The sequence below is a fragment of the Pongo abelii genome, chromosome 8 (genome assembly GCF_028885655.2).
Source record: "Pongo abelii isolate AG06213 chromosome 8, NHGRI_mPonAbe1-v2.0_pri, whole genome shotgun sequence".
Taxonomy (NCBI): Eukaryota; Metazoa; Chordata; class Mammalia; order Primates; family Hominidae; genus Pongo; species Pongo abelii.
The window spans coordinates 124272947-124561304 of record NC_071993.2 but is presented as its reverse complement, the minus strand read 5'-3'; the positions used below and the strand labels follow the sequence as shown (position 1 = coordinate 124561304).

General features: G+C 43.1%; 2 protein-coding genes and 3 long non-coding RNA genes across 6 annotated transcripts; 3 read left to right on the top strand and 2 right to left on the bottom strand.

Moving 5' to 3' along the window:
* Nucleotides 1–59958: 59958 nt before the first annotated feature.
* On the top strand, nucleotides 59959–64909 carry LOC129048127 (uncharacterized). The gene is made up of 3 exons (XR_008510222.2): nucleotides 59959–60148; nucleotides 64551–64602; nucleotides 64691–64909. It is a non-coding gene; the product is annotated as an uncharacterized LOC129048127 (long non-coding RNA).
* Nucleotides 62626–71776, bottom strand: LOC129048126 (uncharacterized). Its single transcript, XR_008510221.1, has 3 exons — nucleotides 71649–71776; nucleotides 63945–64042; nucleotides 62626–62800 (listed from the first exon to the last, which is right to left on the bottom strand). It is a non-coding gene; the product is annotated as an uncharacterized LOC129048126 (long non-coding RNA).
* A 67023-nt stretch (nucleotides 71777–138799) lies between these two features.
* Nucleotides 138800–236881, top strand: PDZD8 (PDZ domain containing 8). 2 transcript variants are annotated; one of them, XM_002821183.6, is made up of 5 exons: nucleotides 138800–139927; nucleotides 173101–173223; nucleotides 196444–196546; nucleotides 229603–229765; nucleotides 234502–236881. In XM_002821183.6, the coding sequence occupies exons 1-5, from the start codon at nucleotides 139056–139058 to the stop codon at nucleotides 236703–236705; spliced, it is 3465 nt and encodes a 1154-aa protein (XP_002821229.3). In that variant the 5' UTR covers nucleotides 138800–139055; the 3' UTR covers nucleotides 236706–236881. The 2 variants fall into 2 exon arrangements, with proteins under 2 accessions (XP_002821229.3, XP_054378914.1); XM_054522939.2 differs by lacking the exon at nucleotides 173101–173223 and having other exon boundaries at nucleotides 138832–139927.
* Nucleotides 236882–240798: 3917 nt separating this feature from the next.
* SLC18A2 (solute carrier family 18 member A2) lies at nucleotides 240799–279130 on the bottom strand. The gene is made up of 15 exons (XM_002821182.6): nucleotides 278995–279130; nucleotides 276525–276867; nucleotides 267321–267379; nucleotides 266662–266745; nucleotides 266296–266388; nucleotides 265436–265525; nucleotides 265280–265323; nucleotides 265144–265204; nucleotides 262899–262994; nucleotides 252191–252269; nucleotides 251967–252018; nucleotides 251269–251332; nucleotides 249731–249850; nucleotides 249457–249590; nucleotides 240799–242764 (listed from the first exon to the last, which is right to left on the bottom strand). Exons 1-15 carry the CDS (start codon nucleotides 279113–279115, stop codon nucleotides 242660–242662), a joined length of 1545 nt encoding a protein of 514 aa, XP_002821228.1. The 5' UTR covers nucleotides 279116–279130; the 3' UTR covers nucleotides 240799–242659.
* On the top strand, nucleotides 278815–282023 carry LOC129048364 (uncharacterized). Its single transcript, XR_008510648.2, has 3 exons — nucleotides 278815–278924; nucleotides 279026–279148; nucleotides 280611–282023. It is a non-coding gene; the product is annotated as an uncharacterized LOC129048364 (long non-coding RNA).
* Nucleotides 282024–288358: the final 6335 nt, after the last annotated feature.

Genomic DNA, 288358 nt, shown 5'->3' with positions numbered 1-288358 from the left:
GCTTAATTAGTTCCCGAACACATGGTTCAGAGCTTCTTATAAAAACAGGGTAATGACTCGAGGTATATTTGGGTATTAGATTGAACGATGTTAAAGGGACATTCAGACCCATCTCAAAGGCTTTAACCTGCCCTTGATCTGTGCTGGAAGCTTTTGCTGACATCTGTTTCAAAGCGATATCAAAAAACTTTCCAGTGGCCTCATGATAAAACAAAAATCCATACGGAGATAGATATCAGGCATTAAAATACTTAGGATTCAGCACGGCCTGAGGAATGTGTGGCCCTAGAATGTAAGTGGGGCGGGTGGGGAGGGGGAAGTTGAGGAGGGGCTCCCGCAAAGATGCAAAGACACTGAGAACTGCTGAGAGTGCAGTGCCTTGGTGCAATGTGGAGAAGGAGCAGATGGGTCACAAATGTCCCCAGGGCCCTTTGTTCTTTTGTGTGTTTCAGTCCCTGATAATAAATCAGGTGCTCCTAAGTGTGGAACATAATTCAGGTCACCAAGAGTCACTTCCTCAGCTCCCACGTAGCCCCAGTCTTCCCCTACCCCAACCTGGGAGGAGGGAGGTATTGCCCTGACTCACCCCGACTCTCTGATCTAGTTGTGTGATGTGCCTCTGCCCCCGCCACACCCACATTGAAGGGATGATGCATGTGTGCATGTGTGTGTGGTTTGATCTGGGCTTTTTTTGAGGTTTTTGTTGTTGTTGTTTGTTTGTTTTGAAACAGGGTCTTGCTCTGTTGCCCAGGCTGGAGTGCAATGGCACAATCACCACTCACTGCAGCCTCAAACTCCAGGGCTCAAGTGATCCTCCCACCTAAGCCTCCCGAGTAGCTGGGACCACGGGCACTTGCCACCACATTAGGCTATTTTTTTTTCTTTCGTATTGACAAGATTTCTCCATGTTGACCAGGCTGGTCTCAAACTCCTGGGTTCAAGCAATTCTCCCACTTTGGCCCCCCAAAGTCCTGGGATTACAGGTGTGAGCCACTGCACCCAGCTACATACATAATTTTTTAAAACATATGCTTGGTCTGCATAATACAATGTCCAGACAAGCCCACTCCCCAACTTCCAATCAGATTTCTGCCCCTAAACCCTCCTTATAGAGGTGAATGAATCTATCCTATTTGTGAAAATTTGAGCCACGTGTGGGAAATGGCTATCCGTTAGGCACAGTCATCAAGGGCCATGAAATAGGTCCCAGAGGGGATGGAGCCATCCCTTTGGCTTCAGCGCACTATCACTCTCCCCAAATTCACTCACTCATCCACACACTCTCCCATCCTTTTACCAAGTACTCATCAAGCACCTGTTGTGTGTGGAGTGCGAGGTGCCGTGGAAAAAGCAGAGCTGATTTTGATATCGTCCTGCCCTTTACAAGCTCCCTGTCAAAGGAAGGAGACAGCAGATACAGGAAGATGTGTCTGTGAGAGGTGTGAGGATCAGATGTAGGAAACATACACTTCAGGCAGAATAGTCAGGGCGTCTTTACAGACGAGACATGGCGTCTGCCCTGGGCTCTGAACGCTATACCCATTTGGACAATGGTAACTGAGGGAGACAAGGAACTCCAGGTGGAGGCATAGGGTGAACAAAGGCCTAGAGAAAGGAAACCACTGTATGGCCCCCAAACAGCGAGTTGCTTTCTGGGTTACGAACACCATACACATCCCTGTTCATCTTATCCTCAAACATCCTTGTGAAGTCCACAAGGCAGGAGTAATTATTTTCACTTCACAAATAAGAAAACCACGGTTCCTACAGGTTACATGCATTTCCCAAGGTTTCACAGCTCAGATGCAGTGGAACCCAGACTCAAATTCAGGCTTGGACTCCACAGATCCACGTGGGGCTGAAAAGTTAAGACAAAGGTCAGATTGCAGAAGATCTTAAATAAAGACTAAGGAGGTGGCTATATTTGCTGTGTAGCCCCTGGGAGCCATAGAGGACTTTGAGCAGGGCTGGAAGATCCATCGGGCAGCTGTGAGCAGAAAGAGGCTGGGGGTCAGCTGTGAAGGTCCCTCAAAGGTTATTAGGGCCAAACTAGGCCAGGTGCCAGAGAAGGAGGAAAACACAAACGCAAGGCTCCTGTCACGCCGAAGGCAGCAAAGAGGCTCCAAGCACCATGGCAGCTGTGCTTCCAAAGGGCTAATTCCTCCCAAATCCAGCAGAGACTTCAGCATCAATGACAGCTACAGTTTAGAGAGAGGACAGTGAGCAGGGCACATCCTCATTTAGTCCTCATAATAACCCTGTGAATTGCCCATTCTTATTATCGCCATTTTACAGATGGGAAAACTGAGGCACAGAGTAAAGTCAACAAGGCAGGTATTGCTAAGGAACTTGACCATGGCTACTCAGGGAGGAAATGGAAACTCTTGACCACTATTTCCAACAGCCCCCATTAGGTCTCACATGCCACTCAGATGGCCGGGAATGGGGGGCTCCCTGTCGTCCATCAGAGCACATCTGCCTAGCGACCCCAGGCCTACAAAACTCCCTCAATCTGGCCCAAACTTACCTTATTCCTTCGTTACCTCTCCCTGGGCCCCAGAGTGATCCCACTGCCACAGCCCAGCAAGCAGGAGGCCAGATCTGGGCTGTGATACAGAGAGGGAGAGTCCCTGCGTGCTCGAGAGCCATCCTGGGGCGTCGCAGCAGGAGGCCAAGCTGAGTGGGACTAACATCAAAGCCAGCCAGGGGTTGGGGGGCGGTGGCACAGCAACAAGGAACAGAAGTGAGCAGGGGCAGGGCTAGTCCCATAGGAACCCTGGGCAGCGGCCTCTCTGCAGGTCGAAGATACCTCAACCCAGGGCTCAAGCAGAGGCCTCCAGCCCCAGCTGTGCCAAGACCTCCTCCTGTCCCTGGGCCCCCATGCTAGGGGTTGGGGGGCCGGGGAAATGCGGGCTGAGAAGTTGTCTGTGAGTAAATGAGAAGTTAAGCTCCCAGCCCAACTGCCGTGGCCTCTCCTCCTGGGAACCCCTTCAACCCACCGCTTCTCTCAGCAGCACGATGGGACACTGTCACATCCACACCCACACCCTCCGATACTGCTGCTTTCATCTTCCTGTGTGAGTGTAGATCCCTCATAGCTTGGTCTGTCACACTCCTTGTGGCTTCTGGCATAGCACCATGCACATTTTAGGACTTCTAGAAATCCTTGAGACCCGCCTGACACAGAGACACACCCTTTGTGTGGCCAGAGGTCCATAAAAGCACTCAGGAAGTCATTTCCTGAGAGGCAGGATGGTACACAGCATGGGAAGTGCACTGCCCACGGAGCCCAAACCCAGAGTTCTAGCCCGGCTTTGCCACTGACTTCTTGAGCAACCCTAGACAGACCACATCACCTCAGTTTACCTACCTGTGGCCCTAAAGCAAAGCTAGCTAGTTCCTACAAAGCTCAGACCTGCCAAGTCTAGGCAGAAATCGTGCTTCTCCTTCCTTCACCTTGCCTCTTGAAAGAAGTGAGTGTTGGGATTCCTCATCTTTGCCTGCTGACCGCCTCTTGGTCAGGACTTAGTTCCAGACCACCTCCTCTAAGAAGTCTTCCCTGACTACCTGCTACAGTACCCCCCTCCCATCTCCCTGGAAGTCTCGACCGTGTCACTCTGTTTGATGTTTCCATCTGACCTTTTCCTGTTTGGATTTTTTTTCCCCATTTGCTTCTTAGCTGCCTGCCCTGATAGGATGGAAGTTTCAGGACAGCAAGGAGTTGGCCTGAGCTGGCCTCTGCTGCTCCTTGTTCAGTCTCCAGAGCCCAGGGTAGTGCCTGTGTGGGACAAAAGCCACCTTCTTACGCACTCAATACATGATAGTTATTCTCGTTATTCACTGTTTCCAGTGAATAACTGTCATGTATTGAGTGCCTAAGAAGGTGGCTTTTGTTTGCCTATTGGCTGTCTCCTGTAGTAAGTGCGTCAGCCCCATGGGAGCAGGGACCTTCTCTGTGTTGTGTGTCACTGTCCCCAGCGCCAACCACAGGGCACAGCACACAGGTTCTATTCTAAGGTATATATTAAATAAACTTAGTCAATGTATTAAGTTGAATAAAGGGCTTTCCTCTCCCCAAGAACACTTTCAATTATTTGGCCCTTTCCTCTAGTTCTACATTTTGAAAATTGTTTGTCTACCAAGCCGAGGCACTTATAATGTACTAATTGCCTTCTTATTTTAAAAACTTGATTCTAACTTGGCTGGACATGGTGGCTCATGCCTGTAATCCCAGCACTTTGGGAGGCAGAAGTGAGCAGATCACCTGTGGTCAGGAGTTTGAAACCAGACTGACCAACATGGTGAAACCCTGTCTCTACTAAAAATACAAAAATTAGCCAGGCATAGTGGCAGTTGCCTGTAATCCCAGCTACTCAGGAGGCTGAGGCAGAAGAATCGCTTGAATCCAGCAGGTGGAGGTTGCAGTGAGCCGAGATCATGCCATTGCACTCCAGCCTGGGAAACAAGAATGAAACTCCATCTCAAAACAAACAAACAAACAAACAAAAAAACTTAATTCTAACTTAATTCTAACTGCAGTCCTATCTTTCAGGCAGCTTCTGACCACCACAAGATATTTAGCATCACCATTTCCAGCTGACATCATTCCAGATTCCTGCAAAGGAAGGTGACATGTCAGCCCAAGTGATCTTGCTGGGAGTAACTATACCATCTCCATTAAATATTAAGAAACTGCAAAAATGCTCAGGGGTCCGCAGAACAATCTCAGCCAACCATAGAGCCCCAGGATCCCTGGACTGGCTCATCCCCATTCCTACCAGCAGTGCTCTACCTCCAGAGCCCGAGACAGTGCCTGTGACAGAGTGGGTGCTCAAGTAATATCAATATTTGTTGAATGAATGAACAAATGAACCATGAGCACTTTTCTGTGTCATTAGACACTTCTTCAATAACCATATTTATCCCTCATGCCTGAGGAAATGCCAAGCCTTCAGCCCCATTCCGTCTCACTGCTGCAGAAACCCACAGGCCAGGCTCAGCACCAAGTCAAAGTAGGGAGGGAGAATAGGACAGCTTTGAGGTGCTGTCCAGTTGGTGTCTGGCCCCCAAAACATGGAGTACCAGAAAGCTGGCGGGGTGTAGAAGTTACTCTGGGACTGTGTGAAGCAAGTTCAGAGGCGTGAGCTACAGCATCACTGATGCCACGAAATTCTGGCCATGCCCTTGAGATGATCATGTTGCTGTTCCATGTCGCTCTCCTAGCTGTTGGTGCTAGCAGTCTGACTTCCTTGGCTTGCGGCAGCTTCACTTCAATCTCTGCTTCCACTTACACATTGTGTTCTCCTCTCTGTGTCATGTTTTCCAAATTTCCTTCTTCTTAGCAGGACTCCAATCATTAGATTAAGAGCCACCCTAATCCAGTATGACTTCATGTTAACTTGATTACATCTCCAAAGACCCTATTTCCAAATAAGGTCACTCTCATAGGATCCAGTAGACATGAATTTAGAGGTGATACTGTTCAAATCAGGTGTCTCCAGCCCCAGAGAGAGGCTTAACTATGTTGGCACTTCAGCCTAAGGGGGAATCAGAATGGAGGTAGTGGTGAGGCTCTTCTCTAGCAAGTGTGCTGTGAGCTTTGGCCTAGAATTCTAGAACTCAAGACCCTTGGAATAGAAGGGACACATTCCAGTCTATGAGAGACATCCTTCGGACAGTCCAGTCTGGCTTACCTAGGCGGCGATAAGATTTGGGCCATTATCATGGATTCTGAAGTTTTTTGCTTGGAGGACATTCAGAGGTTGCACCCACCATCTTCTCATCCTATAGTTGAAAACACTGAAGTCGAGGGAAATGAAACTATTTTCCTTAAGTTGCGCATTTGGTGAGTGGCTAGGTCAGGTCAAGAGCCCAGCCTCTTCACTCTGTCCAGTGCCCTTCACATGTGGTCATTTAAATATTAATTCTAACAACAGTGGTGGCACCTATGGAATCAGGCACCTATGGCATCAGTTTTCAGGGATCAGGGATACTCAAATTCCTCCAAAATCCTCATGGGTCTCTCATCAAAGACACTTCAACTTTCATAATAATGTTATTATTTGATTACAGGTGTGTTTTCAAACCTATGAAAGTGTGAATAAAGGCACGTTTAGAAAACTTTGCAAATGTCTTTTTTATTGTAACATATGACCTAAGCTGATGCAGTAGGCTTCATTTGCAAATGTAGTTTCAAGACATGACCCCTAGTTACCTGCTTCCTTTCCAACCAGTCTGCCCCCTAAACTCCTCCAGCATGGAATTCTAGAGTCTAAAAGAATAATGGCAATGCCACCGCTACCTCCTGAGTGCCTGGAATATGCCAGCCTCCATGCTAAGTGCTGTAGATGAATTATCTCATTTTTCCTTCCAACAGCCCTTTGAGGGAAGAACTTCTGTCTGTCTAGAAGATGGGGAAATTGAGGCTGAGTTTGGCCCGCACGCGTGTTTTTATTTTCTATCTGAATGTCTCTAGATAGAGCATCCACTCCCCAGTTGTCAAAGGCTCCATCATCTCATTTTCGTAACCACACTCACCTAAAAAAAAAAGTTTTCTTTTTTTTTTTTTTTTGAGACAGAGTCTCACTCTGTTGCCCAGGCTAGAGTGCAATGGCCCGATCTTGGCTCACTGCAACCTCCGCCTCCCGGGTTCACGCCATTCTCCTGCCTCAGCCTCCCGAGTAGCTGGGACTACAGGCGCCTGCCACCATGCCCGGCTAATTTTGTTGTATTTTTAGTAGAGACGGGGTTTCACCGTGTTAGCCAGGTTGGTCTCAATCTCCTGACCTCATGATCCGCCCGCCTCGGCCTCCCAAAGTGCTGGGATTACAGGCTTGAGCCACTGCGCCCGGCCCAAAAAGTTTTATTTTAAACAGCTTTATTAAGGTATAATTCACATCCCATACAAGTCATTCAAAGTGTATATAATGGAATGGTTTTGAGTATATTCACAGATATGTGCCACCATCACCACAGTCCATTTTCAAACATTTCCATCATCTCAAAAAGAAATCCCATACCCTTTAGCTGTTACTTCCCTGTCCTCCCAGCCCTACCAGCCCTAAGAAATCATGATTCTGCTTTTTGTCTCTGTAGATTTGCCTATTCTAGATATTTCATATAAATGAAATCATACAATAGATGGCCTTATGTGTCTGGCTTCTTTCATTCAACGTAATGTCTTCCACGTTCGTCCACATGGTACTGCGTATCAGCACTTCATTTATTTTTACGGGTGAATAATATCCCATCACATCGATAGACCACATTTTCTTCATCCATTCATCAGCTGACGGACATTGGGGAGATAATATTTTCTTGGTACTTTGTGCCAGTCCCTGTTCTAAGTGCTTTATCTCATTTAATCCTCACAACAACCTTGTGAGTTAGGTGCTTTTTGTTACTCCTATTTTACAGAGAAGGAAATAGGAGATGTTCTCTAACTTGTCCAAAATCACACATCTAGTGAAGATCTGGTTGGCCTCTGAGTGTAATTCCCAGAGGCACACAGTCCTCTTTTGAGTTGTGTCTCCAGGGTAATGCATATGCACCTCAGCCTGCTCGTTTATCCATAAGTGGAATCAGAAATGGCACAGGGAGGGGCAAGGCATGGTGGCTCCCACCTGTAATCCCAGCACTTTGGGAGGCTGAGGTGGGTGGATGACCCGAGGTCAGGAGTTCGAGACTAGCCTGGCCAACATGGCAAAACCGTGTCTCTACTAAAAATACAAAAAAAAAAAATAGCCAGTTGTGGTGATGGGTGCCTGTAATCCCAGCTACTCGGGAGGCTGAGGCAGGAGAATCACTTGAATCTGGAAGGGGGAGATTGCAGTGGGCTACGATTATGACACTGCACTCCAGCCTGGGTGGCAGAGCGAGACTCCATCAAAAAAAAAAAAAAAGGCACACAGAGGACCTCCTCTCTTCATTACCTGCCCCCCAACTTGGCTCCTTCTCTGGACTGTCCAATCACCCACTCAAGAACATTCTGGAAAACCACTTCTGTAATATAAGCATCTTCTTTCAACAAATGATGTTGGTCAACAAACTCCCTCTAGGGGCGGTATTTGGGCCCTGTAAAATCCCCAGTATCTGGGACCTCGCTCGTTCAATATTTGTGATCTTTTCAAGAAGTTGGGCTGGGCTAGAGTTAGATTCAGTTAGCAAAATTTTCTTTTTAGATAATGGAAATTCATAGTATACACAGGATTGTAGAAGGAAGGTTTAAACAAAGTGTTTTCAAGCCTCCTCAAAAATAGCCAAAGTACCAGGATCAACACAAGGGCTGAGAGGCAAGTTGCACACAATTCTTGTTTATTCTTTAAGCAGGTCCCCTAAAGACCCCACAGGCAACCCTGCCAATGGGATAGTGAAAACGCTTTTCATACTGAATGTGCCATGACTGCCTCCTTTCAAAATATGTTGGATTTCAGACTCACCCTCTGATTCTCTGAACCTAAGTCCTGGTACTCAGTCTTATTCTTCTATGGAAAAGCTTTTCTCCACCAATCAGATATTCAACAGAACTAAGTAATGAGCCACAAAATCCCCCTTGAGCCACGTCGGGCTAAGAAACATTGAAGATTAGGTCCTAGCAAGGGAGCAGCAGGAAAGAGCTCTGGAGGGAACTTCTGAACTTGAAGCCTCCTTCTTCCTTTCACAAAATCCTGTTATTCTTTCCACAGAGAAATTCCGCCCAGCTGAAAAGTCTGAGGGCCGGGGTGAGAGCCCCACAGCCGAGACAAGCCCTCAATACCTTAAGCCTATTGAGTCCTGGTTGCCTTTGATCTAGGCATTTCCTGTGGTCCAGCCAGTGAGAGAATGAGGAGTGTCTACTGATGCCAGTATTTCCAAAATGAAAACTTCTACTTCTTTCTAGAATCTTAGACCCTGGATTGTAACAGATCATGGGCTCAGGCTGCCCCACTCCATCCTGGTTTGGGGTTAATTATTTTAAAGTCACAAAGATTTCAATTTTCTGCAGCCTTCAAAAGGATGCCTTTTATCCTGTCTGCAGAGCAGCTTCAGTTACGTTCTATTGCAGGGAGGGGGTGACAGCAGAGACCCAGCAACATACAGAGGTTTCTGACCCACTGCACCCTGGCTTGGACCAGCCCCACTGGTGTGGATGCTGAAAATACCGGGCAGAGAAAGCCAGAGATCTGAGGCTGGGAACTGACCTTCTCTGACTGCTTTTGTAGCTGACTTCTTCTATCTGGGCCCCTGTTTCTCCCTCCACAAAATGAAACATTCAACTGAAAGGGACTGCAAACTGCTTTCAACTATTTTTGCTAATTCTAATCTATTGGTGGAGGCTGCCTGGAGTTCTGTATTGAGGGTTTTGAGGCTTAGTAGAAGAGAGAGCTGGGATCAATTAGCAATGTCTGCTGTGAGCAAGGGAAAGAGAGCAGTGACACATTTACTTACCATATATTTGCCACTCCTGACATTGACATCCAAAGTCTTCTTTGGCTCAGATCTTGTGTGCTTTTATGATTCCTCTCACCTGTACTGTTTTCTTTGCCCTTTGCAAGGACCTCTCTCAGGGGCTGTTGCCACCTCCCCCAACCAGGAATTGACAGTGGTCTAGAGATGATTGTTTATAGGGTTGGGTCACATAAGTTAGAGGCAACCAAGGCCAGAGGAGGCCAGAGCTTTCCTTGAGACTAGAGATAAGCCTAAAGGAGAGTGTTTCTCTAATCAACACTGAACTGAAACCTATAGGGATAAAGCATAGCCAATGTGGATAACCCCTTCCAAGATCACCCACCACTAGATAAATGTAAGGCGTGGCCTCCATCTGACTGCTGTAGGCATGGAGGACTGAGAAAGCAAAATTCCGCTGGAAAAAGTGAAAAGAATTTTGAGCTGAGGCCTGCTGGGAATGGGGCCGTCTCCCAGTCTATAAAGTGGTGATAGCGACAGCACCTCCCTCAAGGGTCATTGTGATGATGTAATGAGATAATGCATTCAAAATGCTCAACACAGTGCCTGGCACTCAGTAATCAATGCCTAAGCAAAGCGATCCAGTAGTTCACGGTGTTATCCTCTGGGCTCACTCTTTGGTGGCACTGGGCCTGAGGATATTAAATCTCTTCTGAAACCGGCCCTCCCATCAGCAGGGCGGGAGCTTGCTATCTCACCACTGAGGCCCCGCGTTCACCAGTTCCAATAATATGATTAGTAATTTTTCATTCCTGAGATGTCTACCCATGGATGGGTGCATGTGTGCATGTGTGAGTGTATATGTGCCTTTCAGAGAAGGAGAAAATCCATATTCTCTCTCTTCTGACCGAATTAATCAAATAAATCTTCTATAAGGAGCTGCTAAATGAATTACAGATGGCTCTGCCCTTTTACAGGTTGCAGAAAGCACCCGTTACAGTTCTTTTAATTTATCAGAGGAAAAAAGATGCCCTCGTGTGCCCTTTCCCTCTTGCAATAATAATCAGAACCAGTCTATTTTCCAAGGATCCGAGACTCATTTTCAAAAAATGTGTATCAATAGATGTAACAGCGGGAAGATTATTTTGCCAAGTTCCAGCCTCCAGCATGGGGATGGTGCCCTGGCTGGGGAGAGCGTTTATAAAACCACATTTAATAAAAGAGAGTGTTATATTAAGTATGTTTGCTAGTGTATTTAAGCATATGGTTTCCATATCAGGCCTAAAGATGCCAAACACATGCTTTACCTTCTTCCTAACCTTTCCTAGAAACGTCCTTTCTAGGGGGTGTTGGGATGGGAGGAATTTTTGTGGATGTGAGTGTGTTGTTTTGTTTTGTTTTTTACAACTCTGGCTCACATGGAAAAGCACCAAGGAATGTCCAGAAAACATGTGAAGACTCTGCCTTTTCTACTTATGTAATTAGCCCAAGAAACTCGCCTTGCTTACTTTCTTCAAGTGTCCCAACATTCTCCCCGAGCTCCCTTGCCAAGACACTAGGGGCTGGCTGATTTTAAAGTGTGAATCAATTTCTGCTGCAAAGAACTTGAGCTCCTGGATTTTAGACGTGAACTCTTTGGTAAAAGCAAGAGCTCCAAGAATGGCTGCCCAGCTTTGTGTCCACATGAGTCCCTGCTTTCAGGAACCCATCCAACTATTTTCTGCCCACAGATCCCCTTTTTGTACCTGGGATGAGCATTAGGGGTTTTATCCTTTTTCCTGTAGGTCAGAGGCAACCGGCTATGGCCCTGCAGGCATGGGGTCCCGGGAAAGGCAGCTTGAATGGGTCTCCATGGCCCCCCACCATAAAACAATCCCCAAATTCTGAGATCATCCCAGAAGCCAAAATGCCAAACTAGGAAGGGGGTTGAGGAGGGGCCTCTGCAGGGAAGCCGCCCAGCCCACCCCCCACACCAGCAAGCAGATTTGCCTAGGCGAGTTATAAATCTACTGGTACCATTTCTTTTTCGTCACTTGCCTAATCCTGTGCCCTTCGTTTCATGTGCTGTAATTATTAACATCTGCTTTCTGAGCCCGGACCACATGGAGTTTGCAAAGGCAGTTTTCAGTCCAGAACAATGGTGACAGCTGTTTCATTTAGCCTCGGGCCAGCACTTCCTGTTCAGTCTACATCTGCCCTCCTGTGTCCAATTTCTGTTTCGGGGTTTTGTGTTTTGTTTTCTATTTTTTTTCCCTTCATCTGACCTTGCTATATGTTTAAGAAGAATTTCTAACTTAGCACTACAGCTAGGATTTCTAGCACATATGCTTATTACATTGGCAACATCCAGAGAGAGACAGGAGAAAGCCCAGATTGTCTCCAGCAGCTAACACTGTGGAGGGCAGGGACAGAAGGGAGGGCTGGCTGGGGACCCAGGAACTGGGCTCAAAGGAAATTCTTGGGGCTTGGAGGTGGGGACTTGTGTGACCTCTCTAGAACTTAGACACAGGAAAGACGGGCCCAGCTCATCTGTGCCCAGGCCCGGGGTCATCTCCATGGCTTATTTGGCAAGGGGTCACCCAAACATCCCATGAGGAAGCCCATGTGTGTGGGTGGCCACAAACATGCAAGGGCCCTGCTTCTGTGGAAGCCAAGCAAGTTGCAGAGACCCAGATTCACTTTTTCCCATGGAGTCACCAGCGTGCCATCAAAATCCCTTTTAATTTGCACTGGGAGATCCACAGAATGGGAAAAGGAAATGCTGTGGGTAGGAAAATAAAGGACTTCAGCTTTAAACAGTCTGCCCAGACCCCTTCCGCATACCTGGCTGTGTGTGTGTGTGTGACCAAAGAGAAGGGAGACTGCAGCCCACCCCTGCACCCTCCGCCATCCACCCCACCCATCCTAACTCCATCCGATCCAGGCTCAGGGTCCCCAGCTCGGCTGGCATACAGATGTCGAGTTATTAGCCCAGACCCCACCACAAGCACCAGGTGAGAGACCTCAAGATTTGTGAAAACTGCCTTCAGGCATTGCTGGATATATCTTGCCAAATAGGGCAAAAGCCAATCTCTGCATGGATAACAACTTTCAGGAAGGTGTAAGTGTCCCGTGAATGTGCCAAGCAGAGCTTGGGAGTCGGGGAGGGAGCCATGAGTACTCAAATCAGGACACATGGAGTCTGCATCTGTGCCTTCTGTTGAATCTGGGGGTGTCAGGTTGGCAGAGACTCTGGAGATCCACTGCCCCACTTCTTTAGTTTTCCGAACAGGTGAAGAAACTGAGCATCAGAGAGAGGAAGTGACCATTCATCAGCTGTGGCTAGGTCTAGCTTGATTTTATCCATAGAGAAGCACAGAAAGGTCAATCTGTGTCAGTTCTAGGATCTTGAGGCGTTTTTAGCATCTCAACATCAAGTGTCTCCTTCAGTCCTAGGCCCTGTCCACCCTTCTAAGTGGCTCACATGAAAATAACTCAAGACCTTACTCCCAGATGGAAAGAGTGAGGCAAGTCGGGGGGACCTCGGCAGCAGCCATCAGTGCTGAGGCCCATGTCAAGCCCATGGCTCCTGGCCGCTGGAGGACTGCTGAACCCACCAGCTCCCAAGAGCAGAGTCAGTGCTGACCGGACACCACCTGAGGTTCTGGGTGGACAGTGGAGGACCCATGTCCTCCAGAGGGCAGGCAGACAGAAGGGAGAGAGGCTGCTGCCAGGGATGGGGGTGCAGAGCCGGGAAAGCCCAAACCCGAGGGCACTCACCATTCCCAAACCTTGATTTGAGTCTGACTCAAATCAAGGCCACGAGGCCTGACTCAGGCTGGCAGAGGCATCACAGGGCCGTTCCCTAAACTCCAGAACCACAGCCGGGCCTGCGCCCCTCCACCTGCTGGGAGCCTGCTCCAGCCCCTGGGCTCCTCCCAGCCTGCCTGCCCAGGCCCCAGCCCTGCCCCCACCCTCAATCCCTGGCCACCCCCTCCACTCTTCCTTCCTTTTCTCACTCACTCTTTTTCTTCTTAAAGTTAATTGCAACTTTTTTTCTCAGCGCCTTGATCTGGATAAGCCACATCTCATTAGAAAAAGATTTAGCTGGAGCCAAAGCAGGCTAGAGAAGGAATCCCTAATCAACAGAGAAAAGATTTGGGTGTAATTGCTCTCTCCCGCCATTCTCGCCCCCTCCCTCCTCCAATCTTTTTCTGCTCATTAATCTGAAAAGAAAGTTGCATTCTAATGTCTTGGTGTTCAAGTATCTGCCGCTGCATCAAACCAATTGAAGCACTTTGGGGCTTTTGAAGGGGGGGTCTCTATGGAGAGCGTTGGCTGTCGGGGTGCATGGGGGTAAAATATTTTGGTTGTTGGGGACTGTGTATGATGCACTTTGGTTGAAGGAGTAAAGCTGTTTGGGTGTGCGTGTGGGTGTGTGTGCGAAGTGTTTTGGGTGTTGGAGTATGTGTGTGGACCCTTTGGTTGGGGTGTGTATGTGTGTGTAAAGCTCTGTGCGTGTGTATATTAAGTGCTTTGCTTATTGGGCAGATGTGTGAAGCCCTTCTGATTTCTGGGTTGCGTGTGTAAAGTACTTTGGTCATTGGGTGCATGTGTGTAAAGGTTGTGGTGTGTGGAGTGCTTGGTTGTTGGGGTGGGTGTTGTGCATTTGTAGGTGTAAAGGGCTTTTGGGGTTGGATGTGGATAGGTGAAGTGGCTCATTTGTTAGTATGTGGGTATGAAGTGGTTTGGTTGTTGAGGGGTGCATGTATAGTCCTTAAGTGATGTGTGTGTGTGCATGCGTGCATGTGTGAGAGAGAAATGCTGTGTGTTTGCTGGGTGCTTTCCTCTCGCCCAAGTTAAACCCTGACAGATGCTTAAATGGTGATACATGGAAAATGAATTTCGGAGCAAACCATCTTCCCAAGCAGGGACTCTGGGTCCTCTAACACCCAGCAATGAAATGGTACAGCATTTTCAGGCTCTCTCTTCAGAATTGGGAAATTTTTTACAATGACCATTTATCATTGGTGGGGGTAGGGAAGGATATTTGAATTAGTTTTTTTTAATTGAAAAAATTAATTCATGTTCAAAATGAAAAAAAAAAGCAGGAATACATACTCCTGGTAAAATGGGAATATTACAAGGGGCTGGATTATGAAAAGTCAAGCTCTCTTGCACCTCTGTCCGTGGCTCCCCTCCCCAGTCACCCATTACCAGTAACTTTTGTGCCATCCCAAACACAGGTCACGCATCTATGTTCCATGTTGGCCTATATTATACACTATCCTGCACTTTGCTTTTTTCACTTCAGAGTAATCTCGGAGATTGTTCTCTATCAGCATAGATTTTATTAATATTGTATTTTTTAACTATAACATTAATTGATTGGGGAAAAAAAGATGCCTCTATTCTGGACAAGCCAAAGTACTGGGAACCAAGTCTCTCCCTATAAAATATAATAATGATACCCTGGTCTGATGCTGAGTCTCCTGTTTATTGCCTCATTTATTCCTCAGAAAACCCCGAGAAGGAGTTACCACCCCACTCATAGAGGAGGACACCAATGCAGAGAGAGGTTGGGTCACTCACCAAAGCCACACAGGATGTGGCAGAGCTGGAATGTGAACCCAGGCAGGCTGAATGCAGAGCTCTGGCCCTCAATGTCTGCCTTCCAGAAAAAATAAAAAGGAAGGAACTGCCTGGGAGCTGGGAGTGAGGGGAGAGTTAGAGGGGTCTCTGCCACCCCCAGACCCGCTGGAGAGCCCAGAGCCCTGTGTCTGAACTACCCCACCTGCATTTGTCACTCTCTACGAGCCCCAGTGACCATTGCTGTCAGGAGAACCCAAGCAGATGCTGGCTCCCATCTCCCAGCCCAGGACCCTGAGGGTGAAGCGTGGTTTGAGCCTTTTCATGTTTCTCTGAGCACAGCCCATGCACAATTGCACGCCTTACACCTGCTTATTATCAAATATAAGTCGCGGTTGCGGAGGTGGGGCACTCCTGTAATGAGGGTGTTTCCACTGAGGCCACAGAGTTGAGCTGGGTGTGGTGAGGTGAGGCTCTAAGCTGGCAAGCAAAGACAACATTCCACAGTGACCAGAGCCCTGAGCCCCAAGTTGCCACAATACCAAGCCCATCCTGAGGGAGGATGCGATCTCTCCACCTCCCCCATCACCCCATATCCTCTGCATTCCTCTCTCTTACTGTATCTCAGTCTGCTGTGCAGTTGTTAAGAACACTTCCACCACATCAAGGACAAAATGGACCTGAATATTTGCAGAGAATGGGAAAGACCTGTTTGTGGTGTTGGAGGAAACCTACCTGGGAAGGGAAGGTTTTCAAAGGCAGCCCAGAGGCCTGCTGATGACAGGGGAGTACCGGGGATTTATTAGGCCAAGAAGAAGGCCATCTCTGAATTCCGTTAGGGTCCCAAATGATGACCATCTACAGAGAAGGTGTAGATACAAAGATCCTCCTAAAGCACAGAGCCACGTGCTCAAAATGCTATGGAGGGCAAAAACAGTCCTGTCCCACAGGGCAGCCCCTTGCCCTGTGGCCAGTCCAAATTGAGATGTGCTGTAAGTGCAAAACACACACCCCATCTTGAAGACTTCATATGAAAATGAAACAAAGTATCCCATTAACAACTGGATATTGACTAGATGTTGAAATGATGGTATTTGGAAGCTACTGCATTCAGTGAAACAATTTATGAAAATTAATCATGGTGTGTGCTTTGGTTTGCCCTTTACCTTTTTTTTTTTTTTTTTTTTTGATGTGGCTATTAGAAAATTTAAAATTACATATGTGGCTACCATTACATTTGCATGGGATGGCACTGGCTTAGAATCTAGCCCTTCATGAGTATATACCGCTACCCCCATTTTACCAATGAACAAACCAGCTTGACCAAAGTCACCAGCTAATAGCCACAGAAACCAGAATTCACATTATGAGAGGCCAGTGATTCCAGCTGGACAGTCTACTAGTTGATAAAACTCCTAAAATAAGAGAGGTGACATTATTTTCACAAGCTCTTATGCAAAAGTGTTCAGTGCCAGCAAGGACTGAAGCAAATGTGGAATCTGAGGAAAGCAAACTAAAAGCCTGTGATTGGCCGGGAATGGTGGCTCACACCTGTAATCCCAGCACTTTGTGAGGTCGAGGTGAGAAGATCACTTGAGCTCAGGAGTTCGAGACCAGCCTGGGCAACATAGCAAGACAACATGGTGATGCACGTGCCTGTAGTTCCAGCTACTGGGGGTGGGGAGTGCTGAGGAGGGAGGATTGCTTGAGTCCAGGGGTTTGAGGCTGCAGTGAGCTATGGTCGCATCACTGCACTTCAGCCTGGGCAACAGAGCGAGACCCTGTCTCTAAATAAACAAACAAATAAATAAATAAATATATAATAAAAGCCTGTGCTTGACCTCCTGACATTGGTTGGGAATGTTAAAGGCACTGGGTTGCTCTTTCTGAACATTTGGTTGGGAATGTTAAAGGCACTGGGTTGCTCTTTCTGAACAGGGACTGGGCAGGCTTCTGTGTAAACTTGGCCGGTCCTTTCCCCTCTCTGGGCCTCAGCTTCCCCATCTGTCAACACGGAGCGGTGGACTAGATGTTCTCTGAGGTCTATCAGGACACCAGGGTACATCTCAGCAGAGTCCTCCCCTCCAGGGGTGAGGGTGAGCTTCGGAGCACCAAACTGGGTCCTTGGGCTAGTGACAACCTCTCTTGTGTCATCTGTGAGTTGGGGATGAGAAGAGGGTGAACTTCAGAGCTCTGCACTGAGAATGAATGAGATAGTGCGGATAAACGTTATCCAGCACATGCCTGGTACACAAGAAGTGCTCAATAAATGCTAGCTCTTGTAGTCATTGTGGTAGTTACTAGGTTGATCAGCTGGCATGGATTGTTCTGGGCCTGTAGACTCAGATTCTCAAGCAATTTCTGCCTGGGAGCCTCCCGCTAAACGGACACACTCAAATGCTGAATTTGATGGAAGACAGGTTCACCTTGCACTTGGCTTTTAAAGGGCTCCTTACCACTGCAACTCAATTCCATGACTGGATGGATAACAAGCACCCGGGAGGAGGGCAGCTTGGCAGGATCCCACAGGAAGATTCAAGGTTTCATAACGAAGCATCTTCTGGTGTGTCAAGAGTAAGACTAGGCCAGGTGTGGTGGCTCACGCCTGTAATCCCAGCACTTTGGGAGGCCGAGGCGGGTGGATCACCTGAGGTCAGCAGTTCAAGACCAGCCTGGCCAACATGGTGAAACCCCCCTCTCTACTAAAAATACAAAAAATTAGTTGAGTGTGGTGGCAGGCGCCTGTAATCCCAGCTACTCAGGAGGCTGAGGCAGGAGAATCGCTTGAACCCGGAAGGCGGAAGTTGCAGTGAGTCAAGATCACACCACTGCACTGCAGCCTGGGCAACAAGAGCAAAACTCAAAAAAGTCTCAAAAAAAAAAAAGTAAGACTAGAAACGTCCACGGCCCCAGCGGTGTGTTAGGGGCTCACCTTTTTCCCTGAGTAGTTGTCCAATGTCACTTTTCCATCTGCAGGCTTTCTTCTGCCCCTTTTCCCCACCGTGGGAGGACTCTGACCTTTCTTCTCAACAGCTGTTTACATTTTTTTACCCCTGAATTGTGGGTAAACAGTCTCCCGTATTAGATAAAGGCTTTATCATCTCACCGGCTCATCCCCTCCACACAACCTCCAGTGCAAGTCTGCGTCAGGAGAAAGCCAAACGCGATGAGTCTCCCGGCTCCTTATCTTGCACTTAATTGGAAGAACCTTGAGTTCAAAGTGTAGGCGCCCAGCTGTCTCTGGCGTGCGTCGGCTGCCACCTGCTGGGAAATCCTGGTATGGCGTGGTCTCCTCGGCCGACAGGCTCGCTTGCTGGGGGAAAAGGTTCATTCACTAAGCCAAGAGATATTTCTGGAGCAGAAAATACGTGTTAGCCAGAGTCCTAGGCACTTGGAATGATTCAGTGAACAAAACAGAGACATGTATACCTGATTTTCTGGAGCTTATCATTTTTCAGAGGGTGACAGGCAATAGACAATATCACAAATACATGATACCATATGTTAGGAAGTGATCAATGTGTGAGAAGATTTTTTTTTTTTTAAGTAGAACATGTAAGAGGGGTTGAAGTGCTCGATGGGGAAAGGTGAGTTGTAAAGAGTTTTCAGGGTCAGCCTCATTGAGAAGGCTGAAGCTTTTTGAACAAAAGCTTGAAGGAAATGAGGGAAATTTCCATGGAGGGAGAGTGAGGCTGCCTGGGGAGATGAGAGTGCAAAGGCCCTGGGGTAGGAATGCGCTCATGTCATTCAGAGAATACCAAGGAGGCCTGTGGTGCTGGAGGGAGTGGGCCACGGAGGAAAGGTCGTAGTAGTGATCAGAAAGAGGGGAGGCCAGAAGGTGCAGGGTCTCTTGGGCCACGTTTAAGGGCCATGACTATATTAGTCAGCTTAGTCTGCCATAACAAAATACCAGGTATTGCTGTAACATTTAGTTCCTCCATAAGAGAAAACCTGGTGGGTGTGGTGGCTCACACCTGTAATCCCCTTTGGGAGGCCAAGGCAGTGGATCACTTGAGCTCAGGAGTTCGAGACCAGCCTGGCCAACATGGCAAAACCCCATCTCTATCAAAAAAAAAAAAAAGAAGAAGAAGAAGAAAGAAAGAAACATGACAAAATAATATAACTTCCGTTGACTTTTTTTAGACATATAATTTCATTTACTAGATACATGAACCAATCCTAAAATATGTGTGTTGCCCCTGTATTACAGATAGGTAAACTGAGGTTCAGAGCATTATTGTATCACATGAGAAACTGGTAGTTGAAAGTAAGTCTGTCTAAGTGTGAAGTCTTAGCTCATTTTGTTAAGTCACCCCTACCTCCCTAGGTATGTGTATTCATCTCTGGATTTGATTTGCTAATATTGTGTTGAGGATTTTTGCATCTAAGTTCATGAGAGACACTGGTCTGTGATTTTCTTTTCTTGTGCAATCTTTATCTGGCTTTGGAATCAAGGTTAAACTAGCTTCATAAAATGAATTGGGAAGTTTTCCCTTCTCTTCTAGTTTCTGAATAACATAGTGTAAAATTCGTGGGTTTTTTTTTTTTAAGAATTCTCCAGAAAAACCATCTCTGAAGCTTTTTAAATTACAAAGTCCATTTCTTTCATAGTTTTTGAGCTATTCAGATTGTCTGTTTCATCTGGGTTGGGTTTTGATAGGTTGCAGTATTTACAGAATTGGTCCGTTTCTTTTAAGTTGTTGAATTTATGAGCGTAAAGTTGTTCGAAGCATCTGCTCATCATATTTTTAGCCACTGCAGGATTTGTAGTGATATCCTCTGTCTCAACTCTGAGATTGTGGTAATATGTCTTCTCTCTTTTTATTTTTGTCAGTCTTGCTAGAGATGTATCAATTTTATTGGTTTTTTTGAAGAACAATCTTTTTGTTTTATTGATTTTTCTCTATTATCTTCCTATTTTCAACCTATTTCTGCTCCTATTTTTATTTCCTTTCTTCTGCTTGCTTTGGGCATAATTTTCTTCTTATTTTTCTAGTTTTATGAAGTGAGAAATTTGATTATTGATTTCAGATGTTTCCTCTTCTAATGTTAGCATTTAGTGTTATAAATTTTCCTCTCAGCACTGCATTAGCTGCACCTCAGGGTTCTATGTGTTTTTAATTCCCTTTGAGGCTCCTTCTTTGACCCATGAATTATTTAGAAGTATGCCATTTAACTTCCAAGTGTTTGAAGATTTTCCCATGGTCTTTCGCCCTCTGAATTTTAGTAACTGTCTCTGATATTATTTCATCTCCATGAGAACAGGACGTTATTTATTGTACTGCTACATCACTGATGATGGGAACAGAACTATAGCATGCTCTCAATAAATAAGGATGAACGCATGATTGAAATAATTTTAAAATCAAGACACGGAAAACTGAAGCTTAAAAAGGAAGAGAAGGACATCAGAAAGTTGATGGTGATTATCAGTGGGTGGGAAAATATGGTTACCTTTTATTTTCTTCTTTTTATTTCATACTTTCCAAATTCTCTGCAATGAGCATGTCCTAGTTTTACCATCAGGAAAAGGAATTATAAAAGTGAAAGTTGCCATTGCTGATCATTTTCACCCTCTCCCTGGCAGGTCATATCAGAATGTGAGTTGCTAAAAAAAACTGAAGATGACAGGACTTCAAAAGGGCCCTTAAGAAGGTCCCAGAGCTGAATTGACCCAGACCCCTCAGAAGACAGGGAAGGACCCTGCTAGCCACCCAACTTTTGTAGGCTTGTAAGATTACTGCGACAATAACTTTCTCATTGAGATCATGCACCTTTTCAGTCACAGGGTCATTTTCATGTTTCTCTTCCAGGCACGCAAATGTCCTTAGAGATCTCAGGAATTAGTGTTTATCCCAGGATATCTGGTTTGGCATTGTAAATAAAACAACCATCTGCCTAAGTCCAGCCATCAAAATTACTTTGACAATTTACTCTGAGGAAGCAGTATTAGCATTTGCTTTCAGGGTTCATGATGTGCAAAAGATTACTTAAAAATAGGAGGGAATGGAGAAGAGATATCGTAGTTTTTTTATCTCGTTTGTTTTTTTAAAAAATATTGCCATCTCTTACATCTTTAGTCACAGTCTCTTCATGATTTTTCAAGGCAATTTCTTTGGGAAGCCAAGTGGCTGAGACAATTTGACGATAACTCAGCCAACCTGCATCACTACCTAAACAGTTTTTAGGTATGGACAATTTCTGAAGATGAGTGAACATGCTTTTCTGCTTTTGAAAATAATCCTGAAAACTTGGTTTCAATTTTTTTCAACAAAGTGATTGCCCAGATCTGAAAATGTTTTTTTCACCCTTTTCTACTTTTGAGGTGAGGTGATTTCCTGTAAGGTCCAGGGATTTGGGAGGGGCTCAGGATAGGGCAATTTTGTAACCCGATGCCTGGGGGTAGTACACAGTGCCATGCATAGGGATGTCCCACAAAAGGCAGGGAAGCAGGTGTGGCAGCGGCTATGTCCTCTTTGGAGCTGAGCCACAGAGGGCATCAGGATCAATGAGCAGATGTTTGTCAATCTGTCTAAGTCTTAAAGAATAGCCAAGGACATGAGAATCTGGAAAACCATAACATAATCGAATTGGGGGAGAATTCGACTCTCCCCCAATGAAGAATCCACATCCCAGGCACAATTCATGTCAAACAACATAGGCTATGCTGAAACCAGCCAGAAATGGGGTCTTGTAATATAAACTAGTCTGTGTCTTACAAATCATTTGATTTCTATAATTCCTGGGTACTTGATTTGCTCATTTTTTTTCTGTTGCTGAGTTGACTGATTTGAACTACTATGTCAAAAGGCACAGATTTGTTTATTCATTTAATTTTTATTGACACCCACTGTTCCATTTAATTCAAAATTATTCATTCCTCCATGGCTCCCTGGTAGAGACCAACCTCAGCCTCTATGGGAGACTGTTCACCAAATGTTTCTAGTTCTCTGCTTTCTGAGCGTATGAGGCTTCTCCTTCCCTGACTGTGAAAGTTAGGCATGGCCACAAGCCCACTTTGGCCCATGAAATGTGTACAGAAGAGACACATTGGGCCAGTGAGTAATTCACTTCATACTCTCTCTTCTGTTGTATTGGGGATGTGTGTGTTGAGACGAAGCCATCGTGGGTCCCAAACTATGACATGCACACCACTCCATGCTGACCCTCAATGGACAGGTAATGTGAACAAAAGAAAACATTTATTGTATAACGCTGCTGAGATTGGGTGCTTGTTACTTGCAATGTCAAGTGGCCTCTCCTCGCTGATGCGCAAGCACACACACATGCACTTGTCCACATGTTTTGCATATACATTGTGCTGCTTGGGAAGGAGGCACTCTCTCTTTGCCACAACTCTCCCAACTGAGAATTCTCTTTTGTCCTGCCGTGGGATTCCTGTGGCTAATTCACTGGATTTATTCATTTATTGGTTGGTTTTCCATGTAGAAAGCCAAAGGAGACTTGGAACATATGTACCCCAGGGCGGTGGGTAAATCCAAGAGAGACACAATCTCTGTCTCTAAGGGCTTACAAGCTGGCTTGGCAGAAGACACATCCAGGCAATATATAATAATGACAACCACAAATGGGTGCTCCAGAGCGAAATGACAAGATGCTTGCATGGCAGCAGTTTTAAGAAGGAATGCATCAGGCAGGGTGCAGCAGGAATGTAAGAGCAGCTCCGGTCCCAGGTGGCTCCTCTCAGCCTCTCCAGATCCGCCCTTTGCCCCTCTCCATGCTGCTCTCTGCCCCACGAGACTGACCTGTCTGTCCTACAGTAACAGGCTGCAACCCCTCTGGCTCTGGGCTGGGTCTGGTCAATGGGGTCTCTGATAGACTAGAAGGAAGTTGGTCAGTGAAGCTGGCATATTTATTCCTCTGTCTCTGTTCTCACAGGGTCATCTCAGGCTGGCTGCATGCCTCAGCTGAAGATCCCAGCTCCTGTCAATGCCACCTCTCTGCTTGACTGTCTCCTTCCAGATTCGGTAACTCTCTCCTGTCTGCCCTTTAGGCCCAGGGATGGTAAGAGCCCTGAACTGAGATCCCAGCTCCAGGATATTGCACCAGCCCTTTCAGTTTCCCTATACCCTGCCCACACCTTAGTCAAGGCAGGTGTGGACAGGATACACATTTTTTTTAAGGGACTCCTTAAAGCATCCTAAATTGAGTGTGCATCTGTTTCCTGATAGCCCGTGACCACTAGATCTTACTTTGGGGAGCCAGCAGTAAAAAGGAAATGAATGCTTTGTCTAATTATAGGGTCAGTTGGTAAAAGAGGTGGAAAGCTTTTAAAAATGATTCATTCTTCATTAAGAAATGAGTTATTAAATGGCTTGGCTTCTCCTAGAGTTAAAAAAAAGGGTTGGAGGCCAAGTATTGGCCTCTTTGCACCTGTGATGAGCAAACGGGCTGTCCTGGAGCCTTTGTCGCCCAAAGTCCTTCACCAATACTGAGGCACAGAGGCCAGCCAGGATGTCACGTCACCACCAAGGAGCTCCCCCAATTCCCCCTTATCTGGCAAAGTTGACACCAGAATTCCAACCACTGTTTTTAACTTGAACCTGAGAACAGAACCTAATTTCCAGATGCTCAAGGAAAATTGTAACCTTTCTTTGGAGTTTCCTTATTTAGCATAGAGCTGCTTGGAAAGGAGACACTGTCTCTTTGCCACAACTCTTCTAACTGGGAATTCTCTTTTTTCCTGCAGTGGGAGTCCTGTGGTTAATTCACTGGATTTAGTCATTTCTTGGTTTTCCACGTGGAAAGCCAAAGGACACTTGGGTCTGGGAGTGCTCTAGGCCCTGTCCTCTGTTCCCAATCCCCAGGGACCCTCACTCCTTAGCTGTATCCAACTCTGGAGAGGTGCAGCCAGGAAGAGGCTGGTACCTGGAGCCCCAGCATTTCCCAAAGCAGCTGGAAGACACAGACACATGATTACAGCTGCTGGGACTGGATCTGGGGGGCGGGTCAGCTCAGGCATGCCAGGATATAAAGAGAGAGGAAGTGCAGATGGCAATTTGGAAGATTTAGGAGTTCTTGGGCTGTCATCGGATTTTATGTGTTGTCATTGACGTATGTTTGTATTCTCTCCAGAGCAGGTATGAGCTGGGAAGAATGAAGGCAGGGCATGCCCGTGTGCCAGCTCTGCACAGCTGGATAGATGAGGAAAGATATGGAGGAGAAGCCGGGGATCATCTGGAAGTCTAAGGGTGTTGTTTGCCCTTTGGGTTCCAGAAGATGCATGCCAGGACCCGGGGTGGCACCGCCAGGAAGCAACAGAGAGGAGATAAAACTCACAGCAGACAGACTTGCCTTAACAACAACTCCCTTGAATTAAAACACACTTTTCAAGAAAACAAATCATCAGTTCAATCAGCAAACAGCAGAGTTTCTCTCATAATGGCAAAGAAGGGCCAGGTTGCTGACCAGTGTAAGAGCTTCAGAAAAGGAGAGGGGAGATGAGATGGCCAGAAGGAGCAAGAGCACCGTACATCCCTGGACAACCTCATTCTAATGGGTCAGGGGCTGGGACGTGCATTTTGGAGTGCAGGAGAAGTGGCAACTCACAAATGCCAGATTTTCTTCTAGAGATGACCAAGCTGTAGTTCTTAAAGCATGGCACTAGGGCAGAAAACTCTCACACTTTGATGTGCACACACAGCCCCTGGGGATCTTGTTGACATGTAGATTCCGATTCCGTAGGTCGGGCTGAGATTCTGCATTTCCAGCAAGCTCCTAGATGAGGTCCATTTTGCTGGTCCATGAAACACACTTAGAATAAGTAGCAAGGCATAGGAGGATACTGACTTTGCTCAGTGATGCTTGTGCTTCCCTCCAAACTAAAATAAAACAAAAGCAGACATAAATGGCCCAATTCAACAGCCTGAGAAGTTTGGTGATAATGACCCAAGCCCTGGCCTGGTGACCAAGTGGCTGCTCAGAGAGCTCCATCTCCAAACTCCTTCCCTTCCTGCCTCCCCTCCAAGAGTGAGTAATGTGCCAGAGTTCATTGGGGTCTGCTGTCCCCAGGGAAAGGTGGCCCAGTCGCCAAGTGCAAGTGTATAGAACAGCGTACCTGTGCAAAGCTATCAGCCCTGGACCTATGGGCCTAGAAACATGACTTGCCACTCACTCACTCACTATCATTCGTTCATTTCTGCAACAAACACTTCCTGAGCATATGCTATACACCAGGCCCTGAGCTCAGCTCTGGGGATACAGGATGAACAGCAGATTGTGCCCTCAGGAAGCCGACAGCACAGTCAGCCTGCTGGAGCACATATGAAAAACAATACAGATGTTTTGATTTATTATCATATTGATCATTATGATGGTAGCATATACTTTTGGAAGGCCTGCCATACATTAGGCATTGTGCTAAGCACATTATATGGTTAATCTCATCAATCCTCACAACAACCTATGTGGCAGGTACTATTATTAAACCCACCTCAGAGAGGGTAAGTAACTTGCACAAGGACACCAGCTAGTGAGGAGAGGAACTGACAGGCACGGCCAGGCAGGCTGTTGGCCCCTGTCCCCACATGCTGGGTCTGAGTGTCTGCTGGTGGACACATTCCCTTCCTGGAGGGAGAGCTCCTGGGGAGCTGATGGCAGCACTGAGTCTGGAATGTGATGGGAGTGCATTAGATGACGTGGGTGGTCTGATGAGTACAGAGGCATCACACTGCAATGACTTCAGGCACATATCTCCCCTGAATGGACAGAGATTCGGCAGAGGCCAGGAGCTCAAGTTTTTGGCCCAGTGTCCCCCTCTTTCCCCTGGGGAAAGCCAGGGACACTCTGCCTGGCTTTGCTACACCTTGCTAGGCAAAGGCAGTATGCTGTCCCTCTCCTTGGCCTCCCTGGCTGTCCACACATCCACACCCACTCACACATACATGCACGTGATCATACACATTACACAAGCCCACATTCCCACAGACATGCTCACACTCACACTCACATGCATACACTGTCATGCACAACACACATACATACATTCACACACACTCGCGCACACACACACACACACACACTTCTGATGGCCAATCCTTTGGGGGTATGTTGACACTGTGAAGCAGGTGAAACAAAGTCTTTGCCACTCCCTGCTTTGGGCCTATTATGTTTGTTTTATAGTTTAACTCTCAAAAGACAACTTTATTTTCCAAAATCATTCAGGTTCCCAGCCAGGTGCAGTAGCTCACGCCTGTAATCCCAGTACTTTGGGAGGCCAAGGCGGACAGATCACCCGAGGACAAGAGTTTGAGACCAGCCTGGTCAACATGGTGAAACCCAGTCTCTACTAAAAATACAAAAATTAGCCAGACATGGTGGCACACACATGTAATCCCAGCTATTTGGGAGGCTGAGGCAGGAGAATCGCTTGAACCTGGGAGGCGGTGGTTGCAGTGAGCCAAGATCGTGCCACTGTACTTCAGCCTGGGCAACAGAGCAAGACTCCATCTCAAAAAGCAAAAACAAAATCATTCAGGTTCCCTAGGGGACCCTCACTGTGTCCCGGATTCCATTCCACTTTTAAAGTCCCAAACAGCTTGTATGGCCACTTCCCTTGACACCCAAACCAGATAGGAGTCTTAAGTGGCACAGAGTATTGATGGTTTCTTTAAAAGGAAATCCACTCTCAATGGGAAGTTGGATAACTTCGCACCCAAATTTCATCCATCTTGGGCTTTGGTGGCTGCTGTTTGTTTTTTGTGCAGGAGAATCTCTCCTAGCCAACGTCGATTTCACTAACACAGTGGTTAACCTTTGCTCTCTACTCCTGCATCAATCTGCCACCTACCGCATGTTGAGCCATGCTGCTTGCTGGCATTCCTTTTGGATTTTCAGTTTACTACCCAACTACCAGTCCTAATAACATCAGATAAAAGGGCTTCTGCTATGCTGCGCTTGTGTTCAAAAACTGTAAATGCCGTCGACCCAGAGTTAAGTCCAGCCTCAGAGAGACAGGATATAAATACCCAAGTGGCCCTGGGCCACGAGTTCCTCACACATTATGTGCTATGGGAGTTCCAGAAAGGGGGATTGCCTGATTTTGAGTGCAGAAGGCTTCCTGGAGGAGGCGAGATTTCTGATGGGCCTCTGTTATGAGCTAAATTGAGTCCACCCCAAAATTCAGATGTTCAAATCCTAACTTGTAGTACCTAAGCATGTGACCTTATTTGGAAGTAGATGCATAGCGGAGGTAATTCGTTAAGATGACGTCATAGTGGAAGAGGGTGGACCCCAATCTGATATAACTCATGTCCTTATAAAAAGCAGAAATTTGAAGACAGACACACAAGAAGATGAAGGCAGAAACCTGGCTGATGCGGCTATAAGCCAAGGAATGCCAAAGATTGCCGGCAAAGCACCAGCAGCCAGGGAGAGGCCTCGAACAAATTCTCCCTCCCAGCAAAAAGGAGGAAGGAAGGAACCTCTAAAAGAAGCAGGCCGGGCACGGTGGCTCACGCCTGTAATCCCAGTACTTTGGGAGGTTAAGGCAGGCGGATCACCTGAGATCAAGAGTTCAAGACCAGCCTGGCCAACATGGTGAAACCTCATCTCTACAGAAAAATAGAAAAATTAGTCAGGTGTAGTGGCGTGCACCTGTAGTCCCAGTTACTCGGGAGGCTGAGGCAAGAGAATTGCTTGAACCCAGGAGGCGGAGGTTGCAGTGAGCCAAGATCGCACCATTGCACTCCAGCCTGGGCAACAGAGCGAGACTGCATCTCAAAAAAACAAAAAAGAACCCTACTGACACCTGGATTTCAGACTTCCAGCCTCCAGAACTGTGAGATGTTACATTTCTGTCATTTAAACACCCAGTTTGTAGTACTTTGTTGCAACAGCCCTAGTGAGCTAATACAGCCTTGAAGGACGGGTAGGAATTTGTAATGCACAGAGAAAGCAAACTGGTCACAGTTGTTGAAATTAATAGAATCGAAGCGCCCCTATCACTACCACCCCAGGCCATCACTTTCAAAGCTGTTCAAAATGATGCAGCCGCGTGAGAAGGCCAGAGGGCCAGGGCGGGAGATGGGCTCCAGGTGGGACCAGGCTGCCTGCAGAGCCAGCTTGCCCCACTGCCTGGTTGCCAAGGAGCACCTGTGGCTAGGAGGAGATGCCCAGGAAGAAAATTTGGCCACATCCCTGCCTGCCTTCCTGGCAATGGGTGATGCTCTCTGCCAGCTGGCCCAGCTCCCCCACCACATACCTGGCTAGGAGTCAGTAGGAAAACAGTGTGTGTTTGTAGGGCTCTGCACTGAAGGGCATTAGATCCATGCAAAGGCTAATAAATTAGAGATAAGCGGGATTTGTCGATTTGCTGGAGGTTAGAGCTGCAGGATCTGGTGTCAGCTCTGGGTCTTTTCCATGGCCCCAGGGTGGCTCAGGTGTGAGCTGAAGAGGCAACTGTCTGTTTAGGTCGCATTGGGTTCCCCTAAAAGATCTGTTGAAGTCCTAACCTCGGGTACCTCTGTTTGTGCTGTTTGGAAACAGGCTCTTTGCAGATGTAATCATGGAAAGATGAGGCAATGCTGGATTTAGTCAGGCCCTAATCCAGTGACTGGTGTCCTCATAAGACAAGGGAAATCTGTACACGGACACACAAAGAGGAGAAAGCCATTCAAAGACACAGAGACACACGTACACAGGGAGAACGCCATGGGACAATGCAGGCAGAGATCGGAGTGAAGCAGCTGCAAGCCAAGGAGTGCCAAGATTGCCAGCAACCCCCCAGGGCTGAAAGAGGCGAGAAGGAGCCTCCCCTAGAGCCTTCGGAGGGAGCATGCATTGCTGACACCTTGATTCCAGACTTCTGACCTCCGGAAGCATGGGAGAGCAGATTTCCCTTGTTTGAAGGCACCCAGTTTGTGGTCCTTCATCATGGCAGCCCTCAGGAATGGATACAGGCCCTTCCCTGCCTGCCTGGTGGAGCAGCCTTCACGGGGAGCCTTTGCTAGCAGGAAGAGGCCCCACATGGAGCTCAGACCCGCCTTAGAGGAACTTCTCTCAGCCTCCTCTCTCCGCACACCCCACCGAGGTGTGAAATCCCTCCCCTTTACCTCTGCCACTTGCAGGTGGCAGGATGCTGGAGCTGTCCCTGCCTCTCTATAAAGTGGGGGAAGGGCAGCCCTCTCTGCTCTACTTTTTTTTTTTCTTTGAGACAGAGTCTTGCTCTGTCACCCAGGCTGGAGTGCAATAGCACGATCTTGGCTCACTGCAACCTCCGCCTCCCAGGTTCAAGCGATTCTCCTGCCTCAACCTCCTGAGTAGCTGGAATTACAGGCGCCTGCCACCACACCCAGCTAATTTTGTATTGTTGGTAGAGCCAAAGTTTCACCATGTTGGCCAGGCTAGTCTCAAACTCCTGACCTCAGGTGATCCACCCGCCTCGGCCTCCCAAAGTGCTGCAATTACAGGCATGAGCCACCTTGCCCGGCCTGCTCTACTTCTAAGGCTTCTTGTGACAATGTAAGAGAAAGGAGGTGACAGAGCTTTGCAATGGGAGGAGGGCTATGTGTTCTGGTGACCAACTCACTGTCTGGTGTCGGGACAGGAAGAAGCCCCTGATACAAGCAGCAGGCTGGGATCCAGGGAGGAGGGAAAAACCACGATCCACTCCCTGGTACATGGCCCTTCTGCACCCCGCGGTCTCCTTCCGGGTGCCACAACGAGAAGGCACACATCCTTGGCACAGCACTTGAGGCCTTTCACCACTGGCTGCAGTCGCCCCTCCAGACTCACTGCCTTGCACCAACCGTTTTCTGCCCACCCCACTCTATGCTGTCCACAGCCTCTACCCCAGCCACCTGATTGTGCAGGCCAGTGTCACATTCTTCCAGTCCAGGTTCTATTCTGGCATTTCTTGTCATTATTTTGCTGAGAATGTGTCTCCCTTGACTTTGAACTTATTGAGAGCAGGAATCATGATTCAGCTGTATATCCCAGCACTTAGCCCAGGGCCTGTCGTTTCCAGGGTAGGTGGTCTAGGTTGATTGAAGGAATGGCATTTAGTCTTTAAAATGAAAGCGTGTTGCCCAGCTTGGTTATTTTTGAACTCTATAGTTCATCAAGGACTGCGTTTACCTGAATATCCTCCACAGAACACCAGTTCCGCAAAGTGCTTCACACACACACACCAATTCTATAATTTAATACGTTTTGGAAAGGCTACATACTACTACAGCCTCTTTTACAGATTGGCAATGTCCATGAGCGCAGTAAAGGCTGAGACATTCTGCAGTAAAGAAGCATATTTCATTTTGTTTAACCAAGTATTTCTCAAATTTATTTGATCATATGTGGCAGAAAATGCTAAGTGTCTGGCGTTCTTCATTTCTCTCTTCTTCCTTTAACATGGAACCCCTGATGTTTTTAGCTGGGCACATCGCCACCCAGAATAAAAACTACCTTTCCCAGCTTTTCCTGCAGCTAGGGGCAGCCTGGGGATAAATTCTGGACAATGAAATACAGGCAGAAGTAAATCATATATGATTTCCATGAAGGGACCTTAAACAGAAGTGTGCCCTTCTCTTCCCCACACATTCCTCCTCCTGTCTGAAATGTAGATGCAGCTGCTGGCATTTGAGCAGCCATCTTGGGCCATGTAGTAGCTTCTTATGGATGATCTAGGACTAATTCAAGGGTCTAGATTTACCTCCAAACTTTGTTTATCTACAAAAAATAAAACTCTGTCTTCTTTAAGCTACATGATCTGGCGTTTTCTGTCCCATGCAGCCAAACATAATGTTGCCTGATGCACCCTGAAGCCCCCTTGTCCACACCACCTAATTCTGCAGGATGTTATTGCAGAAATCTTGATTATCTAGAACATGGAAAAGGCACATGAAACCTGGAGCATTTTCAACTCAGTCCTGGTTTTCCCTGCCTCCACCTCAGCATGGGTGAACTAAAACTATTTCTGCAAGATGTTATTGCAGAAATATTGATCATTAGAACAAAGGGTGAGCAAAGCCTGTGGCCAGGGCAGGAACTGATCCCAAGGTCTCATCCTCCACTGGAGTCATGGAGTGGTTGCATCTAGCTGAAAGGGCAAGGCAAAAGAAAAGGCAAATGCCAGCCCCTGAGAAGGTGGGTGACCCACGGGCCTGACTGCCACCCCATGCCCCACAGTCAGGCCAGCAGGAGCATGGCGTTCCTACCGCCTCCCCACCAACCTCACCTGGCTCCCCCTCTCTCACACTCACTACTCTTTGGCCACATTGGCTGTCCTTCCGTCCTTCCAGACTGTCCTCCGTGGAGCCTCCCAACACGGTCCCTCCACCTGTAATTCTACTAACTCCTGGCTGCCTCCCCCCTCTCCCTATCAGCTCATTTTCGCGTTTTGGGTCTCAGCCTGGACATCCCTCCTCAGAACCCCTCCATCTTCACCCTGTATGAAGCAGCCCTCAGGCCCTCCTGTCCCTCTGCATAGCCTACTTGAACACAACACTGACGGTATTGTGGGTTTGTTGACTTATTTGTTTTCCTAATCCCCCCTGGCCATCCAAGTTGAAGAGGGCATGGTCTTTGCAAGTTTTGCTCATCACTGTGTACTCAGCACCTAGCACAGAGTTGTTGCTCCATAAAGATTTGCTGACAAGCTGTCCACGGGTGAATTCCAAAAGCCTCGGGGCCCCAGCTGGGTGATTGCGCCCTGAGCCAGAATTTCATTGCAGTTTTGCAAAAGTGCCAAGGACAAATCTGTTCATCAGCACAAAACAGACACTGGCGCGCTGGGTGTGTCCTCACCCACACCCTCACCTTGGGGCCATCAGTCAGGCCCTGTGTTTCAGGTCTCACTAGCTCAGGCCATCACTCCCTCCCTGTCTTGCAGCTGTCGGGGGACAGGGGAGGGGACATGAAAGGAGGATCTGATACATTGTGCACTGAACATGGTAATGTAAGCAATCCAAGGACATACTGTGAGAAGCACATCTTCCTCCCTCCTGGCACCCCAGCCTCCCAGTTATCTTCTCAGAGGCAACCACTGTCCCCAGCATCTTCGATGTCCTTCCAGAAGTGTTTCCACGCATACACAAGCACACACATTAATAGGATTTTCTTATTCAAATGTGAGCATGTTATGCATATTATCCTGCACCTTGTCATTCACTTGCTCTGCTTTTCAACCTAATATATGTTAGAGATCCACCTACACGAGGCCACCTCGTTCTTTTGACTGGATCACATGTTGGCATTTTATTGTATGACTGATGCCTCAGTCCCCCAGTGAGGTGGTCTAATGAGATATCTCATTTCTTACCTAAATAAAGAATGCTTTCTGAATACCTCTTTGCACACATGTGGGAGTGTGTCAGATAAATACCTTTAAGTGGAGTTGCTGGGCCAACAGGTATGTGCCGTTTAGCTTCTGTTAGATAGCGCCACAGTGCCCTCCTAAGAGGTTCTGCCAGTGGGCCCTCTCATCCAGAATGTATGTGATGGGGAACGTGTGTCCCTGTCTCCAGCACATGGAATCTTCTGACCCTACTTCAATCCTGTTTGGGCTGGTCTCTGCTCCCTAGCCACCACTGCCCACCTGCCCTCCCTCCCTCCCTGGAGCCCAGGCTCTTACCTGCCCTCTGCTCTTGAAATTCTAGAAATCCTTGCCTTTAGGCCTGCATGCTTTGTCTAGCATCTCTCTTCAACATTGATCCACATGGAGGCCCAAGAGTGACCATGATCCTGTTACCTGGGAGAGTAGACAAAGTCCCAGAATTCTGTCACTGTGAAATGCACTTGTCTAGAAGATACAAGTGTCTATGAAGTTCTGGAAAGTAGCCCCATGCCCAGGGAAATATGCCCTTGTGAAAGTGTTTCACAACAAACAGTTGAAGCCAGCAGAAGGCATGTTCCATGGCTCTCTACAGTGTGGATCTGTCATCCCCTGACCTGAGTCACTAGACTTGGAATGGGGGTGGCATCCTGATGATAATTTGACCTTTGACCTTTAACTCCCAACCTGTTGGTGAAGAAAGTCTTTTTTTTTTTTTTTTTTGAGATGGAGTTTTGCTCTTGTCACCCAGGCTGCTGGAGTGCGATAGCATGATCTCGGCTCACCACAACCTCTGCCTCCCAGCTTCAAGACATTCTCCTGCCTCAGCCTACCCAGTAGCTAGGATTACAGGTGCCCACCACCACTCCTGGCTAATCATTGTATTTTTAGTACAGACGGGGTTTCACTATGTTGGCCAGGCTGGTCTCAAACTCCTGACCTCAGGTGATCCACCTGTCTCAGCCTCCCAAAGTGCTGGGATTACAGATGTGAGCCACTGGGCCCGGCCAAGAGTCTTCTTTACTAATCATCTTCATCATTCATCATCTTCACTCACCACCTTCAGGCATGGTTCAAGGCATTAGAGAGAGTATCATGATGACAGGCAGGACTCCCAGGTCTGAGCCAGCCTTGGCTTCACCTGCCTGAGTGACCTCAGAATGTCTCTCCCTTCTCTGGGCCTCAGATTCCTCCTCTAGAATGGGAGGGGTTGGCTTTGGGATGGGCCCTGGGGTCCCAGCCCTAATAGGGGCCTTCCCAGCTAACCCCAGGCTATCACACAAAGGGGGGCTGTAGAAGCCAGACTCCTTGCCTAGCTGGTCCTCAGGCCACCCCTCCATCACTGAGTGCCAGGTGGGGCTCAGAGCAGCTGGCTCAGAGCAGCTAACTGGCTCTGTGTTCCTCTAGTACACTTTGTTTTTTGTTTGTTTTGCATTGTTTGAGACAGAGTTTCACTCTGTCGCCCAAGCTGGGGTACAGCCTCCACCTCCCAGGTTCAAGTGATTCTCGTGTTTCAGCCTCCCAAGTAACTGGAATTACAGACATGCAACACCACACCTGACTAATTTTTGTATTTTTAGTAGAAATGGGGTTTCATCATGTTGGCAAGGCTGGTCTTGAACTCCTGACCTCAAGTGATCCACCCACCTCAGCCTCCCAAAGTGCTAGGATTACAGGTGTCAGCCACCACACCCAGCCTCTTCCTGTACACTTTAAAGTTTGCAAAGGTATTCAGGGGGCTTCCCTTGCCATTCTATGATAATCTGTCCTTCTCCTTTTGCCCCAATATCCCCTTCCCCTAGTCTCAAACACCCAGATATACTTTTTTAAAATTTTAATGAAAGTAAACATGGCCCATTCTCAAACCTCCAAACAGAGGCCACAGGTAAAATTCCCTCCCAGCCACCAGCACCACAGGGAGAGTTTCACCTCTTGTTAAGGACACATCTCAGGGCAGCCACTCTGAAAACAGTGCCTAGGAGTCCAGTGGAAGCACCTGCTCATCCAGGGCTCAGTTTGGTCCCCAGCACTGGGCAGGACACCCCCAGACAGATTCTGGAGCCCAGGAGCTGTGACCCCTGAGGAAGAATCAGCCCGAGATCAAAGCCCCATGATGGAACTAAGTCGTTGTGCCTAGGAGGGAGGATGGAGATGCCTGGAGTCATGTGGCCGAGACCCACCTCAAGGAGGGGCCCCAGCCCAGAAGGCTGCTGGCCTGCAGCTCAGCCAGAGAACCTCAGGGTTCCTAAGTCCCTTCTGGCTGCAGGTGAGGCTTGTATCTTTGGGTTCAGCCTGGAGAAGTGGAAGCAGGCGAGCACTCTCAGAGGTGATTGGGATGGTGGTGGGGGTCAGATTCCTAAAGACAAGCTTACCAGGACCTGGGAGGTCATGCCTGGTCTGCAAGGAAGACACTGTGGTTGGATGCAGCTGGACTGCAACAGGTCCACCTGGTGCAAATCCCCTTTTCTTCTCTGAGCTGGAAAGAACATCCCTGGAGCCACTAGATGGCAAACGGGCTAGCTCAGGTTAAAGCCCTCACCACCAGACAGGCAAACGGGCTAGCTCAGATTAAAGCCCTCACCACCAGACAGGCAAACGGGCTAGCTCAGGTTAAAACCCTCACCACCAGACAGGCAAACGGGCTAGCTCAGGTTAAAACCCTCACCACCAGACAGGCAAACGGGTTAGCTCAGGTTAAAACCCTCACCACCAGACAGGCAAACGGGCTAGCTCAGGTTAAAACCCTCACCACCAGACAGGCAAACGGGCTAGCTCAGGTTAAAGCCCTCACCACCAGACTGGCGAATGGGCTAGCTCAGGTTAAAGCTTTCATCACCAGACTGGCGAATGGGCTAGCTCAGGTTAAAGCCCTTGCCATCCGCATGGTACATCCACATGTGGTATAACAATGCCTTCCTTTTGCTCTATACCTGGCATCTATGTGCCCAATTTATAGATTCAGGCTGGCCTGTGCTCAGCTCCCAGCCCCTCTATAAACAAGCTGGCCTCAGGAAGCCTCTTGAACTCTTTGAGACTGCTTCCTCATCTGTGAAATGGGCAGGATAACAGTGCCTGCCCCACAAGACTTGTGAAAGTCAACAAGAGAATGCACACACAATGCTTGGTGGCTTGTGGGCACAGAGGAGGCTACTCTCTTGCTAAAGATTAAATGCACCGTTGCCTTTTGAGGAAGTGCCTCCTTGCCACTGCCATTTCTGCCCCTGTCTCATCCTGCTGGAGACTCAAAATATCTGAGGGGGGCTGGCTGCGGTGGCTCACGCTTGTAATCCCAGCATGAGCCTTTGGGAGGCCGAGGCAGGTGGATCACTTGAGGTCAGGAGTTCGAGACCAGCCTGGCCAACATGGCAAAAACCCATTTCCGCTAAAAATACAAAGATTAGCTGGGCATGGTGGTGCATACTTGTAATCCCAGCTACTCGGGAGGCTGAAGCAAGAGGATCACTTGAACCCAGGAGGCAGAGGTTGCAGTGAGCTGAGATCACACCACTGCACTCCAGCCTGGGCGACAGAGTGAGACTCCATCCCAGAAAAAAAAAAAATCTGAGGGGCCCTCTCATTCCCCCACAGAACCAAGCAAAGCCCTGGTTAGGAGGGCTGGTCACTGTCCCCAGCCTTGGCTCCCTGGAGAGAAGAAACAGTGCCTCCCCAGGTGTCTGAGGAGGGGAAGAGGAGCCTTCCAAGGGAGCATTGGGATGTTCATCTCTTTCCCCTTCCCTGCCTCTCTTTGCTGGGCTAATGTTCATTAAGCCCCTGCAGTAAGCCGTGCATTGTGGGAGAAAGAGGATAAGAATCGTCAGGAAGGATTCAGACCTAGTTGGAGACATTCACCCAGAGAGAGAGAGAGACAAATAACATACCACAAGACAGCCATCCCTCTCTTCAACAAACAAGCACAGCAAAACTCTCCAACCAGCTTCTGCCTTAGGAGTTGAGGATACAAAAATGAATGAGACACTGTCCCTGTCCTCAAAATGTTTACCGTCTAATAATATAATTCCACTCAGCAACTGAGGGCTTCCAGGGGGCTTTGCATGCTTTGTTTCATTTGTAATCCTCACCTACTCTCATGCAGGAGGTCCTAGTATCTCCATTTTGCAGACGAGGAACCTTAGACTCTGGAATGTGTCCACTGTCTGAATAATCACCACTAGGTGTCCAAAGTGCTCTAACTAGAGCCTGCACACGTCGCCTTGGGAGCTTCAGACTGACTTTTCAGAGCAGCTCAGGTTGTGGTCAGGGAAGAACAGTGTCTGAGCTGCTTCTTAAATGACTCAACCTCCAGCAGGCCAGGCAAGGCAAGGAATTCCTGGAACAAGACTAGTATATGCAAAACACCTGGGTATAAAAGAACACAATTAGGGGGCATGAGCTATTTGCTCAATTCTAAAATCTAAGAGGTTTTCAAGGTAATGGTGGGAGACGTAGCTGCGAAGGGAGGCAGAAGCAAGAGCTTTGAACAGAAACCTAAAAAATAGAACTTCTGGAGGCAATAGGGAGCCATTGAAGGTTGTTAAGCAGGGGAGAGAGCATCTCAAAGACCACAGGTCAGTAGAAGTAAACCATATTGTCAGGGCTCTGAGTCATGGGAGAGAAGAACAGGGGTAGGGTGAGCCAACAAGGTTCCTAGAGGCAGGGCACTCCAGTTAGGCCCAACGCTCAGATGAAGGTAGCGTGTTGATAGGAAAAGGCAATGGTCAAATTAAGCCATGGACAAGGCACATGAAACCTGGAACGTTTTAGACTCAGTCTTGAATTTCCCTGCCTCCACCTCAGCATGGGCAAACTAAAAAAGAAACAGCTGAGAAAGTGTCAGTTGTATTAAATCCACTGAATTCCTGTCTCGGGCTCTTGGGCCCTGCCTTTCATGCTATATTTAGATGCTCCAGAATTCTCCTCTGCTCAGGCATGTCCCACACCCGCTCAGAAGAGTGAGCATGTTTCCTGGGCTCCCCCAGCCTTTGCCAACCCCATCAAGCTTCCTGTCTGACCCCAAGACACATTTTCCAACCAGGGTTTGAGGGACTCCACGTGGCCTAGCCCCTTTTCTCCCTGAGATCTGGATTCCACAAAGAACCAGCCAGAATTTGGCATTATTCTCCTCATGAAGAAAAGCAAGCCTCAATTCTTTCTTTGGCTGGGTTTTTCACCATAACTGGTTTTCATTAGCTTTTAAACGGAAAATAAATTTTCCCCAATGGAACATTGCCATTTATTTGCAGAAAGTCATTGTTCATTTCATATTTTTTTATGCTGAATGACCCAAGCCCAAGTCTGCTGAGGCTTTGTCCAGGGACCGCAGGGAGTGTGATTTAGAAACCTTCCTGGCAGGCACCGTTTGAAGAGACAGTGTCCAGTTGCCTCCTATTAAAACTGCAGGGTTGAGAAAACTCACTTTCCCTTCCAGTCCAAGTCCTAGTTCACCTGGCAAAGAAGCAGCTTCTCAAAGTCTCCTCTTCCTCCTAGCCTCTCCTCACTCTGGTGCTAAAAAGAGAAGGAAAGAGTAAACAAAACCAGGAAAGTAATCCAGTTGATAAAACGCCAAGTGAGGTTGTTCTGCAGAGCCAGAGTGGGGCCACCTGGGCACAATTCTCCCACAAAGGAGCCAACTCTACTGAGGCTGAGACCAAGAGCCATCTGGACTCCCAGGCCAGCCCCAGGGCACTGAGCAGCGGGTAGGGATACTTAAGGAGAGGCAAGTCAGGCAAGAAGCAGAAAGACAGGAAATGGAGAGATAGGAAGCAGAGAGACAGGAAGTGGAGGGACAGGAAGTGGAGAATCCAGCAGGGGCCAATGTTGGACAAGACTCCTTTGCCAGCTGCGCTCCCCATGCAACGGGATGAGGAGATTTTAAGCCTCTACCAGAAAAACTCAAGTCTGGAGATAATTTAATGTTTCCTGGGTCTCTGCCAGCCATCTCCAGAGTTTTGTCAAATTTTCCACCTACTTCCTCTGTGTGTGGAAACTCAGCCTCCATTTTAGAAACTCCATTCCCAACAGTGGTTCTGCACCACCACCCATGTTTTTTTTTTTGTTTGTTTGTTTGTTTGTTTTTGGTTATCCTGGAGGTTTTGTGGATTAAGATGTGTGAGATGAGGGGTTTATAGGGACTGGCTGGAGGTATGCCCTCCCTTCCACCCACACACCCACACACCCACACACACACACACACTGTTGTGCAGAAGATGTTTCTTGGGTGGCTGAGCAAAGAATCAGGTATTTGGATGTCCTGATTTGACCCCGAGAAAAATAGCAGCCATCCACAGAGCTCTGAAACATACTTCCCACTGCTTGGAATGGCAGCTCCTCCTCAGAGTAAGTTGGAAATTTTTCTACTTTATTGCATAAATATAGAACCAAATCACACACTATATAAAGTTTTATATAGGAATATATAGATTTTAAAGTTCATGGTCTTCTCCTCTTTCCTTCTAATCCCACCACTCTCAGGATTACTATTTTGATGTGTATCATTGATTTTTTTATTCATGCTTTTTTAATGTAATGCTTATGAATACACATTCCCCTATTGGCTTTTCTCCCCCAGACAAAACTGGGACAAGCAATTAGCTTTCAAAAAATTTAACGATATATCCTGGCCATTGTTCCAGCTCAGGAGATATGGCTCTGACTTTTTTTTAACAGCTGCATAGCATCCTATTGTGTGGATGTGCCATGATTTTATTAGCCAGTCTTCTGTTCATGGACATTCAAATTGTTTCAGGTTTGGGGATTTTTGTTGGTTTGTTGGTGTGTTTTCTACTGTTATAAATGACCCTGTAATAATTACTGTGCATCTCTCCTGCTGTACTGGGAGTTTTATTTTGTAGGACAAAGTTCTAAAAGTGGTCTAAAAGATTTACGCGTCAGAGGAAACCTATGTTCAAATTGCAGTAGACGCTGCCAGATAGCATCTCAGAAAGATCTTGCAATTCACACCCCTTCAGAATAAGTCTTCAACTCCAAAACCAGAGGGTGGTAATTTCTCAGGGAAGGCCTTTTTTGGATTTCACTTTATATTTAGATAAAACATACAAAATCAGTTTATAAACTCTAAAGCATTTACAACTGAGATGTCAGCCAGTGATGATTTACTCCTAAATTCTAAGTAATAGCACTTCCAATCTCCACTCTACAGAATTTCCCTAAGCCATTGCCTCACCCAAGGTTTTGGAAGCTCCTGCTGCAGGGTGAGAAGTGGGGGAGTTGATAGTTTTAAAGTCACTTCTAGCTCCTCACTCTAGCTCCAAGCAGAAGAGAAAGAGATTGTATTTCTCTCCCTCTAATTATTGGAAAAAAAGTCCTAAATTTTGCTCTAATTGGACCAACCTAGGTCGCAGGATTTGAGCCAATGTGAGTATGGCCTACCATGAATAAAGGGAAGAGGTTGAGGGGGATGAGTTCCTGGAGGTGAGCAGGGGCCTGAGATCATTCCATTTGGGTTCTTTTCGTAATCCCACACAGGCTGTTGTGGCCTGTGCCACATTAACCTAGACTTGGGACTGTGCCCTTTTCTATGATACATACACGCACACACCCTCCTCACATACAGTTATTCATAGTGTACAGACTACGGAAACTTTAGGGTACCTGGAAGGACTCACATCTTAGGACACATACAACTTAAAATTCAAAGTTCAATAAACCAGTTTCTAAAAATGCCCCTTCTTAGTCCTTTTAGTGTTGCTATCACAGAATAGCTGAAGATAGGTAATTTATTAAGAAAAGAGGTTTATTTGGCTCACAATTCTGATGGCTGGAAAGTCCAAGATTGGGCTGCTGCATCTGGTGAGGGCCTTAGGTAGCTTCCACTCATGGTGGAAAGAAGAGAAGGAAACGTGCAAAGAGATCACAAGATAAGAAAGAGAATGAAACTGGGGAAGCCAGATTCTTTAACTACTTGCTCTTGCAGGAACTAATCCATTCCTGGAAGACTGAGAACTCACTCACTCCCTCAGGATGGCATTAGTCTGTTCATTAGGGATCCACCCCCATCCTCCATCTCCTACGGCCCCTCCCCAAACATTTCTGAAATGGAAGTTCTAGACTTCTGATCTTAACTAGATCCATCTTTTTTTTTTTTTTTTTTTTTCCTTATACAGAATCTCACTCTGTTGCCCAGGCTGGAGTGCAGTGATGTAATATCGGCTCATTGCAATCTCCACCTCCCAGATTCAAGCAATTATTCTGCCTCAGCCTCCTCAGTAGCTGGGATTAAAATGCCCACCCCCACGCCCAGCTAATTTTTTTGTACTTTTAGTAGAGAAGCGGTTTCACCATGTTGGCCAGGCTGGTCTTGAACTCCTGACCTCAGGTGACCCACCCACATTGGCCTCCCAAAGTGCTGGGATTACAGGTGTGAGCCACCATGACTGGCCTCATCTGTTTCTCTCCCCACAACTCTCTCCTCTCTCTCAGAAGAACAACTACCAATAATGATTATTATTTCCCATCAGGCATGGTGGTTCATGCTTGTAATCCCAGCACTTTGGGAGGCCAAGGTGGGCAGATCACATGAGGTCAGGAGTTCAAGACCAGCCTGGTCAAAATGGTGAAACCCTGACTCTACCAAAAATACAAAAAAAAAAAATAATAATTAACCAGGTGTGGTGGCATGCAACTGTAGTCCCAGCTACTCGGGCAGCCGAGGCAGGAGAATTTCTGGAACCTGAGAGGAGGAGGTTGCAGTGAGCCAAGACCACACCACTGCACTCCAGCCCGGGCAACAGAATGAAACTCCATCTCAAAAAAAAAAAAAAAAATTATTCCCTTTTCTTGCACAGTGAAATTCAGTTCTGCCCAGCCCTTACTCCCAGATTTTGCCAGAGCAAGACAAAAGGGTCTTTCATACAATGGACTCTACTCTCCTTAAAAAGAAGCAGGGGTTGTAAGCAGCAAAAAGTTTTCACTTCTTTCCACACCAAAAAGCTTCATTCATTTAATCCATTCTCCACTCTTAGCACAGTGTTCTTTTAAAAATGTAAATTCGATTATATCACACCCCTGCTCCATCCCCACTGGCTCCTCAAAGCCATTAGAATAGAGTCCAGACCCTACTTTGGCTTTCCAGTCTCCGCCCCAGATGTGGCCCCTGCCCACCTCCAGGAACACACCCCCCTTAACCTCTCCCCTTCATTCATAGTAGGCCATACTCACATTGGCTCAAGTCCTATGACCTAGGTTAGTCCAATTAGAGCAAAAGTCAGGACTTTTGTCCAATAATTAGAGGGAGAGAAATGCAATCTTCTTCTCCTCTGTTTCCCCCAAGATACAAGCAAGGAAATGTGTGGCATCTGGCTACCATGAGCTGAAGACAAAGCCTACATGGGGAAAAGTGCAACACCAGGAGAATGGGAGAGAAATGGAGCCACGCACTGATGCTATTATGAAACATCTCAATCAAACTGCACCTCAAGACCGCCCTGTCACTGCATTTGTCATTTACATGAGCCAATAAACTCTCTCATTTAAGTCAACAGGAGGGGTATTTTCTGTTACTTGCAAGAGAAACATCCCAAATAGTACAAGAAATTGTTCTCTGTTCCATTCGTCTTCAAGGGGGTCAGAATGAGCGGCATCTGGTCCTGTTATCATTAACTATGCAAATATTTCTTCCACTTCACATCACGCTAAACAGAGGCTCATTCTGGGGTTCTTCCCCTCAGCTCCCCAAACCTATCTCAAGGTCCCATTGAATCCTCCTGCCTCACCTCTCCCTGCTCAAAAAAAATGCGTAAGGGCTCAGCCCAAGGAGGAGGAGCCCTCAGATAGCTACAGCCTTGTGTTCCCATGCCCTGCCCTCCACCTACCCCTTGCTGAGGCATACTTGATCTCCTCTCCAAGAGCAGGGGGAACGGGCTTGTGGCAATCACAGTTTTCCAGATCTTTTATTCCATACTTGGATCTTGGCTTTCAATACTCAAAGCCAAACATTTAGTTCTTGTTCTCTTCATTGTGCTCTAATGATCCTCTCTCGAGGTGATGATCCATCTGCCAAATGCAGGGAGCATTACTGATAACAGGAAAAACCAGGAGCAAATGTGGAATGAATGTCTCAGCTCCCCGTCTCTTGTCAGAGACCTCCTCACAATAGCTGACTGCTTTGGGGAATTGATAAGTTCTTGGAGAGGAGGGTGTGAGCTTGGGGAGACACCCTCAGGGGGCCACACGTGAGGAGCAAGAGATAGTTTCTATCCAGCTAACCATTTCTCTGACATTGAAAAGAGGTGACAGCTGAGAGCAAAAGCGGGGTTGCTTGGGATAATAAAGAAGTTTCTAGAGATTGTAGATTCAAAGAGAGAGGAAAGGTGAAGCAGGAAACGGAAACTTTGAGGAAAGAATAAAGGCATTTCAAGGGCTATCTCTGGTGTTTTGCTGTGTTGTGCCATCTTTCACTGAGGCCACTGCAGCAGCATCCCCACTGATCTCCCACTGTGTCCCCCACCAATGCGTCCTCCACACACTGACAGAATGACCTTCCTGAGATGCAAATCTGGCTGTCCTCTTTCTGCCTAAAATCTTCAGTGGCTCCCCATTGCCCTCAGAAAAAAGTCCAGTCTCTCCAAGTAGCCGTGAGCCTGTCTGTGATGTGACTCCTCACCTTCCACTTTACACTTGGCAAATTGAGCTCCTGCCATCTCCTCACCCACCTGTGGCCTCCTCTCCCTCACTGCAGGGTTCTGGCAACCATGGACCATGCACGGAAGGCCCCTGCCTTCTCCTCCACACATTTTTTTTAAATCCTCACAACCACCCCAATGAGGGGATCTGTATCCTCATTGTAGAGATGAAGAAACTAAGGCTCAAAGCATTTAAGTCCTATGCAAAGGCCACATAGCTTCAAAAGCAGAGGACCCAGGTTTTAAAACTAGGCCTGTCCAAGGTCTGTGATCTTTCCAACATGCCAATGCCAACAGGACTGGCCATCACAACACAAGTGACATGGAGGAAGAGAATGGTGACACATCTTTACAAGACAAGAGCTCTCAGCTCTGGTATTGCATCGTCCCCTGGGACCCTGAGGCTAGGTAGTTTTGCAGGTGGGAGGGAGTCAAGAAAGATCTAGGAAGACAAATACTGTCTATTTCTACTTACACGAGGTAAGCGAAATCCACAGACAGAAAATAGAATGCTGGTTGCCAGGGGCTGGAGGTGAGGAGAAGGAGGAGTTACCATTTAATGGCAAAGAGTTTCAGTTTTGCAAGAAGAAATTTCTGGAGATGGTGGTGTTCATGGTTGCACAACAGTGTGAAGATACACAATGCCACTGATCTCCACACTTAAAAATGGTTAGGATAGTAAATTTTATAATAGGTGTATTTTGCCACAATCACAAATAAATTTTTTAAATTGCACAATGAAAATCACAGGGTTCATAGGAATAATAGAGTTGACCCATAACATTCAAAGACTGTCATTTACATATTTTGAAAAGATAGGAATCTAATAATAACGATAGCACAATTTTGCACATGTTCAGTGGTGAGAGAGTATATTAGTATCACAATGCATATGACACTTTATCTTGAAGAAAGAAAGAAAAAATCTGGAACAGGTTTCTCAAACTTATTGGTCTCAATACCTCTTTATACTCTTAAAACATAATTAAGAACTCCAAAGAGCTCATATTTATGTGGTTTATAGCTATCGATATTTTCCATATGCTAAATAAAAACTGAGAAATGTTTAACCAACAAGAATACACAGGTGCAACTTCCATCTGTCACCAGAGTGATGACATCATCCCATGTCACATAGGCTCCAAAAACCTCCACTGCACACTTGTGACAAAATGAAAGGGAAAAGGGCAAACAACATCATCATATGCTTTCTTTTTTTTTTTTTTTTTGAGACGGAGTTTCACTCTCATCGTCGCCCAGGCTGGAGTGCAGTGGTGCAATCTCAGATCACTGCAACCTCCACCTCTCGGGTTCAAGCTATTCTCCTGCCTCACCCTCCCGAGTAGCTGGGATTACAGGCATGCGCCACCACACCCGGCTAATTTTTTGTATTTTTAGTAGAGATGGGGTTTCATCATGTTGGCCAGGCTGGTCTCAAACTCCTGATCTCAAGTGATCCTCCCGCCTCAGCCTCCCAAAGTGCTGGGATTACAGACGTGAGCCACCGCACTCGGCAACATCATTATATTCTTATGAAAATAGTTTTGACTTTACAGATCTGAAGGGCTCCAAAGAACTTCCGCACATTTCCAGAATACACTCGGAGGAGCTAAGGAAAGGCTGATGCACTGCAGAGAGAACAGCCCGAGAGACCCCGCCATGCCCGCCTGACCTGTGTACAGTGTCCTCCGCAGCTTAGCGCTGGCCCCAAAGCTGCCCACACTCCACCACTCCCTGGGGCCATGGCTCCAGGACCTCCCCAGGGACCTGGACAGCAGGGAGGCCCTCTGGGTTATTCCCAAACTTGAAGCAGGCAGAAGCAGTTGTTTGAAAGCAGCTTTGCTGTGTCTGCCAAGCCAGGAAAGTCAAAGCCCTGCCCTGCAATGTTGCTGCAGATCCTCCATGAGTGGCAGCCAATTTTTAATAAGGCTTATTTAAAAACAAAAACAAATCAGCTTATTTACAGTGTGAAATGAGTTGTGTTCGGCCCTAATCCCCTGTGGTCAGTCAGCACTCAGCACTTATGCCAGCCATCCTGGTCCCTGCAGACCGCCTTAGTGAAGGTTATGTCCCCTTTCTAATGACGAGAGGCAGAAATCCAGTAATGCATTCAGTGCAGTGAAAACTTAATCCCAAATATCATTTTTACTCATATGAGGAAAGTTAACCCACTGAAGATTCAATTCGACAAACATTGTCTCCGAATTGAGGTCATCCATTTACTTAATTGTAACATTGTTGCCTCTCACATGAGCTTCCAACCAAGACTCAGGTCAGGACTCTCTGGTGGGTTATATTCATCAGATCTGCGGCTCCCTCCTGGTCAGTGAAGCCAGGAGGGAGCAGGGATTGGCGGTGTTCCCTCCCATCTATGCCCAGCGGAGCTTCCAGAACACTTGGGTATTTAAGGGTGAGGAGAGGCCACAGGCGTGGGGGCATCAGATCCATGCCCCTTTGGGAGCCCTGGGACACCAGAGGAGCCTCTTACGCAGGGAGGCTCCAGGACCTCGTGGGAGAAAGGGTGGAAAGGTTGTGAGCCTGAGAGGAGGGCCCCCAGGTGACTACTCCAGGGCACCCAATTAGTCAGGGTTCTCCAGAGAAGCAGCACCAAAAGGATGTAAACATATAGAAAAGAGCCCAGGTGCTGTGGCTCATGCCTGTAATCCCAGCACTTTGGGAAGCCGAGGCGGGTGGATCACTTGAGGTCAGGAGTTCGAGACCAGCTTGGTCAACATGGTAAAACCCTGTCTCTCCTAAAAATACAAAAAGTAGCCGAGTGTGGTGGCAGGCACCTGTAATCCCAGCTATTGGGGAGGCTGGGCAGAAGAATTGCTTGAACCTGGGAGATGGAGGTTGCAGTGATCTGAGATCGCACCACTGGACTCCATCCTGGGTGACAGAGGGAGACTCTGTCTTAAAAAAAAATAAAAATAAACATATAGAAGAGAGGTTTAGATACTGGCCCCAAAATAATGGACGCTAAGAAGTCCCAGGAAAGCCAAGAGTGTTGTTCCAGTCCAAAGGCCAGCAGGCTGGAGGATGCCCAGGAAAAGCCAATGTTTCAGTTCTAGTCTGAAAGCAGGAAAATGCCGCTGCCCCCGTTCGAAGGCAGTGAGGCAGGAGGGATTCTCTCTTTCTTGGAGAAGCAGCAGACTTTTTGTTCTAGTCAGGCCTTCAACTGATTGGCTGAAGCCCACCCACATTAGGGAGGGTCATCTGCTGTCCTCAGTCCCCCCATTCAAATGTTCATGTCCCGTAGAAACACCTCCACAGACACACCCAGAACAATGTCCACCAAATATCAGAGTAGCCCATGGCTCGGTCAAGTTGACATATAAAATTAATCATCCCAAGTACGCAAAGAAAAGGGAGACAAAGATTATCTCCAAATCAGGAGGGAAAGAGTGGCACTCACCCCGAAGCAAGGGAGAGCTGAGAACCGGGTGCCCCACCGCAGGCTGGTGGTAGTACCCAGGACTTGGGGACTTTCCTTTGTGAGATCTTCCTGAGTCCTGCAGTAGCAGGGACCATGACATGTAGAGAAGTTAACTCTGGCGGGTCTGCAGGCCCTGGGAGGTGACCATTCATAGAGCAGACATTTGAGCAACAGTTTCCATTGCCAACCCTGAGACCAAGCAGGGCCTGCCTCCAGCAGCAGGGACTTTCAAGACAAGGCCACATTTTAGACCAACAACACTCCTGATGACACTTCTATGGCATAAATGATTAATGCTGAGTCTCTAAACAACCAACAATAAGAGAAGAGGACATTGACCAAGGAGAAAAGGAAGGAACGAGAATTCAGAGAACCTGGCCCAGAGCCTGTACAAGGCAACACCTGTGAAATGGTTTGGCTCTGTGTCCCCACCCAAATCTCACCTCAAATTGTAATTTCCATGAGTTGAGGGAGGGACCTGTAATCCCCACGTGTTGAGGGAGAGAGGTGATTGGCTCATGGAGGTGGTTTCCCCCATGCTGTTTTGTGACGGTGAGTTTTCACAAGATCTGATGGTTTTATAAGGCAATTTTCCCTGCTCTCTTACACTGTCTCACCTGGTGCCATCTAAGACATGTCTGCTTCCCCTTCCACCATGATTATAAGTTTCCTGAGGCCTCCCCAGCCATGCAGAACTGTAAGTCAATTAAACTTCTTTTCTTTATAAATTACCCAGTCTCAGGCAGTTCTTTATAGCAGTGTGAAAATGAACTAATATTAATGCAACCTACAAGCATCATCTCATTTAACAGAAAAGAAAACCCAGAAAGGTCATGGTGGCCTTTCTGTAACTAGTCATAAGTAATTATGATTTCATAATCAACAGAATCAAGTGCCTATGATAGGCCTGCCCCTGTGCTTTATGGTATGAATTCTTTTAATCTCTGAAAGAGGGGAACCATTATCCTTCCCATTTTATAGATGGAGAAAGTGAGGCACACAGAAGTGAACTATGTTGCCTGGGGTCAGAGAGCTTCTAAAGGGTAAAGCTGGGATTTGCCTCCAAACAGTCAACTCCATTGTGCCACCTCCTTTGATAAGTGGGTCCCCTACTGGGGTCCCCCAGGTCTGGGTTACACACTGGCCTAAGGCATGACTGAGTGGCGTGAAAGCAGGCTTCCTGCTGGCTGAGAAAGCACACCATCCTTCCACCTGATTCTCTCTGGCTCTCGCATTCCTCTTGCCACGGACACAGGCAGCCTCTGAAAGGGGAAACAGCAAATGGGGGAAAAACAGGCAGACACCTAGAGCGAGGCTAGGGAGAAGGTGGCAGCTATAAGGACAGAGTGTAGGTGCCCTGGCCTGTAGGGAGAGCTGACAGGTGGGAACTGGGTGCCTTTCCACTGTGTTGGGGTTCTTATCTGAGGGTTCTTTAGCTTCCCATCCCCACTCCAGGCTCTCCCCTATTGCATTTGTAAACCCTATGGTGACAGTGACAGGGACTCTGTATCCTCTCCACACTCAGTAGACAGTCCATCAACCCAGCAGACCCCCAATCCAAACAGCCTTCTCAAGCCAGCCTTGGGCTTTTCTTTTTCCCTGAGGGAAAGAGCTAAGTCTGCCTTTCCAGTCCAGAACAAGCTCTGAATTTTAATTCTGGATTGAATTTCATGTGGATTGAGCCCAGAGCTATTCGGAGACGGATTAGCAGCCCTGACATTCAGCCTCTAGTCTTTGGGAAAAGCGACCTAAATCAGCACCCATCAAACCCAGCTCACATGGAATTCTCCCTGTGGCTCTGATAAGACTTTTGGGGAAGCTTCTGGCGGGCAGTTCACCACCTTTTCAGAAATACGCCGCCCACGCAGCCAGACCCATCAACACAGTGGGGAGGCAATGAGAGAGGAAGGGCACAGAAGAGCTAAGAGCTAAGATACCTGCAGCCACAACTGCCTTAGATGGGAGGCTTCTCTCCTCGGCCCTTGCTAGGCACCAACATATATATGCCGAAGCTAGGAACCTGGAAAATCGGGGCTTGGATTAGCCAGGGTTCTCCCGAGAAACACAACCAACAGGAGATATTTGCATATACACAGAGGGAGAGAAAGAGAGATGATAAGGAATTGACTCATGTGACTCTGGACGCTGAGAGGTCCCAAGATCTGCAATCAACAAGCCGGAGCCCAGGTGTAGACCCAGCCAGAGTTCAAAGGCCTGAGAACCAGGGAAGCTGATGGTGTAGAAAGTTCCAGTCCAAAAGCCAGCAGACTTGAGACCCAAGAAGAGCTGATGTTTTCGTGTAAAGGCAGGAAAAGTCCCATGTCCGAGCTCAAAGCAGTCAGACAGACCCTCTTTCTCTTGAGAGGGTCAGCCTTTTGTTCTATTCAGGCCTTCACCTGATTGGATGAGGCCCACCCACATCAAGGCCACTTGATTTCCTGAGTCTGCTGCCTTACATGTCCCTCTCATCCAAAATACCCTCACACAAACACCCAGGATAATGTTTGACCAAGTATCTGAGCACCCTGTGGCCCTGTCAGGTTGACAGCCATCAGGCCGGGCACAGTGGCTCACACCTGTAATCCCAGCACTTTGGGAGGCTGAGGCAGGCGAATCACCTGAGGTCAGGAGTTCGAGACCAGCCTGGCCAACATGGCAAAACCCCATCTCTGCTAAAAATATACCAATTAGCCAGGCGTGGTGGCACATGCCTGTAATCCCAGCTATTTGGGAGGCTGAGGCAGAAGAATTGCTTGAACTCAGGCAAGAGAGTTTGTAGTGAGCTGAGACTGTGCCACTGCACTCCAGCCTGGGCAACAGAGTGAGACTCTGTCTCAAAAAAGAAAAAAAAGAAGAAGAAGAAGAAATCAGCCATCACAGGGCTTGAGATGGAAAAAGAAGGGACAATGGGCCACTTAGCATAAAAACACATAAGTGCTACGCAAGAGAGAGCCACAGACAAAGGCCTGATTGTCTTGCCAGTGCCCCAGCCTGAGGCCAAAGCAGGTGCCCAGGCAGGTGTCCCTGAGTGACTACAAAGTAAGAAGGCCCCATGGAGAGGGCTCCCAGGAGCACCCCAGGGTGACAGGATGTGCGAGGTATTTACAACCTGGGCAGTAATTAATTCATTAGCATATCAATCAGAATTTTAAAGGATCTTGCCTCCTATACTCTAAATGAAACTATATGCTGAAACTGCTTGTTAGTGATAAACACTGCAGCACAAATTATTCATTGAATCCTTGTAATAATTACCAACTGATATGTGGAAGTTTCCTGTCTGATCCATGGCTGGCTACGGGGACTGCCTCAAACTCTTCCAAGGACATTCCCAGTAGAATGATGGTCACTAGGTCCCTGGCACCTGGTGCTCTGTTGCAGCCAGAGCTGCACAGTGCCTTGTCCACACATCTTGCCTGGGAACACACACCTACCACATGGTCTGGACACAGAAAGCCTCTGGCACAGTGGCCACCTGCTCCACCTCCTGCTGTGTCGCACCCACCAATGCTGGCTACCCTGGAGTGATGGGCAGTCATGGCATTTACCCTCACTGCCTCTGCCCACATGGCACCTCCCACAGCTGCCAGCATCCTCTCCAGCACCACTCTCAGGCCTGGTGACCTCCACGGGGCTGCCGTGGGCAATGTTATTTGGTGGTTGATAGTCTCATTAAGTCATACATTTTGCTCCCTGGTATAAGAGGGTTTCAATCTTCTAATCACAATGAAGCCTTAATAGTATGTTCTCATTGAACAGCAGCCCTGAGTCTGAGGGGGTGAGCAGTAATAGGAAGGCAGGGAGACAGAAAGGGCCCAAAGCAGAGGGTTTTTCCTACTGGCTGGAGAGCAGCAGCTAAGTGGAGCAGCCCCACGAGGCTAGAACCAAGGCCTCTCATGCCCACTGAGGAGATTGGGAATGAGCTGCCAAGAGAAGCTAGGAGCACAGATCTGTTTTGAACATCTTCTACACTCTGTGTTCTTAACCACCCAATGGTAAGAATTAAAGATATATGTATACCATGGACTAGGCAAGCACCTGTGGAAGGTGTTTCATAACATTTTGCTTTAAATTTAGTTTTTAAAAACTCTTTAAAGGATATATTCTTATCTCATATTTCATCAGGATGGTGAAGCTCAGAGAGTTTGAATTGGTCCATTCATTCATCCAACCAGAACATGCCAGGCACTGTGCCAAGCACTGGTGATAACTAACCTCAAAAGATGTGGGCCCTGTGCAGTCTGCTGAGCAAGTCTGGCACTAAGGAAACCAGCCCACAAACAAATATGCAATTATCCATCACCATGAAACACAGTAAAGAAAGGTCCAGGGGTGCCATGACATGGGGGTCTACTGCGGGTAGGGACTCAAGGAAAGCTTCCTTCTGGGGGAGCCTACAATCACCCAGTTCCAAAACCAGACACAAGCCCAAGGTCTTGCCCTTTCTCCCATGCCAACTAGTGCCCCTTACTATGCAAAGGAGAATTGAATAGGGGAACTCATCAATTTCCCCTTCGATGTTCAGTCTACATGTCTTGGATGTACCTTGAGCCACTACAGCCCAAAGTTCTCACTTCTACATCCCCACTTCCACATTCCCACTTCCAAATCTCCCTCCCTCCATCCATGTATGAGGTTGTGACAAGTCACACATGAGAAGTTGTTGATGGGACCATTTAGAAAATGTTGAATGACAGCAAGATGCTTTGAGGCCCAGATTCCTTTCCTGACTTTGCTACTTGCCAAGAATGAGACTGAGACATGTGGCTTTACACAAACTGTAAGAAGTCATGCAATGATCATAGTTGCCATTTCCTAAGCACCTACCACATTCCAGAAGCTGACATGCTTTGAATGAGGTATCTGTGGTTGATTGAATTATTAGTCCTGATTCCTCACTCCTCCGTGCATCCATGCTCTTGCTGTGGCCTACCTGTGGTCATAGTGTACTTCCCCACCCCTGGTTTTGGGCTCAGCCGTGTGACTTGCTTTAGCCAATAGGATGTGGCTAAATAAGATGCAAGCAGGGGCTTGAAATGTGCTTCAGCAGTGGAGTTTGCTCTCTTCTTGTGTCTTGCCATTGCTATAAGAAGATATTCCCCCATGCAGCTGCTGCCACCTTGGCCTGGCTCAGAGTGAGATTCATGGGGCAGCCACGAATCTGCCTGAGCCAGCCAGACTTGCCGCTGGAAACAGATTTGGTCCTAGCCAAACCTCAAAACATGAGAAATAAATACTCATTGCTGTCTGCCTCTGAAAGGTGAAGACTGGTTGTTACACAGCAGTAGCTAGCTGATACACTTTCAAACCTTAGAACTCTAAGAGGCAAGTATTATTTCTCCCATTTTACAGATGGAAAAAACAGAATTGAGGTTTCTACATAGGCTTGTGTCATAAAATTAGTAACTGGCAGAATTGGGATTTACCTCTAGGACTTTCTGGGGCTATAGTCCAAAATGTAAGTATTGGTGCTGCTCCTGCAAAACCCTGCATTGATGCATACCTGTGATGATGTAACTTTGGATGTGATACAATTGGCAGCAGACCTCTAGAGCCCAGAGCTGCCCAGCTACAAGGTTCACCCAGTCATCCTCAACACTTCTCAAGAATGCCACCTCACATTTAATGTGTGTTAATTTTTAGTCCCCATTTAATAGCATTACAGTAGATCTTACTGTATTACAATCAGTTAGAAAGCAAGAGTAACTTTTAGAATAAAATGTCAGCACATGTTGGGAAAGAGAATGAAGGAAATGGTTTATATATGAGAAGGTAAACATCCCCAAAAGAAAAAGGAGAAATGATTATTATTCTTCAATTCAAGGGGCTGGTGTGCAGCTCTCACTCCAGCAGGAGATCAGTGAGGAGAATCTTGCAGTTAATCAGCCCAGAGCCAGTCTCCAGTTAACTCGGCTCCCCATTTCTTCTCCAGCCTGAGCAGGGGCCCTAAATGAACCAGAGGAAGAAGCAACCAGCAGGACGAAGGTCCCCAGATCCTTGCAGCCTCAGCCACCGGGGGGGGGGGTGCCCCACTATTAGGGCTCCTTGTTGCCCTGCCCCTGGGCTCTGCCACACACAGTTGGGCAGAGGGGCTGTTGCCACTCCATCCAGGCCTGCTGCAGCCCCAAGGAGGAAGAACCGCAGAGCTGTGTCAAGGCTAGAGAGATTATGGGGAAGTTTTGGCTTTAATAGAGGCCACATCCAGGGAGAGCAGGTGGGCGGGGGAACAATGGGAATTGGAATCTGAGATTGAAGGGTTTGGGGTCAAGGTTTGGGCTTCCATCTTTTACTCGTGACCTGAAAGCCAGGAGGGGGTGTGAGTTGCATGTCAGAGGCTTAGTTCTCAAGGAAGGCCTGGGGGACAGGGGATCAGATGCCCTTGGTAGGTGTCAGGCCGTCTCTGCAGGCAGATAGCCTCTGCCTCCTACACCCCACAAGCTCGGTAGTGGAGACTTGAGGAAAATAAAGGACAACCATGCGGATCACCAAAATACATCTCAACTGGCCCCATGCTTGCTGTCTCCCCAGACTTGGCCCCGGGAGCCAGCTCTGCCAGGGGCAGGGTGCGCCTTTCCCGGCGTCAGCATTTGGGTCAGGGCTTTGCTATGTGTTTGTTTCTGGGCAGGCTGACTTAAGCAGTGACTAAGCTTGAAAGTTATAAAACTTGATAATAAACCTGTCAGTGAGGCTGTCAGCCGGGCCTGGATGTAGAACCTGGGTGTCTTCTGTGGCCAGGCAAGGCCTCTTGCTTCCAGCTCCTTTGAGGGTCCTAGGCAGCCCCTGCCTGAAATCTGCATAGCTCCCCAGGTCCTTTCTGCTGGGCTGGGAGCGTCCAGCTCTACCGCAGTTTCAACAGCAGGGCTGAGCCTGTGTAGTAAGAGGGGCCAAGATCAGTGTGACCTGATGAATTTCACTCAGGCATTCTCTGAAGCCCTTTTTGAATCTATGGGCAAGAAGCCCTTGGATTTAATGAAGGGGATGGTCTCTCTGGGGATCTACCTCCCAAGGATGCTATTTACACAGAGCGGCCACATAACCCAGAGTCTGAAGAGACTCATCCCATCTCAGCTCAGTCCTGTGACTTGGGCAGGAAGCATCATCTCTCTGAGCCTCAATTTTCCTTAGCTATAAAATGGGAAGGACAACATCATTTGTCCTGCCTGCCCCACAGGCATCGGGCAGGGCTCAAATGGAATACTGTACTCAGAGGATTTGGAAAAGTCCAAAGTGACACATAACAATGAAGAATAGCAAGTCTTGAGTTCAACCCAATGACCTTTACCAAGTGCCGGCTTTGTGCCAGGCAATGCCTGGGCACCAGAGATGCAGAGGTGAGTGAGAGAGAGACAGTTTCTGCCTTCTCTGGGCTCAGCACTCTGCAGGATGCTTGGAGGAGGCAAAAATATATATCAATAGTAACACTAACCAGCATTAATAATAGCTTCACTCACTGAGTGCCTACTATGGCCCAAGCTTGAACTAAGTGCTTTACACACATTAAATCTTTTAAATAGCTAGGTGAGGTGGGCATTGTTATTTCCATGAGACTCAGTGGGATGAAGTCATTTACCCATGGTCACTCAGCTGAGAAGCACAGGTCATCTGATTTCAAAACCTCTCCTCTCCAGGAGTCCACCTTCTACATTTTCTAGCAAGCTCATGTTTTATGTCTGTTTGTTTTGTTGGATTTTTGTGAGTTTCTTGAGACAGGGTCTTGCTCTGTCACCCAGGCTAGAGTGCAGTGGCACAATCTCAGTTCATTGCAACCTCTGCCTCCTAGGCTCAAGCAATCCTCCTGCCTCAGCCTCCCAAGTAGCTGGGAACACAGGCACATGCCACCACGCCAGGCTTTTTTTTTTTTTCTTTTTTTTTTTTAAGTAGAGACAGGGTTTCACCATGTTGCCCAGGCTCATCTCAAACCCCTGGACTCAAGTGGTCCTCCTGCCTCAGCCTCCCAAAGTACTGGGATTACAGGCATTAGCCACTGCGCCTGGCCTCATTAAGGGAGGAGACCACCCCTCATATTGTCTTATGCCCAATTTCTGCCTCCAAAGAAAGAAGAAGTAAAAACTAAAAGGCAGAAATGAAATCCACAAGCAGACAGCCCAGTGCCATACCCTGGGCCTGGTAATTAAAGATCGACCCAGACCTAATCAGTTATTTGCATAAAAAAAAGCACTGTGAAGATCCCTGTCCTGTTATGCTCCATTCTAATTACCAGTGCATACAGCCCCCAGTCACTTTCCTCCTGCTTGCTCAATCGATCATGACCCTCTCACGCGGACCCCCTTAGAGTTGTGAGCCCTTAAAAGGGATAGGAATTGCTCACCTGGGGAGCTCGATTGTTGGAGATGTGAGTCTTGCTGAAGCTCCTGGCCGAATAAAGCCCTTCCTTCTTTAACTCAGTGTCTGAGGGGTTTTGTCTGACGCTTGCCCTGCTACACTACAATCCTCCTGCCTCAGCCTCCCAAATAGCTGGGACTATAGGCATGTGCCACCACGCCAGGCTTTTTTTTTTTTTTTTAAGTAGAGACAGGGTTTCACCATGTTACCCAGGCTCATCTCAAACTCCTGGGCTCAAGTGGTCCTCCTGCCTCATCCTCCCAAAGTACTGGGATTACAGGCATGAGCCACTGCGCCTGGCCTCATGTTTTATATAAGGTTTCCTTTTGCAACCTTTAGCAGCAGAACTAAAGAGCTCTGTGCTTTGTTATATCAGTAGTTAAAGGAGATGTGTGTACAAGCATCATCTTTGCTGTTGCGTGTCCTTGTGCATATCACACCACCAGCAGTAGGAGGAAAACCCTCTTGGGCATTTCCCCCCCAGCCAGCTCTTTGAACTTGGACACGTCATGATGTTCTCTGCTCTCCGGCTCACTCATCCTTACAGAGAAGGACTTGGATAAGGCAATCCCCAGAGGGACTTCCCTGCTCTGAAAACCTGTGCCACTCTACGTCAACATCTCCCATTTGGACAAAGAGGGGGAAGGCTTTGCAGTACTTGTCCCAGCTCAGCTTCAAATAGGCTGTGTGACTTTGGGAGAGTCACTTAACCCATCTGGGCTCCAATTTCCCCATCTGTGAACTGGGAACAAAATGTTATTACTCTCCCCACCTCACAGGCTTATAGTGAGGATCAAATCAGACAGAGGCCATGAAAACAGTTTGAAACTTCTCTAACGATGTGGGGATGAGGTATGACTACTACCTCACTAGTTATCACTGACAGACATGGAAAGATGGCCCCAGAAGGTGACTAGAAGGAAGGCAGAGAGCCCTACCTGGTGACCTCTGCTTCCCTCTACACAGAGCTCCACTGTGTGGCGGCCAAACTTCCCTCTGTCAAACATCAGGACTCTACTGGAAGTTGTTCCTATTATATCATTAGTTGTTTTCATTACTCTAATAGCTGACAATCATTTCATGCTTATTCTGTGTCAGGCACTCAGCCAAACGTTCTGTGTTGCTACAGCCGTTCAGGGTCAAATCAAACAAATCCTAGTCATTGAAACGTTCTCTTTTTTAGTCAAAATAGGTCAAAAGAGTTTATGGTAGGTGTCAAGGTTAAGAACATAAGGCAGACAAACAGGGCTCCAATCCAGTCTAAGCTGTTAGTAGCCAACATGACCTTACACATCATAACTTTCTAAGCCTCAGCTTCCCCATCTGAAAAATGAATGAGAAAACACCACTGATCTCGAAGAGATGCTGTGAGCATTTCACTAGGTCGTGCTTGTTCCAGGTGTTAGGAAAAGGGAGCTCCATGGGAGTAGACACGGGTCGAGGACCCACATGCTGCTGGCAGGGGACAAGGCAGGGCTCGGGGGTGTGATGCGCAGAGTAAGGCAAGGTGGTGATGGGGCAGCTAGGGGCAGAATAAGCCCTAAACCCCATTGGCTCAGGAAACACAGGAGGGTTGGGCAGGCTGGACGGGAGTCTCCCTTCCCCCAGGAAGCCCTGCAGACGACCAGGAGTTTCCTCTGCAGACATATTGTCCCAGCCCATCTTCCTGTTCTCCCTCCCTCTCACCTCCTCCCTCTCTTCTCTCCAAACTCCTGGATCAGGGGGAATCTTAGGATTCCAACAAACCTGCCTCGACGATGTCATATCAGGCTGCCCTGCCCCAGGGAAGAAAGGGCCGTGACCAGGACCGCCATCAGTGAGGGAGGAACCAGAACACAGCTGCTGATGGAAAAACACAGAACTTCTGGGAGGAGGAGGCCAGAGGGCGGCCCTGTGAGTGAGGCTGCTCCTCTCCAAGAGGCCATGGCAGTTGCAGCTCCCGCCCTTCAAAACCAAGGGACATGGAATTGGCTCTGTGTCCTCAGTCAGCCAGAGGGGTGGGGGGCCAGGCCTGAGGAGCTGATTCAGGAAATCTAAAGTTGGGCCTGGGGGCATGTATTAACACAGTGCCCAGGTTGTGTGTTTGGCGTTTGCCACATGGCTTCCAGAAGTAAGCTGGGGCATGGAGGAAGTTATTGAAACCCACAAGTCTTAGACTTTGGAAAATGACCTCATTTAGTGCTCTTTTGCCCGTAATTACTTTGGTCTCCTTTCTTCTGCTCAATGGACCTGAGACAATAGCCATCAGAGTGAGGGAACCCAGGGTGACATTGCAGCACCTTCTCCATCCAGAGCTGCCAGCAGGGCTCAGGGACCAGGGAGAGGCAGGTGGCTCCTTCCAGCTCATCTACATACAATGAGCTCGTAAATCAGCTGGGCCATTCTTCTCCCTGCCTAGCTGGCCTCTGTGCCCTGGGTGACTTGTCTGCTGGCCCCAGGCTGGCCTGTACTCAGTAAGGCAAGCTTGGCATGGGGCCTGGGAGCCTTGGCCCGTCCATCCTAGAGGTGGCCCCATGGCTGGAGTGCCCTCCTGCTCACATGGACCTGTCTCCCCACACAGGTGAGCAGCTTGCCTTTCAAGCCGGCATTCAGAAGTGGTCACAGCATTCCCCAGCCCAACCTTCTACTTATTCAAAAACAAAGAGACTAGCCCACGCTAGGCATCCTTTTCCTGCTGTGGAACCACGGGCAAGTTCTCCCACTGAGCTGGTGTTCGCTGTGACATGGGGAGAAAAGTGATTTCTGCTTTGAGGGTTTTTTGTGAAGATTAAATGAGAAGATGCTGCATGGTGACGTCTTTGTCCCCTTGGTGTCTCATGGCGTCCCCTTTCCTCCTGGTCCTTCCTGCCTCCTCCCCTCCTGAATTGTTTCTAGATTCCACGGGAGGAGGCTGCCCTCAGCCCTCCCAGCAGGGCTAAGCCCCTGCTCCAGGAGCTGCTTCCACTTCTTAGAGGGCTCTGTGCCCAGCAGAGGTTGGCTTGTTTTTACCTGTTGGAATCAGAGGATGGCAGGGATTGGGAAGATTCGCTTCCTCTGGAGTATGGCCCCCAGAAAGGTGGAGAGACTATCCCACAACACAGACATTTCAGATCTGGCACTAAACAGATGTCTAGGAAACACGTCATTCAGTCAGTCTGCAAACTCTGAATGGGCCCCTGCTGGTCAGAAGGCTCAAGGAATATAGAGATAAGTCTTTTCCTCAAGGAACTCTTCAGGGCCAGAGGAGACACATCCCTGGAGCCCCATAATAAAAGGCTGCAACTGCAGGGATTTGGGACTTCAAACTCACTGTGCCAAAGGGAAAGTTAAGCTTGGGAAGTGAGTCACCAATACTGCCTTCCTTTTGTTCCCAAACAGATGGCTATAATTTCACAACCTGAGGCCATAGCCTCATTTCCTCTACTCCCTCCTCTCACACATTTACTTTATTTATTTATTTATTTAAGACAGAGTCTCACTCCCTTGCCCAGGCTTGAGTACAGTGGCACGATCTCGGCTTACTGCAACCTCTGTCTCCTGGGTTCAAGTGATTCTCATGCCTCAGCCTCCCGAGTAGCTGGGATTACAGGTGTGTGCCACCACACCTGGCTAATTTTTGTATTTTTAGTAAAGACAGGATTTCGTCATGTTGGCCAGGCTGGTCTGGAATCCTCAGGTGATCCACCTGCCTCAGCCTTCCGAAGTGCTGGGATTACAGGCGTGAGCCACTGGGCCCTGCCCATGTTTATCTTATGTGAAATGTAGATTTACTGAGCCCAAGACAATGCATAATTGACTTTTTCCCTCTTTTCACATGTAAAATGTGATTTATTGAGGCTCATAAGAGCCTCACAAGGATATATCTGTCTGCCTAACTGCCCACCTTCCCTCCCTTCCCCACCCCCTCCTGCTTGCTCATTCTCCTTTAAATATGAAGTTCCCAAAAAACATAGGTCACAGATGCTCCTGTGATTTGTTTTCCCACCCCCAGCTCTCCGTGGATCCTTAATCTTGGCTAAATAAACCTCTAACCAATTGAGACACCAGCCTTTGTCACTTTTGGGTTTACAGAAGTCTTCACGGGTGCGGTTGGGACCGAAAGGTGGGAGTGGGTATCCCCTCATGGGGTAGAAGGCCAGGACTGGCTTCCTGGATAGAAGCCCTCATTTTAAGAACTGGAAGATGAGTTCAGGGTGAGGAAGCAGTGCCAGCAACTGCACAGAGGCACGATGCACATTTGGGAAACCACAGGGTATTCTGTGTGGCAGAGCAGAGGGGCAGGCAGATGGGAAACTAGCCAGAGCACTCAGGGGAGCAGATTCCAGAGGACTTGTGGGTACTCTGACCCGTGGGGAGGCCAGGACTCAGGGACAGGACATGATTGGACTCATCGCTCGTGCAGCACAAACCAGAGGGGAGGCTGAGGCCCCGAGGCTAGAGCACAGCAGCTGGAGCAGGCCTGGCCTGGAAAGTCACTGTGTTCAGCTGCCTGTTTGCATGTCACTTGTTCCAGGGTAAAAATCTACTTATCAAGGAGTAGAGACCAATTAATACTTCTTACAGTATTGCAAGAGAACCTTAAAGGACCACCCCCACACCCTCCCCCTGGCACAAACATCTACACACACAGGCACACTCATGCACTTATGCACAGAGCCACACAGTGATCCCAAACACCAGCCCTGCACCTTCCTCAGGCTGGGCATCCCGGGCCACTTCTCTTGGCCCAGCACATGCAGCTTTCCCAGATGGTGATTCAGGGCCTTGCTGAGGACACCTCCAGTGAGGACACCTCCAGGCAGCTCCACAGGCAACAGAACACTCATTTTCAGAGTCGCTTCTTTTTAGCCCCATGAGCCAGCTTTGAAGCCAGCATTTTCCATCTTCCCAAATCACTAGGATCCAAAAGAAAATGATAAGGAAACTAAATTCACCCTCCTGGAAAAATGGAAAACTTGGAGCACATTTCTTCATTTTTGTTGCATCTAATTCCATTGTTCTTAGGCCCGAGGGCGTATTAAGAATCACTTGTGTTTGTTAAATGCTAATCTCAGGTCTCACCTCCAGATATGCTAGCTCTGTAAGTCAGTGTGGAGCTCAAGAATTGGCATTTTTAAGGTGCCCAGATGGTCAGAGATCACACTTTGAGAAAACAGAAATGTGGCATATTAGCCACAAAAGTGTTGAGGCTAAGGTGACATTTCCTCCCTCTCTCACTTTCTCCCTTCCTGTGTGACCTTGGCTAGTTATTGCATCATTGAAGCTGTCATAACAAGGCAGGAAGGAAGAAATTTCCTAACTGCGCTGACTTCACCAGAACCCCTGCCTCCCTGAGCAGGGAGAGGTGAGGAGTGGCAGATGTTGTTGGCTGCCTACCCAACAGCCATCTTCTTCCCCAGTCCATGCCTCTACACTCTTTCTTGCTGAATAGAACCCCCATTCTGTTCAGGAAACAAGGACTGTGTGTTACATAGCCCTGGCCCCAGGAAGGAATCTTGATCAGTGAGGCAAGAGGTATGTCTGCCTCCCCAAAATGTCCTGATCCCAGAGGTGAGCAGAGTCACAGGTTCAAGGAGTTCCTAGTACTTCCCCTAGAACTACAGCTGAAGCCCTTTCCTCAGCCAGTGCAGCTTCTGGCATCTGAGGCAGATCCCAGCAGAGGACACCAGTGGCTGGAGATGTCTGCCTGGTCCCTCTAGGGTTCCAGCCTTTAATTTGGTCTCATGCTTGCTCTACTGCTCACTGTGGCTGGCTCTGAGAGGTAGGATTAGAGCCCAGGAGGCAAGTATGTCCACGTTTTATTTTAATTACATCTCGCTGACCTGATTGCAATGAAATCCCTTAAAATGAAGGTGGGGATTGGTGGAGAACAGGAGGGGGTGGGAGGGTGTGGTCAAAAGAGACTTCTAGGACTTGCCTACAGCAAAAACGTCCTGGGTTGAGGCAGGTGGAGGAAAGAGTGGTGCCCAGCCCTTAAGTTCTTTCCCTGTCCCTTCTTGCTTCCAAACCCTGGCTTTGGTACCCACAGCCTGAACCCACTGATATGGTTTTGCTGTGTCCCCACCCAAATCTCATCCTGAATTCCTACATGTTGTGGAAAGGACCTGGTGGGAGGCAATCGAATCATGGGGGCAGGTCTTTCCTGTGCTGTTTTCATGATAGTGAATAAGTCTCATGAGATCTGATGGTTATTATAAGGGCGAGTTTCCCTGAACAAGCTCTCTCTCTGCCTGCTGCCATCCATGTAAGACATGACTTGCTCCTTGTTGCCTTCCACCATGATTGTAAGGCTTCCCCAGCCACATGGAACTGTAAGTCCAATTAAACCTCTTTCTTTTATAAATTGGGCCAGTTGTGGGTATGTCTTTATCAACAGCATGAAAACGGATGAATACACCCACCCTTGCCCTTTCAAGTCTTGTTTCTTCTGTCCATGAGGCTTATTCAGAGGCTATATTCAGACCCTAACTCCAAAGCCAGTCTGGGAGCAGAGCCTGGGTGAAGCCAAAAGTTGCCTTTATTTGATTCTTTTCTGGGCTACTCATGGTATTGCTCTAACACTGCTTCTACCATTGCCTTTTTAAAAGATCTAATAAGTGATTCTTAGATATGCCAAAGAGGTGTAAAATATAACATAATTCATACCTGCATGCCCACCATTCAGCTTAAGAAACAAAGCATTTACCAATGGAGTTGAAGCTGATCCATTCTCTCTTCCCCCTCCTCAAAATCAGCCGACTCTTGTGCCTATCATATGGATTAAGTTTGACTACAAATAACAGAAAACCCAAAATAGTTACTCAAGTGAGCTAGAAGTTTACTGACCCTTGTAAGAGAGAGCTAGAGGGAAGCAGTTCAGGGCTTCTGTGGGAGCTCCACAGTCCCCAGGACCAGCCGTCCCTGAGCTGCCACCTGCAGCACCATTTACACCTCCTGGACCAAGAGAGCTGCCACACTCCAGCCATCTCATCTACTTCAAGCCAGCAAAAAAGGAGAAATGAAGGAAAGAAGGGCATGTCACCTGCCTTAAGGGGACTTATTGAAAGTTGTACACTATGCTTCCCTTACATCCTATTGGCCAGAACTTGTCACAAGGCCACACCCAGTTGTGGGAGAAGGTAGAAGATGTCATTTTTATTCCAACGGGCTATGTGAAAAGGAGAATGAAATTGGGAGACCTCTAGTGGTCTCTGCCACATCATAGTCTTAACCAATATGCCGGCTTAGGACACTAAATTGCTGAGGAATGGAGAATGTTGCTTTTTAATTTTTTTAATTTTATTTATGTATTTATTTTTGAGATGGAGTTTCACTCTTGTCACCCAGGCTGCAGTGCAATGGCATGATCTTGGCTCACTGCAACCTCCACCTCCTCATTTCAAGCTATTCTCCAGCCTCAGCCTCCTGAGTAGCTGGGATTACAGGCATGCACCACCACGCCTGGCTAATTTTGTATTTTTAGTAGAAACAGGGTTTCACCATGTTGGCCAGGCTGGTCTCAAACTCCTGACCTTAGGTGATCCACCCACCTTGGCCTCCCAAAGTGCTGGGATTACAGGCACAAGCCATTGCGCCCAGCCAGATGTTGCTTTTTTAAAAGAAATTTTTAGTATATGCCAAAAAAAAAAAAAGATATAGATAATAGAGCTCAATGAAATCTCATAAATGAATCATGATATAGACCGTAACCAACACCCCAGAAAGGCCACCTCATGCCAAACAAGAGTCTGATTAGAAAATAAAATCCCAGGTTAGTAGCTGTCTCATTCCATGTTGGTTCATGAGAATTTAGTTTGCATCACTCCTTGTTCTTAGAGGACTAAGTTTCCAACTCCTTGTTCTTAGAGGACTATGTTTCCAGTTTCTGGTAATACTGGTGTTTCTCTTGACGAACCAGCTGAAACTGAGTGAATTTCCCTTTAGAAAAATCACAATCCACAGGGGGTTATATCCATGGATTTAGTTATAAGCTACATGAAATAAAGAGAGATGGCATTTATTGTGCGTCTATTGTGTCAGCTTCTGTGCCGAATGAAGATGCTGCTTTTGAAAATACAACCAGTGGAAACACTGCTGTCCCCGTTCCTGGATCTGTCACTGACTGGGGCTGTGTGATGTCACTTGAACCTGAAGTCACTTGAGCTGACTCTGCCTTCGTTTTCTCATCTGCCAAATGGGGATAATAAAGTGATAATTAAAAGAGGAAAATGTTGCCAACATGGTCTATAAATATAAAGGTCGGGCCGGGCACAGTGGCTTATGCCTGTAATCCCAACCCTTTGGGAGGCCAAGGTGGGTGGATCACCTGAGGTCAGGAGCTCAAGACCAGCCTGACCAACATGGTGAAACCCCGTCTCTACTAAAAATACAAAATTAGCCAGGTGTGGTGGTGCACGCCTGCAATCCCAGCTACTCGGGAGGCTGAGGCAGGAGAATCACTTGAACCCAGGAGGCAGAGGCTGCAGTGAGCTTAGATTTTGCCACTGCACTCCAGCCTGGGCAACAAGAGTGAAATTCCATCTCAAAAATAAATAAATAAATAAATAAATAAATGTAAATCCCAGTGTAGACATTGCTTCCTTCCCCTTAGGAGGCCAAGTGTTTGACGGAGCTGTACCTACACAGTGCATCTTTCCACTGAGCTTGCCTCCTGGCTCCTAAGTGCCATGAAGGCAGAGGCCATTCCCACCTCCCATCCCTGAGCTGATGATGGAGTGAGCACTGAGACACATTCGATGGATGGAGCCAAGGGCTTGCTGTGTTTCCTTTTTCAACTGAATCTGAGTCATGCCTCCCTTTGCCTCCCATTGCGGCCCTCCTCTCCTTGATTTCTGGAACAATCAGGCTATCTGTGTGTTTTAATTTATGCTGCCTTCTTCCCTTCCTTTCTTTCTCTTTTCATACTTGCCAGCCCATATATATTTAGCTCTTTTCATCTTTCTTCATAAATCATTCCTGCAAGTCAAGTCCCTGAAAATGTTTCCCCTGAAATCCCTCCAAACAGTATTTGAAACACTTACCTCCTGATAAATGCAACATGGACAATTTGGCCTGTCACCACTGCCTTAGTGCCAGGAGAAAGACAATAAGGAAACTGGGGTGCAGGCTCTAGCACTCCGTGCTTTGTATCCCCTTTCTTTTAAAGATGCTGATGGCTGGGCGTGGTGGCTCACGCCTGTAATCCTAGCACTTTGGGAGGCCAAGGCAGGCAGATCACTTGAGGTCAGGAGTTCGAGACCAGCCTGGCCAACATGGTGAAACTGCAGCTCTACTAAAAATACAAAAATTAGCCAGGTGTGGTGGTGCATACCTGTAATCCCAGCTACTCAGGAGGCTGAGGCAGGAGAATCGCTTGAACCCGGGAGGCGGAAGTTGCAGTGAGCTGAGATGGCGCCGTCGCACTCCAGCCTGGGGGACAAGAGCAAAACTCCATCTCAAAATAAAATAAAATTATAATTAAATTAAATTAAATTAAGATGCTGAAACAGCACTGAAAGGTCCGGGGTGTTAATTTACTTTATGGTCTTCACAAGGAAGGAATAATCTGGGGTAAAGGGTCTGGGCTGTAGCATCTGAATGTCTGAGTTAAAATCCTGGCTTGGTCACTTATCTGCTGTGGAATCTTGGCCAAGTTACATGACTTTTCTGTGTCTCAACATCCTCAGCTGTAAAATGGGAATGAGAGTTTACCTCACTAGGCAGTTATGAGAATTAAATAAGTTCATTCACACCAAGTTCTTAGCATGTTGCCTGGGACGTGGTAAGTGCTTGACAGATTTTAGCTTGTTGTGTTTTTTCCTGGGTCTACCCAGTCTCCATCCTTTTCATCATTATTATTGGCAGAACCCTTGTTTTATGTTGGATGCCAATATAACCCGAGTTTTAAAATAATAGCTTTTTCTGCCTTTTCCTGCAGCCAAAAAAAGTCATGTGACACAGCTCTTGCCAGGGAGATGACAGCTGGAATGGTGAGTAGTGCACCCAGAAAAGCTTTTTAAAGGGAGCAGACTGAATTGCCATGTTCCTATCTGCCTTTCTCCCCTTTTTCCTGTTTAGAATGTGAATGTGATATCTGGAGCTTCAGCAGCCGTATTTGGACCATAAGCCCAATTTGGGAATGATAGTCACGTGCCCAGGATGATGAGACAGAAAGACAAGAGGAGCCTGAGTCTCTCCTCCCAGATGGTGCTGTGGAGCTGCCGTACCAGCCCTGGGCCACCTGCCTTTGGACTTCTTGTAACCAAACAAATGAATAAATAACCCCGTAATCTCTGTAAGCCCCCACTTGTCAGGTTCCTATTAGCAGCAGCAATGCACAATTCCTAACTGCTGCAAGCATAGTTTCCTGATGGGGAGCAGCTCCAATCAGAACTGGATGAGATCCTGAAGTGGTTTGTAAACTGCATTCTGCAGGAGCTGAGGGGTCCCATGAAGCCCCCTCTCAGACGGGAGATCGGAGTAGGAGGAGTAAGGGACCACGCTGCCTCTCCCCACCTCATCTTTTTTCCAAGTTTGTTTTAACTTATTGTAGGGGGAGAGGTGGCCCAGTTAGGCTTTGCAGAAAGAACAGATTTCAGGACAAAAAAATAAAAGGTTTGGAAGTCACTCTTCTTGTCCAATCCCCTCATTTTACAGATGAGTGATCTGAAGCCCCCAAAACGTCTTGCCAGTCAAGCTCAGCCAGGCAGAGCCAAGAGGAGAACCCAAGTTTTCTGCTCTTTCCGGGGGCCCTGCCAAGTGCTGGAACTGCCACACAAAAAAAAAAGCCGATCCAAAGAGTTTACAATTGCTGACGAAGTCCCAACCCACCGACCTCTGATGGGCTGCCTGCTCTTGGGGGAATTGGACAGGGCCCCTCCGGTTAAAACTAATGAGGGCTGGGAATGCCCTTTCAGGGCCCTGGGCAGCCAATTTGCCCTCCTGCTGAGAGAAAGTTGGAGCCGGTTCCTCTTCTGTCTTTATAGTAATTCATTCACTGTTTGTTTATTTTTTTTAAAGCACACACACATTAGATGTGTGAAGCAAAGGGGGTGAATGGGTGGCATGAAATCCTCAATGCATAGGGCTCTTTGTCTCTGTTCTTGTAGTTCTCCTTTGCAAAATGCTCGCTTAATCAATTCAAGATCAATGGCTGCTAAGTCGCAGCTGTAAACACCATCTCATTCAAGGTCAATTAGAGCAGCCCAGTGTTCTGTAGCAGGAAGTTTAACTGTGGGAGGGGGACGGGGAGGGCCTTTATCATGGAGCCTTCAATAAGTGTTTACAGAGCCCGTCCTTGTGGATTTGCCCTGTGTGGGCACATCGGTCAACTTGGTAGAAAATACATCGCCACATGAGTGGAATAACTAGATGTTATAATAATTCAGAATATCTCATTCCAGGACTTTCACTAGAAACTCTTTTCCTCATCCCTCCATTCTATCCATCCATCCATCCATCCATCCATCTACCCACCCACTCCACAATTATTTCGTGAGCAGCTACTCATGTATCTAGCACTGGTGCAGAAGAAAACAGGCAGGGTCCTCACTTGGAGCTTTTTTGAGAGGAGTGTAGAAAGCCTGAGAATGGGCATGTAAATGAGTGGACAGAGAAGGGAGCCTGTGACAGCATCGTCCTCAGCTGGAGAAGCAGCCCAGAGAAGGCCACACTGCACCCCCTCCATGGGGCAGCCAGGACAATGCAGGCCCCCTTACCCTCAGCCCCACCCCATCCCAACCCCAGGGCTCTGCTTTCCAGCTATGATGAACTCACGGGGCCTCTCAGAGTATTCACTGATTATCAGGGGCCAGGCTCAGTGTTAAGTATTCAGCTCAGATTCTTCTGCTGAACTCCTTTTGGAAACAGGTTTTTCCCCCTACCCTCAGGTGCCCACAGGGAGACAAGGGCTGCAAAATCTCTCACAGGAGCCCAAGTACCAGGGTGAGCTTAGCAGCCCTTCACTTTGTGAGCACTGGGCAAGGCCCAAGACTGCTTGAAGACTCTTATTTGTAAACTCCAAAGGCTTCAGAACAGCTGTGTGATGCAAAAGAAAAAATCGCCATAAAATCAGGTTTCATGAATGCATTCAGCAACTATTTTAAGGCATGGAGGGGAACCAGAATAGATGCTACACTTGGAATTAGAGACCCAAGTTCAAATCCTTCCACCACCTCTCATTCTTCAGCAAGTCCTTAATTTATTGAGACTCACTTTCCTAACTTGTAAAGTGGTGCTAACACTATCCCACTCATGTAACTGTGATGAAGATTTCTTTTTTACATGGGATTCCATAGCCGGTGACAGAATCTGCGCTGGAGGCAGAGAGATCCACTAAGAGACTGGGAGAGTGGCTTAGGCCAGGGGCACTAATGAAATATTGCAGATGAGAACAATGGCTGGGAAAGATGCCGAAGTGCTAAGATCAACAGGACTTGGCAACTCCCTACAGAGGGATGGGGGATCACCATTCGTGAAGGCAAGGAACTGGGAGAAGCTTGGGAGACTTGGTGGGCAGTGGTGCCATTGACAACCACTGGGGACACCAAAGATACTCTGTTAGGGAGACCAGTGGGCCAACCAGGTAGTCATCAGTAGGCACCTGGCAGCTGGAGACCATGGGAGTCATCCACAGGTGGTCGTTGAAGACATGATAGGCATGGGTGAGGTCTGGTAGGAAACACATGCCATTTTTGACGGTCCAACATAACACACACCTTCAAACAACTGCTCCTCCTCCATTGCCGTCATGAGTGTTTGCAGGACTGACAGTCCCCATAAAATGCAATGGGAGATAAGAGGCCTGGGCCCCTGGTCATCCCAGCAGGCAGCTCCCTTGGCCATGTGATTGCTGTAGTTGGGAAGATAGGACTCAGCATGGGGACACTCAGAGTCCTTCCTGGGGATTTTTAAATTTGGAATTAAAAGAGAAGGGGCTTTGTCTTTTGCATCCCTGAGTGGGAAGGAACTGAAACATACCAGGGGCCATCTACTGTGGAATATGAAGAAAGCTAATTTGTTGGAGAGAATAAAGCCAATCAGAGGAAGCAGAGCTGAGAAATAGAGAGGGGGAGAATCCTGACTGCAACGTGTTCCTGATTCCAGTCTCAGAAACTCCCAAAGCTTCTGTGCTTTTCACAGCACTTCCTTCAGTTCTTTGAGCTACCACAGGCATGAGAGCCATTAAATTCTCTCTTTTCAAGTCAGATTGAATTGGGTTTCTATCACTTGCACTCCAAAGAATCTTAGATAACTTGGCTCTCAAAGGCAGAAAGATTACATAGCTGACTTTTAACACTTTACTATCCATACACCCATTTCAGAAGCTGATGGAAAGCTCTGGATGAACACAAGAAAGGTTGTCTACAAGTTCAAGGTGGAGGAATCTCATCAAAGAGTCCAGTCATGGACTCCTAGAACCTCTGGGATACGGGAAACAGCAGAGAGCCTTGGGCTGATCCTTGGGAGACAGGTCATTTTCAGGAGACAAGAGGAGAAAGACTTGGGCCAGAGGCAGAATGAAAAGATCGTAGAAATGGAAGGAGAATCAAGAAGGGACAGCATGGTGGAAGCCAAGGAAGAAGAATACTCAGAGGAAGTTCCCGCCAGTGCATTGATAAAGGCTGTGGAGTTTGGGAACTGCATAATGGATGTTTTGGCGAGCTTAGCAAAGAAGTCATGGAGCAGCTCACAGAAGCCAGGTTGCAGGGAGGGTTCCTAAGAAGGAGTGAACCTTGAAAACACTATGCTAAGTGAAAGAGGCTAGATACAGGGGCCACGTATTCTGTGATGACATTTATATGAAGTATCCAGGATCAAATAGGGAAATCCACAGAGGCAGGAAAGAGATTGCCAGAGGCTGAGGAAGGGGGAATCAGCAGTGACTGCTTAACAGGTACAAGATTTCTTTTCAGGGTGATGAACTAGATAGTGGTGGTGGCTGCACAACACAGTAAGCACACTAAAAACCACTAAAGTGTACGTTGTTGTTGTTGTTGTTGTTGTTGTTGTTGCTGCTTTTGGAAACAGGGTCTTGTTCTGTCACCCAGGCTGGAGTGCAATGGCAAGATCTGGGCTCACTGCTACCTCCACCTCCTGGGTTCAAGTGATTCTCCTGCCTCACCCTCCCAAGTAGCTGGGATTACAGGCACCCACCACCACAACCAGCTAATTTTTGTATTTTTAGTAGAGACAGAGTTTCACCAAGTTGGCCAGGCTGGTCTCGAACTCCTGACGTCAGGTGATCTGCCCAACTCGGCCTCCCAAAGTGCCAGGATTACAGGCATGAGCCACCGCGCCTGGCTTAAAGTATACATTTTAAAGGGGAAATATTATGGTATGTAAATATGATCTCAGTTTCAAAAGCGAGTGGGGGCTGGTGGAAGGGAAGCAGCAAGAATAGAGCCTCCATGGAGATGCTTGGAAGAGGATCTAAAAGGAGCACTGGGTGATACCTGGAGGGAAACAGCAGGATCAAGGAAATGATTTTTTAGGATGAGAAACTCTGACCTCAGAGAGAAGGTGGGCGTGGTGGACAGAATGATGGCACCAAAGATGTCCCTGTCCTAACGCCTGGAACCTGTGAATATATTACCTTACATGGCAAAGGGGACCTCAGATTGCAGGTGGAATTAAGGGCGCTGATCAGCTGACCTTAGCAGAGGGAGATGATCCCTGGTTATCTAGGAGGCCCTCTGTAATCACAAGGGCCCTTAGAGGTATGACTAGGAGGCAGAACAGTCGGTGTCAGGAGGTGAGATCTGAGAAAAACTCAACTGGCCAAGGCTGGCCTTACTGATGGAGGAAGGGAGTCACAGGCAGAGGAATGTGGGCAGCCTCTAGAAGTCAGAAAAGGCAAGGAAATGGACTTGACCCCAGGGCCTCCAGAAGAAAAAACAACACTGTAGACACCTTGACTTCAGCCCCGTGAGATGCATGTCAGACATCTGACCTGCAGAACTCTAAGATAAGTCTGTGCTGCTTTAAGCCACTACATTTTTGGTCACTTGTTACAACAGTGATAGGAAACCAATACAGTGGGATGTTCCAAAGATGGGGATGACTAAATATCAGGAGGAAGCCGGTGGCTATGAGGCAGCGATGTGAGAAGAACACTGGCCTCAAAGCCAAATGATGTGTGAAACCCCAAACTACCACTAACTTAACTGCACTGTCACAGGCAAGTCAGCCCTCCCCTCGCTGGGCCTCAGTTTTCCCACCTGTGAAATGGGAGCATTGGGGTGATGACCTCTAAGGGATCCACCAGCTCTGATGCTCTGGTCCCTCAGGCTTTGCAGCTGCAGTCATTAGAACAGCATATGCTGGGTCTGCCTCTGCCAGGGTCCATAGGGAGCTGACCTGATCGTTTTGGTTCGTCAGAGAGGCTGCCCTACTGAAGGATGATGGCAAGGGACACTCAGCTACTTTCCACAGAAGCAGCGGGGTTGAGAGGATCAGGGATACTCCCACTATCACCATCCCCATAATATATGTATTAGTCCATTTTCACACTCCTGTGAAGAACTACCTGAGGCCAGGCCCAGTGGCTCATCTCTATAATCCCAGCACTTTCAGAGGCCAAGGTGGGCGGATCACTTGAGGTCAGGAGTTTGAGACCAGCCTAGCCAACATGGTGAAACCCCATCTCTACAAAAAATACAAAATTAGTTGGGCATTGTGGCTCACGCTGTAATCTCAGCTACTTGAGAGGCTGAGGCAGGAGAATCGCTTGAACCTGGGAGGTGGAGGTTGCAGTGAGCCAAGATCACACCACTGCACTCCAGCCTGAGCGACAGAGCTAGACTCCACCTCAAAAAAATAAAAATTAAATTAAAAAATAACTACCTGCGACTGAGTAATTTATGAAGAAAAGAGGTTTAATTGACTCACAGTTCCACAGGTTTAACAGGAAGCACGGCTCAGAGGCCTCAGGAAACTTACAATCATGTTAGAAGGCAAAGGGGAAGCCAGCACGTCTTACCATGGTGGAGCAGGAGAGAGAGAGAGAGCGAAAAAAGCCACACACTTTTAAACCATCAGATCTCATGAGAACGCACTCACTAGCACGAAAACAGCAAGGGGGAAATCTGCTGCCATGATCCAACCACCTCTCACCAGACCCCTCCCTGACACATGGAGATTACAATTCAATATGAGATTTGGGTGGGGACACAGAGACAAACCATATCAACATATATCTTCCCAGTCCCCTGAAAGTTAGTAGGGGCTCTGCCAACTGTCTCCCAGTGGCTGACTTTGTTAATGAGTTTTGGTTTCAGAATCCTCCTCAACACAGTGCCCCACAAAGCCACTGTCAACTGAGCAGGACTGGCAGGTGAGGTGATGTCTATATGGCAGCCTCGGGTTGAGATATCGCTGATACCAGCAACTTCCTTGAAGCCATAAACCCCTTTGGGATTAGGTAAAACCTTCAAATTCTTTCCATCATAAACAGCAAACTGTGGGTTAATTAGTTCACCAAGGTTCTGGAGGAGATTCCTGATTTCAAACAATAGAAATCATCTCTGGCCAACTAAAGAGAAAACACTAAATCTCTATTGAAAACATTGAGTTGCTTACAAAATTTGACAAGAAGAAGAGGCAAGACCGTAGAAATTAACAGTGAGAACAGTCACGTTCATGACACAGGAAAAGTGTGATTGAGGCAACACTGTTGGCATGGCTCCCCACCCCGGCCACTGCATTGGCACCTCAGCTGCCGCCCTGAATAGCCTCTCCCTGAGCTCACCTTTTTGGGTCACGCTCAGGATTGAAAGTCCCAGGAGAAAGCGTCAGTTGCCTGAGCATAGGTTGAGTGCTGCCCCCTGGTGGCCGAGAGCAGAGAGACCGCCTCTGTCCCAATCCACTCCCTTCCTCCAGCAGCTGGGGGGCCCTTCCCACCCTAACCCACTCTATGGAAGAATGCACCCTAGTACCAAGTGGCTTCACATGCTAGGTCCCTTAAAAGGGTCTAAGGTTCCCTGCACTCAGATAATTTACTATGGAATGTTCCTTCTAGAAAAGACTTGAAACCTACTAGTTCAACACTCCTGATCCAGAAGCACAGAAAGGCTGGTTAGTGTTGGCACCAGGGCTGCACACGGGCCTCCCAGCTTCCCATCCAGTGGTCTCCCTGCCCCGAGCCAATGTCCTCCTGCCTGCGACTGGCCTATGATAGCGTAGGACCCAGAGGCAGAGGACGTGGCATTGCCATGGCGACCCTAAGTCACAGCTTTTCCAAGACTGGATGAATTTCTTGAGCTTTCACATTTTTCTAAGCAGAGATAAGTAGTGGCTCTATGTGATTTAGTCCTTATACCTTGGTAAACATAGCTTTCCAATGAATATATTTACAGTTCAGCAAAACAAGCCTTTGTCATGTTCTGTTTTCCTGGACGTTCTTTCTGAGAATGTGATTGCCGCAGTGATAGGTCCCTGGGGGGGCAGTTCTGTTTGAACATCACAGTCAGGGTCTCTGGGCAGTGGAACAGCAGGGGGACACAGTGTCTGGGATGAGAGGAAGAAGAGGAAACAGGAGGGAAGTTGGGCAGACAGGGACTGAGCTGGAACTTCTAGTGACTTCATTATTTTTCAGCAGGCTGGCACAGCGGCACTGGATCTTGGCTGGACAGGGCAATTAACAGCTCCCCAAGCTCCTAATGAGTCATTTTCTTGAGGTTTAAGCTGCCCGCAGAGTTTCCCAAGGGAATTTATTCCTGGAAGCTCACTCCTGAGAAGTGCCCTCCCCTGGGTGCAACTTGTCCAAGGCTACTGGATTTGGCCAATTGGTCAGAAACCAGGAATTCTGGATCCAGAGACATACCCTGTAATTTAGAAGGGAGACTGATAGCGCTGAGCCATAACTCAGGCACATAGGATGGTGCCTGGCAAGGACATTTCACTTTCTGGGGCAGCTGAGAGGTCTCACTTCCTCAAAGCCCTCTTCTGAGACTCTCTTTCCACAAAGCGCCCACCAGGCTTTGTATCTGGTTTAACCAAGGGTGGACACAGCCCCCAATGACAGTGGTTTATAGTTGGACAGGAGCCAAACTCTGTCCTAGATCAGGACTGAAACCAACCAGACTTTCTCCCGGAGAACTCGAACTTGAGACTCGCATAAAATCTGTTACCAGGTAGTAGCAAGAGCAGTGGAAACCAAAGCTGAGGAGCTGAATTTCCAGAGGAGAGGACGAGGTGGCTGTGGCGTGGCTGCTTGCAGGAATGAGGGGTACTTCTTAATGTGCCCTGTCGCTGGAAATCGTCTGAATTTGTCTCCGTTCTTGGAGACCCAGAGTATCCCTGTCACACATCCAAACCCATGCACTCACAGCCAAGGAGGTGATGGGACACTTTTCTGACTGACTCAAGCCTAAAGGATTCTACTTTAGCCTTGCACTGAAGAGATATGGGAGATCCAGTGTAAATTGTTTTAATGTCTTCAGTTACTCACTTTAGTTTGTCTAAGAGACATGAACAAGGTTAAAATCTAACAGTAGTTGGGCACGGTGGCTCACCCCCGTAATCCCAGCACTTTGGGAGGGAGAATCGGGAGGATCACTTAAGGTCAGGAGTTCAAGACCAGCCTGGCCAGCATGGTGAAACCCCCATCTCTACTAAAAATTCAAAAAAAAAAAAAAATTACCAGAGTGTGGTGGCAGGTACCTGTAGTCCAAACTACTCGGGAGGCTGAGGCAGGAGAATCCCTTGAAACCGAGAGGCAGAGGTTGCAGTGAGCCAAGATCACACCACTGCACTCCAGCCTGGGTGACTAAGTGAGACTCCATCTCCAAAAATAAAATAAAATAAAATCTAAGAGCAACTGATTCTTCATCAAGGAGAAATATTATGGGTGGAATATCATCCTCTAGAGTCCAAAAATCTAGAAGGCTAGCCATTTAAGAACCTTCCTGCCAGATGCAGTGGCTCCCACCTAAAATCCCAACACTTTGGGAGGTCAAGGCAGGAGGACGGCTTGAGTCCAGGAATTGAAGACCAGCCTGGACAACATACCAAGACCCCCCTCCCCCATCTCTAGAAAACAAATACAAAAATTAGCCAGGCAAGGCAGTTCACCTTTGTGGTCCCAGCTACTCTGGAGGCTGAGGCAGGAGAATTGCTTGAGCCAAGGAGTTTGAGGTTGCAGTGATCCATGATCACACCACTGCACTCCCGCCAGGGGGACAGAGCAAGACCCTATATCAAAAATTTAAAAATGAAGAAGAAGAAGAACCTTCCTTCCACTTGAGACAATGGGAGTTGGTGGGAGGCCTTTGATTCTATGGAAAGTACAGACTTGGGTTCATTATGGCGGTCCCGAGAGTAACTACCCCCTGGTCTGCAGACTTAAGTGTGGTCTGCCAAGCATGGGCTGGCCCTTATGCCCCTTCAGCCCTCCAGCCACACCCAACAGCATGATACTACTCTTTCCTGCTCCCTACAAACAGTTTCTACTACCCTAGATGCCCTTCCAGGACCCAACTGTGTAACAAACTCCATTCCAACTTTCAATACTGTATGAACGAGGGTTATTTTGGCTGCATGATATAGAAACTGACTCTAGATGATTAGAAGGGTCTGGGATGCCTCACGGGTACAAGAGTTGAACTGCCACGTCCCAGCAAGGGCAGAGATAGGATCAGCGAGGGCAGAGATAGGACCACTCATGCATTTCGGAGCTATCACTCCAGAGAAGTGGTTCTCAACTGGGGGTGATTTTGTCCTCCAAGGGACATTTGGCAATGTCTGGAGATGTGACTAGGAGTGGGATGCTACAGGCATCTGCTGGGTGGAGGCCAGGGATGCTACTAAACATTCTGCCATGCACAGGACAGTGCCCTTCACCGCAGCAAAGAATTAGCCAGCCCAAATGTCAATAGTGCTAAGGTTAAGAAACCCTGCTCTAGAGAGCCTCTATCACCGTGATTTAGTTCCAGTGACGCCCAGCCTCCGAAACTCTCCATTCCAAATTTCAATTTACTGGGAGAGAAAACTTGATTGGCCCACCTTGAGTGCTCATCCACCCCTGGATCTATCAGCTATGGCCAGGAAAACAGAGTTACCTAATATAAACTTAGTCACTGGGGACCCTTCTCTCATGTTGGGGAGGTCCCCAGAAAAAAAAAATGACTTTCCGTGGGCCATGTAACCCAAGAACAATGGGGCCGGGGCCAGACAGATGTCACCTCCCTCAGGAAGCCTCTCCTGCTCCATCTGCTCTTTGGGCTATGATTTTTTCTTGCACATGTTTGTTTTCACTGAATTGTGACTTGTTTGTTCATCTGTCTATCTCTCCCAGGAGACTTGGAGTTCTCTATGGAGTGAAACTGGGTCTTACTCATCCCTGAAAGCCCAGTGTCAATGTTCTGGTTACATAACACACTATTGCTACATAACATGCTGCCCAGCAAACCATCCCAAAGCTTAGTCACTTCAAGTAACCATCTTTTCACCTCCTGATTTTGTGAATCCAGAATTTCAGCAGGACTTGGCTTCGTGATTCTTCTGTTCCACACAGCCTCCACGGGGGTGACTCAGTGGTATTCATCTGGCAGCTGGGCTTGGCTGAGAGGTCCAACATATCTTCTCACATAACTGGAGCCTTAGTGAGCAGCTGGAAGGCCAGGCTCAGCCGGGCCCCTCTCTCTAGCTTCACAGCCTCTCCACATGATCTTTTCAAATGGGCAGTCATGTTTTGAATGTGGCAGATCAGGGCCCCAGAAGCAAATGTTTAAAGAAAACCTAGGCTAAAATGGAAAGCCTTCTTAAGACCTTAAACTGGAAGTCCCAGAACATTGTTTCAGCTGCATCCTGTTGGTCAAGAAAGTCACTAAGAACAACCTAACTTGAAGAGGAAGGGGGCCAGGCACGCAGTGGCTCACTCTTTTAATCCCAGCACTTTGGGAGGCTGAGGCAGGAGGATCGCTTGAGCCCAGGAGTTCGAGACCAGCCCAGGCAACATGGCAAAACCCCATCTCTACAAAAAAACAACAACAAAAAAAAAACAACAAAAATTAGCCAGGCACGGTGGTATGTGCCTGTAGTCTCAGCTACTCAAAAGGCTAAGGCGGGAGGATAACTTGAGCCCAGGAGGTCAAGGTTGCAGTGAGTTGGATCCCACCACTGCACTCAGCCTTGGCAGCAGAGCGAGACCCTGTCTCAAAAAAAAAAAAAAAAAAAAAAAGAGGAAAGGAATTAGACTCCACTTCTAAATGAGAGAGGTGGCATGCACCAACAAGAAGGGAAGAAATTGGTGGTAGTCATTCTTCGAGATTGTCTCCCACAGCCTACTAGAGTAATTGTTCAATAAGCATTTAATAGATAAATTAATTAATATGAAGACAGATTAGCCCTACAGAGGTCACCCAGTTGATGTAATGGTTAAATGAAAATAAAGCACATGAAAAATGCTTTTGAAACTATCCAACACTATAAAGAGGTAAGGAGCTGCTATTAGGAGCAAATTTAATATGCTTCCTCTGGTTTATGGATGACTGTTTGCAGGGTTCTCTCTGCTACCCTCCATTCCCACTTGCAAGGATTCATGACAGACATCACTTGTCAGTCACAGCTCTTTTGCATTTATGCTGGATATGGCCTCAGAATCCTTCTCAACACAATACTCCAGTCATCCACTACTAACCAATCAAAGTCCACAAGGATACCTATTTGTTATCCTTGTTCCTGCCTAAATTCCCATTGCTAAACCATCCTCCAAAAGCCCAAGCTTTTAGTTTCTTTAAACATGCACACAACTGCTTACTTGAAGAGAGAGGAGAAAGAGAGAGAGAAAATATAAAGCTGAAGCCCTAAGCAAGATGAAATGGCAGACACCATTACCCTCCAAAATTGGATTTATAATGGAAACAGAAACTGATTATGGTGGTGAGCTCTGCCATTATGAATTAGTTTAAAAAGAAATAAATGCGGCCGGGCACGGTGGCTCATGCCTGTAATCCTAGCACTTTGGGAGGCCGAGACAGGCGGATCACAAGGTCAGGAGATCAAGACCATCCTGGCTAACATGGTGAAACCCCGTCTCTACTAAAAATACAAAAAATTAGCTGGGCGTGTTGGCCGGCGCCTATAGTCCCAGCTACTAGGGAGGCTGAGGCAGGAGAATGGCGTGAACCCAGGAGGCGGAGCTTGCAGTGAGCTGAGATTGCGCCACTGCACTCCAGCCTGGGGGACAGAGCAAGACTCCATCTCAAAAAAAAAAAGAAAAGAAATAACTGCATGCAAGAGTAGTCATATGACATCTCATAAAGGAGAGAATCTGTCTACCTTGACATATTTTCCTCTGTGAAAACTCCAGCTCAAGGTGAGGCAAGCCAAAACTTGCATGTCTGGATGAATGAAAGCCACATGGGCTGACCACCATCCGCCTCCACAGTCGTCACCTACCCACAGATTCCCCTGACACCCATCCTGCTTGCCATGCAGCTTGTTAGGAATTTGGAAGGTACACTTTTTTTTTTTTTTGAGACAGAGCCTTACTCTGTCACCCAGGCTGGAGTGCAGTGGTGCGATCTTGGCTCGCTGCAACCTCCACCTCCCAGGTTCAAGCAATGCCCCTGCCTCAGCCTTCCAAGTAGCTGGGACTACAGGTGCACACCACCATGGCCAGCTAATTTTTTGTATTTTAGTAGAGACAGGGTTTCACCATGTTGGCCAGGATGCTCTCAACTCCTGACCTCATGATCCGCCCACCTCAGCCTCCCAAAGTGCTGGGATTACAGGCGTGAGCCACCACGCCTGGCCAAAAGGTACACTTTAACCACTCAATTAAAGTGTTCAAGGAAAAACAGAAGCAAAAAAAGCACATATAAAACCCCCTCTAGTTCTAAACTGGCTCTCTGCCATCTGATCGCTGGGGACGCAAGGCCAACAGCATATCATACTTGTGACAGGGGGAGTGGCCCTGAAAAGTGCCTCTCTTCCTTTCTGAGCCCCAGGGTCTTGTCCCTGCCCTCAAGCAAGAAAACAATCAGTAGCAGTTGGAGAGGCCCACTCTATGGATAAAGGCCCCAGGATTAAGAATGAGCAGACTTGGTTCAAGTCTCACGCATACCACCTATTATTGGCAGGTCACCTCACATCTCTGAGCCCATTTACTCATCTGTGTGATGGAAACAATAATAAAGATGGCATTGAGGGAGCTGGGTAGATCAAAGGTGGTGATGGATGAGAAAGTGGGAGCTCTCTCTTCATGGCTGTGCCAGAAGCCACTGGCAAAATATCAAACAGAACAACTGAACAATCAGCTTTCCTAATGTCAGCTTCCCAGCTTTCTCAAATGCAGAGAATCCCAGGCTGTGTAGCTGCCCTTCCCTGCAAGGCAGGGATCAGGCCCTAGTGATTAGGACCACACTTCATGGAGCTGTGTTCCATACCATCTGCTTGTAAACAACTCAAATAAAAGAGTAATAGCTAACCTTACCAATACTGCACTACAAAGCAGCAACTGCACTAAGTGTTTTACAAACAATGCTATGAAGTAGGTAGAAGGCATTCTTGTTCTCATGTTACAGACAAGGAAACTGAGGCACAGAGTGGTTAAGTAGCTTACCCAAGGTTTCCCAGCCAGCTAGTGGCAGATTTGGGACTCAAACCCACAGAAACCGGTTCTAGAGGCTTTCGTCATTAGGCCACACTGCCTCTCCAGAAGGTGAGGGTGGCTGGAAAAAGTAGGGGCAAGCAGTTCAGTCACAAAGAGTCTCTCTCCCTCCACTTCTTACATTTTGGGAGCAGGATTTTCAACCTTACACTGGAGGGAGATAAATGAACTTGAGCTGCAGGTAAAAACATGCAAATCTCACATTTGACATCAAGCATTGTGTTGAGTGAAAAAGCAGAAGAATGATACACTATGATGTTATGTACATACCAAAAAAATTTTTTTGAGACAGAGTCTTGTTCTGTCACCCAGGCTGAAGCGCCATGGCACTCACAGCTCGCAGCAGCCTCAACTTCCCAGGCTCAAGTGGTTCTCCCACCTCAGCCTCCCAAGTAGCTGGGACTACAGGCATGTACCACCCCACGCAGCAAACTTTTTATTTTTGTAGAGACGGGGTCTCACTATATTGCCCAGGCTCATCTCTAACCCCTGGGCTCAAATGATCCTCCTGCCTCAGCCTCCCAAAGTGCTGGGATTACAGGCATGAGTCATCTTGCCCAGCCCACAGAGTTTTAAAACATATAAAAGATTATGTATTACCTAGAGATTCATACACAAACAGCAACAGCATCAAGACATTCCTAGGAATTATGAACGTCTCCTTCATAATTCATCTTGGAAGCAGGGGAGGATGAACAAAAGCTTTCTAATATATCTGTATTTTAAAAAATCAAGTTGGATGATAGGAACATGGGTGTTCAGTAAATCACTCTTTATGTCTTTCTCTATGTCTGAAACATTTTTTGATTTGAAAAATAATTTTCCAGTGCTAACAACTCAATGTCGGCATCTGGTTCACTTGTTGACCTTTAGTTTATATTAGCTTCTACCCCTTTAAATCAGTCAATTATCAGACGGCCTCCAGACTCTACTAAGAAGAACAAAAGCTAACCTTTATCAAGAGCTTAGTATGTGTAAGGCACTGTTAAATGCATTACATACATTGACTCCCTCATATTCACAGTAACTCTATAAGGTGAGGACTATTATTACCTCCATTTTACAGATGAGAAAACTAAGGCTTAAAGAAATATGGTAACTTTTTTTTTTTTTTTTTTGAGACACAGTCTCACTCTATCACCCAGGCTGGAGTGCAGTGGCACGATCTCGGTTCACTGCAACCTCTGCCTCTGCAGTTCAAGAGATTCTCATGCCTCAGCTGCATCAGTTGCTGGGATTACAGGTGCCTGCCACCGTGCCCAGCAAATTTTGTATTTTTAGTAAAGACGGGGTTTCATCATGTTGGCCAGGCTGGTCTCGAACTCCTGACCTCAAATGATCTGCCTACTTCAGCCTCCCAAAGTGCTGGGATTACAGGTGTGACCCACAAGATCTGGTAACTTTCTATGTTTCCTCAGTTAATATATGGCAGAGCTAGGATTTGAATTCACATTTGTTTGACCTCAAGGCCTGAATTCAAGCAAAATGCAGGTGCTAGGGAAGGGGAGAGGCAAGCAGGAGGGATGACATGGCCCCCGTCCTCAAGGGTCTTCTAGTCCACAGTGAATGCCATGGTTTCTTCATTCTCCAGGCTGCTGGGAGTGCCACCAGGACTTGTCCTTGGCTGCAATGAGATGACCAACCCAAGGACACAATCTTCCTGAAGCAGCTGTATCCAATGACTGTTGACTGTTGATACGGGTATATTACAACCCAGCCCTCACTTAACTCTGAGGGCCATCCCAGCTCTAGATCACTTGGAGGATGGCTGAGACCTTTGTTGGGACTGCATTGCAGCTCAGCTTCTCCCTCTGCCCCCTCCTGCATCAGTCACTCCCCCATGATGTAGGTCCCAAGTGTTATCCTCAAGAATCTTCTTGAACACAGATCTCCTTCTCAGAAACTGCTTCCCAGGGAATTGTCCTGGGACACAGTCTAGTGGGCAAGAAAGGTTTTCACAGAGGATGCAAAGACAACCCCATACCACACTGTAAACATCCATGGGGGAGCCATCGAGAGGGTCCAAGGAGTCAACAAAAGCATCCTGGAGGACATGAGGATTAAGCTGACCCTTGAAAGATGGAGAAATTAGAATATTTGCCATAAAAAGGAATGAAATATCAATAGAGCTACAACATAGATGAACTTTGAAATCATTACGCTAAGCGAAAGAAGTCAGACACAAAACACCACACTTCTGATTCTGTGCATATGAAATGTCCAGAACATGGAACTCTGTAGAGACCCACAGTAGACTAGTGCTTACCTGGGGTGCCAGCATGGGACTGGGGGACCTGGGAGGTGATAGCTAAGGGGTATAGGGTTAATTTCTGAGATGATGAGAATATTCTAAAAGTGACTATGGCAAAGAATGAGCATATCTGTAAATATACCAAAAACTACTGAACCTTACACTTTAAATAGATGAATTATATGGTATGTGAATTATGTCTCAATAATGCTATTTTTAAAAGGGGAGAATGTGGATACGTTGACAGGCAAGAATGTGCAGGTGGGTAAAAACGTGAATGTGAGATCCATGTGAGCGTGAACCTGTGGTGCAGGGTAGGGTGCTGATGGGAAACAGGAAAGAACAAAGGTGGCTGATAGACTGCAGCCAGGGACGGAAGGCCTGAAGTCGGAGCAGGTAGGAAGCTTGTCCCAGAAGATCTGGGAGTAATGAGTTGAAAATCGGGCCTTAGGCTGTTAGGTCTGTGTAGAAAGGAAGACGGGTATAGTGGGGAAGCTGAGAGACCAGCTGGGGGACTGAGACAGAAAAGGACATTTAACACCACAGCGTGCATGCATGTGTGTGTGTGTGTGTGTGTTTTAAACCAGGAACTATAATAGTTTAAAATATACACACACGTGTGCACACTGTGGTATTAAATGTCCTTTTATGTCTTTCTCAAAGCATGGGGCTTATTCCTACATCTCTCCCACAAGACCATCCATTTCACAAACTTAACACTCAGTCACATCCATTTCCACCATGATGAGGTTCCTGTCAAGTCCTCTTGCCAGTTCCTAAGAGTCTCCCTTGAGACAGCAGTGAATTTAGATTGGTGCCCAACCTCCCTATCAATCTTGTCATCACCTCAAGGGTGCCTTCTCACCCCCTAAACCAAAGCTGTCACGTGCGTAGGAACTTTCATTTGGTTAAAGATAAAAATCACCTTTCTACTCCCCAGACCTCACCCATCTGCCATCTGAGACCACAGAATCACTCTCACCCACTGTCGAGGGTGAGCTGAGACTGTGTCCACTTCTGTCATTGTGAATGACATCAGCCCAGACTGCTCGGGCCATGCTCCAAACTCAACTTACCTTGGAAACACGGAACTTGAGAGCTGGATGGCCATGGAGGGTCCCCCAGCTCCGCCCTGCCATTTGACAATGAAGAGTCTGGGGCTTCTGCCTGTCACTAACTGGGGGATTGAGGGGCTTCTCTTCCCTTTGAGTCTCCCAACTTGAACCACCAAGCAGTCTGAGGAAATCTTCCAGGGTCAGTCTGGAAACCTTCCAGTGCCCCAGGGTGATTAGATCAGAAAGCACTTAGCTGCCAGTCACCAGCGTACGTACTTGATGTGCAGACCCTGTCGCTAGGCTTCAGTCTATAAGAAAAAGGCCCCTGACAATGTGTGTACAATGTGCGGAGATTAGAGGCCTGGAAGGCTGCCTTGAACTAAAATCAGCTCCCAGGAGCAGAGGTGGAGGAATGGGGGAGACGGGGGTCGCCTGCCAGTTTGGGAATATCATAATAAGTCCAGCGTGGGAGGATTGGGCAGGCTACATGAGGAAAGGCGGGAGGGTCCCAGGAATTGTGAGTTACCCACTGGGCTGCTCAGAGCTGTGCTTGGTGGGTGCAGGGTGGGTGGAGGGGCAGGCGTTGAACCTGACTCCCCTTTCCGAAATGGCTGCCACAGTCATCTGTCCTCTCCCAAGACTCATTCAGGGAGCAGGGTCCTTGGTCTCACCTTACCTCTTTCCTGATGCAGACATTTGGACACTGCCAGTGAGGCCATGGAAAGAACATTTGAGACCGTCAGGAAACCCCAACACTTAGTCTCTGCCCCACTCCACTTCCTGTATCCCCAAACACTGTGTGACATTAGACAAGTCACCAAGACCACGTGGGTGAAGGCGAAGGGAGACGGGATAACAGCGGTCAGGAGCATGAGTTCTGGAATCATAGAGGACTGGGTTTGAAGCCCAGTCCCACCACTCACTGGCTCCTTGGACTTTACCTCTTTAAACCTCAATTCCTCATCTAGTAGCACCTCATGGGCTTGCTATGGGGCTAAAGGAGGAATGAGTGAGTTAATGCAAAAAGAGCTTCTAGTCCAGGGTCCCCAAAACCCTCACACCCAATGCCACTGTGTCCAATCCATAAGCCCTTCCTTCCTTCTCTTCCTTTTTCTTCCTTCCCCATTTAGTAGCCGCTCTATCACACTTCTATGTTTCTATTTTTAAAGCTACACATTCCCATAGTGTAATGAATCATATAGTTCTACAAGGCTCACCGCTCCAATTTTCCCCATCTCAAAGGACCACTTAGGCTCTCTGCTCTTTAATACTTTTGATACACCTGAAGTTGTGCCATCCTCAGAAAGGGAATTAATCAGACAACAGAGATTATCTAAGCTTGTGTTTGCAAAGCTGTTTCTTCCCTCACTCTTGTGAGATTGGGTCCAGAACAGCTCAATCAAGCAATTTAGAGGAAGAATCCTCAGAGAGGGAGCAGGAGGAACACAGCTGTTTAATTAAAATATGTAGTCACTGTACATTTTGGTTTTGGTCAATGTACAGTGCCTGCTTCATCATAAACCCGAGTGCTGACGGCTCTGCCTGGCCTGGGAAGAGGATCACTTATCAAGCATAGATCAGTACTGACATCCAGTGGTCACAGAGAATTATCTGCCTGAAGCTCTTCATTTTTCTCTTCCCAAAAATGAATGGGTATTCACACAGAGGAAGGAGGAGTGGTAAAAAATGACAGCTACCAGTGCTGTTAACTTTGGAGAACTGTGCAACTTGCAGCCAGATACCAAGTAACTCAGGTCAAGGCCTTGCCAGTCTGCAAGATGTCCATGGTTATCTGAGTGCTGACCCAAGAGCCAGGAGGAGAAATGGGGCCCATCCTCGTAAGGGGGTAAGACCATAAAGAATAAAACACACCAGCCATGGTGGCTCACACCTGTAATCCCAGTGTTTTGGGAAGCCAAGGCAGGGGAATCGCTTAAGACCAGGAATTCAAAACCAGCCTGCACAACATAGTGAGACCTCATCTCTACAAAAAATTAACATAAAAATAACTAGCTGGGCATCAATCCCATGACTGGGTATATACCCAAAGGATTATAAATCATTCTAATATAAAGACACATGCACGCATATGTTTATTGTGGCATTATTTATAGTAGCAAAGACTTGGAACCAACCCAAATGCCCATCAATGATAGACTGGATAAAGAAAATGTGGCACATACACACCATGGAATACTATGCAGCCATAAAAAAGGATGAGTTCGTGTCCTTTGCAGGGACATGGATGAAGCTGGAAACCATCATTCTCAGCAAACTAACACAGGAACAGAAAACCAAACACCACATGTTCTCACTCATAAGTGGGGGTTGAACACTGAGAACACATGGACACAAGGAGGGGAACATCACACACTGGGGCCTGTCAAGGGTGGGGGCCTGGGGGAGGGATAGCATTAGGAGAAACACCTAATGTAGATGACGGGTTGATGGGTGCAGCAAACCACCATGGCACGTGTATACCTATGTAACAAACCTACACGTTCTGCACATGTACCCCAGAACTTAAAGTATAATAAAATTAGCTGGGCATGGTGATGTGCACCTGTAGTCCTAGCTACTCAGGAGGCTGAGGTGGGAAGATCCCTTGAGCCCAGGAGTTCCAGGCTGCAGTGAGCTGTGATCATGTCGCTGTACTCCAGCCTGGGTGACAGAACAAAATGATGTCTCTAAAAATATAAAAAATAAAAATAAATTTCAAAGAAGAATAAAACACAAGTGGCCCCATGGCTTCTAGAAAACATACTGGGTTTTGAGTTAGAAACCTTGATTCAAGACCTGGGGCTGCTTCTGTGTCACCTGCAGCAAGTCCCTTAAGCTCTCTGCACTGGAGCTTCCTCCTCTTTGAAGTGAGGCTAATGCCAGCTGCTCTGCCAGCCTCATAGGGTCGTGGTGATGCCAAATGGGAATGCATACGCAAAAGAGTTTTGTAAACTGTACAGTGCTGCACAGCTGGGGCTGCTGGGATGCGGGTGTTGACGGATAGGGTAGGGCAAAGTGGAGCTGGTGAGGAGGTACTATGGCCAGATGGAGGCATGGCCAGATGACAAATTGCACTTCTGGTTTCCAATTTCTCTCAAGCCTCAGAGACTCTGCCTTGGACTGTCAGGATGACCTCATCAGAGAAGGGCATTCCTCATTTTTCTCTGGACTCAAATCTCTGACATAAACGTTGGTAAGTAACTTCAAAGTCCACTTAACTTCGAAAATTGCATATCAAACAGGATTTTAAAAATAGAATCCTGTTAGCAGGGCATGGTGGCAAGCACCTGTAATCCCAGCTACTTGGGAGGCTGAAGCAGGAGAATCACTTGAACCTGGGAGGCGGATGTTGCAGTGAGCCAAGATCGTGCCGCTGCACTCCAGCCTGGGTGACAGAGCAAGACTCTGTCTCAAAAAAGAATAGAATCCTATCCTGAAGGAAAAATGTGAGTCATCATTCATTCTATGTTAAAGGAAGCTATTGTTAGTATCAATTGGACTAGTAAACTACGCACTTTTCACTCTCTCATAATTTTTTTCTTGTGTTTCTATTTGTATTTGGTCTAGTATCTGGTCTAGGAAAACTAGTTTTGCAAAGTGGTTCTAAATGAAATTATGGGATGACCAAAGATAGAGAAATGGTGTGTGCACACAGAGGAAATTTAGAGAGATGATTTTGGAGGCTTAGAGACCACACTTCTGACTCTTTCAATTTGTGCCAACAGATTTCATAAACTACTGGGGGGGGATCTTTAAGAAGTTTAGTCTTCCTAGTTGAGCTTAATTTAAAAGAAACAAAAAAGCAATTCTCTCATGCTTTTTAAGGGATCAGACAGCTTTGAACGCAAATAAATATTATGCTGCTTTTCCAGATTTCCATATCAGTGTGTCAGTAAAGAAAAAAAAATCCACTCTAGCTAGTTTAAACAAAAGAGGTTTATCACAAATAGTTTATAGAATTATAAGAAGGGCTGAATAAAAATACAATTTCCAGTCACAGAATCCAGTAGCAAAATCAGGCTACAAGAGAGTAGCTGGCTCTTTAACCATCAGAAAGCTACCTGCTAAACTGAAAAGCTTCCTGCTGAAGCGGTTGCAGAACCACATCACAGCTGCTCTAATGCAAACTAGCAAATGGTGCTCTGCACCCTCCCCACAAAGTCAGTAATCAGACAGGAGACCTCTGCTAACACAGCCCCAATAAAGTCCAATCCCTCCAAGCTGCGCTTGTCAGCTTACACCTTCCAAATCTTATCTAAGGGTGCCTGACTGCCTAACTGTTAAAGATAACAAAAAATGGCCAGGCGCGGTGGCTCACACCTGTAATTCCAACACTTTGGGAGGCCAAGGCAGGTGGATCACGAGGTCAGGAGATCGAGACCATCCTGGCTAACACGGTGAAACCCCTTCTCTACTAAAAATACAAAAAAATTAGCCGGGCGTGGTGGCACGTGCCTGTAATCCCAGCTACTCGGGAGGCTGAGGCAGGAGAATGGCATGAACCCAGGAGGCGGAGCTTGCAGTGAGCTGAGATTGCACCACTGCACTCCAGCCTGGGCAGCAAAGCAAGACTCCGTCTCAAAAAATAAATAAATAAAAAATAGGAAATGAAGTGAAACATGAATGTTTTACTACCTCAATCCCATTCTCCAATGAGAATCACTACTAACAATTTGGAGTGTAGCCTCTCAGTGATTTTTGTACATTGTTTGCCAGGGAAGGGGGGTGGTTGGACTACATGTTGTTCTGCAATTTTTTTTGTCACTTGAATACATATCCTGGACATCTTTCCATGGGAGGACATGTGACTAGCTCATTTTTTAAAAAGAGCTGCTAAGTGTCCTATCGGAGAGATGCCCTACCTGATGGACACTGAGGTCATCTCTAATTATTCCCTATTATGCATAATGCAAAAGGAACAGCTGTTCAGGCATTTGGAAAAGTCAGATTTCTAGAAGTGAAAGCTCTGCACCACATTTTGAAGCAGTATCTTTCTAATTAGCACGCAGTCAGGAGAATCCATTTAGCCAGCTTTTTAAGACCAAAAAAAACAAAAAAATAGCCTAAGCCCTAAAGATGTTGATGCAGCAGACATTGATGGAGCCTCAGTTGTCAGCATGAGGGTTTCAAAAATGCCCCTCCCCCTGCCCCAATTTCTATCCCTAAGGGGCCTGCCCTTTGCAAAAAGCAGACAGGGTCTTGTTCTGCATGTGCACAGCTAGTTAGCATCTGGGCCAAGGAGGTGAAGCAAAAAGGGCCAGGAGAGCAGGAGAGAGGACATGGCTTTGACCTTGATGGGCAGTGGATTCTGGGGGTGTCAGATAGCTAGGGTTAAGAATCCCACTCTGCCACATGGGGGAGGCAGCAGAAAGACTGTATCACACATCTTCTGCTAGGTCCCCAGATGAAGCGAACTGTTTGGCAAAGTGCACACCAGGTGCTACAGATCACCCCAAAGTGTGTTTCATCTGCAGCTGTTTTTTTTTTTTTTTTTTTTTTTTTTTTTTGAGATAGTCTTGCTCTGTCATCACCCAGGCTGAAGTACAGTGGCATGCTCTCGATTCACTGCAACCTCCACCTCCTGAGTTCAAGCAATTCATGTCTCAGCCTCCCGAGTAGCTGGAATTACAGGTATGTGCCACCATGCCCGGCTAATTTTTGTATTTTTAGCAGAGATGGGGTTTCACCATGTTGGCCAGGCTGGTCTTGAACTTCTGTCCTCAAGTGATCCACCCACTCAACCTCCGAAAGTGCTGGGATTACAGGCATGAGCCATCATGCCCGGCCTGCAGCCATGTTTAAAACCTTCACTTCAGTTTGTCTACACAAGCTGAGTTGCCCTCATTCCTCCTGCATCTCAGCCAATCCCAGCCTTCACCTGGACACACAGTGACCTTAGCAATAAGAGCTGCAGTGGCCGTGTGTCACTGTTCCTGGACCAAACTGAGGGTCAGGCTGCTATTTCTTGTGGCCCAATAACAAGATGCAGATGAACTGGGGAGGAAGAGAGTTTTTATTTCTGCAACAGGTTACAGGGAGAAGGCCTGGAAATTATTGCCAGACCAACTCAAAATTACAAAGTTTTCCAGAGCTTATATACCTTCTAAGTCTACATGTCTACATGTAAGTGTTCTTTCATCTAAAGACATAAGTGATTAACTTTCTTTAATGTAAAACTAAGGTCTGAGTCCTGACGACCTTCCTCTGGAGCCTCAGTAAATTTACTTAATCTAAATGGGTCCAGGTGCTGAGGTGATTATCCTTATCTTGTCTCCTGCTAAATCATAAAGGTTTGGGGAATTCCTTTACACCCCCAGTAAACTTGCTTGTGGAAGCCTGGGGAGTTTCTTCAGACCCTCAATAAAACTTGTTTAATCCTAAATGGGTCCTGTTAAGAATTCTTTGGTTATTTTGTCATGTTTTAAGGCCCAGGAAAGACCTAGGCAAAACTCTTGGTGGGCTTTTGTTACATTCCAGTCTTTGTATAAGGACACTGACTCCACTTTTAATATTTAACTTAACTACTCGGTCAGTACGAAACAGTTGTCATGGAGGCCTGCATTAGTGAGACCTGACCTGCCACACCACTACATCTACTGTCTCCATTTCCTGCTTCTCTCCCCAACAGTATTCTGATTTGCCTTTAGAGAATCCTTTCTCCTCCCTTCTCTGCCATGGAATTGGGACAGGATTGCTTAGCCCCCTCGCTGCAACACAGCACCCTCCCCCAGCCAGTGTTTTAATCAAAACTGGGCATCTGCCCCATCCTCGGTCATCAAGGAAAAGCACATCTCTGCACTGTGCAAAATCCATGGGGGTTGGGGGAAACCCTTTTTCTCTGAACATCTGAAACCGAGGCATGCTACTGCAATAAGGGAAGCCTAAAGTTTCTCAGGGTCATTCTGCGAAAACTGAGGAAGGCAGATTAGAAACTCGTTCACGAACATCATTAGAGCCTGGGTCAAGCATCACCTGAAGGTAGACTGTCTCTAGACTTCTAAATTACATTAGCTTTTTTTTTTTTTTTTTTTTTTTTTGAGACAGAGTCTCATTCTATCGCCTAGGCTGGAGTGCAGTGGCACAATCTCGGCTCACTGCAACCTCTGCCTCTCAGGTTCAAGCAATTCTCATCCCTCAGCCTCCCAAATAGCTGGGACTACAGGTGCATGCTACCACACCCAGCTAATTTTTGTATTTTTAGTAGAAACAGGGTTTCACCATGTCGGCGAACTCCTCACCTCCAGTGATCCAACTGCCTTGGCCTCCCAAAGTGCTGGGATTACAGGCATGAGCCACCGTACCTTGCCCTACATTAGCTTTTAAACTTGCTTTATTGTCTAAACCAGTTTAAGCTGGGATTTACTGTCATTTGCATCATAAAGAGGTCTGGCACAAAGAAAGATACCTTTCTGCATATCGTCCACAGAGGCTTTCCTGTTCTATAGCCTCAAAAAAAAAACAACAACCTGTGTGCAACTGCTGCCCCTAGTTGCTGCCTCAGAAACTAATTCCTGCTGGCCCCTCAGTGAGAGTTCTTTGAATGCATGTCCTAGAAAGTGAACTCAAACTGGAGGACACGAGGAGTCAAAACAAGGGCCTTCAACACTTCAGGATTCCGCATTCTCTCCTTGGCCTCCGGCTTCTTTCTCCCAAACCTGCTTTCTGTGCAAAGCTGGAACACAGCTACCCTCAGGCTCACGTATGCAGTGGCTGCCCAGGAAGAAGAGTATACGCCTCTAGCTCAAAGTATAAGAACCCAAAGAACGACTCTGATTGGCCCTGTGTGGGCCACAAATACATTGTTGAGCCAATCACTGCAGCCAGAGGAGCAAGATACCACCATAGCCCTAGAACCAATTCACTGAAATGAGGAAGGTGCTGTTCCTTGAGAGGGAAGAGCAAAGCTGAGAAAGAGGGTAAGAGGTACTGACAAGTCATAATAAAAGTGTCCACAACACCTCACGGAGCTGTTGTGCAGATCGTTGATAATGGGTGCAAAAGAGCTTCTGTAAGGTGGCTTTGTTTAAAGCACACTGTGCAATGTTTGCTGTAATTTGTGAATGACCTCTGTGGAGTGACCCAGGCAGGACTTAGAGGCAGGTGTGATCAGCTTGTAACTTGCTTGATGTCCTTGGCCAATTCTTAAAAACTCCACAAGTTCAATTCTTTAAGAATTACATGATATGGCCGGGTGCTGTGGCTCACGCCTGTAATCCCAGCACTTTGGGAGGCCTAGGCGGGCAGATCACGAGGTCAGGAGGTCAAGACCATCCTGGCTAACACGGTGAAATCCTGTCTCTACTAAAAAAGAAATACAAAAAATTAGCCGGGCATGGTTGCAGGCACCTGTAGTCCCAGCTACTCAGGAGGCTGAGGCAGGAGAATGGTGTGAACCCTGGAGGCGGAGCTTGCAGTGAGCGGAGATCACGCCACTGCACTCCAGCCTGAGCAACAGAGTGAGACTCCGTCTCAAAAAAAAAAAAACAGGAATTACATGATATAACATGCCTAGTACAATGCCTAAGGCACGTTCCTCCCATTTAGACTTGTCATGGAATAAAAATTTTAAACCTCATAGTGGAAGTCTTTTCTGAAGATGTCAGCAGCAGGAAACTCTGAAATGCTGGGCCCCCAGACTGAGCAAGGCCTAATTGTCCAAGGAAAGAGCCAATGTCAAGTCAATCTTGACCTGGATGGTTTTCAAGATATTGTCCAAAAAAAAAAAATTTAAGAACGAAAGAAAGAAAGAAAAAGAAAGGGATATTATCCATAGCAAAGAAATACCAAGAGAAATAAGTGAAGAAAATGTGAGCCCAGAGTGAGCATTTTCCCCCTGCTCAAGCCAATTGTTCAGTTAACATGTTTTTTTTTAAGATTCAACAAATGTTGAGTCTGGATATCAATTCTTTAGGTTGCAGAGTCCAAAGTTGGCAAGGCAGTGTGCATGGGGAGTTCTTCAGCCGTTCACACACATCCTTCATTGACCCTGGGCCCAACACCAGCATGCTGGGCGTAGGACCTAACAAGATGGCTTATATCCATGGTCAACACGTACCCCAGAGTTTCTAAAACTGTCCCAGTTTGAAATAGCCTGCCCTGCTCTCCTCTCAAGCACATACCCCACTCACTCTACATCCCATTTTGTTTTCTTCCTTGGGCTTCTCTCCATTCAAAATTGTCTTAATTGCTCATTTCTTGGTTTACCTGTTTATTTTCTGCTGTCCCCTATTAGAATGTCAGCTGCATGAAGACAGCCCTTATCTGTCCTGCTCATTACAAGAGCTCCAGCTCTCATCAGACCTGGCATATGGTGGTCACTCAGCAATATTTATTAAATGGAATGGAATTGAATCGAATGATCAAAGAGTTGTAAGGCCATGTGATCTGCTTTTTGTTTTACAAAAGAAAGTCACAGCACTTGAATTTGAAACTTCACTCCCTTATGGGCCTCCCAGTAAAGCCATGAGTTGGGCGTTACTATTATCCTTATTTTGTAGATGAGAAAATAAACTCTCAGAGAGGTCCATGGTTTGCCTGACATCATGTGACTGGGGAAGGGTAGAATCAGGACACGCAGTCCAGCGCTCCTCCATCTCAGCACACATGTGTCAAGGCTAGATGAAGGAGAGCAGAGCAGAAGCAGCAATGAGGAAGCTTAGAGAACAGAATCAGTTGGGGAAACCCAAATGTTGCACTTATTTAGTTGTAAAACTCTTCCTGCAGGCCTAATGTAACTGTGATTCAGATACTTTGAAGTTGCTGCATTCTCTCATGACATCTTCTCCTACAGAAGCAATGGTCTTTCTTAAGGTGCAGGTGTGGAGTTTTAAGGACAAAGAGCTCCTGCCATGTCAGATGCTTGATATAATTTGGTTTCTGTGAGTCGGGACAGTTTGGTCGCAAGTAACAGAAATGCATCTCAAACTAGCTCAAACTAAAAAGAAGGGGAGAGCTGCAGCTGAGCCATAGGAACAATGAAACCAGGGACTCAAAAGCTGACTTCCTCTGCCTGAGGATTTTACACTCTCTCACTGCAGCCCAGTTTTCTCTGAACGATTGAGAACATGCCAGCTCACAGCTTCTGTCTCACATCCTATGCCTCCTACCTCCAAATGGTTCGAATTTGGAAAATTCTCAGGGAAGAACTCTGATTGGCTCAGCTTGGGTCAGGTGCCCACCACTGGACCACTCAAGTGCATGGGTGTGGCACAGGGATGCGGTCACATAGCCCAAACTCAGTCCTGCTTCTGTGTATCTGAGGCTCCTCCTGAGAAGGGGCAGTTGGGATGTAGGCATTCACCTCATCGGTATCACTGCTGTTTGGTGCCTGATAATTTTCATAGCCATGTTGCCTCTTCAATTACTTCCATAGCACTAAGAGGTTCCTGCTCTTTGTAAATTAAAACAAAACAAACTCCTGCAACCTCTCAGCATTATTAAGTGGTAAGACAGAAATGGGTTGACTGACTTCTCAAAAGCCTCCAACTCCTACCCGTCCATAGTTTCTGGATGGCCATTTCTCTACAGGTCCCACTGTTCTTCCCAAACCTGGGCATTCCTCTGCTCTCTCCTCACCAACCAGAAAGGTAGGTGCCCAGAGAGCATGATGGGTCTGAAGAATAAACATGGCTGGAGAGGATGAATTCAGTTGCATTGTGACCAACAGGAGGAAACTATTGGACTACAAATGCAGCTGTGAAAGCCAAACATGCAAAAGACAGTTCCAACACCGCAGTCCTGCCCTTTGCTAAGAGGAATGGAGACAGTGAAAATTAAGGAAGTAGTTGATGCTTCCCATCAACAGGGGTCAATACTTTTAGTAGTGACTGCTGGGTCATAAAATGAAGATAAATGAACGAAGCCAAGTGTTTCTAATGATGGTCTCAAGGCTCAAGGAGACCTTTAAAATAACAAAAGAAAATTGAAACAGAGTGGCACCTCTGTAACAAGATTTGAGATTCAATACAGGTCCAATGCTTGCTACCCCTAAGATTTGTCTGTATTCCCCCAAGGGATGCCCAAAACACCTGTATCAGGCCTTTCTCTCTTTGGTGTATGGCACTGAACTGGGTTTAAAAGTATATAGCAGTAGCCTGTAATCCCAGCACTTTAGGAGGTCAAGGTAGGCAGGATCACCTAAGGTCAGGAGTTCGAGACCAGCCTGGCCAATATGGTGAAACCCCATCTCTACTAAAAATACAAAAGACATTAACTGGGTGTGATGGTGCATGCCTGTAATCCCAGCTACTTGGGGAGGCTGAGGCACAGGAATCACTTGAACCCGGGAGGCGGTTCAAGTGAGCCAAGATCGCGCCACTGCAATCCAGCCTGACGACAGAGCAAGACTCCATCTCAAAAAAAAAAAAAAGTATATAGCAGTAGGTGGATGGCAGTTACCTGATATTTATAGGGCCAACAGAGCAAGTGGGGATTACACGCGGGAAGGCCTCCCAAGAGCCGGGGAGGAGGCAAGATGACCTAGGACTTGAGGAAGGAGTAGTAATTAGACACTAAATGGCTGGGGTGGGGAGAAAGGTGTGGAAGGAAAGCAAAAGAGAAGGTAAGGTCAAGAGCAAGTTCATGACAGCCCTGAATGTCATCTGATGAGTTTAGACTACGCCTGTAAGAATTGAGCAACCACAGATCACTTTCCAGGGAGGCACTTGTGACCTGGAAGAGGAAGGGCTACGAGCCACTCAGGCCCCAGGGCGCAGCCAGGTCTGCATCTCTCTGCCTTCTCTCAGGGCAGCTGCCTCCCCCATCAGATCTTAGCCTGCTCTCTGGCCAGCTCCCTTAACAGCAGAAAGCTACCTGACGGAGGTGAGAGATAAGACCCAGGAAGGGCACAAGGTGGAAGATCCAGGTGAGATCAGCCCAGCTGGGAAGATGGCAGGTAGCAGTTTCAAGGCCATCAACTCCATGTTAGAGCTGCTGGTGCCAGGCCAAGGTTAGAAAGGTGGGGCCTCTTTTGGCCGAGAAGGCATTGCGCCTTTCTGGTGAGGCCAGTGGAGTAAGGGACTTATTACATCTGGACCAGGTGTTTATTACACCTGGACCAGAGGAAGCCCCTCCTTGGCTGGCAGCGCAACTGCCCAGAGGCTGGTATCGTCAGAGCTGCGTGCGGTCAGGCAGCCCAGGGAACCACTTGGCTGCTACCTCTGCTCCTGGGAGCCATGGAGTTCCCTGGGAAACCAGCACAAAATCGATAGGACTTGGTTGTAATGGCTGTGCCCTGGCACTCTCTCTCTCTCCACCCCCTCCCTTTAGTAAAAGGCAACCCTCCTGATTAGTTTCTGGTTGCCTGTCATTGTTCCTGACTTGTAATCAATCTCAAGTTGTTCCAGGATGCTTTCTATTTACTTAGAATTTCTTGCCTAGGCCTGCTGAGTTGGCAATCCTATTAGCAGGATTTTTTTTTTCATTGTGTTTGTGAAATGAAATAAAATAAAAAGGCCCTGTCTCCAGAGGGTTCTTTCTTTCCCATTTTTCTGAAAACCATCAGGCTCTGGGAAGATCGTAAGACCTTTTTGTGGGGTGAAGGGTGCCTCTCTGTCTTTGGTGCTAGGAAGAGTTGGGAGAAGGCAAGCTGGCTCCTCCAGCCAGAGGCAGGCAGAGAAAAGTCCTTCCTTTCTTTAATGGGGACAGCATCCAGGTGAGAATGGAGGAAGAGATCCCTGACTGCCTAAAGCAAAAAAAGTCATGCAATGGAAACCATGGCCACGAGGCTAGGTTACAGGATAAGGCATTCAAGGCAGGGAGATGGGTTTCAGTCCCAGTTCTGTCCCTGCCATCTGGTGGCCTTGAGCAAGTGATTCAAGCTCTCTGTGAGTCAGTCTCACTTTTCCTCATTTGTAAAGTGGAAGGAACGCTTCCTGCCTCATGAGGTGGCCATGAGGAGGAAATGAAATCTGAGATGTATAATTCCTTGGCACAATGACTGGTGCAAAGACAACATCCAGCAAATATTTTGGTGGTTCCTTTTTGGACATTACATTCTATAGTGCTAGATCGTAGAGCCTGGCTTCTGATGGTAGAGGGAACATGAGGGTCTTTTTTTCTGGTTGTTTGTTTGTTTGTTTGAGACAGAGACTCACTCTGTCACCCAGGCTGGAGTGTAGTGGTGCGATCTGGGCTCACTGCAACCTCCACCTCTCAGGTTCAAGCAATTCTCCTGCCTCAGCCTCCCAAGTAGCTGGGATTACAGGTGCATGTACCCTGGCTAATTTTTTTATTTTTAGTAGAGATGGGGTTTCACCATGTTGGCCAGGCTGGTCTCGAACGCCTGACCTCAAGTGATCCGCTCGCCTCGACCCCCCAAAGTGCTGGGATTACAAGCGTGAACCACCGCACCTGATCTCTTCTGGGTCCTTTGGAGGGACTAATAAAGGTTTAGGAAAGACTTTGGGGGCCTGAAGCACACTTAGTACTCATGAGAAGAGAGGGCAGTAAGCTTTCCTGAAACCACTCCAAGAATGTGAATTGCTGCAGGAGTACAAAAAAGCTCTCACACCACTAACTAATTCCAGGGCACTCTTCTCGGTCATGGACCTCATCATCCCCCACACTGTGCTCCATGCAAACAGTCTTTGTATTAGAGTCTATATGAAGCACATTCTTAGATGGCCATGTTGGTGGCTGACTTCTCTATCACCCAGAGCACAGGCTTAGTGCACAACGAAGCACTCCTTACTTTATGCCATAGAGAGAGGGAAGAGTGAGCTCCCCAGTGAGACATCAGGAGAAATTTAAAGTGAATTTCATAGAACAGAAATACATAAAGAATAAAATTCCTCCTTCAAACCCACACTTGGATGGAAATCTTGTAGCCATCCCCTAGTGAGATATTAAACACTAAGTCAAACGCTTGTGTTGAAAAGGGTCTGTGACAAAAAGCAGGCTAAAAAGTTGTGCCTACTGTCTGAGCTATGTTGTTAAAATGCACCTAAAAAATTCTCAGTCATAAATACACCTTCTTGTGTCTAGGAAATAGATGTTGAAGGGAGTTTTTTTGTTTGTTTTTTCACTTCTCCCTATTCTTCTGTACTTTATTAATTTTTCAGTGGACATGTGGCTTTACATAAGTTGGGTTACCCTTAACCAAAATGCTTGGGACCAGAAGTGTTTCAGATTCCAGACTGTCAGATTTGGGAATATTTGCATATACATAATAAGATATCTTAGGGATGAGAAACAAGTCTAAACGTGAAATTTGTTTATGTTTTATATATACCTTATGTGTATAGCCTAAAAGTACATTTATACAATATTTTAAATAATTTTGTGCATGAAACAAAATTTTGACTGCATTTTGACTGCAAGACATCCCATGAGGTCAGGTGTGGAAGTTTACACTTGTGGTGTCATGCGGGCGCTCAAAAAGTTGCAGATTTTGGAGTTTTGGATTAGGGATGCTCAACCTCTAATAATAATAATAACAATAATAGGGAGGAGGATGAAGAGGAAAAAAGAACATCCTCTCAGGCCTCTGTTCCCATTTAAAATCATGATTTTCCTCTCTGGATACCAAGAAGTAAGTGGAGAGGGGGAAGGAGGAACAACACAGTGACAAGTCCATGGGCATCAGACCAGAATCGACAATTGTAGGACCCAAGGCCACTCCCTAGGCCCTCGGGGTGCTGACAATGCAGGAACTATGCACCTTCCTGTTACCTTTTTTAGCATCTCACATGCTACAGAAAGAAGAGATAAATGAAGCCAGTGGTTTTCCAAAGGTAATCTTACACTGAAGTTTAGTCCATAAAACAGATTAAAAAGGAGCCAGGTAGCTTATCGGGAGGGAGGGAAGGAAGGAGGAAGAGATGCTATAGTCCCAACCATTCCCCTTTATCTCCCCTCCCTGACCCCCTACTCCAAAGGTCCTTCTTTTGATCACCGTGCCAAAAAAGAAAACACTTGAAAACCTTGTAATAGTCAACAGGCCTGTCATGTGGAGAGCAGAGAAGCTATTTCTAAGTAATTGGGAAATATATTTTTGCTCAAAATCCATTTCCATTCAAACAGCTTCATCCAGCTCTGTTTTAGAAACAAGAATAAGGATGCTTTTATCAAACAAATACATCCTCTGGGAAGTGTGTAAGGTTTGATTTGTGAATACATTTAAGTCTTTGACTTATCTAGTTGCCACATGGACCTTACAATTTATAAGACAGATTAAAATTGTGATTACTAGCGGTTAATTCAGGCTCATAATAATTTACTTGTTCCTGGTGAGTTCTGTGCTGGGCTTCCAAGCGGGGGAAAACATACCCTTTTAGGCTTGTTTCTACCTAACTGTCTCCTGGAAGGACAGGTTACCGTCAGTTTTACTTACATGTTTTTATACAAATGGGGATTTGTGTGTTATTAGGACTCATTTGCAACTATGATCTAAAATATCAAAGGAATATGTCTTTTCTGCATTTTGATGGCTTAACTTGTCTCTGCACCTTTCTGAAGTCTAGATTGTGGGAAGGGAATGAGAAGCCCTCAGCAGCCTTCAAACACATCCACCAGGTCTCCATCTGTTTGGCCACTGTTTCCTTTCTTTGGTCTTTTGAAAGGCAGCAGGCGGCATCTCTAAAAATGGTGGCATAAGTGAGTGTGCCTGTGGGCTGGGGGGCTCAAAGGGCCACTGTGAGTGCATTTATGGATTGTCATGTGTTATAGGGGCCCAGCTGAGAGGGACCACACAAAGCGCAAGAAAGGGTCGTCAAAGATGTCAGCCACTCCTTGGTCCCCCAGGCAGCCAAAACCTCTGCCGGGGACCTGCACTGAAAATAGCAGCAGAGACTAAGCAGTGTCAAGTAAGGCTCTGCAGGGAGATTGTCTGCTTCTGCAGTCACTTCCTGGGTGACCCTGAGCACGTTTTTCCACCTCCTTGAGCTCGTGTACTCATCTGTAAAATGGAAATAATCATCCAAGTGCAGTGTTTCACGCCTGTAATTCCAGCACTTTGGGAGGCCAATGTGGGAAGATCACCTGAGGTCAGGAGTTGGAGACCAGCCTGGCCAGCATGGTGAAACCCTATCTCTACTAAAAATACAAAAATTAGCCAGGCATGCTGGCACATGCCTGTAATCCCAGCTACTCCGGAGGCTGAGACAGGAGAATAGCTTGAGCCCAGGAGGCAGGGGTTGCAGTGGGCCAAGATCACGCCACTGCACTCCAGCCTGGGTGACAGAGCGAGACTCTGTCTCAAAAAAAAAAAAAGGAAACAATCATAGGCAGTTGGTATGAAGACATTTTATATAACCACAATGGCTTCTTACATTAAGGTCAGGAAGAGGCAGAACTAATCTATGGTGATTTAAAAAAATAAGATCATTGATTGCCTTTGGAAAAGGGCATCAAGGGAACTTTCTGGAGTACTGGAAATGTTCTACAACTTGATTTCAGTGCTGATAACATGGACATAAACATTTGTCAAAATTCTTTAACCTGCAAATGGTTCAGAAAAATAATAATAGCATGTTGACAAAGATTCTTTGCTTAGCCAAACTTTATTCAGGCTTCTGAATCTCCTCCTAGGCCCATCTGTGTGCTTCCTATAAGGTCCAGTTTTAGCAAAGAACCTCACTAAGTCAGTTTAGCAAGAAACCCCTACCCTTGACATCTGACCAACCTCCAGCATTCCGCAGGTGATGTCTGATCAAGTTGGCCTATCTTTAGCAAGAATAGTGTTAGGTTCGTTTAGCTACATTCTCCCTTACCTTTGCTGTTTCCTCTTAGTAATTTTCCATCCATTGACCCCACAGTGCTTCTTGGCTGTAAATTCCCACCTGCCCATGTTGTATTCAGAATTAAGTTCAATCTCTCTCCCTCACTGCAAGACCCTGTTACAGTGGCCCCTATAACTATGGTCCTGAATAAAGTGTTCCTTAGTGTGTTTTGACAAGTATCATTGAATAATTGTTTCTTTCTTTCTTTCTTTTTTTTTAGACAAGGTCTCACTCTGTCATCCAGGCTAGAGTGAAGTGGCATGACCATAGCTTACTGCAGCCTCCATCACCCAGGTTCAAGTGATCCTCCCACTTCAGCCTCCACGCCTGGCTAATTTTTCTTTTTCAGTAGGGTCTCACTATGTTGCCTAGGCAGGTCTTGAACTCCCTTGCTCAAGTGATCCTCCCACGTTAGCCTCCCAAAGTATTGGGATAACAGGTGTGAGCCACTGCACCTGGCATAATTGTTTTTTTAACAGTGTGTGTATTCAGAAAAATATTAACAATGTGTATGTGGATAAAGTTTGATAAGTAATGATAAAAACAAGAATGATAAAATGTTAACACTCGGGGAGTCTTAGTGAAGGGTCTATGGAAATTCTTTGTATTATTTTACAGCTTTCTGTAAGTATGAAATTATTTCAAAATAATGAAAGTTTAAAAATTCATCAAACCGTACACTTTAAATTGGTTGATGAATTTTACTGTGTACAAATTATACATCAAAGTAAAAGTTAAAAACGAGACTAGAAAGCAAATGTAGCAAAATCTTGATAAATGCTGAGTCCCTGAGTGATAGATGGATGGAGGTTCATTTTACCATCCTTTCCGCTTTTGTGTATGCTTGGCTATTTTATTTCCTTTCTTTCTTTTTTTTTTGAGACGGAGTTTTGCTCTTGTTGCCCAGGCTAGAGTGCAATGGCACGATCTCAGCTCACCGCAACCTCCGCCTCCCGGATTCAAGCGATTCTCCTGCCTCGGCCTCCTGAGTAGCTAAGATTACAGGCATGTGCCATCATACCTGGCTAGTTTTGTATTTTTAGTAGAAAAGGAGTTTCTTTATGTTGGTCAAGCTGGTCTCGAACTCCTGACCTCAGGTAATCCACCCGCCCTGGGCTCCCAAAGTGCTGGGATTACAGGCATGAGCCATTGCGCCCAGCCTATGCTTGGCTATTTTCTAATGCAAAATAAATTTTAAAAAATTAAAACAATAGAAAATATCGGCTAAGCTCCTGGCCCAGTGCCCAGTGCAGTGTGGCATCCCCCTCTGCAAATGGCTAATGGCTGCTATCCTGCACTTTTTCTCTGGGTCAGGGGATTACACATATGTCAAGCTGTTCATACTGGTATTATCTGTGATCATGCTTGACAAAAAATGCACCCCAAGCTGTTTTTCCTCTACCTTGCGGTAAAAGGCTTTAAAAAAGTAGCCAGCCAACATTGAAAATAAGTGTCCTTTTTGAACTCCCACTTAGGTGAATGACTTTGTGCAGGCATCTCTTAAAACAGCCGCAACCACAGCAAGGCCACGAGGAAAAGTCACAGAGGACAAAGACAGAGACATTTAAATACCATGTAAGCCAAGAGGAACCATTCTGGATCTAATTCCACTTTTGCAAGGTAAACATTTGCCTTGGCTGAGACAGGAAAGAAAAGTAAGGGCTGATGACCTTAGAGGTGAATCAAACACATCTCTTAAGAAGGTCTCAATTTTTAGGAGGAGGATGATGGCCACTTGTTACCAAGGGCTGAACAGGGCCACTAAGCCAGGAGGAAGAAGACCTGGGCTCTTTTCCCACCCACATCATTGGTGATCCACACGACGTTGGGTAAGTCACCTCCTCCTCCCTAGGCCTCTTTCCTCCACTGACAAATGAGAGTTTGAACCCAGAGAACCTGTAGGGACGTTCCAGCTTTGTGATTCTTTAAAACAAACATTGATTGAGAAAGATTCCAGGGCAAGGAAGGAGCAGGAACTGTGCCCCATACAGTCATCCAAGAGTCAAATCCTGGCAAGTTTCCAGAGCCCAGACAGGAGATAAATGAGGAAAGATACGTGATGTGGCCAAATCTCCAAATTTTCATGAGAAATGAAAAATCTAGATGTTTATGTCCAACCTCCTGGTTTTCAAATGATACTAATTAATTCAAATTTTTTTTGTTTGTCTTTTGTTTTTGAGACGGAGTCTCACTCTGTCGCCAGGCTGGAGTGCGGTGGCGCGATCTCTGCTCACTGCAATCTCCAACTCCCTGGTTAAAGCTATACTCCTGCCTCAGCCTCCCGAGTAGCTGGGATTACAGGCACATGCCACCATGCCCAGCTAATTTTTGTATTTTTGGTAGAAACGGGGTTTCACCTTGTTGGCCAGGATGGTCTCGATCTTCTGACCTCGTGATCCGCCCGCCTTGGCCCTCAAAGTGCAAGGATTACAGGCGTGATCAAATTTTTAAAATAAATGCTTGTGAACCTAATAAAAATTGCCTGAACAGAATTAGATCCCCAGGCTGCCAGATTGTGTCTTTTGTGTGAGGTCACGTCATCTCCTAAATGGGGGTAAATGAGGATCTCTGATCTTTTCAACATTGATCTTTCAACTTCAAAGCTGAAGACAAATTTTAACGACAAATTCCTAAAACATGTAACTGTTAGAGAAATGTTTTTCAAACTTTTTTTTTTAACCATAACTCACAGCAAAGAGTCCATTTTACATTGCCAGTGGTCATACCACACATACACACGCATGCACATACACATACAAAATCAGAAGAAAAGACTCACAAAACTTAATGCTTACTACATGCAATACACTCTGATATTTTCTATTCTATTATACTTCATGTTAATGCAGGTAGCAACCCATTAAATTGATTGCATGAGTCATATTTGCAAAACATTACTTTAGAGTTTATATTTACTTAATTCTCATTTAATTCTCCCTCTCACCTTATGAGGTAGGAATTATTATCATCCCCATTTTACAGAACAGAAAAAAGAATCTCAAGCTTCACACTCCAGATCCAGCTTTTTTTCTCTTCTTTTAATCAAGAAAGGCATGAATGAGAGGAATTAAAAGATGTCAAAGGGCCAGGTCAGAAAGGAAGAGTCCCAGAGGCAAAGCAATCAAGGAGAACCTTGGGGAGAATTTTAAACATCAAACAAGGGGATTAAGGCTGTGTGCTATGGAGCATGCAACTTACAAACTCCTCTTTGTCTCCCCTGTGAAATCTGCAGGAAAATCTGCATGGCTGCCCATGCTGATGGGTGAGTGGCTGCTTCAAGGAGGAGCCAGATTTGTTATCCACGTGGCCCAAGCAGACTCAGAGAGAACACATGGGTTATGCCGGAGGCTGGGAGGTTGCTACTATCTAGGTCACATTCATGAACTTGAAACCAGCTCCAGACTTGTAGGAATGGGGGACCGGTGGTTGCAGGGTGAGGAGAGAATGGATAGGCATCGAATCCAGAGCATTTGACCGCCTGGGCTGGCCTGGGAAAACTTACCACTGGACTCTATTAATGAACAGACAAAAGTTCCATGTCTTCTGCACAGGCAATGATCAGAGAAGAGAAGAGGAGACAGAAGCCCAGCCCCTGATGTCAGTGAAAGACTTACATAGGGGGAGACTTGATTTGTTAAGAGTGATGAACCTTTCTCCTAATTGAACCAGTCAGCTGAATCTAATGGTACCCTTTCTAATCAATCTCGTTGCAGCCATTTAGGATGGGGCAGGAGCCTAGCAACACCTAGTACCGCCTAGCGCAACCCAGCACAGCCCAGCACAGCCCAGCCCAGCACAGCCCAGCACAGCCCAGCACAGCACAAACATTGATTGCGCAAGGACTCCAGGGCAGGAACTTGTAACACATCTGGGCTGTATTTTAGAATGGTTGAGTCTATTTCCTGCTCTTAGTCTCTTTTCTGTCTTCTACCTCCAGATGCCTAAAGAGAACAAATGGAGATGGGTGTCTGTTTACAAAGCCAAGCAGCAATGATTTCAAGTATCTGCTTTGGGTAGCTTTCTGCATTCTCCAAAGTTGATCCTTCCAGTGTGGTATAAACACAGTTGTTGGTCAATGTTTAAAGTCAATGAGTCTTAGATTACCATCGCAAAAGTCAATTAACAAGGCAATTTCTTGCCTTGATTTGTATTTGTATATTATTAATGAACTACGAGACCTCCTAGTGAGGTAAATTAGCTTAGGTAACTGGGGAGCAGAGTACAAACATTTTTTTTTCTTTAATGGCCCCAAACATTTATCTCATACAGAGAAAACAATATTAAAGCCCAGGGAGGGCTCCCTGTTCCTGCAGCCAAGGAAGCACACCAGAGCAGCCCTGATAAATATTGATGTCTGTTTATCAAAATGCCACAGGCCGTCCTGGCTAGCTGCCACCTCCTGCCACCCTCGTGCAGTCCTAACTAGCAGGACTCGTTATGTAAGGAGGAGATACAGAAACTTCAACTGCCATTGCTGAAGGACTTTTAGCCTTTGTTTCCTGAATACAAAAAATAAAAATAAAAAATTATCCTGACCTACAAGGGTTGGTGCCAACCAAAGGACCAACATCCTTTCTTTAATGAGGGGGCAGAAATATAGACTCTTATGTACAAAGAGAACGGTAATTGAAAAGATCTCTGAGTCACTGAAATAATCAGCTTAGGGAAGTGTGAATGCTCCCCCAAAATGCTGCCTTGTTACAAAATCAATGCCATTAAGAAATAAATTGTGCTACATGTAAGTTCCAGAGGATTAACACAGAGATATTGATAACCACCCATTCGACATGTCATGATTGAGCTATGTGCAAGGCCATGTGAAGAATACCATTAATTTAATCCCGTTTACCTATTTTTAAGTAACACTGTTCAGCCCCAAAATGCTTGGGGACTGATAGCAGAGTAAAAATTAATAATTAATGTGTTCATGCCTTTAAGAAATATTGATTGAATGCTGATCATGTAGATACCAGACGGTAGGCATGGAACAGAAACTGAAAAAGATACAGTCCCTCAAGGAACCCAGCAACTATTTGAGGAGACAGACAGGCAGGTAAAGCATTATATAGCAGGCTGTGATAGAGGCACCCCAGCTCCTGCGACACACAGGAAGGAGCAGTTCATTAGAAACGGCCAAGAAGGTGTCCTGGGGAGAAGCCAGGTGCCCTCTGCTCATGTCCTCTATTTTATCCCACGTTGATTCCTGCTCCTGGGATGATAAACTTATTCCTCCAGGTGGCCTTCTCAGAAGGGCTGGCAGACCTCAGATGGGCAGATTTCAGATAAGCAGATCTTGATGGGCAACCCTCAGCTGGGCTGGCAGATGGGCAGACCTCCATGGGTAGCTTTCAGATGGGCAGACCTCAGTGAGCAGCTCTCAGATGGGCAGACCTCAATGGGTAGAGTTCAGATGGGAAGATCCCAGGTGGGCGTCTCCTTATGCCCAAAGAATCCCATCTTCTCCCTTTAGAGACACAGTAAAAGAAAACTAAAGATAGCTCCAAATTAATTTTCTTTCTGATAAAGTGTCCTGTTTTCTGTTTGCTGAGGCTCTTTTGAGAGCTCCTTGATATACTGTAGTTGAGGCTGACACAGGGAGAGCCCTGGGGGTACTCCACAAGACCAAGGATTTCAGGATCCTCTTAAAATGATCTAGGGAGATTCACATGGGGTCAGAGGCCTGGCAGAAAGCCTCAAGTAGTCTCTTCTACCTGCAGATGGCAAAAAAAGCAGAGCACAGCTGCCTGATGGCTCATTCCTCCATGATTCTGTGGGTCTGTGTGTGTGTGTGTGTATGTGTAGATTTACATTTTATGGGTTCCTACAGGAATGGCATAATGAATATCTATACTCAAAGTTCCCTTTGTCTGGAAGATGCCCCACCTCCCAACCTCTACCTCTCCACTTCACCCACTTAAACACCTACTCACCCTTCAGATCTCAAGGAAATAGCCTTCCTCAGAGAAGCCTTCCCTGCCCCCTCAGGCTGGTTGCCCGAGTTGCTCATACTCACTCTCATCGTGCCAAAGCACTGTTCCGCCACAGCCTTTGTTAAAGCTTGCAAATATGCATCTATTTGCATCATTTTCCTTTATCTCTGCCTGCCTCTCACTTGGCTGTAAGCTCCATGTGGGAAATAGAAGTCCAGCTTTTTCACCTCTGTAACCCTATCTTTAGCTAAATGCCCAGAACTTAGTTATGCACTCAACAAACTCTCACTGATTTTTGAATGAACATCAAGGAACGGGACTCTCCCCAGAACCTGTTTTTCCTGTTGTCCCCACACCCCTGCCTGGTTTGGCTTTGTGTTTGGTTTCAGGCTTTGCTCTGTTGATCAAAAGCGTTATAGTCAAATGTAAAGTCTTTCAACTTCCAAACGTCTCATGTGCCACTGGGTCTAAAGGAGACATGCAAAGGCAATATGAAAAAATAATGAACCGTAATTTTTATTAATGTCTGCATCCAAAACAAGCCAAATATTATACCAATAGTAGTACACATTTGTTGTTTCAAGGAGAAGACTATAATAGATAAAAATCAATAATGTTTTTGTTCCAGTAGATTAACTTCATGCTTAGAACAGAAAGAGAATCTAAATGGATGGCTTTTCTGCTTTTTCCTTCTCAGCAATATGATGCGGTTATATCAAAGGGAAGAGTTGGCAGAGACAGAAAGTTAGAAGGCTAAGGACATTTTCTAAAGCAGGAAGGAAGGTTTGAAAAGAAGTTTAGATTCTCCCTGACCTGTCAAGTTGGTGGCTGAATGGACCTTAGCTGGCTGGTTGTCTGCCCTTCAAAATTATCTTTGGCCCTCAAGTAGGAACTTCCAAGGGTATCTGACAACAACAGGTACCCTTGGACAAAGGCCCCCAGACACAAGGGCTCATCCCTTAGCAAGAGTTGACTGGACCAAGGTTGAGTGAGTTTCTCTCCCTGGAATTTGGAATCAGGCCACAGAGCCATATGCCTTTCTCTTAGGCACTTGAAATGGGATGTGAAGACAGGTCAGGTTCAAGGTGCCTGGACTGGCCCCATGAGTGAGGAACCAAAGAGAGCCAGCCTGCAGGCATAGAGAGAGAGAAATGACAAACGAGGAATGGTCAGGTGTCAAGACAGCCACCCCATTCCCAACTGTCTAGGTTCTGAGCCTTGTCCGTTATGAGGCCAGCCTGAACTTCCTGTCCTTGGAATTCATAATATTCCCTCGAGTCCTCCTAGAGAGTGCCCTTCTCCACCTTTTTGGTTCTCAAAGTTAGTTTAAGTGTGTTTCTGTTCCTTTTAAATTAGCTAACCACGGCTGTTGTAACAAACTGCCACAAACTGGGTGGCTTAGAACAACAGAAACTTATTATCTCACAGTTCTGGAGGCCGGAAGCCTGAAATCAAGGCGTCAGAAGGCCATGCTCCCTCCTAAGCCTCTGTGGGAAGATTATTCTTGGCTTCCTCCAGCTTCTGGTGGCTCCAGATATTCCTTGGCTAGTGGCTGCACAACTCCAGTCCTGCCTCCATCTTCACATGACCATCTCCTCTTGTCCCTGTGTCTTCTCCTCTCCTCTCTCATCACTTGTCACCTATTTAATCCAGGATCATCTAGATCCTTAACTATATCTGCAAAGACCCTTTTTCCAAATAATGTCACATTTATAGGGACCAGAAGTTAGGAGTTGGACATATCCTTTTGGAGGCCACCATTCAACTCACTATACCTTGCAGCCCACTGGGCCCTAAGATGAGTTTACCGAATATTCCTGAGCAGCCTTGCAAAGTGTGAGTGATCAGCTGATGCACAGCCCACAACACGAACTGTTTATAGATTCTAAAGGATGATATGTGAATAAGGCAATTGGAGTTTTTTTTTAATGGGAAAAGTGTTTTGTGGCATTTTGTTTTTGAATATTCTGGGATAGAGTGAAGCCTTGGTCTATTACATCTGAAGTCACATCTTCTCCAGTCTCTTTTGGATTGATGAGAATAATTATAATGTAATGGCCACTGTGATGTACTGCTAGGTGCCAGCTGCTGCACTTGGCTATTTTTTTTTTTTTTTTTTTGAGTCAGAGTCTTGCTCTGTTGCCCAGGCTGCAGTGCAGTGGCAGGATCTCGGCTCACTGCAACTTCTGCCTCCAGGATTCAAGAGATTCTCCTGCCTCAGCCCCCTAAGTAGCTGGGACTACAGGCATGCGCCACCATGCCCAGCTAATTTTTGCCTTTTTAGTGGAGATGTGGTGTCACCATGTTGGCCAGGCTGGTCTCAGACTCCTGACCTCAGGTGATCTGCCTACCTTGGCCTCCCAAAGTGCTGGGATGACAGATGTGAGCCACCACACCCGGCCTGTACTAAGCTCTTTATATGGCATGTCACTTTGAATCTTTACCATGGTATTTTGGTGATGGGATTATTATCCCCAGGAGTCACACCCAAGTAGGTCAGTGCTCTAAGCCACCAGGATGGCCTTTTTCAAGATCTGGTATTTTGCGGGCTATGGATATTAAAAGAAGATCTAGTGCGGGCAGCACCTGCCAAGTGCTAGTCAATACATTTGGTGCACTATGTTTGTTATCTCACGTGATCTTTACAGCTCCTCCTTGAGGGAGACAGTGCAGGAATTAGAGGAAGGCTGATCCCACTAACCAAGGTTTCTTATGGACATAACCTGCTGAAGTCAGAGAGACAAAGTCTCAGATATTCCAGCTCCTGCAGGCCCAGGGGCATCAGCCCCTACAGATCTACTCCCAATAACTTAAAGAAACATGACACATGTGGACAACAGAATGGCAATTGGAAACTTAAGGTGACAAAGCACCCCTTGAATTGGAATGCTCTTCTTACTTGAGAAGCTGCCAATCTCACCTCCCAAGCTGTGAGTCTGGAAGGGAAGTGAAGTAAAGCAGCTCCCTAGAGAGAAAGCTTAAAGCTTCCCTAGGCAAGTTTTTCACCTTAGTAATTTTCCACCCCAACCCCAGAGAGGATTTCCTTTCAAAAGCCTCACACTGTACTCATAATTTCCCTCTTCCTACTAATTGCCAATAGTACTGCTTCCCCTCCTCCTCTCTCCCTAAGAGTTGAGGACACAGAGTTCAGATCAAAATCACAACCTTCCTTTCCCCTCCATTCCTCCTCATGTAGCTCCATCCACACAGTCATCCAAGTCAGCCACCTGGATGTCTTCCTCAGCTCCCCTCCGCCCTCTGCCCCAGAGCCATCGGGCATCAAGTCCTGCCTACCTATATGCCTCTCAGTAACTTCCCCTCTCCCTAGCCCTCATTGCCCTGGATTAGGTCCCCAGCATCTCTCTCCTGGACTTGGTCAGGTCTCCCTGCCTCCATCAATTCTTTGTTTTCGTTTGTTTGTTTTTGTTTTGTTTTGTTTTGTTTTGTTTGAGACAGAGTCTCGCTCTGTCGCTCAGGCTGGAGTGCAGTGGCACGATCTCGACTCACTGGAAGCTCTGCCCCCCGGGTTCACGCTATTATCTTGCCTCAGCCTCCCAAGTAGCTGGGACTACAGGGGCCCGCTACCACACCCAGCTAATTTTTTGTATTTTTAGTAGAGATGGGGTTTCACCATGTTAGCCAGGATGGTCTGGATCTCCTGACCTCGTGATCTGCCCGCCTCGACCTCCCAAAGTGCTGGGATTACAGGCGTGAGACACTGCGCCTGGCCTGTTTTCATTTTTTTTTTTTTTTTTTTTTTTTGAGATGGAGTCTCACTCTGTCGCCCAGGCTGGAGTGCAGTGGCGCGATCTCGGCTAGCTGCAACCTCTGCCTCCCAGGTTCAAGTGTTTCTCATGCCTCGGCCACCTGAGTGGCTGGGATTACAAGCGCACACCACCACGCCTGGCTAATTTTTGTATTTTTAGTAGAGACAAGGTTTCACCATGTTGGCCAGGCTGATCTTGAACTCCTGGCCTCAAGTGATCCACCTGCCTCAACCTTCCAAAGTGCTGGGATTACAGGTGTAAGCCACCACACCCAGCCCTCCGTCAGTTCTTAATTTGATCTTGTTGTTTCTTTGCTTTTGTTTGCATCATTTTCTTTTACCTCCACACGGGGTCAGATACCTGGCAGGAAGCCTCAAGCAGCTTCTTTTACCTGCAAATGGCAAAAATCTCCATTCTGGCATTGCATAAGCCTCCAGCAGTGGTTTTCAAAATGTGTCCAGAGGAACCCCAGCTTCATGGTTCCTGTTGGAATTTTTTTTTTTTTTTTTTTTTTTTTTTGGATGGAGTCTCACTCTGTTGCACAGGCTGGAGTACAGTGGCGTGATCTTGGCTCAACTGCAACCTCCACCTCCTGGGTTCAGGTGATTCTCTTGCCTCAGCCTCTGTAGTAGCTGGGATTACAGGCATGCACCACCACACCAAGCTAATTTTTGTAGTTTTAATAGAGATGGGGTTTCACCCTGTTGGCCAGACTTGTCTTGATCTCCTGACCTCAAGTGACCCACCTGCCTCGGCCTCTCAAAGTGCTGGGATTAGAGGCGTGAGCCACCACGCCCGGTCCCTGTTGGAATTTTGATTCCGGAAAAGAAATTCTGCCTGAGTTTTGAACAAATTGAGGACAAAGGATTTAGACAGATGGAAATAAAAATATCATCTTTATTACTGAAAAAGCTATATTAGAGGATGTGGCTTAGCTTTGGCCAAATAGCATGGTGACAATTCCCTGAATTAAACCACAGATGCCCTACACAGCACAAACATTCCTCCTTCTTGGAAGTGACTGTGCTTTGAGAGGCGGGTTCCCAGGTGTGGATAGAGAAATATGAATTAACATGCACACCCAGGGCTTAGACCTTTGTAAAAGTTGTCAGGCAGCATTTCTCAAAGCTCGTGCCTTGGAACACTAACCTTGAGAAGAGCTGATCTGGGAAGAAAATGCTACATGGCCAAATGCCTTTAGAGAAAACCATACAACATGTTCTCCCTCGAGAATCACAATGCACATAAGGAAATTAGAGTCTCCCTGGTCTGCAGTGACGAAATCAGACTGACCTTGCTTATTGAACATTGACCCTTGTTTCCCAACATTATCTAACTAAAAGTACTTTGGGCCGGGCACGGTGGCTCACGCCTGTAATCCCAGCACTTTGGGAGTTTGAAGCGGCCAGATCACCTGAGGCTGGGAGTTCGCAACAAGCCTGAGCAACATGGAGAAACCCCGTCTGTACTAAAAATACAAAATTAGCCAGGCATGGTGTTGCATGCCTATAATCCCAGCTACTCAGGAGGCTGAGGCAGGAGAATCACTTGAACTCGGGAGGCAGAGGTTGCAGTGAGCTGAGATCGCACCATTGCACTCCAGCCTGGGCAACAAGAGCAAAACTCCATCTAAAAAAAAAAAAGTACTTTGGTGAGTCTTTTTATGTTTCTATGGGAAATAAATGATATCAGAATAAGGCTGCTGGCCTCTCTCTGTCCCCAGGGCAAGAGAAAGAAGAATGACTTACATGATTGTGGAATGGAGTAGGGGGCTCATGCCCTTCCTCCCCCTCTCTTCAATGAGGGTTTTCCTAAGCAGGTCTTTGGTTTTCACTTTTTGCTGTTTCTTACAGGCTGTAGCTCTAAATTCTCTTCTGAAATTTTTCTGTTTTGACCCCGCATCGATTTTGACAGCAGAATGAGCAGTTAGGGATGCTTTTTTTTTTTTTTTTTTGAGACAGTCTCGCTCTGTCGCCCAGGCTGGAGTGCAGTGGCGTGATCTTGGCTCACTGCAAGGTCCACCTCCCGGGTTCACACCATTCTCCTGTCTCAGCCTTCCAAGTAGCTGGAACTACAGGCACCAGCCACCACGCCCGGCTAACTTTTTTTGTAGTTTTAGTAGAGACGGTGTTTCACCGTGTTAGCCAGGATGGTCTCGATCCCCTGACCTCGTGATCCACCCGCTTCGGCCTCCCAAAGTGCTGGGATTACAGGCGTGAGCCACCATGCCCAGCCCAGTTAGGGATGCTTTAATACAAAAAGTTTATGACTAAAGTAGGACCGGGTGTGGTGACTCATGCCTGTAATCCCAGCACTTTGGGAGGCCGAGGCAGGCAGATTACCTGAGGTCAGGAGCTTGAGACCAGCCTGGGCAACATGGTAAAACCCTGCCTCTACTAAAAATACAAAAATTAGCCAGGCATGGTGGAAGGTGCCTGTAATCCCAGCTACTCAGGAGGCTGAGGCAGGGGAATCACTTGAACCTGGAAGGCAGAGGTTGCAGAGAGTCGAGATCGTGCCACTTCACTCCAGCCTGAGAGACAGAGCAAGACTCTGTCTCAAAAAAAAAAAAAAAAAAAAAAAGTTTATATCTAAAGTAGAGGGGAAGAGAATTCTTGATTTCACAAATGAAATGCTTTGCATATAACCTCTGGACTCTGAAACAAGGGTGCGGGGGCAGGGGAGGGCACACAAAGCCTTCTGCAGTGGCTTTGTGGTTAAAAATGATATGAAGGGTCCTTTGCAAAATAGAGACGTGTAAAGCAGTTTCAAGTAGATGATTCCTAATCTTCATATTACATTGGAAATATGTGTCAGTTTTGTTCATTAGAATCAGTGAATTGCATATTAAATGTTATAGTGAGAAATCATCCTTGGTCAAAAAGACAGTCTTGCTCCTCCTCTTAAGAAAGGGATCCACCCCTCAACCCCACCCCCATAATCTTTTGAGGCAGTTGAAGAACATGGAAGAAAAAAGTTCTGTCCAGCTAAGCAATTTTGTGGAAAGAACAAAACACTCTTCAGTCTAGGGATGCTCTTAATTATGCTCATGCTGATGGAGATGACTATAAAAAGCCATGTAGTCTAAAATGGGCAGGATCGATGTTCTTAGGTCAGCTCTTGGTCTGTCTTCAGTCCAGAGATATTTTGGTCTGAGCCAGGAAGTGAGACAATAAGGGTAAAAACATCTGAAACACATGAGCATCTTCCACCTATTCATCCAAAGGTATCAGAGGATATAAAGAGCCCAAGTGTGGTTTGAGAAAAGTGGTTTTTGCGCAAATGAGAACAAAATTTGCTGGGGGTTGAATGAGAGTCTAGGTCAATTTCCACAGTTGCAGGAAAAGAGGAGTTTTGACAGTCATGGGTTTATTTAATCAATGCATTCAGACATTTGAGAAAATTCAGGTCCTGAAATAAACTTATTTTAAGTAGGTATGTATAAAGCCCAACAAGACTGTTAATAAACCAATACCTATCAACAAATCCAATAATGACCAAAGCTCCTCCTCAGTTTGTAAAAGAAAAACATGCCCGCAGATGTGCCTTGCAGGGTTAACAGTTGTAAAATTTGAGTGTGTTTTCCTTTTTCTTGTTTTGCTTTTTTCTTTGCTCTGTTTTGTGAAGGGTTTCGCTCTGTCATCCAGGCTGTAGTGCCATGGTACCATCTTGGCTCACTTCAACCTCTGCTTCCTGGGCGAAAGAAGCAATCCTCCTGCCTCAGCCTCCCAAGAGTGTGCTCTTCTACCCACAGGAGTTCATATATACCAAATGTATCCAATTCATTCACTTAACACACCTTGAATTCCTGGACCTGGAGTTATAGAGACAGATAAGATTATAGTCCTTGCCCTCAAGGAGCACAATCTAGTTGGAGTGACAGGCGTATTAGCAAATTTAAGGAACTGGTAGAGGGTACCTACCAGTTCCTTAAAGGGGCAAGGGTAGGAATATGTACTGAGAACAGTGAGGTCCAAAGGAAGCGATGTTCAGAATGCCTGGGGAGAGGACAGAACATATTCAATAATAAAGAAGGGGCTGGGCGTGGTGGCTCATGCCTGTAATCCCAGCACTTTGCGAGGCCAAGGCAGGTGGATCACCTGAGGTCAGGAGTTTGAGACCAGCTTGACTAATATGGTAAAACCCTGTCTCTACTAAAAAATACAAAAATTAGCTAGGTATGGTGGCACACATCTGTAATCCCAGCTACTTGTGAGGCTGAGACAGGAGAATTGCTTGAACCTGGGAGGCAAAGGTTGCAGTGAGCTGAGATCGTGCCACTGCACTCCAGCCTGGGTGACAGAGCCATACTCTATCTCAAAAAAAAAAAAAAAAGCATGGTACCACTAGAAGTATGAACGTAGAGATCAACAGAATAGAATTGAAAGTTCAGAAACAAAACCTCACATTTATGGCCAATTGATTTTTGAAATGATACCAAGACAATTCAATAAAGAAAAGCAGTCTTTTCAACAAATGGTTCTGGGACAACTGAACACCCACATGCAAAAGAATAAAGTTGAACCCCTCTCTCATACCGTACACAAAAATTAATTTGAAATGTGTTACAGATCTAAATGTATGAGCTAAAACTATAAAATTCCTAGAAGAAAACAGGAGTAAATCTTTGTCACCTTGGATTAGGTAATGGCTTCTTAGGTATGACACCAAAAGCACAAGCAACAGAAGAAAAAAAATAGATAAATTTGAATTTATCAAAATTAAAAACATTGGCCAGACGCAGTGGTTCACACCTGTAATCCCAGTACTTTGGGAGGCCAAGGCAGGCAGATAATTTGAGCCCAGGAGTTTGAGACCAGTCTGGGCAACATGGTGAAATCCCATCTCCACAAAACATACAAAACATTAGCTGGGCATGGTGGCACACACCTGTAGTCCCAGCTACTTGGGAGGCTGAGGTGGGAGCATCACTTGAGCCTGGGAGGTCAAGGCTACAGTGAGCTATGATCATGCCACTTCATTCCAGCCTGGGCAACAGAGTGAGACCCTGTGTCATAAAAATAAATAAATAAATAAATAAATAAATAAATAAATAAATAAAACATTTACGCCTCAAAGAACACTATCAAAGTAGGAAATGAAAACTTACAAAACTGGAGAAAATATTTGCAAACATGTATCTGAGAAAGAAATTGTACCCAGAATTTATAAAGAACTCGTGCAACTTAGTAATAAAAAGATAAATAGCCCAATTTTAAAATGAGCAAAAGATTTGAAAACATGTTTATCCAAAGAAAAGCATCATTAGACTTTAAGGAAATACACATCAAAACCACAATCGAATACTACCTCACATCCATTAGGATGGTTAAAATCAAGACAAGTGATGGCAAACAAACGGAGAAATTGGAATCCTCATACTCTCTGATGGGAAAGTAAAATGGTACAGCTACTTTCAAAAACAGTCTAGCAGTTTCTCAAAAGGTTAAACATAGAGCTATCATAAAGTCATATGATCCAGGGTTTATACTTCTTGGTATATACCCAAGAGAAATGAAAACCTACGTCCACACTAAAACTTGTACACAAATATTCATAGCAGTATTATTCATAATAGACAAAAAGTGGAAGCAACCTAAACATTTAACAGATGAAAGCATAAACAAATTATATATCCATATAATGGAATATTATTTGACCTAAGAAAAATCAAGTACTGATAACTGCTACAACCAGATGAACCTTGAAACATTATGCAAAGTGCAAGAAGCCAGTAACAAAAGACCATATATTGTTTGACTCCTTTCACATGAAATATTCAAATTAAGTAAATCCTTAGAGACAGAAGGTGATTTGTGGTTGCTGGGTTGGGAAGAAATAGGGCGTGATTGCTGATGGATATGGGTTTCTCTTTAGGGTGTTGAAAATGTTCTAAAGTTAGATTGTAGTAATGGTGACACAACTCTGAATATATTAAAAACTAATGAACTGTACACTTTAAATGGGTGAATTTTAAGGTATGTGAAAAATATCTCAGTAAAGCTATTTAAAATCTCATTAATCTTGTTCTCATTAATCTTGGTTTTTTGTTTTGTTTTCTTTGGAGACAGAGGCTTGCTGTGTTGCCCAGGCTGGAGTGCAGTGGTGTGATCTCAGCTCACTGCAACCTCCACCTCCTGGGTTCAAGCAATTCTCATGCCTCAGCCTCCCCAGTAGCTGGGACTACAGATACACATCACCACTCCCGGCTAATTTTTTAATTTTTTTTTTGTATTTCAGTAGAGGCAGGGTTTCACCATGTTGCCCAGGATACTGGTCTCGAACTCCTGAGCTCAGGCAATCTGCCCACCTTGGCCTCCCAAAGTGCTAGGATTACAGGTGTGAGCCACCATGTCCAGCCCTAAAATCTCATTAATCATAAAGATACTGAAAAATCATAGAGATACTGTCAATATTTTTGTAGCACTTCAACATGTTGTCCCATCTTATGACTCAAGGCCCTGAAGGCACTTTTTTTTTTTAAACATACAGTAACCTTGCAAAGATCATTGGTCTTCAAAAGATAAAGTAAGTCAACATTTTGCAATTAGAGGGAAGAGGTAGTCCATGGTTCAGTGGTCAGGTTTTTACCCAACAGGAAAGGTAGGTCTGCAAATGTTGCTTTACACTTTGTAACTGAAAATTTAACACACGCTTATTAAATGTTTACATGGTGCTGAAAAGACTTATTTGTCTTTTGGGGGAACCTGAAGGGTGCACGGAAGAAAGATGGTCAGCTAGCAGTCCCACTGAATTTTTCTTTGCTAATGTTGACCATCTGATTCCTTTGGATGTATGGTGGAAGAGAGCAAAGGGCTGGTGTACCATGGTGGTTACACGGTCAGAATCTGGACGTGGCTGGCTTGGAATACTGCCCCTGCCACTTAGCAGCTGTATGACCGTGTGCAAGCCAGTTAGCCTCTCTGTGCCTCCATTTCCTTCTCTATAAAACGAGAATTCTACACTTCCTTCAGTTTTTATCAGAGGGCTTAGGCTGTTGTATTGTGCCCATAAATGGTACCTTTATGTGTAGACATTTTATGAACAGTATATCTTGATGATTTCTTTCATGACTTAGGAAAAAAAAAGCATTGGCATTTTCTGAAGATCAGGATCTTATCCTTTTCTATTAGTTGTTTCATTCTGATATGTTTATTATTATTTGTCAAAGTACTGTCCTGAAACTCTGCTATTAGGTAATTAAGAATTAAGACACTTAGGCCAGGCATGGTGGCTCCTGCCTGTAATCCCAGCACTTTGGGAGGCCGAGGTGGGCAGATCACCTGAAATCGGGAGTTCAAGACCAGCCTGACCAACATCGAGAAACCCCATCTCTATTAAAAATACTAAATCAGCTGGGCATGGTGCAGTGTGCCTGTAATCCCAGCTACATGGGAGGCTGAGGCAGGAGAATTGCTTGAACCCGGGAAGCGGAGATTGCGGTGAGCCGAGATCACGACATTGCATTCCAGCCTGGGCAAGAAGAGCAAAATTCCATCTCAAAAAAAAAAAGAATTAAGACACTTGATTGCTATGTATTTTCTTAACCAACGTGACTCTACTGTTCCTTAGCAAAAGTGTACAGAGTACAGGCTGAGAATGAGATGCCCAGCTGCTGAACCTCATTTTTCTGATGTGTGGCGGGCAGAAAGGGCCAGTGTAGGCAAGAAGTGTCTCAGTTCAAAACCACCTTCTAAGGCCCCCTTCATCCCAGGGCTTCTTTGGGGACTAAGCAGAAATGCTTATTTACAATGCAAATACCCCAAATGACCTACCAATCAGTCAATTATCCAGGGTATTCCTTTCCATATTGCCCTCAGACCTGGGAAACAGAAGGGTGACCCCATTATATCACACACACACTGATATGGTTTGGCTCTATGTCCCCACCCAAATCGCAGGTCAAATTGTAATCCCCACATGTTGGAGGAGGGGTCTGGTGGGAGGTGATTGGATCATGGGGGCAGACTTCCCCCTTGCCATTCTCATGATAGTAAATGAGTTCTCATGAGATCTTGTTGCTCTAAAAGTGTGTAGCGCTCCCCCTTTATTCTTTCTCTCTCCTGCTACGCCATGGTCACACATGCTTGTTTCCACTTCACCTTCCGCTATGATTGTAAGTTCCTGAGGCCTTCCAGCCATGCTTCCTGTACAGCCTGCACAACTGTGAGTCAATTAGACCTCTTGGTAGTTCCTTATAGAAGCGTGAGAACAGACTAATACACACACATACACACTTCTTAAAGAGCATGTGTGTTCCTTTGTCACATGGGACCTGGTGCTCAGCACTGGCATATCACTACCCCTAATCCTAAACATCTGCTCCTGGCACCAATGCTGCTCAAGCCCTAGGGAACACTTTTCCATATTTCTTACCTTTTATCCTCAAAACAAAGGCTACCTGTCCTGAATGTCATAAAGGTTTATGGGTTGCTGCTGCCAACATCAGAGGTGGACACAGCTTCAGAGGGCAGAGAGCATTTTAGTGGTAGGGACCATTAGGAAGAGAAAAAGCAAATTAATTAACTTGTCAATTTCTTCCTCCCAGAGAGCATGAATAAAATAGATTTTTGTTTAGCATAGTATCATTCCCTGTTATGCTGAGCTTTTCTTTTCATTTTATTTCTTTCATTCGTGGTTCCTAAACTCTTCATGAATTACACAATCACAAAAAAATGCACATGGGTAGCTGAGAGACATACTATAATATCAAACAATTCATATTACTCTTAAGTATATTTGTAATTTTAGGTGTGAAATGAGTGGCATGTAGTACTGATTATTTGTATTGGCAACTAAGTTAAAAGGGTGAATGCTGCAATACTGAATAGTTTATTTTTGTAAAAGTATTTATTATGATTTAACTCCACTGTTAAAATTTTAAACAAAAACTGTAACTTTATTCAAATAATTTCATCTATAATTTTTACACTCATTAATTTATAATTTCTACTTTGCCTTATTTTTTTTTTTGAGACGGAGTCTCGCTCTGTTGTTCAGGCTGAAGTGCAATCTTACTATCTCAGCTCACTGCAACTTCTGCCTCCTGGGTTCAAGAGATTCTCCTGCCTCAGCTTCCCAATTAGCTGGGATTACAGGCACCTGCCACCATGCCTGGCTAATTTTTGTATTTTTAGTAGAGCTGGGGTTTCACCATGCTGGCCAGCCTGGTTTCGAACTCCTGACACCAGGCGAACCACTGCCTGCCTCAGCCTTCCAAAGTGTTGGGATTATAGGCATGAGCCACCTCGCCTAACCCTTGTTTTTTTTGGAAATGGAGTCTCACTCTGTAGCCAGGCTGGAGTGCAGTGGCACGATCTTGGCTCACTGCAACCTCCGCCTCCTGGGTTCAAGTGATTCTCCTGCCTCAGGCTCCTGAGTAGCTGCAACTACAGGCACATGCCACCATGCCCAGCTAATTTTTGTATTTTTAGTAGTGACAGGGTTTCGCCATGTTGGCCAGAATGGTCTCAATCTCTTGACTTCTTGATCCGCCCACCTCAGCCTCCCAAAGTGCTGGGATTACAGGCATGAGCCACCATGCCCGACCCTCTACTTTGTCTTTTAATGTAAATATTTTTCATGCTTTAAAAATTTTTTTTCAAAAATATTCAACTTTATTACATTTACTTTCATTTTACATTTTTGATGGAAATATATTAAAATTTGATACTTTTTTAATATAATTATGTGTTTTAATCTTTTGCATCATATCAATGGAATGTAAATTATTTGTATACTTTAATTACAATTAGATAATTAGTTTTTTCCTGCTATGAAAGAAAAAAATTTATGAAATATGTAATGACTCATGATATATGTCTTTATTTTATCACTCATTCAAATATTTCTGGGCCATCAATAGCACGTACACGGTAATACCTGAATTCAGTTATTCTTGATATTTTGTAGACTTTCAGTCAGATAAAAACTATAGTTTTCCAACTTGAAAAGAAAATTTCCATTGTGAAGTCGTATTTGCCAATGTAGGGGGAGAAAAAATGTATTTTGCAGCTTGATTTATAATTTTCTATTTTGTTATTATTATTTTCTTTTTTAATTTTTTTATACAGACAGAGTCTCCCTATTACCCAGGCTGCAGTGCAGTGGTGTGCAATCATAGCAGCCTCAAACTCCTGGGCTCAAGCAATCCTCCTACTTCAGCGTCCCAAGTAACTAAAACTACAGGCATGAGCCAACAGGCCCAGCTAATTTTTTTTTTTTTTTTTTTTTTTTTTTTTAGAGAGATAGGGTTCCTGTGTTGCCAAGGCTGGCCTCAAGCTCCTTAGCTCAAGCAATCCTCCTGCCTCAGTCTCCCAAATAGCTGGGACTACAACGCATGCCACTTAGTTATAATTTTAAATATTTAGACCATTTGTACTCTAGCCCTGGCCCCACATATGTTAAAGATGAGCCTGACTGCTATAATCAGATAATCAGATAGAGTTTTTTAAAAATTTAACTAATAATAGCTAACTTGTTGACACTAAATATGTGCCAGGCTCTGTGTTAAGTACTTTCTACATATTATCCCATTAAATCCTCCCAATAACCATATGTCATTATTCCCACTTTATTTATTTATTTACTTTTAGCTTTTATTTTAGGTTCTGGGGTATATGTGTGGGTTTGTTATATAGGTAAATTGCATGTCAAGGGGGTTTGGTGTACAGATTATTTCATCACCCAGGTAGCATAATGCCCAAGGAATAAGCATAGATAGTTTTTTTATCCTCGTCCTCCTCCTACCCTCCACCCTCAAGTAGGCTGTGTTGTCTATTGTTACCTTCTTTGTGTCCATGTTTACTCAATGTTTATCTCCCACTTGTGAGAGCTCATCTCCCACATGTGAGTACATACTGTATTTGGTTTTCTGTTCCTGCACTAATTCGCATAGGATAATGACCTCCAGCTCCATGATCTTAATCTATTTTATGACTGTGTAGTATTCCATGGCATATATGTACCACATTTTCTTTATCCAGTCTACTACCGTCGATGGGCATTTAGGTTGATTCCATGTCTTTGCCATTGTGAATAGTGTTGTGATGAACATACATATGCCTGTGCCTTTTTGGTAGAACAATTTCTATCCCTTTGGGTACACACCCAATAATGGGATTGCTGAGTTGAATGGTAGTTCTAAGTTCTTTGAGAAATCGCCAAACTGCTTTCCACAATGGCTGAACTGATTTTCATTCCCATCAGCAGTGTATAAGTGTTTCCTTTTCTCTACAACCTCACCAGCATCTGTTATTTTTTTGACTTTTTAGTAATAGCCATTCTGACGGGTGTGAAATGGTATCTCATTGTGGTTTTGATTTGCATTTCTCTAATGATTGGTGATGTTGAGCATTTTTAATATGCTTATTGGTTACATGTATGTCTTCTTTGGAGAAGTGTCTGTTCATATCCTTTGCCCATTTTTTAATGGTATCCCCACTTTATGGAGAGGAACCAGAAACCTGGAGAGTTTCCATGACTAGCTCGTGGTCACACAACCCTTAAGTCCTGGAGCTGGGATCTGATCCCAGGGGGCCTGCGTAACTTTGGGAAAAGGCACTTTGAGAGAAGTGACCTTGATGGGCATCCCTGTGGGGAACTTGGACACACGATGCAACTGGGAGGGTCCAGGTGTTGGGCGGAAGGGTGGCAAGGAGAAGGCCTCCTGATTCCAGTCTGACTAGAGATCTGATGTCACCTCCAGGGAACATCACCCAAGCACCAAAAGCTATCAAGTGTCTGAATGGGTAGGGAGAAGTGCCAGTTTTTACCAATTCTTCATGTTCTTCTGATTTCAGCAACGGATGAGCAAGAAAAACATTCCATTTACTTTTATTACTTTGAATTCTCATTCTCAGTCATTGAACAGGTAAATTCAAAGGGCTGATTCCTTCTTTCCTTCTTTATCCCTCCCTCCATCTGTCTTTCTCCTTCTTGCTCTCCCTGTTTTCTTTTCTCCCTCTCTTTCTTTCTTCAATCACATATATATTGAGCTCCTACTATGTACTAAGCACTCTGCTAGGTAATAAACAAAAAAGACAGTGCCTCATCATTATGGGGTTCCCCACTTAGTAGGAAGAGAGAGGGCAAACCAACATGAAAATCCTAAAAATTACAACTATGGTAAATGCCATAAAGGAGAGATGGAGAATGCTAGGAAGGTGTGTATGTGCTAGGGGAATCTGGCCCAGTCTCAGAGTGTCAGGGAAGACTTCCCTGGAAACCTGTCATTGGATCCAGGTGGTAAGTAAGGTTAACCATACACAGATTTGGGAGAATAGCCAAGCTGAGAAAATAGCTTGGATAGAGGCCCCATGAGGAGAGGGAGCCTATGGGTGGGAACACAAAGATTCTGAGAGAAGGCCAGTGAGGCTGGATGTGTGTTTGGATGAAAGGTTCCAACCATTCCTGACCAGGGGTCAACAAATTATGGTCCATGGGCTGAATTCGGCTACAACGATAGAGCTGAGTAGTTGCAACAGAGACATTATGACCCACAAAGGTGGGAAGAAATTCAGAATGCTGTCTAGAAAATGTATTGTCTGCCTTTTATAGAAAAAGTTTGCAGCCGGGGCAGTGTTTCACACCTGCGATCCTAGCACTTTGGGAGGCCAAGGTGGGAAGATCATTTGAGCTCAGGAGTTTGAGACCAGCCTGGGCAATATAGAGAGACTTCATCTCTCCTGAAAAATTAAAAATAAAAAAAATTAACTGGGCTTGTTGGCATGAGCCTGTAGTCCCAGCTACTCAGGAGGCTGAGATGGGAGGATGACTTGAGCCTGGGAGGTCGAGGCTGCAGCGAGCTGTGATCACGCCACTGCACTCCAAACCTGAGCAACAGAATAAGATTCTGTCTCAAAAAAAATTTAAAAAGAAGATAAAAGAAAAAAAAAGTAGATTTTTTTTTTTAATAAAAAGTTTTCAGACCCCTGAACCAGACGGTGGAGGTCAGACCTTGCAGGCCCATTGATGATTGCGATCTTTGTCTTAACAGCTATGGGAAACCATCAGAGTGTTTTAAGACTGAGGGGACAGTGAATAACAGGATCGGATTTCATTAGGTTCATTCAGGAGTTGAATATATACTTACATTGTAAGGATGTCCCAGGCCAGGCCAGTCCTTCCAAAGATCCCTATAAGGGAATTGTGACATTAATCTCCTCATAAATGGGTTGTAAGTCTTTCTTGCCTGTGACAAGTGGCCACAGTCAGTTTCTTCCTACCTAAGCCCCTATATTGGTCAAAATCCTTTGGGAGCAAATAACAGAAGCACAATATAAACCGGCTATATAGCAGGAAGAAAATGTGTTGGTTCACATAGCTGGGAAGGGCAGTAGGTGATTCAGAGAAGCCAAAAAAGAGCAACAGAAAGAAGAGTCCATAGCTCTTGGCTCAGGAACTCATCGCATAGAGAACCATCTCCCCATTTGCCTCTCATCTTTGCTTAATCCTGCTTGGCTTCCTGCACAAACAGACATGCTCCACTGAGTGACCCCAGGTTCATGTTCTCCCAGTTTAGGCACCCCAGCAGAAAGAGAGTGTCTCCTTCCCTAAGCCTGTACATTCATCTTGGGATTAGATCATGAGTGGCCCTGCTCAGGTCACATGCCCACCCTTTCTAGAACAATCGTTGTCAGAGGGATCAGGTGTTATAAATTGGCTAGACCTGGGACATGTGCTTATCCTTAAGGCCAAGGGGTGGGCCTGGAATTGAGAACTTCAGAACAGCCTAGAAGGGAAGAGGGGAGTTTTCAAAAGAAAGGAATGTTGGCCCAGCGCGGTGGCTCACACCTGTAATCCCAGCACTTTGGGAGGCCGAGCCGGGCAGATCACTTGAGGTCAGGAGTTTGAGACCAGTCTGGCCAACAAGGTGAAACTCCATCTCTACCAAAAATTACAAAACTTGGTGGCGGCTGCCTGTAGTCCCAGTTACTCGGGAGACTGAAGCAAGAGAATCACTTGAACCCAGGAGGTGGAGGCTGCAGTGGGCCAAGATCGTGCCACTGCACTCCAGCCTGGGTGACAGAGTGAGACCCTGTCTCAAAAAAGAAAGGAAGGAAGGGAAGGGATGGGGAGAAGAAAAGAGAAGAGAAGAAAAAAGAAAAGAAAAGTTAGGCAAACAAAAGAATCTAAGCAACCCATGCCTGTGGTATCTGCCAGGCTGGTATGCACAAGCTTTATAGGAGAAGCCAGTTCCGCTGTCCTGGCGACAGCTGACCAGACCAGAGATCAATCTCGGGAAGAGCTTACAACACACATGTGCCAGACATGAGGGTGGCTGATCAGCTCTGAGGTGACTCCGCACAAAGGTCCAGCGGGGGGCCCTCCTCTGAGTGGCAGCAAGTTAACCAATCAAACCTTCTCGCTTGCAAATACAAATGATAGGTCAGCAAAAGTGGAGCTTGATGTTGGCAGCAATACTCAGAATCTCATCCAGGTTTCCATGTAGCTCACTCTCCATCCCGTTCCTGTATAAACGGGAACCCACCCAGTGAACCTCCTTGGCTGAAGGAAAGCCAGGACTGTCTTTTCCTCCTAAAGAATTTGCCTGTATTGATCAGTACAATCTGATGCCCTGGGAATTTCTTCCTCTGCCATTTACAGGGAAAATGTTTCCATGCTGAATTTCATACAGCAGGAAATGAGCTACTCTTATGGCAAGGAATGATATGATCACAACAGGGATTTCCTCATTGGGAGGGAATTCAAGCACTTCAATAGGTGGCTGGGGAGATTTAACCACAGACTTTTTGGGGAGGAGGCTGAAGTGAAAGCTAAGTACAATAAACATGGTAACCCACTGTGGCAGGGCTGGAGTCCTGGGTTCAAGCCCCTGCTGGGGGACCCTGGGCAAGTCACCTCTCCTCTGTCCTCTGGAAGTGAGATTTTAAAATCATTAATCCATTCTACAAAGATGTGTGGCAAGGGGCGGTGTGGTGCAGAGTGAATGCAGCAGAAAGCCGGAGACACACTGCAGACAGAGGTAACGGGGACTCAGATATTTGGAGCCTTGGACTTCCCTGTAAAGACTTTGGTTTTTACATTGCATGAGACGGGGAAGTGTGTTAGTTTCTTGCAGCTGCTATAACAAATGACCACAAACTTCGTGGCTTAAAACAAACAAGTTTATAATCTTACAGTTCTGGAGGTCTAAAGTCAGACCTCTAGCACGTCTGACTGGACTGAAATCAAGATGTTGGCAGAGCTGCCTCCCTTTCTGGAAGTTCTAGGGGATAATCCATTTTCTTGCCTTTCTAGCCCTTAGAGCTGCCTGCATTCCTTACTCTTAGTTCCCTTCCATTTTCAAAGCCAGCAGTGGCAGTTTGAATCGTTCTCCCATCGCATCAGTCCGACTTTCTCTTTCGTCTCCCTCTTCCACTTTTAAGGACCTTTGTGATTACATTGGGTCCAACTGGATAATTCAGAATAATCTCTTTATCTGAAGATCAGGTGATTAGCAACCTTAATTCCTCCCACAACAGTAACGCCCCTTTGCCACGTAACATAATATATCCACAGGTTTTGGGGATTAGGATGTGGACACCTTTGGGGGGCCATTATTCTGCCCCCCACCCAAGAAACCACTGGTATGTTTTGAACAGTTTGAGTGGCATGATCCGACTTGTGGTTTACCATGGTCACTGTGGTGTCTGTGTTGAAACAGACATTAGGGTAGCAAAGGCCAGAGAGGCCTTTAAGTAGAGAGGCCAACTAAGAGACTGCTCCAATAATCAGGCCAAAGATGGTGCTTGAACCATGATAGTGAATGCAGTGAGAAGTGGTGAAACTCTGAATATATTTTGAAGGTAAAACCAATAGGATGTGTTGCAAGTGTGAATGCAGATAAGAGAGAAAGGAGTCAAGGACAGCACAAGGCTTTTGGCCTGAGCAACTGGAATGACAGAGGTACCATTGATAAATACGGCAGGAAATGCCCAAGGAACTCTCATGGGATGAATATTAGCTCAGTCTTACACATAGTAAGTCATTTCACACCAAGGTGGAGATCGCTGGTAGGCTGTTGGATATATGGGTTTCCTAGAGGAGCTCAGACTGAATAAATGCATTTGGAAGCATACACATATGAATAGCATTTAAAGGTAGGAGGCTGGATGAGATCACTTATGGACTGAATGAAAGTAGAGATGAGGTGAATATGCTCTTGGGCCCCAACAGTTACACTGATCTCCAAACAGTAGATTTAGATCCACTGGCAGTCTCAAGGACTTGCCATCTCCAAGCCTGTTGCTGCTGCTGCATGTTACTCTCTTCCACAGTTACCTTCCCTGGCTTTGCCAGAGGAGCAGAGCCAACAGTGATGCCTCCTCTCCCAGCCTGATAGGACATTCTGGTGTCAGTGTTGGCTCCCCTTTACAAAGCCTTTTCCTTCAAACAAGTGGTCTTAGGGCTTCAGGAGAAGGTGGCTCTTTCTCACCCAAGTGGAGAGTAGGTCATGTAAATTCATTCACTTAATAAATACCAGTTGAGTACTTACTATGGGTGAGGCCCTGTGCTGAGTGCTGGGAAACTGTGGTTTACAAGACACACACTGTACAAGTGATGATAGTAAAGTGTGTGATGAATACTGTGTCAGGAGTGTATTTGGCTGCTAGTAACAGAGACCTGTAACAGTAGTTTGACCGCTTAAGGAGCATTTTTTATGTAAAAAAAAGTTCAAGGTGGGGATTACAAAGTTGAGTGCAGCTTCAGTGTCATCAGTGTTGTGAGCTTATTCTGTCTTTCTGCTCAACCATCTTTAGTGTGTGGCATCTATCCTTAAGATTACCACATGATTATAAAGTGGCCACTGAAGTTCCAGCCATCACATCTGAATTCCAGGCCAGGAGAGGGAGAGGGACGTACAAAAGAGAAATGGAGATAATAAATCAAAATCCTTCATTGAGCTCCCACCCAAAATCTTTTGCTTATATCTCATTGGCCACTCTTATCTGCAAGGCTGGTTGGGAAATGTCATTTTTAAAATCTGAACAATTTGCTGTTCCCAAATTATTCTTTGAAATGAGTGAATGGATATGGAAGAAGCGAGTAGCAGTCTCTGCCATAAGCACCAGGATAGGGGAACATATATTGGATGTTATATGAGGATATAGCAAGGGATAAACCTTGGTTAGGGCCAGGGGAGTCTCCTAGAGAGGAAGATTTCAGTCTACACTTTAAGGGTAGGGTTACCTGCAAAGGGAAGAGGCAGAGAGTTTCAGGTGGAAGAAGCAGCATGTGCAAAGGCCTGCAGATACCAGAAAGAAGTCGGCACAGGAGGAAGCACAAGAGCTCAGGCAGGCTGGAGCAAACTCTGTGACGGGGAAAGGGGAAAGTGAAGGGATGGATTGTGAAAGGCCTGAAGGATGTTGCTGGGAACTAGTACTTCATCCTTAAGCCTAAGGGCAGCTGTAGAAAAACTTTAAGGAGGAATCAGCTTAATGTGTCCTGGGGGCAGAGTAGAGAATAAAGTAAGGAGAGGAAAGCCGAAGGTAGATAGACCAATTAGGAGGCAATGACAGGATTAAAGCAAGAGATAACAATGGCCCAGACTGGGGTAGTTCGGGGGACAGAGAGAAGTGGACTGACTTGCACAACAATTTACGAAGAATATAAATGCTGATTAAGGCCTCGTCTATCTAAAAGGGGTTTGATTATAGTTGTCCCAGGTTGGGGACCCATCAAAATGACCTTCTGAGAAGCCTCACAACTCCAGGGTTTAGTTCAGGTTCTGAATTGTGGTGAGGGAGAGAGGAAATTAGCAAACAGCCTCAAATGAAAGATAAGCAGTTTTGAGACGGGTAAGTAACAGTATTAAAGTGTAAAGCAGATAGAATTTACAGCTATGTTAGACTCTCCTGAAAGTGTTATTAGAGGCAGTTTTTCACTCCCATGGAGAAAGAGAAAATAACCAATATTTTGTGAAGCAGGCATGGAAAAAGTATGAGGACAAGAAGAAAAAGAGACACCAGGAGTTAGGACCCCAGGATTATGATCCGGGCTGTGATACTGTCTTGCTGGGTAGCTTGAGAGAGGCCACAGCATCTCTCTGGGTTTCCTTGCCAAGATCATCCCCATTCTCTGGGTTAGTGTCCATGTGCAGGTGATAGGTCTGCTCCTCCTACATTGTCTTTGATAAGGGAACCCTCATCTTCCTACTCACTTGCAAAATCTCAGTTGCCTTTGAATCCTTCTTCTCCATCCACTTTATTCCCAGACAAATTCTATTGATTCTTCCTCTAAAATGTCTCTTATATCCAACCTACTGCCACTGCCTTAGTCTGGGTTCTGTGAAAATAAGTAATTTGAAATCTGAGCTGTTGGAACTAAGTTATTTTGGCCTTAAAGGAATGTGATTATGGGGCCATGTGACAGGCGCTGTAAGGTAGGCAGCTGTAACCTTCGTTTTTCTGATTACAACTTAGCCTTCTTCCTTACCTATGTTGTTTCATAAAATGTTGCAAATGACTCAAGAGTGCCAGGGAATACCTCTTCCCTCTTCTCTGTTGATCATCATTGTAGATTAACTTCCTTCTTCCCTCTCACACAAAGATTTTATGATTATCCCATTGTCTTGAGATGGAATGTTAAATATACTCTTTTAAATTGGAGAGGAAATAAAAACAAGCCATATGGAAAAGAAAACAAACTGTAAGTTACCAAATTATTGCAACTCATAAACCAGCCTTATGTAAAAAATGTTGTGATCCTACTAATTTCTTTGTTTTCTACCTGTATAAGCAAGACTTTAACTTGTAACTTTGGAGCACTGATCCCATTCCTTTGGAGTCTGTGTTACCTGAATGGCTATTCTCAGCTTTGTTCTTGAATAAACTCTTTAAAACTGGATTCACATCCTTTCTGTTATTTCAGGTTGATAGCCCTGATTAACTCTTACCTGGATTCTAGCAAAGATTCCACATGAGTCTCATTCCTCTTCAATACAGACTTCCCTTGCAGTCTACTACCAGTTATATCATAAAACAGATCTTACTTTTCCATCCATTCACCCATCCACCCACCCATACATACATACATTTATCCACCCGTCCTATGAGCATACTCCCTAGAAGGTACTGAGGCTGGAATATAGAGATAAGAAACCCCCCGACTTTGCTCCTGAGGAGCTCACAAATAGACTCGTGGTTCATAGCAACTAACAGGGAACCTCAGAACATTGTAAAGACTGTTATTTCCTAAGTGCATTCAGGGTGCACTGAGTACAATGAAGAAGCTCATTATCCAGACTTAGAGGAGGTCAGGAGGGAAGGAGCTCTGGGCAATCAAGGAAAGCTTCCTGGTGGAGGTGACACTCAAATTCAATCTTGAAAAAGGCCAAGTAAGAGTTGTTTGGGAAATAGGCAGGGGGATGGGTGACCAAAGGCTATTGTGGCAGGAAGAAACAGCATTCATTCGTGTGCCCACAAATACCTATGAAGTACCCACTATGTGCTAGGCAAGAATAAGGAAGATAAGACAGATCTTTGTGTGTTGGAGAGAGGGGCTGGAAATGAGTCCTTTGGCTGTTAAGCAGGACCAGGATTAGGGTGAGGGGAATGAGGCATTCACCTTGGGCACAAAATTTAAGAGGGCACCAAAAAACTCAGTCATCAAGATAAAGTGTATTTAAGGCAACATCTTAAATACTTAAATAAAAATAAGAAATCCATGAAAAATATAGACAGGATCTGATGGTGCCATGTCAGGAAATATTGGAGCCTGAGACAAAAGGAAAAATGTGCACTCCTTTATGCATTTTAATGGTTTATTTTTTCAGAAAATTAAAGTAGTTGACAATATGTTGAAAATTTAAAAGTTGGTATATTCACATTATTTTAAAGTTAAATGTTTTATTTGTACCAAAACCAGAGTTTATTATAATTTCACTTTCCTAACTTTAATGGAAGCAAATTCATCAATAATAGCTTTAAAATCTGCTACTGGAGTAGTGAGAGAGAAGGCAGAAGTGGAAGCAGAGGCCAGATTGCAAAGGGTCTATTTTGCCATGCTAATAAGTTTGGACTATATCCTCCAAACTTCCAAAATGAGAAGCTCTGTGGTTAGAGGTATTCAAGTCTCTGCTCCTCCACTTACTACCTTAGTGATCTTTGGCGGTTATTTGTCCATGTAAGTACATGTTTCCTCATCCATAAAATAGAGATGTTAATACTCACCCAAAAGGGCAATTATGAAAATATAAATGCTTCTAATGTGCTTAGCTCAGTATTTCCCATTCACTGTGCTCTTGTGTGATGGCCATTATTGTTAATACGACTGTGGGGAGTCACTGGAGGATTTTTAGTAGTGAAGTAACTTGATCAGATTTGCACTAAAGAAAGGCCACTCTGGCAACAGTATGGGAATCAAGACAGGCAGAGTAACCAGTTAAGATACAACCAAAGAAGTAAAGTTCATTGCAAGAGAAAAGAAAAAAGCCTGAAATAAGGCTCTGGTGATGGGGTTAGAGAAATGGGGACAAATTTGAGATGTACTAAGGAGATAGAATTAAAATGATGTGGGGGAGTAAGGAGGGTGATCAAGGCTTGAACAGTTGGGTGAATGGTGGGACCATCACTGAAAACAGAGAACACAGAGGAGGAGACAGCTTGGGAAGGATGGTTACAGGGTGAAACAATTCAGATTGTGTTTGAAAAAAAACAGAAAATCTAGGGGTGCTATGATAGTTCCAAGAAGTCATCAGGGATCCAGCCATCTACCTTTCTGCTCTGCCATCTTTAGCATATGGTTTCCATCATCAAAGTTACCTCATAGTCTAAAATAGCTGCTGGAGCTCCCAAAATCCTGACTGTATTCCAGACAGCTGGAAGGAGGAACAAAAGGGAAGAGCAAAATGGTATAGCTTCCAGCTGAGTCAATTCCCTTTAAGAGACTTCCAGAAGGCCCTCTACAACACTTCTTACATATTAGAAACCAGTCCCATGGACATATCTAGTTGTAAGGGAGTTTGAGGAATGAGTCTCTTAGCTAGGTGCGTTGTCATTCATGATAAAATGGGAGTTCTGCTGCTAAAAAAGAAGGGGAGAATGGACACTGGGCAGGCAACTAGTGGTCTCTGCCAGAGGGAGACTTCTTTTTTTGGGCAATGTGGAGACTAAAGCAACTCCATCTTAGATTTGAATCTGCCATTTTGGCTTCTGATTAACTCCAGCTCCAGAAAGACCTCTAAGATTTCCCATTTATCTATTCTTCTTTGTTGAAGAGCAAGTACTTACAGTAAATCCTGCCCTTAGGTTAAACAACCTTGATGTTATTGTATTTCCATTTTCCTACTCAGCCCTTCTGAATCACCCTTTTCCTATGGAACATAAGCCCTGGCAGTGGGAAGATGGGAGTGGTGGTAATAGCGCTGAGATCCACTGTCTTGTCGCGAGACACAGACATGGCTTCTGTTTGAAGTCCCTAGTAAATGTTTATGTCTAAGGAATTGGATATGTCAGCCTCTTTCTTTGGCCTCTCATCTTTCTCAGACTTTGGGAGTAGCTTTGCATAGACCTGCCCATTGCAAAACAGTCAGGTTGAGTTGGAGATGTTTTGGGAGCAGGCAGGAGAGAGATGTGGCTGGGGAAGTGTGAGTTGAAGCCTTTGGAGAGGATGTCATCATCCAGGTAAAGGATGTAGAGTAAAAAAAGAAGACAGCTGGCCAGGCGCGGTGGCTCATGCCTGTAATCCCAGCACTTTGGAGGCCGAGGTGGGCGGATCACTTGAGGTCAGGAGTTTGAGACCAGGCTGGCCAACATGGTGAAACCTCATCTTTACTAAAAATACAAAAATTAGCCGGGCATGGTGGCATGCGCCTATAATCCCAGCTACTCAGGAGGCTGAGGCAGGAGAATTGCTTGGACCCGGGAGGTGGAGGCTGCAGTGAGCCAAGATTGCACCACTGCACTCTAGCCTGGGCGACAGAGCAAGACTGTGTCTCAAAAAAAAAAAAAAAAAAAAAATTAGCTGGGCTTGGTGGCATGTGCCTGTAATCCCAGCTACTTGGGAGGCTGAGGCAGGAGAATCGCTTGAACCTGGGAGGTGGAGGTTCCAGTGAGACAAGATTGCGCCACTGCACATCAGCCTGGGCAACAGAGCGAGACTGCGTCTCAAAAAAAAAAAAAAAGAAGATGGCTTAGTTGAGGATCAGAGAATCACTTAATGCTTTATGGGCTAGTAGAGGAATAGAAGCCATGAAACCAAATCAAAACAAACAGGAGTTTTAGTAATGTTTAATCACTTAACGGTATAAAATAATGTAAGTATTTTTAGTGATCAATCAATGAGTAGCATTCCTCTTCCTGAGCTGAGTTCTGAACCAATTAAGAGTGAGCACGGGCATCAAGTAGAGGGAGCTCAAAATGTTAGCTTTATCACTAGTTTAAGGCTGATTGGCAGAGGTAGCTTAAAAATGCACATTGGAATTAAATTCACAGGCACAGGCACAGGCCAAGCTAAACAACCATAGGCACAGCCACCCTTATCACATGGCACCACTGAGTAGAACACAGGCCTCCTGCAGACAGATTGTCTCAAGAAGAGCTCAGAAGGGGCGGAGACACTTATGCCCAGATTTTCTCCTAAACCCACCAATCAGATAAGTCAGATCAAGGCAGTGGAGAAAGCATAGAAGTGTTATATCGATTGAGGTCCTTTCACTTAGAAACATGAAAAGTTGGAAATAATGGTGCCCCCACCACCTCATACAAATATGGTCATATAACCTTTAATATTATAATTCTTATTCCAAGCACCCATCCTGTTATCCCAGGATGAATTTCAGGAGCTAACTGAATTCAGTGATTGGGTCCTGTTTGCTCTCCCTTTATCATGGAAGCCAAGACTCTTCTAAGATCCCTTCAGGTTGGAGGACTACACAGTTTGCTACCAGATGCCTGGAGCTCATCAATACTGTTGTGCTTTTATTGCTACCAACAAAGCCAGACATCTCGTGCAGGCATCCATTCTCTGCTGCTAGTGCTGTAGGGTGTTGCTGTTATCTGACCTTTCCCAAGAGCCAGTTCTTGTTCAGGATTTGCCACTGAAGTTTGAACTGATTGTTCTTCCTTGAGGCTGGAGGATTTCATAATGTTCCCCTAACCTCATGGCATGTCTCATGTTTTCTTTACTGTACCCCAGAACTGGCTGGGCTTTCTCATATTACACACACATATACACACATACAAACACACATGTACACACACACAGTGCCAGGATGACTAGGCCAGAAGGAGGCCCAGTATTAACCATACCCAGTACCCTGAACCATCCTCCCTGCAAAGCAATCAAGGCACAGTATTGAACCCAGATCCCCAGGTCAGAGTCTTTCTTCAGACATTAAGCAAATATGTATTGAGTCTTTCATTGGCCCTTAGTGACCACTTCCACTCATAAGCAATGTGTCAATAATGCTGAGTCTCAAAAGGGAGGAGTCAGAAGGGCCAAAACAATCTTGGAAAAGAAGAACAAAGTTGGAGGGCTCACGCTTCCTGATTTCAAAACCTACTACAAAGCTATAGGGTAATTAAGACTGTGTGGTACTAGCAGAAGGCTGGACACATAGGTCAATGGAATAGAATTTAGAGTCCAGGAAAAAACCCTCACACTTACAGTCCATTGATTTTTAGACAAAGGTGCCAAGACATTTAAATGGGGAAAGAATAGTCTTCAACAAGTGTGCAAGACAACTGGACACCCACACGCAAAAGATAGAGTTGGACCCCACCTCATACCAGACACCAAAATTAACTCAAAATAGGTCAAAGATCACAATGTAAGGACTAAAATGATAAAGTTCTTAGAAGAAAACATAGGCATAAATCCTCATGACCTTAAGTTAGACAATGGTTTCTTAGATACAACACCAAAAGTGCAGCAAAATAATAATAATAATGAATTGGTCATCAAAATTAAAAATCTTTCTGCTTTATTGGTCATCACAATTAAAAACCTTTTTGCTTCAAAGGACACCATCGAGAAAGTGAAAACCCACAGAACGGAAAAAATTTTGCAAATCATATATCTGATAAGGGATTTGTAGTTAAAACATATAAAGAACTCTTACAACTCAATAAAGAAGAAGATAAATAACCCAATTAAAAAATAGGCAAAGTGGGCACAATGGTATGCACCTATGGTCCCAGCTACTCAGGAGGCTGAGATGGCAGAACTGCTTGAGCCCAGGAGGCAGAGGCTGCAGTAAGTCAAGATCACGCCACTGCACTCCAGCCTGGGCAACAGAGCAAGACCCTGCCTCAAAAAAAAAATAGGCAAAGGATTTAAATAAACATTTCTCCAAATAAATACAAAAAGCTAAAAACACATGAAAAGATGCTCAACTTCATTAGCCATCAGGGAAATGCAAATATTAACCATAATGGGATATCACTTCATACCTACTAGGCTATTATTAAAAAGACAGATGCCAACAAGTGTTGGTGAGGATGTGGAAAAATCAAAACCCACATAAACTACAAAACTACAAAACTCACATAAACTACAAAACCCACATAAACTTACATAAACCCACAAAACCCACATAAACTATTGGAAAATAGTTTAACAGTTCCTTAAAACTTAAGAATTACTGTTACCATAGAATCCAGCATTTAATCCCTAGGTATATACCCAAAAGAAATGAAAACATATGTCCACTCAAAATCTTGTAAGCAAATGTTCATAGCAACATTATTCATAATAGCCAAAAAGTGAGAACCCATATGTCCACCAATTAATGAATAAACAAATTGTGTTATATTCATACAATTTAATATTATTCAGTTATAAAAACAGTGAGGTATTAATACATGTTACAACATAGATGAATCTTGAAAACATTATGCTAAGTGAAAGAACAGTCACAGAATATGATATATCATATGATTCCATTTACGTGGAATGTCAGAATAGGCAAATCCATGGAGATGGAACGTAAATTCAGCTGCTCAGGGCTGAGGGGGTTTGGAGGAAGGAATAGGGCATGACTCTAATGAATATAAGGTTTCCTTTTGAGGTGGGGAAAATGTTCTAAAACTGATCATAGCAATGGGTGCACAACTCTGTAAATGTACTAAAAACCACTGAACTGTACACTTTAAATGGGTGTATATATGAATTATATATCAATAAAGCTGTTATTTTAGAAAGCAAAAAAGCAAAAAGATAGGAGTCAGGGTCTTGATCTCCTTAATCCCAGGAGTCCCTTGGCTCTTACGCATATGAGGGTATGGGCCGGCATGGCCTACTTTCTTTCCCCAGAAGGGTAAGAAGCAACTCGCCTATTATTTTCACTCCTAAAGGTACCACCCAGGTAGAGTGGCCAACTTGTCCTAGTTTTCCTAGGACTTCTAATTTTAGCATCGAAAGTCTTGCTCCCAGAAATCCTCTCATTCTGGGGCAAACTGGAACAGTTGGTCACCCTATACCCAGAGGTTTCTTCACAGATTTTCTCCAAGGCAACTTCACATTACTAGCTCTAGACACAGAAGTGGCAGGCAACTTTAGAGTGGTAATTTCTCTTGCTAACTCCCAAAAACGGGAGAATGTGTTTAAAGTTCGACCTGACTGGATACTCTTCATGGTGTCAGTGGGTAGAAGGATTTCAAGAAAGAAGGAATGGCTCATATTGTCAGATGTTCCTCAGAACTCTGATAAGAACCAAAAAAATCTATTGGTTGTGGCCATGCAGAAGTCGCTGGTCTTTGGCAAGATGGGGAGGTGTTCAGGCAGAAGTCAGATTATGGAGGGTTAAGGAGTAAATGGAAGGGAAGTAAGCAATCAGACAGAATTGGGTACTCTTTTTAAACAGCTTGACTCTGGGCAAGAGAGAGAAAAGGTGGAAGTCAGAAGGCTTAAGGGAAGATGGTCTCTGGATTTGTTTCATTTTCATTTTTTAAGATGGAGAGAGTGAATCTGGTTTATGTGTTGAGAGAGAGGAGATTGACCCCGGAGGGGAGTGGAATCCATGGCACAAGTAGGGGGATTACCACGGTTACCCTTGGACAAAAAAGTTTTTGCTTTGTTTTTTGGTTGCTTTTTGCCACAGAAGAGAAGCATGAAAACATGGGAGTGCCATGCGGGTGAGCTTGGACCAGGGAAGCAAGCAGCGGAGGAAAGCCCAGCCTAAGGGCCTCTTTTTTTCTCCCTGAAGTGGGAGGAGGGTCCTCCACTGAGCATGATGAAAGAGCCGAGCCTGGTCAAGGTTTGATGGCATTGTTATGGGACATGGAAGAAGATGCTGGTAATGGAGAAAAAATGGATAAATGTGGTAGTGGAGAAAAATATCTGGGTTGCCTTGAGGGCCTTAATAAGAATGAAGACCATAAATTTATAGATGTAGAGGGGAGGAGGTAGATAGTTGGATTCATTTAGGGTTGAGGTTTTGCAGGTGGAGATGGAAGGAAACGTGTTAATGCCATTATCTAGCTTAAAGACCTTTGAAGACGTCACAAAAACTGCAAAATAGAATACAAACTTGCCCTGACATTTAATTCCTCCATAATTTAGTTTGTATCTACTTTATTACGATACCTCCATCTCCCTTCTCTCCTTGATGCACCAACCTATTCGTACTACCTTCTTCCAGTCATCCTGGTCTCAATTTCCCCAAACTGGTGGGTTTCCAACTTCTGAGTTTTTGTCTCCTTCTGATTAGAATGCCCTTCTAATCATTAAATGCCAGTGCAAATTCCATTTGCCCCAAAAGCCTCCCACCTTCCCCAGCAAGAATTAATCTCTTATCCCCTATTGAGCTAGTATTGCCCATCATATCTTCTCAATCCTCTCCCACTCCTTGAAGAAGTTGCCCCACCCACCAGCAGCCCAGAAGAGGCAAGCTCCTTGGTCATAAATTATTGGAGTAGCAGAGCCTATTGGAGATTTCTCTCCCAGGATTTGAGTTTGAGCTTGCAGGCTACATTAGCCATCGGACACATAGGACCCTCTAGATGTGGATAGAGAGCTGGTGCCTTCCAAAGTGCCTGTGTGCTGAGGGTAATGGGGAACTAGAAACCAAGAGCCTTCTAGAGTAAAACGGCACAGACCTGCAGGGAGATGCAGAAATAAGATACTGGGTAGGGGTGGAGGCAGACGAAATAAGAGTGAGAGACAGTTTTCTTACTCTAGGATTTCTATGAACATCTTGCAGCTGAGTTCCTGGAGATAGTCCAGCATCCTTAACGTGAATCCAATTTTAGTTGTAAGTTAGCCTGAGGTAGTTGCTGTTCCTTGCAATCAATTGTCACTGCCCCTGAACCAGAAGGCTCTGCTCCCATGGTACCTTGGGTGTGCCTCTATTAGAGCATTATCTCCTATCATCAGAGTTATGCAGATGTGTGTCTGCTTCCACCTGGGGCACGGCGCCCCTGTTCATTCAGTATCCCTGGAGCCTAGTACTTGTTGGATGCTCAAAAAATAGTTGCGAAATTTGAATTCTCCCAGTTCGCAAAATGGTTTGATGATGTATCATTTGTTAGGCAAAACTTATAAACTCTATGTTTCCCTCCATATTTTACTATATTTGCATTATTTTACATCTTTCAAAAAATCAAATTTGCTTTCATGCTACTCACAAACCGCACATTTACGTGGTTTGGCTTTCTCATTATTTTTCGCAGTCACCAGGAATGATTCATAGTCAAGCAGTGGTCCATGCATCCCTCTAGTTGGTGAGAATGTCTTATATGCAACCCATCTTCCAGTATTCAACTGACTTCGACCTTGAAATGGATACTTCCATGAAGGCTGTTGGGGCAGCTTAATTTCAATGGTGTCATTTAAAACACATTAAAAAGTCAGCAGGCAGGCTAAGCACAACTGCTTCCTTTAAAAACCTATTCAGAATCATCGATCTTCAGAGCTGGGGCCAGTGGTTCTCAGGTTTTTGAGTTTCTATGAACCAGCATTAATATAAGAAAAAAAGGGAGAGGTTGCTGAATTTATCCTCTTCCAGAAAATAGCATTAAAACAATACGTCTCTATTAATGTAGTATAATTTCATAAAATAAAGGGCATGCTAACACCAATATTATCCAGAGCATTATCTCCTAATTTAAGTATCAAATGCAGTCAAGTGTGGCTTAACAACAGATATAAGTTGTGAATCTTTAGGCACTTTCATCATTGTGCGAACATCAGAGTGTCCTTACACAAACCTAGATGGGAAACCCTACTACATACCTGGGCCATATGGTATAGCCTATTGTTCCTAGGCTACAAATCTATACAGCATGTTACTGTACTGAATACTGTAGGCAACCATAACACAATGGTAAGTATCTGTGTATCAAAACATCTCTAAACATAGAAATGTCATAGCAAAATACAGTATTATAATCCTATGGGGCCACCATCCTATAGGCAATCTGTCGTTAACAAAAACATCCTTCTATGGTGCATGACTGCATATTTGACTTCACAAAAACTCATGATATTTTGATTTCTAAATAATGTTTGAAATATTTAAATATTTCTAAATAACATGCTTAACACTGTGCTTGGCACATGGTCAGTTCTCCGTATTATTATTATTAGTGTTTAATCAATGTTGGTCATGTTTCACACAAGGGAGAATACTTTTATCTTCCCAAAAGGTTTGCTGAGCTCTTTCATGGATTTGAAGTGTGTCCCTAAGGGGTCAAGTTTTGCTGGGGAATGCAATGACTCCGACTCTGTAAAACAAACTGAGAAGATTTAAGATTCTCACAGGTATTCTGAGGAGTGCAGAAGTGAGAGGAGGAGAGAAAAGAAAGGAGTTTTCAAGATGAAGACTGAGGACTCATTCCCATGAAGACCACAAACTTTCCTTGTTGAGGAGGGAGGTGGGTGAAGAATATTTTGCAACTCGGGATGGATCAATATACAGTTTGAGGGTTTTATATCTCGGGAATGCTAATAACTTCTCTTTCATGCCACCCTACCTCCAGCTTCTGTAACATTTATAATATGCAATGTGCATGAATGTTATGAATAGGTTTATGGTGGAAATCATATAAGGGTCTACATTTCTCATTTGAGATGAAACAGTGTAGACCCCAGAGAGCCACCCAGAAGCAGAGGCCAGGAACCAGAGGGGACCAGAGAACAAAAGTTGCCAAGATCTCCGAAAAATCTCAGCCATGGTTTGAGCATGGTTCCTCAGCAGACACCTATCTTATGTCTTCATAGCAACAAAAGCCATTCTGGTTTCGTATCTGGGCATGATTCGGTAAGGCGTGATAGGCCTGGTTCCAAAGTTCTGTACCTGTCCCAGCTGGGTCAGGTCTGTTTTTGTGGTAGAATCACCTACAGTTAAGAGAATCCTTGGCTTGGAGGTTTTCTTCTTCTTTTTTGAGACAGGGTCTTGCTCTGTCGCCCAGGCTGGGGTGCAATGGCGTGATCTTGGCTCACTGCAACCCCCGCCTACTGGGTTCAAGTGATTCTCCTGCCTCAGCCTCCTGAGTAGCTGGGGACTACAGGTGCGCACCACCACGCCCAGTTAATTTTTGTATTTTTAGTACAGACGAGTTTCACCATGTTGGCCAGGCTAGTCTCGATCTCTTGACCTCTTGATCTGCCCGCCTCGGCCTCCCAAAGCGCTGGGATTACAGGCGTGAGCCACCACGCCCGGCCGGCTTGAAGGTTTTCGAGGGCTAGAGAGGAGCCCTGCCCTGGCTCCTTAGATACAGCCAGAATCGGCCTTTAAGGTATGGGATATCTGACTCCTGCAGGACTGGAACTCCACGTGCTTGGAGGGATAAGCATTTATGATGTAACCACTAAATAGTCAGAGGGCAGGAGGAGTAACGCTGTTGCTGGGCAACCTGGCTTAGCTCCGTGGCTTTGGTTAAGGTGCTACTCTATGCAAAATTCCTTGCCGTCTTCCCTAATCCGCCTTCCCAGTTCTCCCTTCCTGAACATCAGGGAACCCACCGGCCTGCTTACAACTGAAGCAGTTTCTGTGTTACGGTAGAGAGCAGTGACCAAGAGCTTAGGGTTTAGTGTTAGATAAACCAGGCTCCACTCTGCGGCCCCACGCAACCTCCCCACGCTCTCGGCACCAGTGTTGGCATCTGTCAAGTGGGTGGGGGCTAACAGTGAATAACTGCCTCATAGATGGACTACCGGCTTAACCAGAGACTGACGGCGGGTCGCATATTAATCTTCCAATCACTTGGCAAACTCTTCACTCTGCATCTCTCCTCCCGGCTGTCCTTTCAACTTCCTCCTCCCTGAAATTTCGAAGATCCACCTCGGTGGGAAAGTCATTCCGCGTGGCGCGCCCTTTCCCTGCGTCCCTCCTTCCCAGGGCCCACCCTCCGCGGACGCAGAGCGTCTGCCTGGGGGACGGCCGGTCCGCGATGGCGGCCTCTGAGGCAGTCGATCCCCTCTCGCCGTGGGCTTGGGAAGCGTCCGAAAGGCCCGCTCGGATCGTCTGCGGTGATGCCCGCAAGGAAAGCGCCGCCGCCAGCTGGGCTGTCACGGGCGCGAGTGGAAGAAGCACACCGCAGGCTGAGCGACGCCGCTGCGGAGGTAACCGCGGGGACTGCGGCCAGAGACGGGGGATGGGCGCAGCCGAGGATAACGGGATGGCCGGCATCCGGAACGCGTCAGGCCCGCTCCGCCGGACCTCCTTATCCTCCAGCCCGCGTCCCCAGCCGTCCTCCCAGATCCCGACCGCAGCTCCAGAAGTGACGGCCACGTGGGTGGCGGCGCGCGCCGCGGGGACTGGAAAGTTGGCGCGGGGGGACGAGGTTGGAAGGGCCGCAGAGAAGTAAAGGAGGGCCTGCGTCCGCGCGCCCGGCCGCCGACTGCTGGGCGACGCCGCCGGGAGCGAGCACGCCTCTGACGTCACGCACTGCTCGTCCAATGAGCGGAGGCCTGAGGGAGGCGCCGGTCCCGGCCCCGCCGCCGCCGCCGCCACACCGGCCCTTCGGGAGCGTCTGAGGAGGCGCGGGGCCGCTGCGGGCTCGGGCGCCGCACCGCGCCGGCCCGAGCCTCTGGACGAGGCCCACGGAGCCGCTCCCCCCGACCCAGCCGCCCGATGTCCTCAAGATGGAGGCAGCGGGGGCGGCGGCGTGAAGAAAGCGGCGCTGTGGGCGCGGGAGTAGGGGCCCAGGCGGAGGCGGTGGCGGGATGGGGCTGCTGCTCATGATCCTGGCGTCGGCCGTGCTGGGTTCCTTCCTCACGCTCCTCGCACAGTTCCTTCTGCTGTACCGCAGACAGCCCGAGCCACCGGCGGACGAGGCCGCCCGCGCGGGCGAGGGCTTCCGCTACATCAAGCCAGTGCCGGGCCTGCTCCTAAGGGAGTACCTTTATGGCGGCGGCCGGGATGAGGAGCCCTCCGGAGCGGCCCCTGAGGGCGGCGCGACCCCCACCGCGGCCCCCGAGACCCCCGCCCCGCCGACGCGGGAGACTTGCTACTTCCTCAACGCCACCATCCTATTCCTGTTCCGGGAGTTGCGGGACACCGCGCTGACCCGCCGCTGGGTCACCAAGAAGATCAAGGTGGAGTTCGAGGAGCTGCTGCAGACCAAGACGGCCGGGCGCCTGCTGGAGGGGCTGAGCCTGCGGGACGTGTTCCTGGGCGAGACGGTGCCCTTCATCAAGACCATCCGGCTCGTCCGGCCCGTCGTGCCCTCGGCCACCGGGGAGCCCGACGGCCCTGAAGGGGAGGCGCTGCCCGCCGCCTGCCCCGAGGAGCTAGCCTTCGAGGCGGAGGTGGAGTACAACGGGGGCTTCCACCTGGCCATCGACGTGGACCTGGTCTTCGGCAAGTCCGCCTACTTGTTTGTCAAGCTGTCCCGCGTGGTGGGGAGGCTGCGCTTGGTCTTCACGCGCGTGCCCTTCACCCACTGGTTCTTCTCCTTCGTGGAGGACCCGCTGATCGACTTCGAGGTGCGCTCCCAGTTTGAAGGGCGGCCCATGCCCCAGCTCACCTCCATTATCGTCAACCAGCTCAAGAAGATCATCAAGCGCAAGCACACCCTGCCGAATTACAAGATCAGGTGAGCTGGAGATCGGGGAGGGGGCCTGGCTGCCGGGAACCGGGGCCTGGGCGGGACGCTGCTGGCTGCGTGCACTGGGAAGAGCAAAGGCTCATTTCTGTCCTGGCGCCTGCTTCTGGGGTCTTTCCACCCTAGACAGGGCCCCAGATCAAGGCAAGACGTGAACACTTGCTTTGCTTCCGAACGACCTTGATAGGAGCTAGAAACCTTTTCGCGTGTTCATGGGGACTCAAGGTGCTGTCAACGCGGGCAGAATCGTCTCCTTTTATAAGCAGCATATTGGAAATGGAAGGGAAGCCTATCCTAATCCCCAGGAGTCGCTTCTGGGACTGTTGAGAAACTCTTCCTCTATGTGATTGCTGCATTGAGGGCAGCCGCGTCACTGGCTTTGCAGCATCACCTTGGCCGCTTTGGGAAATTGTTCCTGGACACAGTATACGCGTGAAGGGTGTGCTTATAGTCCAGGTCTGTGCTAATTTGACACTGCAAGCCACTTTTGCTTTGATGGTTTGACACCTTTCAAGGCAGAGGTGGTAGCTCTTGCAAAGGAATACTTTTGTGGGTTTTTTTGTTTGTTTTTGTTTTTGAGACAGTCTTGCTGTGTCTCCCAGGCTGGAGTGCAGTGGTGCGATGTCGGCTCACTGCAACCTCTGCCTCCCGGGTTCGAGCGATTCTCCTGCCTCAGCCTCCCAGGTAGCTGGGGTTACAGGCGTATGGCACCAGCCCAGCTGATTTTTTTTTTTTTTTTTGTATTTTTTAGTAGAGACGGGGTTTCACCATATTGGCCAGGCTGGTTTCGAACACCTGACCTCAAGTAATCCGCCCGCCTCGGCCTCCCAAAGTGTTAGGATTACAGGAGTGAACTACCGCGCCTGGCCCAGGAATACTTTCCACAGCAGATGGGAAAGTAGTTGGGAGCCTGTACATAGTGTACTTTACGTTTTGTATTAATGTCATTTGCCCATTTTGGGTAGATTGTAAAACACAGGTCCAGACTCTGCCTATCAAGCATTTACTCTCTGTGACTGTAAGTTCTTCTCTCAAGGGACCTGAAGTCACTGTGCAAATTGTATTTTAATGGTAGGTAGTGATTTTAATTTTGTTTAAGCCTTCCAGCATCTGATGGCTTAAATTCTGTAGTATACAGTTTTGAGTAGTATATACATTTTGTTTTAATATTGTAGGAGTGGAAGGGGAAAGACTTTTTTAGGGCTAGAGGTGGAGTGGAAGGTGCTATTTCTTTTGTAAAAAGCTGAATTTTTAACTTCTCTTTCTGTCCTCCTTTAATTTTGTATTCGCTAAGACATTTGAGCCTTTAAAATTTTGCCCTTTATTATAAAATTATGTCAGTCTTGTATTTTACTTACCTAATTTTATTTGCCTTTTAGTGGAAGTTGCCTATTTCTGGATCACTAATTTTCTACCAGTGTCAATTGTCAGGAGCAAGATAATCCAGAAATATTTTGGGTTTGGAATGGTTTATTGACTTGTGTATGTGGCAGATGTACCTTACCAATTATGTTTTGTTTAGGCTAACAGCACAGAGTGACAGCTTAAAACTTGGGTGGCAGGAGAAATTTACTTTGTAATGGAAATATTTCCATAGATTTGCGGAGGGTGGTGAACTGGTTGTTCACTGTGTTTGATTTCTGGTTCTGTGAAGTACAACATACTTTATGAAACCTACTTTTAACCTCTGGAATATCAGTGACTAAATTATAACTCGGTTCTAGTGTTTAAGCAGTGAGAGATGTTTGTTTATAGCAGTGTGTTGCCAAAAAAATCATGAGAAAAAGTTGCTAGAGATTTTGGTATTCTATCACAACTTCAATTATGATGTTTTCTGGTAGCTTTCAGTTAATACAATTTGACTAGATTATTATTTTGAAATTTGTAGAATATTCAATGGCAGTGAGGTTACATATCATTTTGAGATTTTTTTTAATGTAGACTTGGAATTTAGGTAAATCTGAAGTAAGTTATGAATAAGTTATGGAGGCATTGAGAAGTTTATTACTTTGAAAAACTATGATCTGTATCATTGAGTAACATAACCATTTAAAAGTATGGCAAAATTGCTTTTCACTTATATCTGAAGGGATTTTTTTAAAAACACAGCATGAATTTGGTTATGATATTTCAACTTCTAAACATGAAGCATTAAATGATCATTTCCAGAAGTATACACATCTGTGCTATTTATGCTAGATGGCATCTCTGTGCTCAGTCAGCTGCACAGAGCATATCACTCAATCTGTAAATGTTTATTGTACACCTACTATATGCTTATCCTTGTTGTAGGTGCTGGGATTTCAGTACTGAACAATACTTGAACTCAGCCCTCAAGAAGCTTAGAGTCTAGTGAGAATTGAATTAGCTATACTTAGTAATTTTTTTGTGTTTTTTGTTTGTTTGTTGAGACAGGATTTTGTTTGGTTGCCCAGAGCTGGAGTACAGTGGCAGGATCATGGGTCACGGCAGCTTCGACCTCCTGGGCTCAAGCAATCCTCCCCTCTCAACCTTCCAAGTACTTAAGACCACAGGTGTGCACCACCATGCCTGGCTAATTAAAAAAATTTTTTTTTTTGTAGAGATGGGTCTTGCTTTGTTGCCCAGGCTAGTCTGGAACGCGTGGGTTCATTCAAGTGATCCTCCCACCTCAGCCTCCCAAAGTGCTGGGATTACAGGTGTGAGCCACCTTGCCCAGCCCTTTGTAAGATTTAAACTAGAGTGGGATTGATGGGGTTGAAGTAGCCAGGAAGCTGGTTTTAGCTTAGTAGAAGAAAATAACAAGTATGACGATGAAAAGGGCTGCCTCAGCAAATGATGACTTCTTGTCTGTGTAGCTGTTCTGTCCAGTGTTTTAAACTGGTGATGGGCCAGGTGCAGTGGTTCACGCCTGTGATCCCAGCACTTTGTGAGGCCGAGACAGGCGGATTATGTGAGGTCAGAAGTGTGAGACCAGCCTGGCCAACCTGATGAAACCCCGTATCTAGTAAAAATGCAAAAATTAGCTGGGCGTGGTGGCAGGTGCCTGTAATCCCAGCTACTCTGGAGGCTGAGGCGGGAGAATGGCTTGTACCTGGGAGGCAGAGGTTGCAGCGAACTGATATTGCACCACTGCACTCCAGCCTGGGCGACAGAGTGAGACTCCGTCTCCAAAATAAATAAGTAAATAAATAAATAAACTGGTGATGATGTGGGACTGATTCAAGTTTCAGATAAGAGAATGAATTACAATACATCTAAGATACAGCATACTTCTCACAGGGAAAATTAAACTAGCTAGTGTTCATCTTTTTTTACAGATGAGGAAATGGAGCTCAGAGTAGTTAAATAACTTGCTTAAAGTCACACAGCTTTCAAGTGGCGAAATGCAGCTCTGATAAGGCCAGGCCACCTTTAAGCGCACACACACACACACACACACACACACACAGTTGTTCTTAAGTGATTTATTTTTTAAAGCATGCCATCAATATAATAAATATGTGGGATATCTTTCCAAACTAACCTAGAACTCTTGAGAAGAGTATGACTATAAAGCTGACTTTTTTTTCTTAAATTGGTCATTTTAGAGGATCCTTTTAAAAGTAAATCATGAGGCTAAATCTTTGGGTACTGTCCCACATGGCATTTCTTTTTTAATTGAGCAGAATTGTGTTTCCAAATAGAAGAGACAGGTTTCACCATGTTGGCCAGGCTGGTTTCGAACTCCTGACTTCAGGCAGTCTGCCCACCTCGGCCTCCCAAAGTGCTGGGGTTACATGTGTGAGCCACTGTGCCCGGACTAGTTTATTCTTTTTTAGCTATCTAATCTTCTTAGTAGAGCTAAAGCAGTAAAGAGAATTGTATGGAGTCTTAGGATCCTTTGGCATTTGTAATCATTACATAACAGAAATATCTTGCCAGTTAACATTGTTGTTGTTACTTCTTTCCCCCTTCATTTATTTTGCCTTTTTCGTGTTGTTAAAGTGAATCAGCCTCTCTGGATTGCCAGTTCCTGATGTTTCACCTAGAGATGCTAAGTTGCTCAAGTGGTTGCTTTCTAAGGACCCAGCTGACTGACATTTCATTTTACCCAAGTTAACAAACTTAGAATGTTTGTAAAACATTGTATTTTACAAAATGAATTATAATATGTAGACAATATGTTTACAGATTTATTCAAGTTAGGAATTTCATTCATCCACCTCAATGTTAATTGTTTTGATTTTTTAATTAAAATACTATAGTATATTATAATAACAATATTTTTTTTTAAATGAACCTCAGAATCCATCCTCAAGGGAGAAAGATTACCACCAATGTTCTTTTACTACGTGGATAATTCATCTTCAACATGAAGTCTGAGTAATAGTCTCTGGGTGGGGAGCTGTGTTTAGGGTTTAGGAGTCAAATATTTGAGATTCTCACTGATGCTTCTGTTCCTGGAGTATTATTGTATACAGACAAGCAGATTCAGTTTGCAGGTACTTTTTATTTGGCCTGCGCTGTTTAAAAAATGGAAAATTCTGTGTGTTTTGGATTTGTGGCTTCTGTTAGGAAAAATTGGAATATCTTGTAGCGCCAGTTCTACATTTCTCAGAGCAACAACAGGATGGAGAGATGGACTGTAGTAGCAGCTTTGGGGTTGAAACTCGGTGTGTAAGCTCCTAGGTGGAGTTTATAGTCCGCCTTTATTTGCTGTGCTTGACTGATGGTACTTGCCTGGCTTGGAGTTATATGAATTTGAGACCCTTACTGGAGGAGTAAATAGGGAGCATTACTGTTGCTAATTAGTGAAAATGGGAAGACTTAATAGCTGGAGTGGAGAGGGAGGGTGATCATTTTTATCCTTCTTTTAATTACATTTTTGAAGGGACTGTCATAGAGCAATTTTATTTTTTAAAAGACATTGTTGGCCAGGTGTGGTGGCTCACTACTGTAATCCCAGCACTTTGGGAGGGCAAGGCAGGTAGATCACTTGAGGTCAGGAGTTCGAGACCAGCCTGGCCAACATGGCAAAACCCCATCTCTACTAAAAATACAAAAATTAGCTGGGCATGGTGGCACATGCCTGTAATTCCAGTTACTCAGGAGGCTGAGGCAGGAGAATCGCTTGAACCCGAGAGACAGAGATTGCTGCGAGCCGAGATCACACCACTGCACTCCAGCCTGGGCAACAGAGCAAGAGTCTATCTCAAAAAGTAAAAATAAATAAATAAATAAAAGACATTGTCAGGCCTGGCGTGGTGGCTCATGCCTGTAATCTCAGCACTTTGGGAGGCCAAGGTGGGTGGATCACTTGAGGTCAGGAGTTTGAGACCAGCCTGGCCAACATGGTGAAACCCCACTTCTACTAAAAATGGCACGCGCCTGCAGTCCCAGCTACCGGGGATGCTGAGCCATGAGAATTGCTTGAACCCAGGAGGCGGAGGTTGCAGTGAGCCAAGATCACGCCACTGCATTCCAGTCTGGGCAACAGAGTGAGACTGTCTCAAAAAAAAAAAACAACAACATTGTCAATATAATGTTGAATTTTAAAAAGTCACTCTGTCAGAAAAAAAAAATGCCTTGAAATGCAATCCATTTTTCTACCATGTAGTGATGGTAAGTAGATAGCGGCTCCTTTTTGTTCGAGTTTGGTGGATAGTTTGGTTTATGTAAGCATTTACTTCACTGATCTCCAAAAAGGGGGGCATCAACTTATTGACAGTATATTTGAATTTAATGAATTGAGTAATCCATATCTCAAAATCTTTCAAAGTAAATTCACAGAAAACTGACAAAATCATTTGTGAAGTCAAGTGTAATATGTTGTATTTATTTACTTTTTCATACTTTTTTCCTTTCTATTACATTGGAAAATATTTTAAAATAGCTACTAAAATTCCTTGATGGTTATAATAATGATAGTTTTACTTACTAATGTTGATAGGAAATCTAACCTTTAATATTTGGGGAGAATAGACAATGACATTGTGCATTACTCTAGCTATGCTGGAATAATCTTGTAATAGCTAATTTTTAACCTATTGTGCTTTTTCTTGTACTGTTGCTCATATCTCTATATCTCTTGTCATAGCTCTGTATAAGTTGAATTGCAAGATCATTGTCTTAGAGATGAATAATTATGTCATTTAAAAAATAGTCATTGATGTTCAGTAAGTGCTTAGTGCATACTACCTAGTGTTGTGGTGGGTATAGTGAACGTGATAAAAATGGTTATAAACTAGTTCATGCTTTTATAGGGTTAGTCTTTCTAGGGAAAACAAAGAACACGTAAAGCCTATTTTAGTGGCATTGGAAATATTTAAGCCCTTCAGTTTTGTGAGAAACTGGAACAGGAGAGATCAATATCTCTGCTCTGCTAAGGCAAACACCTGATTACTGTGGTACTGTATATAATGCATTGTGACCTTACCTTTTTTTTTTTCTCTCTCGTTGCCCAGGCTGGAGTGCAGGTGCATGATCTCGGCTCACTGCAACCTCCACCTCCCAGGTTCAAGCAGTTCTCCTGCCTCAGCCTCCCACAGGCGTGTGCCACAATGCCCAGCTAATTTTTTTATTTTTAGTAGAGATGGGGTTTTGCCATGTTGGGCAGGCTGGTCTTGAACTTCTGACTTCAGGTGCTCTGCCTGCCTCAGCCTCCCAAAGTGCTGGGATTACAGGCATGAGCCACCGCATTAGCTTTCTTAGCACATCTAAGTGTACTCCACCTAAATACCCAGTTTAGTGCTGATTTTACTTCTTGCACATTGGATTTCCTCGAGCTGCTTTGAATTATTTTAATTTCAGCTTTTAAAACACTTTAGATGGAGAATAGTGTATTGATACATTACATCTTTGCTCTAGAATTTTGATTTATTCATTGAGGGGAGAATAGTCATTTTGAGGAGGCTATAGTGTTTTGTTTTGTTTTGTTTTGTTTTTTTTTTTGAGACAGAGTCTCACTCTTGCCCAGGCTGGAGTGCAGTGGCGCAATATTGGCTCACTGCAACCTCCACCTCCCGGGTTCAAGCAGTTCTCCTGCCTCAGCCTCCCAAGTAGCTAAGATTGTAGGCGTATGCCACCACACCCGGCTAATTTTCATGTATTTAGTACAGACAGGGTTTCACCATGTTGGCCAGGCTGGTCTCCAACTCCTGGATTCTAGTGATCCCCCCGCCTTAGCCTCCCAAAATGTTGGTATTACAGGTGTGATTCACGCCCTGCGGGGAGGCTGTAAATTCAAATCAGTAATGTACAGTCTATTGGCTATCCCAAAAAGCCACAATTTCTTCCTGGAAATGGCCAAAGCAGATCATTATAAAGTAGATTGTGTTGAAGGAGCATGCCTGATCAAACACTAAACGTTGACTTACAAGTATTACTAACAATCTATCATATGAGCTGGGTGGGGCTAATAAAACACTGTTTGCTAAGTATTCATTAGGCACTGTGTGGGCATTTCCATGCAGTTGCAATCTCAATAGTTAAAACTTCTATGTGGGAGAGGTTGGTATCTCAGTTTTACAGATGTGGAAATAAGAGATTTACAGAGGATTAATGACATAAAGTCCTAAATTTAAAAGGTCCTGGACTTCCAGAGCTCATGCTCTATTATTTCTTCAGAGATAAACCAACTGTTACTCTAAATCAGGGGTCTGCAAACTAGCTGCTGTTAGGCCCCTGCATTAAGAACGGTTTTTACATTCTTAAACTTTATATTTGAAGTTGTTAAAAGAAGTACTGGTGGTGGTGGTGGTGGTGGTGGTAGTGGTAGTAGTGACAGACCTTATGTACCCACAAATACTACCTGGCCTTTTACAGAAAAGATTCACTGATCCCTGCTCTACACTTAAAAAAAAACCCTAAAAATACATGCCCCCCAAACTGTTACAATGTTTACCAAAAAAAGAAGCTATATATTTGTACATTGAAAGTACTTTTAAATCTTTGAGGGTCCTGTCCTTTGGAAACCTGCAGAAAATTTCTGCAGAAAACAAATTTTCTGCATAAAAATATTTCATTTAATTTCATAGTTCCCTTGAAGCTTTTTTAGGGTCCTTAGACTCCAGGTTGAAAAATAAACACAGACAGAAGTATACAACTTTGTTACCATAAACATAACTAAAACTAACATGCTAAAATCAATATTAACCACTTCATTATTTTGCTTACCTTCTTAAAATGTATATAGGATTCATATGGCTCAGGTGTTTCTAAAAATGCTGGAGGAGGAGGTAATCCCTCTCTCTGTCCTATGAAGTATATCATGTCTTTTTGATTCTTTCCTTTTTTTTCCACTTAAGATTCCTCATAGCAGGCTGAGGCACTCTAGATCAATAGTTCAATAAGAATATATGAAATTTCAAGTTAGAGTTCTTATCACTAAATACCTCGTTTAAAAGTTAAATACTGACTCAACATTTCTTCCTATCATATTCTCTGTTTTCTCAGAACAGTGTCACCAGGAAACAAGTATTATTAAATGACTTTGTTCTTACCTCAGAGTCATAGGACATACTGACACTTTTTTGGCATGGCATCATAGCATATCACACTTAATTGGAAAGTTTTAAAGCCAACTACCTGGTCATTAGTAGGTGTTTTACAGAGTAGTTTCAAAATCTCTCTTGCCAAATTGCTAAGACTGGCGTAAAACTGTACACTTCCTGTATTTGTACTAGGGAAAAATGAGATGTGCATGTTAATTATTTACCTTTAGATGAGTAGTACTAATTTTACTAGCTATATATCAGATATTTTCTAGGTGAAACATTACATTCTTTTCCCTTTCAAATGAGCAACAAACTCACTTTAAAAATTCACGCTGTTAAAAAATATGTAGTATCAAAGTGAAAATCTTCTGTAATATCTTTTCTTAAAACTATTGTTAAATTTGGGGACTATTCTTCCATATTTTTCTAAAGTATTATAATTTGTTATTAATTTATAAAGGCAGGATCATACTCAATACTTCATTGTTAGCATCTTTTTTTTTTAATTTACTGTATCTTGGGTTTTCTATATATACCTACTTCATTTGTTCTAACAGATGCTTATAATTACATTGACCATTAGTACCATAAGTTCACCAATTCCTTGTTAATTTTTCAGTTTCTCACTAATGTAAACATCCATAAACATTCTTCTACCTGTATCTCTGTGTAGATGGTAGATTTTGTTGGTTTTTTTATTTTGGGGGTTGGCCATTTTTTTTTGGCATATATTTGTATAGTATTGAGGAGCATGAAGAAGTTAAAAATCTCCTCTCCATTTTGATTTCATCCCCTGATATACCCATGTTAAGTTTGAGGTCTAAACCTAACTGTATGCTCAAGCATACATATACAAGCCTCTTATATATATTGAGGAGGTGCCTCTCTCTCTTCCTTTTCTTACCTTCTTCCCTCTCCCTCCCTCCTGCCCCCACTTTCACTCCCTCCTTCCTTCTGCCCTTAGTAAAATGAGAGTATAATATGAATGTGACCCTGCAAATTATTTTGTGAAGTGTAACATGGATGTCCCTTCAGATAATATGTATAAATCCAACTCATTTACTGCTTTTCTCTACTCTCAGCCATTCTCTCTGCCTCAGACCTTATCTTTCATCACTACTTCTCACTTAATCTGTTCACGCCTCCTTGCTGTTCTCATACCCCAGGCATGCTCCCACCACAGGGCCTTTGCTATTCCTTCTTCTGGAGTGTTTTTCCCACAGATAGCCAAAGAGCTCACTCCAACATTTTTTAGGTCCCTCTTAAATATCACCTTTCAACATATTATGTTAAAAAAAAAAAAAAAGTGGGTTAGCCCTTTAAATGCTGGAATTTTTTTTTGCTCAAACTTCTTATGGAAATATAATTGTGTGTGTGTGTGTGTGTGTGTGTGTCTGTGTGCATACAGAAACTGTCCCACTCCTAAATGTACAGTGATGAATTTTACAAAGTGAACTGAAACATGTATCTGAGTACTGTGATTTTGGTTTCTTAAACATAATTTATGGAACATATTTTAACATTTTTTATGGTTAAACGTTGTCATTATAAACACAGGCTGATGACATGTAACCCAATACTATTGTGAAATCAGTATTGAAGGAGAGTGCCATCTTTTTAGACAGACAGACACACGACACACACACTCTCACACACACACCCCCACCCCCATAAATTATGTTGATTGTGGTCTCCAGCAGTTAACCATGTTGAATTCAAGGTCTATCCAGGCACCATACTGGCACCGTATCCTTCTTTCATTCCCACACACAAACAAAATACTAAACACAGATATGTTTGCAACCTCCTGTGACACTCCAGAACACTTGATTTTTAATTTCACATTTTTAGAAAGGTCAATATTGATGAACTGTAGATTATACTTTTCTTGGATTGATATAGAATAACAATCAAACTTGCTTTTACTAGTCTGGTATATAATTGCCAATTTTCATGAAATCAGAATGCTTTAGAACACATTTCTCTTTATTCTCTAATCAGCACATTGAGTATTTATGCCTGTGAATTCTTCATGTATTGTAGGGAGAATGGAACTGATGATATGGTGGGTGGGGTACTGAATGTCTGGGCTTTGATTTGCATAACTTTGATAGAAGAGCTAGAAAATTTTTCACTTCCCAGCATTAATAGTTCTTGTTGGTATGTACTTAAAAACAAAAATGCTTGAATAGCATAGTAAAAATATCCTCATTGGGTTTATTCTTTTGTATTAAGTACCTATTATGTATACTTGTGTCATTGATAAGGTACCAGTTAAACAGATACTTGCAACCTAACTACTTTTTAGAAATGGTGTTTCTCCTAGGATGAACTCTATAGTATCCTACCTGTATAATCTACAGTTATATGTAACTATTGTTTTTTGCTGTGAAATCTTAAGTAGTAGTGTGATAGGGAGATACAATTTCTATTTAGTAGCTGGCTACGAGAATCTCTATTTTGAAAAATGACTATGTTCTGTTCTCAGATACAACTTTCATGGAGACATCAATATCTTCTGAATAGTGCATCTGGTGTTTGTGTTGTATGCTAATTTTTTGTCCTTTTTACACAATAGTCTTTCATACATACTGGATTATACTAACACTTATTACTGAGGATGTGGTTGCTGACTATACGGTCTTACTATCTTAGTCATTTGGTCATGCAAATAAATAATTCAAAGCTTTTTGTTCTCTGAAACCTGCTGTGGCTGAAATAAAAGCCATTCTGTTATAGCAAATTTCATTTGTATGGTAATTATTTTTATAATGCACTGAAAATCTTATTTTGTTCTCACCATTACTAAGTATAATATTATTTTCTGTAAAATTTAGGACAGGTGATATCTGATGTATTTCAGTATTTGGAAATCTTGTTAGTTCTTAATGTTTAACTCTTTGGATTTTAATCAGGGCCAGAATGGCAAACTCTTGCCATGGGAAGAATTTAACTAAATATTTGTAGTAAAATATGTGTTCTTTTGTTTACTAATGCTAGAGTGGTAGGTAGTACAAACTGAATTTACTTCAGATATTTTGAGATTAATGAAATATAAAGAGAAAATTCTTGACAGTCTTAGTCTGTAAAATAAGGTCAGTGAATACAGTATATCTAAATTATAGCCCATTTTAGGTAAATTGCTTAAAGTGAATAAATTATCTACTTAAAATATTTGAGTAAGTTGCTTACTCAAAATATTTGAACTTTTTAATACTACAGAGTTAGGATTTGGACTCAATAATTCTGAGAATCATGCCACTCAACAAGCATTTATTGAACCATACTCTTAGTAATAATTGTTAGAGTCTGGAGGATATCTGTGCTCTTATGATTTCTCTTGAAAGTAACTTGACCTCTTGCCCTGAAACAGTAGTATTAGAAGATGAGGAATTCCTGTTTTATTTCTGAATTACTACTGATTTGTTGGTTTAGTATATCCTTGGACAAGTCATGCAACTTGTTATTTTTGAGACTAAATGAAATGAAAAATCTAAAGTTTTAAAAGTTCTTAGAGAAAAGAATTATGTAAATGTAAGATGGCATTATTTATTATTCACTTTGCTGTTATTTCTGCAGGCTGCATCTTATCCTGGCATAGGTTTAATGTAGGGATTTTTCTCAAACAAGGATATACAAACTGTTTATCCAATAAATATTTTCCTTTAATAAGTTCTAACTTGAGTTAGGTACTTATAAACTAACAGATGCAGAGATACAGATAGTATTAACATCATTTATGTACTTTAGAAGATGTTTTACTTTTATTTGGATAGAGAAAAATTAGGAGAAAGCTGGACAGTTATAACCTTAAAACATAATCATCCCTCTGTATCCATGGGGGATTGGTCCCAGGACCCTCCCCATTCCACCAGGATACCAAAATCCACAGATGCTCAAGTCCCTGATATAAAATGGCATAGTATTTGCATATAACCTAAGCATATCCACCTGTATACTTTAAATCATCTCTAGATTACTTATAATGCCTAATACAATGTAAATGCTATATAAATAGTTCTTATACTGTATTGTTTAGTGAATAATGATAAGAACAAAAGATCTGTACATCAAGTTCTGTACAGTCACAACAGTCTTTTTTTTAAATCCGGGGTTAGTTGAATCCAAGGTTGCAGAACCCATAGACGTGGAGGGGTGACTATGTTAACTTCTCCTTATTTGTCTTGTTCAGATTTTTTGTTGTCCCTTCATATTTGGAAAGGAATTTTTGTCTGTTTGATACATCTGACTAGCTAAAGAAGACCAGATTTCTGTTTCATAAACTTCATTGTTCATGTCTTTACTGTGGTAGGGAGGTGGTAATTTTGCTTTAAAGCATTTTCTCTTTCAGTCCACAAGACTTTAGAAGAGATTCAGTTTATTTAGTAAATGTTTAACACCATCTTTGTCCAGAGTGCACAAGACTTCAGAAGAGATTCAATTTATTCAGTAAATGTTTAACACCATCTTTGTCCAGAGAGCAACACACTGCGGAGAGAGTTAGTGCTAACGGGAAGTAAATTAACACAGTCCTTTCAAGGTATTTTTAAAAATCTAGTAGTAAGAAAATATACTTAAAGTAAGGTAATGGGTTACAGCTTAGAATTTTAAAAAAAATTGCCCCGACTCAGAGTCGTTACAGTCTGACTCAGTGGTTTTCACAGTGTGATTTGGATCTTCCAGACCTTTGAGGGGTTGGCAGGTCTACCAAGTCAAGTCAATTATTTTCATAATAATACAAAAATGTTATCTGCCTTTCTCACCCTTGTTCTCTCACAAATATATGGTGAAGTTTTACAGAAATTACATATGTGATGACATCATCACCCTCACAGCTAGTGGAATGTGAGCTTTGTATATTATGTTTAAAATTTTTATCATTTGTAATTTCTGATATGCAAAATGTTAATAGACATAATCTACATGAACAGCAGCTCTTTGGGATCCTCAATAATTTTTAAAAGTTTATAGGGGTCCTAAGAACAAAATGTGTAAGAACTGCTAGTCTGACCTGAAGTTTATTTATTTTTACCGTATGTAAAGGAGCCACCTCTGTTGCCTCACTTTCTCAGTGAGCTTTAATAAATATTAAATATATACATTATTTTCAATTGCTATCTAGTATTGCTTGTACACCTTAGTATTGTAAGACACAAGGTTGAGTGGATTTGTTACAGTTTTGACTGCACCATTTACTATGTGATCACAGACAAGCTGCCTTAGCTTCCTCTTTTGTCAAATAATGTTTATTATACTGTACCTCAGTATAACTCATAACCAACTGTTATGAGTTGTGAGAATCAAGGACATATATCAGAGTTGCATAATTTACAGAAGTGCTAGAAACATACAAAGTGGTCATTTTTATATTCTCTTATTCAAAGGTGTGTGTTCGGGGGCTGGTAGAGAAGAACAGGAAAGAATAGGAGTTTGGATTTGCCCATTTTTTTTAGCTACGTGAAAGCTGGGAATTTTGATTTAATTGATCATAAGCCATGGTAAGGGACCCTTACATTGTGGGTTGTGATGAACATAAGAAGATATGAGATTTGCCAGACATAGTCAAGAGAATTACTTTGGTTCCCTGAGCAACTCGTCTCATTTGATACCTTACCTCTGTGGTGCATAGGCTATCGGTTAACATTGACTCATCTTTTAGTCACCAGCTCTTTGAATTCTATTATGAGGGACCTGCAGCCTTGATTATCACTCTTTTGTTCAGCATATATATAAAAACTGCTTTAGAAAATTGTGAGGCATTTTGGACATTGATCATTCTATGCAGAAATAGGAGCTTGGATAAAAGTGAGCATTTTATGTTAGGTAGAGGGTATATGGATGAGCAGGAGAAATTTTTTTTTTGTAACAGTATTTGTTATCCTTGTTCTTATTAATTTCATAACTATTCAGGAATACTTTTTTTCTCTGTAGGAATACAGAAATTAAAATAATTTCCCCAAGAATAGTACACTTCAAGGAATTTCATAAATAGAACAATTTTCTGTGGGTTTCCTGAAGTCAGTTTTTTAATACATTCAGTTTAATATAAGCTTAGTTATAAAACTTAATGATGCAGAAATACAAAGGTGATAACTAAGGTAGGGAGGCATGCTGACTTTTTGTTAGTTTGCTGTTTTTGTTTTTGAGACAGAGTCTTACTCTGTCACCCAGGTTGGAGTGTAGTGGTGTGACCTCGGCTTACTGCAACCTCCGCCTCCTGGGCTCAAGCAATTCTCCCACCTCAGCCTCTCGAGCAGTTGGGACTATAGGCGCACACCACCATGCCCAGCTGATGTTTTGTGTTTTTAGTATAGACAGTTTTTACCATGTTGGCCAGGCTGGTCTCAAACTCCTGACCTCAAGTGATCGCCCGCCTCGGCCTCCCAAAGTGCTGGGATTACAGGCATGAGCCACCGTGCCTGGCCTGTTGTTGTTTCTGAAACAGGGTCTCGCTGTGTCATCCAGGCTGGAGTGTAGTGGCACACTTACGGCTCAGTGCAACCTCAACTGCCTGGGCTCAAGTGATCCTCCCATCCCAGCCTCCCCAGTAGCTGGGACTACAGGCATGCTCCACCACGCCCAGCTAATTTTTATATTTTTTTTGTAGAGATGGGGTTTTGCCATGTTGCCCGGGCTGGTCTTGAATTCCTGGGCTCAATCCATCCACCTACCTCTGCCTCCCAAAGTGCTGGGATTACAGGCATCAGCCACCATGCCCGGCCCTGACTATTGTTAATTTGTTCTCTTGCACTTAACAAATGATATCATCACAAAGGACACAATTTTAAAAAAAAATCAACTAGCATGGGACTGAAATCATCACCACATGGAATCTGAAGCCCAAGGAAGACAAACAGCCGTGAACTGGGACCATCATACATGGTGAATGCTGACTCCTGAAGTGGTTCCTTGCGGAAGGGAAGAAGTTTGCTACCTGACATGTCTGTAGGAGTTCATCCTTAATATAGATAAATAGAAGGTTTGATAGGAAATATTTCTAGAGCACCTCACTGGGCCAGATGCCTTATGAGAAATTTCTTACCTTGTCCTTACATAACTCTATAAAATAGGTGCTATTATTATTATTATTATTATTCTTTCATAGGTGAAGAAACTGGGGCTTTCAGAGTTCCAAGTAACTTGCCAAAGGTGTCAAGGCTAGTAAGTATTAGAGCCAAAATTCAAGACCAAGTATTGATTTAATACTACTTTAAACTACCTTGTCAAAAAGAAGCTGAAAGGGAGGAATAAATAAATGAAAACCCAGGAGAAGAATATCAGCGGGAAGAGAAAGGTAAGGGATGGTGGGTATTAAAAATAGGTGTGGAATGCAGCAGTGAGGATTAAGGGTTAGCAATCAGTAAAAAAGACTATTTTATAGTCCATGAAAGAAGAGAGGGGAGATGAAGGAGAAAGAAAGATGACTATAGGTTGGTGCAAAACTAATTGTGGTTTTGCCATTACTTGTACATGGCAAAACCCGCAATTACATTTGCACCACCCTAATAAATTTAGTGAACTACTGCTTTGGTCTGGGACAATACTATACTTTTATATGCATATTATCCACTGAATCCCCACAGTAAAACCATAATAGTGATATTTCACTTATAAATGAATAAATACAGATTCAAAAGGTTAAACGAGTTACTCAAATTGAAACTCAGGTCTCTAAGATTGCAGAACTCATGCTTTTATATCATATCCAGTGTACAGTTTAAGAAATAGGGAACTTTTTTATTTGACTTTTTATTATGAAAAATGTCAAACATAGTTCTAAGGTAAAAAGAATAGTAAGATGAACACTCATGATCTGTCACTCATCTTTAACAGTTGTCAACTCACGGCCAATCCTATTTATCTCTAACTCCCCTTCCTCCTTAATCCCATAGATTATTTTGAAGCAAATCCCACTTATTTTATCCATAAATACTAAGTATGTAGCACTCATATTTTTATCAGATATAAAATAAATTTTAACAGTAATACCTAATGTCATTAAGTATCCAAATAGTGTTCACATTTTCCTGATCATATAGGCTTTTTTTTTTTTTTTTGAGATGAAGTCTTGCTCTGTTGCCCAGACTGGAGTGCTGTGGCATAATCGGGGCTCACTGCGGCATAATCGGGGCTCACTGCAACCTCTGCCTCCCAGGTTCAAGTGATTCTCCTGCCTCAGCCTCCCGAGTAGCTGGGATTACAGGCATGTGCCAGCATGCCCAGCTAATTTTTGTATTTTTAGTAGAGATGGGGTTTCACCATGTTGGCCAGGCTGGTCTCAAACTCCTGACCTCAAGTGATCTGCCCACCTCGGCCTCCCAAAATGCTGGGATTACAGGCGTGAGCCACTGCGCCTGGCCCCTGTAGGCTTTTTTAATCACAGACTTTTGGTTTGCTTTACATAGCAGTGATCATGCTCTGTTCAACAATGTATCCTGATTTTCTTTTTTTGAGACAGGGTCTCACTCTGTCACCCAGGCTGGAGTGCAGTGGTGCAATCTTGGCTCACTGCAACCTTCACCTCCCAGGTTCAAGTGATTCTCATGCTTCAGCCTCCCAAGTAGCTGAGACTACAGGTGCATGCCACCACACCTGTCTAATTTTTGTATTTTTTGGTAGAGATGGGGGTTTCACTGTGTTGGCCAGGCTGGTCTCAAACTCCTGGCCTTAAGTGATCCATCTTCTGTGGCCTTCCAAAGTGCTGGGATTACAGGCGTAAGCCACCATGCCGGGACCTGATTTTCTAAATAGCAGTTTAACATAAGCATTATCTTATATTTTATTTCAACTTTGTAAATTAATTTAGACTTGAATGCATTCTTTTATTATCTTTAAACATTTTACTGCTTTATTGCTTTTACTGGGAAAAAAAGTTTCTATGAAAAGTTGTAAGTTTAATAACATGGTATATTTTAAAATACCTTAGTTTTTTTGAAAGATAAAAGATTCTATATCGTGGAAAGGGGGGGCAGGGAGTACTCCAAAACCTTGGAGGAGGCCAACATGAATTCATTTTCCAAATAGACAGTAATCTCAGTAATTACCCCCCTACTTATAAGCTATCTGGGTTATTTTTAATTTTTCTTTTTCTCATTTGTTTTTCGTTGATTACTTCCCTCTCCCCAATCCCAGATTAGGATGCCTACCTTAATGATAGATTAATAGTAAAGTACATATTATTCTCTTATCACACCAGCCTAATTTAGCTTTTGTAAATGCAGTCAGGAATAACAATAACATAACTTCTGCCAAATATGGTTAACTTGTTAGTTGGGAACATTTAAATATAACTTTATTCCTAAAAGGGCATGGGCCTGGATGTGAGTGTACCTGTGTTTTTAGACTCAGGTCTAATTAGACTATTTCTCATCAGTAAAATGAAAGGATTTAAATATTTGGATATCTGTGGAGTTACTTTTCATATCTAACATTCTGTGGAATAAATTAATATTCGTGTGTCTTGCTTTAGTTATTTTCAAATTTTAATGATAATCTTCAAATTGAGTTTTTCCTTTTTAAATTTTTCTTATTTTTCTTTTTTTATGTCACAAATGTCTCAGCATCTTTTTGTTAACTTATTAAATGATGTTAAGAAAATTATGTTAAATATTAGGCAATTTTAGATTTAACACAGTTGTCTCTAAAAATAGAATCTGCAGGAAACTCTCAGTTCACAGAAGAAAAAAAGGATTGAAGATGGAATCAACCAGTTGCTAGTTTACAAATTAGACTGAGATCTGGATCTATTCATTATAATGACTTAAAGAAGAATGAGATCCAGATACTATCTTTTCTAAGACTTAAGGCTCCTATGATCTTAGAAAAGAGAAAAACGAGCATATAATAAGAGTTTTAAAAAGTAGAACATGATTGTAAAAGAGCAGACTAACAACACCTTAATGGTATTTCTTCTAGAAACTTCTGAAGATTTTCAGAAAAATTTAAGTATTGTAGTATAATTAAAAGTATGCCATTTTAAGGTATATTTCATATCATTAAATAGCTTCTTTATTTCAGTGGAGATATACTAAGTGCCAGGCATTTTGTTAAATACCAGGAATTTAAGCTGAACAGTAATAATAACTAATGTCTATTGAGTGTTTGCTGGCATGGTACTAAGTGCTTTTCATTATTCAATGCAATTCTTACAACAGCACTGTGAGGTAGGTGTAATTATTATCCTCCTTTTGCCTCTGAGGAAACCGAGGCTCAGATTTTGATCAAGGTCAGAAGTTTGCTCAAGGTTATATCGCTGGGAAGTGGCACGAGAGGATTCCAAGCCAGGCTGTGTGGCTCCAGAGTCTGTTCTTAACCTCTATTTAATGTTGCCTATAAATGTAAGCTTTCTTTTCTCAGGCAACTCACAAGTTAGTTGGGAGGGGGGGATCCTGCAGGAGAGCTAGAAAGATGGAGACAGATACATAAATAGTATGGCTAGTAGTAAACAGAGCATATATAAAGTGTTTTTAGAACACAGGAGAGGAAACAATTACCAGATGGTAGAGGAGAGGGACAGGTTACAGAGAGGAGGCGACTGAAGTAGAACTTCAGCAGTGAAAAGCTTACCACATAGGGCTAGGCTACGTATGGCATCAGAGTGTTTAGCAGCTACAGTTTCTCAGGAGAAATAATACGGTAGTACTAACCTTGGTGAATATAGAGGAGCCTTGTGTATGAATTGTCCTTTTAATATATCAATTGAAGTATCTAAGTAAAATTAAAAATTTGAAATTTAGATTCATAATTTACCAACACAGAAAATGAAGAGTATTTGGAACCATTGTACTTTGTTTTCTTTCTGGCTTATACTTAGTTTTGTATTAGTGTGCCATAGTTTGCATGATAATGTATGTCATAAAAGTTAGGACTAATTGAGGTTTTGAAAATTACACTTTTAATGCAGCAGGGGGAACTCATTATTTGAAGGAGTACTGGCTCTGAAGCATAATAAATGAAGAAACATTTTTAAAATGATCACTCACTGAGTTATCTAGTTTATATATTTGGTGTAGGAGAATTTGAAGAGAACATTTATGTTTGCTAGTTCCTAATGTGATAGAGCCAAAACTTTCCGACTGAAAGCATAAACCATATAGGACTTTCAATTGCCTGTTTATAGCTGCTCGTTCTACTCTCTCCCTTAGAAAGGATATAGTGTTGTGTATTTCCTGAGCCTGAAATATGACTGCAGTATCTGAGTATCTAACTTTGACTGGTCTCTCTATTCTCAAGTAAGCCTATTTGTTAAACAGATGAGATGGTATTTGAGGTAACTGTTACAGAATAGTTTAGCTTTAGACATAGGGAGATGGGGTAGAAGCATATTGTGGGTAGGAGAAATCACAAAGGAACAGAATGAGGGCCTTGTAGGATCTTCAGGGATTCAGTGAGGAAGCCAGTTTGAAATAATAATGCTTGGGCATAAAGAAGAGAAGAAAACCAGAATTTGTGTGCTTATAACAAGTCACGAACTTGATTAGGTGTATCACATGGGTGAACTCTAAATCTTTGTGATAGTCCTGTGAGGTAGCTTTTTATTTACAACAACAAAAAGCAGAGGCTTTGTTTTTGGTTTAAGAAAGTACTCTTTTTAAGAAAAGGAAACAATTTCAGAAATCCCAACATTCTCAGCAATCAGTGAAAACCTAAACCAGGCCAATGAGGAACACAGAACAACAGAAGAGACATTTTAGCAGTAAATGGATGGAGGGGAATGGGAATAGAACTAATTGGTTGTGAGAAGAGGAGGAGTAAAAGGTAACCTCCAGGTTTCCACGTGTCTTTGAAATTGGTGGTGCCAGTAAGAGAGAGCAGGAGAGGAGGGCGCAAGTTTGAAGAAAGGGTGTTTAATTCATTTTTAGGTACCAGTGTATGAACTGTGATAAAAGCAGCGACAGCAAGTGATGTTGCTCAGGGAAATTAGAGAAAGGAAACAGGAAGACAGAAACCACGTTGTTTTAGTATACAGAACAATTTTTCTAATTCTTCATTTTGGAATATTTCACTTAAAAGTCAAGAAAATAGTTCAGTAAATGCCGCTCCCCGCCCTCTCACCCGCTCCCTCATCCTGCTTTGTCTGTAGCCAGTAATTAACTTAGGGCCACTCTTGTTCATCTATATCTTGCCACACACCCCTCCCCCGATTATTTTGAACAAAATTTATGTGTAACATCAATATGTCTTTTTAAAAAAAGTATAATCCCACTATCAAACCTTTAAAAAGTAATAATTCTTTAGCATCTAGCTTAGGATCATTTTTTTATATCTCCAAATTAGAAAACATCAAGGTGTAGATTCTCAGAAATGACTATTTCATAGTGTTCCTTATAATAAACTAGCATAGATTTTTATTAGAACAGAGAGAGATTCGTTGATCGTTTAATCACGTGGACTTGTTTACCCCTTCCTTCTGAAATATTGTGACTAATATGGGTCTTTCTTGGAGGACTAGGATGAGAAAGTTTGAGAGCCGTCAAACTGCACTGGGAAGGTCATTACCATTATTATTGATTTCCACTCCCTCTAGGACTCCAAGTCAGTATTAATAGAATTGCTGAACAATTTTATTGAGTTGTTTATATTTTACTCAGCATTATAACCTAGACAAGATAGTTGGGAAGACAAGAGGTACTGTTTTAGATATCTAAAGTAAACTTAATAGAGAGCCCATGATTAACACTAGAATTTACTTTCTGTAAACCATTAAAAGTGAGATACTGTGATTTTATAGAAATTATACAGCTTTATAATGCAGATTAGGAAATGTGTTTCAGTAAAAGTGGCATTGTATTAGGACTTATTACAACCCCACTCCTGTGGCTCCACCCAGAACAATTTGGCGCACAGGAGGACAGCTTCAGCCCTCTATGAGTTCATCTCTGCCCCAACCAATCAGCAGCAAGCACCTATTACCTGGCCACCCCACTCCTTCCCCCAAACAGCCTTTTAAAAACCTCTCACGTACGAGCTTTGAATGAAGTGATTTGAGTACAAATTTTATCTCCCCTGTGGTGTGGCCAGCCTTGTGTCTATTAAACTCTTCCTCTACGACAGTGTCACCATGGTCTGTCTTTATGTTGTGGGCAGGACGAACCCCTCAGGTGGTTACAATACCTTGTAGTTTAAGAGATGCTGGCATATAAATTAGTTTTACTTCACCCTCTCATAGGTAACAAAAAGCGTGGATTATTCCCCTCCCTTTTTGAACAAGAAATTGAAGTTTAAGGAGATAAAAGACTTTTCCAATATCACCTGCTTTATCAGTGATGAAGTTGGGACAACAATCTATATGTATATATGATTCTAAGTTTTGTGTTCTTTTGTCTTCTTTTTTGTGTTCTTTTTTGTCTCCTTGACGGATCCTCATCTAACCTTTGCCTGAATATTTCTAGAGATAGAGGCTTGCTACGACATATTGAGAAAGCCATGTTCTTTTTTCACTAGCTCTAATTGTCACCATGTTTTCTCGTATTGATCTGAAAACTAGCAGATTTATCACTTGAGCAAGAACATGAACACTCAACTGCAGTTAACAGTAGATCTAGACCTCTGCATATTTTTACATTGGGTTTGTAGTAAAACCTTTCTCTCTAAAGATCACAGTGTTTGCAAACAGTTTTACTGCTGCCATGTGATGGAGATGTCACCAGCTGGTATTCAGCATGCTTATAGAGCAAACTTGAAGAGACATCTTAAAGTAAAACATATTTTAAATGTTACAAAAGGTTCTCTGAGATCTACACAGGAGAAGAAGGTTTGGCTTCTCTTGTAAGTATAAATTTAAATATGTATTTTAAGTGTTAGTGAAATAATGCACATTTAAAAATTAAACATGCCAAGTGTAGTGGCTCACTCCTGGAATCCCAGCACTTTGGGAGGCCGAAGCAGGAGGATTGCTTGGACCCAGGAATTCAAGACCAGCCTGAGCAATATAGCAAGACCCCACCTCTACAAAAAGTAACTGGATGTGGTAGCCTGCATCTGTAGTGCTAGCTACTTGGGATGCTGAGGCAGAAGGATTGCTTGAGCCCAGGAGGTCAAGGCTGTAGTGAGCCATGATCACACCACTGCATTCCAGCCTGGGCAACAGAGTAAGACCCTGTCTTCAAAAAAAGAAAAAAACATGTTTTTTCTTTAAACTTTTATTAAAATATAACTCACCACCTGAAAAGTGTACTAATCAGAAAATTCAGCTCCATGAATGTCTACAAAGTGAACAAACTCATGAAATCAGCATTCAAAACAAGCAACAGAATGTTACCAGCAACCAAGAAGCTCCTTATATGCTACCTAGTCACTAGTCACTACCTTCCCCTCCTCTGCCTAAAAGTAACTACTATCCTGACTTCTAACACTATTTTTAGATTTTTGGGGGTTTGTTTTTTGCCTGATTTTGAACTTTGTATAAATTGAATCATACTGTATGTACTCATTTTTGTTGTCTTTAGCTCAAGAGTAGTTTGTGAGATTAATCCATGTTGTTGCATATAGATATAGTTTGTTCATTATATTTGCTGTGGAGTATTCCACTGTGTGAATGTACTTAAGTCTGTCCATTTTTGTTGATGGGCAGTGTTGTTATGAATATTCTTATATATGCCTTTTGGTGAACATTTGTGCACATTTCTCCTGGGTATATCGAGGAGGAGGATTGCAGAGTCATAGGGTGGATCTCTACTGGCTTCATAGATATTACTACAGTTTTCAAAGTAGTTTTAATAGTCGAAACCAGCAGTTTCACATCCTCTCCAACATTTGGCATTGTTTGTCCTTTCATTTTACTTAATGCATGTAACTTAAAAATCAAAACAGAAGAACTTATGATGAAAATCAGCAATTGCCTCCCTAAACCCTTTACTTTCCTGCCCTAAGCTAGACTGTTCAGAAGGAATCATTTGTAACTATATATTTCTTTTTTTTTTTTTTTTTTTTTTTTTGCTTTGTCGCCCAGGCTGGAGTGCAGTGGCGCAAGCTTTGCTTACTGCAAGCTCTGCTTCCCAGGTTCATGCCATTCTCCTGCCTCAGCCTTCCAAGTAGCTGGGACTCCAGGCGCCCGCCACCACGCCCAGCTAATTTTTTTGTATTTTTAGTAGAGACGGGATTTCACCGTGTTAGCCAGGATGGTCTCGATCTCCTGCCTTTGTGATCCCCCTGCCTCGGCCTCCCAAAGTACTGGGATTACAGGCATGAGCCACTGCGCCCGGCCTATATATTTCTATTTTTAACAACTTTTAAGAGGCATTGATTCAGAGCATGGATTCTGGGGCCAAGTGTGGTGGCTCCCACCTGTAATCCCAGCACTTTGGGAGGCCGAGGCAGGTGGATCATGAGGTCAGGAGTTCGAGACCAGCCTGGCCAACATAGTGAAACCTTGTCTCTACTAAAAATACAAAAATTAACCGAGCGTGGTAGTGGGCGCCCTGTAATTCCAGCTACTCGGGAGGCTGAGGCAGGAGAATAGCTTGAATCCGGGAGGCAGAGGTTGCAGTGAGCTAAGATCACGCCATTGCACTCCAGCCTGGGACAGAGCAAGACTCTGTCTCAAAAAAAAAGAAACAACAACAACAAAAAAACACAGATGCTGGAGCTAGACTACCTAGATTCTTATTTTGGTTCTACCACTTACTAGCTGTATATCCCTGAGCAAGTTACTTAACCTCTCTGTGTCTTAGTTCCCTCATCTGCAAAATGGGGCTAATTATAGTACCTATTTCAAATAATTGTTTTGGGAATTAAGTTAATTAATATAATGCCTTTCACATGCTAAGTATGTAATAAGTGTTAGCTATACTAATAATACTGGTGTTACCTCTGTATTACTAAACAGTATCATATAGCTATTCTTGAGTCAGAAGCTTTAGACAGTGACTATTAATTGGCTTCAGAAGATAAAGGATTTCGCTAAGTAATATCTTCTCACCTTCTCTTTTGCCTTTTTTTGATATAGTTATGTTACTATTTTCCATTCATTCACTGAACTACATCTTTATTTATTTTTATTTTATTATTTTTTTTTTGAGAGTGGGTCTTACTCTGTCACCCAGGCTGAAGTGCAGTGTTGTGATCTCAGCTCACTGCAGCCTCAATCTCCCAGGCTCAAGTGATCCTCTTGCCTCAGCCTCCAGTGAAGCTGGAACTACAGGAGCGCACCACCATGCCCAGCTGATTTTTGTATTTTTTGTAGAAATGGGGTGTGGCTATGTTGCCCAGGCTGGTCACCTGCCTCAGCCTCCCAAAGTGTTGGGATTACAGGCATGAGCCACCACACCTGGCCATCCTTATTTTTATATAATTGATAACATGTTCTGTTCATAGTTAAGTCTTCCTTGGTCTGTGTTTTTACATTATTATGTCTATATAAGTACTGTTTATTACAGAACTGTCTAATATGCAGATTTATGTTTCCTTCTCTATAGTCCAGTTTCGTAACCTTGGTGCCATTCAGAGCAATATTTTTTTCTCTTACCAAATTGCCTTACTCAGATTTTCAGAGTATTCCTTTCCCTTCTCATTCCTTCTGCCTCTCCTATTTATTTCCTCTTATTTCTTGGAGATTTCTTTCCTGGAGCTTTCATCACCTGCCCCAAACGGGTTTTCTCTTGGCTTGCCACACACCAGTCATCTGGGTTTAGGACGTTGTTGCCCTCTTGACTTAGATCCACTGTTTTTGGATCACTTTCTTCAGTCTTGCTTTATGCCCTTATTTTGTGGGCGTGTATCTTCATGTAACTTTTTAATAAAAGGATGTAGTCTTCAGCAAGCTTTTTGTTCTCCCTGGACTGTGTGAAATGAGAAAATGATTTGCGATTCTTGCCATACCATGTTATTGTGAGGATCAAATATAGTAATGTGTGTAAAACCATGAGCCTCCTTTGTCAGGCTCCTTCAGACTTGGTTTAGAACTTGTATTCCAGCAGAAAACACAGTGGTAATCAAGTCAGTTAAGGGACTGTAGATCAGGCTCTGCAGTTACATATGAGTTTTGTTATGGACTGGATTGTGCTCCCCTCAAAAATTAATAAAATATGTTGAAGCTGCAACCCTCATTGTAACTCTGTTTGGGATAGGGCTTTTAACAAGGTAATCGGGGTTAATTAAATGAGATCGTAAAGATGAGCAGTAATCTGATAAAACTGGTTTCCGTATAAGAAGAGGGAGAGAGAACAGGAATATGCACATGGAGAAAAGGCTGTGAGAGGACACAGTGAGAAGGCAGCCATCGCCAAGCCAAGGAGAAAGGCCTCACAAAAACCCAACCCTGTCTGTACCCTGATCTTCGACTTCCAGCCTCCAGAGCCACTCAGAGTTCTGTTATGGAAGCCATCACAGATTAACACAAGTTCCAGTTTTGGCTCTAGCATTTACTAGGTGTGAGATCTCTTAAGACTGTTTCCTTATGTACAGTGTGCTGATGCCTAGTTTGGAGGTTGTAAGGATTAAGTGAGCAAATAAAGTGCTTTATACAGTCAGCATCTGGTTTGGTAGCCATTCAATAAATGTTTGTTTTTCATAAGCATTAAAAGGGACTATAATTTGTTTTAACGGAGCTGTGCCATTTTATAATTTTATTATTTTGTCAGATAATTCTAACCAAACATTTATACATCAAAGCAGTGACAAGAAAAATTATTTCTGGGTAGCAGGGTTGTTGGTTTTCATTTTAACAGCTATGTTGAAATATAATTCATATGCTGTACAGTTCACCTGTTTAAAGCTTACAATTTAATTGGCTTTTAGTATATTCACATATATGTGCAACCATCACCACAGTCAGTTGTAGAACATTTTTATCATCTCAAAAAGAAAACCCATAACCTTTAGCTATCACCCTCCTAATCCCTTACCTACCCCCAGGCCTAAATAACCCCTCATGTACTTTTCTGTCTTTATAAATTTCTCTATTCTGGATTTTCATATGAATGGAATTATATAATATCTGATCCTTGTGGCTTCAGGACGTACTGGCTGCGTGTTTTTTTTCTTGGAGTATTTTTTTCTACTCCCTTGTCTCTTTTCTCTCCTTCTGGTTCTCCCATTATGTGTTTCACTAATTCTTATTCCAGTTTGTATCTACTGTTATGAGTCCCTCTGTAATTTTTTAATTTCACTTATTGTACTTTTTGACTACAGAATTTCCTTTTTTTTTTTTTGTCCACAAAAAGAGTCAAACTCTGTAAAATATTTGAAGAGACTTATTCTGAGCCAAATATGAGTGACATTGCCTGTGACACAGCCCTCAGGCTGTGTCAGGAGGTCCTTTGAACATGTGCCCAAGGTGATCAGGGGTGCAGCTTGGTTTATACATTTCAGGGAGACATGAGACTTCAATCAAATACATTTAAGAAATATGTTGATTTGGTCCAGAAAGGCAGGACAACTCGAGGGGGGCATCTTCCAGCTTATAGGTAGATTTTAAAATTTTCTGATTGATGGTTGAGTTTATCTAAAACCTGGGATCAATAGAAAGGAATGTCTGGATTAAGATAAAGAATTGTGGAGACCAGCATTCTTATTTATTACAGAGGAAGCCTTCAGGTAGTAGGCTTCAGAGAGAATAGGTTGTAAAACATTTCTTATCAGACTTAAAGTCTGTGTCCATGTTAATGCTGAAGGAGTATAATGAGGCCTGTCCTACGTCTGTGTTGATGTTAATGAAACAGCTCCATTGTCTGGGGTATATACCCTGGTCCTTGGTCTTGGTGGAGAAAGAATTCAGGACAGGGACACACGCGAGGGGTGGGTTTAGGAGGGGAAAGTTTAATAGAAAAAGAAAAGAGAGAGAAAAAGCTTCCTCATGCTAAGAAAGTGGGTCGCCCAAAAGAGGGTCTCTGATTTACAGTGGAAATCAATCGGTTTTGTACAGAGGCTTGAGGGGTCAGTGATTGATATACATAGGGCTCAGGGGATTGGGTTGACCAGGTGTGCTACTTACATAGCCCCGAAAAGACTGGCCCTCCCACCCTAGCCTTTTATTATACAAATGAGGCCTCCACCTGGCGACGGCCATGATGCCTGTACGTGGTTTTACCAGGAGGCTGCCAGGAAACCCTAAAAGTGGAAAAGAGGGCAGGAGACAAGGAAAAGTGGGGAGGAGACACCATATTGAATGTGCCTGGCTTCCAGGTACAGCTGCTGGTATTTACATATAAAAGCTCCTAGTTTGCATATTATGCCTGACTTCTGTGGCTGCTTTCTGTTAGAGAAGAAATGATTTGGGGGCTGCTTTTTATTAAAGGAAAATTCCACCGAGAACTTTCACCCTTTCTAGCTGCCTAAAAATTGCTTATTAATAACTTCTGTATTATTAATGCTGGAGGGGTATAATGAGGCATCTCTGGCATATCCGACCCCCCTTTGCCGTCATGGCTTGAACCATTCTTTTAGATTAAATTTTAAGAGTGCCCTGGCTGAGGAGGAAGTCCAATCAGATGGTTGGGGGGGCCCTTCGAATTTATTTTTTGGTTCATAGTTTCTTTTTTCACGATTCCTGTCTCTTTATTGGTATGCTCTATTTAATGTAACATTGTCATAATACCGCCCTATTGTTTTTTTTGGACGGAGTTTCGCTCTTGTTGCCTAGGCTGGAGTGCGATCTCAGCTCACTGCAACCTCCGCATCCCAGGTTCAAGCGATTCTCCTGTCTCAGCCTCCCGAGTAGCTGGGATTACAGGCGCATGCCACCACGCCCAGCTAATTTTTATATTTTTAGTAGAGACGGGATTTCATCATATTGGTCAGGCTGGTCTCGAACTCCTGACCTCAGGTGATCTGCCCGCCTCGGCCTCCCAAAGTGCTGGGATTACAGGCGTGAGCCATCGCGCCTGGCCGAACCCCTATAGCCGAACCCCTATAGTTCTTTAATCATGTCTTTTTCCATGAACATATTTATGGATACATATTTAACATGGACATAGACTTTAAGTCTGATACGAAACGTTTTACAGCCTATTCTCTCTGAAGCCTACTACCTGAAGGCTTCCTCTGTAAATAAGAACTTTGGTTTCTACAAATTTTGAATCTTTTTCTGTTAAATCTAACATCTGGTCCTTCTCACAGGCAGTGTGTGTTTTTTTGTTTGTTTTGTTTTGTTTTTTCTTTGTTTTTTGCTGTATGGGTCATACTTGTCTGTTTCTTTGTATGTCTCATAACTTTTTCTTGGAAACCAGACACTTTAGATAATATATTGTAGCAAACTTAGATACTGGTCTCCCCTTACCCAGAGCTTGATATTTGCTTGTCTGTTTTTAGGTTGACTGCCTGGATTATTTTGGTACAGTACACCCACCCCACTCACCCCGCCCCCCCCCCCCACCCCGCCCACTAGTGTTAACTCTCTCATTGCTTTTAACAGCACCCAGGGGCATAACTTGTTCTACAAACTATTCCAATCAAATTGTGCCTCCTTCAGGAATAGTTTCTTGGGTAAGTGTTTGATATTTGCTCTCACCCCAGGAGGGCTCCTCCCAGCTATCTGATTTCCTGTTTCTCTACTAGGAGCACAGCAGCCTGCAGCCTAGGATATGTCTTCCTTAAATCCATGAAGGAAGACATGTGCTTTTCACCACAACCTCCATTGTTCTTGATAGTGCCTTTAGGTTTGAGCTTCTTCACAGACATTGTAAATGAAATTAATTCCTTTGGGAAGAGATTGGGAGAATCTGTTTTCTAACTTGCCTCTCCCTTTCCTTTTCCCCTTAGCAAAATAATCAGAACCAGGTCTCTGGAGCTAGGGGTGAAGACTACTGCAGGCTTCTCTCTGGGTGATACGACAGCTCTAGGAGCTGAGTGCTAAATTGGGGATGGAGTAGCCTGATGTCCTCTTGGCTTGCCTTTCCCACTATGGAACCACTTCCTCATGAGCCAGGGCAAGACAGTCAGGGCTCCAGTATTCTCAGTGTTGTGTGCCCAAGGTAGACCCTCCATTCTATGAGTCGGGGCTGGGTCAATGAAGGAAGCCCCCTCCTCTTGACTGAACTTGCCTGGAAGTAACAGGTGACTGGAGGCTAGATGAGAAATGTTCCTAGCCTCCTCCTCCCAGGGAGAAAGCCCACCAAATGAGAGCTGTGGGATGAGGGAGCCCTGTGTTCCTGGCAATAGAAGTCTAGCGTGCAGTGGCTGGGTGTGGTGGCTCACGCCTGTAATCCCAGCACTTTGGGAGGCCGAGGCGGGTGGATCACGAGGTTAGGAGATCGAGACCATCCTGGCTAACACGGTGAAACCCCATCTCTACTAAAAATACAAAAAAATAGTCAGGTGTGGTAGCGGGCGCCTGTAGTCCCAGCTACTCAAGAGGCTGAGGCAGGAGAAAGGCATGAACCCGGGAGGTAGAGCTTGCAGTGAGCCGAGATCGTGCCATTGCACTCCAGCCTGGGCGACAGATCGAGACTCCGTTTCAAAAAAATAAAAAATAAAAAATAAAGAAGTCTAGCGTGGAGTATCTGCCACCCTGAGCTTGTTGGGGAAACAGGGTTCAAACACCACAGACTTGGCTTTCTTATCAAATTGTCGTAGATTTTCTTAAGTAGATTTTTAAAATTTGCTGTTTGCTCTTAAGACCATTTCCAGAGGCTGTAAATGTTTTGGTTTAAAATAATTTTCATGAATTTCACTGGGGAGCAGATCAGCAGGGCTCTTCATACTGTCATCCTTAAAGTCGATCTTCCTAGTTTGGGTTTTTAAGTTTTCTACAGGAGGAAGTACAGGTAGTTTGTTAAGACTATTTTGGGGGGAAGCCTGAGTGAGAAAACTGACATTTTTGAGTTAATAGGTTAATTAGGACATAAAGACTAATGGATTTTGAAGAAAGATCATATGATGGAATAGGAAGATAAAAGAAAGTGATAGAGGTAGCCCACTTCATTGTTTGGATTCTTTATGGGTTTGGGATACTTAAAGACTTGGACTTAGAAGTTCTGGAAACCAAATGTTCTTAGAGAATGTTAATGTGTGGATTCTATTTATTGGCTTGCTGAACATGTTCATGCTTTATCCCACCGTTTAGTATATTCATTTAAAATGGAATACATTGTTCTGATTTTAGATTATTTTTGCGCATAAACACTCTTAGCAAAACCCCCTGAGCATTACTAAACCCAAATTAGACTTTACTCCATTTAACATTCAACTCATACTCCTGTGAGAAATTTTTTTATTGAATTTCAACTGTATATTTGACAAGAAAAGCTGGTTCTTAGAGCAGTTGTGATTTAGCTAACTTGGATTATTCAAAGTTTCTAGTGTATATGATGATTATAATTTTTTTACAAAGTAACAGAGTTATATGTTTTTCAGGAGTCATAAGGACTGTGTGTTAAAAGCACCCAGCTACAACATTATATTGATATAAATTTAGATACTAGTTTTTTTTCCCCTCTAAAAATTTGGTGCCAGTCTTTCTGAATCAAATGACTTCAAATGCAAATTAGCGTTTTAGTTGGGAGAAACTCACGGGGCTTTCTGTTTTCCATACTAGTTTAGAAACAGGAGAAAAGCACTGAGCATCGCCTGTGTCCCTACTTAACATTTCCCTAAAATTTTTTTCTTTAATCTTATTTACTGGGAAAACATAAAACAGCATTTAACCCCCTCTATTAGTATCTTTCAGTGTAAACTATAGTAGGCTATTGATATTTTTTAAGTGTTTCTTTCAGTTTTAGTGTTAACTGTTTGTAAATCAGCGCAACACATACTCAAATCCTGATAGTGTGTGAAACATCCCGTCAGGTATGTGATGATGGATGCAGAGAATTGTGAGACTAAGTCATATTTGACATTTTAAGGCATAAATGCACAGCAATTTAGATGACTGCAAGATAGAGAAGAGTGAAAGCAGCATGTATGGCCGAGTGCGAAAGAGGGGAGGATTTGGACAGGCTTTGAGGAATTTGGGAAAACCTCCAGTTGGTATGAAAGGCCTGAAGGCAGGAATATTCATAGTGTCTTCTGGGCATATGAGGTGACTTTCTAGATTGGAATGTTTATATTAAGGGAATATATGATTAGAAAGATTAATTGTGGGCTGGGTGTGGTGGCTCAGGCCTGTAATCCCAGCACTTTGGGAGGCCATGTGGGAGGCCGAGGCGGGCAGATCACTTGAGGTCAGCAGTTCAAGACTGGTCTGGCCAACGTGGCAAAACCCCATCTCTACTAAAAATACAAAAATCATCCACGTGTAGTGGTGCATGCCTGTAATCCCAGCCACTTGGGAGGCTGAGGCAAGAGAATAGCTTGAATCAAGGAGGCAGAGGTTGCAGTGAGCCAAGATCGTGCCACTGCACTCCAGCTTGGGCGACAGAGCAAGACTGTTGTCTCAAGAAAAGATAAAAATAAAAAAGGAACATTAATTGTGGTGGACCTTAAATGTGAAACCAAGAACTTTTGACCGTGTGTGTGTGTGTGTGTGTGTGTGTGTGTGTGTGTGTGTGTGTGTATGGTCAGTAAGAAGCCACTAAAACTTTCTGAGCAAGTAGATATCATGGCTAGTGACAATGTGTAGGGTGAATTGAAAACCATAGGGCTTTATGCCCCATTTTCTTTCATTTTCTTTTTCTTTAGCTTTAATGGAGGAGTATGAGTTGTGTTTTAAATTAAAAGTTTTTTAAAACCTACAGTTTATAACTCAGCACAAACTTCTCCATAAAAACAACAATATTAGTGATGAGTATATGAATGCCTGAATAATTCATAGGTAACTGAGATGTAGTTGGACTTTGGAATCAGACTAGCTTGAATTCTGGTTTTGCCATTCACTTTGTAAAATTGAACAAACTTGTTAACCTTCCTAAGCTTCATTTTTTTCATCTGGAGAGAGGAGCCAGTAATATTGCCCTCTTCAGGGTTGTGAGCATTAAATAAGATAATGCATGTAAAAAGCACTTAGCATACTGCCTGGCAAATAGTAAACATCTCTAATGAATACCTCTGCTGTGTTAATTGTTGTTGATGTTGCTATTACAGTCATCTTTATCACGTACTAATCACTGTCTATTAGAGTCAGCTCTCTGTATTCGTGGGCTCCACATCCGTGGGTTCCACATCCATGGATTCAAACAACTGTGGATTGAAAATATTTTTTAAAAATTTCACCTGCACTGAACATGTACAGACTTTTTTCCTTGTCATTATTCTCTGAACAATATAGTCTTAACAACTATTTACATAACATTTACATTGTATTTGGTATTATAAGTAATCTAGAGATTATTCAAAACATATGGGAGAATGTGTATAATGCAGATACTGGGCCATTTTATATTAGAGACTTGAGCATCCTTGGATTTTGGTATCCTTAGGAAGTACTGGAACCAATCCCACATGGATACCAAGGGGACTGTATGTTATTTCCATGGAACATGCGTTCTGAATTTTGATCTTGTACTGTAGGAACACTCTTCCCATCTGGTTCACAAACAGTCTCTCTCCTGCCCCACCTAAACTTAATGGCCTACTTGCTGCCTCTAGGTTTTTCTTTTCTTTGTTCTCTCTTGCCTTATCAATGGGGGCATACCAAAAAGCCAAGACTTATGGGTGCCATAGCGAAGGCACCATTTGCTGCCAGTTATGGGGGAGTGTGGTAAGCTTTGGTTTTGTAGAGCACATGTAGTATTAGGTGTTCATTTTGCTTTGTGTTTTTGTACAGGTGGGTTTTGTTATGCTTTAAACTGTGGTGTTCATTATTCAGACATTTAGACTTATCTTTACTTTTGTCAGGTTTAAGCCGTTTTTTCCATACCAGACCTTGCAAGGATTTGAAGAAGATGAAGAGCATATCCATATACAACAATGGGCACTTACTGAAGGCCGTCTTAAAGTTACATTGTTAGAATGTAACAGGTATGTTCTTTGTTTTGTCATTACTAAGTTATGGGAAAAACAGTGCAGTGAAAATGTTCCTAAGCAGTATTTGTGTTGTGTGTTCATTTAAATTATGTTATTTACCTGTAAATTCTTTAATTGTAAATTTAATATCATAAAAGCCCTTTCTAACTTTAACAAATATAAATCATATTTTAGAAAGTGTTTTAATGGAGGGAGGGGCATTTATTCTGTAGTCATTCTGACACTATTTAGATGCATAATGCTCTGTTGGCTTATTTTTAACTTATTCTACCTATTGGGGAGCTGTTCCTATGTTAAAGAGAAAATTACTCAATGATACTTGTTAAAGCAGAGTAAGGAAGTCTTTATTCAGGACCATCATGATAAGTATAGCAGCCACGGCAGTGAGGTCTTGAAGTGGGTGAGAGATTGGGCTCAACTCTGAATACAGCATGGGCAGGTAGAAATTTACAGCCAAGAAGCAATGTGGGATCAGTGGAAGGAAACTTACTAAGAGGAAACATCAAGGGTAAAGGGGATTTTGGCTAAACTGACCTAACAGGATTCTTGCTAAAAACAGTCCAGGGTGATCAGACATCATAGAGGATGGTAAAGGACGATCAGATATCAAGGATAGGGGTTTCTTGCTAAACTGACTTCGCAGAGTTCTTTGCTGAAACAGGACAGATGGGCCTAGCAGAAGACTCAGAAACCTCAATAAAGTTTGGCCTGGCAAAGAATCTTTGTCACCTAGCAAAACGGTTTTGAGAATTGTTTGTGATAATTGGAAACACTCAGGAAAGCTGCAAAACTAGACTTTGAACCACTGTGGCTTTTTAGTGTTTTAGAACTGGAAGCGATCTCAGAAATAATCTTGCCTAGCCTCCTTGTTTTACTTTGCCAGCACCAAAGTTTAAGCTATATTCATATCTTGCTTGAACTACTTACTATACTAGCCTTCATATCTCCTAGTCCTCTGGTCCCAAATATAACAACCAGCATGATCTTTTCAAAATGCAAATCTAATTGTCAGTCTCCTACTTAAAACTCTTTAACAGCTTCCCCATTACTCTTAGGATGTGGACCCAAATCCTCACCATGACACACAGGTTCCTCTTAGCTCTCCAGCTTCAGTCTCACCATCCTCCGCCCAGCCCCTCATTCATAGTGCTTCAGCTACATAGGCCTTCCCAAGGCAAGGTGTTGGCAGACTTTTTCTCTAAGGGGCCAGATAGTACATTTTAGGCTGTGATTCACATGGTCTCTGTTGCAACTATACAACTCTGCCTTGCAGTACAGAAGCAGTCACAGACAATATGTAAATGAACAAATGTGGCTGTGTGCCAGTAAAACTTTGTATATGAATTTCGTAATTTTCATGTTATATAATATTATTTTGATACTTTTCAACCATTTAAAAACATAGAAACCATTGGTAGCCCACAGGTTATACAAAACAGGCAATGGACTGAATTTAGACCATAAGCTGTAGTTTGCCATTCCCTACTTAAATATTTTAAAGCACCAAGCCCATTGTGTTGACTAGCTGCTGCTTTCTTGGCACCCTTCTCTGCTCCATGAAGCCAACCTTTCTTGGTTTGGCTCAAAAGCTACCTTCTTAATGTGTCTTCTGATCATTCCAAGTACAAGTGTACAATCCTCCGGCTACATTACTTTGACACTTGTTTGTACCACTTACTTGGTACATATGACTTTTATTTTTATTTCCAACCCATAATACAATTAAGTACTTGAGCACACAGGTTATATTTTATATCTAATACATTTGTGTCCTTGCTAATGGTTAGGTTAGTTTTGAGTATACTAATAATATACTTAATCTTTTTTTTTTTTTTTTTTGTTAAGTCTAGGATGACTCAGAATTGTGTATCATTATGTTAGAAAGCCTGGTAGACAAAGAATCCCTTTTTTTTAAAATCAAAAAAAGACTAAATATGTTGTCTATTTTGTAAAAGGAACTGCAGTGTACAGTAAAATAGATATAATAGGTACTATGCTAGGTATTTAGAAAATACTAGTTCATTTGCTTTAATGTTGCTGGTGGGGTTAGGTATTGATTATTGTCTGTTAGCTTGCAGCTATTTAACCACTAGCTTTGGTGTCAGCTTTGCTCACCACATTTTTGCTTTACCTGCAGTACTGCTCACTTACAGCCTTGCCACAGGAATCAAAGACTGCATGTAAGGCATTGAGAAAGTATAGCCAGACATTCTTTAGGTCATGTTAAGTTGAGATAAATGAAAAGAAAAGCATTAGAATGTGTGAAGTACCTGTAACCAACTTTATTTTAATAAGGAACTGTGTAATAAATCTCTGAAAGGATAAGTGAGAAACCAATAAGAATTTTTACGGGGTATACAGGGAAGGAACTGGGTTGATGATGATGGACAGGGGTCAAGATGATAGCCCAGCTATTCACTATAAACTTGTTTATGTTGTTTTATTTATCACCTGGCCAAAAATTAAGGTCCAGTATTTTTAGAGAGTACATAATTTAGGCTGAAGGGAAAAACATGGAAAAATAGTTTTTTTAATGTCTGTTCTTAAGTTATGTAACTGTCGGCTTAGGTTATATAGCCAGCACCTTTCCCCAAGTGATAGATTCATCTTGGGAACAAGTACACTATCTAAAGAGATTTCCTTGCACCATTTTTACAAATCCAAGCATGTAAAAGTTACTCAGTGTTGTGGTACTGTGTTATTGTTTACATAGTTTAAGGATTATTTGTGTATGAAGGCGAGAATAAGTCTCAACTCATTCCTGCTTTTTTGTCTTCGTATTAAGTCCTAACATTCTTTCCGTTAAAAACTTACATTATTGTTTTTCTTGTAAACTTTTCTCTTAGTATAAAAACAGAAAACTCTGTTCAGGTAGATTTTAAGTTTATAGGATTCAAACTAAAGAGGACATATTATTGTAACCTAAGCATTTTTATTTCAATTGTTAATCTCATTTTGAATATAAATTCAGCTTGTGTGTTTTAATTCTAATTCCTGAAGCAAAAAGAGGCACTAGAGAAAATGAAAGCACAAATAACTGTGCTTTCTTTTCGGAAGAAGGACCAAAAAAAATGCATATTACTTCATATAAAGTGGAATAACATAGACTTTTGAGTTATAGAAAGCACTGAATTCAGTCTAGCCATATGCCCTTATATAGTGTCACTAGGCAAGTTACACATCTGTAAAATGGGCAAGGGAGCTGTCTTGCTGGTAATTGTAATCAGAGATAGGTAACTACCCACAGTGCCTACCACATAAGATGCCTACAGTAGATGTAGCTTCTATTATTATGTCTCAAGATAATCATTGCAGTGTCTGTGAAGAAAAAACGGCATGTTTTTTCTTGCATATTTGTTTGTGAGAATTGGAATTTGAATTTTATTAATTTAAAAAGGTCTCATATTGTAAAAGGAGGTTCTTTCCTAATTATCCAAAATACTGTTTTGCATTTCCCAAGCAATAGCTTGAGGGTGGAAAGGCAGTATTATGTGTAAAAATTGGTTTTCACATTTTGCTTTTGTCAAGTATTTTTTAAAAAGCAGTCATTCTGAACAATTGCATGTTTTTTTGAGTTGATGAAAGCTGATTTTTTTTAACCACAGATGAATGCAATGGCTGTTTGTTGTACTGCTATTAGATGAAATGATTTCACATTAGTGTTGCAATCAGATGGTTAAGATGATTATTTTTAAATTTATAATTTATAGCCTATCTTCTATCTTAAAGGATAGAAGATATTTGAGATATTTTGCAAAGAAAACATGTAACCATGTGTACTTAAGCAGAAGATATATTAGATCAAAAACATGGAAAACAGATCAATTTTCTGGCAGCTAAGACAACAAAGGAAACTTTATGGATTAGTTAGATCTTACTTTTTTTTTTTTTTTTTTTTTTTGAGCTGGAGTCTCACTCTGTAGCCCAGGCTGGAGTGCAGTGACACAATCTCCGCTCACTGCAAGCTCCGCCTCCTGGGTTCACGCCATTCTTCTGCCTCAGCCTCCCAGGTAGCTGGGACTACAGGCGCCTGCCACCATGCCCAGCTAGGGTGTTTTGTGTCACTGGATTTCAATATTACATTTTTTTTTTTTTAAGTTTTAAATGTTAAATATAACACAAATACAGAAAACCACAGCAGTTGACGTTCTATTCTGTTACCAAGAGTCTTCCCTTATTCTTAGTTTATTGTCACCATTGACCCATGAATTTTTATTATTCTCAATGGTTATAATTCTTTACTGTCCTTAATTATTTTGGTGTCTAAATTGTCTCAGATTTGGCCAGTAGGAACCCCCTCAAGATGGATCCTGTGTGTGATACGACCCCATCTTTTTTTTTGTCTTTTTTTTTTGAGACTTCATTACTTTCTGATATAACAAGCTGTTCTGCATTTATCTTCTATCTTCTCTGCCACGGTCCCAGAACAACTATTTTTCCAAAGAACCCGAATTCTTTTTATTTTTAGCTGAGACTACAGGCATGTACCACCATGACTAGCTGCCTAGTTCATTTTAGTAAAGGATGGTATTATTAATAGAAACCAAGATCTGAATGTTGGGTGTGTTTATTGCTACTTCATATATTCGTAGACCTCTTCAGAGGACACTTAGGAAATATATTCATGTATCAATACTTACACATACATACACATACGTAATTTAGAAATCATGAGTTCATCCAATACAGGTTGAGCAACCTTAATCTGAAAAATTTGAAATCCCAAATGCTCCAGAATCTGAGTGTTTTTCAGTGCTGACATGATGCCACAAGTGGAAAATACACACCTGACACCTTTGCTTTCTGATGGTTCACTGTACACAAACTTTGTTTCATGCAGGAAACAATATTTTTGTATAAAATTACCTTCAGGCTATAAAGTGTATATGAAACAAATTAATTTTGTGTTTAGACTTGGGTCTCATCTTCAAGATATCTCATTAAATGTAAGCAAATATTCCAAAATCTGAAACACTCATGGTCCTAAGCATTTTGGATAAAGAATGCGCAAACCTGTACCTCCAATTCTAGTTCATCCTTATGGAATTGTTCCTTGCTTTGGTTCTTCCTTCAATTCTTACTTCATGGCTCTCAACAACATCGGCACTTTTATTCATTTGCTCAGTCCTATAATAATCTTAATTAGTTTCAGAATGCATTGTCCATACAAGTACAAAAAACATAATACAAAGAGTTCAGGATTCCTTTGTAATTCTCCCTTACCCTGCCCAAGATTGAGGAAATGTGGGGTCAAGTACTGTGTTCTTAAATTATTTAGACTTATTTTTCCTCTTTGGTATGATTATGGTGTTCATTTAAAATATAGTTGAGTTTGTTTCAGATTGCTTTCAGATTTAGTCTCCCCCCACTCCTACTTTTCTTCATCCTTACTGATTTTTGCTTTTAAATATGTAGAGTATTAATATGCTTCTGCAAACCCAGAACTATACAAAAAGATATACAGATGGTATATAGGTTATTAAACCATCAGTGGTGTTATTTTTGCCTTAAACTGTATTTGTCCTTTAAAGAAATTAAAAGAAGAACAAACTTTGGTAGTGATGGGTTGTTTTTACATTTACTGTATATTTACCATTTCTGTTGCCCTTTATTTTTTCTTTTATATCAAAATTGTCATCTGGTATTCCTTCCCTTTACCCTGCAGAACTTCTTTTAGCGCTTCTTGTTATGTAGGTCTGCTGGCAAAAAATTATTTCATTTTTTGCTTACCTGGAAATTTATTTTCCTTTCATCTGTTCCTTCAGCACTTTGGCTATGTCAATCCCATATTCTGATGAGAAGTCAGCAACTTATTTTATTCTTCCTCCATATGTAACATGTTGTTTTTCTCTGGCTGCTTTCCAACCTTTTACTTTATGTTTGGCTTTCAGCACTTAGACCATGTCTAAGGGAGCTTTCTTTGTGTTTTTTCCTGCTTCCATTTCAGTTAGCTTCTTGGATATATGAATTAATGTTTACAACCAAATTTGGGAGCTTGGGCTATTTTTTTTTTCAATTGTTTTGGCCTTTTTTTTCCACCTCTCATTCTAAATTACATATTATGTTGGGCTGTTTCATTTTCCCATAGGTCCCCTGAGGTTTGGTTTGTTTGCTTGTTTATTTGTTTGTTTCTTTAAATTCTTTTTCTCTGTATACTTTGGATTGAGTAATTCACATGATCTAATTTCAGGTTCACTGAGTCTTCTCCTATCTCCAGTTTTCTGTTGAGCTCATCTAGTGAATTTTTAATCTCATTTATTATACTGTTTGGCTCTAGAATTTCTGTTTTGTATAGTTCTCATTTCTATGTTGATATTTCCTATCTGTTCACTCATTATGTTTTCATTTAATTCTTTGAACAAATGTTCTGTCAGTTTTTTGAACTATATATATATATATATATATATATGTATATATATATATATATATGTATATAATGGCTGCATTGAAGCCTTGATCTGCTAAATCTAACATCTGAGCACATTAGGAGTCAGTTTTGTTTTGTTTTGTTTTGTTTTGTTTTGAGACAGGGTCTTGCTCTGTCACCCAAGCTGGAGTGCAGTTACATGATCATGCCTCACCACAGCCTTGACCTCCTGGACTCAGGCAATCCTCCTGCCTCAGCCTCCCAAGTAGCTGGGACCACAGACATGTGACACCAACACCTGGCTAATTTTTTGTGTTTTTAGTAGAGAAAGGTTTTCATCCTGTTGCTTAGGCTAGTCATAAACTCCTGGGTTCAAGCAGCCCACCAGCTTCAAACTCCCAAAGTGCTGGGATTACAGGCATGAAGCCCTGTGCCCTGCCTGCAGCTGCAGTTTTTTGATAATTGAAATATTAATCTCAAAGCAGGCTTCTGTCTACATTTGGAAGGTTTTCATTGTCTTTAAATATGATAAAAAATTTTGTTTATCCAGTTTTTATAATTACAATCTGTGGAAGAATTTGAGTGACACTTCACTACTGTTAAAGTATTGGCCACCTCATTTTGTTGTACATGTTGTTGAATTTTGCTTTTGTTTTCCTCATTGCTTTTTGTCCTTTTATGGGGGGGTTTTGGGGAGACTCAAAACTGTGTCACCACTCTTGACATCGTTCTGGAACCAGAAATACATAGTTTTACATTGATCTTTTAAGGCAAAGAAAATCATTTAATTATGTGATTAAATTCTTTTTTAGTGTTGTCATCTGGTCTTGATTCACATATTAGGTGAAGCATTTTCAAGGTAGAAGTTTGACAGAAGAGAGAAATAGGGAATTAATCCTTTAAATAGCATTATGTTCATATTTTAAAGTGAAATGTTTAGTTCTGTAGGGAAGGCTGTTAATATTATGACATTTTGAAATTTATTTACAAGAGGAGCTATTTTAGGATTTATAACTTCAAAATATTTCCAGTTTGCATTTGTCTATGAATCCCGTTTATTTTAGCATTGAGTTTGATTAAATTTGTTTGGTTATTTTTGGCTTGCATATAACTTAAAAAAATCCACCTGAAGCAAATGAGGCTAAATAATAATATTTGCTTTTTTCCTGAGTAGTTAGTATGTGGGCGCTTCTTATATTACCTGCCTTTATTTTAATGTTTTGACATTTTTTTTAAGGAAAAATATCTAGCTAAATCTGAAGATATTTGGGGCATGGCTCTACAAATAATTGTATTATTAGTTGTACTTATTTATTATCTGCAATATGTAGGTACTTTACTGCATGTATTATTTTCAGCTCTCAGAGCATCTTTACAAGATTAGTGTTATATCCATTTTATAGATGAACTGAGATCCACAAATTACTTGCTCAGTACCACTGGAATTTGAATCTAGTTTTGTCTAACTCCAGAGTTCCTCAGTCTTTCTGTTATCTTATTCTGCCTCCATATCCCTTTTTTTTTTTTGAGACAGAGTCCTGCTGTCCAGGCTGGAGTGCAATGGTGCAATCTCCGCTCACCACAACATATGCCTACCAAGTTCAAGTGATTCTCCTGCCTCAGCTTCTCAAATAGCTGAGATTACAGGCACCCGCCACCACACCCATCTAATTTTTGTATTTTTAGTAGAGACGGGCGTTTCACCATGTTGGCCTGGCTGGTCTCAAACTCCTGACCTCAAGTGATCTGCCTGCCTTGGCCCCACAAAGTACTGAGATTACAGGCACGAGCCACCACGCCTGGCCCATATCCTTTTTTAAAAAAACTTTACAGAGGCCAGGCGTGGTGATTCACACCTGTAATCCCAGCACTTTGGGAGGCCACGGTGGGTGGATCACCTGAGGTTGGGAGTTCGAGACCAGCCTGATCAACATGGAGAAACCCCGTTTCTGCTAAAAATACAAAACTTAGCCAGGCGTGGTGGCACATGCCTGTAATCCCAGTTACTCGGGAGGCTGAGCAGGATAATCACTTGAACCCAGGAGGCGGAGGTTGCGGTGAGTCAAGATGGCGCCATTGCACTCCAGCCTGGGCAACAAGAGCAGAACTCAGTCTCAAAATAAATAAATAAATAAATAAATAAAACCCTTACAGAATAAAAATTATTTTGGTTCTGAAAACTTTTATATTATGTTAAAAGTTCAGGTTTTGGAAAATTTTAACATTTTTTGGGGCAGGGCATTATTTTTAAAATAAATTACCTTTTCAGAAAGATCGAGGGATGCAGAAATGTGTATAATAATGAAGTATTTTTTAGTTGAAGGCTGAAGTTCTGGTTTTTTTTTGTTTTTTTGTTTTTTTGTTTTTTTTGGAGGGAGCGATAAGAGGAAATTAGCTCAAGCATAAGACATTTAAATTTGTATAAAGGAAGAGTTGCACCAGGAGGAATTACTTGGAATTGTTGCTGAATATTGTTCCTCAAAGTCTTTAAAGCTGTGTAATTCTGTGTAAATTTAGACATAACTCTACCAGATGAACCAAGTTCCTGTAAAGATTTTGAGACTATGTTGCATTTATTAATTACTTAACATCCTATATGCAGTTAAATAAAAGTTGAGTGATGTTTTCCGTTAGTTTTTATACATTTCTCTTGGACATAAATAATCTTCCATATAATTAGGTTGTTTTTGACTAGATGCAGACTTTTCAAAAGATTCCAAATTTGGAACTTCTCCCTCCTGTGTTTATGTAGGTTCTCTTTTCTTCCCTATATCCTTTTCCCTAAGGTTGTGATGCTGGAAAATAGCCTTGTTTCTTTTGTAATTGTATACCTCCACTACTGTTTCATATTACAAAATATAGCTCTTTAATTCTTCTGATGTCTGAATTGTAAAAGAATGTAAGAAAACTAAGTAGGAACACAGCTGACATAATACCAGTGCTCTTTTTTAAAATGTCATACTCCAAAATGTTTTAAATGCTGTATTGGTATGCTACACACTCATACAATACCTTCAGCAAAAATGAACTGTGGTCAGAAAATAATAATTTAAAAGAGGATCGTCTTTGATAATCAGTGCTTTTAATGTATTTTATTCACGGGTAGCATTTATGATTTTAACCAAAAGACAACTGCCTTTATTTTCTCTTTCTTTCAAAATTTTTTCAACCCATTTGTCTCAATTTACATAGTCCAGACTTTTCATTTTTTAGCTGTGTAATGTCTGGCATGTTACTCAACCTCTCTGTGTTCAGTTTTCCAATGTATAAATTAGGGGTAATACTATTACCTATTTCCTTGAGTAATTGTGAAAATTAAATGAAGTAATAAATGTAAAGCTCTTAGAATTGTCCTTACAGTAAATGTTAGCTGCTTCAACTATTACTGCTACTACCACCACCACTACCGCTTCCACCACACTACCACCAGTCATTCCAACATCAATAGCGAATGCATTTTGTCTGAGTACTATGATGAATACAAAAAATGTGGAGCTCAGTGTCTGCCCTCTAGAAACTTAAAATGTAGTTAGGGCTAACAGACAAAAACAAATGCATAAATAAGTCAACTATATGAGGCTGTCTAATTTGAATTGAGGCTTAAGTGATAGGTAGTATAGAAACTTAGTGCAAGGAAAAAGTATTTTTGAATTGAGACTACCATGGAAAACTTCATGGATAAGATTCAGGAAACTAGATGGATTGTAGATGTTAGGTAACTGGAAAAAGAGCCATAAGATAAAAGAGAATTAGAATTGTAAAGTATTTTCCAGGTCTTGTCTGAATGAAGTGTAGATGTCTCAGGGCCAAATTCACTGGCAAAAGAAGTTACAGTGGTGATCCTTTAATCAGAGAAAAGTTATTGAAGGTGATATTAAGAAAAGTCTGCGTATTTATGGAGTAGATTGTATATATAGAGATTGAAGCCCCAGAGACAAATTTAAGAGGTGTTGTGGGTTAAAGGTGAGGAGGTAAATGCCTCATAGCTATGTGTTAATAGGAACAGGAAGAAAGGGACACATGGGATAACTAGGACAGGGTTTAGTGAGTGACTGAATATATGGATGAGTTAATAGGCAGAGGAGGCAAAGGAACTCAAAGGATCTGAGTGTGGGAGAGTTATGTATCCATTGACATTGATCTGCTCAGCAAGTAGTGATTATTTTCTGCATGTTGTAGGATAGAAAGAACAAGACACAGTTACCTTCCAGGACTGGACGGGGAAATAGAGGTACTCATTTCAAAGGCAGATGAATTTGATTTTACATATCTTAAGTAGTAAGGCATGGTTAGATTTCCCTGTAGGAGTGTTCTGCAAACTCATGGGGTTTTAGAGGTAGCAGGGGGAAAATGAGGACTGAAGATTAGATTTGGAAGTCATGAAAATTGAGGAAAATTGAGTTCTGCATGAGGATGTTTCTGAGGGGGGTTGGGAATATAGAGAGGAGGTGAGCATGTATAAAAGGTCAACCAAGCCTGATTCTTTTAACAACAGGTGAAGTGGTATTTGACCCCCTTCAGGTGCAGGGTTTTCTTTCAAATTAAGTTTAGTCACCAAAGGAAAAAAAAAATAGATTTTTCCCTCCCTCCCTCCCTCGCTTCCTTCCTTCCTTCCCTTCCTCCCTCCTTCCTTTCTTGAGACAGGGTCTCATTCTGTCACCAAGACTGGAGTGCAGTGTCTTGGTCTTGCCTCACTGCAACCTCCACCCACCAGACTCAAGCAATCCTCCCACCTCAGCCTCCCAAGTAGCTAGGACTACAGGCATACACCACCATGCCCAACTCCTTTTTGTATTTTTTGTAGAGATGGAGTTTTGCCATGTTGCCCAGGCTCGTCTTGAATTCCTGGCCTCAATGTATTCACCTACTTTGGCCTCCCCAAGTGCTGGGATTACAGGCATGAGCCACCACGCCCCATCATTTTGTACTTTTCTTTGTAGAAATGACTTTCTTACAGCAGGAGCATTGGGAATTACTTTCCTTTTTTCATTGGTTTGATCTTTAATCCATTTATACTTAGTGTTCCATTATTGGAACGCTAAGCTTGTGGGAGTTATTTATGTCCTACTGCTCAACGTCATCACCAAGGTCTGATTTTTCACAAAAATATTTTTCAACCTCCGGTATAAATGGATTAATCATGTAAACGATCTTAACATGTTTCTAGGTGGTGTTTGTGTTTATGCTTACTGGAAGGTTTCAACATACCTTTGCCTTTAAAAGAATACTTTGAACTTGGTAAGAAATTTCGCAGAGGTAATAGCTGTTTCAGGAGATAGAGGGCAATTTAGAAGAGATAAAAGGCAATTTCTTTTCCTTTTTTCTTTAGTAGTACTGACTTCCCTTTGGAAGTAGTAATAGAAATTTATTTATACTCATTTCTTGCATATTTAACACATGTTGATTGTTTATATTTATGCAAAATATTTATTAGCCAGTGATTGTTACTGCTTGCTTCTGGTCATTATATAATTTGAATGGAAAGCCTGTCTTTGTTTAAGATTGAACTGTAAGAAATGTGAAATGAAAGGTGATCCTTTTGTTTAAATGCAGAGATTATAGTTCACCTTAAGCTAATTAAAGCAAATGTCGTCTGTATTCACCTAACTGGCTGGTACTCATGTTTCCAGTGGGAACTCCTTTCTGGCATTTCTTCAGAAATTTCCATGTTTTTCAAATATCAAGAGGAGATATCAGTCAAGGCCTGGTGCTGTGGCCCACGCCTATAATCCCAACACTTTGGGAGGCTGAGGAGGGAGGATTATATTTAATTATAGATCTAATTGGCTTTTATTTATGATTCATGAATTGAGACAGCTTCTGTTCTGCAAATAGAATGAAAACTCCCACTGGGCATTGGCAAAACAGTGGGTTTGGTAAGGTAGAAACAAGGAAATAGAACAATAGGAAAAAAAAAAGACTGATTGGTTAACATAAGTTACTTTTTGATAAAGAGAGTTTGAGGCAACATAGTGAAACCTTCTCTCTACAAAAACATAGAAAAAAAAAATTAGCTGGGCATGGTGGCTCGTGCCTGTAGTCCCAGTTATTCCAGAGGCTGAAGTGAGAGGACTGCTTAAGCCTGGGAAGTCAAGGCGGCAGTGAGCCATGATCACAGTGCTGCACTCTAGCCTGGGCAACAAAGCAAGACCCTGTCTCCAAAAAATAAAAAATAATAAAAAAAAAGAGAGATCTTAAGAAATCAGGAAAAAGCAGGGGAGGGGGGAATATTGTAATTCTTCTGAGAATTAAAGCTTGACAGTCAACATAGAGTCACTGCTGGTTGAAGGAATCCATTGATGTCAGGTCAAAAGCAGGCACAAGAAGCACTGACATATGGAATTAGGTCCCAGAAACCAAATCTGGAACTTGTAGGAGAGAAACAATCACATTCTGAACAGTTAGTCTTGAGTATAACTTTGGTGATGGGAGTCATTCTTGCAAACAAAATAAATAAGTTGGTGCACATATTATACTTTATATAAATCCTAAGAAATAAATCTTTTTTTTTTCCAAGAAATAAGTTTTGGAGCAAAACAAATCCTTAAATTGGCAGATTTGACAGATGCTTCTGTGTAGTGAAGCTAACCTTTGTAGGAGACACTAATATTATTTTATTAGAGTGATAATAATATTTGTTGGTGTTTTCCAGTATTTGAATATACACTAAAGGCTACAGTTCTTTATATATACTTCAACAGAAGAAATGTAAAGAGAAGATGTGAATATTGCATAATTCTGTGACAGAATAAAAAAGTAATCTAAAAATCAGAATTAGTAAAAGCCATATGCATTTCAAAGGTAGAACCAAATTCAGAATAATTGGACAAAATATTTTCATCATGGAAAAAAGTAAATGTATGTGAAGCAACATGTACCCTAACACCTGTCAAAAGACAATTATAACATTTAATTATAGATTGAATTGGCTTTTATTCATGATTCATGAATCAGGAGAGCCTCTGTTCTGCAAATAGAATGAAAATTCCCACTGGGCAATGGCAGAAAGAACAGTAGGTTTGGTAAGGTGGAAACAAGGAAACAGAACAATAGAAAAAAAACCTGATTGGTTAACATAAGTTACTTCTTGGTAAAGGTTAAAGCACAGGGGACTGACTTATGCTAACTCAGGTAGACTGGAATCACCTGTTTTCAGGAAAAACTACTCTGTTTGGCATCTATTTGCTTATATGGCATTTAACATTGCAGTGACTCTATTTTGGTTTGGTCTGTTTTGTTAGGGCCTAATGCAGGAGCTTAGTCCAAAACAATGGCCTCCCATAATTTTTGTTTAACAATTCCCCCCATTTGGTCACAGTCTCACCTAGGTGAGATCCTTTAGTACCCCTAGGTGAGAGTCTGACTAAAACTTAGGGCATTAGTGCTACTTTCAGTTTCTATCATTCTGCATTGCCAGTTTCAGCATGCCATTCATAGATTACAGGGTCCTCATGGTCACTCATTTCTTTGAGTTTTTGTTGTTCCAGCCAAGAGAGACCATTTGACGTTTGACGGATGGCTGCATATAAACATTCAAAACATTTGAGAGAATACATTGCATAGGGAGACTACTACTATCAGAAAGATAGTATGAAGAGTTTGGAGTATGTTCCCTAACCAAGGTCCCCATGAACCAAGCCAATCAAATCAGATAGATCAAAGAATGAGCTATATTAGAAGTCTACCCATTTTAACCAAGTCGCCTTTTGTTAATTTTTTGTACCTGAGTCTCTATAATACCAGATGTATTTATCCGTGTGTAACAAGAAGTGTCTGCAACTGCACAGATTCCTCCCTGTTCAGCTAATAGGTAGAAATTCTATTATCCAGCTTCCTATGACTGTGCTAATTTAAAACAAGGAGAGAGAATGAGTGGTTCTAGAAGTCTAACTCTATGCAAGGGACCACTAGTTCAGTTTGAGCAAACAGTTGTATTACAGATGTTGCTAAAGTTAACCACTAGGTATATTAAAGGATCTCTTAGGTCATGTAAAGATTTGGGTTTGACATGACAGATCCAGCACTTCATCAAGTTACCTACAGAAGCTGTTTGATTGTGGAATTTTGATTACAGCGTTATCCTGCGCCAAGCAAAAGAAGAAAGCTTAAGTAAGGCATTAAGAGAGGTAAGAGTCTCATTGTGATGAGGAGGCTTGTTCCAAAGTCTTGGGAAAAGCTGTCCACAGCACAAAGCTATCAACTTCTTGTCCTGGTTCACTGTTTTAATGTCTCTGGTTATGGCATAGGGTGATTTGCTGAACTCTGTGTGGCCCACACATTAGGCATGAAACTTGTCTCTTGAAATTTATATTGATTTGTCTAGCTTCACCTTATAGGGATTAAAGAACAGAGCAGTTATTATTCTTAGTTGGAGAGTTGTATGGAGCCAGATATTGGAGGTGTATTAGTCCGTTCTCATGCTGCTGTAAAGAAATATCCAAGACTGGGTAATTTATAAAGAAAAGAGGTTTAATTGATTCACAGTTCTGCATGGCTGGGGAGGCCTCAGGACACTTAGCATCATGGTGGAAGGGGAAGAAGAAGCAGGCACCTTCTTCACAAGGTGACAGGAGAGAGATTGAGTGTGAGCAGGGGAAATGCCAGACACTTATAAAACCATCACATCTTGTGAGTCTCACTCACTATCACAAGAACAGCATGGGGGAAACCATCCCCCTGATCCAGTTAACTTCACCTGGTCCCGCCCTTGACATATAGGGATTATGGGGATTACAGTTCAAGGTGAGATTTTGGTGGGGAAACAGCCAAACCATATCAGGAGGAAACTAGAAGAATCCAGGATCCAGTTCAGTCTATAGGAAGATAATAAAAACTTACAAACGACGAACCAGGCTACAGTCTAACAGATAAAGTGTGGCTTTTTTCATAGTTTTGGCTGGGCGTGGTGGCTCACACCTGTAATCTCAGCACTTTGGGAGGCTGAGGTGGGCAGATAGCTTGAGGCCAGGAGTTTGAGACCAGCCTGGCCAATATGGCGGAACCCCATCTCTACTAAACATACAAAAATTAGCCAGGCATGGTGGCATGTGCCTGTAATCCCAGCTACTTGGGAGGCTCAGGCACAAGAATTGCTTGAACCAAGGAGGTGGAGGTTGTAGTGAGCTGAGATTGCACCACTGCACTCCAGCTTGGGTGACAGAGCTAGACTCTGTCTCAAAAAAAAAAAAATGTTTGCTTTTCTGGAACTTTTGATAGGTAATCTCAAATAAGACTTTTAAAAGACTCTCAAGGCTGTGAAGCCAACCCAGGACTCACCATTAATCATCGCCTATAGTACTTAATAGATTATGGTGGATTCCTCTCTCTTTGAGGTCCCAAAAATATCCTGAGTTTCCTGAGCCTGTCAGGAAGTGACATTCTTCACCCCCCTATAAGACCACCAGCTGGGCTGTTGTATTCAAGGTACCAGGCCAGTTTTTCCATGGTGGCAGTTGGGGAGAGGGGTGACAGGTGTTAATGGCGCCATAAAGTCAACTTTAATTCCTTGTAGTTGTCTGGTCATATCTGAAAATACGAGATTCCAGTCAAAGCTTGGTACCAGTGTTTCCAACTGTGTCCTTTTACAAGGAGAACAGATTCTTAAGAAACTTATATAAATGATTATATTGCCATAAAATTAAGAATACTCACTATAGTTTCCAAAATCTGGAGGGATCAGATGGGATGAAAAAGTAAAGGCTTCAAATTTTGCTCACAAAAGTGAACTTTACCACACTGCTATAAGCTATAGATTAAAAGAAAAAAAAAGTTTCTTTAAATCTGGAAAACAAAACACTGAAGAATCAGCAATATTTCAAATAAAAAGTCATAAAAAATTATTCTCGTCAGTTTATTCAGTTCCGTGTAATTTATTCTTATTCTGCCAGATCTTGGTTAGCAGTTTCATGAAGCCATCAGTTTCTTCATTAGAGTTTTATAAATTCTTATCCAGGCCAATGGTATGACCTTAAAGTTAGCAGAAACTTGTATTCCAGAGTACTTGTAATGAACCTGACGAATAAGCAATTTTGGACTGTAACTGACTGCACATGCTTTTAGGGAAGAACCAAAACCATTGTCTGTGGATGACCAAGAGTTAGAAATGGCCATGGCTAAAAATCTGATGAGAGTTCATTATAATCAGCAATTGACAAAGAAATTTGGTTATTGCTATGGCATTGTAACATTTAACATAATGACCAAAAATTATGACTGATAACTATTAGATTTCTAGGAATCTCATACAAATTTTGGAATACTCATATCAATAACATATCCATTAACATAATGTAAAGAAGGTTTAGTATCACTTATTATTTGAAAGTGCTTCCCATATAATTTCATCATATAAGCGTAATTAGTTATTTCTCTTTCACAAGGTGAGAAACACAATCTTTGGGTTTTCAGGGGCCCAACTAGGAAGTTCCAAAGTTAAATTAAGGTCAAAGAGACTTAACTTAGAATTTGATTTTGGTAAGTTTGTCAAAAATATCAAAATGTTTTAAACCTTAACTAAATATGATCTTGTTATGTATTTAATCAAGAAAGATTTTAAAGACAAGTACGGGTTATACAGTTGTCAACAAAAACTTAAGTCTTTTAATATTGAGAAGACTCAAGTAATTAAAGACCTAATAAAAGATAACATGAAGCACTAACAATTATCTTGATAAAACACAAAATCTTTGTTTCCTAGGCCAATTAAAAAGCAAAGAAAAATCTTTCACTATTTCCTATTAATAGCAGATTAGTCCTCCAAGAAAATTCTATAACTTTTCTTACCAAAAACACATTTTGCTTGTTTCTTGCAGATTCCACAGCTTTCAAAATTTTTCATTTGACAATTTCCACATAGTTTTTCTTCCCCCTGTAAACTATCAGTCTTTCAGTTACCTGTTCCATTCCCCTAAACAGTTGTTAACCTGGCAGCACTAAATTTGCACTTCCAAGGGATGATTCTTAGGTAAAACAATGTAGAAATTTTTTGACTCAAAGCCATGGAGAAAGAATGCAAATTTTTATAAGAACGAGCTTAGAGCATGTTGCCAAGTATCAGAGGTCGATTTGTCAGATGTACTACATTTTAAATCTGAATATCTCCAAATCTCATCTGGATGAACAACGTGTATATCTGCCAAAACTGAATTTGTTGCACTTTCCTCTGATTTTTTCTTGAGATTTCTCTCTAGAGAGTGGCACTGAACTCTAGCCCTACCCTGACAGGCTTATCAGAATAGACACTCTCTAGGAGAGCCTCGACTGATTCAGGTGTGTCAGGTAGATGAGACGTAGAGGGCAAATTATAGTAATTCACTATAGGATTTTACAAGGAAGTACACAGATGAGCCTAGGAGAAAATTCAGAAGCTTGTTCTTAGGGACTTCCCTAGACATTTTTTTGGGCAACGCTTTTTATAGTGTCTTGGTTGTTTGCACAGGTGGCAGTGGTTGTTTGGAAACTGCTGCAGTAGGGTTCCCTTATTGCAGAAGCACCCTAAGGACAGGCCCAAAGGTCATTCTAGGTTGTTGGTTGCCATGGAGCTCCTGTAATTGGAAGGCCATAATTTGGAAGTCATTTGTTTCTTATTTTGCTCTAAGGTCCTCTTGAAATGTTCTGCTACGATTACTAGTATAGCTCAGTCCTGTAGCCTCTTGTCTTTTTTTTTTTTTTTTTTTTTTTGAGGTGGAGTCTTGCTCACGCTGGACTATCTTGGCTCACTGCAACCTCAGCCTCCTGCATTCAAGCAGTTCTCCTGTCTCAGCCTCCCGAGTGGCTGAGATTACAGATGTGCACCACCACATCTGGCTAATTTTTGTATTTTTAGTAGAGACGGTGTTTCACCATGTTGGCCAGGCTGGTCTCAAACTCCTGGGCTCAAGTGATCCACCCGCCTTGGCCTCCCAAAGCGCTGGGATTACGGGTGAGAGCTACTGCTCCCTGCCTGTCTTTTGCCTTTTTTATGAGCCTGCATCAAGTTGGGGGAAGCTGGAATGCCTTACCAAAAGGGCTTCCAAGTGAATTTTCAAGTCAGTAACAGCTTCATATTTCTCTAGCATGCAGGTCTGGATGATAGACCACATAGTGCAAATGGGAAAACACTTTAGGAATGGCTTTCAGAAAGTCATTTGCAATTTTGGGGGCTTTGCCTTGCCCATAAGTAGATCCAGGTAGGTCTTGTTGGGTCACTGATGCCATTCTCAGGAGAATACTGTTCTGCCTCTTAACATTCATTTTTGTGCTTCCTCAGGTCCCTTTCAGCAAAGTATATTAGTTGGTAGAGGTCAGTAATACCAGGTCATAGGTTCCAATTAAGACCATGAATTCTTCAGAAAAATTTTGAAGTTCTTCCCTGGATTTAGAAAATTCTCTATGCTTTTGTCCAGGAAGTATAAGTTACTGGGGGATCATTTTGGAATTTTCAGGGAGTTTTATTTTATAAAAAAGCTGTTTAACTGCTTTTTCAGAGAAGAATGGTAGTTCAAACGGTTAGTAGACTGAGTATTCAGGCAAAATAGGATAGAGAGGAGCAGTAGTAGTCAAGCCAGTCTTATTTTCCTTGGTATATGAGGATTATCTTGCATTTTTAGCTTTTCATTAGCTTTTTGCAATGCATCTTTTCTAAAAGCTATTTTTGAATCCTGTTGTTTCTTTAAGGCTTCTGAATACCAATTAAAAGGAGAATCCCATTCTCTCTACCAATTAATTGGGAGGCTTGGGATTCAAGTACATTTCTTAGATGACCGGTCTTGTTCTTCTGGAACGGTCTTCATATGGCCATTGTAATTCTAAATTATATTGAATAAGATTTTGCCACTTCTGTAAGTATATGCAGCTTTCAGGCTTAATACTCATACATGTGAAAGTCAAGTGTAGCCAGAAGGCCGAGTACTCAGATCTTCAGAAATTAAGGATCCTATTTTTACATTGAGTCTTGGGTCTCCCAGAGCCAAGATAAAAACCTAAGAGGGAGATGCCATGAGTTTGAGTCCTATAATGTTTCTACAGTGTACTTCATTGCATGGATATTTTCTTGTGGCTGCTGGACAACTTTATGTTAACTGACCCATTCCCTGACCAGGCTTATCTTCTCATGTTAGTCTTATTTTTTAGTGATGGGTTGCTCTAATAGCTCTTACATGCCTCACCCGTTTCCACCAGTCAGGCTATGGCTTTGGCTCTGACATTCCACTGATCAGCCTAGCCAATGATTTTCCCATTTCTCTCTGAACCAGACACCTGAGGCCTCTCTTACCTGAGTGTACAAGAAAAATGAAGAATATAGAACCAACATAACTGCAAATTCTGAAAACTAGAGTTCGTGCCCCCTGCAGTAATAACCACTTAGTTCAACCACTGTCAGTTACCTTTAAAACTGCAGCTCTTGCCAGTGACTCCTCAGCTACTGCAAATCCAAAAGTCAAGTGCCTTCTCACAACACAGATTAACCCCAAACCACAGAGATCAGGGAACTCAGGGCAAAAGAAAGCAAAGCTTGAGAGAAACTTAACAATTTTCAGGGCTTCCTGAGGAAGACAGAGGACCCAAAACGGGGGTCAGCAGCACCTTTACCATGTTCCTCGAGGTCTCTGGGTCATGGGTCATCAGAAATCTCCTTCATGTCCCTTCATATGGCCGCCAGAACTGTCAGAAGACAAAACTACAACAAATTTAGTTATAAGTCTATTTGGGCCCCTTATTTGGTTCTTATTAGGATCTAGCACAAGAGCTCAGTACAATGGCCTCCCATAATTTTTGTTTAGTGCACCCAACCTGGAGATGTTTTTGGGAATACTCATTACAATTGCACGAATCAGTAACAATCCAAAACAAAAACTTTTTATGTGGTATTTGTCACAAAACAAAGATCAAGACTTTGAATAGGACAAATAATGCTTTGTATGCTTTAAATTTTTATTGTTAAGAATGTTATTAATATGTATGGTTATTTTTCACAATTAATGATTTTTTTTAATTTATTTGGTTTTAAGGTACTCTTTTAATGTTTTCGGTTATCAAATATCTGTATCAAAGAGCAGTTTTACATTTTATTGGTTTATAATCTTGTCACAATATATTGATTTATAACCATAATAAACCAATCATTTATTATTATATCTTTTAAGAAAAACTTTGAAACTTTAAATGTAACCTTACCACAGAAAAATGATTCATTATTTATTGTTATGCTTACTCATTTTTTCTTTCAATTGTTTTATTGAGATATAATTAATATACCATGCAATTCACCCATTTAAAGTATACAAGTAACTGTTTTTAAATAAATTTACAGGGCTGTATAACCACCATCAGAGTTTAATTTTAGAATATTTTCATCCCCCTCAAAGAAACTCCATATCCATTATCAGTAATCCCCATTTTCCTCTAGTACTCCTCCTGCAACCCTAAATAACTTTCTATCTGTATAAATTTGCCTATTCAAGATATTTTATATGAATGGAATCATACAATATGTAGTCTTTTGTGGCTGGCTTATTTCACTTAGAATTTTTTCAGGGTTCATTCATAGTGTATGTAGCATGTATTAATACTTCATTTATTGCTGAATAATATTTCATTATATGGATATAACACATTTTGTTTATCCCACTCATCATTTGATGGATATTTGGCTTGTTTCCACTTTTTGGCTATTAGGTATGAATAATGCTGCCATGAACGTTTGCATGCATGTTGTATGAATGTATGCTTTCATTTCTCTTGCTTACACACCTAGGAGTGAAATTACTGGGCTATGTGTTAACTCTATGTTAACTTTTTAGGTAACTGTTAAATTGTTTTCCAAAGTGACTGTACCATTTTACATTCCCATCAGCGATGTATGAGCATTCTAATTTCTCCATATCCTCACCAATACTTGTTAATGTCTCTTTAATTATAGCCAATCTAGTGGGTATAAAGTCATTTTGATTTGCCCTTCTTCAATGGCTAACGATGTTGAGCATCTTTTCATGTGCTTGTTGACCATTTGTGCATCTTTGGAGATGTGCCTATTCAGATTCCTTGCCCATTTTAAAATTGCATTATTTGTCTTTTTATTGTTGAGCTGTAAAGAATTCATATGTTTTCTGGATACTAGGCCCTTATCAAATACTTGTTTTGCAAACATTTTCTCCCATTCTGTAGGTTGTCTTTTCATTTACTTTAAAACTTTTCTAACTTTGGTGAAATCCAATTTATCTATTTTTGCTTTGGTACTTATGCATTTGGTGTTATATTTAAGAAACCATTGCCTAGTCCAAGGTCAAAAAGATTTACTTTTATGTTTTCTTCTAAGGATTTTATAGTTTTAGCTTTTATATTTACGTCTGTGACCCATTTTGAGTTAATTTTTGTTAAATTTTTTATTACTCTTTCTAAAAACATTTTAAAGTGCTGTGAGAAATATGGAATAACTTATGATTACAGGGGAGAATTTCTGACAACTTTGCTTTTTCATTCCTGAATTCTGAAGATTTATACCTGTCAGGAATTTGGGGACACTAGCTGGTGCAGTTTTCTCTGCATAGTAGTAAAGGCCCTTAGGTAGTTTACTCTTTGAACAGGTGGTGGCAGCAGAGCTTTAATGAATGTAAATTCTCATTTTTTTCCCTAAACTTAGTATTTTATGTTTAAGAATCCTGTATGTATTTGGACTGCCTTCTTTTTGATAATAGGTTGTTAAGCACTAAGTTTAAAGTTCCTTTTAAGATTATTTAAGAATGGTTTAGAGCTTAGAATTTTAGGGGTTTGTTTTTGTTTGTTTTGGTTTGATTTTTCACCACGAGTTTATTCAGGCTTCTGTTTGTAAGTCTAGTTTGTGGAGTGTGGGCATGATTTGCTTGAGGTCTTTAACCTGTGGACACAGTTCTTTTTAAATTTCTCTAATGTGTTTTATTCACCTTTTCATTATTCACTACTACCTCATGATCTTCATAGACAGGTAAAGTAATAGAGTAACAGTCAACATGTTCGTTAGTGTTAAAGCTGTTCTCAAGCTCACTCCTGAAACAAGTTGGCAGATTTACATTCTGATTTTGAGGACAGATAATATATAAGTTGGACACATGAGTAACCTTTTTTCTTCAGCAATAAAAACTATATTATATAATCTCGTGATTGGACCTCATATGTCTTTTTTAGATCTAAATATTAAACAGTAAAATTACATGATGCCAATATTCCTTGACAGTTGTTTTCAAGAGAATAATAGAAATAACATTTATTGAGCACTTAGTGTTTGCTAGGCACTATGCTAAATGCCTTGTGTGCATTGCCTTTTACTCACAACAGTTCTTAGAGGTAAGTACTATTTTTGCCCAGAGTTTCTAGAGGAGGAGATGGGCTTAGCGTAGAGAAGTTAAATAATTTGCCTGAGGTCACATTAGTAGATGAAGAGAGTGTGTGTGTGTGTGTGTGTGTGTGTGTGTGTTTATAAGCAATTATATTGCACTTTTGTGTGTGTATGTGTTTTACAGAGTTGATGGTATACTAGCATTATTCAGCATCTTGTTTGTTTTTAAATTCAACAGTCTGTTTTGAAGATGTATAGCTCTTGCTGCTACGTGTACATATTTGGTCAATTTCTTTACCTAATGAGTAGATAATACTTTGTATTTGTTTGACTTAGCTGCTGAAAAATAGTGTATCCTGGAATCTCACCAAATTTTAGCTTTACTTCATGTTTCCACTAGAGGGTGTATAAAATATTTGACTTAATTTTTTTTTCTGTTACTAAAACTATAATAGTAATGGAGTAATGTGTTGTTTCTTGTTATAATAATCAGAAAGAAAAATTTTAATGAATATAACAGGTATGATACTCTCCCTTGTTTTGTTTTATTCTGCAGGTTACTCATTTTTGGATCCTATGACAGAGAGGCAAATGTTCATTGCACACTTGAGTTAAGCAGTAGTGTTTGGGAAGAAAAACAGAGGAGTTCTATTAAGACGGTAAAATGGATTTACAGTGCTTTATATCTGTATAAAGTTCTATTTTATAAGCATGCATTTATTACTATTTCTGTATTCCTAGAGTTATTTTTGGTCATGTGCAAATAGCTGTGAACAGTTCTTATTTATTTGTCTCGTTACAATACAACTACAGTGATAAAGTAAATCACAAGAAACTATAGTTAGTATTCACATTACCTGCACAAGAAACCTAGTCCGACTAGCTTTCCTTTCAGAACTTTAAGATTGCTTCAGTTATGAAATTAGAAGGAACTAATTTTAACCAAACACCTTCAAATACATGTGAATTCAGAGTATGCATTATTCATTCATTGGACAGATATTTTATGAGCACTTACTTTGTGCTGGGCACTGTTTTAGATTCAAGAGAAACTGTTCAAGACAAAAAAAGCCCCTATTCTTGTGATACTAACATGGGGTAGATTTGTGGTGTGGGGATTAGAAGAGGGAGGAGGTGATCTACATTTTATAGGGTAAAGATAGAACACAGTAATAAATGGTAAACAAAAAAAGTGAACAAAGCTCTTCCCAGAGATTCACAGGTGCTATGTAGAAAATAGGCTTATGACAGAGGAATTATAAGTTATGATAAAGGAGGCTCTTTAGATCTGGTGATAATAGGACTCTAAAGAGATGACACTGGAACAGGCTTACCAGAGAAAATAGAGGACACCCAGTTAAATCTGAATTTCAGATAATGAATAATTATTTTAGTAGAAGCATGTACCCAGTACTACAGGGTAACAGTTAAAATCCTACTAAGTCTTTAATGGACAACTATGTCGTATTTTTATGGATTTTCCTTTGACTTTTAAATTGTTTCTGATTTATTTAGGTATTAACTGTTGTGAACATCCGTATATAAAAATTGGGCAGTATGAAATTATTTTGGAAGAAAGAGGGTAATTTTGATCAGAGTGGAGAAGGAGGGACAAGTAAAACTGGAAAGGGAGAATGGTTGGCCCACAGAGTTTTGGTTTATGAAAGCAGTGGGGAGCTGTTGAACATTTTGAGCATGGTAATGACATGGTCAAAATAGAGGTTTCATGGAAAGTTTCCCCTTTCTTTGGTGGCTGTTCTTGCCCCAACCTTCTTTAAGTTATATCTCAAACAATTTGAAGCAATTCCTCAGAAGACTGAAATAACTAGCATTAGAATTTGTTTTGAAATACATAACTACATGAAGAAGCATTATTGTTTTGTCCAGCTAAATTTTTGCCTTTACTTTGAATTGGTCATAACTTGCCATTGCTATTGGCATTTTCAGTATCCTTTATTATATTTGCAAAGATATGAGATTAGACAGTTCTAATATTTTATAGCAAAAATTGGTAAGACTTTAATCTTGTCATTATTTTAGATCTTAGCGTATGTCATAAGTAGTTTTGAGGAAAGAATTCTAGGTTATTAATTATATCTGATGTTGAAAATAGCAACAGTGTCTACAGGCATTAAATTACTAATGTCTGAATTTAATATTCCTAGGGAGGAGAATTATTAGTTCCTTAAGACAAAACATCAGGGAGTAGGATTCAATAATTTGTAATACATTACAAATATGGGTAGAAAATAGAACATCATTAAAACAATTATGCTAAATTATTTGATGAGTTTAGGATGCTATCTTTGTATAAATACAATCTCTAGGTTTAAGCAGTATGTCATGTTGAAATTTGTTCAGTGAAGTTAGTCACTAATTATAATGAATATACAGAATAAAAGAAACTTAATTCCTGTCATACTTTTAATGTGCCTTGAGTTTTTAAAGGAGTATAACACTGTAATCTAGGAACATAGCTTCCTCCTTCATCTTCCTTAGCGTAGAGTTTTTGCCCTGATGGTTGCAAGATGTCTAATGCATCCTTAGGAGTTTACCTTTCAAGAAAAAGGGTGTGGTCTAAAGCTGGCCAAAAGCACATGTCAGCCATGTCCTTTTTAAAACTTTCCTGGAAGTTCCTCCCAGGGACTTCCGCTTATATCTCATTGGCCAGAAGTGAGTCCTATGGCCTCCTCAGCAGCAAGAAAGTACACTTTGAGAAGCCATTTTAATTTTTCTGCCTTGGTAGAAGTAGAAGGCAAGGGAGAAACAGGAGTTATGAATGGCTTTTGTATAGCCAGTCCACAAGAAAACAACTCAAACCTATTTGATGACCTTTTCATTTTTTATTTTTTTAGAGACAGGGTCTTGCTCCGTCACCCAGGCTAGAGTGCAGTGGCACAATCATGGCTCACTGCAGCCTGCAACTCCTGGGATCAAGTTATCCTCCCACCTCAGCTTCCACCTCCCGAGTAGCTGGGACTACAGGTGTGCACCACTACACTCATCTATTTATTTTTATTTTTTATTTTTTTGGTAGAGACAGGGTCTTTCTGTCTTAGCCAGGCTGGTCTTGAACTCCTGTCCTCAAGCAGTCCTCCCACCTTAGCCTCCCAAAGTGCTGGGATTAAAGGGACTAGCTGTCACACCTGGCCGTGACTTTTTATTTTTAAGGGAATTTTTTATAAACTGGGACATAAGGGAGAAATTGCAAAGAATAATTTAGCAAATACCCTACATAAAGCCTATTTTAGAAATACCTTATTAGAAATCCAAGAAAAGTCTGGAGCAAACTCACTCAGACCAGTGCCCTGCTTAGCTCATTCGTACAATAAAAGAGCTCATAGGATAAATGAGGTACCTTGTGGTTGTGTTTGTTCTTTGAAAATAATAAAGATTCCTCATGAGAATCCTATCAGCCAAGATAGCTGAGGTATAAGTAAATTAGATATTAGGCTTAAACAAAAATTAGGGGATCATCTTACAAGAGATGACAGAGTAAATACTAAAAAGTACTTTACCACACCAGAAAGAGACAGTGCAATTTGTGATTTATTTCGAGTCCATTGCAGTATTCAGGTTTGGTGATCATACTTTGCTTAACTTTCACCAAGAAAGAAATTTAAGGAGTTTTCAGATTTTAAAAAGTTTCAGGCCATGATATTTTAGTAATAAACTATAAAAACTATCTATAAATATCTGTGGAATGTATAGTACTTACAAATAAAATTCACAATAAATTAATCTGACATATATTAAAGCCCATGTGAATCATTATGTGCCTGGTTAGCGCCACAGAACACATAAATGTCACATTAGCACACATTGTTTGAAAGAGAGAGATCCTAAGTTTTACCCTCCCAGAATTGGAGTTTTCTTGCCACTGACCACCCAGTTGCTTTACCCCTAGTTCCAGACACAAAATAGATTATTGTTTTGTTTTTTTTTTTTTGAGAGAGTCTAGCTCTGTTTCCCAGACTGGAGTGCAGTGGCGCAGTCTCAGCTCACTGCAACCTCCGCCTCCTGGATCAATTCTCCTGCCTCAGCCTCCTGAGTAGCTGGGACTACAGGCGTGCACCACTGCACCCAGCTAATTGTTGTATCTTTAGTAGAGATGGGGTTTCGCCGTGTTGGCCAGGCTGGTCTCGAACTCCTGGTCTCAGGTGATCCACCCACCTCGGCCCCCCAAAGTGCTTCAATTATGGGCATGAGCCACCGCACCCAGCCTCAGACACCAAATAGATTATTAATAAAAGTTTTGTTCTCTTTCCCTCTCTCTTCCTATTTTAGCTAGTCTGCCTGTGCCTTCTGTATCTTCTCTTCATCATTTATCCACACTGACTCACTTGATTCTTCAAATAGGTTGTTCTATTCCAACTCTGTCCTTCCAATTTGGAATGTTTGAGGCCACTGGGGAAAAGAGAAGGCACCATGAAAACGGGCTCTGGAACCTCTGAATCTGGGAATTCTAGGGTAGAGGAAAAGGCAGTAGGGGCTAGTACAAACACCCACCTATTATTTCATTCTGAATAAAAGGATGTAAGGAGTTCTGATTTTTAGAAACAAGCTTTTATGTACATTTTCTGATGCTAACCCTACTCTCCATCTTCCTTCAACCTACCACACTCTGCATTCAGGTACTTGACAGCAATTGCCTTTCATAAGAGACCAAGTATTTCCCTTTGCAATGAGAGACACGAGGTTGAAAATCCAAACAATATTGGTATATAAGTATGTCGCTATCAGAAAGGAAAGATGAATATGAATATTTTCCTGTTTTGAAATGGAGAGGAAATTATAAAAGAAGCTTTTGGGTCTCGTTATTTAGAGTAGATGGGTAGAAGAGAGAACAATCATTTGTTCAGTATAAATAAAAGAGTAGAAGTACTTCATACCTTTTGTAGCCCAGTATGCAGGTACCAGAGGGAACTGTGGTTAAAGGCATTAGGAGATGACATGCTACTTCAGATCTACCTTAAAAGCAAGAAGTGATGCATCCCTGAAAAGCATTCAGCTAACAGTTGGGGAGAATCCATAAGTGATATATTGGAGTTCTTAATCAGAACAGTATATTCTTTCTGAGTGTTACATGGTATTAACTGGCAACTGTTATAAGAAGGGCTTTAGATAGGGTCAGCCTTATTTAAAATTGTGAAGCCTGAAGAATTCACCTCCTAGATTTTGGACTTTTTCTTTCTGTTTGACTTGAGTGGTATTTTTTCTTCTTTTTAGAAAAGAAAGCTATTGTTTTCTCATCAAAGCCTAATCCGATTCTAAAAGGTAAATCATTGATACCAGGCTCCCATCAATTTTTAAACATGCCCGTACAATTAAAGAGATATTTGAGGAGATGTTACCTGTTTTCTAAGAACTACTGCCAGGGTAAGAAACAAGATATGCAAACAAAATATCTAACATATGTAGCACTTTAGAATCTATGAAATACTTTTCCCATATACAAAGAGCCAAAGTCTTCTGACTATAAGATCTCTACTTGTTTGACTAAATCCCACTACCTCTAACAAAAACTGGACTGTGAATGGTATTCAAATAATTAGTAGTGATGATAATGGGATCATTTTAGAACAGAGTTAAGGAGAGATCTGAAAGTATGGGGAGATGGGATTTGAATACAAGGGCCTTCAAAATACGATCAGCCATGTCCACTTGCCTAAGATTAAGCCTGATTCAGAGACAGTCTGGCTTATTATAGAGCCCAGTGAGTCTTTGTTTACTTCCAGAGTAACGATTAGGGCAGTTGAATACAGGAAAGACTTAGTGTAAAGGAAAAGTAATCAGTTGGGAGAAAAAAAACAGTATTTAGGGAAATCATTCTTATCTAATATGAAGATGCTAAATGAGCATATAGAAGAAATGAAAACAGTAAATGCATTTTCAACTTTTAGAAAGCTTTTGATGAAGATCCATACCAAAGTTTCCCGACATCTAATTCCTAGGAGAATATTTTGTCACAATTAGATCTGGCTTAGAGATGTGGGAAACAGGGTAAGGATGATCAGGTATAGTGTCCTGAATGATTGAGTCCGAGACTTTGATCATTTTTCATAAATGATTTAAAACAGCACTAATAGAAATATAATATGTGGCACTTATGTAATTTTAGATTTTCTAGTGGACACTGTAAAAAACAGGCAGGTGAAATTAATTTTAGTAATGTTTTATTTGACCCATATATCCCAAACCTGGTCATTTTGACATGTAATCAACATAAAAATCAATGAGATATTTTACATTCTTTTCTTATACAAAGTCTTTGAAATCTGGTATATATTTTACAGTTACAGCATAGGTTGAATTTCAGCTACATTCCAAGTGCTCAGAAGCATGTGACTAGTGGGTACCATATTGGACAGCACAGATCTAGAAGAAGGAATGTACAGTATAATCTTCAGATTTACACATGGCACTCAGCTCAGAAGTGCCAGGTTAAGAAGTAGAATATGAAGGAAGAGCTCTCAGGACAAGTATATAAGAATTAAATCCAAACTACACTTTAAAATATGAGATCTAGGATTCTTAAAGAAGTAGTCAGTATGTCACTGTGCTTCCAAAACAAGATATCTGACTTTTCATGAAAGATGTCACAAAATGAAATCTTTTTATACACTTATTTTAAAACTATGAAATTCTCTGGGAATAAATTATTTGTGCATTTATGGTTACTATAATACAAGGAATTTAAAACAGGACTGGATAGGGTGAGGACAAATAATTAAAATTAACACGGAAATGAGATAGCCATATAAAGATAAATGGATGGGAAAAAAATTAGTGTTCTTCAGCTGAAAAGACAAAGGTAGGTGAATGACTAATGGAAGTGTATAAATACAAAAAGTAAACAATAAGGATAATCAGCAACTTTACTGGAACTAAATCTGTGGAGCAATGAAGATAAATCTCATGTTCCTGATGATAATCAGATGATTCACGCTAAAAGAATACTTAAAAGGTCTTCGATAATCCAGCATGCTAGACACTTGCTGGTAGACTTCACAGAGACACAAACATGCTGTATTTTTTTTATGCTATGTATCCTGCACCTAGTAGAGTTTCTGGCTTGTTGCAGTTGTTTAGTGAATGCCCTGGGAGGAAAGGGGAGGATCAATGAACTTTTGAGATACAAATCTGATTTTATCAGTTGCCTGCCTCAGTGGTTTCTGATTGCGTATTGTAGGATGACAGATTCCAGCCCTCGCAGGCGTGGTCCTTATTTATTTCTCCAGCCCTCCTTTCTCCCCTGCCATTCTCCAGTTTAGCCATGCTGGTCATCTTTCTCTCCTCCATACTTGCCATACTCTCTGTCCTCTACACAGCCATGGTACATGTGCACCCTACCCCCAACTCATTTCTCCCCATACAAACCTTGGTTAACCCATTCGTCAGATCTCTGCTTGTGTTAGACCTTAGCTTGTTTGCCCTCAGATACATTCTTGGGCCCTTCCCTGCTGTATGCCACGAGAAGGCTGACCTTTGCAGGCTGTATTTCAGCTAGGTTTGACCAATGTAAAGCACTGATGGGAAAAGGAGTGAACTGGGAATGCCAGGGTTTTCTTCCTCTTCCCCTCTGCATTGGACAATGTGTCTCACAGCCATTCTTTCTCCTTCCTGGCACCATGCTTCTGACAGGACAGGCCCACCATATTTCCAGCTTCTGCTTGATACTGTAGCCTCTGGCCCTCTACTAATATCACCTCTTCCTCCCCGCCCCTCTTCCTTCCAGCCAAAGGTTGATAGTAACTTCTTAGAACTGTTACTCATATCTGAGTTTCCTCACTGTCTCCTGTTGGGTACTCAATTCTTCTGTCACCAAGTAGCTATCCTCTGTTTTAAAGGCCTTCCGTATTACTCAGTTTTCTGTTTTCTTAGAGCCTATTAATAAAACAGTAATCATCATTTCCTCTGGAAACCTTTCCTAACTATCATGAAACTCCTTGGTAATGCTTATCACAGTTGGGATTTCGTATTTATGTTTCTATGATAATGTGATCAGTATTGTCTCCAGCAATATCTTCCCTATCAGCAGGTACCATGATTGTTTTGCTTATAGCACGTGGCATTCAGTGGGTATTCAGTAAATGTTTTTGGTATGACTAAGGCTGGCTGTCTGACCATGAGCCTTCATTCAACCTCAACCCTTCTTCTTCCAGACCTTCAAAGTTTTAGCGTGACTTTTAGTCACACTTCTGTTTCCTTTCCATCTTCAAGGCTATTCCTGATGTATGTTTTAACCAAATAAAAATGTTTAGGGTAAGGAAGTCCACAAAATGAGAGATTTACTGCTCAATATTAATTTTGTGAAAAGCCTGATTTTTAGAGTGAGGATTTTAGTTTACAGATATGGTGCATAATAGTATTTTATTTCTGGCATTACTGAAAACATCAAAAACATTTCTTACTCTATGTATATAGTTTAATGTAGCCTAAATAAAATGACTAGGTATAATCTAAAATTTTACTTGCCTTACTTCCCTTTCAGTTTTGGAGTTTTAGAAGTCTTGCTGAATGAAATTGAATGCACCTACAAAGTCCACCTCTATCATGTATTGTTGAATGTACATACAAAGAGTATAAAAGAGCTTCCTAAAGAACTGTGATTTCAAGTAAGAATATTTGAGACAGACAAACTTACAAATACGTTAGGCCAGATGCCTCAGAGTTGGCATTTTGGTGTGTTTTTTTAAGGCCAGATGCCTTGCAGATAGCGTTTTGGTGCTCTTATTTAACCATTTGCCATTTACAGTCTTAATCTTATCAAAAGGAAGAGAAAGATTAAAGCAAATAAAGCCTTTTTGAAAATGTCAGTTTTTATGAAAACTCAGGTTTAGTTCAATTTGATAATACTTGTGAATACAGTAGGGACTCAATGAAATTTTAACCATATATAACGTTCTATAGTTTGGCTTCTTTAAACTAAATGCCTTTGAGCTTTAATAGTAAATCCTATGGAACATTTCTTCTCTTAAAGTTCATCTTGATTAAAAATGAGGATGTAGTTCTCTGTCTTAGGTTTTCTAAGTATGTTTACTATGATTCTAAGATGCTGGGGAAAGAATAGGAAGTTATGTTAAAATATACAAACATAAACTCTCCAGATCAAATCAGTGGAAGGCACTATGAGTATGAGAACAGGAAACTGAATATGAGGTATAAGACATTGTATCATCTTTCCCTTCAAGGAAAATAAGTAGTAGGGAAATAAGAGCAACAGTACTGTGAGTATCAGTAGTACTGTGAGGTTCCAATGAGGGAGAAGTAACATTCTTTGGGAAAACAAGAAAAGAATATATTAAGGCGGTGACATTTGAACCAAACCTCATAGTATATATAGGATTTTGAGATGACAGAGAGGCCAGTTCAAGATGAGGACATAACAAAATCCCCAGTTAAGAGTGAGACTATTTGAGTATCTTTGAGATAGAGTGAGTTGTTCAAGTTGGCTAAAGAATATGATAGCATAAGAAGTTGTGCAAAACAAGAATAAAAAGGTTGGACCACATTATAGAGTACTTTAAATACCACACTAAGAAGTTTGGCTGTTACTCTCCAAGACTATTGGACCTCTGGAGGCTTTTAGAATGAAAGTGATATCAGAATGTTTCTTCAGACAGACTTAGAGCTGGATTTGAGTCTCAGCTAGGCCACTTTTTCCAGCATGACCTTAGTCAAGAGTCCCCAGACCCGTTTCATCCACAAGTACTTTATTCTATAAAATGGGACTGATGCTTCTTATGGTTGTATGAGGGTTAATTGAGATTAAATATATTAAAATGTGCAGCACAGTATTTAGCACATAGAAGTTAGTCAATAATGTTTATTGAACCTGGCAGCAATGGATAAAATCAAGGATGATTTGCTAGGGTAAAGACCTGAAAAAGTAGAGGTGAGGGGTAATGAAAGTCTGAACTAGAAAGGTGGCAATGGAAATGGAAAATAGAGTCTGTGTGGCTTGGATACCACTGGGAATGGAGGGGGTTTTGGAGTGAGCAAGGAAGCCAGAAAGATGAGCTATGAGGAGGGAGAAGGAAAAGGAGAAAGAGGATCTCATTCTGTACAAGCTGTTTGAGGTATAGTGACTATCAAAGGCCAGGCTAGAGATGGAATGTTTTTCATGTGGTGCTTTGATCTACTATGTTGTTTTTTTTTTTTTAATTTTTACTGCTGTTACTTCAGCTTTTAGTATCTTAACTAGTAAGTTGAATGGTTTGAGGTTTATGCTATGTTTTTAAGCTCTCTTTTTTTCATATAGGATAAAGAAAAGCAAAGTAGTTTCACACTATTGTAGTAAGAATCTAAATTTTTTTAAGAGCAAGTTAAAGGAGGTAACAGTCATAAAACTTAAACATTAATTTTAGGTTCTGTTTCTCAGAATCCTGCAGTTTACTGAGATTCAACTAAAACTGATTCACACAGTCCATACATTCTCACTAGTTAAAACATCCTTTTCAAGGCACAGTAGCACCTTCCTATAAAAATCCACTTAGCCAAATAGCTGATTTTCTGAGCCATACACGGATGCAGAACTAGGACATAAACACTTTAGGAAAGTATTAGGGAGTTGTTATGAGAGATCTGGCAGTAGCATTCAACTCCCTGTCTACATATATTCAGTCCAGTGGTAGTCAGCAATTACAAGTTTCTGCAGTTTTTCTGTGCCAGTCATAGTTTTAAGATTTTACATGCATTAACCATTTAATCCTCATTTAACAATACCATGATAATAGGCACTATTATTATCTCTGTTTTATATGTGAGGAAATTGAGATGCAAAGACAGAAGTAATTTATCCAAATCACCCAGCTAGCTGGCAGTAAAAACAGTCTGCAAACCCAGGCAGTATGACTCCACAGCTGATGTTCTTAACTAATACTATATCATTTCCACAAATGGTGTCCTATAGGCCTGGGTTCAGATCTAGCTTTTTCCACTCTAGCTCTATGACTATGAGCAAGGTATTTCATAATCTCTACAGTAGAGGTAATAGTAACTGCCTTACAGGATATAAGGGTTAAATGTATGTAAAACCCTTAGCATAATACCTGGCACATAATACCTATTATTATTTAACTTAACCTGATTGACCTCTTTTGTTCCTATGGTTTTAGTGCATATATTTTGTGTGCCCTTAAAAATCCCCTACACTCACTCCCTTTTATTTTATTTATTTATTTTTTCTCGTACAAGTTTATAAGACGCTTTTAAATCCTTCGTGTAACAACGTGAGGAGGGCAGGGAGAGTATCCTCCTCAATCATGAGATAGTGGTGTTGTTGTTTAAGTATGTGTTCTCAAATAATGACTTGAGAATATCAGCAAGCTTATTAAGAGCTGTTATAAGGAGGATGGAGATCAATAGCTGCTGCCCATGTCAACTGAGGATAAAATATGGACAAGCATTTATATTTCATCAGGAATATTTAAGATAAGAAATTAAGAACTTTTTAGGAATAAAGAATATTAATATCATAGCATGGATGTTAGTGCTTCCAGATAGTTGTAATTAATAACAGAAAGTTTTAAAACATTTAGGAAGTAGTTCATGATACTTCACTATTTGACATCTCTAGCTTTCACCCATTTGCATTTTGCTATAAATGTGAAGTTCTATAATATACTAATTGAAGGTACTTTAAAATGAATAAGCTAAAAGTAAGACTAGTTAAAATTTTTGTTTTTGCCTTCAAACAAGTAAGTGGAAAGGGGTAGCAACAGCAACACTTAATTCATATGTCTTATTAAACCCGTCTTTGTAGTATTTTCATTAGTTATTGTGTATTTCTCAACTTAAATATTGAACATGAGTAGAGTTTAAAGTCGATTTGGGAACAGCTGTGTTTCCCTTTTGTAAGCATGTTGGTTTACATTGATATTGGATTGTACTAGAGAAATAGGTGGTTATATTTGAGAATTGTTTATGTATAAACAATATGCCCTATGCTGGAAGATATAAGGGTGTTTTATTAACCACTGTAAATAAGACTACTTCTGGATAATTCATTATTTTTTTTAAAGGTTATCTAGTAATAGAGTATGGACAGATGACTTTTTCCCTAAATGAATGATGTGTAAATTATCTTTTGTAAGTTGATCAATACTGAGAGTGTTGTCAGAAGATTAAGTGGGAGGCCGTTAAGCAAAAGGAAGTATCATGAAGCAGATTTTTAATTTTTGTGATGATACACTCATTTGTTTGCAGAAACTTGCATATTTTAACAAAATCAACCTGTGTAAGATAAGTTATATATGTTTAGAAATTGGTATGGGCAATTTTCCCCCATTTAAAAAAAATTAGAAACCTATAAAGAAGACTACAAAAGTCAGCCATAATTCCACTACCCAGAGAGATCACTGTTAACTTTTTAGAAAAAACTTTATAAACATACATATACACCCATTGCTCACATACGAATATGCTTGTGTGTTCTTAAAGCATAAGTAGCCAACAGGCGGTAGTTTACTACTGATGTAAGTAATTCCTTGGTCAAAGATTATGCAAAAATAAAAGGCTATTGATTCATATTTCAAATTATATTTCAGCTGGAATAAGGGCTGTAGATTAGATAATAGTATTATCCCAATGTTAGCTTTCTAACTCTGGTAATTGTACTGTGGTTATGTGAGAGAATGTCCTTGTTAGGAAATACATGCTTAAGTATTTAGAAGTTAATGACATCATATGTATAACTTATTTTCAAATAGTTCAGAAAAATAATATGCAGAGGGAAACGTGGCAAAATGTCAATAATTGGAAAATCTGGGTTTAGGATAAATGGGAATTCTTTACTAATTTTGGAGCCTTTCTGTAAGGTTGAAATTATTTCAAGATAAAAAAGTAAGTTAAAAAATAAAACTTATTTATAAAAAAGAAAAAACCTATCTGTACCTAAGGCTCTCATACTTCCTTAGTAAGATGTAAGTCATTTGCAGAAGTAGAGTGATACTATATGAAGTTGAGGCCTGACCTGGTGATTCAGAATAAGAACTGTTTCTATTTAACAAAGGAATTAAAAAGGGCAAGAGTGTTCTACTCTGTTGTTCACCTGACAACCTCGGCCTTTGCATATTTTACTGAACTTTTTATTTTACTGGAATGGTAGTATAAAATTTAAATTTATTTCCAATCAAAACATCAATCATTGTAAAAGAGAAAAGAAGAAACCTTAAGTATATTGCAAGGTAATCATTAGGATGTAATTATTTTCCTAACAGCCTTTGAACCTGAGCAGAGGATCATTTTTATTCCTTAGATCTCTTAGATTGGTTATATTTGTATAATAGAGTTTATTTTTTCATATTATACTTCTAGATCTTTGTTGTCTCTTAGATGAGGTGACCAATGGATACATTCCCGATTTACTATCCAGTTGCTTTAGAAACCAAGTTATCAAATGGCCAAGCTGGCATTCTATTTTGAAGATTGAGGGGGGTCACTTGTATTTTCATCCAGAAAGAAATCTTCTTGAGGGGAGATAACAGAAGTACCTGTACCCAGATTGCACCAGATGTTTATGCCAATAGTTTCATTTAATGTTGACAACAACCCAGTGTGGTAGATATCAGATGTCACTGTTTTATGGTTAAGACTCACAGGGGCTAAATCACTTGTCTAAGGTGACAAAACTAGTAAATGTTAGAGCCAAAACTCAAACCCAACTCTTAGAACAAAGCCATGCTAGATGACATTGAAGATTTTCTTCAAAAACTAATTTTAAATCTGCCCTAGTTCTTAGGAGAGGCTGACTTCAGCAGCTTCTTAGCTATCCATTAAATGTTAATTTCTGAAAATTTAGGCGTTATACAAGTTGAGCATTCCAAATCCAAAAATCTGAAACACTCTGAAATCTGAAACTTCTTATCACCGACATGACACTTAAAGGAAATGCTCATTGGAGCATTTCAGATTTCAGATTTCCAGATTTGGGATCCTCAACATGTGAGATAATTTAGGATTCATTCCTTGTACTATTCAAATGCACCCCTTTAAGAATCTCTCTCTCTCTCTCCATATATGTGTGTGTGTGTGTGTATGTGTGTGTGTGTGTGTGTGTGTGTGTGTATTTTTTTGTTTGTTTGTTTTTGAGACAGAGTCTTGCTCTGTTGCCCAGGCTGGAGTGCAGTGGTGCAATCTCTGCTCACTGCAACCTCTTGCCTCCCGGGTTCAAGCAATTCTCGTGCCTCAGCCTCCCAAGTAGGTGGGATTACTGGCACGCACCACCATGCGGGCTAATTTTTGTATTTTTAGTAGAGACGGGGTTTCATCATGTTGGCCAGGCTGGTCTCAAACTCCTGACCTCAGGTGATCTGCCCACCTCAGCCTCCCAAAGTCTCATCTGAGACAAGGCAAGTCCCTTCCGCCTATGAGCCTGTAAAATCAAAAGCAAGCTAGTTACTTCCTAGATACAATGGGGATACAGGTATTGGGTAAATACAGCCATTCCAAATAAGAGAAATTGGCAAAAACAAAGGGTTACAGGGCCCATGCAAGTCCGAAATCCAGAACGGCAGTCAAATTTTAAAGCTCCAAAATGATCTCCTTTGACTCCAGGTCTCACATCCAGGTCATGCTGATGCAAGAAGTGGTTCCCATGGTCTTAGACAGCTCCACCTCTGTGGCTTTACAGGGTACAGTCTCCCTCACGGCTGTTTTCATGGGCTGGCATCGAGTGTCTGAGGCTTTTCCAGGCTTATGGTACAAGCTGTCAGTGGATCTTCCATTCTGGGGTCTGGAGGTTGGTGGCCCTCTTCTCACAGCTCCACTAGGGAGTGCCCCAGTAGGGACTCTGTGTGGGGGGCTCTGACCCCACATTTCCCTTTGACACTGCCCTAGCAGAGGTTCTCCATGAGGGCCCCAAGCCTACAGTAAACTTTTGCCTGGGCATCCAGGCATTTCCATACATCTTCTGAAATCTAGGTGGAGGTTCCCAAACCTCAATTCTTCTGTGCACCCAGAGGCTCAATAAGGCTTGGGGGCTTTCACCCTCTAAAGCCACAGCCCAAGCTATACGTTGGCCTCTTTCAGCCACAGCTGGAGTGGCTGGGACACAGGGCACCAAGTCCCTAGGCTGCACACAGCACAGGGACCCTGGGCCCAGCCCACGAAACCACTTTTTCCTCCTGGGCCTCTGGGCCTGTGATGGGAGGGACTGCCTTGAAGGTCTCTATATGGCCTAGAGACATTTTCCCCATGGTCTTGGGATTTAACATTAGGCTCCTTGCTACTTATGCAAATTTCTGTAGCCGGCTTGAATTTCTTCCCAGAAAATGGATTTTTCTTTTCTATCACATAGTCAGGCTGCAAATTTTCCAAACTTTTATGCTCTGTTTCCCTTATAAAACCAAATGTCTTTAACAGCACCCAAGTCACCTGTTGAATGCTTTTCTTCTTAGAAATTTCTTCTGCCAGATACCCTAAATCATCTTTCTCAAGTTCAAAATTCCACAAATCTCTAGGGCAGGGGTAAAATGCCACCAGTCTCTTTGCTAAAATATAACAAGAGTCACCTTTATTCCAGTTCCCAACAAGTTCCTCATCTCCATCTGAGACCACCTCAGCCTGGACCTTATTGTCCATGTCGCTGTCAGCGTTTTGGGCAAAGCCATTCGACAAGTTTCTAGGAAGTTCCAAACTTCCCCACATTTTCTTGTCTTCTTCTGAGCCCTCCAAACTGTTCCAACCTCTGCCTGTTACCCAGTTCCAAAGTCGATTCCACATTTTCAGGTATCTTTTCAGCAACGCCCCACTCTACTGGTACCAATTTACTGTATTAGTCCATTTTCATGCTTCTGATAAAGGCATACCTGAGACTGGGCATTTTACAAAAGAAAGAGGTTTAATGGGACTTAGAGTTCCACATGGCTGCAGAGGCCTCAGAATCATGCCAGGAGGCAAAAGGCACTTCTTACATGGAGGCAGCAAGAGAAAAAGGAGGAAGAAGCAAAAGCGGAAACCCCTGATAAACCCATCAGATCTCATGAGACTTAATTCACTATCACGAGAATAGCACAGGAAAGACTGGCCCTCATGATTCAATTACATCCCCCTGGGTCCCTCCCACAACACATATGAATTCTGGGAGATACAATTCAAGTTGAGATTTGGGTGGGGACACAGCCAAACCATATCAGATACCAAGGCACAACTGTATATATAATTTTTGTCATAATTGAGATACAGCATTTCTCCTTAGTTGAGAGATTCTTTTCCATTTATCTGGCTTATGAGTTTAAGAACTTTTCTGATTTTATATCTTTATGAATTGTTTAAATATAGTGACAGGTCTTTTGAAAAGTTCTGTGGGAGTTGTTAGTAATTTTTATGCCAAGAGATAAAAACAAGACATTTGCCATATGTCTGTTTCAAAGAGTTATACTTACTTTGAAAAAGATGGTGTGATTGTGTGCATCCAAATTGTGAATCCTCTTTGCTGGTAAGACAGTTTCAAAGATGACACCTAGTAAATGTGGTATCTCCTTTTTTTTCTATTAAAGTGATGGAACTAAATGGAAAATGATTGAGAATATAGTGGGTTCCTTGGAACAAGGTCTATTGTTTCCAAGTGGTTGAGGGTCCCATGAAGTATTTCAGTTTATATCTTTTGTGCTGTTACAACTGCCTGTCTTAGAAGTAAATTAGATTGATACCAGAAGGACCCTTCAGAAGCTCAGCATTTTGTTTCTTTTCATGTGTTTTCTTTGTTTTGTTCTAGAACCTAGAAATTGTTTTATTAACTTTTCAGAATTATAATTTACTGAAATATGCTTTATAAACAGAAATTGAGTAATAGTAGTCTAGTTCTAACTTAGTCACTTCTAAATTGAACCAAATGTTACTTGAGTTACCTTACACTCAAGGGTGTTTGTGGGGGCTGTCGGGGGAGGGAGAGAAGAGGGAATTAGAGGAAAAAGGGAGGGAGGAGAGAACGAAAATGAACAAGAACAAATGTGTGTCTCTTTGTGTTTAGCCTAATGCTAATGGAGTTAGTTGGGATCATCAATTATGGTTGTGATTTTTAAAGGTGATGGATGGTAAAATAGGAAATTTAGCCCTCGATCTTCAACAGCCTTCTTGCTGCCTCTAATTGGGATGGATAGTAAGCTGGTAGTCCCTCACCTGGCAGTAAATTGTATCCTTTAACCATAAACAAATTGATCTGACATCTGGTATTTACCAAAATAACCAGAGTTGCTCATTCAGAAAATGTAACCAAAGTTACATTTCTAACATATTTTCTGCCAAGTATGTTGTACATAGAAGTTCACCTTGCAAACAGCTCAGTAACTTATTTAATGTAAAAAGTTGTTCTAGTTTTAGAAATCTTGACCTCTCAATTGTAATTGAAAATTTGGAAATAATTCTCTTATACTTTAATCATAATGGCCCCAGTTCCTGATATTCAGAATTCAATTGCCAAGTGCCAAAAGCAAGCCAAACAAAGGTGATTTGTACACTGGTCGCTCAAAAATGATGATTTTTTGGCCAGGTGCAGTGGCTCATATCTGTAATCCCAGCACTTTGGGAGGCTGAGGTGGGTGGATTACTTGAGGCCAGCTCAAGACCAGCCTGGCCAACATGGTGAAACCCTGTCTTTACTAAAAATAAAAAAAATTAGCCAGGCGTGGTGGCACGCACCTATAATCCCAGCTACTCTGATGGCTGAGGTAAGAGAATTATTTGAACCTGGGAGGCGGAGGTTGCAGTGAGCCAAGATCCTGCCACTGCACTCCAGCCTAGATGACAGAGCAAGACTGTCTCAAAAAAAGAAGAAAAAAATGATGATTTTTAGTTTCTGCCTTAGTCCATTTGGACTGCTATAATAAAAATAACAAACTGAGTGGCTCGTAAACAACAGAAATGTATTCCTCACAGTTTGAGAGGCTGGGAAGTCCAAGATCAGGGCACCAGCAGATTCACTGTCGGCTGGCTTCTTGATTCATAGCTGGCTGTCTTTTCCCTATGTCCTAACATGGCAGAAGGGACAAGGGTGTTCTCTCAGGCTTCTTTTATAAGGGTACTAATAAAAGAGGGCTCCACCCTCATGACCTAATCATCTCCCAAAGACCCCATCTCCTAATACAATCATGTTAGGGGGTTGGGATTTCAACATATAAATTGGTAGACGGTTGGGGATGGGGGAACACATATATTCAATTCATAGCAATCGCCTTTGGAAGATCTGTAGCATGTAGAGTTTTGGTTCCTTCAACCAAAGGAGCTTTTTTATATTCTCATGAGCAGAAGGACTAAATTTTATAAACTTAAGAGGCTTTGTGACAGAAATGTTTGGATGCTACATTATAGAATGGCTTTTGAAGACCATTTTAAAATTTGGATAATCCGAGAATATTCAGAGTATTTGATTGGCATTAACAAATATTTCTACTTTCAGACATGTTTTCCAAAACTTCCATTTATATAAGCAAATTTTTAAAGAGTCTCTGTACTTATTAGTCTAATTCTACTCCTGCTTATTTAGGATGTTTATCCAGCCAGAGGACCATGAAACAAAAATATTGCATTTTTCTGGAATAATAGGAATTAGGAAGCCAGAACAAACCCTAAGTGGTGGCAGCTTTTTAAAATGAGGGAAAAGCAGGCCAAGTTTTTTTAACCTGTGAGAAAACAGGTGAAATTAGAGAACTGGCCTGGTACTGAAGAGAGACCTGGAGGAGGAGAGGGTAAAGGTGTTGATTTGACAGAAACATGGTGGAGTTTCTCATATAACCTGTGCTAACATATAGGTTCCCTGGCCAGTCTACAAAAACCCGTGTAATAGCTGAAGGAAGTGATGGTTCTGTTATTTTAAAAATGTAGGCAACAAGATCACACAAGTGCGATAGTAATTGAATAAAACAGGATTGCTGCACTGAGTAAGAAATATCTTCCTCAAGGTTCTATAAAACCCCCAAAAGATCACACCAGCAATGGATCCAAACCAAGAAGAAATCTCTGAATTCCAGATAAAGAATTCAGGGGGTTGATTATTAAGCTATTCAAGGAGATACCAAAGAAAGGTGAAAATCAACCAAAAGAAATTCTTCCTCAAGGTTCCCCCTCTTCTACAGCCAGATGCCCTTTGTTTGCCATCTTTTATCACCATGCCTCTCAAAAAAGAACCCTCCTGCAGGAAGCTTTCTTGTCACAGCTCCTAAGATTCTTTCCCTCATCTTGCCTTTAGATAACCTGTTGGCTTCGTGCCTAGCTAATGATCTTTTTGCAAAGAATTTCCCAGGTATTCTTTGAACTTCTTGTATTTGGGTGCCTAAATCTCTAGCAAGGCCAGGGAAGTTTTCCTCAATTATTCCCTCAAATCAGTTTTCCAGACTTTTAGATTTCTCTTCTTCCTCAGGAACACTAGTTATTTGTAGGTTTTTCCATTCAACATAATCCCAAATTTCTTAGAAGCTTTATTTATTTTGTTTTATTCTTTTTTCTTTGTCTTTTTCTGATTGGATTAATTCAAAAGCCTTGTCTTCCAGCTCTGAAGTTCTTTCTTCTACTTATTGTAGTCTGTTGTTGAAACTTTCCACTGCATTTTGTATTTATCTAAGTGTGTCTTTCATTTCCAGAAATTGTGGTTGCTTTTTCTTTATGATATCTATTTCTCTGGAGAATTTTTCATCCATATCCTATTTTTTTTCTAATTTCTTTTAGTTGATTTTCACCTTTCTTTGGTATTCCTTGAATAGCTTAATAATCAACCTCCTGAATTCTTTATCTGGCAATTCAGAGATTTCTTCTTGGTTTGGATCTATTGCTGGTGTGATCTTTTGGGGGTGTTAAAGAACCCTCTTTTGTCATATCACCAGAATTACTTTTCTGGTTCCATCTCATTTGGGTAGACTAATTGAGAGGTCCGAAACTCAAGGCCTGCTGTTCAGATTCTCTTGTCCAATGGGGTGATCCTTTGATTTGGCACTCTCCCCCTTCCCCGAGGGATGGGGCTTCCTGAAGCTGGACTGCAGTGATTGTTACTGCTCTTCTGGGTCTAGCCACCCGGTGGGGCTACCAGGCTCCAGGCTAGTGCTCAGGGATGTCTGCAAAGAATCCTGTGATGTGATCCATCTTTAGGTCTCCCAGCCATGGATACCAGCACCTGCTCTGGGAGAGGTGGCAGGGAAGTAAAGTAGACTCTGTAAGAGTCCTTGGTTGTAGATGTGTTTAGTGTGCTAGCTTTCTTGAATGCTGGTTATACTAGAAATGAAGTTGTCACTTGGACACCCTCAGGACCTCTGGTTAGCCAGGATGTTGCAGGCAGTGGAATTAGGTGTTGTCTTCCCCTTCCTGGGATCAGGGTTATTCTGTCCTGAGTTGCTGTAATGGCCTGAGTTGGTTGGCCTCCAGCCAGGAAGTGGCACTTTCAGGAGAGCACAGCTTTGGTACTAGTAGGGGGCTCTAAGCCTTGTCCTAAGATGGCCAGGGTAAGTATTTTAGTTTCTCAGATGATAGGTGGGGCCATAAAGCTCCCAAGAGTTTCTGTGTTTGTGTGGCTACCAGGGCGGGTGGGGAAATACCGTCTGGTGGGTTTGGTTTAGTTGGGTCTGGGCTCAGACTCTCCTTGGGTGGGGCTTGCCACAGCCGCTGTAGGGGGCAGGTGGTGGTTCTCAGGCCAATGAGATTATGTTCCAGAGGGGATCTTTGCTGCCTCTACTGTGTTATATAGTTTGCCAGGGAAGTGGCAGATAGCCAGTAGTGAGAGGCTTCACCCAGTTCTCAGGCAGTTGGCGAAGCCAGTCTCACTCCTGCAATGCCCTGCTCAAACCTTGCCACAGGCCGTGAGCTAACCTGCTACGGCTTTTGGACCTCACCCCTCCCCATCTGCCCACTGGATCGGTGGGAGCTCCTGTGTTCTGCCCTCGCTTACTCGCTTGTATCCACAGCAGCTCCTGCTCATCCTCCAGACTCTAAGAAAATTTGTGCCCAGTTGAAACCACTACCAATTTCAGTTGAGAGCTTCTTTTGCCCCATGACCCCTCCCCAGTTCATCTAGCTGCCTTCCCTGAGGGCCCCTGTGAGATGTAGTCACGGATGGCTTCCTGGGGCTCAAGCTGGAGACTGGGAGTGCTTTCAAGGCACTTCCCACTGCTACTTGTACTTTTATATTTCTCATGACTCCCTAAACCCATTTCAGCCCTAGGGAAGGTTAAATCCTTCTCCTGTCATCTGGATTTTCAGATTCCCCAGTAGGGATGTGTGTTCCGAGGTAGGTTTTCCCCCCTCACACTTTGAGAACTCATAGTTTTTCACCTGCTTTGAGGAATTTGCAGTGGCGTGCCCATGTCTTTCAAAGGATCTGTGAACTCTTTTGGTTTTCCCAGTACATTCCCGCGGTGATTCTTGAAGCAAAAGACCACAGTGTGAGTCTCTTCACGCTGTTTTGTCCATGCATATGGGAGCTACATGTTAGCCCTGTCTCCTGTCCACCATCTTCCAACTAGTGCATTTCTTTCCATTGCTTTACTTCCTTAGTAGCTTTACTAAAGGTTTTGTTAAAAACATGTTTCTTAAGTCAACATTAGTGATTTTTCTAAGTGGAAAATAATTACCACTATTTCTACTTAGAAGTCAGAGAGTTACAGAATAATACACTGATATTTCTGAATATCATGGACATCTTTTTTTTTTTTTAATTGTAATAGAGTGAGAATTCTGTTAGAATAGGTATTCTATTAATACCTATTAAATAGGTTTACAGTATGGGCCAGAAGGACTGTGAATGGTTATCTCCATTTAAAGCCTGCTGTAAAAGTTCAGTGTTAGGCTGGGCGTCGTGGCTCACATCTCTAATCCCAGAACTTGAGAGGCCAAGAAGGGCGGATTGCTTGAGCCCAGAAATTTGAAACCAGCCTGGGCAACATAGGGAGACCCTATCTCTACAAAAACTACAAAAAAATTAGCCAGGCATGGTGGCATATGCCTGCGTTCCCAGCTACTCAGGAGGCTGAGGTGAACGGATGACTTGAGCCCAGGAGGCAGAGCTTGCAGTGAGCCAAGATTATACCACTACACTCCAGCCTGGGCAATAGAGCAAGACTTTGTCACACACACGCACAAAAAAAATCAATTTTATACTGGTATCATGTACATACATGTGCTGATTATTGTGTCTTATGTCACATTTCTCTCTTCCCTGCCCCACAACTCTACAAAAAAAGCTAGAACTAGTTCTCATTATGTCTTTTTCAGAAAACCAGTTGATGGAAGAATATTCAAAATATACCTGTCGCAATAATTTAGGATCTTCACTTAGTGATATTTTTACTTTTGGATTTGGGAGTTTTACTCAATGTTAGAACCTTGTGTAGGAAAGAACAGTTTGTAAAATAAATGACTTATATTGATGTTATTTAAATATGACTTGTTCTTTTGTATTACATAAAATTATGTCCATGTTAGGAAGGGATTAAAAAATCAGTATTTTTCCCCCAGGAGAAAATGTGTCTCAGCTGGGTCTACAAAGGGCTAAAAGGATGTCAGAGTGTGAGAGCTCTTAAAGACTATACTGATGTTGTTAGTAAATTGCTGTTTACAAGAGAGATGCACATACAGCTAGAATTTTTTTAACCTGTGACTGACATTGGTGAAGTTAAATGCAGGCTGTCTACAATCTTGTAGGTATTGACCCCTGTGATTCAGCTCATGTAATTGGTGTTAGCATGTGTCAGCAATTATTTTTCTTTTTTTTTTTTCTTTTTGAAATGGGGTGTCACTCTGTTACCTAGGCTGGCCTCGAACTCTTGGGCTCAAGCATTCTTCCCACCTCAGCCTCCCAAGCAGCTGGGACTATAGGCATGTGCCACCATGCCTGGCTTGTCGGCAATTGTTGACAATTGATAAAAACTGTTTTATGTCATAGAAACACTATTTCTCTTCCCACAGAAATCTACTTTTTGATTTCAACAAAATTCAAGCCTGTTGATACACGATAAACCACAGAAAGTACAACCTACCTTTATAATATATTTGTAATATATATATAGCACTTTGAGCTTAATGAGATATTGAATATAATATAAGTGTGTCTTTAGCACAGTGCCTGGTAAGCTAGAACCTGTTAAAGAGAAACAGATACTCACTAAAGTTAAGCCAAAAAAAGGTACTTATTCTAAGGATATTAGGTTGTTTCCTGGACCCCAAGGGCAGGCAGGCATCAGGGCCACTATTCATGGTTGTGTGGGTTAGCCTCTGCACAACTTTAAGCAGAAGTACAACCAGGCCTTAGAAACAATCTAGAATGAGAAACTAAACCACTGTTAGGCTAGTTCCTCTGTTTCCTCTCTGCTCCTGGCTGTTTGTATGCTTTATTCTTCATTCTGGAGACTGGCACTCTCCATTTCCCAGTCCATGAATACACACACAAGACAGCTCAGCTACAGTATGTTTATTCGATTCAAGGAAGCTCCGAGTCTGAATTCCAAACATCCAGGAAGGAAGTCTGGTCCTGCTTGGGTCTGGTGTGTACCCCTGGACTACCTAATGAGGCAGGGCAGTGGAACCATGTTATATAAGCCTGGCTGTTCCTACTATTGCCATATATGGGATTAGAGGGTTGCAGAAATAGTCCCAAAGCTGGGAAGGGCTTGGCAAACATCGGTGTATATTTTACTTGAGCATACAGTAAATATTTAATAAGCATTGTTAATTTTATTTCTTCTTTTTCTTACAAAGTGTTAGTCATGCCACAAAGTACAGGTTTCAAGAACATGTTTTAGCAAATAGATATAAATAGGTCTTGTAAATTCCATATATATTTATTGCAAGATAACATAGGACCTTTTATTAGATAATCAGAATATGTAGGATTTTATGATATGTTACATGAAATGCTGCTGCTTTTTCTTAGTGAAACATGTTTTAACTAGGGTAGGAGTTTTCTATTAAATCTCACTTGATATAATCAGGATGGTTTTAATTTCTTTTTTCTTTCTTTTTCTTTCTTTTTTTTTTTTTTTGAGATGCGGTTTCACTCTGTTGTCCAGGCTGGAGTACAGTAGTAGGAGTATAGTGGTGTGATCATAGCTCACTGCAGCCTCAAACTCCTCCTGGACTCAAGCTATCCTTTCACCTCAGCCTCCCAAGTAGCTGGGACTATAGGCACATGCCACCACACCCAACTCAATTTTTTTTGTGTGGAGACAAGGCCTTGCTATATTGGCCAGGCTGGTCTCAAACCACCCCTCCGACCTCAGCTTCCTAAAGCTCTGACATTAAACCGTGAGCAGCCTTAACTTCCTGATGTGCCTCTGTCTCTTTGCTCTAACAATGCTACTGTAACCCAGAATGATAGCCTCTCTCAAGTCATCCCACACATCCCACTGCAACTCCTAGACTGTTTGTTCAAATTCTTCTCATGCTTTAAGACATAACCTAAATGCCATACCCTTATAGGAAGGCTTCTCCAGACCACTCACCCAGAGGCAGTGTTTGCCTCTTCTGAATTCCCATTGTACCTTATCCATACATGTCTTGTGGCACAATAAGCTTCAGTCTTAGAGTATAGCTTACTTTCTAAAATCTTGGTAACCAATATTTAGATATTGGTCTCAAAAGATAGGGTCTTTGTGATCTGAACAGCCTCAGGACCTTGGAGTTTATATGGGTTACATCACCACAGATTTGGACTTGCAGGGTTTGGCCTGAAACTTCCAGACAAATTCCATGGATGTAACCAGATGATTATTCAAAGGGGAGAAGTGCCATGACCCCATTTATTACCTCCCTCATCACAGAAGTCGTGACTGAGGGACCAGGTTTTCCTTGTTTTCTGAAAGAAACACAGAAAGCAAACTTTTACCACCTATAAAGATTTTGAGTGAGAAGTTCTATAGATGTTAACTTTTCCTTAATTGTAGCTTATCTTTTGAAATGGAGGAGCACCCAGATTTTTATAGAACTTAAAAACAGCCAATTGGCTGCCCGTAAGAAAGGAAAAGCTATTACTGATAATTTTTGGAATTGACCAAGGGTTTCTTCCATAATCTGTATTTGCATTTATATCACAGATATTTTCTCTCTATGTTGACCCCCTTTGCTCTTTTTAAATAAAGATATTCTGATCAGCAGTTTAAAGGATAGTATTATATTGTTCCGTGTTCATTTTTTCTTCCCTCTGTTTTTATTTGGATAAATGGCTGTAAGAAATAGAATTTTTTCTTCCTGCTATTCCTTTTCCCCCTTCCTTTCATTTATATCTAAATATGATATGTCTTTAATGTCCTGCATAGAGGAAACTTTTTGATGGGATGAAAATTACAACTTTGTGAAAAAGTAGATATCTACTATGATCGGTGTAATTTCTACTCTTTGGAAATAATTATTTCTAGTGGGTTTGAATGGGTTGTTTTTCCCCTTATTAAATGTTGACATTTAAGTCACCATCTTTGTCTCTTCTAATAAAACAGGTTTTTTAAAATCAAATAATTATAAAATTGTTTTAGTTTTGGAATCTTGAACCTATAAAAATAATCTTTAAGTAATATAACACAGTCTGAAAATTCTAATGTCTCGAATTGATGTCCATTTTATAATATGTTTGCCTTGTTTCCACAGCCGGATTAATTTATTCACAGCAGACTGGTTTTTTAAGAAATTTCCTTTTGCAGTCCCATTTTTTACTAGTAGTGCTAAGTTGTACTAATAACAGTAATAATAAGTACTGAGCCTTTTCATAGCCTCCCCATCTGAGATAGATAGATATTCCGTTTCATAAATGAAGTTCAGAGAGGTTAACATTTACCTAAAGTCATAGGTAAGCATTCTTGTAGACATCATGATATTTTACCCTGAATATTTCAGTTTGAAACTTCTGAAAATAAGAATATTTTACATACCCACAAGACAAAAAAACTAATAATTCCCTAATTTCACCTCATTGTCAGCCATTTTTAAATGTCCTATAAATGTTTTTGTACTTAAAAAAAAAAAAAAAAAAACTAGGATCTGATCAGGATTCATATGTTATCGGCTGGGCGCAGTGGCTCACAGCTGTTATCCCAGCACATTGGGAAGCTAAGGTGGGTGGATCACTCGAGGTCAGCACTTCGAGACCAGCCTGGCCAACATGGTGAAACCCCGTCTCTACTAAAAATACAAAAAGTAGCCAAGCGTGGTGGTGCATGCCTGTAACCCCAGCTACTTGGGAGGCTGAGGTGGGAGAATCACTTGAACTTGGGAGGCGGAGGTTGCAGTGAGCCAAGATCATGCCACTGCACTCCAGCCTGGGAATGAGACTCGTCTTAAAAAAAAAAAAAAAAAAATTACCTGGAATTATTATATCTGTCTTGTGTTTTTTAAAATCTAAAATACATAATCCCTTTACCTTTTGGGAGGGGTGGAGTGTACTAATTGTTCTTATCTGATCATTCCTTCTGCATTTGTTAAGTGTCTTATTTTTAGCAGGAGTGGAGGTAAAGTAAAACTTCCTTTCAACTGGGTGCTAAATAATATGCGATGAATGAATAGATTCATTTGCTAGCTAATCACGAAAGCAGTACTTATATATAAATTCTACAATTAAAGTACAGTCAGCCCTCTGTATCCATGGATTTGTATCCCCAAATTCAATCAACTGTGGATTGAAACCCAACCGTGGACGGTGAGGGATCAGATTTTCTTTGTTTTCTGAAAGAACTAAAACTATTAAATTTGTAGATGGTGGCAAACTTTCACCATTTGTAAAGATTTTGAGTGAAAACGTCTATAGATGTTAATGTTAATTCCTTAATTGTAGGTTATCTTTTAGAATAGGGAAGCCCCCAGATTTACATCTCGGGATTCAGCCAACTACGGACTGAAACCCAGCTGTGGATTAGGACTGTGAGGACTGTGATGGATACAGAGGGCTGATTGTACTGCCTCGTTTTGTATAAGGCCTCATTATATTCCTCATTGCGTATGTATCTGAGCATACACCGATTTTGGTATCCTCGAGTGGGGTCCTGGAACCCTTGTGGATATGGAGGGCCGACTGCTAAAGCTATGTTTAAAGAAAAAAAACTTTCAAGAAAAAGGCTGTACAAGACAAAATGTAATGATGCCCAACTTTGCAGTAAACAATATGTAGTCACAATATCGTAAACATTATTTGCTGATTTTTAGTTTTAGAATCAATCAACCTTGTAGCTTCACTGTAGTTACAAAAGGAATATAATAGTTATCAACTTTGATAGTAGAGTTTAGAAGGTAGAAGTATAAGGAGGAGAGAAGGAGGGAAGAATATAAAGTTCTGATGTCAGATAGATATTGTCTGTAGTTGATAAATAAGAAATATAGGGGTATAATTGTATTGATGATAGTTATAAAGAAGTTATGTAGAAGAACTAAAAACAGTGCTGTAATTACTATAATTTGGGGGAAAGGTGAGTAGCCTCCTTGCCTGTAATAGTAGGAAGTCAACACATTGTCTAAAATTTGGTATATTGAGAAATGATGATATATGCATATTATCTAGAGAAAAAAGGTAACCCCCAAAACGACTAAAAACAAAGAGTTTAAAAGCAGTTGCTATAGTGTGGGGATGGGGTAAAGGGGACTTGAGGAGACAGGACTATTGCTCTTATGTTATTTTTCTATATTTGATTTTTTAACCACATGCAAATATTTGATAATTACAAGTTCTAATTCTTTTTAATAGTAATAAAAACTTGAGTTACATTTTTTTTCTTTCAGACACGCTGTTCTTGCTTCTTATATCTGGTTTAATTCTGTATCTACAGTCTAGTAATTCCAGTTATGTGTAGGTCAAAGTCAGTATGCATTTGATTGACATAAGTTGAATTTAAAAAACCATATAAATATTGCTTTTCTTCCTTATTAACTTAAGGATCATCTAAATTCATACCAAGTTGTCTTTTATTAAATTAGGTAAATTGGAAAACTAAAGGTTATCTGAATTAGTGATCTGCATATTTAAGCATCTTAGGACAAAAATTGGCATATTTAAGGTTTTGTTTTTGCTTTCCTTTTAGTAGCTTTATTTTGAGGTATAATTTAAACAATAAAATTTACTAAGGGTACAGTGTGGTAAATTTTGGTTAATTGTATACAATCGTGTAACCTCTACCTTCGTCAAAATAGAGAATAATTTTATCACCTCATCCATTACAGATGTTCCTCAACTTACATTGGGGTTACATCCAGATAAACCCATTGTTGTAAATTGAAAATAATATGTTTTTTACTTAACAATATTTTCAACTTATGGGCTTATCCAGATATATCCCCCATAATAAATTGAGGAGCACACTGAAACTGTATTGCTTTCCCACATCGTAAAGTCAAAAAATCGTTAAGTCTAGCCCTCATAAGTCAGGGACCACCTGCTACTTGTGTTACAGTTCACCTCATCATTTGACCAGTTCTTGGCTTTTACAAATGATGCTCTGTGAATATTGGCATGCAAGTCTGTGTGTGGATGTGTTTTCATTTCTCTTAGATAAATATCTAAAAGTAGGATTGCTGGGTCATATGGTGAGTGTATGTTTAACTTGAAAGCGCCAAACTGCTTTCCAAAGTAGCTGTACAATTTTATATTCCCACCAGCAATATAGGAGAGTTTTAGTTGCTTCACATCCTCAGCAACAGTTGGTATTGTCCACCTTCAATTTAGTCATTCCAGTAGGTATGCAGTTTCTCATGGTTTGAATTTGTATTTTCCTAATGGCTAATTGAACATCTTTTAATATGCTTGTTGGCCATTTGCATATCTTCTTTTGTGAAGTATCTGTTCAAATATTTTGCCCACTTTTTATTGGGCTTTTTCTTATTTAGTTGTAAGAGTTATATATTCATGGATCAAGGTCCTTTCTCAGATGAATGTTTTTCAAATATTTTCTCCTAATCTATGGCTTATCATTTCATTTTCTTAACTGTCTTTCAAAGAGCAAAAGTCATTAATTTTATGAAGTCCATTTTATAACTTTTTTCTTATATAGATTTATACTGTTTGTGTCCTGTTTAAGAAATCTTTGCCCAACTCAGTGTCATAAAGATGTTCTCCTGTATTTTCATCTATAAATTTAATAGTTTTAGTCCTTAAGTTTAGGTTCATTTTCCTTTTCTCATAAATTTTTACATAGTGTGTGGGTCAAGGTTCACTTTTTTCCCTATTCAGACATCTACTTGTCTCAGTATACCTTTTTCCCTATTAATTAATCTAGCACCTGTGTCAAACATAAATTGACCATATAAGTGTTGTTCTATTTGTGGACTATCATTCCATTATTTCACGTGTCTGTCATTAGACCAATACCACGCTGTCTTGATTTATCTAACATATAGCAAGCCTTGAAATCAGGTAGTGTAAGACCTCCAACCTTGTTATATTTAAGGAGTGTTTTAGCTGTTCTTGGTCCATTTCTTGAAGTCTTCTTTCATTTCCCTTAAAATTCTCATGATAATGCAGTATATTGTAATTTGCAGCATTTAGGTGTTAGTCATTAAACTTAAATATTTTTAATACTATTGTAATAGATTTGGGGTTTTTAAATTTTTCTAATTATTTATAATTCCATATATTCTATAATTTATAATTTTAATTGTAATAATTTTCTGATATAGAGACACTCATTTGACTTTCGAATATTGACCTCATAGTCTGTGGCTTAATTTCACTTAATAGCTCTAATAGTTGTTTTGTAGATTTCTTGGAATTTTCTATGTATAGGATCATAGTATCTACAAATAAAGACAGAGTTTTTTCCTCCCTTCCGATCTTTACACTTTCCTTTTTTTTCATTACACTGACATTAACTTCCAGTACAGTGTTGAAGTGGTAAGAGCAGAAATCCTTGCCTTGTTACTGATCTGAGTTATAAAACAAAATCTTTCATCTTTGAGTTTTGTGTTACTTGTAGATTTTTGTAGATGTCTAATCAGGTTTAGGAAGTTCTCTTATACTTCTAGTTTGCTGAGGGCTTTTACCGTTAATGAATATTGGATTTTGTTAATTTTTTTGCAGTATTGAAATATGGCTTTCTCCATTGTTTTGTTAATACGATAAATTACATTGATTGATTCACTTGGTTATGATTATTATCTTTTTTTAATGTATTGCTGGGTTGAATTTCCTAAAATTTTGTATCTTTTTGAACATTAGAGAGATTAGTCTATACTTCTATTTTCTTGTTTTATGTTTGCCTTGTTTTATTTTTTTCTTTCAGAATTCACCGATGAAGCAACCTAGCTCCCAACTGGGAGGGAGTTTTTTGTGTGTTGGGAAGGAAGGCTTATAATTATGAATTTAATGTATATAATTGATATAACCATGTACACTTGAAAAGAATGTATTTTGCCATTGTTGAGTATAATGTTCTATAAGTGTCAGTTAAATCAAGGTTGATGATGTTGAGGTTGCCTGTGCCTCCACTTATTTTTTTCTAGTTATATTGGTTGCTGAGAGAGGGATGAAGAAACCAAGTTATACCTCTAGCAGCAGCTTTAGTAAAGTTACATTGCAAAGAGATATGCTTATAAGAATCGGAGGAATTTGTTACCATGTTTTATGGTCTACCACTGAGTTGATTTTACTGTTCTCTGTACTTTTGTATATATTGGAAATTTTCTGTAATAAAATCTTAAAAGCCAAACCCTCTCAGGTGATATTATATTCCAGGGAATGCATGTTGAAGCCACAGCATGCTTCACCATATACAGGAAAAATATTTAGGGTTTCTATTTATGTTTATTTTTTACATTGTCATTTTAAAAGTTCTATTTTGGCATATGTTTTATAGTGCCAGGCATATCCAATAGTCGTAAATAATTTTAAAATATAGATGCATACATATGGGATAGAATTATAGATTATATATTATTTTACTATTCTGGTTTTAAAATAGGAGTTTTACCCTAGTGGAAAATCAGTTTTGTTCCAAAAGTTATGTATCATTGGATGGTCTTGAACCTTATCTTTAATTTTATATTAAAATAACAATGTTTTTGTGAAATACTCATTTTAAAATGCTTTGTTTTGCCAGGCTTTTAATTAAGAGGTGTTTTTATATTCTGAAACTTCTGAATCATGTCAGAACTTAATTAAGGTGATAATTTTCATTTCAGGGAATGCTGAAATTATAATCTAAAATTAGGTCAGTGGTATGCAGGCTTAAAAGGAAACAAAAACCAGCTTTTAACAAACAAGTAAAAGAAACAGTGTCTTATGTTCTGTTCCCTGTATATACTTGAAATTAAGAGTATTTACTAATAATCAGTAAAAACTGGGGAGAAAGTGAGGTAGTGTAATATTGGCCCTAATTATTGCTACTGAAAACCTTATCTTTTTTTTTTTTTTTTTTTTTGCATCTGGAATGTTTACTTCAGGTGTCATTTGAATTAAGAAAAGCAAAGGGAAAGATATGATTTATAGATAGAAAATAAATTAAGAAACTAAATTACACTAATACCTTACACTAGCCTCAATTCACTTCCTAATCCTACCCCCTGAATCTCCATTCTACTTTTAAAAGCAGAGTAAATAACAAAAAAAAAAACCACATTCCAAATGCAGGTGTTAATTTTTAAACTTTACAGTACTCAGACTTACACTGTTTAGATTTTGTACCCATTTGCTATCATTAGCTTCCTGCAATTAGAAAAACTTACATTCTAAATTTCAGCTTTGGCAATCTGTATATTAAGAATATATTTATGTTCCTGGATTTGAGAGAATATGTTGTTAAGGGTTTTGTTAAAAGCCTTAATTGTGTACAGCACTTTACATTGTAAGGTGATTAATTGCTGTGTCATAAGGCAGGGATTGGACAAATGTCTTGGGAGATTTAAACACAAATTACGTGTTTTGGAAGGGCTTTGTGTTTTGTAAACCTTTAGGTAATTCAGAACTTGACCACATATCCCATTTCTTGAGCATAGTATGATTAAGATTTTCCTTAAAGTAACTTTACAAAATTTGTTAACACCCAAATTAAAGAGCAACTTCCAGTGAGGGTTCTTTTACCAGCCAATATCATTAGGTAGGAAAATTGAATTTCTGTCCAAGAGGGATTTATGTATTAAAGCAGTGCAGCCAGTGATATATTTGGATATTAGGGTATTTGGCAAACTCCCTCATGAGATATCCTTGAAGAATAGGACTTAAGAAATGTGGACTGGAGAATAATACAATTAGACTGATTTGTAATTGAGCGCCATAAACACTAATTGAATTCTTGTCAACAGCTGGGATGTAGCACACTGCCTGTTTTTTTTTTTTTAAATCAGTTGTTTGAATGAGGACAAATAGCATGATGATGATGTTGTTAATTCACAGATGATGTTAATCTGGAATCCACATTCCTGAAAATTGGATGGCAGGTTTATTTAGAAAACAAAATGATCTTGATGGGTTAGAATAGGACATCTCATTAACAATGTAACTTTTTTTTTTTTAAATAAAGATGGGGTCTCACTATGTTGCCCAGGTTGGTCTTGAACTCCTGGGCTCAAATGGTCCTCCCCTCAGCCCTCCTCAGTAGCTGCGATTACAGGTGTGCACCACCATCCCCACCACATAACTCTTTTTTTTTTTTCTGAGGTGGAGTCTCACTTTGTTGCCCGGGCTGTAGTGCAGTGGTGCCATCTCAGCTCACTCCAACCACTGCCTCCCAGGTTCATGCCATTCTCCTGCCTCAGCCTCCCGAGTAGCTGGGACTACAGGCACTGCCACCACGCCTGGCTAATTTTTTGTATTTTTAGTAGAGACGGGGTTTCACTGTGTTAGCCAGGATGGTCTTAATCTCCTGACCTTCTGATCCTCCCACCTCAGCCTCCCAAGTGCTGGGATTACAGGCGTGAACCACCGCGCCCGGTCGATAACTCTTAATAAAGTATAAATGTAAACTCTTTTCCTTTGCCTCTTCCCAAAAAAGAAACTTGAAGAATACACTGGCCAGGTGTGATGGCTCACACCTTTAATCCTAGCACTTTGGGAGGCTGAGGTGGGCGGATCACTTGAGCCCAGGAGTTTGAGACCAGCCTGGGCAACAGTGGTGAAACCCGATCTCTACACAAAAAATACAAAAATTTGCCAGGCATAGTGGTGCACGCCTGTAGTCCCAGCTGCTTGGCAGGCTGAGGTGAGAGAATCACTTGCGCCTGGGAGGTGGAGGTTGCAGTGAGCCAGGATTGTGCCACTGCATTCCAGCCTAGGTGACAGAGTGAGACCCTGTCTCAAAAAAAAGATACACCATACGAAATGGAGTTTCCAAAGCACATATAATGAATGACATAGATCATTTTCATTATATTTGAAAAAAGCAAGATTCAGAATTATATTCATGATTATAATTGTATTGACTACTATGTCTCAGTTTTGAGACAAATCTCAATTTTGTGTTAAATATATATTAGAAAATATATAGAATAGTTCTAGATTGTATAATTAGGAATGGTTTTCTTTTTATTTTGCCTTTCTGTTTATTTCCCAATTTTCTACAATGAGCATGGAGCAAGGAGTAATAATAAAACACATTGAAGATAAAGTGTATAATTTTTTTGATGATTTAAATGTATAGTCTAAGGATAGTTAATTTATATTGTTACAGTAAAGATTTTCTTCTTCCTTTATTTGTCTTTAATAATAGTCACCATGATAGAAAAGTCAGCATCAGCCATGGTGCTCTCTGCACATAACAGTCTGTTACTGTTTTCTTCCTCTGTTACTAGGAATCCATTGAATCAGTTTTCATTTTTTTCCCCTTTATCAAAGGTTGAATTAATAAAAGGAAATTTACAAAGTGTTGGACTTACACTTCGTCTTGTCCAGTCAACTGATGGGTATGCTGGGCACGTTATCATTGAAACTGTGGCTCCAAACTCGCCTGCTGCAATTGCAGATCTTCAGCGGGGAGATCGACTTATCGCCATTGGAGGTAATTATGCTAATATGCATTATACTTTACCTTTACAGATAAACTACAAAGCAGGTGTGAGGTTTTTCCTCTCTTCCTTTTTCCTTATTTCTATAATATGCATATGTTACTTTTATAATGGAAATAAAGTAATAAACTTTATTATAAATAAAAATTCAAAGGAGGCCTTCAAAATACATTTAGAACATACATGCCATTTTAGTTCTAGTGTATAAATCTTTAAAATACTTTGTTTAGACCACTTTTATATAACTACTCTAATCCTTCCCTTCCCACCTTCTACTACTGTATTTACTTTTTCTTGAATGTGAAAGTAAGGGCAAATAAACAGTTAGGTTATCTTTCTGTACGACTACCACCATTGCTACTCTGAACCTAAAATTGGTAGTATTAGTACTACTGCCCCCATCACTTAGCACTAGATGATGAGCAGGAGAAGAACCAACATTCCTTTTCCAGGAGAGCACATCTGAACTGTCCTGGTGATCCTGTGTCATCTAAATGGCCAGCTATTTGTTAGAATGTTGTTGCTCAGAATTCAGCCCAAATCACTGGTGGAAAAATGTGTCACTTACATGCCTTCCTATGACTTGGATTGTTAACAGTAAAAACTCTCTGAAGATAGCAGATTATTTGCTTGTATATAAATGTCTAAGCAGTAGGACTCACTATGCACAGCAGTGGGGGGAAAGTCCAAACCTTTTCAACCTTTGTAGTACCTGTCCCATCTATTCTAGGCTTGTTGAGAGATTTCTTGAACATATGGTTGGTCACAGTTGATCTGAAAAGGGCAATATGACATTTTCTTTCACAGCTTAGACAATAAATAAGTTAGAACAGTTCCCAAATCACGGTGCAGTTGTCCTTGGTTACATGTCAAAGAAACTCTGCCTTTGATTCAAATCCATCTTGACAATAAAATAATGAAAATTATTTAGTTGCATACCTGGGAGCCCAATTAAGTTAATATTTTCACATGGGAATCTCTCTGATCATGGCATAAGCAGTGCTTCTCAGACTTTCCCATGTATGCCAGTCACCCAGACCTGATGTTAAAATGTGCATTCTGAATCAGGAGACCTGTAGTGGGGCCCAAGATTCTTCATTTCTCACAGACTCCTCCCAAATGATGATGCTCATGCATAAACACTTAGGGAGGCATAAAATAGACGTCATTCATTATATTAATATCATTTAATATTTTGGTTTTAGCTACAGGATAAAATTAATTTTTTCGGTCTTTTTTGGGGGTTGTGTTTCAATTACACAAGTAGTAAATACCTATTATCAAAAATAAATTAATTAACCTAAGCGATATAAATGTATACAGAGTGAAAAAACAAAAGTCATCCCTTGACATCTAACATTTGTTAATTACAATAACAATAGGCCGGGCTCAGTGGCTCATGCCTGTAATCCCAGCACTTTGGGAGGCCGAGGCGGGCGGATCACCTGAGGTCAGGAGTTCGAGACCAGCCTGGACAACATGGTGAAACCCGTCTCTACTGAAAATACAAAAATTAGCTGGGCGTGGTGGCAGGTGCCTGTAATCCCAGCTACTCAGGAGGCTGAGGCAGGAGAATTGCTTGAACCTGGGAGGCAGAGGTTGCAGTAAGCTAAGATCATACCATTGCACTCCAGCCTGGGCAACAAGAGTGAAACTCCATCTCAAATAATAACAATAATATTTATTAAGATGAAGGGCAGATACAATACACATTCATTGTTTAAAAAAAAAAAAAAACCTTGGAACATAACAGAAAAGCTTTTGTGTATCTCTTTTTTTGTTTTTTTGTTTGTTTTTTTCTGTACATAAATATATGCCTTTCCCAATTTTTATTTAGGAAACAAAAATTTCTAAACTATGCATTTTTGTAATACTCTTTATTTCTTTTAGCGTGTTGTAAACTTTGCCCATGTCAACAGATATTTTTCAAAACATTTTTATATAGCTTTGATTCATTTATATGGGTATATAATTGGTGATAGTTGAAATAAGATTGGCAAAATAATATATTTGAAGCTCAAGATGGAATTCATTTTACTGTTTCCTCAGCTTTTGAGTGTGTTTGAAATATTCCAAAAGAAAAATCCAAACTTGAATGGTGTATTCCTGAGAGAGAGTTGCAATGGCCATCTCCACGAAACACCTGATGACTGAGGAATAGATGAGACGAGGGCAGATTTTTAGTCATAAAAAATGAGTTAAGATTGAGTTGAAGTTTTTGCCTACTGTAGGTCATTAGATGGACTAATTTTTCATTTATGCAAAATGAAGACACACTATGTCTCAGCAAAACTATAATTTTGCTGAGACATAGTGTGGTTAGAAGGACGTAGTAGAACTTAAGGCTAGATAAATAATGAAGCACCGTATCAGAAAGCTCTGAATTTCCATGTGATAAGTTTGTAGGCTAAAGGGGCAAAAGCTTTAGGAAAATTTTGTAGCAATATGTTTGGTGTTTAAAGTAGGGAAGGTTTGAGTGAGAGATTGCAGTTAAGGGCTGTTTATTACTAAAGTGAAGGCCAGTTATCAGGAGGATCTGAACAGGGAAGGAAAATGGGCTGAAATCACAAGTTTGAGTTGACAACTGAATGTTTCTAGGGAGTCAAATATCCCTAGGATTCAAATTGAGTTAACTGGGAGTGGCAAGTTGATTGATAGTAGTGAGGACAGAGAGACAGTCAAAGAAAGGTTTTAGCTCTGCTGAATATTTAGTCCCAAAGGAATGTCCAGGTGGTGATGTCCAGTAGTTGGGAATGTAGAACTAAAGTAAAGAAGAAGGGAAAGCAAAGAAAAAGTTGATAGTTTTTGAAACTACTGGAGTGGCTGTAATTTACCAGGGAGAGAGCAAAAAAGGGTGAGAGAACTAGTGGCAAACTTTGGTAACAGTTGCATGTAAGGTGCAGGTGGTATAGGTGGAGAAAAAGAAGCTAGAGGAGAGGTGATTAGAACCAATTGTGTAAAGTGTTGTGGAAACTAAGAAAAAGAAAAATTTTAAAGAAAAGGAAGAAAAAGTATAAGGATAATTGATAGAGCAAAGTCAGGAAGGAGATAGGAGGATTGGATCGAAAGTAAGTATACAAATAGAGGGATACTTTCTCCTCTGAAGTAAGATAATACTAAAAATGATTGGTAGGGAGAAAAGGTAGCTTCATATTGATCTTTTTGGCAAATAAGGTGATACCATGCACAGAGTAAAAGAGAGTAGGGAGAGTAGACTTTAGGGAAACAGGAAAGGTTTGCAGCTGATGTTTGAGAGACTTACTTAGTTGTTTAGAAAGCAATCAAAAGAATGCTAAGCAGCCCTGAACACCTTGCCAAAGATGGATGGCTAACTTGATGCTAGATCCAAGCGGCAAGCTCAAGAGCAGGAAAGGGCAATAGTGGGGCTAGTAAAGATGGGGATCAAAAAACATGAGGATGAGAAAATAAAATATTGGTAAGAACATCATTGTAATCTTGAGACACAGGGTTGGATAGAAGAGCAAGTGGTATCAGGAGACCAACAGGACCCTGAGAAGAAAAGAGGAATGATTGGGCCGGGAAGTTGCCTAAAAGTAGTGAGCAGACAGGATTGTAAGAGGTGAAAAATAGGAGCATGTGATCAGAGAGTAATTGAAAATGAAAGATCTTTGATGTGGACAAGTTCCAAGTGATGACCGAGTCTAAAGCCTGATCTTCCCAGACAGCTGAAGTAAGAGAGGACACAGGTTGATGAACCCTGAAGTCAAGTTATGAGAAAGGGGTGGTGTTACTTAGATTTATTTAGGATGGCCCTAAGATCTTTGGAAAACAAAGAGCCTTCTCATTCTTTCTCTAAGTTCTACATAAAGGAATAGCTTGGGCAAGTGCTGTTTTAGAGAGTGTGGGAAGAGTGACAGGAAACAAGTAGCAGCTTTGAGTGCTAACACACCTAGAATATCTATAGAAGCATACACTAGAAGCTACTAAGGTCAGGGAAGGGACAGTATGGCTGGGAGGCAGAGGTAGAAAGAACATTTTTTACTATACGTCTTTTTATACTTTTTGAATTTTAAACTACGTGTAATAATTAAAAAATAAGAAAAATAAAAACACGTAGATATTACAGATGCAGATAGTAACCAGCTTGTTTAACTTTAAAGCAGTTTATCCCTTACTTGTTCTTTCTGGTTTTGAAAAAGATGAATGTGATGGGTACGGTTGATAAAAAGAATCTGTAAAAGTATGTTATTCATAGTATAGTATTTTGCTACATTATTTTCAAGCACTGGTCTCTTAATTTGAATCTTTCATCATATGTCTTGTAATCCCTGGAGTATTTTAGAATTTCCTTCAGTGGAATCACAGCTTTCCCTCACTCTAAGTCTGATTTAGCCATTAATAGAATCCTTTAAATAGATCTCCCTCTGTTAACTTCTTCGGTTCAAACTGAGAGATGTCATCTAACCTAGGAAGAGATAGAAAGCAATTAGGAGTTAGCATTCTCGCACTCTTTTAGGGATCCTGTGTCCTCGTCTGGTTTGAAAAGATAAACATCTCCAGGATATCAGCACATTCAGGGTTTGAGAATTAGCACACTGATTCATCCAAAAGCCAAATAAAATGTTGCTGAGATTTTCCTATTATTCTTCTATTAGTTAAATAACCAGAGGTAATGACAATTATATATATTTAATTAAATATATTTAACAAATGTAGTAATTTCTATTGCAATAATTTACATGTTTTCCCTTTTAAAATCTTAAACCAGGTGTGAAAATCACATCAACACTGCAAGTGTTGAAGCTTATCAAGCAGGCTGGTGACCGAGTCCTGGTGTACTATGAAAGGCCTGTTGGCCAGAGTAATCAAGGTGCAGTGCTGCCAGATAACTTTGGCCAGTTGGAAGAAAACTTTTTGTCAAGCTCATGCCAATCGAGTTATGAAGAGGAAGCTGCTGGGTTAACAGTAGATACTGAAAGTAGAGAGCTGGATTCTGAATTTGAAGACTTGGCAAGTGATGTCAGAGCACAAAATGAGTTCAAAGATGAGGCACAATCATTAAGTCACAGTCCCAAACGTGCTCCAACAACACTTTCTATTAAACCCCTTGGAGCTATATCACCAGTTTTAAACCGTAAATTAGCTGTAGGAAGTCACCCACTACCACCAAAAATTCAGTCCAAAGATGGAAATAAACCTCCACCCCTAAAAACTTCTGAGATAACAGACCCAGCACAAGTGTCAAAACCAACCCAAGGATCTGCTTTCAAACCACCTGTGCCACCACGACCACAAGTGAAAGTTCCTTTGCCTTCCGCTGATGCTCCAAATCAGGCAGAACCAGATGTTCTCGTTGAAAAGCCAGAGAAGGTGCCACCGCCTCCTCTTGTAGATAAATCTGCTGAAAAGCAAGCAAAAAATGTGGATCCCGTAGACGATGCAGCTGCATCTAAGCAATTTTTAGCAAAGCAAGAAGTGGCCAAAGATGTCATTTCAGAAACTTCCTGCCCTACTAAGGACAGTTCGGACGACCGTCAAACATGGGAATCATCAGAAATTCTTTATCGTAATAAGCTAGGAAAATGGACAAGAACCAGAGCATCCTGTTTGTTTGACATAGAAGCCTGTCACAGGTACTTAAACATTGCATTGTGGTGCAGGGATCCTTTTAAGTTGGGAGGTCTCATCTGTTTGGGGCATGTTAGTTTAAAACTTGAAGATGTGGCTTTAGGATGCCTAGCTACATCAAACATGGAATACCTTTCCAAATTGAGACTGGAAGCCCCCTCACCTAAGGCTATAGTCACTAGAACCGCACTACGCAATCTGAGTATGCAAAAGGGATTCAATGACAAATTTTGCTATGGTGACATTACTATTCACTTCAAATATTTGAAAGAAGGAGAATCAGACCACCATGTAGTTACTAACGTAGAAAAAGAGAAAGAACCCCATTTGGTTGAAGAAGTTTCTGTTCTCCCTAAAGAGGAGCAATTTGTTGGACAGATGGGTTTAACAGAAAACAAACACAGTTTCCAGGATACTCAGTTCCAGAACCCAACATGGTGTGACTACTGTAAGAAAAAAGTTTGGACTAAAGCAGCTTCCCAGTGTATGTTTTGTGCTTATGTTTGCCATAAAAAATGTCAAGAAAAGTGTCTAGCTGAGACTTCTGTTTGTGGAGCAACTGATAGGCGAATAGACAGGACACTGAAAAACCTTAGGCTGGAAGGACAGGAAACCCTCTTAGGCCTGCCTCCTCGTGTTGATGCTGAAGCTAGCAAGTCAGTCAATAAAACAACAGGTTTGACAAGGCATATTATCAATACTAGTTCTCGTTTATTAAATTTGCGTCAAGTCTCTAAAACTCGCCTTTCCGAACCAGGAACCGATCTCGTAGAACCTTCACCAAAACACACACCCAACACGTCAGACAACGAAGGCAGTGACACGGAGGTCTGTGGTCCAAACAGTCCTTCTAAACGGGGAAACAGCACAGGAATAAAGTTAGTGAGAAAAGAGGGTGGTCTGGATGACAGTGTTTTCATTGCAGTTAAAGAAATTGGTCGTGATCTGTACAGGGGCTTGCCTACAGAGGAAAGGATCCAGAAACTAGAGTTCATGTTGGATAAGCTACAGAATGAAATTGATCAGGAGTTGGAACACAATAATTCCCTTGTTAGAGAAGAAAAAGAGACAACTGATACAAGGAAAAAATCACTTCTTTCTGCTGCCTTAGCTAAATCAGGTGAAAGGCTACAAGCTCTAACACTTCTTATGATCCACTACAGAGCAGGCATTGAAGATATAGAAACTTTAGAAAGTCTGTCTTTAGACCAGCACTCCAAAAAAATAAGCAAGTACACAGATGATACAGAAGAAGACCTTGATAATGAAATAAGCCAACTAATAGACTCTCAGCCATTCAGCAGCATATCAGATGACTTATTTGGCCCATCCGAGTCTGTGTAGCAGACAGGTCTATTTAAACTTTCAAATGAATGGGGTAAAGTTGCATCTAAAGTACCACAGATACAACCATGTTTAAATCCTCTTATGCACTCTGGCCTGCTTCTCCAGTTACTTGCTTGTGTAAGAACAAAAATGAGAAAGGTTGTTTTCCAGTAAAAACATGACCAGCTTACTAATTGGTTGTTTTGGATTGCATTTATAGCTATGCTTTTTTGGGTTTATACTGGGAATTTATTTTTACTAAATTATTTAACTTTTCTAATTATGTAATTATGTAAGCTAACTTTTCATGTTTATGTATGTATGGTGTCCCCTTGTGTTATTTTCCTTCCTCTTGGTTTTTTAATTAGTGTTAAATAGAATACTGTCTAGATTCTTAAAATATTTTCATTTCCATCATGGTTATAACAAATTTGCTGCATGCCCAAATTGACAACAGCAGTCACTGAGGGAACAGGTTTTGAATCTTTCTTTTGTGTTATGAAGTTTATCGTCTCTACTTGCTTGAGATTTTTGTTATTTTGGGGGTTTGGGGGTGCTTTTTGTTTTGTTTTTGCCAAATGTAACATGAAAGCAGATGCTGCAGCTTTAGTCTGTTATGCTGATTTAGTAAAAAAAATTTTTTTACATATATTGCTTGCTTTCGATGCTTCTGTGAAATTTTTTTCTAAAGCTTTTGTGCAGCTGTATGGTAAAAATATGGTGATTAATTTGAAGAGCTTACATTGAAAGACAATGTAATAGGAAATAAATGTAGAATGCAGTTGGTCAAGAACTTTGTAGAGAGGATAACAGGACTTAATTACTGAAAAACAGTAACATAGCATTTTGAAATACAATCTTTTAAAATATTGATGCTTTCCTTTTAAATGGAAATTTAAATTTTATGATTAAAAGTTTAAACATTTATTATAATTTTCTTCATCAGTTCTCCCATAGGAAATAAAGCATGTGAAAGGGTATTTAAAGTTTTGGAGGACTCTTTAAAATGACTGTGTTGATAACTAGTTTGGGCTGGTTTTGTTTTAGAAACATTTTCATGTAGGAGTATTCTGTGAAGGAAAGGAATCATGCAAAATATACTTATTGCTTTGGCGTCTTACAGTTGTAAAGGAATACTTCTGTAGTAAGTATTCATTAAGAAAAGAATGACAAAAATAGACAGTATTCATACATAGGAATTGGGACCAGTTCTCTGAAAATGAAGATATACTCACACTGGGTCCATTTTACGGATACCAGTAACACATGACTGAGGGAAAACAAGTAAGCTTGACTGTTGTTGGGGTACCTTAACAGTTTCAGTCTGTTATATACCTATAAAATAGACAAGTATATGTTTGTCCCTTTGTAGGTAACTGCTATGATGATTGCTATATAGTGAAACTGACATGAGTTTAAAACTAGATGGAGCAGCTTTTATTGCTGGCAGGAAAAAGCATGATGTAATATTAAGGATTGGGGCCCAGGTCTAGAGTCCAGGACTCCATAAAAGTTTAAGTTCAAGCGTTTCCATTAATGAACTGTGTAAGCATAGGCAGTTACAAGAGGACCCATCTCTAAAATGGGAATAATAATACTTTACCTCCCTCACAGTATTGTTGTGAGGGAAACAATAGCATAACTGCAAAAGTGCTTTGAACAGTAAAAAGATATACAAGTAAAAGGCATTATTTATGTGAGTGAGAAAGACATTTTTGAGGGCAGAAAAGTTATTCCACTTTAAAAATCAATAGCCAAGTCTCATGCCTTTTGTTACTTTAGTAAGCGAAAATTTCAGGTACTAAATACCTTTCTTAGCCAAAACAAAAACATCTCAGTATACTTCATTACTTATTTAAGCGTGATCTCTTTTTTTTTCTTTTTTTTGAGACAGAGTCTCGCTGTCTCCCAGGCTGGAGTGCAGTGGTGTGATCTCGGCTCACTGCAAGCTCCGCCTCCCAGGTTCACCCCATTCTCCTGCCTTAGCCTCCCAAGTAGCTGGGACTACAGGCACGGCTAATTTTTTGTATTTTTAGTAGAGATGGGGTTTCACCATGTTAGCCAGGATGGTCTCGATCTCCTGACCTCGTGATCCACCCACCTCGGCCTCCCAAAGTGCTGGGATTACAGGCGTGAGCCACCGCGCCTGGCTGCGTGATCTTATTTTAAAAGAACACTGCTATAGAAGAATTTACACACCAAATTCCTGAAAGCTAAAGTATTGTTCCATAACTTACACTTGAGGCAATCTGCTCAGTGTGTAACCACAATTGATTTTATGAAAAATAACTTACCATTGATAACCTGGAAGGTGGACTACTTGTAAGTAGCTGGTGTTTATTGGTTAAACCATGGAAGTTTTCATGATACCCAAGCATGTTGCTGAAACTGATGCATTTGAAAGAGCTGTTGAAATAATGCAGAACTTTGGTTTTATAAGAATCTACTCATGTTTTAAAAGTATTTAACTCTGTAGACCACAATTATAGGAAGCTCAGTAATGCTGCTAATGACATTTGTAAACTATATCTGTAATGTAGTGCAATATTTTTATATTTCACTGGGAGAGGCAGTAGAGACATCATAGTTGTACTTTAGTGCAAATGGGGGAACACTCCAAATAGCCTAGAGTATAGTAAGGTATAAAGCTTCAATGAAAAAAGCTGTATTATATTACATTACTGATGAAATCTTGCTGCCATGCTATGTATCAATAGCTAAAAAATAATAATAAAGACTACCACAGAAAACAAGAATATCTTCATTTAATGACATCTTTTAAAAAGGTGATTGCTGCATCTCTATGGAATTATCTTCTGGTATAATTTGGCCATGCAGAAAAGCATAACAAAGTCCACTTTTCCTAAACAAAATTGCTGTTTTGCAGACTGCCTCAAAACATTTTTTTACTATGGTTTCCTTATGTATTATCAAGTTTATGGGTTTTCTTGGCTATGTATTAGTAATTAGACTTTAAAATATATTTTCTACATTAGTATTAGCTGAATGAATGGTTTAGACAAACTGAGCAACATTTTAGCATTATTAGCAATCATAATAGGCTATATTTCTTCATATCAAGCCTTATATTCAATATCAGAAGTACTTGAAATAAGTGGCTATTTTGTGATGCTGGGAGGAGAAAACACAACCTAAAAATTTTGAGGGGTACTATCAAGTTCTAAATATATAGCTGAATTTTTTTAAAGCAATTTGGAAATATTTGGCTCTTACTAATAAGATAAATAATAAAATGTTAAGTCCCCTAAAAGTGAATAAATTTTAAATACCTACTTTTAAAAATACTGTCTTCTAAACTGACATAATTGCTTTTCTTACCAAAAAAAAAGAAGGAGAGGTTCCCCTAATTCCTTTTGGGCCATAGATCCCCTTTTAGGATCTGATTAAAGATGTGGACTTTCACCACAGGAAGATACCCATGGGCACACCATTCAAAATGTATCAGATTTCAAGGGTTTTACGAACTCCCCCGGGGTTAAGTCAAATGGGTGGATATTACAGCTGTTTTCATCAGATGGTTATTTGTTGACAACCATCAGGACAACAATGTTTATAGATGGAAGGATAACTTACTGGTTTTTTTCCACATTGAATGTGGCTAGTTACATATCTCAATTTAAAATAAATTGTGGAAAGCCAAAAAAGTATGGTCAAGCTAAACTGGGGTGGCTTTTACCTGATGCCTACAAGCACAGAAAAATAGTTTTTAATTAAATATCCACAGTCAAAATGATACCTTATGTATTTTATTCCAACAACATTTGGTTTATAAAGGAATACAAACAGGCACAAAACATGGTTCGGAAGATTTATTAAGTAAACTTGCTAAAATATGAACAGATGCACTTAGCAGTCAAACAGTTGAATATTCATTGCTACCTCATTAAAGTTTTTGTATCTGTATTACCAGGTACAAACATAAAAACCACCTCTATTCAAAAAATAAATGTTCAGAGAGCTGTATGTTCTTTGTTCTGGTACGTACATTTTAGAAAAACACCTCTTTTCAGTCTTGCTAACCAAGAATATTAGTCATAAAAGAACATAATTTTTTTCCCCAAGTACAACCTATCTTTTGCTCCCAAAACAGTTCTGAAGGTTTTATTTATATTTTATCTTATCCCGAGGGACCAACAGCAGGCATACCTTTGCCAGGCCTTCTTGCAGAAAGACACAGAGCCATAAAGGCAAAAATAAAATTGCAATAAAGTATATGGTATTGGGGCCAGGGAGAACCAGAAACCCTCAAAGAGAACCAATTTGTAGCACATTCTTTTTTAAGGCTCTACCCCTGTAGAAGTAAGAAACTAGCCTGCCTTTTTAGCCATATGAGAGTTTCCTCCAGAGCCATCTTCCAAAGTAGCAGACTTGGCCAAGTTGCCCAATGCCAAATAAGTGAGTTGGAAGTTTGTTTGCTTCAAACACACTGCACTTAGAAACCAGACTTGAAATAATCGAAGCCCCACAGAAAAGCTTCATGAAACGAAGTGTTACTTTCCTAGAGAATAAGAAAGTCACAAGATAGAGGAGTCTTTGTTCTAAAGTTCTTTGCTCCTTGATGTCGAAGTTAACACAAACACAATCTTAGCTTAACAAAACTAAGTAATTTTTGTTTATAGAACTGCAGGATTCACAAGTATTATTAGAGACATTCCACACTGCACACTCCAGTCATATCTCTTAACAAAATGACATAAATTGACAATGTTCACTAACAGTATTTGCTGTTACACTGAAAAGGCACATCAATGTTGTCATGCTTAGAAAAATACACGACACTGCACACTGGATGATATAGTTAGCACATACATTTTTAGATGTTCCATTTTTCTTTTCTGCCTGATCACTATTATTTTTACTTATTAACATATGATTCAAGACATAATTTCACTCCTCATTTTCATTTAAAATTTGTCTTCACATTGATGTGAACAACTTTCAGGAGTCTAAAAAATAGTCGTTTCAGACAACCTAAAATAAATATATTCCTAGAAAACACTTGGATGATCTGCAAACAGATCAAAGATATGTTCAGATATTGAAGTCAGAGCAGCTGTTTTTAGCCTCTTGTTTCCTTTTCTAAAACTTGAAGTAGATGGCGATTAACCTTATCATGTTTAAACAACCTTGACAGTATAAGGTACATGTATCCTCAATTTTCTTCACCCAGTAAGACAAGTATGCATCTTAAAGGGAAAGCTTTTAGTTCATAACAATATGTTTGGTTGCTTTTCTCTGCTTTCAGAACATTTACTGTTTTTCCCTTACTGGCTTTAGTGTTTGCTGCCAACCAAATAACATGTTAACATATAATTTACAACTCTCTCTAGGTAGTTGATTACATAGAAAACTAACGCCAGCTAAGATTTATGGATTCAAAAGATGACTGACACAAGTTCTTGTCCTCTACACTTGAGGGAACTAGCTCTTTAACGCATAAATATATTGATAGTAACTACAAGTTAAATAACATTCAGTGTCACTATATAACATGCTGTCTTACTTGATTCTGTTTTTCAGACTTCATTCTAGTTTCTCTTTGTTGGAAGAGTCTCAGAGATAATGTATGCTTTAATTTTAAACACTCATTACCAATATGATTTTTGCCCAAATGTTTGTTAATGTAAGTTAAAAAATTATATTTGGTTTGGATTCAAATATTTATAGATTTACACAATACCTATTTCATCAAAATATATTGTATGATATTTAATAAAATTAAATACATAAAATAAAGTTTCAACACTATTTATACAAACCCCTAGAAAAGCTTCTTTTTCTTTATAAGGCTGTTGGCAATCGACCATAACCATGGAAAAGAAATAATAACCTTTGGTTTTACTCTTTCACCAGGGATGGATGGTATGACTAAGACAGTTCTGGATGAGTCGTGTCACTGGAAACACTGTTTTATACAATTAAACACTTTGATGATTTTTGAGGGTCTCATCTCAGTCACTTTCAGATTCTTCATCATCACCTATCGGATATGACTGGATATTATTCTGAGTGTACATTTTTGTTTTAATAGGGCAGTTGTGATCCATGAGAATAGCCTAAAAGAGAGCAAAGTGCAAGTATATTAACTTCTTGTTTCATAAAGATAAGATAGTTTTAACCTACTGTTTTTAAGGATTATAAGTTTGAAAACTATGTAGTATTACTTGCTATTAACCAGTCATTTGGAGCAATTGCCAGACGCCTGACCTAAAAGACCTGTAGTTCTACACTCTAAAAATTCCAGGCAATTGGAGACAGAAGTGGTCTCTGTAGTATTTTCATTATACCTGTCAGGGGCCATAAGTCCACTCTGGGAACTTATACTCTATGAAGCAAGGGATAGGCAGGTTAGGTTTGTTATACTTAGAATCTTGGAATTGGGGTATGGGGATCCCGGAGATCACCCAGTCCAGCTTCTGTTTACAGACGTCATTGTGGCAACACACCTTGAAAGGATGTGCTCTCTCCTTAATGAGAGAAGCCCTCACATGTGAGAAATGTACCTAAGTCTGGACTACAACCCGTTCCATTGTTTGCATTCATGAATCTGGTTCTGGTATCTTTTTCTTTCTTTCTTTTTGAAATGAAGTCTTGCTTCATCACCCAGGCTGGAATCCAGTGTTGTGATCTTGGCTCACTGCAACCTCTACCTCCTGGGTTCAAGCAATCTTCCCACCTCAGCCTCCCAAGTAGCTGATATTACAGGTGTGCACCACCACTCGCAGCTTTTTTTGTATTTCTAGTAGAGATGGGGTTTCACCATGTTGGCCAAGCTGGTCTCAAACTCCTGACTTCAAGTGATCCCCCCTCCTCAGCCTCCCAAAGTGCTATGACTACAGACATGAGCCGCTGCACCAGTTCTGATATCTTCACAGGCTGCCCTTACAATCTTTTGTTGTTGTTTTGAGACAGTGTGTCACTCATGCCATAGTGCAGTGGTGCAATCTCGGCTCACTGCTGCTTCCCAGGCTCAAGCCATCTTCCCACCTCAGACTCCTGAGTAGCTGTGACTACATGCATATGCCACCAAGACTGGCTAATTTTTAATTTTTTAATTTTTTTTTTTTTTTGTAGAGATGAGATCTCACTATATTGCCTAGGTTGCTCAAACTCCTGGGCTCAAGTGATCTTCCTGCCTCAACCTCCCAAAGTGGTAGGATTACAGGTGCAAGTAACCATGCTTGGCCCCCAATCTTTTAAGACCATATTGTCATGGCCCCTTAGATTTTCTTCTTAGGCAAAACATGCTAGAGCTATTATTTTTTCACACATGTGATTTCCTGACCACCTGTCCCCAATCCTGGCTGTCCTCTAGCTAAAATATATGATTTTTTTAAAAATCCTCTTCTGATGAGCATGAAATTCTCATGCCCTCCTTTATTGTTACTGAAAATTTAAAAACTGTGACAAAAACGTGCTGCTCTGCTTTCAAATCAGATTGTCAAATAAGTATTTGCTTATATTTGATAACACAGCTGGCATTTATCATGCCAAGACCATGCTAAGCATTTTAGAAGCAATACATCACAATAACCCTCTGTGGGAGGTGAGAAAACAGGCACAGAGCAGTTAAAGAATTTGACCGAGGGATGTACAGCTAGGATGGGGCAGACAGGAGCTGCTTGCAGCACTCCATGGTAGTTAGACGAGCACAGAGGATGGCAAGGGGGCATCATGTGCAACTAAAATGAATTATCAGGTATGTCTTGAGTTTTTCGCCATGTGAACTACTCCCCCAATATTTTTTTTGCAGTTTGCAAATCTAAATAGATTAAAATGTATCTGATGTTGGCCTATTGCAACCCATCTTGTCTGTTAGCTATTACTCCCAGCTCTTGTCCCCAGAGAAGACTCCACTCAGTGCTTGACCCATTTATCATTTCCCAAGACATTCTCCAGTGATGTCTGTAACGTGTGAAGATAAGGACTTCCTTGACCCTCTGAGTTAGGCTGCCAGCTCAACCTGTCAGCTTCTAACTTAACTGTTTTTTATGCTGCTTGCCAAGTGAATTGATACTTGTATTCAATAAAGAGCTCAATTTTTAAAATAATGGCGGCACTAGAATTTGTACACCAGAACGTTCTCCCCATGTAACACAAAGGTTTAACCCCCCTAACAATAGAAGTCTCATCTCCCCCAGATTAATGATTCTCGAGGAAATGTAGGGGTGGAGAGATGGAGCAGGTTAAAAAATGAAATTTGAGGGCCCTGTCCTCATGTGACAACGGTGTCAACAAACTTTGAGAAACTGCCCTAGTTACATGGCATTATCTAAGACTATAGCACTGTCATCTGGCTGACAACAGCTGAAGGAACACCTATTAGGTGTTGCATCTCAGTGCCCTTAAGGTCCTATCCCAGCATCTTAGTTACCTCCCTGCACAGGCAAGGACAGGGACTCCAGGGTCCCAAGTGGAGTGCTCACTGCTGGTTCAGTGCCCAGGGAAAGCTATCCTGTAGAGGCGGGAGTTGAGGTAAACTTTGAAAGATGGAAAAGATTTGGACAGCAAGGGAGGTGGCAATTAGTAAAACATGAGTTATTTACCAAGCAGGACACTAAGTAAGCCAGCCTGGCCACCACAGAGGTCTGCTGAGGAGGCACAGTGAGATACCAGTTGGGACACCCAAATGGAATGCAGGGCATGAGGCCTCGATCCTTGCACAGCCCCCAGGCAGGCAGGTCACCTTATAAAGAATGGTCATCACTACCTTATTCCTAATCTTGGCTTATCCACATTAGACCTGAATGTAGGAATATGTCATCTTAAGCACCCCAGAACCTAGGACTGGGCACATGATATGAACGCAACAAAAAACTGCACTGCAGGAAAAGCAGTTCAGTCAGACTGATTATTTGGCATCATGCAGACTTAACTGACCAGCATTTGTTAATTCACCCAAACCATATTTATTAACAGCCTGTTTCAGATGAAGTTTTCCTCCTTTAAATGTTCTGTAGCCTTTAAAACCTAGCTCACTGGCTTCCAAACCTCTCTTGAAAGATTTATTGTGCAATAATTGTACTTTAAACAAAAAGTTATACACAATTAAATAAGCTAGGTGGCATGTAATGTTTTGAAAGTGCCATGAAGAAAGGCATGAACAACATAAGCAGGTCAGTCAGGTGCCCGGGGAACAAGTAGGGCGGCCACAGTGCAGGCAGGTAAATTAAACCTGCTCTCCACACACTGCTGTGGTGAGGAAGGTGTGTTCCACTCTCAACCGAAGAGAAAATCAATAGGAGGGGATTGGCATTTGAATTCAGAGCAAAGCCCTCTTACTGAGAGGTGAGCCCCAGCCCCTCCAAATGCCCCTTTCATGAGTTAGGATCTCCTAAGTGGTACAAACAGACAGACAAACATGGTGGACCAAATGAAAAGTAAAAGTAATACAAAGCTGGGGTAGTGAACCCATAAAAGCATTAAAAGATAAGAGTGCCAGTCTTCGAGATTTTGATAGGTACCGGGCCTTCTGAGTAGGAAAGTTTTATTCTCTTTAACATAACTAGAAAAGCAATGATGGTTTTGCACCCACTATTTAAATACCTGCAAAGGGACAAATTCTATAAACAACTTAGAATATGCAGAATGTGGTCTATCTCAGCAGCCTCCGGCCACCCCATCCTTGGGGCATCCTTGGATGCCCCACCCATGGCATCCAGAAAACAGAGATATTGCTGGAAGGGCTTTATGGAACAACTATCAGAGCCATCCAGGAAAAGAAAGCTGCAATCCTCAAACCACCTAATTTCTTGTCTTGGCAACAATTGGAAACTTCAAGAGTAAAATTAAGAAGCGTGCCTTGTCTTTAAAAATAATTCTTCAACCTGGAAAAAAAAATCCACAACACAGCTCTTCTCAACTGGGAATTTTGAGAGTGAAGCGCTACCATGTAACTGTCTTATAATACATTTTTCCTCAAATGGTAATGTTGATATTTCCGTATGTGCAGAGGGACTTGAGTAACAGTTTTTTTCCTCCACCTATACTGATGATGCTGATTATAAAAAACAGAAATCTGGTAAACCAAATGGAAGACAAACTCACATGCTCATAAAATAGTTCATGATTCTGTCACTTGTGATCCATGAAAACAGCATTATATCTTACAATATAAAACAGCTTAAGTCCAAACACCTTGTTATCAGGATGCTGTCTAATGGAAGAATGATTTGCTAAGGGTCGTATGCCTTCTGGCCCTCACATCCCCCAGCATTTGGCAACTGCTCATCCTGAACGCCAGCACTCATCTGCTCTGGGGTTTCTCAACTGCATGGTCATTGATTCTTCCTCCTCCCTCACACACTGCTGTCCTGCCTGCATGCCCCCTTATCATTAGGTGCTGTCGGCCGCCACCACTGGCTTCCTGCTCTGCTTGCACAATGAGTAGGCAGCAGCTGCTGGCCAACGCTCTCAAATGTCACCATTAGGCCAGTCAAATGGCATCTGATGTGATGCCTTCAATTATGGGCATCATTGATGGGCAGCAAGATGCACACCTTCTCAAGTTTTTAATGATTTATCTTGCTAGGTGCTTATTAAGGATTGTAACATCTTGCAGTGAAAGTGGCTTTCTGGAAACCTATAATTCTTACTGTTTGGCCTTTCAGGATCGTCTCTTCCACTTCCTTCAGCATTTTTTTAAAACATGAAGTATTCGTTTAAATTGGGAAAGAGGAGGGGTACTGAGGCCTGCCTTCTGCTAGTCCTTCTGCGGAACACAGTGGTGATTGGCTGGGCAAGCACATTCTCTGCTCAGCCTCTGACCTCATTCATTTTCCCAAGGCCACAGATAAGCCATCAGGCTGCCGTTCGCAAACGGACATCACAACAGCCACTGATGTTTGTCGGCTTGGCAAGGGGAGCCCATTCAGCAGCTTTGGGGTCTGTATAGCAAAAGGAAACTCTCACATCACAAAGGAAGAAAAATGGAGAAAATTCAGGTATTGCTGGACTGACGGGGAAGCCAGAGAGTTAGATAAGCAGGAAAGAGTGGGGTGATATTGGAAATAGGAACACACTTTTTGAGCTACAGGGCCAGTCACTCTGTTGGGATTCTTTCATTTAATCCTCACAACAATCCTATGAGGTAGACGTTATCATTTCTCCATGCAACAGAGGAGAAAACCAAGACTCATAAGCCTCTACATGGTGGGGCCAACTTGGTTCCCAGGCCCATGCTAGCCCTAACTATCTCCCAGGAGTCTTCAAACAGTTTCCTGGGCTACATGAGCATTTGTAGGTGATTTTATACACACACACAGACACACACAAACACACATATACACACATATATACTTTTTTTGGTCAAAAACATTGAGAGTAACCTCCATTCAGCCTTAAACTGTTATCATGGCAACAGAATGGCAGTTTGCATTTGTGCTGAGAATTTTCTGACTCCATTTGGGCAAGGCATTGGGCTAGGGTCAGCCAAGCAAAGACGCATCTGGAATTTACACACCCAAGCTGGAAAGCAGATGTCTCCTAAGAGAGGTCTGAGAAGGTGATGTGGTTTTCAGAGCTGGGGAAGCATCTAAGCAAGTGGAGGGAAGGACAAGGGGATGGCTTCTGTCTGAGTTATTTCCACAGCACCTTCCATACCTTTTCCATGAGTAAGACGGGCCATGCATTACTCAAAAGTATCTAGTTAAATCCTATTTAAAATAAAGGGCACAAGGCCAGTGCCCAGTGCTTGATATATTTTAAAATATGTGGAATGAATTAATGAATGTAAAAAAACACCCAAGACAAACACAGGCTGCACATAACCTTATTTTAAGGTTTGTCTTTAAATCTCCTTTTGGGGAAAAGCATCAAAGGGCAGTTCAGGAAATGCCAAAGCATTAAGATGCATTCAGTTCCACTGTCAGAAAGACCTTCTGATGTACTTCCAAGAGAACATTACAAACAAACCTCACATCTATTCAAACACAAAAATGCATGTCCTCTTGTTCACCTCATTCATCCTTAATCCAAGACACTCTCCTTTCACCTGGACAAGTACCTATCAGCATTTGCTGTTTTAAACACTGGCAACACCAGATAAGAAAGATGATCAGAAACACTGAGCTTCTCCTTGCTGGGTAAGGTAAATACCTTAGAAAGGTTAAAATGACTCATGCATTTCAAAATTCAAATTTTGAATCAATTAATTTGGACTTTTTCAAAAGAGGGATGCTTTATACTCTATATCTTGCCTATGGCTATAATTTTGGTCATAAAGTTATTAATTAAATCGTTCTATGTGTTCACATATACCCCAAAGTGCATATACAATGATTTTTCCATAAAAATCGTAGAATCATCTCTAAAATCCTACATACAGTAAAGACAAGACAGCAACTATTACTGAATGCTGTAAGGGTTATGAGAAAAGCAACAGCACCACAAATGGCTAACCTTGGGCATAAGTACAGGAGGCAGAAAGATTGTGTCCAAGATTTTCAAGAACCATAGAAAATCAAATTGAATTATTCCAGGTTTATACTTGGTCGACAAAAGAGCAACACTGATGCTAATCTATGTACAAAAATAATTTCATTCTCCCAGTTTATAAACATAAGCTTGAAAGAAATAACTCTCACAGTAATAAAAAAATAAAAGAAGTAACTGCTCTATGTGGTACAAACTAAAAAGGAATTCTCACCATTTACATTTGGAGGCTTTAGAATGAAACCATGAGGAAGTTATCAGGAAGGCCATGCTAAAATTATCAAGAAATGCTCACTGCATCCTAAATTTTTCTTACCATTTTTTCTTCTTTGGCAGGTGGACTTCGAAGAAAAAAGCAGAGAGGGGCAAAAAGAATATCAATTATCCCAATAATTGTCATGAGCCATGGAAATCCAATTGCCTTTGCAATAGCACCACCAGCAGAAGGACCTTTCAGGAAACAGAGAATTAGATAAAGCTCTTTCCAAATGTCTTGTAGACTGAAAGATGCAAAGATTTAAATAATTTTAGTAGACGTTATCCATTGTGTATTGAGGTAAAAGGTTCTTATGAAAAGCCAATGTCCTTACCTATAGCATACCCCATACAAAATGCCACATCTGCAATGGCGTACACACTCCCATAGACGGACACGTGCCGCAGGTCTACGAGGTAGCCCATGATGGGCATCATTGATGAATCCACCATTCCTGAGGACAATCAGGGAACACAATGTATAGAAAACGGATGTAAACCCAAAATGGGCTGAATATCAGGGACTGTGTCTTAAACTCACGACCCTGCCAGCTCTTCCCCTTCTGTCATCACCACCTGCAAGTCTTGGGGTGATACTGATCTTTGAGTAGAAAGAATGAAGGAAGCCTTTTCTGACCCCCAGAGGAGGTCAGGTTCCCCTCGTATACAGTTGTTCTCTCACAGCATCATCTCAATTGTCATTCATTCTTCAATTCTTTGCTAAATGCCCAACTCTTCTGTTGGTTTTGTTCACCCATATCCCCAGCACTTGTACATATTAGGAAGCAGCAAGCAACATTTCAATGAAAGAAACTTTCCTCATGTGCCTGCCACTGACACATGTGGAGGGGAGGGCACCAACCTCTGAGTCCCTGCCAGTGTGTTCACAGACACTGGCTCACAGCAGCCAATCATGAGCATCCCCATTTTATAGATGAGGAAACCAATATTCAGAGAGGTGAGGCTTGACTACCCTCACTAAGCCAGGGAGTCTGAGCCAGGAACTCTGAACACACACCCTCTTTACGCTACCTGCTCCCCACTATTCAAAAGACGAGATTCTAATGCTGGTCGTGGTTGTTGCTGGGGTGTATGTCTGTATGTATATGTGTGTATGTGTGTATTTATGTGTATGTATGTATATGTATATATGTATCTGTGTATGTCTGTGTATATGTGTGTATGTGTATGTATTTATGTGTATTATGTATATGTATATATGTATCTGTATATGTATGTGTGTATGTGTGTTTGCATGTGTATGTGTCTATGTGTATGTGTAGTCCACCCTCTACAGGGGTGGACTGAGCACTTACTTTTATCATGATCAATTGGTATATTATAAATAAGAGACAAAAGTATACCATTCACTCAAAATAGTGACAGATTTTTTCCTAACATATTCTCATTCTTAACATTACAAAAGCCCATCTCCTTGCCCATGGGAATTCCTGCAGCACAGGCGGTCATCAACACATTAGTCTGCTTTGTCTGTACTAAAACCTCTTCAAAATATATATGTGAAGCCTTTGCCCCCACCCTCATGAGAAGACCTGCTCATAGGGAGGAGTCCACACAAATGAGCTCTGTGCAAGGGATTCCTGTTTGCCCAGCCCCAGCAGTGGAGCATCAGTTTCCTTCTGTAAATATCAGCTTTTAAAAAATACTGGTTTTCAGGAAATAAATGACTAGTGCATAGAAGCAGGTGTCTTTACACAGAGAATCGACAGGCTGTAATTTAGCTAAGCTGCCTGCAGCCTCCTTCCAAGATCCTAGAAATTTAGGTTGAGGAACTACAGTCTACCAGAGGAAGAAGAACCCTTCCTAGTGGAAAAGCAGTTTTAAATGTAGGCACAAGGTTCGTGTGACTTACCAATTGCAAAACCAACTCCAAAGTTCGGAGCTATGAGTCCATAAATGTTTTTTGCAAATGGAATCTGTAAGAGGAAATAAATGTTATGCTAAAATAACAAGAGATCCAACTCTAAATCATCTCGGAAAGTCTTGAACTTGTGTTTTCTCTGGGCGTGGTATGCCTGTTCCCTTCTGAAGAAAACAGGAGGACGGGTGGGGTTTGTGAAGAACCAGACCCTCCAAATCTTTAAAAGTCAAAGCTTGAAACGAGTTTTATGACCACCATGAAAAACTTGTCACCGGCATATGTGAAAGATCAGCCTAGTCCACCCTCAAGTTTTGACAAGAACAAGTAGGCCTCATGAGGGATGGATATTGGCCATTGGTAGAAGAGATTTTATTCTAGAAAAACATCTTGCTATTGTTTCAGGTTGGTTGTCCTGAAGTGTTTAAGACACTGTCAAGCTTAAGATGATGCAGGGGAAAAGTTAAACTGTGAAATAAAACATTTTAAATAATTTCTGACATAAAATGAAAATGCACTCCTTGGAAAGTCTTGTCCAAACATTTTTAAGATGATAAAAAATTAGAATAAAATGAAAGCTGTAATAAAATATCAACAAACTCAAACGTAAAATGTTTCTTGGTGATTCTTGCCCAAGGCGCAAGTTTTATTCACAGATTGTTCCCACTTGTCAAATGCCATCTTTTACTCACACATAAAATGCTGACTCCAACAATTATCATTCCCAGAAGAGCACAAAGCCACCTACCAAAAGAAAAAGCACCATCAAGAAATGATCATTTGATTTTTTTCTAGTCCAAATTTTCAATGGAAATCAAAACAATTACTTGTAACAGCGAAGGCAGAAACAACTTAGAATTTTTTGAAAGAACTACATTATTATAACAGAATGAGTGTTGTTTTCATATCATCTTACCTCCCCATTTTGTGTGCAAGTATCCCAAAAATATTGGTTCCAATGAGATAAGAGATACTAGCTGGCAAGAAAGCAACGCCTGTAAATTTATGAAAACGAGACCTTATCAGTGCTGATATCAGTCATATGTTAGAAAAACTAATAACTGTAGACACCACAATGTTGATGAGAGCAGATGAAATGAAGCCCCGGGGCCCACACCCCAGCAGCTAATATCCGGCGCCTGCCGGATCCAGTCTGGACCCACGTGGCTTATCCTCCACACAAAGCTGCTGAGACACTCCAGAAATGAAAGTCCTTTCTCTATCAACTGCTTCATCTTGCCTCCATCTCTGGCTGGTGGTGGGCTTCACACGTGGGCCGATACGAACAGCTCCTGCCTGGGAGCTCAGCACCTGCAACCTTATGTGTGATTTCATCCAACAGAAGTAAGACGCAGTCATTGAAAGAATTAGGGAACCGTGAGATAAGCAAAAAGAAAAAAGTTAAAATTACCCCAAACCCCATCCATTACTCAGATAATCACCACAGTTATTTTCCCCTGTAAGTTTATTTACATATATAAATATATTTATGTGTGTTTTGATTTACAAAAAAAAAAAGGATTATACTTTATCCTGCTTGTTTCAGTTAGCTTTATGAACATTTTTCTATGTCAGAAACATAAATGTCTGCCTGGTCATTTTTTGTGGTCAAGTCAGTTTTCTTTTTTTTTTTTTTTTTTTTTTGAGACGGAGTCTCGCTCTGTCACCCAGGCTGGAGTGCAGTGGCACGATCTTGGCTCACTGCAACCTCTGCCTCCCAGGTTCAAGTGATTCTCTTTCCTCAGCCTCCCAAGTAGCTGGGACGACAGGCACACACCACCACGCCTGGTTAATTTTTGTATTTTTAGTAGAAACTGAGTTTCAACATGTTGGCCAGGCTGGTCTCAAACTCCTGACCTCAGGTGATCCGCCTGCCTCAGCCTCCCAAAGTGCTGGGATTACAGGCGTGAGCCACCACGCCCGGCCTCCTATCCAAGTTTTATTGCTGCCCCCATAGAGGACACCTGCATCCCCCAGGTTCTCATGTGCCCAGGGTGATTTTCTGCTGGGGGTGGCAGCAGTGGCCTTGAACGTGTCCTCCACATTGAACAGAAAGGCCTAGCCATATCAGACCCAGCTTGGCTACAGGGGAATTGTCCACATCAGCTGTGTCTGGTCCTCATCCATTATTAGAACCACAGGACAATCTCTTTATGAGTGACTGCTTTTCAAACTCCTAGTGATTTTAGTATTTTTTCCTTGAAATCAGATATATCAGACTTGATTCCAAGCCTTGCCCACACATAGTAAAAGTTACTTTGTTCTCAATCAGAGGACTGCATAAGTGAGACACGCAGGTAGATATCAGATGACCAAGTGCCTGCTACACTCAAAATGCATGGGGCCTGGAGGTCCTTCTCATCCCGGCAGCTGGCCATACACTTACAGGCAAGTGTGATCTTGTCTCTTTAGGATAAAGCACGAATGTCTACCATCAAACCCAGAAACAGGCTGAGTCTTCCAACACAGCAGGGACTTCCAAATAAATGGCTCCATGAGCTAAATCCAAAACCAGATCATTCTAGACATGGGAGTTCTGGGAAACACTAATAAAGAGCAATCTCATTTCATTTTCCAGGGAATTATTTCTGTCATGCTTAGCAATATGTGGTGGTCAAATAATTGTTCAGTGTAATCTGATTGAGCAAACATTTACTGACAGCCACGTGCCCAGCACAGCACTGGCCTGCAGCAAAGACAATGACAACGTGACTCTTGTCCTGACGCAAGTGTTTTGAAGGAAAGGAGCAGATGACGTTTAAACTGTGACCTGGCCAAGTGAGGAACATAACAAAAACACAGGTGTCATGCTCTGGGGACCTGGAACTGCGTCTGGCCAAGCTCCGCAGAGCAGATGGTATATAAACCTGGCCTCAAAAGTTGTGTTGTAGGACTTCCTACCAGCTCTAGGGACTGTTAGTCCGGATAGTAAGATATCATGACAACCTTTCTCTCATGATAAGAATCCCCAAGGGCCAGGTAGGTATAAATGAATAAAACAAGCAAATTGCAAGCAAAAATAACAGTGCAGATACCATGATAAAGAACAACTGGCATTCAGCCTCAGTGTCAGAGAAAGAAAATGAAAAATGGAGTGAAGAGAGGTCTGTAGTGACCCAGAGAGCCCAGACTCCATCTAGAAGGCAGACGCCACTCTCTGTGGCCATTCACTCCCCTAAGGGACTGCAGTTCCAGTATTGGAAGATCCTGTTTGTTTGTTTTTTGAGGTGGAGTCTCAATAGAGGCAGAATGTCAGTGGCTTTGTTGCCCAGGCTGGAGTGCAATGGCACGATCTCGGCTTACTGCAACCTCTGCCTCTTGGGCTCAAGTGATCCACCTGCCTCAGCCTCCCAAAGTGCTAGGATTACAGGCATGAGCCACACACCCAGCCTCAGCAAGAATTCTTTCTAGGGCTTCTCCCGACTCAGTGAGAAAAGTGTTGGCTGGCACTGGCCTGCAACAGTGCCCTGGGCCATGGCAGGAACGCTCCCTTCTGCGGGGCAACACTCTTCATGTATCTCTGCTCACACCAGAAAGTTCACCAAAGGGAGATCTTCTACCACTCCTTGTGATTTTGGTACAATCTGGCTTCAGCCACGGCCTTGGCCAGCCAGTGAGGGAGGGGCTCTGGTCATCACGAAGCCTGCAGGGAGCTGAGCTGACTGTCCAGCCCCGGAAGCAAAGGTGGAAATGAGACCTTGGGTTTCCTCCAAGTTCAAGATGACCCCTCCCTGAAGGCCAAGGGCTCGGCCTAGAACCAGAATAGGGGCAATGGCCTGCCCTGTCCTATGGCAGGCTTAGGAAGATCCTGAGTCCTCGCACCCCAGAGCCACAGAAGGCTGGCAGTCCCTCTTGTCTTCTGGTACAGGCCCGTGTCCTACCCTCCATCCCACTTTGCATCCCCACAGCTCATTAAATACAAAGGGGCTAGAAGAACCAGAAGACAAGAGTGTGGCTCCATCCTTGTCTGGGGCCTGTTGACGAGGGCTTCAGATTCCCTTTGGGGGCTTGTAGGCCTCACCCCGAACTGTAAGTCCCTAAGTCTCAAGGTGTCCAGAGAGGCCATCTGACCTAGAACTCAGGTATAGAGAAAACACCATGAAATCATTCTTTCTCTACCCACTCAAGCCCAGGGCTTCCCCTCAAGTGGCAGATGAGGAATTTGGGGGCAGGCTGGCAAGGGAGCCACGTGGAAGATGGGTGGGCTGCCATCTTTACCACCCCTAAAAAATGTGGCCAAAAACAATGCCTTCAGCAAGAGCAATCCTGTGTCACCCATGCAGCTAATAAGTTTGTTTGCCCTAACTTAAAATATCATAGTCTTTCTCCAGAAACAGTGAGGGGAAGCATAAAGGCAGAACAGCCTCCCTTTCACCCTGGACTGGAGCAAGCTCAGAGAAGATTCCTGAACACAAGAGGCTGGGCTGCAGGGGCAGCTCCCCGCCCTCAGCACTGGGTCCTCTGCACTGCGTCACTCACAGTACCCCATCCCCAGGGTCAGGGAGCCATGGGCTGAAAGCTACAGAGAACTAGGGAAGGTGGGGTATTTCCCCTCCTGCTGGTGCTGACACAGGAGGCAGGTAGAGAAATCCGATTCTCTTGAAGACAGACATGTCTATCTCTGGGGCAAATGAAAGGAGGAACCTCGGTGGTGGAAATGTGCAGCAAGCTGGTTGAGTGAACGTCTGGCGCCGGTGATAAGCCCCACACAGCAATCTGATGAGATCCAGGCAGCCTGCGCTCTGCTATCTGCCCCTGATGGCCCACGGCTTCTGGCTGACTTTAAAGACTTTATAAAGAAAGCCTCAGGCTTTGTCTGAAGAGGATGAGCACAAAACATCTTAAGTGTCCTGCACATGGCCAGGACACATTCAGAGGATGAGAGTTCAGCTAGGCGGCCTAGAGACCCAGTTCACACCTGTAATCCCAACACTTTGAGAGGCTGAGGCAGGAGGACAGCTTGAGCCCAGGAGGTCGAGGCTACAGTGAGCCATGATTATACCAGTGCACTCCAGCCTGGGTGACAGGATGAGACCCTGTCTCTAAAAATAAATAAACAAATAAGAGCTTCTCAGCTTAGGAGTGCATGCAACATCAACATAGCAGCTCAACTCAGCAGTGCACACCCCACTTGGACAGCGGGTGCCTCCTGAAAACACCGAGAGACCCACATCACCTCAAGGATGAGAGGGAAGAAGAGCTGGGAAACAGCCTCTCCAGCATCAGCAGTGGGTATGAGCAACAAGGCCGGAGGGTGTCTTCTCATCTGCTGTTCGCTGACTCGGTGTCAGATCCAACTCCAACCCTCCTGCCAAGCGGCATGCCTCTTTAGGAGCTCTGAAGGTCTTTGGGCTTCCTCTTTAATCTTGGCTGCTAGGGAGTTCAGAGCTAAATTTTCTGCCTAAGAAACATTCTTGTTTAGTTCCAAGAATCCTTCCTCCTTCACTGAATACCTCTTTTGATGTCAGGCTTGGTTTGGGTTTTGTTTTATGACACAATTCACAAGGTTTAAAATTCACCCTTTGGGCCAGATGCAGTGGCTCATGCCTGTAATCCCAGCACTTTGGGAGGCCGAGGCAGGTGGATCACGAAGTCAGGAGTTCAAGACCAGCCTGGCCAAGATGGTGAAACCCCGTCTCTACTAAAAATACAAAATTTGCCAGGTGCAGTGGTAGGCACCTGTAATCGCAGCTACTCGGGAGGCTGAGGCAGGAGAATTGCTTGAACCTGAGTGGCAGATGTTGCAGTGAGCTGAGATAGCGCCACTGCACTCCAGCCTGGGCAATAGACTGAGACTCTGTCTCAAAAAAAAAAAAAAAATTCACCCTTTGACAGTGCATGGTTCAGTGATGTTGTGTATTCACAGAGTTGTGCAACCATCATCACCATCTGATTACAGAACATTGTCACCATCCCACAAAGAAACCTCACACCCCATTAGCAGTTTCCCTCCATCCTCACCCCCTCTCCCCTGGCCATTTGGGACTTTTTAGGTATTGTTCGATGAGAGAGCATAGCAACTTAATGCAGATCCCAAAGACACTGGTACTCAGTCCAGGCCAACTGCAAGGAGGCAGGCAGAACAGGGAAAGTCTAAGCCAGGGGTCAGCTTCTGGCAAGACACCTCCCTTCCCCAGGGCTGGATGCCTGTGAGAGACTAAGGTTACCTGAAGAAAGGTTGGGGACACTGAAAATGTCTGCTTGATTCAGAACTGAGAGTCTCCATCTGAAGCTATCCACATGTACCTTGAAAGAACTATAAAAAGAACATAAATCTCTAGGAAGGACCGTTGATAAATTCTTAAAGAAAAAGGTGTGTGGGGGAGGACTAACCTTCCAGATATGCAACCGCATTCTAAAGCTACAGTAACTAAACAGGAATGGCAAGTGGATCAATGGGATGAAAGAGGGAATCCAGAAAGAGAGCCAAGAACTTGTGGTCCTTGAGAAAATGATGAGGATGGGAAGAATCAAATCCACTACTTCAGAAATGGTCCTAGGACAACTGGCTGGCCATACAGGGAACAAAGTTACTAGGTTCCTACACATGCCTTGGGACAAAATAAATTCCATCCATATAGCTTCAAGATTTTAATGTAAAAAACAAATAAAAAATGTATTAAGGGAAAACACAGGTGATTAAAAAAATAATCTTGGCATGGGAAAGGCCTTTCTGGGCTTGACTTGATATGACAATGACATTAAAGGGAAGCCTGCTAAACCTGACTGTGGCATTTTAAATATTTGAGTGGCTAAAAAAAAATCCATTGAAGAAAAATCCATAAAGTCAAAAGACATAGAACAATATGAGGGCAATATCTATAAAACATGTGGTAATAGATTATTATCTTAATACATAAAGAACACATAAAATCAGTAAGGACAAATAACTTCATAGAAAAATGGGCAGAGTATATTCATAAGAAATTCATAGTAAAAGAAATACACATGGCTAATACACATATGAAAACATGCTCAGTTTCACTTATAAAGAATTTGTGGCTGGGTGTGGTGGCTCACACCTGTAATCCCAACAATTTGGGAGGCCAAGGCAGGTGGATCACCTGAGGTCAGGAGTTTGAGACTAGCCTGGCCAACATGGCAAAACCCCATATCTACTAAAAATACAAAAATTAGCAGGGTTTGGTGGCACGCACCTATAGTCCTAGCTACTGGGGAGGCTGAGGCCACGAGAATCGCTTGAACCCAGGAGGCGAAAGTTGCAGCGAACTGAGATTGCGCCACTGCACTCCAGCCTGGGTGACAAAGTGAGACTCTGTCTCAAAAAAAAAAAAAAGAATTTGTAAAAATAAATTAAAGTGAGGGCCAGGCGCGGTGGCTCACGCCTATAATCCCAGCACTTTGGGAGGCCAAGGTGGGTGGATCACCTGAGGTTGGGAGTTTGAGACCAGCCTGACCAACATGGAGAAATCTCATCTCCACTAAAAGTACAAAATTAGCCAAGTATGGGGTAGTGCATGCCTATAATCCCAGCTACTCAGGAGGCTGAGGCAGGAGAATCGCTTGAACCCAAGGGGCCGAGGTTGTGGTGAGCCAAGATCGCACCATTGCACTCCAGCCTGGGCAACAAGAGCGAAACTCTGTCTCAAAATAAATAAATTAATAAATTAATTAATTAAAATGAGACCCCCTTTCTGTCCTATTCAAGTGGGAAATGCTGAAAGATTGTTATTACCTGTGTTAATGCAAGAGCCACCAAATAGTCAAATGACTGTCTTTTTTTTTTTTTTTTTTTCAGACGGAGTTTTGCTCTTGTTGCCCAGGCTGGAGTGCAATGGTGCAATCTCGGCTCACTGCAACCTCCACCTCCCGGGTTCAAGCGATTCTCCTGCCTCAGCCTCCCAGGTAGCTGGGATTACGGGCGCCCCCGACCCACCACACCCAGCTAACTTTTTGTATTTTCAGTAGAGACGGGATTTCACTATGGTTGGCCAGGCAGGTCTCAAGCTCCTGACCTCAGGTTATCTATCTGCCTTGGCCTCCCAAAGTGTTGGGATTACAGGCGTGAGCCACCACACCCGGCCTGTCTAACTTTTAAGAATGCACCCTACAGATATATTTCCAAACATGAACAGGAATGCATGTTAACCATACTCTGCAGTATAGTTTCCTTTTTCTTTTTGAGACAGGGTCTCACTCTGTCACCCAGGCTGGAGTGCAGTGGCATGACCACAGCTCACAGCAGCCTCGACCTCCTGGGTTCAGGTGATACTCCCACCTCAATCTCCCAAGTAGCTGGGACTTTAGGTGTGCGCCACTACTCCTGGCTAATTTTTTTGTTGCTGTTGTTGGGTGTTTTGGGTTTGGTTTTGTTTTGTTTTTGTAGAGACAGGGTCTCGCTGGTCTCGAACTCCTGGTCTCAAGAAATCCGCCTGCCTTGGCCTCCCAAAGTGCTGGGATTACAGGCATAAGCCACCGCGCCCAGCCTGCCATATGGTTTCTAATGGCAAAAACTGGAACTGTTAGGGAAGCACAAGTTACACCATTTTAAGCTCAGCTCCATCTTAAAACCAGCAAAGCACATTCCTTGCCAGTCACGACCCATAGTCATGAAATGTTTAGAGTTAAGGAAACAGCCTAAATATACGTACAAGGACACTCTCCTACAGCAGCAGAAAGTCCAGATGTGCTTTCTGAGGACGCCCTGCTCTAACAGAGTTGTTTCTAATAAACTTGCCTCTTCTACTGTGTTCTGTGACATGCCTTGAATTCCTTCGTGAGTGATTTCCAAAAACTTTATCTTGGGGTCTGGATTGAGATCCCTTTTTTGGCAACAAAATGAGCCCAAATGCCCAATAATAGGGACTGACTAAGGATTTCAATAGTTATATGTTGTTTTATTTTAACAATAAAACAAAATGCAACCATTAAAAAAGAATAAAGGGTTTCCAGTTAAACAGGGCAGTTTTTCTCCACTCCCACCTCAAAGTCCATTTAAATGCTAGCAAAGGAATAGAATAAAATTCTAGACACACAGCCCATCCCCCTCCCGCCCCCGTACCTTCCTGAGGACAAACAGAGTGGGAGAAGAGAAGGGACAGTACGAGGAAGAAGTGAGCAGAGGACACCACAGAGAGTGATGGAATCTTCCACCTGCACATGGTGAGGCCAGCAAGAGGCAAGAGCCGTTGTGCCTCACAGCCAAAAGGGAACTGAAGCTTCGGGTACTGTGAAGGTGGGGCTGAGAGCAGAGGCTGTCAACATGAAAGCAGGCAGAGAGGCTGTGTTAAGAGCAGTGGAACTCCCAGCACTCCAGCCTTCACCCTGGCAGGAGACAGTTTCTCTAGAGAAATTAACCAGAATGGCAACCGGGGCAACACAAGAGGCTGAAACAGGAACATGGTGCAAGGGTGTTATTGCAATAACAACAACTTCACCAAAAAACCCCAAAACACTCAGGGTATACACAAAAGGCTCTTTAAATTTAAGATATGATAGCACCAATTTTAAAAACTCAATAGGCAGTTTAAAAGATGAACAGGAATAACTCAATAGAAAAGGGGAAAGACAAGAAATTGGAAGAATAAAAGTAGGGAGTCTAACATTCAGCCAACTGGAGTAAAAGAGGAGAGAAAATAGGGGGATTCATTAAAGTAATAATACAAAGAGTCTCCCCGGAATTATAACATGGGGTTCCCCAAGTGAAAGGGCTGATTAAGCAAGTGTTCAGCCCAGAGGAGGAAAACAGACCCCACTGTGAATCATCAACGTGGACTTTTATAACCTAGAGAAGAAGTAAAGGTCCCTTGGGCTCCTACAGAGGCTCAGGAATGAGAGCAACACTGGCCTCCCCCACAGCAACCCTGGATGCTAGAAGACAACAGAACAGTGGCCTGAAAATTCCCAAGGAAAATTATTTCCAACCAAGAATTATACACGCAGACAAAGTCAACCAAGTGTAGGATGAGGGTAAAATATCTGCAACTATGCAGGGTCTCAGAGACCTTCACCTGCCACGCACACTCTCTCAGGAAGCTGTGAGAGGCTGTGCTCTACAATAATGAGGAAGTCAGTCAAGGGCAAGGAATACGGGAAATAGAAGAGAGGTACAGAAGATGCTGGGGTGATGGGGAAGGAAAGTCTAGACCGAAGACCTAGGACAGACATCCACAAACGAGCAAATACACAGAAAGGTCAGGTTTGCCAACACTTGACTGCAATTGGAGAATTTTTCATCTTTGCCAGAAACTTTGGTGGATATATTCATAAACACTACATAAAACATTAAGAAAATGAAAGGACAAGGCAACAACTAACTCCAGGAAAATTAAATTTGCAAAAAGAAAGGAAATTAATCACAGTACCCTACATAGCTCAGTCAGCTGTGAACAATAATTACCCAGTCACAATAATGTCAGTGCTGAATGCCAGTCTAACAAGAAGCTGTAATGCAATTATTCAGGGAGGACAGAAGGTGGGAAAATGCGTGAGCTGGTTGTTTGATATTTCCATGTGGCGCTGCAACGGCATTAAATGATCCCCATCTACTGTATTAGGAAGCTGGTGGACAATGTCGGAAATTGGAAAATTTTTAAAAAGGGGGTGTAATTAGCCAGGTGTGGTGGCACGTGCCTGTAATCCCAGCTACTCGGGAGGCTGAGGCAGGAGAATCGCTTGAACCCGGGAGGCGGAGGTTGCAGTGGGTGGAGATCGTGCCACTGCACTCCAGCCTGGGTGACAGAGTCAGACTCTGTCTCAAAAAAATTAAAAAAATGAGTTGGGGGTGTACACATATTATTTAGAGACATAAGGGTATCAGCAGAAGAAAGATCTAAAAAAGTTGAAGGTGATGGAATCTGAAGGGCTTTGGGGATCAAGAGGCGTGTGAAAAACACAGCTGTTTTTCCTTACAATTCTTTTATCTTTGACTTACAATTATGTCCATGTGTAACTTTGATAAAAAATAAAATTTAATTAATTTTAAAAAGTAAATCTACATGTTCTGATATGGAAACACGGCCACAAAATTTCATGAAGGAAAAACAAGAGGTCACACAGTGATGTAAGTGGCAAAATTCACTTGGTTGGATTTTTAGGCATTTCATGCAATAGGGTGGTAAACACAGAACCATCTAGAAAAAGACATAGAACTGTTAACAATGAATATCACAGGGGATGGGCTGGGGGAGGGAGAAAGATGAGCATGAAATTTAAAAATGTTTTACTTCCTCAATCAGCACACTTTGATTTTGTTATAATAAGCATGTATTACTTTTCAAAATTAAAAATACTTTTTAAGAATTAATCCTTTTAACAATTAGTTTGTTGTTAGTCTCTTTCACATAAATTTTATGGCTGTCCAGTTAGTCCAGTTCAGAAACAGGGGAAGATGCTGACTGTACTTTTACTCTCATTTCTGCCCAGATCTGATGTGTCTGTGTGAGTTCTGCACCCCTCAGGGATGATGGATAAACCAGAGAACAAACAGACCCCAAGGCTGCCCTAAGCAATGACCCCATTAAGAGTCAAACAGAAGCAATCACTTTATCATCCCCGTAAGGGCAACTCAGCAGGGATGCCCCGGGGACAAAGGCTGCCCTGGGGACAAACGCTGCCCTGGGGACAAACGCTCTTGAATCAGAAGAGCCCACCCCAGTCCTTACCCAGCTGCCACTTTCTGGAACACATGGTCTCCATCATCCAGATGGGCAGGGCCGGCTCCAGCATGGCAATGCCCATGTTTGCAAAGCAGATGGAGCCTGTAAGGGAGGAAAGGGCTTTGAAGTGGCTTCTGCCTCCTCTCTCATTTCCAGGCACAGTTAGACTCCATGCGCCTACAGCTCAGATAACCGCAACTTCTACTCTCATTAAGTAAAAGATAAATCACATATCAAGCGGACAGCAAAGGCTGTTTATCATAACCATCATCATCGCCGTCGTCGTCCTTATTTTAAACAACTAGAATCCCACAGACAAAGTTTGGACTGGAGGCAGCCCTAGAGATCCTTTGGTTTAACCTACACAATTAGGGTTTTATCAATGAAGAAAGGAAGCCCAGTTTATTAATGAAGTAGCTTGCTTGGAGCCACCCAGCAATCAGGCCACTTCCAGACCACACACAGTCTCGGGGCAACCTGAGGCTCTCGCATCTGTGTTTTACTGTGCAATAAACATGGGCATTTCTAATGATACCCAGAAATGCCAGAAAATCCAAGCAGGATCAGGTGCATTCAGTACAGGCATGCCATCCGGTGGCGGGGGGGAGGGCGGTTTCAGCGGCACATAAGGGCACCTATGCAAATATTCATGATCTCTTAACCAGAACCCTTTGTAAATATAGACCTATCTGGAAAAAGACCCACGGAACTGTTCTCCATCGTTCTGGGAACTTTCTGTGTTATGCCTCTTGGAACCTCTAATTTGCTACAACAAATTCAAAGAATATTGTGCAATCGTGGTGAAGGTGCACATATAATGAAGAAAGATCTGTTCATTAGATATGACATTTAAAGGCAGAGCATATCAATGGCAGGACTCCCCTCAAGTTGAGAGCCACTTGGCTCTCAACTCCCTTCCCCAGTCGGGCTGTCTGGAAGTGTCAAGGACAGTCCAGGAGTGCTGGGTAGCATCTTTGTGTCTCCCGTGAGCAGGGATTAGGCAGTGAGGTTCCAGGGAAGCCCAAGACAGGACAGGCCCAGGCTGCACAGCCCTGCTCAGACGTGCCGAAGGTTCAGGGAGTCACATTTCTGGAGCCCCCATCCCTCACCATACCTCTTCATCCCCACCTCAGATGCCAGGGTTCCAGAAGCATCTGAGCTCTGGGATGCCCCCTGCATCTTGCAGACATCACTGCATGAATAAGTCACCATGCCACCTCCACATCCCTTTGGCCAACAAGCATGATAGACAGGGTCTTGGCCAGGGTTACATACCTGCTGCCCTAATCAAATCCAGCAGCAGAAGGGTTAAACAAAATCAGCCTGAGGGTTGACAAAGGCTGAACTTAACTACTGGTGCCCAGTTCTCCCAGGTGCCCTCCAGCCTATCTGTGTTAGGGAGCCGTGCTTAGACACATCTAACCCTAACTGGGTCCAGTGCTACAGTGCAGCCTGCCCCAGAGACCAACACATCCACAAGCGGCCAGACCTTCTCCTGGCCTGACCCCAAGGGTCTGCTTACCTTGGTACTGAGGCCCAGCAACACCTACACAAGGCTGGTACACAAGGCTGGTCCCTGGTTAGGCAGCCTGGGGCCTGGCGAAGCAGGCAGCCTCCTACCACTGGGACAGTCTTGGGGAATAGTCCCTTGGATAGATGCAGACCATTATCCTTCCCAAGAGTCACAAAACCCCAGTGCTTTCTTTTAGCCCCTCTAGGCCGAAGCATGTCCTTTAGCCAACGGGTGTTTGAACGGCCTCCCTGCTGCTTGGCAGGGATGCTCTCTGCAAGAAGGGAGCCCCTCTGGTCTCTGTGGGGCTCTGTTGTCAGTTTCTATTCATACATGCCAAGGTGAGTCAGACTGCCCACCTGGGACCCTTGCGAGGCCAAGGACTCCTTCTGGAAAGTTCAAGGCCAAACAATGATGGCCTTCCATACAAACACAGTGGGCAAGCTTAGCTCCAAACAAACCCAGCCGGGCATCCCCAGGACCCAGGCAGCTCTGCAGAGCCCAGCATACGCCATTTCGATTTTCCCCCAATGAGACAAAAAGGGCCTTGGCTGAGTGTCAGAAAGCAATGGTGGAAGAAAACCATTTCCTTTGACTTGTAGCCTCTTTGCCTTTTCTGTTTTTCTATAGCCCAACATTTCTAGCAGCAAAACGAAAATCAGCCCTGGCCATCCACCCCTGCCTCCAGCACGCAGCCATCACCTCGCATTCCCGTGACTGAGAAGACCCACAGAGCCCCACCTGCAGCAATGAGGATGTACGGGTCCTTCAGCAGTGTGGTTAGGGGTGTCCCCTTTTGACTCTGTCAAGAAAAAAAACACGGGTCAGAAGCATCACCATGCCCCCTCCCCCAGGGCCCTCATTCCCAGCCACTTACCTCTGGCTGCACCCGGGACGGCTGGAGCACAAAGAGCTGAATAGCTAAAAAACAAAAATAAAAAAGACAAGCCCCTCTTCAGAAAGCAGGTGTGGCCCAAGCGCGTGCCAGCACGATGCCAAGGTCACGGCAAGGCGCCCACATGGACTCACTCACCTCCATCCAAGAGCACCAGGGCGGCCAGCACCAGGAATGGAGCCGTCTTCCCCACAAACTCATACAGCACACTCCCGAAGGGGGGGCCCACTGCAGGGAGAGAAAGTGGGGACACCACCCCTGGGACACATGCCCTCTCCCTGTACTAGAACCATCTATTTGACTCTTGTGTTTCTCTCTCTACTTCGTTCCAATAAGGCTTTAGGGTGGCTGCCCTATTGTTCTGTTTAGTTAGAGTTCAGTTGTCTTGGCAACTTCCTCCAAGTGGCTTTTTCTAAGAAATGGGCAAGAGTCACCCTGAAAGCGAAGGCCCGAGAGAAACAAGATTCAGGCCCAGGGCTGGGCTGCTTCCGCTGCACAGGAAAATGTGTAAACAGAGACTTCGCTCCTTATACACCAGCGCAGGCAAGGCTGCAGGCTCCTGGAAGCAGGTGGGAAATCGGAAGAGGAAGGAAAAGGCTCTGAATCCCTCTCAGGGAAGATGTTTGTCCCCTGGTCTGGGAAGTCAGCCAGGGCAGGTGCGGGAGGCAGACCCAGAAAGCAAGGTTCTCCGTGATCACAACTCACTGAATGTTCCCGAGGAAAGGGTCTGGCAGACCATCCTGCTCAACCTTTGGTTTTCCATCTGGGCCCAGGGAGGTTTGGGGCAGAGGCAGGGGAAGTCCTGATACCCTCCACCCCCAGCTCAGGGCTCTTACTATCATTTTTCAAAGTCTCCATGAAAGCAAGAAAGGAAAAAAAATAAAAAGGGGACCTCTGTGTCAGTGCAAACTTCGCCAGGGTCCCGGGGCAAGGACTGCCGCTGTCCAGCACCAGGCAGGCCCCTCTTGCCAGTTTGCCTACACAGGGGCCTTACCCACCTAAGACCCCCATGGCCAGGCCTCCCAAGGCGATTCCCATGACGTTGCCTCTCTCTTCATCATCTGTGTAGACGCTGGCAAGCATGCCCATCCCTACACAGGGAAAGAAATGGTCAACAGGCCAGCTCCGGGGAACAGCAAAAGAATAATGCATGACTCGCCTTCCCTCTCCAGCCAGCCTTGTGATCTTCCCAAACCTGTCAGATTCACTAAAATGTAAGACCAAGCAGAACCCAAGAGGAAAGTGGGTGCCTTCTCCAAGAATCCCCAGCACCCCAACCACCACCAATACCTGAATTCCCTGAATGAGTCCAGCTCACTCTGCAAGGGGCCCCTCACGAACTCACTCAGGCATTCCACACCTACCAGCCACAGAGGAGCAGGACGAGCCGATGCCCTGCAGCGACCTGGCAATCAGCAGGAAGGCATAGCTGCTGGAGAAGGCAAACACTGCCGAGAGAGAGGGTCCAAGACCGCACATCAGTGCTGCTGCGGCACAACCGTCCCAAACAGGGACATTTCAGAAGCCCCCCCTTAACCCAGTGGAGCATTTGCATGTTAGCCACCTTGTGCTTTTGTTCCGTAAAAAGCTATCAATTCCTTTCTGCAATTGTTGCCAATACACAAACCTCCCAGGCCATATACTTTTTTTTGAGACACAGTCTTGCTCTGTCGCCCAGGCTGCAGTGCAGCGGTGCAATCTTGGCTTACTGCAACCTCCGTCTTCCGGGTTCAAGTGATTCTCCTGCCTCAGCCTCCCCAGTAGCTGGGACTATAGGTGCATGCCACCACACCTGGCTACTTTTTGTATTTGTAGTAGAGACGGGGTTTTGCCATGTTGGCCAGATTGGTCTCGAACTCCTGACCTCAGATGATCCGCCTGCCTCAGCCTCCCAAAGTGCTGGGATTACAGGCATGAGCCAATCACTCCCCGCCCCCAGGTTGTATTCTTAATTCCCGGCTCATGGGCATCAATGCCCACCCTGATGAGACCCACACTCAGAAGGAAAACACCAGACACTTACTAATTGTTGAGACAAACATGATGCAGAATCCCGCAAATATGGGAATTGGATAGCCAATTCTGCAAAACACAAACATCAGACAAATCTGGTGACTGCAGGCTATTTTTTTAAGGCTTTATATTGATTTTCTCCTGGCTACCCTTTGGGATCAGACAGATAAGTGTTTGGTGGACTTTTCTGAAAATTCATATACTCAGTGCTTCCTATGTGACCTTTTTGTGTTTGACTGTCTTGGAACGTGAATACATTTATGGACTGCCACTGTGAAGAGAAATTTCTCTGGAATAAATGTTAACACAATATTGGCAAGTAACCCAGAACACATCCAAAACACACGGCCCCTATTTCTGTCATTTTTAAAAAATGATTCCTTTAATTATAGTCTTTGCTAGAGCTCTCCCGAAGGAGCCACTGCAATCAAATGATTCGGGTAAAAGGCCATCCAGTGAGTCCATTGGCAGACTGCAGTACGTCTAAGAGGCATTAGGAAGCAAGATGTTAAGATCTGCCTTCCTGTTGACCCCATGAGGCCAACCTAGAAAGACAAAGTCTCATTTTCTGTGCAAAATTTTAAAATCCAAATTGCTCCGTGAGACCACTGCTCACCTAGGACTCTGGTGCCAGGTCAACAGGGCTGGTGGAAAGACCCTGGCATTCCCCTATGCCATGTCTGGCTGGACACGTGACCCTGCCACTTAATCTAGGGAGGTCTCCTCTCAGCCCCTCGGAGAGACCACCGCCCACCTCCCAGGACTGGAGTACGGAAAAAGATATGGATGTTAAACTGTTAACACCAGTGCCTAGAGCATAGAAGGTGCCTAAGAAATGTCATCTCCCTCCTCATTCTCTTCCTTCTTTGTCCTCTGTTTCTGCTGGATCAAGTAGACAGCTGGATCCCTGCTCTGTGGGTGGGGCATGAGGGTACAGGCAGCTTCCTAGCCCCTCTGCTTTGAGAGGAAGCCAACAGTGGCTGAGCTCTTGCCCAATTGCAGGTTTGCTCCAACCCAGAAGAGCCTGAAACATCTCTAAGTCTCTTCTGTCTCTAGCTCTGGACCCTCAGGAACCTGGAGAGGAATCAAATGAATCCACGAAGGCAGAAGAGCCAAGCATCCTGAGCTCTGGGCACAGTCTGGAAGGGTTCTTCCATTCCAGGCTTTAATAAAAAATTGTAATCAGCTGAGCATGATGGCTCATGCCTGTAATCCTAGCACTTTGGGAGGCCAAGGCGGGTGGATCACCTGAGTTCAGGAGTTCAAGACCAGCCTGGGCAACATGGCAAAACCCTATCTGTACTTAAAAAAAAAAAAAAAAAAAAAATACAAAAAATGAGTCAGGCATGGTAGTGCACACTTGTAATCCCAACTACTTGGGAGGCTGAGGCACGAGAATTGCTTGAACCTAGAAGGCGGAGGATGTAGTGAGCTGAGAGTGCCACTGCACTCCAGCCTGGGTGACAGAGCGAGATTCCGTCTCAAAAAAAAAAAAAAAAAAAAAAAAGCCAAAAAAACCATAATCATAGCGCCTTCATTTAAAGTTTACACTCAGTTCTCCAAGCATTTACACCCAACAGATTCAGTCATGATTTAATAAGGGCCCTATTTCACCTCCCTATGTTACAGATGAGGAAACTGAGGCATGACATCATGATATCTGTCATTACTTATCAGATGTCATCAGACTAATTTCACCTGGGCCATGCCCACATGGCTTTTCCTTGTAAACTTTACCACCTCCTCCAGTACCCAAACGGCATATATGGCTTTAAACAGAATCTTTCCAAAAGTTCTCTTGACCATATTCAAATATTTTTTAACTGCTTCACCTGTATCCAGAAACCAAATACCAAAAACACAGAGAGTAACTCACAAGCATGACAGATTCCCAGACAGTCAGTCCCCTCCCACAAACCATGCAAAGATTCCCCTACTGTGAACAGAGTTGAGCTTGTAATTCACAAAGTGGGGCTCCAAGCAAATTGGGTAAACCAGGGAAGATGCCAGGATTCTGACCTGTAGTTCAGATGGCCATCGGGTGGCAGCTTCTTCTGTCTCAGCCCACTCAGAGCTGATTCTCTGTGCCCCTTATTCATGTGAACAAAAGAAACCCAACACTGGGGGCTCACACCGCACTGCAGGATACTGAATTAGGAAATGTCCAGGAGGCTCAGAGAGGAGAACTCACAGGCAATTTATTTTCAGCAACTACAGTTTGTCCCATGAAAGAACGAGCATATGACAATCTTCCTGGCTATCCTGGAATAAACACAGGCTTCTCCCTCCGTTCAATATATATTTGGAAAATCTAGTCGTTGGAGTACCAATACATATCAAAGCTATTGGAATTAGGGGCTTCACTCTTGTTTCACCAGTTCTTCATTGTGGCTATTTATAAGGCTCTAATATGGAACCCTTCAGGCTGCAGGGACATCCCTGAAGCCAAATAAGACATCTGTGGCCCTTTCCCAGACTGTAGGCAGAAGCACTGGGTGGTTTCAGGACAAAACTCAATAAAATGTGACAACTCCTGTCTGTGGCCCCCAAACCACCAGCCATACTGTGCCCACTGTTCAGTCCAGCCAGTATTCCAGGTAACCCATCAGGGCACAGCTGGGGTAGGCTGGAAGCCACTGAGGTCCCTCCCTACCTGAAGACTCAGACATTCCCACGACTGTAAGCAGGGAACCAGCATGCTGGGTGGCCTGAGATTCCAAGGGAGGGTAGCTGGTTTTATCCATTTTTCAGATGATCAACACTGAGGCTCGGGGAGGTGAATTACTTGCCCCAAATTCAAGGCTACGGGCATACCTTGAGTGTGTTAACATGTGCTAGGCCCTGCTGATATGCACCTGGGTGTGGACGCTGGAGCACATGGGATGGAGAGTGCACAGTTTCACTGAAAACCACAGGGTTTGTGCCCACAGAGGGTTCTTTTTAACCATCTGAGGTGCTGTGTTTTCTTTAGAAACACTGCAGCTACTGTTTTTCTTTTTAATTCTCTTTGGGATTTTAACAATGCATGTATGGAATAAACAAATATCAAAGCTAGAAGGAAACTCAAGGGCTAGCCAGTCCCAACCCTCACCTTACGTGAGAAAGCTGAGGTTCAGAGACAGAGTGGCTCACCCATGGCTGCAAAGCAAGCCAATGGCTTCAGATACAACCAGGCTCATGTTGCCGCCTTCTTGGTACCGGACACACCTGTGCCTGCACTTTCAACACAGGCCAAGCCACTGCAGGGGCTGCTCAGTGGTAAGCACTGGGCATTATTTTTCCCCAGAGCTCAGCTTCAAGGCAAAGAAGACTCCCTGGGAAGCTCCTGGGTCTCTGTCCTCAAACTCTTCTGGCCCTTCGGGCACCCACCATAGAAGGAGGGTCATCCAGCGCCCCTAGTCATTGAGTGGTGGGCAGAAGGACCAAACCCTTTCTGCTTCCCCACAGTATCTCCTAAACAGACAGAAACTCAACTGACATTAGTCACAATCTGTGTCTGAGTTGCCCCCCTTGTCTCAATTCAGGGCCATCTCAATTAAAGTATTGCTAAGCAGAGCTAGATCTGATTTGGCAAACCTTTAGCCAAATGTCAACCTGGCCCACGGTCATCCTCTACAGAGCATCATGAAGCAGTTAATCCAATTTGAGTAAGACTAAAAATCATATATTGAATCCCTAGAAAAACATGTAAAACAATAAAAGTTATGTTAATTATATATACTTAGTCATTGGAGAAACCCCATCTGTCCCTAAATGGTCAATGAAGACAATACTTCTCTAGTGTTAATAATTAGCCTATCCTTGCCATGGAGATTAGTGGAAGCTCTCTTCTCATGATTGCTAAAACCACAGTTTCCTCTACCATGGTAAATTACAAAAAGCATACAGACTACAGAGCCCCGAAGGGTGCAAACTATCACCAGATGCAACGAGAGACAACAGCTCCCTTCCAGTGATCCCTACACACTCCTAAAAGGTGTGCAGTAAATGAATGTCCGTAAATGGAATGATATTTTCAATTTGCCTGGATATAGTAGGAGGTTTGTCAATCATTTAGTAAATAAAACAAAATTCTTCGATTCCGCTTGTCAAAATTCTTAGGTCCTGCTTGTCTTTTCCAGCTACCAGAGAGTTCCAGGGGGCACGGACTTCTCACTTTCCTGGGCGTGAGCCCTGTTCTCTGACACACAGCTTAACGGAGCCTTTGCTTCTCCTAGGAATGTTCTAATTCCACAGCCAGTTTCCTCTGATTTCAGAAGCAAAGACTTGTCAAGCCCTCCCTACCATCCTAACCACATCCAGGATGGGAGATCCCTTCTCAGAACAGCTGGTTTCCCTGTCCATACAGAAGCTGAAAAGGTCACCGCTTATTCCTACAAAGCCCACTTCAGACCCACTGGCTGAAGCTAGCAAAAAAATAAAATAAAACCACAGTAGATTTCATACAGATTTCATGCCCTGTGGCTTCCTCCTTGTCGTTCAGATGTTAGCTAAGATTTGCAAGGAAAAAGAACAGCTTTCAAATATACTAAGTAACTATGGAAATAAATTAAGCCACTGACGCTGGCTTGATAAAAAGCAGATCGCCGAGACACTGACAAGCTAAGAAGGAAGCAAGGGAAACGGTCCCCAGCAATGAAGTTAACTCTTTCCCAAGCCAGTCATTTGGTGTGGAATATCTTTTGGTTCTGAAGATGCAACTATTATTTCAACCTTATGCTAAGCAAGACCACAATGCCACATCGTTACCTGACTGAGGGAAGAGAGAAATCTAAACGTGTTGTCCCATTGTTCATGTGCCTGGAACATTCCTCTTATGTACATATATATCTAAAATTTGCTTCTTAGACCAAATGATGACCAAACATCACTAGTATAATTTCTGGTACCACCTGCACACAACTACAATCATGAAATGAATAGTTCAGCCAGAATTATAAAATAAGAGGCAAGAGGCTCCAACATGGAAATCAGGTCAATCCAGCAACCTCAGGCTTTCTTGGAAAGTGTGCTATATTGGCCAGGTGATCACTACACACACTCAAATCAAAGGTTTTTGCCACCTATCTGGTCATATATTTTTCAGCAGAAATATAGTATCTGAATAACAAATGAAACAGGAAGAATGTGCATCCTATTAGCAGCTAAATGAACCCAAGAATTGTTACTCTATATTTTCAGGGTTTGGTGTGAGAACTTACCAAATATTTAAAAACAGCAGACAGGGCTGGGCATGGTGGCTCACGCCTGTAATCCCAGCACTTTGAGAGGCTGAGGCGGGAGGATCACTTGAGGTCAGGAGTTCGAGATCAGCCTGGCCAAATGCTGAAACCCCATCTCTACTAAAATTACAAAAAAAATTAGCCAGATATAGTGGCACGTAGTCTCAGCTACTCGGGAGGCTGAGGCAGGAACACTGCTTGAACCTGGGAAGCAGAGGTTGCAGTGAGCTGAGATAGCCCTGCTGCACTCCAGCCTGGGCAATAGAGCGAGACTCTGTCTCAATAAATAAATAAATAAATAAACAAACAAACAAACAAACAGACAGGCGGCCTACCTTTTGTGATTCCTACCCACAAAAGCCACACACGTGACACCATCACGACCGTGAATAGAGGATTCCAGTTATGGTGTGGTACGCTGTAGAATGTCTCGATTCAGAGTGGGTCCCACTTCAGTTAAAACAAGCAGCTTTGGAAAAGAATAGCTCTGCGCAGCCTGACTACAGGAAGCTTTCCCCACACATCTTTAAGGATGCACAAGGCTGGACCAGTTCACATCAGGGATTGGAAAAAGACTGAGTATTTCCGGGACCAGGGAGGTTCCATGTCCACAGGAATCAGGCTGATCTTTTCTAAACTCTCTGCTCATTGATTAAAAATAGCAAAATCAGCAACTCACTGGGTCTTCAGCAGCTCTGCCTGGTACAACCAGGAAGAGCCCAAGTCAGTGCAAGAAAGACAGATTTTGAGCTGCATTCTTTATTTCTAGTAGCTAAAAGTACAAGCTATATAATTGTAAGCAGGTGGGAAGAACAGGAAGGGGGGAAGAACAAAGCTTGAAACGGGACAGTCAGAACACGTGGCTACAGTCCTGCCACTGTTGTGGTAAATGCTTTCTCCTCCTGAACTGCAAACTCTTTTGCCCATAAAATGCTAGGACTGGCCCAAAAGCTTTCAGGAAAAGTCTCTGCAAGCTCTTCCATATTTTTAACTACTCTTTAATCAGAAACATATTAACCAATTTTAAAAAGCCTTTAAACACATTTGTTTACAACACTGAAGACCTGAGTCATACATCTTGCTCATGGAGGATGTGATTGGCATAGTCTACATCAAAAGACTGTTTGCAATGGCTCACAAGTTAACTCCTTGAAGACAATTAAAGGCAAATGGAATGCATTTGTCGCTTCTCTGATTCCATCTGAACTGTGGTGGGAAGCAGAATCTTGGAGTGTCCAGAAGAGCTGCCCAGTCCCCAAATTCATATCTACCGGGCTTGGAAATTATGAGACAAATCACAAATCAGGATCACAATATGAAACTTTATTTGCTCGCTGGGCGCAGTGGCTCACACCTGTAATCCCAGCACTTTGGGAGGCTGAGGTGGGCAGATCACCTGAGGTCAGGAGTTCGACACCAGCTTGGCCAACACGGTAAAACCTCGTCTCTACCAAAAAATACAAAAATTAGCCAGGCATGGTGGTGCACACCTGTAATCCCAGCTACTGAGGAGACTAAGACATGCGAATTGCTTGAACCCAGGAGGTGGAGGTTGCAGTGAGCCAAGATCACACCGCTGCACTCCAGCCTGGGTGACAGAGCAAGACTCTATCTCAAAAAAAAAAGAAAAAAAAATTTGTCCTTCCATATTACCAGGCAGCACTAGAAAATCATTTTCAAATTTGCTGGGTAGCTGGACAAAACAGTTGGGGATTACAATTTTGCTCTAGAAAATTTCCAAAGTGGATTACTCACCATGAGAATAGACTAAATTTCACAAGTCACAAAATGGAAGATAATGTTTTTGAAGTCCCAAACATGAGCCTGGTGTGGCTACAGCCTCAAAGCCGTGGGAGTATTTAACAGGGGAAAGGGCTCACTGGTTTTAAACAAGCTTCTTCCCCATGGCATAAGCAAAGCATTAAAAATAAGAATGGGATTTTTAAAAAAGCTTTTCATTTGCCATTTGCGTTTGGAAGATTGGAGTACTCACATCATTTCAGCCGAATTTCTAAGTATTACACTGTACGGCTAGTAATGTTCCACCCAAGTGATTGGCAAGGTATTATTACGATAATGTCCTCAACTTTCACATACAGTATTTGAGCTGTTTGCTTTCTCAGAATACAAAACCCTGAGCTATTTTCTGTAATTATACCAGATGCATTTTAAGAAGCATTCTTAGTCTTGAAAAAAGGAAAGAAAACAATCCTGCAACTACTGAGGTCTGTTTGGTTTTTCTCCTGAGAACAGAGGAGTCACTGAATGTTACCTTCTTAATGGGCTTACAGTTAGCCGTTTGCTGGGTTAATTTGCTTAGCATATTTTATGTAGCAGCCTTAGAATATTGCTCTGTACAGACTAGAGGGCTGGACATGGCTCGAGATTGTTGAAATCAATTCAATGGCACCCTTCCATCCAGAAAATCCAACTGCAGATGTTGAGAATGTGCTCCTGTCTGACTCAAGCTCCATGTGTCCAAGGCAGCTTGTGCTGGCGGAAGGCCAGATCTGCCGTCCCCTCCCTGAGCCCCAGCCACCACCCAAGGCTTCCTCACCTCTCAGTGCCCCTAACCCTAGAGTGGCACAAGGCTCTGCTCTCAGAGCTTGGTTGATTTAATGCTCTGTTGCCACCTTGAAGTGTTTCATAATGTTTGAATGTGGGGCACACATTTTCATTTTGCACTGAGACCCACAAGTGATGTAGCCAGTCCTGCGCCCCACTCCCCACGCCAAAGGCAGAGGAAATACGAAGTTCTCCCTGCTCCCTGCCCACCTACCTTGCTTAAAATAGTGCTTGATTCACTCATTCTCTTTGGCTTTGGAATCTCTAATGGCTCCCAATTGCCCCACACAGAATCCCACTCCTTTCTCAGCCCAGCACTTGGGGCCTCTTACAGCCTAGCCCAGCCCTAATTTCCCCTGCCTCTTTTGTTCTGCCCTCTCCCCGCCACCATCTCTTCCATGTCTAGTATTTGTTCCTGCTTCTGGGCCTGGTCTGCAGGTAGGACTCTGGGCACACCCTTCCGCACCATTTCTGGTGTTTAACAATATGTATGCCTCACACACGTGTAACTTTCACCTAGGTAGCTACACTGTGCACTTGGCAGCCCCCAAGTGCTGTTGGCAGCCCCAACACTCAACTGTACCAGCTCCCACTCCTTGCACTGACACCTTGGGGGCCTGCCTCCTCCTCTCAGCTGCAAGGCCCTTGTCCTGAGCTTTGAGCCCCCACGGACCAGGCAGAACTGGTCTACCTCAGCTATAGAAGAACAAACACTTCACCAACAGTGGAGAAGTAAACAGTTATTCCAAACAATGTGAGTTCAAAAAAATCTAGAACAGCCTGATTCATCTGAAGCTAGTTTGGGCAGCTTGGATTATCCAGACAATAGCCTCAGTTCTCTTCCTTTCATGCACGTGGACATGGCTACGTAACCAGCAGAAGGGAAGAACACAGCCCGTGACCTCGGCATCAACTCGGAGCTCCATCTGCGCACCAGTGCGTCCAACCTTTTCCCACACTCCCTACCTGGTATCTGTGGGAACCTTTAACATGCCAGTTCCGAAAGAAGACACCTTGGCTCTCTACAGAGAAGTGCATGGCCTGAGGTAGGAGGCCATACGGCTCATAAAATAGGATGACAGCCATGGCGGCTGTAGAGTTCCTGCTGCCAAGGGCGATTCTGACAAATGCACTTATGAAACCTGGCATTTAGACAGGCCAAAGTCCTCCCACTCGGTGGAAGAGGTCCTCTTTATTCTGTCTTCTTTAATATTTTCTTACTTGTTGAGCAACAGAAGGGAGAATAGAATAGGAAATTATGGTTATCTGGGAACAGAGACATAGAGGAAGGAGACTGGGTTTTCCCCAGCTCACCCACCATGGATTTTCCAGACTCTCACCAATGAATAAGAAGCAGAATTCCAGGAAGGACATAAGCTAGGACTGATACAAATATCAAACTCTTAGATTAAAGTAGTCTGCCCTACCTGTTGGTCAGCAGTCCTATGAAAGGGTTGGTGATGAGCTGGACGGTGGCTTTCGAGGCAAACAACAGACCAACTTGCACGTTTTCATTCAGGAGGTCTTTGTCTTCACTGGGACAGTCGGAAGGAACAGCGGACGCGTTGGTCACCATGTGCTGTGTAGCGGTCTGATGAAGTGTCAGGTCTCTGGTAGCGTTCCCAGTGACCATGGTCGAGTTATCATAATAGGAGAAGATGCTCTGGAAGCTGTCTGAGATGGAGGCTGTGTGCACTGGCCTGGCCGTCTGGATTTCCGTAGCATTCTTCTCATGCTTAATGCTGTACAGATAACTTGGGATGATGGGGACTGGGGATAAGAGCAGAATGGCAAGGTGGTGATCACACTGAAACCCTCTCCAGGAAACTATGGTTGTGTCAGCAGGGAGCAGTGGCTCCAGGACTTTGGGAGGCTGAGGCAGGTGTTCCTGAGGTCAGGAGTTCGAGACCAGCCTGGCCAACATGCAGAAACCCTCTCTCTACTAAAAATACAAAAATTAGCTGGGCATGGTGGCACCCGCCTGTAATCCCAGCTCCTTGCGAGGCTGAGAAAGGAGGATCGCTTGAACCTGGGAGGTGGAAGTTGCAGTGAGCCAAGATTGCCCCACTGCACTCCAGCCTGGGTGACAGAGTGAGACTCTGTCTCAAACAAACAAAACAACAACAACAACAAAACTATGGTTGTGTCAAATGCCAGAAGAGATCCACAGAGGTGACAGGTCTACCCCAAAACAGGAGCCCTGTGCCATATGTCTACAACGACATTGGAGCAAGTTCACTTTGCTTAGCTCACTAGAAAGAACCAAGCCCCCAACGGCCCTGAGAATTGTCTCCTCTCAAAAGGCAGCTGCTGTGCTGAACTGACTGGTCCCAGAGATTCTGTCATTTGTGGGTTTCTTCCACATTGTTCCTTCAAGGAATATTTCAGAAAAGCAAAATGTGGTCTGACGTTAAGAGAGTGCTGACCTGGGGTCAACCAGTGCTTCTAAGAAAGAGAGGCTCAAAAGACTTTCAAATGAATGAATCAAGGAAACAGAAAACTACACTTCATTATGTGTCTTAGAAAAAAATTAACCTGCAGGAAGTAATAACTTGGAAATTCTGCAACAGGCCCACTTCATCCTTCTATTATGTGAGTGGGAATCTGCAATTTTTCCTACAACTTGTAAGATTTAAGAATTCCTAAGGCTTTCACAAGGAAAAAGCAAAACTGAAACAGGCCGGGCACGGTGGCTCAGGCCTGTAATCAATCCCAGCACTTTGGGAGGTCGAGGCGGGTAGATCACCTGAGGTCAGGAGTTCAAGACCAGCCTGGCCAACATGGCAAAATCCTGTCTCTAATAAAAATACAAAAATTAGCCAGCTTTGGTGAGGCATGCCGGTAACCCAGCTACTCCAGAAGCTAACACAGGAGAATCACTTGAACCCAGGAGGTGGAGGTTGCAGTGAGCCAAGATTGTGCCACTGCCCTCCAGCCTGGGCAACAGAGTGAGACTCCGTTTCAAAAAACAAACAAAAACCAAAATAAAAAGCAACAACAAAAAAATACAAATTAAATTGTGAAACATGTAAACGAAGCTGTGAGCACATGTGTCCAATGGAGCACTCGAGCCGAAGCAGAACTAATGCAGTTGGTACTGAACAGGGATGAGCTCCACAGCTCTGATAACTCCTTGAGATGAAACCTATCAGATGCTCTGAAAACTGCTGTGAGAAAACCTGCAAATGGAGAGAAAGGAAACAGCTCCCACCACTTACAATCTAAATGAGTCATGATTTTTTTTCATTCATTAAAAACTGGGATTTTTTTTTTTTAAGGAAATGCATGCCAAATACTTCTCTGTTAATGGACCTAATTAAGAGACCTGGATTTCGATTATTTAATTTTTCAAAATTCCATATAGGAAAAACAACAAAACCAACATTGTTCAAATTGTTCTTGCAATGGTTCCTGAAATATTTCCATCTCAAGTCATTCACTAATACAGGATATCTAAATGTCTTGTTTTTGGAGTAAGGGATCGAAACTTGCTCTTTTAGGTACTACACCAAATTATTAACCTGCCTTTTTGAGTAGCCCAATAATTATTCTAACACGTAATTTTGAACTTTAGGAATTTCTCTTCTGTAACAGAAATCTTTTTCATCGCAGTGAAAGCAGGCAAGAGGATGCGGGAAATTATCAGGGGGAAACATAAGTTCTGGGTCTTATCGGATGTCACAGTTTTTGACCCGAGCATCAGGAAAGCGAAGCCACCAACGCGGCTCCTCCTAGCCCCGGCGCGGCAGTCTGGAGGGGATGTCTTTTTTGCAAATCGAGTTCTCCAACTTTCCCGGGCCTTGGCGGAGCTTCGGGATCGCGCAGGGGTAAGTGGAGTGCCGGGGAAGGGGCGCTGGGGCTGGGGTGCCGGGGCAGGGGTGCCCTGTCCGCACGTACCCACGACAGTGAGCAGCATGTTGTCCAGCAGCAGCGCCAGGAACACGATGAACAGGATGAGCTTCCGCGAGCGGCGGCTCTCCTGCAGCCAGCGGACCAGCGCCAGCTCGCTCAGGGCCATGGCTCCGGGGCTCCGCTGCGGGCGCGGCGCGCGGTGAGGACCCAAGGCGGCCGGGGACCCCCCATTCTCCCGTCCCCCAGGCCGCGGAAGGGCAGGTCAGGGAGCCGCGCGCAGCGGCCTTCGGGGACACCCCCGGGCGCCCCAGCTTCGGCTCACCTGCCTCGAGCGCGTCCCCACGAGCGCCTGCGCTCCCTGGAAAGAGCGCCCGCGAGCGCCGTCGGGGACCCAATCTGGGGACCCAACCTAGAACCCCCAGGACGCTGCCCTGATCCCCGCCGCCCCCAACTGTGCCACCTCCCAAACTGCACGCTCGGCCCCGTGCACCTTGCGCCCTGCGACCCGGCTGCCCCGGGGTCCCCGCAGCCCCGCCCGCGTAGCTCTGGGGTCCTCCCTGCCTCCCCCGGCCCCGCTCCCCTCCGGCACCGCGCCCTGCGAGCAGGGAACCGGGGCCGCGTTACCTCGGGGTCGCTTGCGATGCCTGCCCGGGTCCTCCGCGCCCGCGCCAACGCCCGCACCGCAGTGGGCTCCGTCAGTCCGGGCGGCTCCGGGTCGCAGTCTCCGCCCCAGCGCCCCGCCGCCGCCTCTCAGTTTACCGGGTCCGGCTCTGACGTCACGGCCGGAGGGAGCGGGGGCGGGGGGCTGGGGCGCCCCGGCCTCCGCCCGCCCGCGCCGTCGCTGCGCAGTAGGGGCCGCCCGCTCCCTGCCCCCGCCTCGGCCGCGGTTGCGCCTCTTCCACGGAACCAGCGCGTGGCCGATCGCCTTGGGGACCCGGGCCTGGGGAAGCGGCAGGGGCGCAGAGGGAAAGAGGTCAGAGACTGTGGACGAAGGGTGAAGGGCCAGGGACCAAGGCGAGGAGGCACGGACCAGGGCTTTCTTGTGGCTCCAAGTGGTGGCCCGAGCTGCTTTGAATAAACCACGTGGCTCTTTGAGCCTCAGTGTCCCTGAAATGGGCCGTGAGGACGGGAATGATGGCCGCGGGGTGAGATCGCCAGGGGTGACAGGTGCTGGGAGCCACGGACAGGCTTCTCTTTCCTGAAGAAGCCACCCTTTGCACCCACCATCCCCTCCCCTCTCCGACCTCTGCAGCCCGATGGGGGGTGCCACTCGGAGGAGACTTTGAGCCTTGGGCATCCTCAAGCTGGTGACATGGAAACGAGGGGAAAGGGGACACCTTTCAGTGTCACCCTACGGTAGGAGTTGGGGAGGTGAGGGTCCCAGGTCTCAGAAAGTGGGAGCAGTGGGTTTGGGCCTCCGGGGCCACCTGAGCAGGGGACCCTGGAGGCTAGGTGAGTGCACCTGGCCTCAGAGAAAGGGCTAGGGGGCGGGCTGTGGGCGGGGCAGCAGGCCTAGGCCCTGTGTCCCGTACTCTCTCCCCTCCATGCTGTGCCTGGGCGTCTGGATGAGAGATGGTTCCTAGAGCCAGGGGCCTGCGTGTGGCTGGTGCAGAGCTGTCATCCTCACTGCTAAGGGCTAAGAGCCTGCCTTTGATTTCCAGGTCCCTTTTATAAGCAAAGGAGAAACAAACATATGCCCCTGACATCGCTGGAGCTCTGCAGGCCCTCCGAGGGGACCATGGGAGCAAGAGCTGTTTTCTTGGAAAGCCACCTAGAATAAATGTTACCCTGTCACAGTCTCTTAGCAGAAGAGTGGCCTTGTTTTATTAATGTTAGCTTGTTGACAGCAGGAGGCCACTGAGAACAGCAGTGTGGTGTGTGGCTGCCCCCGCTCTCTCCACCTTCCTACTCCCTTGCGGAGACCCCCTGTGCTTCCCATTGCTACCCCATGTGTGGGAAGAGATGGTTGAATAGGTAAGTAGGTCAGGAACATGGGTCTCCAGGATGTCGCAGGATGTGCGCAACTTAAACATTAAACAGGGAGGACAGAAGGAAAACCACTTAGGAGGAGGAAGCAGATGGCAGAGAGCCGTTTAAGAAGGCAGGAGGGTATCACTCACAGAGTGCCCCAGAGTGCTTGCTCTGGAGTTTCAGAACCCAAGGATGCAGACTCTACCCCAGGGACCACGGGGACAGAGAGGCATCATGGTAAAGGGTGCCTGCCAGGATGCCCAGGTCCCAGTCTGCTACTTCCTTGACTGGTGGCCTTGGGCTGGTTATGTATCCTCTTTCTGGCTTAGTTTCACCATCTCTGGAATGGGGATACTCGCTGGACTTACTGCAGTGTGGTTGTGAGAATTCCAGGGGAATGCATAGGCAGCTCTTAGCACAGTGCCTGGCACAAAGTGAGAGCTCCGTAAGTGCCGGCCCCTCATTCATGTGGTAAATATATGTTGAGTTCTTACTATGTGCCAGCCACTATGGTTAATGCTGGGGAGACAGTAAAGCCTAGACAAATCCCTGCTGACATTCTGACCTGATAGCAGCATCATAGCGGTGAACACTGGAAGCCACACCAAACTCCAGCCCAGCAAGCTGGATGTGATGGCTCCAGGGACAATGCCAGCCCGGCGTTCCCGCCTCCGGATCACTGTCACCACCCCTAGAGCACTATGGCCTATAACAGACTTTTTGTTGAAACCCCCTAAAAAATGTTTAACAATATGTTTGCCTTACACATTTTCAAGTTGGCATCTAAAATGAGTTTTTAAATCATATATTTAAATAGGGTATATTGTATTTATTGACCTTTATGTATAAAATTATTATCTCTCTCCTTTAAATATACCCAAAGCAATTTGTATAAGAACACAAAACTGCCATGTTATACTTAAAAATATAAACAAGTATCCCTTTAACAGTCAAAATATTTACATTGTGTCCTTTACCCCTTGTAAGTATGTTTCCATTCTGTTTCCAACAGAATTTTATCCTACCTTAACGCTTTTATTGTTTAAATTCTGTATTCATCACCTTATGTATTATGTGAACTACAACAAATATGTGAATGTGCATTAGCTTTTTAAAATTTTCTACACATGGACGTAAAGATGGCAACAACAGACACTGGGGACTACTAAAGGGGAAAGAGAGGGAGGGGGGAAAAGGTTGAAAAACTAACTCTTGAGTACTATGCTCACTACCAGGGGGACAGGATCAATCATACCCCACATCTCAGCATCACTCAATATACCAATTAACAACTCTGCACATGTACCCCCTGAGTCTGAAACAAAAGTTGAAAGTATAAAAAAACGTTTAGGCACAGTGACTCATGCCTGTAATCCCAGCGTTTTGGTAGGCTGAGGTGGGAGGATCTCTTGAGGCCAGGAGTTTGAGACCAGTCTGGGCAAGATAGTGAGACACTCTACAAAAAAATTTAAAAATTAGTCGAGCATGGTGGTACACACCTGTGGTCCCAGTTACTTGGAAGGCTGGGGTGGGAGGATCACTTGAGCCCAGGAAGTTGAGGCTGCAGTGAGCCATGATCACACCACTGCACTCTAGCCTGGGCAACAGAGCAAGACCCTGCCTCAAAAATTAATTAATAATTAATTAATAAGCCTCTAAAATTCTCTTTAGGATTATGTGATTATAACAATGATTAATGGTATTTAAATGATCAAGACATCATACGCAAATACGTATTCTGATAAATAATTATTAAACATAAGAAGGAAAATTGTATTAAAAGTGCGTTACTTAAGAGATGGATAGGGAGGGGATTTTTGGAGCCTTGATGAAAGAGACACCAAAAGTGTCTCTGTTTGGTGCCGAGGATGTTTTTGTGCCTCAGGGCACTGTATACAGGAAGGGGGTCAGACTCAGGTTAGATAGGAAGGGAGCCTTGCTTTGCCCGGGGGAAGATGGGAGACTGTGGAGAGGGGAGGCCATGTAGGAGCGTGTGCATGTCCCCACCCAGGTCCGTCTCAGCCAGATGAGCTTTAGAATGGACAACATGAAAACTGAGGGTCTCAAACAGCTCAGGACATCTTCATATATACTCAGTGTCCTGCCCTTCCAGGCTGAAGAGCCTCAATGGCCACTTCTCATACCTGTCAGCCCTTGCCTTCCCCTTCTGGCCACAGTGGTTCCTCTCAGCATTTCTCTGCCCCAGGGCCTTTGCACATTTTCTTTCCCCTTCCTCTTCTTTTCTAGTTATTCCCTCATTCACTATCAGTCCCAGCGTCACTTCCTAGAGGAAAGCATGCGGTCCAGCATCAGACAGGCCCCTCCCTTATAAAACTTCATGAAGGTGTTACTTCTCCTTTTTACTTCACTTCCTCCTTTGAGTAACCCTCAAAGAAGCATTACTTCCTCTAGAGTTACTTCCTCTCTAGAGGAAAGTAACTCTCCTTCCTCTCCCTCCACTCACTTGCACCTTAACACTGGGGACTGAGGAGGTACAAAGGTGGTACCAGAGTTGACTTTTTCATTACATTTCAATATTTGGGAATGATAATTTCTAAATTCTATTTAGGAAGTAGCCACCTGAGACATAGCAGTTATTTGAAATAGACATTACAGGAGATGCACTAACAGTTTAAGCTGTAGACAGCATCCTAGTGGGGTCCCTTACAAGTTACATGACCTTGGTCATGCTACTTGACCTTTACATACCTCAGTTTCTTATCTGTCTCTCCAGCAGGATAACAGTCCCTCCCTCCCAGCGTAGTTATAGAGAGAAAGTGGGATGGGCCTTGCCTAGTGCCTGACATCCATTAGGTGTTCTCTGTTACTGGAAAATGGAAAGTGCTGGATACAGGGAAGGTATAGGTGTTTCCTGGGGGAAAAATCCTCAGGTGCTCCCCCACCAGAGAACTTGGAAACAAGGACAGTACCCTCACCTCCTGGGCATTAAGCTGTGACATGCAAATAATGGGTCAGAGCAGAAACGAACAAAGGCATCCCAAGAGACTCAATGGTTCCTAGCCTAGCCCAACCTGGCATACTAGTTATCACACAGACAGGGAAGGAAGGGAGAGTAGAGTAGCCAGGCAGGAGCCAGCGACCTGGCACAGGATCGGAACAGATAGGTCACAGAAGGTGGAGCCCAAATAGCTACCAAGCTCATGAAGAGACACTGACATGCTAGTCATCAGAGAAATGCCTATTAAAATGAGGTTGAGACACAGCCCTACACCCGGAGCACTGGCAACTATAGGAAGTTGGGTGAGACCATTTGTTGGTGAACATATAGGGAAACAAGAGTACTTTCCTTGGGGTGCATGGGGACTGGTGCAGCCTTTCTGGAGAGCAATCAGGAACTTTTTGGTGGAATTAAGTAAGTGCCCACCCTCTGATCCAGAGTTCTCTCTCTCTCTCTCCTTCTCTCTCTGCCATCTTTTGTTCAAACCAAGAAGCCAGATTTAAAAACCCCCCAGAGGCTACCCACAGAAGAGCCCCTGCACAAAGAGCTGCTCCCAGGAAGACCCTGGGTAAATGTAGGATACATTGTAGGTTTCAGGGCACACCAGGGAAGTTGCTGAGACAGTTACCACTGCGCTTTGTGGGAAATTCCATCCCGTTTGTACATAGCGTCAGGTGGCTCCCATGGCCTGTATCCCAGTCCCCTGAATTTCCAGGGCTGGCAGCCTCAGCTGAACTTTCCCAGGAGGGCTCCACCTAGACAGGATTTGTTTGTGTCATCTTCAGACTGGGTAGAGCAAGTGCCTTTTGGGCAAGACCCTCAAGAGCTCCTTGCCAACCTCCTCCTAGAAGAGCAAAGACAAGGTGCTAGTGGGAGGATTACTGCGTAGCTTGAGGGAGGGTCTGCCTGCTCCCTACACCGTGGCTGGAGAGTAGGAAGTGAGAGGGCCCAGAACAGGGACCTGAAGGTAGGCTGCAGTCTCTCTCTCTCTCTGTGTGTGTGTGTGTGTGTGTGTGTGTGTGTGTGTGTGTGTGTGTGTGTGTGTGTGTCCTGTTTGTCTCTGAGAAATCCCTACTCAGAACCGAAGGGGCATAGACAAGGATGGTCATTGCCATGTCGTGTGCAGCAGTGGGGAGCTGAGGCAACCTGGGTTTGCCTCACTAGGGAAGATGTAAGTGAAATGTGGAGGACGTGACTGTAGAGTACCATGGAGCCATAGAAGCTGTGCACTGCATTGCACACATCTCCACAGGTGGATTTTAGGAGGCCTTGGGTCTTGGGAGGAGGAGAAGAGCAAGTTCTATAAAATAATTCCAGGTGGGTACATTACAAGCACATGGGCACCACTACATTTTTGGAGGCTTCGTCTCCATCCAAGGGTATGAATCAAGTACATCGGAAGTGGATCCCCTTCCCTGGGAGGGGGCCAGGAGTGGGGATCTAGGATGAAGTGGAAAAGTGGAAATAAGTGAAAAGAAACCAAGAAACGGGCACCACAGTCTGCTCAGAACCGGGCAGAGGATCAACTCACCTCTCTGTACATAAGGTACCCCACCACTGCCACCCCTGGCAAAAGGATGTGTTGGTGATAAAGAGGCTGTCACCATAGACACTTAGAAAAGGCAAACACTTTCAATGTAGTGTTGGCTGCACCAAATGCACAGGCCACGCAGGGAGACGCTGCAGGGAGACGCCTCCTGGGGAGCAGGCAGGGCCATGAGCTGTCTCAAGCCAGACTGAAGGGCAGTGATAGCAGATGGAAACCTCCTTCCCCAGAAAAGAATGGCAAAACATTGGAAAAGGGCAATGTCTGGCTCAAGGCAAAAGACTCTTGGATGGATTCTTTTTGTTTTGTGTGTTTTGTTTTTTGCCTTTTCCCTCAAACTACCTTTATAAACCTTTAACTGTTTAAAATTAAAATTTTAACATCATCTCGAGGGGCTCATGACATATGTAGATGTATTACTTACAACAACTGTTATTAAGAGATGGGGGTGGTTCTGGGGCTATAATGAAGCCAGATTTCCATACTTTATGTGAAGGGCCTGTGATTAACTGTAAATGGACTGTGAAAAGTTAAGGATGTATGATGGAATCCTAGGACAACCACTGTCAAAAATAATGCAAAGAATAGCTAAACAGCTAACAGAAAAATTAAAACTAAATGCATTCTAAGAAAAAGTATTCAAATCATTTTAAAAGATGAGGAAGAAGGAACAGATGAACAAAAACCAGAGGAGTCAGGCAGAAAACAAAAATAAAATGATAGAGGAAAACCAGCTAAATCAAAAGTTACATTAAACATCAATGAACGCTACAAGTAAAAGAAAGCAGTTGTCAGAATGGGTTTTAAAAACAGTCTCAACTCTATGTTGTCTATAAGAGTCACTCTTTAAATATAAAGACGCAGATCAGTTGGAAGTAAATGGATGGAAAAATACAATGCATGTAAACTGTAAGCGTAAGAAGGCTGAAGTGAGTGTATTAATTGCAGATAAAATAGATTTCTAAAACAAAACTTGAAAAAGAGATCTAAAAAGGAGCTTTCATTATGAGAAAAGGAGTCAATCAACAGGCAGATATAAAAGTTATAATGCGTATGCACCCAATAATAAGGCCCCAAATCTATGAAACAAAAATGGACAGAATGAAAGGGAGAAAGAGACGTTTCCATAATCAAAGTGGGGAAATTGAACACCCTTCCTCAACAATTGATAGAACACCTGAACAAAAAAATCACCAGACATAGAAGATCAAAACAATAGCAGCAGCCACTTTGGCTTAATTGGTATTTATTTACACTGAACAGTAGCAGACTTCACACTCTTTTCAAGAATACATGGAAAGTCTCCGCCAAGATCTGTCTCATTCACGTGGAGGGGTTTTTCCTTGACGCCAACTCAATCAGTTGTTTAGCATACAGGTAAATAATGAGACTATGATTAGAAAAAGAATGCATTTCATTCTCATGCTTTTCTGAGGTTTTCTGCGTAGGCAGCTGCAAAAGAACATTTTCTGTGTAAAATTTAACCAAATCGACTGTTCTGATTTTAAGAGGGAATGAGAAGGCAAATGTCAATTTACTTGAAGGATGCCTTGCTGACTACCAATGACATTAGGTCATAGATGCTCTAACTTAATAATTCAATCACTGAATTAACTGGCTTCATGTGGCATTATCTGTAAATGTGGGTCTCCAGGTTTGGCTATTTTAATAGAATCACTAACCTGTCTGAGGACATTTGCTGTCATTGAAAGCTGCAGAGGAACCAGCTGCCTGTGAAGAGCAGGTTTTCATTTGCTTCATGCCTTGATCCTCCACTCTCACTTGGACTATTGCAATCCCCCCTCCCACTCTACACCCATGTCTGCTCCCAGCATCCCCAGGCCTCATACAGTCTACCTTCCTCCCCAGCCAGAGACAGCTGCAAAAAACAAACATGGTCACACCACTTTCTTGTGTAAAACACTTCAACAGCCTCTCACTTGGGATAATGTTCAAAGTTTTCCATGTGGCCCCATGGGACATGCCTGGTCCAGCCCTGCCCACTCTTTCCATCTTAATTTGCCACATTTATCCTCGCTGTCTATTTCAAATCAGATTCCCTTATGATTCTCTGGGCTCTTGCATGGCTTCAGATGTCTTTGTGTATCTCCAGGGCCCCAGAATTCCAGCCTGAGAAGCCCTGGCCGGGGAGCTCCTCACCTCCTCTTATACCACTTGGCCATGGCCTTCCCTCTTGCCCTCCCTTTCCCCACCCAGCTACATTGGGCTCTTTTCAGTAAGCATGCTCTGCCTCAGGGCCTTTCCGCTCTCTGTCCCTTCTGCCTAGGGAGCTCTTCTCCCTCTTCATCTGATTATCTTGTTTTCATTCCTAGCCTCTCATCTGCTCATACACCCAATGTTCCCTCCTACCCCAAGGCCTTTGCTCAGGCCATTCCTACTGCCCAAAATGTCCTTCCCTCTTCTACCTTCATCTCATTAATTCTCCCTTAGCCTTTACATCCTAGGTCAAAACACAGGTAGGTTGAAAGTCAATGGATGAGAAGGTATTTCTTCCCAGGGAAGCTTTCCATGACACCTGAGCATATGTCCCCTGTGCCATATTGATAGATCCCTAAACCTTCCAGTCCTGGCATTTCTCATTATAATCACAATGTTACTAATATGACTGTCTTTAATGTTGGGCTTCTGGGTCCCTCCCCCTGGGAGCTCAGTGAGGTCAGGGGCTTCAGTGTCTCGTTCACCCCTGCGTCCCCAGAGCCTGGCACAGAGTAAGAGTTCAGTAAATTCTATGGCTGATCCAAGTTCCTTGATCACTTACGAAGTGAGTTTACCATCCCAGGCAACTCACAAATGCCATCAGGCACCCACTACGCAGGAGGCTCGGCCCTCGCTGGCTGTCTCCTTGTGGGTCCAGTGATCTGCTGTTACTCAGGCCAGCTTCCATGCCTTGCCTAAGTGGCTTCCTCCACCTG

What these genes read in the sequence shown, in the direction of transcription:
- PDZD8 (XM_002821183.6), top strand. Translation starts at nt 139,056, where the DNA reads ATGGGGCTGCTGCTCATGATCCTGGCGTCGGCCGTGCTGGGTTCCTTC. An exon ending in CTGCCGAATTACAAGATCAG is followed by an intron (nt 139,928 to 173,100) that starts GTGAGCTGGAGA and finishes TACTTTTGTCAG; the next exon opens with GTTTAAGCCGTTTTTTCCAT. An exon ending in ACATTGTTAGAATGTAACAG is followed by an intron (nt 173,224 to 196,443) that starts GTATGTTCTTTG and finishes TTTATTCTGCAG; the next exon opens with GTTACTCATTTTTGGATCCT.
- SLC18A2 (XM_002821182.6), bottom strand. Translation starts at nt 279,115, where the DNA reads ATGGCCCTGAGCGAGCTGGCGCTGGTCCGCTGGCTGCAGGAGAGCCGC. An exon ending in CCTGGTGCTCTTGGATGGAG is followed by an intron (nt 265,324 to 265,435) that starts GTGAGTGAGTCC and finishes TTTGTTTTTTAG; the next exon opens with CTATTCAGCTCTTTGTGCTC. An exon ending in TGGAGTTGGTTTTGCAATTG is followed by an intron (nt 249,851 to 251,268) that starts GTAAGTCACACG and finishes GATTGTCCTCAG; the next exon opens with GAATGGTGGATTCATCAATG.